This window comes from Rutilus rutilus (assembly GCF_951802725.1).
Source record: "Rutilus rutilus genome assembly, chromosome: 2".
Classification (NCBI taxonomy): Eukaryota; Metazoa; Chordata; class Actinopteri; order Cypriniformes; family Leuciscidae; genus Rutilus; species Rutilus rutilus.
In genome coordinates this window covers 51,136,749-51,422,518 of record NC_140210.1, presented here as the reverse complement: position 1 = coordinate 51,422,518, position 285,770 = coordinate 51,136,749, and the positions used below count along the sequence as shown (strand labels likewise).

At 40.5% G+C, this 285,770-nt stretch overlaps 4 protein-coding genes and 4 long non-coding RNA genes across 13 annotated transcripts; all 8 read right to left on the bottom strand.

The window, feature by feature from the left end:
- Nucleotides 1-21,113: 21,113 nt before the first annotated feature.
- On the bottom strand, nt 21,114-22,500 carry LOC311286097. The gene is made up of 5 exons (XR_014626482.1): nt 22,420-22,500; nt 22,191-22,230; nt 21,883-21,960; nt 21,742-21,808; nt 21,114-21,595 (listed from the first exon to the last, which is right to left on the bottom strand). It is a non-coding gene; the product is annotated as an uncharacterized lncRNA (long non-coding RNA).
- A 22,387-nt stretch (nt 22,501-44,887) lies between these two features.
- LOC311286222 lies at nt 44,888-45,852 on the bottom strand. The gene is made up of 4 exons (XR_014626513.1): nt 45,755-45,852; nt 45,447-45,524; nt 45,306-45,372; nt 44,888-45,159 (listed from the first exon to the last, which is right to left on the bottom strand). It is a non-coding gene; the product is annotated as an uncharacterized lncRNA (long non-coding RNA).
- Nucleotides 45,853-46,171: 319 nt separating this feature from the next.
- Nucleotides 46,172-50,103, bottom strand: LOC311279606 (B-cell receptor CD22-like; the record flags this gene model as incomplete). The annotated part of the gene is made up of 4 exons (XM_084391223.1): nt 46,172-46,458; nt 48,091-48,339; nt 48,438-48,774; nt 50,059-50,103. The coding sequence occupies 4 exons, from the start codon at nt 50,101-50,103 to the stop codon at nt 46,172-46,174; spliced, it is 918 nt and encodes a 305-aa protein (XP_084247349.1).
- A 3,295-nt stretch (nt 50,104-53,398) lies between these two features.
- LOC311283470 (B-cell receptor CD22-like) lies at nt 53,399-197,576 on the bottom strand. 4 transcript variants are annotated; one of them, XM_084397896.1, is made up of 14 exons: nt 197,509-197,576; nt 178,072-178,407; nt 177,725-177,973; nt 169,863-170,204; nt 169,528-169,776; nt 156,485-156,739; nt 156,127-156,381; nt 73,495-73,749; nt 73,093-73,347; nt 72,747-72,989; nt 72,561-72,663; nt 72,350-72,395; nt 55,740-55,996; nt 53,399-54,012 (listed from the first exon to the last, which is right to left on the bottom strand). In XM_084397896.1, the coding sequence occupies exons 1-14, from the start codon at nt 197,570-197,572 to the stop codon at nt 53,955-53,957; spliced, it is 2,967 nt and encodes a 988-aa protein (XP_084254022.1). In that variant the 5' UTR covers nt 197,573-197,576; the 3' UTR covers nt 53,399-53,954. The 4 variants fall into 4 exon arrangements, 1 of the variants encoding a protein (XP_084254022.1); XR_014626068.1 differs by lacking the exons at nt 53,399-54,012; nt 55,740-55,996; nt 72,350-72,395; ... (9 more) ...; nt 178,072-178,407; nt 197,509-197,576 and adding exons at nt 66,755-67,161; nt 67,265-67,445; nt 69,735-69,818; nt 70,118-71,219; XR_014626069.1 differs by lacking the exons at nt 53,399-54,012; nt 72,350-72,395; nt 72,561-72,663; ... (8 more) ...; nt 178,072-178,407; nt 197,509-197,576 and adding exons at nt 69,735-69,818; nt 70,118-71,126 and having other exon boundaries at nt 55,881-55,996.
- LOC311283894 lies at nt 114,022-118,349 on the bottom strand. The gene is made up of 3 exons (XR_014626136.1): nt 118,262-118,349; nt 115,751-115,861; nt 114,022-115,229 (listed from the first exon to the last, which is right to left on the bottom strand). It is a non-coding gene; the product is annotated as an uncharacterized lncRNA (long non-coding RNA).
- On the bottom strand, nt 122,678-132,577 carry LOC311286518 (B-cell receptor CD22-like; the record flags this gene model as incomplete). The annotated part of the gene is made up of 8 exons (XM_084402728.1): nt 122,678-122,996; nt 123,126-123,189; nt 124,050-124,130; nt 124,264-124,309; nt 131,459-131,540; nt 131,624-131,872; nt 131,960-132,208; nt 132,307-132,577. 8 exons carry the CDS (start codon nt 132,575-132,577, stop codon nt 122,992-122,994), a joined length of 1,047 nt encoding a protein of 348 aa, XP_084258854.1. The 3' UTR covers nt 122,678-122,991.
- A 4,688-nt stretch (nt 197,577-202,264) lies between the features above and the next one.
- LOC311283648 (B-cell receptor CD22-like) lies at nt 202,265-223,824 on the bottom strand. Its single transcript, XM_084398200.1, has 12 exons — nt 223,729-223,824; nt 219,938-220,022; nt 219,724-219,796; nt 207,065-207,412; nt 206,718-206,966; nt 205,308-205,562; nt 204,950-205,204; nt 204,732-204,825; nt 203,827-203,866; nt 203,517-203,594; nt 203,383-203,442; nt 202,265-203,238 (listed from the first exon to the last, which is right to left on the bottom strand). The coding sequence occupies exons 2-12, from the start codon at nt 219,950-219,952 to the stop codon at nt 203,215-203,217; spliced, it is 1,491 nt and encodes a 496-aa protein (XP_084254326.1). The 5' UTR covers nt 219,953-220,022; nt 223,729-223,824; the 3' UTR covers nt 202,265-203,214.
- Nucleotides 223,825-230,981: 7,157 nt separating this feature from the next.
- On the bottom strand, nt 230,982-235,119 carry LOC311285921. Of its 3 annotated transcripts, none has more exons than XR_014626454.1 (3): nt 234,675-235,119; nt 232,465-234,393; nt 230,982-231,943 (listed from the first exon to the last, which is right to left on the bottom strand). It is a non-coding gene; the product is annotated as an uncharacterized lncRNA (long non-coding RNA). The 3 variants fall into 3 exon arrangements; XR_014626455.1 differs by lacking the exon at nt 234,675-235,119 and adding an exon at nt 234,495-234,573; XR_014626456.1 differs by lacking the exon at nt 234,675-235,119 and having other exon boundaries at nt 232,465-234,160; nt 234,255-234,347.
- Between the last annotated feature and the right edge of the window lie 50,651 nt (nt 235,120-285,770).

Genomic DNA, 285,770 nt, shown 5'->3' with positions numbered 1-285,770 from the left:
AAACCTGTCTGGTAAAAAGTCAAAAAAGTTAACTTCAGGCCCTGTATATAACATTGGTTAACATACGTAAAAATGTATGAAAATACAATAATTTGCCCTTAATTTATAAGGATATGTACACAGATGATACACACAGTACAGTAACCAATCTTGCTGATCACACAGCACGATACAACCATTTTTGTTCTGTGTTTGCGCTGCGCAGCAAGCGGCTATTACTTTTCTTCTGCCAACCAGAGCGCATGTAACCGCGTCGTGACGTCACGGCGAAGATCCCTATCGTGATAGTATCGAATCGGGAGATAGTTGTATCGTCCCAGCCCTAGAGTTCACAAGAGCAGCGAGAACTGAGAAGATGACGCAGATGGGTCTCGGATGTAGTGCGGCACTTTTGTGAACTCACTCAGAGGCCCACAAATAAAAAAATTAATAGTTGAATAAAGTTGTTATTTTTGCACACAAAATTGATTGTTGTCGCTTGATGAATTTAAGGTTGAGCCAGTCACTTGGACTATTTTAACAATGTCTTGACTAAGATTCAATTTTGGTATGTTTTAGCTTACCTCAAGGGCATCCAAGATGTAGGTGTCTTTGTTTCCGCAGTAGTTTCAATTTTGATATTTTTAGGTCAAACCGTTCTTGTCTGTCAGTCATATCATGCAGGTCTATGGTTACTGTCTCAAAGAGCATGCACAGAGTCCAAATTAAAACATCGTCCAAATTAAACAATTCCCCATCGTAAGTACACATTGATGGCCTAAGACACGAAACGAGCGGTTTGTGTGAGAAAACGAACAGTATTTATATCGTTTTTTACCTCTTATACACAGCCACGTCCAAGTGATCTGAGGGCAGGAGCGCATCCTGGTGTGTGACGTGTGCGCAGACTGGTGCATAGATATATACACTAGATGTCGCCTTGGCTACGGCAGTTCATTGGAACGAATGCCGTAGGCAAGGCGACATCTATTCTAGTATATATACATCTATGCCCTCAGATCACTTGGACGTGGCTGTGTACAAGAGTTAAAAACGATAGAAATACTGGTCGTTTTCTCACACAAACCGCTCGTTTCGTGTCTTAGGCCATCAATGTGTACTTACAATGGGGAATTGTTTCATTTGGACGATGGGGAATTGTTTAATTTGAACGATGGGAAATTGTTTAATTTGGACGATGGGAAATTGTTTAATTTGGACTCTGTGCATGCTCTTTGAGACAGTGACCACAGACCTGCATTCATAGGACTATCAGACAAGAACGGTTTGACCTAAAAATATAAAAATTCAAACTACTGCGGAAAAAAAGACACCTACATCTTGGATGGCCTTGAGGTAAGCTAAAACATACCAAAATTTAGTTTCAAAGTGAGCTATCCCTTTAAGGGATAATTCCAGTATTTAGCACTTTGAGTCTCTTTTCTGGTTCGTTTTGGATGAACTAGAGTGGTGGACAAATCGCCTTTGACAGCTTCAGAGTCGCTGGCTACCGGCATGCACGAACATGTCCTTAAAACAACCCTCAACGCTCATTTCCAAAACTGTGCAACTCACCGAGTGGCTATGGTGTTCGTTGATGTTCCAAAACAAGTAGCGTAGCGAAATACAGTTTCTGTCGTGTTTTATTTGACATTTTGTAAAATCCCATTGATTTCTGTTGGAGGACTCATTGCTCGTTGATATTACTGTGCTTCAGACTCAAATATCGAGCGGAAGTTTATACGCAGTTGTGAGTTATCTGAATAAATAGTTCCACTATAGCAAATAACACGGATTGAAATCATACATTGTGCCGATATATTTGTTTTTAATCATCAACGAACACCACTCTGTGAGTTGCACAGTTTTGAAAACTAACGTTAAAGGTTGTTTTAAGGACATGTTCGTGCATGCCCGTAGCCAGCCACTCTGAAGCGGACAAAGGCGATTCTAAACGAGTCAAAAAGTCGAGACAGGACCCATCGTCAACATTTCTGTGTCCACCACTCTAGTTCATCCAAAACAAACCAGAAAAGAGACTCAAAAGTGCTAAATACCGGAATTATCCTTTAAAAGGATTAGTTCACCCCTAAATGAAAATTTCCCAATAATTTACTCACCCCAATGCCTTCCAAGATATCCATGTCTTTCTATCCTCAGTGGGAGAGAAATTATGTTTTTCGAGGAAAACATTTCTGGATTTTTCTTCTAACAACAGACTTCATTGGTGACCATCGTTTTTAAGTCCAAATCAATGCAGTTTCAAAAGTCTTTGAAGTGTTTAAACGGGCTGTACGCGATCACAGCTGAAGAAGAGGTTGTTATCTAGCGAAACGATAGGGCGTTTTCAATTTTTTTTTATAATTTATAGACTTTTTACATTCAATAGTTCGGATTGAGCTGATCAACAAACGGACAGGGAACTACGTCATCACGTTGAAAGGTCACGCCGGCACCGGCAGAAGTATCGCCCCACTGTTTACAATGCGACCGTACGTAGGAGGATAGTTCAAATAGTATTGTTTGCAATTATATATAGTAATAGTATTCACTGAATATGAATAGTATATGAATAACATTCTGCTGAATATGAAAAGTAGTTCAAATAGTATTGCCGGCGTGACCTTTCAACGTGATGACGTAGTTCCCTGTCCGTTTGTTGATCATCTCAATCCGAACTATTGAATGTAAAAAGTCTATAAATTATAAAAAAAAATTGAAAACGCCCTATCGTTTCGCTAGATAACAACCTCTTCTTCAGCTGTGATCGCGTACAGCCCGTTTAAACACTTAAAAGACTTTTGAAACTGCATTGATTTGGACTTAAAAACGATGGTAACCAATGAAGTCTGTTGTTAGAAGAAAAATCCAGAAATGTTTTCCTCGAAATACATAATTTCTCTCCCACTGAGGATAGAAAGACATAGATATCTTGGAAGGCATTGGGGTGAGTAAATTATTAGGAAATTTTCATTTAGGGGTGAACTAATCCTTTAAGGGGTTGGAACAACATGAGGGTGTATAATTACTGACAGAATATACATTTTTGGGTGAACTAACCCTTAAATATAAGTAGTGTGGGGGTGCCAAACTAGCACTGTGGTCCAGTCTCTTCATGCTGTGGTCCAGTCTCTTCATGCCCCGTCTATAAAGTGAACAGATTGACTGATGTTACTAATGGTGATTTATTGTTTCATAAACATTTAATAATAACATTGTGACTACTCAATAAATGTTAACCCTTAAGTTATTTAGGCTGTGCTTTGAGTCCTATAAATATTAAACCACACAAGATTAAAATGTAGCTTACAAATGTTATACAATGGAAAGGTTCAATAACACATTGTAAAGGATTAGCTACACCTGAAAATGAAAACTATCATTGAGGGGAAAATAAGATAACGTGCATCAAAATTCTGTACCTGCTAAACTTTTCTAATTTGTACTAATTTGCCATACTATATGGAAGTAGGAATATAATACTTTCATTGTATGACAATAGCAGCATTGAGAAAGGTCTTCTGAAGCTAACGTTATTATAATAAAATTATAAAAATGTATAAACCAGGGGTCAGTTGCATAAACATAACCACTATGTTAAGACTGTGTCTTAAGAACTAGTATGATCAACTAGAAGTTAATTAGGGGTAATAATCAGTCTTACTGTTCGGTGTCAAATTAGACCAATCTATTATGTTACTGACTTTAAAAAGTTATTAACAGTTTTAAAGAATAAAATTGGATGACTAACTTGTAAGACTAGTCTTAACAGTTTATGCAACTGGCCACAGGGCTTGGCATTAACCCTGGTCTTGTAAGTTACTTGTCCTTTGGACAAATAAATCGTTCATTCACTTGTAAAAAAAAAAAAGTAGCTTGTCCAGGAATATATCTTTTTTTTTTAAGTAAGGTTATTAATCTGTGTGTAACGTATGTGTGTGTGTGCGGCTGTATGCTTAAATTAAAAGAGCACATTAATAATATAAAACGGTGATTCAACTGACTTGAAACTTGACTTGAAACGGTTGCATGTTAATACTAGGGATAAATGGCATTATAAAACCCCAATTTGCCCTCCAGGTGGGCATTCCGTCACGTGAAAACTATGAATTAACGGTCCAGTGAATACTTTTAAGTTAATTACTTTTAAGATAATTTAGTTTACTTCCATTCACATTGAAAAAATGCCAGCAAAACCTTTACAAAACCTCTGATTAAAAGCCTAAAGCCTAAACTTAGCAGCTAAAGTCTAATCAACCTAACCTTACCTTGACGTTAGCCTAAAAGTTGAGATGCTAACGGACTTTTCCCGAAGACACTAAAACCATTTCTATAAAGTAAATATTCAACGGAAGCGTATCATTTACATGAAATAATGTGTCAGAAACATTTTTATGTACAATTTGTTTAATTTTGGTGACTAAACTTACCTGAAATTAGCGAAGAGACAACAGTGAGAGACGGAGTTGCTGCTTGTCGTCAGCATAGACTGTGGTGTGGTCGTCAGTTGAGCTCCCCGCCCGTTTCCATGGTAACTCCAGTTCAAATCTGGTTCAAATCCAACTCGAGTGCGCGCGCTAATTAAAAGACGTAGAAGTCACGCTCACGCAGCATTTAATATAAAAGAAGAATTGATGGAGGGAATTATTTGATAATCATATAAAATATCCTGAAATGTGAGGTTAACATTATTAAGTGTATGGCTAGTGGCCATCACCAAACTGTAAACGGAATGAGTATATGAAGTATGAGTGTAAAACAATGTTTACAAAATCATTTATATAATAGGTTAATAGGCTATATATAGTTATATATTATAATATAATGTAATATATTATATAGCTTTATAAATGGTTAACGTGGTGTAGAAATAAAATTGCAAAAACATTTATTAAAAACTAAACATGATAAAAGGCATGAATATATTTTGTGAAATATACACAATATGTACACATATTTAAAGATGTAACATGAGGAACAATTTAAAAGGTTTATGTTCAATGTATTTTTGAAATAATATATTTTCAAAATGTATTTCAATATATTTAACAGTGCTTCACATATTTGAATAGCATATCTATCTATCTGTACATCTATCCAAATTATAGGAAGGTCTGTCTGTCTGTCTGTTAACAACATTTTCAAACTTGACAGGTTTTTTGCTACGGGCACAAGTAAGTGCAGTCAGTGTAAAGTTTGACGTTGTTTGGATTAGAAATGCAAAAGATATTGTTAAATATATCGGTAAAAGAAGGTAATTGTCTAAAAATTAACATTCTGGCATAAACACTCTGTCAGCTACACTGTTTACTTCTGAATATTGTATTTTATTCACAGCTTTTCTCAGAGTTCACTGTAGCCTGCTCCCTGAATCGTATATAGTCAAATTTTACTTGGTGCTTTCTTCCATGCATAAATAAAAATGTCACTGAACTTTTGCTGTGTAATTGTAACAATGAGCACTCAAACACACCAAAACAACAATTATTAAAAACACACAAAAAAACTGATTTTGCACGGGCACTTTCCCATCATTTGTAGTAGCTATTCACACACTGTTTGCTCAAGGGTAGCGTTTCCTCTGAGTTCACTGTGTAGCCAGCTCCCTGAATCATCACGCTTACTCATTAGTGGATGTTAACTGAATCTGTAAGTCAGCTATGCTGTTAACTTCTGAATATTTTATTTCATTCTGGTGTGCTTAACGTTATCACTACTATGTAATAGTAGCTTATGCTATTAACCAACAAAACATATCCTATTCAATGCATTCACAATCTCTTTCATGGGCATCATTTGTAGTAGCCTATTCACAAACTGTTTTTACTCAAGCGTAGCGTTTTCTCTGAGTTCACTGTGTAGTCTGCTCCCTGCATCATGTAGTTCAATTTTTTACCTTTATTTATGTCATTATTTCAGGATCAGTACTTGCTTTCTACCATTCACAAATAAAAATGTCACTGAACTTTTGCTGTGTAATTGTAACATCAATGGGCACTCAAACACACCAAAACAACAATTACTAAAAACACTCAAAATATGATAGCCTATGATAGCCTATGATAGCCTAAATATAACATTCAGAAAATACTAATAACATTATAAGGACGTTCTGAGAATGTTGTTCTAAGAACGTTTTCTATCAACGTTATGAGAACTTTCATCAATCACAAATAACGTCATAAAGACGTTCCAAGAACCTTGTTCTAAGAACGTTTTCTATCAACGTTATGAGAACTTTCATCAATCACAAATAATGTCAAAAAGATGTTCCAAGAACTTTGTTCTAAGAACGTTTTCTATCAACATTATGAGAATGTTCATCCATCACAAATAACGTCATAAAGACGTTCCAAGAACCTTGTTCTAAGAGCGTTTTCTATCAACGTTATGAGAACTTTCATCAATCACAAATAATGTCAAAAAGACGTTCCAAGAACCTTGTTCTAAGAACGTTTTCTATCAACATTATGAGAATGTTCATCCATCACAATATAACGTCAAAAAGACGTTCCAAGAACCTTGTTCTAAGAACGTTTTCTATCAACGTTATGAGAACTTTCATCAATCACAAATAATGTCAAAAAAACGTTCCAAGAACCTTGTTCTAAGAATGTTTTCTAACAACGTTATGAGAACGTTCATCAATCACAAATAACGTCAAAAAGACGTTCCAAGAACCTTGTTCTAAGAACGTTTTCTATCAACATTATGAGAACTTTCATCCATCACAACATAACGTCATAAAGACGTTCCAAGAACCTTGTTCTAAGAACGTTTCCTATCAACATTATGAGAACTTTCATCAATCACAAATAACGTCAAAAAGACGTTCCAAGAACCTTGTTCTAAGAATGTTTTCTATCAACATTATGAGAACTTTCATCAATCACAAATAACGTCAAAAAGACGTTCCAAGAACCTTGTTCTAAGAACGTTTTCTATCAACATTATGAGAACTTTCATCAATCACAAATAACGTCAAAAAGATGTTCCAAGAACCTTGTTCTAAGAACGTTTTCTATCAACATTATGAGAACTTTCATCCATCACAACATAACGTCATAAAGACGTTCCAAGAACCTTGTTCTAAGAACGTTTCCTATCAACATTATGAGAACTTTCATCAATCACAAATAACGTCAAAAAGACGTTCCAAGAACCTTGTTCTAAGAACGTTTTCTATCAACATTATGAGAACTTTCATCAATCACAAATAATGTCAAAAAGACGTTCCAAGAACCTTGTTCTAAGAACGTTTTCTATCAACATTATGAGAACGTTCATCAATCACAACATAACGTCATAAAGACGTTCCAAGAACCTTGTTCTAAGAACGTTTTCTATCAACTTTATGAGAACTTTCATCAATCACAAATAACGTCAAAAAGACGTTCCAAGAACCTTGTTCTAAGAACGTTTTCTATCAACGTTATGAGAACGTTCATCAATCACAAATAACGTCAAAAAGACATTCCAAGAACCTTGTTCTAAGAACGTTTTCTATCAACGTTATGAGAACGTTCATCAATCACAACATAACGTCATAAAGACGTTCCAAGAACCTTGTTCTAAGAACGTTTTCTATCAACTTTATGAGAACTTTCATCAATCACAAATAACGTCAAAAAGACGTTCCAAGAACCTTGTTCTAAGAACGTTTTCTATCAACGTTATGAGAACGTTCATCAATCACAAATAACGTCAAAAAGACATTCCAAGAACCTTGTTCTAAGAACGTTTTCTATCAACATTATGAGAACTTTCATCAATCACAAATAACGTCAAAAAGACATTCCAAGAACCTTGTTCTAAGAACGTTTTCTATCAACGTTATGAGAACGTTCATCCATCACAACATAATGTCATAAAGACGTTCCAAGAACCTTGTTCTAAGAATGTTTTATATCAACATTATGATAATGTTCATCCATCACAACATAACGTCTTAAAGACGTTCCAAGAACCTTGTTCTAAGAACGTTTTCTATCAACGTTATGAGAACGTTCATCCATCACAACATAATGTCATAAAGACGTTCCAAAAACCTTGTTCTAAGAACGTTTTCTATCAACATTATGAGAACTTTCATCAATCATAAATAACGTCATAAAGACGTTCCAAGAACCTTGTTCTAAGAATGTTTTCTATCAACGTTATGAGAACGTTCATCCATCACAACATAATGTCATAAAGATGTTCCAAGAACCTTGTTCTAAGAACGTTTTCTATCAACGTTATGAGAACTTTCATCAATCATAAATAACGTCATAAAGACGTTCCAAGAACCTTGTTCTAAGAACGTTTTCTATCAACGTTATGAGAACGTTCATCAATCACAAATAACGTCAAAAAGACGTTCCAAGAACCTTGTTCTAAGAACGTTTTCTATCAACATTATGAGAACGTTCATCCATCACAACATAACGTCATAAAGACGTTCCAAGAACCTTGTTCTAAGAACATTTTCTATCAACATTATGAGACCGTTCATCAATCACAAATAACGTCAAAAAGACGTTCCAAGAACCTTGTTCTAAGAACGTTTTCTATCAACGTTATGAGAACGTTAATCAAATCAAAAATAACATCAAAAAGACGTTCCAAGAACCTTGTTCTAAGAACGTTTTCTATCAACGTTATGAGAACTTTCATCAATCACAAATAACGTCATAAAAACGTTCCAAGAACCTTGTTCTAAGAACGTTTTCTATCAATGTTATGAGAACGTTCATCAATCACAAATAACGTCAAAAAGACATTCCAAGAACCTTGTTCTAAGAACGTTTTCTATCAACGTTATGAGAACTTTCATCAATCATAAATAACGTCATAAAGACGTTCCAAGAACCTTGTTCTAAGAACGTTTTCTATCAACGTTATGAGAACTTTCATCAATCATAAATAACGTCATAAAGACGTTCCAAGAACCTTGTTCTAAGAACGTTTTCTATCAACATTATGAGAACGTTCATCCATCACAACATAACGTCATAAAGACGTTCCAAGAACCTTGTTCTAAGAACATTTTCTATCAACATTATGAGAACGTTCATCAAATCAAAAATAACATCAAAAAGACGTTCCAAGAACCTTGTTCTAAGAACGTTTTCTATCAACGTTATGAGAACGTTAATCAAATCAAAAATAACATCAAAAAGACGTTCCAAGAACCTTGTTCTAAGAACGTTTTCTATCAACGTTATGAGAACTTTCATCAATCACAAATAACGTCATAAAGACGTTCCAAGAACCTTGTTCTAAGAACGTTTTCTATCAACGTTATGAGAACGTTCATACGTTTTCTATCAACGTTATGAGAACGTTCATCAATCACAAATAACGTCAAAAAGACATTCCAAGAACCTTGTTCTAAGAACGTTTTCTATCAACGTTATGAGAACTTTCATCAATCATAAATAACGTCATAAAGACGTTCCAAGAACCTTGTTCTAAGAACGTTTTCTATCAACATTATGAGAACGTTCATCAATCACAAATAACGTCAAAAAGACGTTCCAAGAACCTTGTTCTAAGAACGTTTTCTATCAACGTTATGAGAACGTTAATCAAATCAAAAATAACATCAAAAAGACGTTCCAAGAACCTTGTTCTAAGAACGTTTTCTATCAACGTTATGAGAACGTTCATCAATCACAAATAACGTCATAAAGACGTTCCAAGAACCTTGTTCTAAGAACGTTTTCTATCAACGTTATGAGAACGTTCATCAATCACAAATAACGTCAAAAAGACATTCCAAGAACCTTGTTCTAAGAACGTTTTCTATCAACATTATGAGAACGTTCATCAATCACAAATAACGTCAAAAAGACATTCCAAGAACCTTGTTCTAAGAACGTTTTCTATCAACGTTATGAGAACTTTCATCAATCATAAATAACGTCATAAAGACGTTCCAAGAACCTTGTTCTAAGAACGTTTTCTATCAACATTATGAGAACGTTCATCCATCACAACATAACGTCACAAAGACGTTCCAAGAACCTTGTTCTAAGAACATTTTCTATCAACATTATGAGAACGTTAATCAAGTCAAAAATAACGTCAAAAAGACGTTCCAAAAACCTTGTTCTAAGAACGTTTTCTATCAACGTTATGAGAACGTTCATCAATCACAAATAACGTCATAAAGACGTTCCAAGAACCTTGTTCTAAGAACGTTTTCTATCAACGTTATGAGAACGTTCATCAATCACAAATAACGTCATAAAGACGTTCCAAGAACGTTGTTCTAAGAACGTTTTTTACTCAACGTTACAAGAACGTTAATAACGTTGTATGAACGTTCCGAAAACATTATTTTACTAACGTTTTGTGCTAACATTTACACAACTTTTAAAGAACGTTAGTGAAAGTTGTGGGAACGTTCCCTGTTAGCTGGGATGTATGTTATATGAGCAATAATCATCTGTTTGTCTTACCGTGTTGAAGCTCATCAGATCAACAGCAACCAAATGACTGACGAATTTTCGACAGACGAAAATGACCCGCTTTACAGTGAAGCTTTGTGTGGTTAACACTGTTTATTAACACCCAGCGACAGAAACATCACAGTCCCTCCCTCAACAAGAGAACAACATTACTGAACTAAACCTACTTAAACAGAAATGATCATCTTTTTCTGTAAGTTGAAGATGAATAATTGTGAGGATGAATGAAGATGAATGATAGTGATTTACAGGTGAGGCTCATCAAGGTTGATGTCAGTCGCAGGAGATGGTGACCTCTGGTGGCAGTTTGAGGGATTGAACGAGCACATATGAGACGAGATGTGTCTGACTGCAGAACTATACGTGACTGTGTCGTCTCCCAGTGAAAAGGGGAACATAGAAATATTAAAACAACGACAGACACTTGTTGCGTTTCCATCAATCTCTGTATTATGAGTGCACAAAATAACTATAGCTCCCATACAAGGACACAATAATAGCAAGATAACGTTAGCTTTGCGTTTCCCATTGAGCATAAACAACGGCGGCGTCGTAAACAAATATAGTCAAAGTTGTCAATAGCCAAATCCATAACAAACAATTCAATTCAATTCAAATTTATTTGTATAGCGCTTTTCACAATACATATTGTTTCAAAGCAGCTTTACAGAAGTGCATTTCAGAAATGTACATAGAAAAATACAGTTAGTTAATGTATAAATTTAGGGCATAACATATCGCCAGCGTCGAGTCGTCTCTTCACGGCTGTTTGGGCATCTGAGGTTTCCATGAGAGGCTGGATACAAACTGGACCTGACGAACTCTATTTACCTCGGGACTAGCCGAGATAACAACAGAAAAGCAGATGGGAAATAATTAGCATAGCTGCTGTTCATAATATTAAAGGGGTGGTTCAGGATTTTCAACATCGGACCTCATTTTCAAGTGAGCCTGTTTGTCATTCATCAGTGGAGACCGTTTTCAAAAAAATTCATCCAGTCCTTACTTTTGGATAGTTCGCTGGTGCTAGGCTAGCGCGAGTCAACGGTAGATGCGTTAGCCTGCCATTAAAAACAGTTTTACCCACTCCACAGTACATCAAAAGCAAATCAATTATAACGCCAGACTACCGATATAAATGTCTGTTGAGAGAATAATGTTAGAAATCAAACTACACTTGCATCTCAATGATCGCATTACATTTACAGGAACTAGTTTCTCAGCAGTGGCGGAATTTTACTTTGCTCCGGTTAGTACTGCGCCGAAAAGTAAACACAGAAAAGAAGCGCCCTACAGTCGGGACGTCTAGCTAGCTAGTAGTAGTCTCGGTTGCCTAGGTAACTTAATATCACTCCGCCGCTGCTGTAGACTGTGCTAATAAACACAGGGAACAAAGTATAACTATTGCAATGCGATGAAAGGGTAGTTTGATTTCTAACATTATTCTCTCAACAGACATTTATATCGGTAGTCTGGCGTTATAATTGATTTGCTTTTGATGTACTGTGGAGTGGGTAAAACTGTTTTTAATGGCAGGCTAACGCATCTACCGTTGACTCGCGCTAGCCTAGCACCAGCGAACTATCCAAAAGTAAGGACTGGATGAATTTTTTTGAAAACGGTCTCCACTGATGAATGACAAACAGGCTCACTTGAAAATGAGGTCCGATGTTGAAAATCCTGAACCACCCCTTTAATGCATTCGATCCGATTCAACTGTAGTATAAAAGGTAAGTGTTATGTGAATGCTTGGCTAAAGAGATGCGTCTTTAACCTAGTTTTAAACTGGGACAGCGAGTCTGAGCCTCGAACAATATCAGGAAGGCCATTCCAGAGTTTAGGAGCTAAAAGTGAAAACGCCCTCCCTCCTTTAGTGGACTTAGATATCCTAGGAATGACCAGAAGCCTCGAATTTAGTGATCTTAAAGAGCGCGATGGGTTGTAGGGCGATAGAAGATCTGTTAAAGCAGAGATGATGTCGCAGATGATGTTGTTAAAGGTGTCACTAATGTTTGAGGAAATGATAAATGTTACATACCATTGCAAATACTTTTCTAAGAACATGTGTTAGTGTTTCTGATTTTATATTTAACATATTATTTTATTAAAGTAGTTTTCTGCTTACTGCACTTTCCATCTTTTCCTTCATCCTGACAGTAACTCTGTGTTCAAGCTCCAGTTGTGTTCTTAATATCTCTGCATTCAATATTTTGATTTCATAATTTGCTCTTACAGTATGTCGGACAGTACGTCTACACATATGAGCTGTGATCTTCAGAATGAGTAGCGTTTTGTGTGTGTGTGTGTGTGTTATGCTGCTAACTCTAAACAGGAAGTGATTTTATTTCACACTGGCCTTCAACAAGAATAAAGACTTGCAGTCCAACCTAAAAACTCCCTGCAGACTCATACTACTGTGTCTGTGTATTGTACATTCAACATGTTATCCGCTTCAAAAGCCAACAAGAGGAATCTGTGAACACTCAAATAAACTCAAACACACTTAAACAGGTCAAACTGGACCTTTGTATTGATGATGCAGAAACAGCAGAAAGTGCCTGAATATGTTTCTGTTCCTCTCTGATCACTTCAGTCTGATAAACCTGCTCTCTGCTGCCCCTGCTGGACTGGAGCATATATAGCCATAGTGCAATAAACAGATGAACAATAATGAAACATAAAAATAAAAACAAAAATACAGTTTACTACTAATAATAATGGCTATTGACCATTTTATTAAAAGTAAAAGCAATACAACTCAAAAGCAATTTCATAGACACTCAATATCAGAATAATAATCAGAGGTTTGGAGTCCCAGATCAACCAGATACTGGATGTTGTGAGTTTATTATAGCAATGAGAAAATCATTTACATTTTCCTTCTAACAAATTCATATGAAGATCAGATGACAGTTTTTTAAAAGACAGAAACCTCAATCAGAAATTATACATTCACAATAAGAATGATTCATAGATCATCAATCATAGATGCAAAAGCACAACAAGGATGAAACTTATTTCTCACAAATCCATTTCCTCATATAAGAGCATTGCAGATCATTCCAGTTGCTCACAGGATCTTTTGTAGGATCCAGTTCAATGCAGTCCTCATTTGTACCTAGATAGTTATTCGGCTCACCTCTGTACCAAAACCTGAATAAAGTGTGTCAGATTTTCAGTTATTCGACCCCAGATGTTCAATGAAAATTTGTATCCATTCAGACAACAATAAATGAGGAGCTTAACAAGCTATTCATCATAAAAGAGCCAACAATATTCACAGCACCACCAGGGAACGATCTCATAACTTTGGCAAATGTTCTGTCAAGGTTCTCTCAAAGTTATGAACAAACGTTCTTCCAGTAACGTTAATAGAGTGTTTCTTCAACATTATCTGGTCATTATTAACGCTCTCAAAAGGTTTGCACAAAAACATTATTTATACATTGTTTGTAGGTTCTTTAAATGTCGATATAATGTTGGGAGAAAACGTTCTTAGAACAACATTCTTGGAACATCCTTTAAACATTAGAATGACAACGAACTTCAGATGAATAAGGTTGTTTCGCTCTTTTAAAAAGAACATTCTTGGAACATGGGAAAGTTTTATTGTTCCTAACTTTTCTCTTAAATTAATGTAAAGTTTTGCAAGTGTGAGAATTAAACACTTTCAAAACAATGTTCATGAAATCAGCACATATTCTCGTTAGTATTTGATGAATGTTCTCAAAATTTTGGCAGAAAACATTCTTTGAAAAACATTCTTAGACAAACATTCTTCGAATGTCCTTTAAATATTAAGGATCAATACATTTCTGGCTTAAAGCTTCACAGTAAAATCCACAGTAAAAATGTTTCATTAAAGGGATGGTTCGGAGTGAAATCAACCTAGGGTCCTTTGCACCATGACATCAAGCCAAATACCCCGCCTTTTTCCCTTGGTTGAACATTATTAAAGTTAGAGCTTATTTAGAGATATCAGCCGAATGGTTTAGTGCAGGCGCTAACGGATCCTATTTGTATCTTGTAAATTACCTCACTAATAATGCCCAGAATGGTACCAAACTTCTACAGTATACAAATCGGTTCTGTTCTCATAAAACGAGGCATTGGAAAGTTTGTAAGTACATCAGCAGATTATTTAATAAAAAGTAAGTTGAAAGAATATTTCAGGAACATCAAAACCTTAAAAAAACAAAACAAAAACAAAACAGAATGTTTGGAAACCGTTCTTAGAACACAACATTGTGAGCTGGGACAACAGCAGAGTAGTTCAGAAGTTAAAGTGCAGAAAAGCAAGAGAGAGAAAAATGTATCCATACAATTTATTTATGGGAAGTTTTTTATATATTTTTTTATTGTGGTTGTTGTTGTGATTGTGTTTGTGGAAAAGCTGAGTCTAATTTATAAAGGTTGTGATAATGTAATTTTTGAATGAGAATTTAAATGACTTAACAAATGAATCCGAAGTGTTTCTTCGATCACTTACCCTTGATTCAGTGCTGAATTATCCACTCATTTCATTCTGCCTTCAGTCTCAGAGTCAGACAAACCAATCCACACACTCTCCTTGACTAATGAAGTTATGTGCCTCTGTGTGAGTAAAAACAGGAGTAAGTGTGATTCCTCTCATTAACTAACAGACACTCACACAAACTCACCTGCTTCTCTTCAGTGTTGATAATGATCAGATCAGCTCCTCGATCTCTGCAGAACTGCCTGCTCTCAGACCAGCTCTTCGACTCACAGGATATGAAAAACGTGTCATTTCCTTTCAACAAACACAAACACTTTGCTTGCTATTTGTGTTGTAAAGTGCAAATAAACATATAAATCCATTTGCACAAACCTCATTCAGATAACTTCCTTAGTTCAGTCTCTAACTCCAGTTTCTTCTGATTCACAGAGTCAAAACTTCTCTGTTACTGACTTTTCTCAGCAGTGAGATTATTGACTCTCATTGAAAATGAGAAAAATTGTTGATCACTGAAAACTTTTTTTTTGAAATAATAGTTGCTGAAAACTTCTGGATTTGAAATACAAATAGTGAGTATGTGTTTGTGGTACAGCTGCGGATCAGTTACACACTGCAAATGCAGCATAATGTGAAAGCACTATAGCGTGCTGCTCCTGCACCGCACACACACTCCACACTGAGTGTGTGTGAAACAGGCGTTAGGTTGTGCCCTTCTCTCCCCTACTTGTATGAGGAACCTTCTTAATATAATGCCATACTAAGTCAAAATTATGAGAAAAGTTATTTTAGAATCACATTACTCATTACATTTTACTCAGCTGTGGCAGAAACAGGCTTTCATAGATTCGCACTGACCTTGTTTAGATGTTTCTTTCTTCAGTTCTTCACTCAAATCCATGACTTTGCTTTCTAACTCCAGTTTCTTCTGACTCAAGCTGTTGATAGTGTGATTGAACTCTTCAACTGTGTTCTTTAACAGGTCTCTCTCTGCTGTGATGGTGATGTACAGTGTGATGAAGACCAGCAGAAGAACACAAATGAGCCCGAGACACACTGTCATCAACACCAAACACTTGCTTCCTCCTGACAAACAGAGACAAAACACACACATATCAGTGTATACCCTTCATATTATTAGAAAATATGTTTCAAATCAACCTTTTCATATACCCTTGTCTTTATGTAATGCTGTAGATAGAGGTTTTACAGTATATTCTTTTATAAGACAAACATTACCAAATGATAAAATATCCCCCAAAAAATGAAAAAGTAAAATAAATATTTGTATATTTAAATAATTTAATAAAATAATATGTTAAATATAAAATCAGAAACACCAACACATGTTCTTAGAAAAGTATTTGCAATGGTATGTAACATTTCTCATTTCCTCAAACATTAGTGACACCTTTAACAACATCATCTGCGACATCATCTCTGCTGTAAAGTAGTTTTCTGCTTACTGCGCTTTCCATCTTTTCCTTCATCCTGGCTGTGATTCTGTGTGTCCTCAATATCTCTGCGTTCAACATTTTGATAAATGTCCTCTGAACACATGATTCGCTGTGTCTGACAGCACGTCTTCACAGATGAGCTGTGATCTTTAGAGTGATGAGTGTTTTTAAAATAGTGCTAACCCTAAACAGGAAGTGATTTCACACTGGCCTTTTTTCTGCTTACTGCACTTTTCATCTTTTCCTTCATCCTGACGGTTACTCTGTGTTCAAGCTCCAGTTGTGTTCTTAAGATGCGTTTTGGTCGATTGGATCACAAGTAGACGAGGGAGACACATTCCCGTTCACACCTGGTGTTGTAATCCGTCTCTTTTGTCCACTTTCAACCACTTCTGTCCTGATTTCTTCGAGGGGAGGGTCTATGGGCAGGTAAATGAGTGTGTTTTTGCAGATCTTTCGATCTAATGGACGAAATAAGGTCTGGCTAGAGCTCTTCCCATAATGTTCACACATTAGATCAGTAGACGGAGAGAAGACGGTCTTTTGTGGCTGTTTGAACACATTCGACCACATGAGCGAAACTACTACGAAAGCAATCCGGTCGAATGTGTTTACAACGACCTCTGGAAGTGGTGGAAAGTGGACGAGCTCAAAACATTTTAGACCCCATTTACACCTTTAGCATCGTCCACTTGTGATCCGATCGACCAAAACGCATCTTAATACCAGGAGTAAACAGGGCCTTAGATTAATTTTGGTCTGTTTAAAAGGGAATGTTTATCATTAACAGGGTTAATCATAAACAGCAGGTGTGTTCGAAGAACCTAATTAGCGGGATCATGATTAGCACGATGATATCATCCTGGATGTCTCATTTGATCTCGGATGTTTTAAGCAACGTACGAAGAACGGGCCCCTGATCCAGTTAATCAATGTCTTCAGGATCACTAGAAAGCTGCAGACAGGAGTTTATCAGGGTTGGAGCTAAACTCTGCAGAGCTGTGGCCCTCAGGCCCGAGTTTGGAGACCCCTGATCTAGGGTATTAATCAATATTTATCCTTCTACATATTAAAGGATATGAATGATTTGTTCAGGCGTATGAGATTTATTTAGTTTTACATACATGTCTGTTTACTGGAACTCTCCATGTTTTAAAGACAGAGAGACACCCAACACGTGTTAAAACATATATTTGATCTTCTAGCTGAAGACATCCGAGGTCACTGGGGTCACTTCAATCAGTCGCCTACGAGATCACTTCTTAGTTAAAGCATTTACTTTACTTTTCATCTTCAATCACTAGAGAATAATGATGAATATTGTCTGAACCTCTCACTGAGAGAAAGAACATCATCATCATCATCATCATCAAAGCTTTATTAAGGACACACATGGTCCAAAAACACAAATAATAAAACAGACAAATACAGAAAAACAAAAAGAGTCCACATATCACATATTTACATGTAAAACGCCAATGGTTCCTCATACTGGAGAAGAACCTGACTGATCTTAGTGCCGGGTTCATCAGTGTTGAAATGATCCTGTTTGCAGAGTGATAACCTACACATACATCTGTATGATATTACAGCAGAACAGGGGGACACGTCAACACTGACAAACATTTGGCTTGCTCTGCTCCATAGTGGCACCTTAAAGGTACAATATGCAAGATTTTCTGCCGCTAGAAGGCGCTACATTCCAAACAACAACAACAACGGCGGAGCTTGATGACGATGTGAAGGAGCGTGGAATGATGGGAACTGTTGTTCACTCCACCGTGGATGTAAATCAGTCAGACGGGAATCTAAAAATCATGTTCATGGATGAGGTAAAGTTCTATTTTTATAAATGTTGCGTTTAATGACATGCTTTTGTTTCATTAAAATGAATTAACCGCAAGAAAAGTAAGGTTTAATACTAAATTGGTTATCATGGATGTTACTGTATTTGTCGAATTCATTGTTGTGATAACGCTGCGAGGTTTTACGTGTTCTAAACAATTGTTGTAAAAGTACATTCGAACATACCCACATCATTTGCCAAATTACTGATTAATCTTTATGTATAACACATGCTATATGTAACGAAGTTCAGATGTTATGGGAAGAAGGAGGCGGGAACCGGCGAACATTCATGACACATTTTAATGATAAAAATAAAACAAATACAAAACGAAAGTAAAAGACAGCAACCCCTCACGGACGACTGCTGTCACAATAAAACAAAACACAACACAAGTTCAGGCCTGTCCTCTCTCGCTCTTCACTGTCGTCGCTCCTCCTTTATGCTTCCGCTCCTCTGTGAGAGATACGAGACCGGTGCGTCGCGCATCAGTAATCATGCCGCCGGCCTCGTGCCGCTCTCTCACGGCCCACGGCCTCGTCCTGCTCGCCACACTATATTTATTTACATGGCCATAAACACCAGACGTGATAAACAATGTCAATAAACTAAACACAAACCTAAAGCAATAATACCCGTACGTTGACGTTTACGTTTATGGGACTTGTCTTTGTCGACAGAACCAGCTGCAATCGGTAAAGAATAATTGTGTCCCATAACGACTGCACGAAACAAGCTAGCGTTTGTTGCTAGATAGACGCTACAACTACAACTTCCGCATTTGTCAAGGACTCCACGCAGTACGAGCGGAAACCGAGGGTAACGCGGATATGACGCCATTGACTGGTGACTCCCAGCTCCCCCCTGCTCTAACGCCCCGTTTCCTTGGTTAAAATCACAATTTTCTCACGATTTAAAAATAGTTGGAAACATTTGGGATATTGTAAGTAATCAACACTGCTAAATATATAACACTGGCCTTGTGATTTTGGGATATTTTAATGCAAAAATCTTACATATTGTACCTTTAAAGGCACAATATGTAACTTTTTTGCTTTACAAATAGCAAAAATCACTATATCTATGTTATATATTTTTTTTAGTTGTATACTTACATTATCCCGACTGTTTCCAACAACTTTCAAACCAGGAGAAATTTGTAATTTAATTCGAAGACACGTCCCGTTTCTTTATTTCCGTTTTGTCGCCGTCAATGGCGTCATATCCGCGTTGTCCCTGGTTTCCGCTCGTACTGCCATAGCAACCAGAGCCCTCTGATAGTAACCAAAGCGACAGACGTGGACAACTGTGTAGTTCGCGATGTCTATTTGCACGCTGTTGTTGTTTCGTTCAAACATTATGGACCATGGCAAGCAGACTTTGGATAAAAAAGGAGAACTAAAACGAGAATCAATATCAGCGCGGTGTTTTCGAGATGCCGAGAGCTCCCATAGACAGTAAACGAGAGCTCCACGTCCGAGACTTCGACCACTCCTATGTACTTTATTAAACAGGTGAGCACATTTACATAAAACTAATCAATGTTATATAGTTCAACAATGATAAAATGTTAGAATATGATCTGTATGTTATTCTAATGTTGATCTAGCTTACTGCTAGTCTCATACAGACAAACTAACACATACATTTTAACACATTCAAATTCAGTTTAGTGTGATAGTGTAACGTTAGACCAAGTGAAACAGCGCTGCGTTACCTCTTGTTTAATTTGTCTAATAAACTGACCTGTGAGTAGTAATTCTGCGTGTAGTTCGGTAGAGTGAAATGTCCATATTCCTTTTACATCCGCGGGACTCGCGTCGCGTGTGGAGCTGATAGCTGTCTCTTAGCAATCCCGAACTGCTTCATATCACAGTCATGATAAAAGCATCGATGTATTCACTCATCCATAAACATTATTAGATCGGTCGGCTTGACGTTGACGACAAGATCCATAATTCTTAGCAAATGTTGCGTCATCAAACTACGCCTTTGTTATTGTAAAGAGGTTAGCGACCCCTAGCGGCGAAAAATTCCATACTGTACGTTTAAGCATCAGCCTATCCCATCATTATATGATACACTGAGTTTCTGCACGCTGCTCTTTCTGTAGCGCCGCCACAAATGGGAAGCACACAAAGGTACACAGGGCTACAATATGCTCTAAATGTGTAGTCTTTACAGATCCTGAGCACATGCTAAATTAGCTTCAACATGTTCAACAAAATCAACATGTTAGCTTGTGCATAGATCATACGACACTGTCCATAAATGTCCCAATCATCAGAAATGGCATCAGTTATATAATGTCCTAATTATTTATCCTCATCACATACTTTAATACATTCATCAATTGACTGCACTTCTGACTCCTGGTCTTCATTCATCATATCTGGTCCTGGTCTTTAACTGTAAATTCCTCTCCTTCAACAAGACAACAATAGGACTAAAACTAAAGAAAAATGATGATCTTTTTCTTTGTTGAAGAATGAAGATGAATGATAGTGATTTACAGGTGAGGCTCATCGAGGTTGATGTCAGACGCAGGAGATGTGACCTCTGGTGGCAGTTTGAGGGATTGTTAGGGATGGGCGATTACAAACGTTTTATTTTGATCCGATACCAATACTTTTTCTTACAGTTTTAACAATGCCAATGTAAAAAACAGTTATTTCTTAAATTGGTATGTGATTTTAGAAAAGAAATTAATGATTAAAGGCATATCACACCAACAAACTCCAGCTAAATATCAGGGGTGTTTTGGAGCAAAACGTATTGAATACAAATAAAGTGATGCAGAAACCCATGTTTTGTCATTAAAATTTTAATATTTTTTAATGGAATCAATACCAAATAAGTAGCTTGTGATAATCGACATATATCAATACTGCAGGATCTATGAGCCCTTAAGGTTTGTACAAGCAAATATGAGATGATCACAAATAAAACTTAAAAACATTTAAAGCGAGAGTTACAGGAACACAAAAGACAGAATAACAGAAGCTGATAATATTGAGCACAAAAAAAAAAAAAGACATGTTCCATTGTGAATGCCATTATCAGAATAAAATGATCAATTTATGAATCAATTATGATTTAAAATCAGGAAAATGTTGTAAAATGAGAAAGCATAGATTGTTTGCCACAACTGAACATCACTTTAGGTGTTTTGACTTAATTTTAACATATATTTACAGAATGACAATTCACCAGCTTTTAACTTTCATTTAATTCCACTGTTACATCATGTTTCTTAAACTATACAGAAATTAATCTCTTGTGACTCATCACTGATGACCCCTGTCAATCATCAGTGGCTCCGCCCACAGAGCTCAGGATTGGTTCATTTGTGCTCCGCCTCTCACTGCAGAATCTTCCTGTTGATCTGAACAAACAATAAGATGAAGAAAGACTGACTGAAGTTCATCAACAACATTATAAAACCTTTCACAAGATACATAAAACAATCACACTATACTGAAGAGAGTTGTATTGATTATATTGAGAAGAGCTGCAGGTTCTGACACTTACTGATGGATTCTCATGTTTAGAAAAGCTCTGAGGATCAAGAGTCTTCAGGAGGTCTGCGATCAACGGTCTGTGTGAAAGAGAGCGAGAGATCGGTCATGTGATCATCAGTGATGGAGTATCTGACTTTGATGTCTCACTTACTGTGAGTGTGTCGTACAGGTCAGAGGTCGTGGACTTGAGCTCAAGAGCTGTATATGTGTCTTCATTGGGATCAGAGATCTACAGGAGAGACAGAAGGACACACACATTGTGAGTTCATGTTTTAAATGCTGACTGTAATGTTTAGAGGATCTTGATGGAAATCAGTTTTACTGGATCTAGAACTGAAGAATCGGGTGTTTGGACACGAGACTCGTGTGTCTTATACTCTTAATATCTGTGTACGGCTCATAGTGGCTGTAGGAAACATCTCTGCAGGAAAACACTGTGAATAACTGAGATCATCTCACCTCCTTCATAGCAGATCTTCTGTTCATCCTTTTAGTAAGACTGTCAGAAGAAAGATGAATAAACACCACATTTAACGCCTCAAATAACTGCAATTTCAAGGTTTCAAACAGAGATGGCGACAAAGAGGCAAAGCTTACGCACTACCGCTTTAAATGTAACACTTAACCTAAATGTAATACAGTAATTATTCATATATACAGAAGTAGATTTTTTAAATGAAGTTCTTACCAAATGTACATCACAAAAGCCCCTGATGCTCCACCGAGTAAAACACCAACAGCAACACCAACACCGACAGTTACAGACGAGAAACTTACTGCTGTAAAAATACGTTACATTTATTTAGAGATTTTTTATATATAACTACAATTTTGATGCTACTTCTTTTCCTCGCTCCTCCGTCCTCCAGCCTGTGACCCAGAAACTGATCAAACTCAGCATCTTGAAGGACATCTCAATTCTCTCTATTCACTTCACATGTCACAATCATTTTTATTTATGCTTTACCTTTGCAGTTTATATAAATTATATATCAAACATATATCAACAGGACATCTTGCTTTATCTTTGTTATTTATGAATTTTTTAAATAACTAAACTTTAACAACATAAGGGCAGATCTCTTGATCGCAGCTGTTGACACTTTGAAGTGACGCTCCAGTGATCAAGAATATTCCAATATACAAATAGGGCGCTTCTCATTTCTTATTTGTGTATCCTCGTTTCCTTTCCTCGTGTCTCAGTTCTCGGTTCTCGGTTACTCAGCGGTGAACACAGGGATTGTGGCAAAGGGACGTCACTTCTCCCTTCCCTCCTTCAGGGAACAGGAGTTACATTAGTAACCTAGACGTTCACATTCAGTCATCACTATGAGTTACGTATAAATATATTTATACTGTATCTAGCGTCTAGGTTACTAATGTAAGCCCTGTTCCCTGAAGGAGGGAACCGAGACGTTGCATGACTGACGAATTAGGATCGCGCCTGAGAACATATCATCATCGAGTTTTAACAGAACCGGTCCAATGGACATTGTCGAGTGAGCTTTGCATCGCGGACCCGGTGCTGTGGTTATAAAGGAAGCGATCACAGACACTCACCAAGTTTTCGCAGAGGAGCCGAGTGGTGCTCAACGGCAACGGGACGTAACTTCTCCCAGTTGAAAAAGACGTTCTGTTAAATGTATTCAAAATGCATTAAAGTATATTTGTATTGAACTAAAAACATACTCAAGTACATTTTTAATATATTTAATTGTATGTCTTTTTCACCTTGGCTCCCTTCCCTCCTTCAGGGAACAGGAGTTACATTAGTAACCTAGACGTTCCCATTCAGTCATCACTATGAGTTACGTCAGTGACTGATGAATTGGGATCCCTAAGAAATACGCCACAAACACTGTCTTCCAGCGCCTCGTGTAAACCGCCTGATCCCCCGCACCCTTGGAGAAGGAGAGGGCTTTACACAGAGAAGTCAATCACTGCTGCTCCTACTTGTTAACGCCTACTTGTCACTGTTCTGCCATTTTCACTATGATGGTATAAATAAATAAATTAAATAAGTAAATAAATGACCCTTTAACTTTGAGTTCAAAACTGAATGGTAGAAGCTTAGAAGATCCTACATTTCTCCAAGGACAGTGAATTCTTTTTTGAGTCTATTTACCCGTGGAAGAATACACATATAGGATCACCACATATGGGCACCAGTCTAGCACAGGGGCTGACCACTGACCAGAGTCGCTTCTGACTCCACAGGAGGAGATGGTGGGCGAGTTGTGACATGAGATGGGATTGTGGATCCCCTTGATGGTTTATGTACGCATATCGATGTGTTGTCCGTTCAGACCAGTATATGCTTGTCTTGCAGCAACAGCAGAAACCGGCGGAGAGCAAGGAATACTGTGAGCAACTTGAGGCAATTGATATGCCACTGGAGTCGAGTTTGCTCTTTCCCAGCTGACCTGAAGCCCCAGATGGCTGAGGTGTCTGAGCACCAGGTCCCTGTGTTCACACAACTGATCTCGCGAGTGGGCCAAGATGAGCCAGTCTTTGAGATAGTTGAGGATGCGAACACCCACCTCCCGTAACAGGGAAAGGGCGGCCTCCGCGACCTTCGTAAAGACGCCGGGTGACAGGGACAGTCCGAAGGGGAGGACTTTGTACATTGCTTTGCTACCATATACTATAGCTATAACCACTGAGGTTAAACGGATGCCACTAAATCTGGCACTGGGAGAACTGAATCGCATAGCCGAGTCTGATTGTCCGAATGAGCCAGCGTAACGGGCTGGGAAGCGCTAGCCATCCCGGCTACCATATACTATATCCAGCTACCCGTCCCGGAGTGGGGTCTGAGTGTGCAGTGCAACACTACCTGGCTCCACAGTTTGGCAGGGGTGCAAGAGAAAGCATAAGGCTTGTTCTGAGACACTGCTTATGATTTATGGGGATTAAAAAAGAAGAATGGGAAGATTTGTATCATTATAGGGTGGTTGTGTACACACACTGCCGACACATTTATGGTCAAACATTATGTAAAGTGAATTTTGCATAATAGGTGCCCTTTAAAAATCTTAAATTCTTCAGAGCACAGACTTAAGTCTTAAAATCTTTTTAAAGGGAACACTTCACAGATTATTGTAGATTTTTTTTTTTAAGTTTACAAAAAGCATCATAGAAGTTTAAGTTTATGAAAATGTAAAATATATATTTTTATATTTTATATTTTATATAATATATATATTTTTATATTTTATATAAAATATATATTTTTATATTTTATATAAAATATATATTTTTATATTTTATATAAAATATATATTTTTATATTTTATATAAAATATATATTTTACAAAAAATATTCAACTAAAACTTCAAGAAACTCAAAGCTAAATATCTGAACAAATTCTGAGACAAATTTTAGGTTGATATATAAAAAAATATTAAACAAATAAATCAGTACGATTTTTTTGAGCGCAGTACCAAACTGTTCCACTAGATGACATCCAGACACCACTGATGACCATATAAGGACTCTTCGATTTCCATATATGGACAGTCTGAATGCTTTCAAATGCTATATAGTTGGTCAAGATTACTTTAGGTTTAGACTAAGATATGATTATTATAAATGTATAATGGCAAGTGTCCCACGGGTGTCAGGGAGGGGCAGTCTTAAAAATAGTGGTTAAAACATTTTTATAAATCATAAATTCAGATATTTATTCTTTGTAATGTTTGAAAGTCAGTCTGTACTCACACATGACATTGAGCTGAACAGCAGGAGAGATGTGAGTGTGTCCGTCTACAGCACAGCTATATCTGCCTGAATCCTCTCTTCTGACTGACTGCAGCAGGAGTTCATTGTTTCTGTCTCTTCTCTCAGTTAATGGCTGTGAGTTTCTGTACCAGATGAATGTTGCTCTGTCAGTCAGAGCGCAGCTGCTTTTACATCTCAGAGTGACTGAATCTCCCTCTGTCACTCTCTCAGGAGACTCCACCTGAAGATCTGAACACAACACACACATTATATCTAGTGCTGCTGTCATACACTGATTATTATTCAACATAATGCACAGAAGAAGAGATAAACCTCATCAAAGTCACCTGTGACAGTAAGAGTCACTCCAGGTTTACCAATCCATTTGTCTTTATCAGTGATGAATCTGAAATAGTACATGTGTGAATCCTTCAGTGTCACATGACTCAGTCTGACGGTGCAGTTCTGCTGTTTATCTCCCAGATACTGAAGCCTCTGACTGTATTCAGTGTCATTAGACAGATCTGGAAACTCAACACCCTTTTGAATTGAGCCTTTTGTCCAGAACACTTTCTTGATCTGATGTCCAGTAGGGTATGTATAAGTGCATCTCATCATCACTGTTGAGTCCTTTAGTGCACAGATGTGTGAAGGACTGTAACTCACACTCCAATCATCACTAGAAACCCCTGAAACACAGAATTCATCAAACTGTAAATGTTGTTTTATCTGTTATATTGGGCCATGAAAACATGACAATACTTTATTACTATTTGAAAACAGCGACTCATTACAGGAAATATAAGATACATGTAAATAAATAATCTCAGTGTGAATTACTTTAAGACAGAGGAGTGAAGAGAGAACCAAGAAATCAGCCAAAAACAACAAGCTGCACAATTACAGTTTTTCTGAATTGCTAAAACACATTTCTTGAAACCATCACTCACTTTCTCAAAACCTTAAACACAAAAGCAAATGTTCAAAACTCATTCAGAGAATCTCTGACTCTTCTGGCAAAATCAAACAATGCTTTCAGATCTTACACACATCAGTCAATATTAGAAACACTACAGATCATTCGTTAGACACACTCTTCCTCCTCTTATACACACACTCTTCCTCCTCTTATACACACACTCTTCCTCCTGTTATGCTCACACTCTTCCTCCTCTTATACACACACTCTTCCTCCTCTTATACTTGTACTCTTCCTCCTCTTACTCTTCCTCCTCTTATACTCGTACTCTTCCTCCTCTTATACTCAGTCTTCCTCCTCTTATACTCACACTCTTCCTCCTGTTATACTCACACTCTTCCTCCTCTTATACTCACACTCTTCCTCCTGTTATACTCACACTCTTCCTCCTGTTACTCTTCCTCCTCTTATACTCGTACTCTTCCTCCTCTTATACTCACTCTTCCTCCTCTTATACACACACTCTTCCTCCTCTTATACACACTCTTCCTCCTGTTATACTCACACTCTTCCTCCTCTTATACACACACTCTTCCTCCTCTTATACTCACACTCTTCCTCCTCTTATACACACATTCTTCCTCCTCTTATACTCACACTCTTCCTCCTCTTATACTCATACTCTTCCTCCTGTTATACTCGTACTCTTCCTCCTCTTATACACACACTCTTCCTCCTCTTATACTCACACTCTTCCTCCTCTTATACTCGTACTCTTCCTCCTCTTATACACACACTCTTCCTCCTCTTATACTCGTACTCTTCCTCCTCTTATACTCACTCTTTAAATCTTAAATACTTCAGAGCACAAATCTTTTTAAAGGGAACACTTCACAGATTATTATTATTATTTTTTATTTTTTTAAGTTTACAAAAAGCATCACAGAAGTTTAAGTTTATGAAAATGTAAAATATATATTTTTATATTTTATATAAAATATATATTTTACAAAAAAAAAATTCAACTAAAACTTAAAGAAAATTTTGAGACAAATTTAGGATGATATCTAAAAAAAAAAAAAAAAAAAAAAAAAAAAATCAGTACGATATTTTGAGCGCAGTACCAAACTTTTCCACCAGATGACATCCAGACTCCTCTGATGACCATATAAGGACTCTTTGATTTCCATATATGGATTGATTGATCTTAACTACAGTCTGAACGCTTTCAAATGCTATATAGTTGGTCAAGATTACTTTAGGTTTTGACTAAGATATTATTGTTATAAATGTATAATGGCAAGTGTCCCACGGGTGTCGGGGAGGGGCAGTCTTAAAAATAGTGGTTAAAACATTTGTATAATTCATTGATTAAAATGTGATTTTTAGGGAATTGAATACAATTATGGTCAATCTGAACCAAACTATACAGACTGTAACCAGAAATCTAAAGTTCATGAGGGTTAAAGAGAGAAAGTCAATCTGTACTCACACATGACATTGAGCTGAACAGCAGGAGAGATGTGAGTGTGTCCGTCTACAGCACAGCTATATCTGCCTGAATCCTCTCTTCTGACTGACTGCAGCAGGAGTTCATTGTTTCTGTCTCTTCTCTCAGTTAATGGCTGTGAGTTTCTGTACCAGATGAATGTTGCTCTGTCAGTCAGAGCGCAGCTGCTTTTACATTTCAGAGTGACTGAATCTCCCTCTGTCACTCTCTCAGGAGACTCCACCTGAAGATCTGAACACAACACACACATTATATCTAGTGCTGCTGTCATACACTGATTATTATTCAACATAATGCACAGAAGAAGAGATAAACCTCATCAAAGTCACCTGTGACAGTAAGAGTCACTCCAGGTTTACCAATCCATTTTTCTTTATCAGTGATGAATCTGAAATAGTACATGTGTGAATCCTTCAGTGTCACATGACTCAGTCTGACGGTGCAGTTCTGCTGTTTATCTCCCAGATACTGAAGCCTCTGACTGTATTCAGTGTCATTAGACAGATCTGGAAACTCAACACCCTTTTGAATTGAGCCTTTTGTCCAGAACACTTTCTTGATCTGATGTCCAGTAGGGTATGTATAAGTGCATCTCATCATCACTGTTGAGTCCTTTAGTGCACAGATGTGTGAAGGACTGTAACTCACACTCCAATCATCACTAGAAACCCCTGAAACACAGAATTCATCAAACTGTAAATGTTGTTTTATCTGTTATATTGGGCCATGAAAACATGACAATACTTTATTACTATTTGAAAACAGCGACTCATTACAGGAAATATAAGATACATGTAAATAAATAATCTCAGTGTGAATTACTTTAAGACAGAGGAGTGAAGAGAGAACCAAGAAATCAGCCAAAAACAACAAGCTGCACAATTACAGTTTTTCTGAATTGCTAAAACACATTTCTTGAAACCATCACTCACTTTCTCAAAACCTTAAACACAAAAGCAAATGTTCAAAACTCATTCAGAGAATCTCTGACTCTTCTGGCAAAATCAAACAATGCTTTCAGATCTTACACACATCAGTCAATATTAGAAACACTACAGATCATTCGTTAGACACACTCTTCCTCCTCTTATACACACACTCTTCCTCCTCTTATACACACACTCTTCCTCCTGTTATGCTCACACTCTTCCTCCTCTTATACACACACTCTTCCTCCTCATACTCGTACTCTTCCTCCTCTTACTCTTCCTCCTCTTATACTCGTACTCTTCCTCCTCTTATACTCAGTCTTCCTCCTCTTATACTCACACTCTTCCTCCTGTTATACTCACACTCTTCCTCCTCTTATACTCACACTCTTCCTCCTGTTATACTCACACTCTTCCTCCTGTTACTCTTCCTCCTCTTATACTCGTACTCTTCCTCCTCTTATACTCACTCTTCCTCCTCTTATACACACACTCTTCCTCCTCTTATACACACTCTTCCTCCTCTTATACTCACACTCTTCCTCCTCTTATACTCACACTCTTCCTCCTCTTATACTCACACTCTTCCTCCTCTTACACTCACACTCTTCCTCCTTTTACACTCATACTCTTCCTCTTATACACACACTACTCTTCCTCCTCTTATACACACACTCTTTCTCCTCTTATACTCACACTCTTCCTCCTCTTATACTCACACTCTTCCTCCTCTTATACTCACACTCTTCCTCCTCTTATACACACTCTTCCTCCTCTTATACTCACACTCTTCCTCCTCTTATACTCACACTCTTCCTCCTCTTATACTCACACTCTTCCTCCTCTTATACTCACACTCTTCCTCCTCTTATACACACTCTTTCTACTCTTATACACACACACTTCCTCCTCTTATACACACTCTTCCTCCTCTTATACTCACACTCTTCCTCCTCTTATACTCACACTCTTCCTCCTCTTATACTCACACTCTTCCTCCTCTTATACTCACACTCTTCCTCCTCTTAGACTCACACTCTTTCTCCTCTTATACACACACACTTCCTCCTCTTATACACACACTCTTTCTACTCTTATACACACACACTTCCTCCTCTTATACACACACACTTCCTCCTCTTATACACACACACTTCCTCCTCTTATACACACACACACTTCCTCCTCTTATACACACACACTTCCTCCTCTTATACACACTCTTCCTCCTCTTATACTCACACTCTTTCTCCTCTTATACTCACACTCTTCCTCCTCTTAGACTCACACTCTTCCTCCTCTTAGACTCACACTCTTCCTCCTCTTAGACTCACACTCTTCCTCCTCTTATACTCACACTCTTCCTCCTCTTATACTCACACTCTTCCTCCTCTTATACTCACACTCTTCCTCCTCTTAGACTCACACTCTTTCTCCTCTTATACACACACACTTCCTCCTCTTATACACACACACTTCCTCCTCTTATACTCACACTCTTCCTCCTCTTATACTCACACTCTTCCTCCTCTTATACTCACACTCTTCCTCCTCTTAGACTCACACTCTTTCTCCTCTTATACACACACACTTCCTCCTCTTATACACACACACTTCCTCCTCTTATACTCACACTCTTCCTCCTCTTAGACTCACACTCTTCCTCCTCTTATACTCACACTCTTCCTCCTCTTATACTCACACTCTTCCTCCTCTTAGACTCACACTCTTCCTCCTCTTATACACACACTCTTCCTCCTCTTATACTCACACTCTTCCTCCTCTTATACTCACACTCTTCCTCCTCTTATACTCACACTCTTCCTCCTCTTATACTCACACTCTTCCTCCTCTTATACTCACACTCTTCCTCCTCTTATACTCACACTCTTCCTCCTCTTAGACTCACACTCTTTCTACTCTTATACACACACACTTCCTCCTCTTATACACACTCTTTCTACTCTTATACACACACACTTCCTCCTCTTATACACACACACTTCCTCCTCTTATACTCACACTCTTCCTCCTCTTATACTCACACTCTTCCTCCTCTTAGACTCACACTCTTCCTCCTCTTAGACTCACACTCTTCCTCCTCTTAGACTCACACTCTTCCTCCTCTTATACTCACACTCTTCCTCCTCTTATACTCACACTCTTCCTCCTCTTATACTCACACTCTTCCTCCTCTTATACTCACACTCTTCCTCCTCTTAGACTCACACTCTTTCTCCTCTTATACACACACACTTCCTCCTCTTATACACACACACTTCCTCCTCTTATACTCACACTCTTCCTCCTCTTATACTCACACTCTTCCTCCTCTTATACTCACACTCTTCCTCCTCTTAGACTCACACTCTTTCTCCTCTTATACACACACACTTCCTCCTCTTATACACACACACTTCCTCCTCTTATACTCACACTCTTCCTCCTCTTAGACTCACACTCTTCCTCCTCTTATACTCACACTCTTCCTCCTCTTATACTCACACTCTTCCTCCTCTTAGACTCACACTCTTCCTCCTCTTATACACACACTCTTCCTCCTCTTATACTCACACTCTTCCTCCTCTTATACTCACACTCTTCCTCCTCTTATACACACTCTTTCTACTCTTATACACACACTCTTTCTACTCTTATACACACTCTTCCTCCTCTTATACACACTCTTCCTCCTCTTATACACACACTCTTTCTCCTCTTATACTCACACTCTTTCTCCTCTTATACTCACACTCTTCCTCCTCTTATACACACTCTTCCTCCTCTTATACACACACTCTTTCTCCTCTTATACTCACACTCTTTCTCCTCTTATACTCACACTCTTCCTCCTCTTATACTCACACTCTTCCTCCTCTTATACTCACACTCTTCCTCCTCTTAGACTCACACTCTTCCTCCTCTTAGACTCACACTCTTCCTCCTCTTAGACTCACACTCTTCCTCCTCTTATACTCACACTCTTCCTCCTCTTATACACACTCTTTCTACTCTTATACACACACACTTCCTCCTCTTATACACACTCTTCCTCCTCTTATACACACTCTTCCTCCTCTTATACACACACTCTTTCTCCTCTTATACTCACACTCTTTCTCCTCTTATACTCACACTCTTCCTCCTCTTATACACACACTCTTTCTCCTCTTATACTCACACTCTTTCTCCTCTTATACTCACACTCTTCCTCCTCTTATACTCACACTCTTCCTCCTCTTATACTCACACTCTTCCTCCTCTTATACTCACACTCTTCCTCCTCTTATACTCACACTCTTCCTCCTCTTATACTCACACTCTTCCTCCTCTTATACTCACACTCTTCCTCCTCTTATACTCACACTCTTCCTCCTCTTAGACTCACACTCTTCCTCCTCTTAGACTCACACTCTTCCTCCTCTTATACACACTCTTTCTACTCTTATACACACACACTTCCTCCTCTTATACTCACCGTCTTCCTCCTCTTATACTCACCGTCTTCCTCCTCTTATACTCACACTCTTCCTCCTCTAACTCTTATATTGTTTCCATCCATTGTTGTTCTCAACATTCAGTGCAACATTGAGAGAGAGAGAATGTGTTTAGCGTTTTGCAAAAAGAGTGCATGAGATTTGCAAACAGTGTTTTAACTTCCTGAACTTGTTTAATGTTTTACAGAAAGATTGATTTATTCGACAAATTGGTTTAGGCTATTGAGAATTTGGTTCAGAGAAGTGGGTTTAGTGTTTTAGCAATTCAGAAAAACTGTAAATCCTGGAATATGACTAAATAAATATTTAACTACACATTCACTTCTGAGAACAAGAGCAAAAGATATTCACGATCTAGTGCTAGAGCAGGGCTGTGAACTGTCACACTTTCAGCCTGAGACTCTGATCGACACGTTTCACACACTCTCACGCCACACACACATTTTCTCACGCAGAGAAAAATCGCAGTGACACTGACCAGAGGTGTATAGTCCAGGGGTCAGAAAGTAGAAATCTGATTTCACTAATTAGTTCTCTCTCCTGGCTGAAAAACTGTGCTAATTAACAAATCCAGGAACAAAATACTGAGGAGGACTTTTACTTTCTGAACCTGGACTTTACACCTCTGACACTGACAGACAAGACAGAGCTGGTTACTTTTGATATGAAACAAATGATCTGCTCTCAGATTCTGTACAATTTGTTACGAAATTAAAAGAATAAATATCGTTTTGGCGCTTGTAAATGTGACGTGGAACAAAATTACAGTAGTCACTGTTGACTTTAATTGTATCTTAGATCCTAATTTGGACCGTTCCACAGGTATTGACACTTCACATTCGCAAAGTAGGAACATAATTAATCAATACATCAAATACCTTAATTTAAGTGATGTCTGGAGGCCTCAAAACCCAACAAAGAAATCATTTTCTTGTTATTCCTCATCTTTCCATACTTACTCCAGAATATACTATTTTCTTATTTCAAAGGGCTTGATTGATTATATATCTAACTGTAAATATAGTAGTATTGTTTTATCAGATCATGCTGCATTATTGCTGAAATATACTCTCAGAACCGTAATTAAAAGCCCATCTAGATGGCGTCTACATATAAAGTGGCTACATAACCCTGAGTTTCTTGATTTTGTTGGAAATCAAATTGACATATTTTTTTAGTTTAATACAAACCAAATGTCTGTTTCAATACGATGGGAGGCATTTAAGGCCTATATTAGGGGGCAAATGATCAGCTTTACTAGTTCTAAGACAAACAGATCTGCCCTTAAAATGATTGAATTGTAACAGAGTATCAAGGATTTAGAAGAAGAAATTTTCAAACAAGATACTCCTGAACTGAGACATAGCAGAATTGAATGACATCTCTACTAATAAAGCTGCGGCTAATATTACTAGGCTTGAACAAACATATTATGACCAAGGAGAAAACACTGGAAGGTTATTGGCACGGCAAATTAAGGCTCAACAAAATGAAGGGGGGGTTAACAAGATAGAAACTATAGATGGACAAATTACCACGGTCCCAACTGAAATTAATAATGCTTTTAGAAAATATTATGAAGATCTTTATAAATCGACACCTCCGGAGAATACCCATCATTATAAAACACTTATGGATGAGATTCAGATTCTGTCACTGTCTGAGGAAGACTCCAAAGTATTGGATCAACCAATTGAAGAAGCAGACCTGAATGCAGCCATTAATTGTATTAATAGTGGGAAAGCACCAGGTCCCGATGGTCTATCTACCCATACACAAAAGAAATATATTTGAAATATATTTTCTAAATATATTTTTGGAATATATGCAAATATTTGACATTGGCCCAATAAATATATTTTAGTTAAATATTATGTAAATATATGTTCATATATGGTTTAACTTTTGTAAATTGTTTCATTTGAAATATATTTAGAAATTTAAAAAGTCAACATTTTCACAAACAAACAACACATTTTCAATTTATTTTTTAGATAGACCACTTCAGCCGTAGATGTGGGCATGGGAGAGCAGAGCAGTTCACCCACCCACATTTTTCCTACTGGTCGGGGATCAAACCGGCAACCCTTCGGTTACAAGTCTGAAGCCCTAACCAGTAGGCCACGGCTGCCCCTATTGACTTCTTTGGCCTAAAATGACAATTTTATGTAGGAAACAACACACAGAATGCAGAGTATTTTCCCCTATTTTTTCTGAATTGAATACAGTTATTTAATAGTGTGTGTGTATGCAGTGTTAGACACTGAGTTATATCTAAGTGCACTGTTGGAGTGTCACTGTTATACTTGCATCATACATATTGTGCATATTTTCAATATTTAAATGACTTCATTATTATCTAATAATTGCACTTAGTGTTTGGTACGTGCCACCTAATATGGCCTAATAGTCCTAGGAAAGCAACTATCTGTCATTTTACATTGCAGTCATTTAAATGTAAGTACAGTATTTATTATAGCTGTGTGTCATAATACAGTAGTGAAATATGGTAGCCTACTGTTGTGTATAGGGGAAAAGGTAGAGGAATTACTATGATCAAAATACATTTTCGACCCTTCTTTAGCAAGCTAAACATTTTATGACCATATATTTTGTCATATATTTTACATTACATGTTATAAATGTAAATATATTTCACACTTAACATCATATATTTTTGTTATATTTCAGAATATATTTCAAAATGATAAATATAAGTGGACAACGTCAATGTATTTGGAATATATGCCACATATAATTTTGACACTTTAAAATATATTTACATATATTTCTTTAGTGTATGGGTTAAATGTCATACACTCTACAAAAGGAGTCTCGGATACGGCTTTAGTTTCTTTAGATGCCGAGAAGGCTTCTGATAGGGTGGAGTGGGACTATCTTTTTGATACCCTCTCTTGTTTTGGTATCGGTCCGTATTTTATAAAATGGATAAAAATGTATATTCAAATCCCACAGCAGAGATATTGACTAATAATATAATCTCTAAATCATTTCCGCTTTCCGCTATTGCAGTACGAAGAAATGGAGATATATCAGGGATTACAATTGGCGGTCTTGAAAATAAAATAGCTTTATATGCTGATGACATTATATTATTTCTGTCCAATCTTATACATCTGTGACTTCTTTATTGGGCCTAATTAAATCATTTGGGTCTTTTTCAGGTTATAAAGTGAATGAGTCAAAATCTATGATCCTATTTCTAAAAGAATCAGAACGTCTCACACCCCCCCCTTCCAGACCCCCTTTAAAAATGCTCATGAAGGTTTTAAATATCTTGGTATTAATATCACCGCAGACATAAATAATTTGGCCACCAGCAATTATAATTATACAACTAAATTAATCACTGAATCAAATAATAAATGGTCATCCCTACCAATTTCTCAGATTGGACGTTTCAATATATTAAAAATGAATGTTCTCCCCAAATTCTTATATGTATTTCAATCAATTCCTCTGCCCCCACCACATAATTATTTTCTGTAATATGAAGAAGCTTTTCACCAATTTTATTTGGGCAAATCGACGTCCCAGGCTGAGTTAAGGCTAAATAATACAATTCGGAAATGTTTTGCCAATCACTATATACTTATTGTGATGCAAGTTTTTTTAGTTTTTTTTTTTACACCCCATCAATCCCCCCTTCCATAATTCTCCCTTTAAACTAAACTCAAAAGTTGGCAGCCCTGTCCTACAGTGATCTTTTGATGAGCTTTGATGGACGGTGTTGCAGAAAAGCAGAAGTAAATGTACAGAGACAGAGGAGTGAAGAGAGAACCAAGAAATCAGCCACGAGCAACATGACGCACTCTCAAATAATGAAATATATGAAAAATAAGATGAAGAAAATAATCAAAGTTGATTTAGTAAATACCCAATGACATCAAAATATTAGTTTTGTGGATTTTAGTTCTTATATCAGCTCAGAGCTCATTTATGCTAGTGAACTCCTTTGACATGATCCATATTTAACATGTACACATTCACTTCTGAGAACTTGAGCCAAAAATATTCATGATCTGCTGATAAAGTGATTTTTGTCCAATCAAATGCTCTGAACAATGAGAAAGTCCCTCCCCCCTAAACCATGCACTCTCAGAAAAAAAGGTACGAAAGCTGTCACTGGGGCTGTACCTTTTCAAAAGGTACACTTTTGTCCCTTTTAGGTACCAATATGTCCCTTTTAGGTACCAATATGCCCCCTTTAGGTACAAAAATGTACCTTTTAAAAAGGTACAGCCCCAGTGTCAGCTTTCGTACCTTTTTTTCTGAGAATGTGTGACACTGACTAGCAAGTAGCAAATGACTACTGGACATTTCTAAAAGGAGCGTTTGACATGTTCAACACAAACTTCCTGTTTCAGAGAGAAATATGTGAGAACAGGACAGAAGAAAGTGCAGATCAGCCGCTCATGAGGCCTTAAATAAAACATCAGAGTGTTTCTAATGTGAATGTAAGAGAGACTCACCGTGAATCATGAGCAGAAAGAAGATCAGAGGAAGAGGAGGAGCCATTCTGACCCACATCAGCATAACATATATCTATAATACAGCATTCAATTCAATTCACATTTATTTGTATAGCGCTTTTCACAATACACATCATTTCACAGCAGCTTTACAGAAAATACACGAGTCCACATTACAATTTAGAGTGAACTGTTATCAGAGGAAACTGTCTAAGTTATGCATTTCAGAAATGTACATATACAAATTCACAGTTAGCTAAAAATGTATTAATTTAAACAATGTAATAATTTAAGGCAGAAACAATTTTAGTAATGAATACTTGCGTTAATATAATCATTACTTAAACAAGTATATGTAAATCACCCTATTCTAAACATTTCTCATGTAAAGACACATATGTTATATGAGCAATAATCATCAGTTTCATTTAAGCAAGAGTGTGTTTGTCTTACCGTGTTGAAGCTCATCAGATCAACAGCAACCAAATGACTGACTGTTTTAACACAAGCACTTTAGCTTTACAGTGAAGCTTTGTGTGGTTAACACTGTTTATTAATGACCAGCGACAGAAATATCACAGTCCCTTCCTCAACAAGAGAACAACATTACTGAACTAAACCTACTTAAACAGAAATTATGATCTTTTTTCTGTAAGTTGAAGATGAATAATTGTGAAGATGAATGAGGATGAATGATAGTGATTTACAGGTGAGGCTCATCAAGGTTGATGTCAGTCGCAGGAGATGGTGACCTCTGGTGGCAGTTTGAGGGATTGAACGAGCACATATGAGACGAGATGTGTCTGACTGCAGAACTATATACGTGACTGCAGTTTCAGGCCAGCAGCTTCAGACCGGACGTTAGGAGCTGACGATCACCTAAAGCCTGCTTTATACCAGAGATGGTCTTATGGGAGAAGGTGATCACAGGCAGTGTTGGGAGTAACGCGTTACAAAAGTAATTAATTACTGTAATGCATTGCTTTTTGCTGTAACGCGGTAATGTAAGGCATTACAGGGGGGAAAAATGTAATATTTTACTCGGTACAAATGCCAGTAACGCGCGTTACAAGCAGTTAACCTGGAATAAAGTGGTAGTTTTTTTTCCTTCATACAAATTCGCCAAAATCACCGCGAGATCAGCAGAGGAGAAACGTCCGCGCAAAATGTTTCACTCCGTTTCCATGGCAACTCTGCGCCGCGGCCGCTCCAGTGTTTGAAAGCGACATGAATGTTCAAAGTTCACGCGCACGGCCATTGATTAAACCATGTCAAAATCATGCAGCATTTACAAACATCTAGAATTAGAACATTACTTAAATAAAAATCTCATTAATATTACATTATACATTTAAAACTGATTTTGGAGATCTATGACTCGTTCATAGACCAAATGGCCTATGCCCACACTACTGCAGTCACTGCAATAATAATTAAAATAAAATAAAAATATTTGGCTTAGTTATTATTCATTAGTTATTTTTATTTTTGCTAAAGTTTAAGCCTAAAGTTTGCCCCGGGCTTAAAGTAAAACGATTTCTGTACCATGCGTCCATGCAAAGTACCATGGTAATATTTGAGGTACCAAGGTTATATCTGAGGTAGTATGTACCATGGTAATATGTACGGCAGAATGTACCATGGTTATATCTGAGGTACTAGGGCATGTACCATGGTAAATCTGAGGTACCATACTATGTACCATAGTAACATACTGTACAGTATAGTACTTCAGATATTATCATGGTAGGCTACCATGATAATATCTGAAGTACTATAAAGTATGTACCATAGTTATATCTGAGGTACTATGGTATGTACCATGGTAGGTACCATGGTAAATCTGAGGTACCATACTATGTACCATAGTAACATCTACAGTACCATGCAATGTACCATGGTACCATGATAATATCTGAAGTACTATATAGTACCATGGTTATATGTAAGGTACCATGGTACTACCATAGTACTACTATGGTATACCATGTTATGTACTATAGTACATCATAGTAAAATTTCTTATGGGTCCAAGCTCAGTCGGATACCACATCACCTTCTACTGGATGTGTAATGAGCTAATTGAGCATCATAAGCTACATTTAGATTGCCAAATCCATATTTGCAGTTATTTGGGTGAGAGTAACTTAAAAGTAATGCAATAGTAGTGTAATGCCTTACATTTTAAATACAGTAATATTGTAATGTAACGAATTACTTTGAAATGACAGTAACAAGTAATAAATAACGCATTACAGTTTCGAAGTAACTTGCCCAACACTGATCACAGGTGATCCTCGATTGCACTGAACTCAGATGTCAGACTCCATCCTCCCCACTACTCCAGAGTGAAATGTACTCAAACTACAAATCTCACTGCACAATGAAAGGCCTCATTGGGATAGCGCCACCTGGTGCAGTATAAAATATAAAATAAACTGTTTGATGGTGTCATCCTGCTTCCCCATACTGTAAACATCAATCAGCTCTTTACAGTTGCATGCTTGTTCTCAAATTATCAAAACAAGGCATTAGTTAAGACATGGGTCAACAAATGCCCTGTCATTTCTACTCTTCAGTAAATAAACCAAAAATAGTTGTTAATAATTGACTTTTTATTCTTGTTGACAATCCATTCAACTCTTATTTATAACATTTATTGTACAACTCTGTATAATCAAAATTTTTGTGGTTTTATTGAAATATTTTTAAGACAAGACCTCTGAATAAATATTTGTAAAAAGTAGTAACAATCTCTCATAAAGATCACTTTTTGTACTGTACATTTACAATAAACACATTTGTATCAGTACTGTTTCACTGGCTTTTTTTTTTTTTTTTTTACAAAATTAATGTTTCATTGACAAGTATTTATGCATGTACTGTATGTGTAAAAGTAAAAATAATCGACCTTCTCTCTAATAACTTTATGCATGGCTGTGTCACTGTAGATGCGCTGCACAAAATAATCTTCCTGAGCCCACACCACAAAGTCACACCACTGCATTCCGGAGACCAGTTTTTTTTTTTTTTTTTTTGAGAAATTGCCCCATACTCCATTTGCAAATATTTGCAGTCAACAAAGTTTTTGACATTAGGGCATTTGATTTTAACAAGCCGAAATTGAGGGTGTTCAGTGGGATCGAACACTACACCATCAGGGGATGCACCAATCCAGGGGGCATCAGGATGAACAATTAAACCACAAGGTGAGTAGTTAACATTTGTCAACTTGCTGTACTCAACTGTTACCTCTGACTCCATTTCTGCGCCTCGTCTCATTTCTGCTGTCTGCCTGCTTCCCCTGATGGTGCGTTCGGCGAGGGACTCTGCAGAACTCAGGCCTCTGACATGGCACATCTCCCGAAATCTAGAGGCTGTTGCCCTTGGTTTGCGAAGGTCATGCCACTCAGGACAAGAGCTTTGGTCAAGTGTTGCCTCCTCAATTTTCTGAGCCATATCTAATGTCATGTTCAGACTTTGTAAGTGTAAGGACTCTTCCTCACTACAAACAAATGTACATTCAGTTGGAGCTAGATAATATCCTTCTAGAGGCAAAGGAGGACTCGGTGGTTCATCATGTAGGGTGATGTATCGTGATGTTAACAGAGGCTGTTGGAAAGACAATGCACTTCCTTCCTGGACCAACCCAAATGCACTCTCTACAAGTGGCTTTTCAGATGTCATGTTCATGGTGGTAGCAAGTGGCTTGTCCTCAAGGCTGAATTCTGCATATGCCTCCACAACTCTGAACATACAAGGATCTGGTAAAGGGCCCACACATGAGCACTTGCTGTGCGTTACCCACCACAGGCGAAGCATCCCGAAGTCCAACCTATAAAAAAATAAGTATAATTACTATATATATATACTATAATATACTATACTATATTACTATAATTAAAGGAGTCATAATGTAGAAATTTCACTTTTCCACGAGAATCAATGTATGTTATGATTGCATAATGATTGTACACTGGCCGGGAAGCCGATATTTAAAAGTGAAGCGTTTGTTTACCTCAGGGTTTGTAAAATAGGCCACGTGCACGCGCACGAAAAAACGAGATTTTGATTTCTTCCCCCTCTTGACGTCAAGACGGGGGAGGATATACCAAATATGGACACCGCAAACCTATGCCGCGGGAAGCCCGCCCCTCTCCCCCTCTCCCCCTCAGATTCAGTTTAGTTGACTCGAGAAAGATGGAGAAATCGAGTGCACACCTGAGATGCTCTGTGGGTGACTGCCACAAACAACATGCAAATGTGTTTTATCTACCAAAAACGGACGAAACTATCAGGGAACAGTGGAGGAAATTAATTTTTAATGACGCTGTCCCAACAACTCTTTCAAGTGGCGTATCGTTAGGTGTGTGTGCTAAACATTTTACACCGGAATCTTTTACAAATTTGGGGCAGTATCAGGCGAACTTGGCCTCGAAGCTCCGTTTGGGAAAAGGTGCCATCCCAACCATCAGGGAATTGCCAGAAATTGAAAAGGTAAGACTGTGTTTTTATTGCTCTACTGTGGTTAACAAATAGCAGCTAACTGCTAATGCGGCTATTGTATGTAACGTTACCTTCGAGGTAAACACGGCCGAATGGACTCTACGAATGCTAGCCACATCTTTCGACTTTGTTTTACACTAGCAGCTACAGTAGTGACGGTACAGGAGTCCATGCTCAGTGGCTAAAACTGTTTAAATGCAAGTATGAAAACAATATACCACTAAACATTATTAGCCAAACTCATGCAAAACATGCAGTTTGAAAATAGCTTTCAGTTAGTGGGGCTTCTGTAAGAATGTATCTGGAAATGGTGTATTTTTTCTACGACCAATCAACGCGCCCCTCATTTGCATTATTATAATGACCGTCCACGACAGCCAAAACATCGCATCAGATCTCGCGAGACAATAATGCCTTTAGAAATAAGGGTCTGAGGGGCTCTGTGTTGATTTTTTTTCCACTTTTCTTTTTTAGAAGTGCCTGAAAGACTATAATAGAGCATTGGGTATCCAAGGTAACACAACATTATGACTCCTTTAAGTATAAAGACTTTCTGAAAGTAAAGTAAAAGTTAGTAGATGTTAGTAGTGTGTTAATGTTAGTAGAAAGATAAACAGGGTGGCTTTGCAGGACCAGCTTATAGTGTAACTACTTGGATTTATGTCATTATTTATAGCAAAATTACAGATTTCAGATTCTTCTGCAAAACCTCCTTATTTTTATTATTTTTAAAGAACATGGAACACATCTGAACACATGAACACTTGTACTGGGCTTTCACAACAGTTAACCCTAAGCCTCTAGCCTACTATTAAACTGTGTGGTGGTTCATTCTTCCTCATCGACCTGTAACACCAGGCCCTAATGCTGATTTCCCCTGTCAGCCTGTCTCTATTTGATACCAACACAAGTACATGACGTTAACGTTAGCTGAAAAAACTAACGTATACCGTTATCTGTTAAACATAATCTAGGCTGTTAGACGCTAGCTAACAGTCATAGCATTGAAAACTTTGGAACCTTAGGGTTTTTTCTTACCCTCGTAACTGTGTATATACGAGGCGGCATACAATATAAAACCTTTCTCCAGCTTGCTTGATGGGGCTTTGCTTGTTTTTTTTTGCAAAAACGATGAACATCATTAACACTGATCTTCGGAAGATCCTGGAGACAGCGAGTAAGTAGCCATGGTAGCCATTGCCATAACCAGAAACGAGTGATATGTAATACTTAGAACAAGGAAGTAGTTGTGCAAGTAGCGCATTACACTGCTCAGACCAAAAGTAATAATACCCACCGGATGAAGAAGGGTTAGCTCTCTACAGAACATAATAAGCTATATTTATTTTATTTTATTTTTCGTGTTCACATTTATGAGGAAAAAACAATGTTTTTACGGACGTGTCAGTTCCCGGTTACGGACGTGAGCGCTCTGAAAGCGGCACTAAAAGACTGCTTTAAAACTTTCACAGAGACCTCAAACAGAAAGCACAGAGCCTTTCTTTAAAGTGAATTTTGTTTTGTATTAATTGTATGTTAATTTTAATCAATGTTTCATCAACCAATTGCCTGGATTTAATAAATAATAAGTAAATATAGCAGACAATAGATAATCACGGAGGCGCCGGCGCGTGAACTGGAGCTCGTCTCATAAATGAACCGAAACTCAGCATACTTGCCTCACAGACCTGAGAAATATATCTATTGTCTACAGAAAGCTTGAAATCTCTACTTTTAAACAGAACAATTCAAAACAAAACAAAACTATGTAGTCCGTATGAAATGTGCATTTCTCTCTGGCGCGTTCACTACTGCGAAGATCGTGAGTCAGCATCGTCAACTTCATCTTTGCAGCCGACACAGAAAACACTTGTTTATTAATAAACAATAAAATGTCTCCTTGCTATATTTTACATATTCATAATCATTACTTTTGCCGGTTCTTATGGACAGAAAAATCACCAAATTAACATTGTTAAAACTTTCCCCAAAACAAGTATATCTTGTTTAGAGCCAGAGTTCGACCAACTTCAACCTTGAAGAAGCTCTGTATCCTGTGTATTTGTGTGTGTGTGTGTGTGTGTGTGTGTGTGTGTGTGTGTGTGTGTGTGTGTGTGTGCTAGTATTCCTTTTACACTACAGTATTGGCACCCTGGGGAGACAAAATAACTTGTTGTTCTCTACAAACAGTGGCGCTGTGGCTGGCAAAAAGTGCTATATGTGGTGCTATATGCTATTATTCTTTTTTTGGTATTTTCTATATGTAGCTGCTGTTGTGCGTTTCTAAATCATTTCTGCATTTCCTCAATGTTATATAACATTTTAGAGGACTAACAGACTAGAGTAGGCGCCCTCATAAGATTATGGGAAGATTATACGCCGTGAGCACTGAGCGAGCAGGTACGAGTAGTGAGTTGTCATGATTGTCGTCGAAAAAGATGGATAAAGCTAAATTGTTGCTGCATACCCCTCTGACACTGGGTAGTTGCGCCCCTGTCTACAAACAGGCGCCTCGAAACGCAGTCCTCTAACTCAGGGTCCTGGTGTCAGCTGTATAACTGATGGAGATATGCTTTATCAGTCCATGTGTGGATATTTTCTAAATGTATCTATTTCTTAGCCAATCAGAATCATTCAACCTGAAATAATGACGTAGCTTCATGCTTATGTGAGAGTATTATTGGTGTGAAAATGGGAATGTACGACAGAACGGCCTATGAACTCCTTGCTGAGTATTGAAGCTGATTCCGCTGATGAAACTGCAAACTTTCTTCAGGAAAACTTTCATCAATTGACTGCACTTCTGACTCCTGGTCTTCATTCATCATATCTGGTCCTGGTCTTTAACTGTAAATTCCTCTCCTTCAACAAGACAACAATAGGACTAAAACTAAATAAAAATGATGATCTTTTTCTTTGTTGAAGAATGAAGATGAATGATAGTGATTTACAGGTGAGGCTCATCGAGGTTGATGTCAGACGCAGGAGATGTGACCTCTGGTGGCAGTTTGAGGGATTGTTAGGGATGGGCGATTACAAACTTTTTATTTTGATCCGATACCAATACTTTTTCTTACAGGTTTAACAATGCCAATGTCAAAACCAGTTATTTCTTAAATTGGTATGTGATTTTCTAAATTATAAAAAAAAAAAAAAAAAAAAAGACTTAAAGGCATATCACACCAACAAACTCCAGCTAAATGTCAGGGGTGTTTTGGAGCAAACATGAAAAAAGTATTAAAAACCAATAAAAGTGATGCAGAAACCCATGTTTTGTCACTTACAATTTTAATATTGATATTTTTTAATATCAATCATATCGAATCAATACCCAGTAGCTTGTGAGAATCAATATATATATATATAAAATCAGTATCTATGAGCCCTTAAGGTTTGTACAAGCATATATGAGATGATCACAAATACAACTTAAAAACATTTAAAGCGAGAGTTACAGGAACACAAAAGACAGAATAACAGAAGCTGATTATATTGAGCACTTTGAGAGCAAAAAAAAAAAGAAGATACATTTTCCATTGTCAGAATAAAATGATCAGTTATGATTTAGAAGCAGGAAAATGTTGTAAAATGAGAAAGCGTAGATTGTTTGCCACAACTGAACATCACTTTAGGTGTTTTGACTTAATTTTAACATATATTTAGACAATAACAATTCACCAGCTTTTAACTTTCATTTAATTCCACTGTTACATCATGTTTCTTAAACTATACAGAAATTAATCTCTTGTGACTCATCACTGAGGATCCCTGTCAATCATCAGTGGCTCCGCCCACAGAGCTCAGGATTGGTTCATTTGTGCTCCGCCTCTCACTGCAGAATCTTCCTGTTGATCTGAACAAACAATAAGATGAAGAAAGACTGACTGAAGTTCATCAACAACATTATAAAACCTTTCACAAGATACATAAAACAATCACACTATACTGAAGAGAGTTTTATTGATTATATTGAGAAGAGCTGCAGGTTCTGACACTTACTGATGGATTCTCATGTTTAGAAAAGCTCTGAGGATCAAGAGTCTTCAGGAGGTCTGCGATCAACGGTCTGTGTGAAAGAGAGCGAGAGATCAGTCATGTGATCATCAGTGATGGAGTATCTGACTTTGACGTCTCACTTACTGTGAGTGTGTCGTACAGGTCAGAGGTCGTGGACTTGAGATCAAGAGCTGTATATGTGTCTTCATTGGGATCAGAGATCTACAGGAGAGACAGAAGGACACACACATTGTGAGTTCATGTTTTAAATGCTGACTGTAATGTTTAGAGGATCTTGATGGAAATCAGTTTTACTGGATCTAGAACTGAAGAATCGGGTGTTTGGACACGAGACTCGTGTGTCTTATACTCTTAATATCTGTGTACGGCTCATAGCGGCTGTAGGAAACATCTCTGCAGGAAAACACTGTGAATAACTGAGATCATCTCACCTCCTTCATAGCAGATCTTCTGTTCATCCTTTTAGTAAGACTGTCAGAAGAAAGATGAATAAACAACACATTTAACGCCTCAAATAACTGCAATTTCAGGTTTCAAACAGAGATGGCGACAAAGAGGCAAAGCTTACGCACTACCGCTTTAAATGTAACACTTAATCTAAATGTAATACAGTAATTCTTCATATATACAGAAGTAGATTTTATTTAAATGAACTTCTTACCAAATGTACATCACAAAAGCACCTGATGCTCCACCGAGTAAAACACCAACAACACAAGCAGCAACACCGACAGTTACAGACGAGAAACATCTGACTGCTGAAATACAGACAAACACACACCAATGTTTAACAGGACTAGATCAGACAAAATATACTGACAGATTAGAAAGTAAGCAGGAGTATGTGGTTAAAATACAGAATATGATTCATAAAACTCACACATGACACACAAAGTCACATTATCAGAGTATTTCTCTCCATGTTCATTGATGGACTTGCACTTGTATTCTCCACTGTCATCAGAGCTGATCTTTGAGATGTTGTAAATTCTTCCAGATCCTACAATCGTTCCTCCTTTAATCCAGCTGATTTCTGCAGGAGGGTTTGAGTCACTGATGCAGTTCAGAGTCACTGAATCTCCCTCCACTATTACACCAGATGGACTGATGGAGATCACAGGTTTCACTGGAGGATCTACAGATGTCAGGTAAAAGTATTTATCAGAGACGGCTGGTGGAAAATGTTCTAGGAAAGGCTGCAGTTGGTTATTATTGGACAATTTCAGCAAACATCCCAGTTTAATTTTTCACTGTTTAAGGCTAAAACAGTGAAAGTTAAAGAAAAAGTTTAAGCTAAAAAGTTAACAGAAGAAAAACTATTAAGACTAGTATTTGAGAGGCTTGAAACCTTTTAAATACAGACAAATGTTTTTTTCAAGTTCTTGATTAAGTTTAAGGAAGATTCTCACAAAACAGTTTTTTCTGCAAGATGTTTTAACTTTTTTAACTTTTCCTAATTAACGATGAATGTAAATAGTGCAACCGCAAAAACTGAGAGGACATTACATTTGTTTAGAGTTTTTTTTTATATACATAATTACAAGTCAATGTTCGATACCATACAGGACCACATGGAGATGCCAAAAGACCACTAGTGGTGAGCGGGCAATACTTCCACACATGCTAGCATGAAGAAACTTATAGTACTTCTCATTTTTAATTTGTGCATCCTCGTTTCCTTTGTGGCAATGGGACGTAACTTCTCCCTTCCCTCCTTCAGGGAACATGAGTTACATTAGTAACCTAGACGTTCCCATTCAGTCATCACTATGAGCTACGTCAGTGACTGATGAATTGGGATCCCTAAGAAAAACGCCACAAACACTGTCTTCCAGCTCCTCGTGTAAACCGCCTGATCCCCCGCACCCTTGGAGAAGGAGAGGGCTTTACACAGAGAAGTCAATCACTGCTGTACCTACTTGCTCCTAGGGCTGGGCGATATGGCCAAAAATGTATATCTCTGTATATTTTGGTTAAATGGCGATTTATGATATATATCTTGGTACTTCTCTGTAATTTATATTTGACAAAACATGTTCAACTTTAAAACTTCAAGAAAATCAAAGCTAAATATCTGAACAAGTTCTGTGAGGAATTTTAGGTTGATGTCTCAAAAATATTTTTATTACGTTTTTTTGAGCGCAGTACCAAACTTTTCCACTAGATGACATCCAGACTCCTCTGGTGACCATATAAGGACTCTCCGATTTCCATATATGGATTGAGTGATCTTAACCATATATTTCCATACTTTAAAAAAATATATTTATGAAGTAGACATCCTATTCAGAAGTAGTTTGGGTAGTAATGTTAATATTTGATTTGAATCAAATCTCTAAAACATATAAAAACATACGTAACGAATGAGAGCATGTTGCACCACATCTTTTGAAAATCAGTCGCCAAATATGAAAACTACAGTCTGAACGCTTTCAAATGCTATATAGTTGGTCAAGATTACTTTAGTTAGACTAAGATATTATTGTTATAATGGCAAGTGTCCCACCGGTGTTGGGGAGGGGCAGTCTTAAAAATAGTGGTTAAAACATTTTTATAAATCATAAATGCAGATATTTATTCTTTGTAATGTGTGAAACATATTGATATTAAAAGTTCATTATTTGTACCTAATTGTAAGCTTTTTTTTTTTTGTGTGATTTTTGGGGAATTGAATACAATTAGGGTCAATATGACCTGGACCACATAGACTGTAACCAGAAATCTAAAGTGCATGAGGGTTAAAGAGAGAAAGTCAATCTGTACTCACACATGACATTGAGCTGAACCTCAGGAGAGATGTGAGTGTGTCTGTCTACAGCACAGCTATATCTGCCTGAATCCTCTCTTCTGACTGACTGCAGCAGGAGTTCATTGTTTCTGTCTCTTCTCTCAGTTAATGGCTGTGAGTTTCTGTACCAGATGAATGTTGCTCTGTCAGTCAGAGTGCAGCTGCTTTTACATCTCAGAGTGACTGAATCTCCCTCTGTCACTCTCTCAGGAGACTCCACCTGAAGATCTGAACACAACACACACATTATATCTAGTGCTGCTGTCATACACTGATTATTATTCAACATAATGCACAGAAGAAGAGATAAACCTCATCAAAGTCACCTGTGACAGTAAGAGTCACTCCAGGTTTACCAATCCATTTTTCTTTATCAGTGATGAATCTGAAATAGTACATGTGTGAATCCTTCAGTGTCACATGACTCAGTCTGACGGTGCAGTTCTGCTGTTTATCTCCCAGATACTGAAGCCTCTGACTGTATTCAGTGTCATTAGACAGATCTGGAAACTCAACACCCTTTTGAATTGAGCCTTTTGTCCAGAACACTTTCTTGATCTGATGTCCAGTAGGGTATGTAAAAGTGCATCTCATCATCACTGTTGAGTCCTTTAGTGCACAGATGTGTGAAGGACTGTAACTCACACTCCAATCTTTAACAAGCTACAGTTAGTGCAAAATGCAGCCGCTAGAGTTCTTACTAGATCAAGAAAATATGATCATATAACACCAATTCTATCATCTCTACACTGGTTACCTATAAAGTTCCGTATCAATTACAAAGTATTACTACTGACCTATAAAGCCCTAAATGGTTTAGCTCCCCTGTATTTAACGGAACTTCTATCGCCCTACAATCCATCGCGCTCTTTAAGATCACTAAATTCGAGGCTTCTGGTCATTCCTAGGATATCTAAGTCCACTAAAGGAGGGAGGGCGTTTTCACATTTAGCTCCAAAACTCTGGAATAGTCTTCCTGATATTGTTCGAGTCTCAGATTCGCTGTCCCAGTTTAAAACTAGATTAAAGACGCATCTCTTTAGCCAAGCATTCACATAATAATTACCTTTTATACCACAGTTGAATCAGATTGAATGCATTAATATTATGAACAGCAGCTACGCTAATTATTTCCCATCTGCTTTTCTGTTGTTATCTCGGGACGCTAGTCCCGAGATAAATACAGATCGTCAGCTCCAGTTTGTATCCAGCCTCCCATGGAAACTACAGATGCCCCAACACCCGTGAAGAGACGACTCGACGCCCGTGAAGAGAAGACTCGAAGCCCGTGAAGAGACGACTCGACGCCAGTGAAGAGACGACTCGACGCCCGTGAAGAGAAGACTCGACGCCCGTGACGAGACGACTCGACGCCCGTGAAGAGACGACTCGACGCCCGTGACGAGACGACTCGACGCCCGTGAAGAGACGACTCGACGCCCGTGAAGAGACGACTCGAAGCCCGTGAAGAGACGACTCGACGCCCGTGAAGAGACGACTCGACGCCCGTGAAGAGACGACTCGACGCTGGCGATATGTTTATGCCCTAAATCAATACATGATTAACTAACTGTATTTCTCTATGTACATTTCTGAAATGCACTTTCTGTAAAGCTGCTTTGAAACAATATGTATTGTGAAAAGCGCTATACAAATAAATTTGAATTGAATTGAATTGAATATAAAGATAATAAATTCTTCGTTTACGAGGATTAGTCTGATCATTGGCATAGGTATTTGTACACCATTGAGGGCATATTTATGAATAAAAATATTGATTTTAGATAATAAAATACCTAAAAAGCTACTTATTGTCCCTTTAAGGTTTATACATGCTAGTTTCCATGACAGAGTTCAAGGTGAATCTTTTCATTACTACTGGAGCAAACATGTTTAGCACAGCGTTAGCTATTGTTACGCTTTTTTCGGCTAAGGTTGCAGGCTTGCCAAAACCAGTAACTCAAACTTCACAATAACTATAAGCTCCTGCATAACGAATACCCAACCCCCTGGGGTCGGCGGTATCGCCGGCGATACCAGCTCGCTTTTTTTTATCAGTGTAAAAGAAACTCATAAATACTCTGTTGACTTTGATTTTCCATAGGAGTTTCATACATCAATCGATCCTGTTAAATGTGTATTATTTTTCTGTATACTCACAATAAAAACAAAGTGTTGTGCTTTTCGCCAAATTAAGAAAAATAATCATGGAGCGAGTTCTGCCTTCTCTCTGTCAGTTAAGTCCATTCTGAAACGCGTCCGAAAATTAACCATAACTCAGCGAATACTTCTCACACAGACACGTGAGATATGTCTTTATGAAGCTTGAAATCTCTTCTTTTAAATGAAGTAATTTATATAAAAATCGAATATTCTCAGCTTATGTAGTCCCTTTAAAAGCAAGGAGAGGTACCGTTTTTTCGTTCTCCCTTCATTATCTCTGATGAGCTGAGGCCGCCCCGCCCCCGGCACTATTCACATGGTAAATAGTTTAGGTGATCTATGCATCGCACCCGCCCCCCGATCAATGCCATACAAACACAGTTTCTTCATCAGACTCACTGATAGTTCATCGCGTTTTGAGTATGGCACGCTTCTCCGGTAAAGACGCCCTTCAGATGATTCTGGACAGCGAGGAAGAATTCACCTTTTCCTCAGAGGAAGATTGTAACTCGGACGACGAACGGCAGCATTTTGAAGAGCGAATTGAGGACTCAATTTCGGAGTAAGTTTTACTGTTATATAATTATTTTTCTGATAATATAGAACTCATATGAATTTTCAGACTATATTTTGCTTAGTTTTGGCTAGCTTTTGACATCTTACAGGAAAGATTGCCTTACAATATCCCTCAAGTGTAAACTTTTTCAATGTGATAGGCTATTACTCTCTAAACATATTTGTATATTAAATATATTTCACTCAGTTTTGATTAGCTTATAACACTGATTATCATGCTAAAATACTGCCTTATGTTTAATGTAGTTTATTTGTGAATATCTGCTTAAGTGTAATGTGATTTAGTCTAAATATATTTCAGCCTCCGGTAAAATATGTGATAGCCTAGGCCTACTGTCTAAATACTAGACATTATATATATATATATATATATATATATATATATATGCTGTATATATATATATATATATATATATATATATATATATATGCTGTATATATATATATATATATATATATATATGCTGTTATAACAGCATATTATACAATCTATTCCATGCTGTCTTAAAATTAATTTATTACTTAATAATCTTAATTAATTTATGCAGTAATTAATCTTACTGCACAAATAATAATACCACATCTAAATGAAAATACACCATTACAAATGTAACTTCTGTATTCAAAATCTTCAAAGTTTGTAAGCATTAACTGTAACGTTACCAACATTTTTAAAAGTAAAAAAGCACAACATATTTCTTAATATTAGCTACTGCATGTGGCATTTTACAGCTAAAATGTTGAAGTTTAGCTGTTTTAGTTACTGTAATCATTAAAAATGTAGCAACCTGAATATCACTTCCTAACATCATCCAACTCACTTTCTCCTCTCATGTTCCATACTTACTTGCCCTGGATCTGCCTGTTCATCTTTCTGTCCCTCATCATCACTGGTGGCATGTTGCTGTCTGGCTCACTTCGTCACTGCTGCTAATATTTAACTGCGAGGTACTGCAATAAAATAATTGATATGGAGCAGTCTGGTTTAATGCAAGGTCGTCATATTAGGATTAATATTAGACTAGTTTTAGATATGATAGATTATAATCAATTAATTGACGATGATAGTTTTATTTTATTTATTGATTTTTATAAAGCATTTGATACGGTGAATCATGATTTTATTTTCAAAGTTATTAAATTGTTAGGCTTTGGAGATGTATTTTTGAAAGCAGTTAAAGATTGTACAATGGATGTAATAGTTCCGTCAAACTTGCTTATGGTCCTTCACAAAGGTGTGATATTCATCGTGGCATTAGGCAAGGATGCCCCCTCTCTCCTTCTTTATTTCTGTTAGTCACCCAGGTTTTGGCAATGCATGTAAAAAGAAATCAGTATAGTGGTATCACAGCTTTAGGTTTAGAAATTAAACTTAGCCAGTTTGCTGACGACACTGCAATTTTTTTGAAAAACAAATTTGAGGTACCAAAAATAATTAGATGTATGAGGCGTTCACTGCTGTATCAGGCCTTACAATGAACTGTGATAAATCTGTATTGTTTCCCCTTAAAGATTGCTCATCTACAGAAATAGAGAACATCCCAGTTAAACACCAATTAACATATCTAGGTGTAGTAATTTGTAAAAATGAAAAACAGAGGAGTCAATTTTGAGCCAATTATTGAGAGAACAAACAATAAATGTAATTGGTGGTTAATGAGAGATATATCAATAATTGGGAGGATATTATTGTCAAAGGCGGAAGGTATTTCTAGATCAGTATATACATCTTTATCATTAGATGTGCCTCCTAAGGTGATTAAGGAATTAGATATGATACTTTATGACTTCATATGGAGAGAAACGCCGCATTATTTATAAAAGGAGGTAATATGTAACACCAAAGAGCAAGGGGGACTCGAGGTCTTAGATTATAGCACACTTAATGACACTTTCAGAATTAAATGGTTGATAGAATTTTTGAAGAATAGAGAATGTCTTTGGAAACTTCTGCGTAACATAAAGAGTGTGATGTTACTGGAAATCAACATGAACAATCTTTGTGATCAAATTTTCATTGATAATGTTGATGCTTTAAAACAAAAATGTAGCAATAAGATTATAAGGAGTGCTCTTGGTTCTGTGTCTTCCTGAGCAAGATTCTTTTGGTCTTCTTTATTTGGTGATATCTCTTGGGTTAAAGCATGAAAATTGCCAAATAAGTTTTGTGTCAATAACAAAATTAAGAAAGTGTCTTACAAAATACTTCACAGAATTTATCCTGCTAAGCATGTTTTTGAAAGATTTAAGCTTAATATTTCATTTACTTGTGAATTTTGTGCACTAGAAAAAGAAACAATTTTGCACCTGTTTTTTCACTATATTTACTCAAGATTATTTTGGAAAGATTTAGAAACCTTTATTAATAGTGAATGATGGAAATGTATGTTTTTGATGTGCTTTTTTATACTCAGAATGACAATTTGGAATGTAAAGAACAACATATTATACAGTTATTTATTTTATTAGGAAAATACCATATACATATAATACCATATACTAATGCTAATATGATATTGTGAATATGTAATACCTCTTGTTCTTGTGGCATTGAATAATAAAAAAGAACAATAATTCACAAGTCAACCACTAGAGGTCCTACCAGTGCTGTGAATCCAGTAAAGACATTACAGACTTAAATATCTTGAAGGTTAATCAGGTTTATTGAAGCACTGGTCCTAGTTGTAAAAACATACAAAGTAAAACAGGCAGAGGAAACTCTATTCAAATACATTAATACATAAAATGAAATACTTTTGCATTTGAATATTAATAAGTTGTGTAGATATCACTTGTCTGCTTTCTAATCTTACACCCCAAATACTGAATAACAACAAACTCTATACTAATATATTTATATATAACAATTACACACAACAAATTAAACAAGTAAGAAACAGACTTTACATCAGTCCAGCACACAATTACTGTCGTTATCTCACAAAGAGTCAAAGAGAACAAATGAGTCTTAATGTGGGTGATGAACATGTTTATATTGGTTGTGGTCTGAACAGATGTGTAAATTATTCCACAACTATACAATCATCCACCAATCGTTCATTAAACGACTGAACACAGGCTTTGTGTTCGCTGGTCTCTATCACTCATTTGACGCTGCTGTAGATCACTGATGCATCTTCCACAATCTGAACAGTTGATCGCCTAAACAATCAAAACAAACAGGAGCACAACAATATTATAGCCCAGATTATATGATATGTGGTTGTTAAAATAGTACTGGTTAAGCTGGTGCTGGTTAAGCTGGTACTGGTTAAGTTTATGCTGGTTAAGTTAAACTGGTACTGGTTAAGTTGGTACTGGTTAAACTGGTACTGGTTAAGCTGGCACTGGTTAAACTGGTACTGGTTAAGCTGGTACTAGTTAAGCTGGTACTGGTTAAATTGGTACTGGTTAAGCTGGCACTGGTTAAGCTGGTGCTGGTTAAGTTGGTACTGGTTAAACTGGTACTGGTCAAGCTGGCACTGGTTAAGCTGGTACTGGTTAAATTGGTACTGGTTAAGCTGGCACTGGTTAAGCTGGTGCTGGTTAAGTTGGTACTGGTTAAACTGGTACTGGTCAAGCTGGCACTGGTTAAGCTAGTGCTAGTTAAGCTGGTACTAGTTAAGCTGGTACTGGTTAAATTGGTACTGGTTAAGCTGGTGCTGGTTAAGCTGGTGCTGGTTAAGCTGTTACTGGTTAAGCTGGAACTGGTTAAGCTGGTACTGGTTAAGTCGGTGCTGGTTAAGCTGGCACTAGTTAAGTTGGTACTGGTTAAGATAGTACTGGTTAAGTTGGTACTGGTTAAGATGTTGCTGGTTAAGCTGGTACTGGCTAAGTTGGTGCTGGTTAAGCTGGTACTGGTTAAGCTGCTGATTAAGTTGGTGCTTGTTAAGCTGGTACTGGTTACGTTGGTATTGGTTAAGTTGCTATTGGTTAAGATGATGCTGGTTAAGCTTGGTACTGGTTTAGTCGGTGCTGGTTAAGCTGGTACTGATTAAGTTGGTACTCGTTAAGTTGGTACTGGTTTAGCTGGCACTGGTTAAATTGGTGCTAATTAAACTGGTACTGGTTAAGCTGGTACTGGCTATCACTCATTTGACGCTGCTGTAGATCACTGATGAATCTTCCACAATTTGAACAGTTGATCACCTAAAAAAATCTAAACAAACAGGAGCACAACAATATTATAGCCCAGATTATATGATCTGTGGTTATTTAGATGGTGCTGGTTAAGATGGTACTGGTTAAATTGGTGCTGGTTAAGCTGGTTAAGTTGGTACTGGTTAGGTTGGCACTAGTTAAGTTGGTAATGGTTATGCTGGTACTGGTTAAATGTGTGCTGGTTAAGTTGGTTAGGTTGGTACTGGTTAGGTTGGCACTGGTTACGTTGGTACTGGTTAAGCTGGTATTGGTTACTTTTGTGCTGGTTAAGTTTGTGCTGGTTAAGTTGCACTGATTAAATTGCACTGTTAAGTTAGTACTGGTTAAGTTGGTACTGGTTAAGTTGGTACTGGTTAAGTTGGTGCTGGTTAAGTTGCTGCTGGTTAAGTTGGTACTGGTTAGGTTGCAATGATTAAGTTAGTACTGGTTAAGTTGGTACTGGTTATAATGGTACTGGTTAAGTTGGTGCTGGTTAAATTGCTACTGGTTAAGTTGGAACTGGTAATGTTGGTACTGGTTAAGTTGGTTCTGGTTAAGTTGGAACTGGTAATGCTGGTACTGGTTAAGTTGGTACTGGTTAAGTTGCACTGGTTAAGCTTGTGCTGGTTAAGCTGGTGCTCATTAGGTTGGCACTGGTTAAGTTGGTACTGGTTAAGTTGGTACTGGTTAAGTTGGTGATGGTTAAGTTGGTATTGGTTAAGTTGGTGCTATAAAGTTGTTTTTCTCACCTCACTGCAGCATCAGGCTGATGAACTCTTATATCGTCATATTGACATTCATTCTCCTCTGCTCTCTTCGTCTCTGTCTTTCTGTGATGTTGGACAGTTGCGTACATAATGTCCTCAGTATCTCTGGATTCAGGAGTTTTTCCTCTTATTTTTTTGGGTTTCACACTGGCATACAGAGCATCATTGGCTGAATCCAGTTCAGAAAGAGGCTTGTCATGGACTGAAACGCTCTGTGACACGCAAGAATAGAGATCATTCTGAAATACAAGAAAAATTTTAATTATTATTAAGACCAGTAAATCAGTTTGATCTGAAGTGAAGATTCTCAGTCTAGAGCAGTTTGCCTCAAAATTTTCAGATCAAGTATCAGGTCAGATCAAATCACATCAAAGTAGTGATGTAAAATACAGGTATATTTCATTGATTCACACATGGAGTGGAGAAGAATAGGGCAGAATGAGTAAATGAAGTGACATGTTCAATCATCACACTATGTGTTAATTAATATACAATTAGACCAACAAACCTATATTAAAACAATAAATATATAAGTATTCCATTAAACCATGGAAAAATTAGATAAAATGTTTTCTTCAGTTTTATTTATTAATTAATTATTTCCTGGACTGTGTTGATAAAGACTTTGATAATAGTTCAAAAATTGTCATATTGTCGTCTTAATGATTAAATTGGGATAGTTTTCTTCTAAAAAGACAAAAAATTCAGGTGGAGAAAAAAACAAAAACTTTTTCTTTACCTTGACATGTTTCGACTGCAACCTGCAGTCTTCCTCAGAAGCGTCATCTGACAGCTGTGACGTGTCGTTTATCAGCTGTTATTTCCTGGGTGTGGCCAACCCGGCGGACCTGACAGTTCCCCCCGCCGCTCGATGTTCTGTGGAGGATGGTGTTCCGTGTGTGAGAGCATGTAGGCTCCCTAACTATCAGGTCCGCTGCTTAACAGCTGATAAACGACACGTCACAGCTGTCAGATGACGCTTCTGAGGAAGACTGCAGGTTGCAGTCGAAACATGTCAAGGTAAAGAAAAAGTTTTTTTTCTCCACCTGAATTTTTTGTCTTTTTAGAAGAAAACTATCCCAATTTAATCATTAAGAAGACAATATGAAAATTTTTGAACTATTACGAGGAAGTTTTGGAAAAGACTGTGTCAAAGCCCTCCGCCGCTTAGAGAGACTAGAAAAAACAAGGGCACGCTATAAGAACCACCTGGGATTCCACCTCCGCTGTCGAGATGAGGATATTACACCAGCAAGCCTCAACATCAAGAACCCTATTCCCACAAAAAATGCAATCAAAAAGAGAATTATTAGAGAAAAAATTATCAAAAGAGCCCGAAAAGACCTCGTGAAAGAGAGGATAAGAACGACTGTAAATAAAATAGAAAAAATCACGGAACAAACAAAAGTAGAGGAGGACAATTTAAAAAAAAAATTTTTCCTATAGATCATGACACACAAACCAAAATAGACGAACACCTGGAGATCACATACGAACAAGAGTTCAAAAAAACAAAAACCCGACAGTTAAATAAACTTCAAAAGCTGATAGAAAGAAAGAACGCCAACAATAAAACATGCGTGGAAACGAATGAAAAGTGGGTACGGAATCTGTCACAACGCACACTCACGGAAAGCGAAAAAAGAATTCTAACACGAGGTCTAAACTTTGCCATTACGCCAAAAAATATACCACACGAGGATTACATACTAGCAACAGAATTGGCATGTCAAAAAATCCAAGACCAGGGACAAAAATCGGAGCTGCGTAACACCGTAGCAGGCATTTTAAGAACAGCAAAATTACCAATAAGTAACATCACAAAAGAGGAAAAAATAGCAATAACCTCACTTAAAAAGGATAAAACCATCACTATCATACCGGCGGACAAAGGACGTATAACAGTTGTCATGGACACGGACAAATATGAAAAACAGATGGATGCAATGCTAAAAGACAACAATACATATGAAATCCTAAAGAAGGACCCTACTGAAGAAAAGAAAAGAACATTAAAAGCACTTCTCAAACCATTACTAGAAAACAAAAAAATAACAAAGGAGGCATATGACAATCTAATTCCCACCGCAAACATTATGCCACGAATCTATGGAACACCAAAAATACACAAAAAGGACATCCCACTACGCCCAATAGTAGACAGTATCGGCTCGGTCACTTACAACCTATCAAAAGCATTAGTGGAAATCATAAAACCTCAAAAACAACTAGTGAAAGAACTCAACGACATAAAAATAGAATCAGACGAGATTTTAATTTCACACGATGTAATATCACTTTTCACAAAGACCCCCGTGGATGTCACACTTCACATCGTACAAGAACGACTCCGAAAAGACAGGACACTAAAAAGACACACAAACCTCACAGTTGATGATATAACCGAACTACTGAGCTTCGTCACAAAATCCACATATTTCCAATACAGAGGAACAATATTCAGACAAAAAGAGGGATTTGCCATGGGGGACCCACTATCAGCCATAATGAGCAGTTTTTTCATGGAGGACTTGGAAACCACAGCCATAGCTACAGCACCATCTCATTGCAGACCTACCCTCTGGAAACGTTATGTAGACGACATACTGGAAAAAATAAACAACGGACATACACAGGAACTTACGGACCACCTAAACAGTATTGACCCCACTGGAAACATAAAATTCACACATGAGGAAGAATTCAACAGAACCATAGCTTTTTTAGATTTAAAAATCCACCACAGAGAAGATGACAGCATCAAAATAACAGTCTACAGGAAACCAACACACACCGATCAATATCTACTCTGGACATCTGAATGTCACGGGGTGACAAACAGCCCCGGAACAATTCCCCTCTGGAGAATTGTTCCCGTCGGGACGTTTTCAGCGTAACACCATCCCCGGACCTGTATGAGTGTTTGTCGTCATGACAACTAAACGGCAGATTGGTGACAGGTGTAAGGACTTCACGCTGAGTGTTTGATTGAGACCACTCCCGCTTCTTGACAGGATAAAAACACACAAGGAAGAGAAGGCTGGGTTGTGCTGTGTGGTGTTGTGCTGTATTTCTGCCCGTTGATCTGGATTGTTCTTCCCCCTGATTGTTGGTGGCTTCTCTCCCGTGGGGATTTGTTTATGGGACTGCAGTTGAGGGGTCGTCCTGAAGGAAAAGGAGTGTTATTTGAGAGGACTCGGGGACGGTCAAGAGGAGTGAAATTCGCTGACTGAGCTGGGGAAGAGAGAGATGAGTAGTTATCAGACTGAATCTCATAACTGCATGTGTTTTACACTAAATTGGGTATTGGATTGAAGTGTTTGGAGCATGTGTACACCTTTCACCGAGTGAAATATTGATTCCTGTTGATTTCCTCATCTCCTCTCTCCGATTGGAGTCCAGCAGAGTGAAGTCCGTCTGTGACTGTGAAGACCAATCTCTCGAGTGTTCTGTTCCGCCCCTGGCGATCCTCAGTCCGGTAGTCCAGGAGCTGTGGGTGAGTGCTGGCCTTATGCGCACTGGAAGAGTGGAATTGTAGTGTGTAAATTGACGTTTCCCCTCACGAATACATGTTTAGAGTTGGATTGCAGTGTGTGTGTGTGGAAGAATACCTGTTATTGCCCCGCAACTGCCCATGTGCCCTGGGGATCTACTATTTACCATGAGAGCTGAGTGAGATTGCTTACATCTACGTGCGGTGTTCAGAAAGAAGAACCTCTGTGAGATAACGTTCACCCCATGTGAGAACTGTGTAATTGCTGTTGAGAACTGTACACTGCTGTTGAGAACTGTACACTGCTGTTGAAGTTGATTCTGTCTGTCCTAGAGAAGCCCCGTTCAGCCTGCGACTAGAAGCCCCGTTCAGCCTGCGACTGTGAGTCTGCTGCAGCTCTAAGCCTACCTGCATGGTGTGAAGTTATCTGTCCCCTGCAATACACGTGAGAACTATACACTGCTGTTGAAGTTGATTATGTCTGTCCTAGAGAAGCCCCGTTCAGCCTGTGACTGAGTCTGCTGCAGCCCTAAGCCTACTTGCCTGGTGTGAAGTTATCTGTCCCCTGCAATACACGTGAGAACTGTACACTGCTGTTGAAGTTGATTCTGTCTGTCCTAGAGAAGCCCCGTCCAGCCTGCGACTAGAAGCCCCGTTCAGCCTGCGACTGTGAGTCTGCTGCTGCTCTAAGCCTACCTGCATGGTGTGAAGTTATCTGTCCCCTGCAACACACGTGAGAACTATACACTGCTGTTGAAGTTGATTCTGTCTGTCCTAGAGAAGCCCCGTTCAGCCTGCGACTGTGAGTCTGCTGCCGCTCTAAGCCTACCTGCATGGTGTGAAGTTATCTGTCCCCTGCAACACACGTGAGAACTATACACTGCTGTTGAAGTTGATTCTGCCTGTCCTAGAAAAGCCCCGTTCAGCCTGCGACTGTGAGTCTGCTGCAGCCCTAAGCCTACTTGCCTGGTGTGAAGTTATCTGTCCCCTGCAATACACGTGAGAACTGTACACTGCTGTTGAAGTTGATTCTGTCTGTCCTAGAGAAGCCCCGTTCAGCCTGCGACTGTGAGTCTGCTGCAGCTCTAAGCCTACCTGCATGGTGTGAAGTTATCTGTCCCCTGCAACACACGTGGGAATTGTACACTGCTGTTGAAGTTGATTCTGTCTGTCCTAGAGAAGCCCCGTTCAGCCTGCGACTGTGAGTCTGCTGCCGCTCTAAGCCTACCTGCATGGTGTGAAGTTATCTGTCCCCTGCAACACACGTGAGAACTATACACTGCTGTTGAAGTTGATTCTGTTTGTCCTAGAGAAGCCCCGTACAGCCTGCGACTGTGAGTCTGCTGTAGCCCTAAGCCTACCTGCCTGGTGTGGAGTTATCTGTCCCCTGCAATACACGTGAGAACTGTGCACTGCTGTTGAAGTTGATTCTGTCTGTCCTAGGGAAGCCCCGTTCCGCTTGCGACTTGGAGTCTGCTGCAGCTGAGCCTTGATCTCTCTATTCACCTGTGATATTCACCTGTCCAACGCTCTCCCACTGTGAGTCTGACGCCAGTCTGTGAAGGAAGTGGCCTCCGTTCTCTCTACTCACCTGTGATATTCACCTGTCCAACGCTCTCCCACTGTGAGTCTGACGCCCGTCTGCGAAGGAAGTGATCTCCGTTCTCTCTATTCACCTGTGATACTCACCTGTCCAACGCTCTCCCACTGTGAGTCTGACGCCAGTCTGTGAAGGAAGTGGCCTCCGTTCTCTCTACTCACCTGTGATATTCACCTGTCCAACGCTCTCCCACTGTGAGTCTGACGCCAGTCTGTGAAGGAAGTGGCCTTCGTTCTCTCTACTCACCTGTGATATTCACCTGTCCAACGCTCTCCCACTGTGAGTCTGACGCCAGTCTGTGAAGAAAGTGATCTCTGTTCTCTCTACTCACCTGTGATATTCACCTGTCCAACGCTCTCCCACTGTGAGTCTGACGCCCGTCTGCGAAGGAAGTGATCTCCGTTCTCTCTATTCACCTGTGATACTCACCTGTCCAACGCTCTCCCACGGTGAGTCTGACGCCAGTCTGTGAAGGAAGTGGCCTCTGTTCTCTCTACTCACCTGTGATATTCACCTGTCCAACGCTCTCCCACTGTGAGTCTGACGCCAGTCTGTGAAGGAAGTGGCCTTCGTTCTCTCTACTCACCTGTGATATTCACCTGTCCAACGCTCTCCCACTGTGAGTCTGACGCCAGTCTGTGAAGGAAGTGATCTCTGTTCTCTCTACTCACCTGGGATATTCACCTGTCCAACGCTCTCCCACTGGGAGTTTCGCCGGTTCATACCCGCGGCGGTGCTGCTCTGGGTCCCTGGGAAGGAGAGGACAAGGAATTTTAGACTAGGACCTTTTAATTGCTTTTTAATACAAAATAAAGTTGTTATTCCTTTTACTCCTGCCTCCTGCCTCCTCCTTTGATACGCTCCTCTGGGTGATAGTGGTTTAGGGGTGGGTGCAGTCTGGTTTGGCCCACCCCGACCTGTGACAGACATTTGGCGTAGTCGGCAGGGTTCACCTTGAGTTGAGCGGTCAGAGGCCGAGATGGCGGAGGGGGAAGAGCCTGGGAATCGGCAACCCGTCATGCCAATTTTCATGGGTGCTCCATGGGCCCCGAGGTATGGAGGTCCGGGGTCTGAAGTAAGTTTGTCCCTGTGGAAGACCCAGGTGGAATATCTGGCGGGGCTCCAAGGGTTGAGTGCCCTACAGAAGGTCCAGTTTGTTTTGAACTCCCTGGAAGGGGAGGCGAGAAGAGAAGTTCAGGCAGCACCGGAAGCCAACCGAGCGACGATCCAGGCCATTTTCGACTTTCTCACGGGGCAGTATGGAGACACCACCCCGGTAGCTGTTCTGAGGACGAAGTTCTTCAATTCTCGCCAAGGTCCTCGACAATCTGTGCGGGCCTTTGCCTTGCAACTGCGGGAGCAGTATTCTCGACTCACGGGGAGACAGGACCATGGCCTGGGGGGCGAGGAGGTGTTACTGCGAGATCAATTCTTGTTGGGGCTGCGAGAGGGCCCCGTACGCCAAAGCTTGCGGGTGCAGCTTAGGAGAGGACCAGACTTAACCTTTGAGGAGCTGAGACGAGAAGCCCTGGCCCTCGAGCGTGACCAGGCGGAACATGTGGAAGCTCCCAGCTGTCTAGCTGCCAACGTTGTTGACCCCCTCCCGGCCCCTCCGGCACCCGATTGGAAGCAGGCCCTGCGGGAAGAGTTGAAGCGAGATGTTCGGGAACAAATGTCCGAGTTGTCCAAGTCCGTTATAGAAGAGCTCCGTCGAGAGCGCCCACCGCCATCTTTCCATTCCCGAGAGCGGGCTTATTCTGATGGGAGTCGCCCTTCGGAACGCCGTCCTCCCCGGCCAGTGGGCTCCCGATTCCAGTGGGACGAACAGGGGCGGCCCATCTGTAATGGCTGTGGAGAGCCTGGGCACTACTTCCGCCAGTGTTCCGCTAGACGAGCATCACGAGGGGGTTTTTAGAGTTTCCGGCCACTGTGGGTCAAGTGGTCGGGACCCCTTATTAGACCCCTCTCCTTCTGCATCCTCTCAGAATCATTTGATAGGCCGTTGTCCGGTGGTGATGGCCCAAGTTAATGGCCAAGAAATACACTGTCTCTTGGACACTGGCTCCCAAGTGACCTTATTTGCTGAAAGTCTGGCCTATGAGCTGTTTGGCACCAATGGTAGGCCTCCTGCCGAAGCCCCCTGGTTGACGCTACGTGGGGCCAACGGGCTGGACATACCGTATGTGGGGTACCTCGTGACTGATTTGAAGATCCATGGAGTTGTAGTGCCTCAGAAGGGGGTAGTAGTTGTCCGAGACCCGTGTCTGGGGTCCCATCGGGCCTTGATTGGGATGAATGTCATCTCGGAGTGCTGGGAGGAGTTATTCCGGAGCGGACCGGCGCAAGCAACCGTAACCCCAGCCAGTCGGGAGTGGGATCGCATCCGAGCCGACTGCCGCCGGATATGTCTGGCCGAACAACAGCACGATCGGGAGAGTACAGGAAGAGTGGCCTGTCGTTACGGTTACGCCCTGTCGATCCCCGCTCAGAGTGAGGCTGTAATCTGGGCCAGACTGCCCCCTCGACGTTATACTCCGCAAGAGTGGGTTATGGTGGAACCCCATGAAGAGGGTCCCAAGGTGGAGGTGGCTCGAGGACTGGCAACTGTTCGGGGAGGTCGAGTCTCGGTGAGAGTTAGGAACACGAGTCCCTTCCTTATTCACCTGTATCATCGTCAATGCTTGGTCCGGGTGACCTCAGTAAAGCCGCAGCAGGTTTGTGAGCAGGATGAAGTTAACTTCCAGCGGGTGGGTCCCACGGTGGTCGAAGTGGCCTTAGCCCGGGCCGGTCCCGGAGTGGAAGAGACCGGAGGACTGCCGGCTCACTTGAGGGGAGAGTCGTTACGAGGCGACGGACTGCGGGAAGAGCAAGTGGGACAACTTCATGAATTCTTGAGGAAGTGGCAGCACCTGTTTTCCACTCACGAGGAAGACTATGGTCGCACCGATGTAGTGAAACACCAGATTCCAACTGGGGATGCCGCGCCGAGCCGAGAGCGCTACCGACCTGTACCCCCGACCCTGTACACTGAGATCCGCACTCTGTTGCGAGGAATGCTCGACAAGGGGATTATTCGTGAGAGCAGCAGCCCTTGGGCCGCACCGATAGTGTTAGTCCGCAAGAAGACAGGGTCTTGGAGGTTTTGTGTAGATTACCGTCGGTTGAACCAGGTAACCAAGAGGGATGCTTTCCCGCTGCCCCGAGTGGAAGATTCTTTGACGAGCCTTACTCAAGCTGCCTGGTACTCCACCCTCGACTTGGCCAGCGGCTATTGGCAGGTGCAGATGGACGAGCGAGACCGGGAGAAGACGGCATTTACCACCCCTTTCGGTCTCTATGAGTGGGACCGGATGCCGTTCGGCCTCTGCAACGCCCCCGCTACATTCCAGCGGCTGATGCAGCGCTGCTTGGGCAGCCAAGTGATGGATACCACCCTTGTCTATCTGGACGACATCATCACTTACTCTCCCGATTTCGAGTCCCACCTGGAGCATCTTGGGCGAGTCTTCCGCTCCCTAGAACGCTATGGACTAAAGCTACAGCCCGACAAATGCCAGCTCTTCAAGAAAGAGGTTAAGTTTTTGGGACACGTGGTCAGTGCGGCAGGGATCTCCGTTGACCCAGAAAAAGTGAGGGCAGTGCAAGAGTGGACAGCTCCCCAAACGGTGCGCCAAGTTCGGTCATTCCTGGGCTTTGTGGGCTACTATAGGCGATTCATCAAGAACTTCTCTAAAATCGCCAAGCCCATTAACCAGCTGTTGGGGGGTATGGGTCGAGCACGGGGCCGAGGATCCCCTCCCATTCAATGGGACCCAACCTGTGAAGCCGCGTTCCAACAGCTTAAACAGGAGCTTCTACAGGCACCGATATTGGCATATGCCGACTTTAACCAGCCCTTCATCCTGTACACCGATGCTAGCCAGCTAGAGTTGGGAGCTGTCTTGGCCCAGAAGCAACAGGGGGAGGAGAAGGTGATTGCCTATGCGAGCCGAAGTTTACATCCTGCCGAGAAGAATGACTCGAATTACAGCTCCTTTAAACTCGAGCTACTGGCCATGAAGTGGGCGATGGGCGAAAAGTTTAAAGACTATCTGTGGGGGACTAAGGTACAGGTGGTTACAGACAATAACCCGCTGGTACACCTACAAACAGCCAAACTGGGGGCAGTAGAGCAACGCTGGGTGGCACAACTGGCCAACTTTGATTACCAGATTCAGTATCGGCCAGGCAGAGAGCACACCAATGCTGACGTGCTATCCAGGCTACCGGGTGAGAGATCGGCCGGCCATATACCGACCCCAGGATCAGGGTCCGACGAGGGGCTGATGGTGGGAGTTGTTGAAGCACCGGGACAGACGCCTGAGGATCCCCCTCCCTGTTGGGGATGGGAACCACAACGCTGGAGGCTGTGGCAGGGCGAAGATGGAGATGTGCTGCGGGTGCGGACATGGGTAGAGCAGAGGATCTGGCCTGAGGGGGAAGAACGTCGAACTCAGCCTCGGAGTGTGCGGGGCCTGCTGGGACAAAGAGAAAGACTCTATCTGAGGAATGGGGTGCTCTGTAGGGCGCTTCAGGACCCAGGCCAAGGAGAGGAGGTCTGTCAGATCGTGGTCCCCGAAGGCCGAAGGCAGGCTTTGTTGGAGGCGTATCATGCTAGGATGGGACATCAGGGGCAGGAGAGGACATTGGCTTTGCTGAGGCGACATTTCTACTGGCCTGGGATGGAGGGCACCATTAGGACTTACCTTCAGGGATGTTCCCGTTGCACCTTGTTCAAGTCCAGGAGGGAAGCACGGGCACCGCTGGCCCCGATCCAGGCCAAGGCACCCCTGCATATGGTGGCAATGGACTTTCTCACTCTGGGACGACCGGTGGATCAGATCCAAAATATTCTTGTTGTCACCGATCTGTTCACCAAGTATGCTTGGGCCATTCCCACCGTGGATCAAACTGCCCTCACGACTGCCAGCGCTCTCTGGAGGTATGTGATTCAGCCCTTTGGATGCCCTGAAATCCTCCATTCAGACCAAGGGGCTAACTTTGAGTCGAAGGTGATCCGTGAATTATGCCAACTGTACGGATGTAAGAAGACCCATACGACCCCGTATCACCCCCAAGGGAACGGAGGGTGTGAGAGGTTTAATCAAACCCTATTGGGCTTGCTGGGGACTCTGGAGGAAGAACAGCAGGGTCAGTGGGCAGATAGGCTCCCAGCAGTGATGCAGGCATATAACAACAGCATACACAGTACCACCGGTTATGCTCCTACCTACCTGATGTTCGGTCGACATTTGAGGCTCCCAATGGATATGCTCTTGGGGACTGCTGGGAAAGAAGAGGAAGGTAGTCTGTCCGATTGGGTAGTAAGTCACCATCAACGCCTCCAGTCCGCCTATGAACAAGTCGCCGCCCGGATTAATCAGGCAGCGCTAAAGAACAAGAGGCTATACGATCGGACTGCCCGAGAAGCTCCGCTACTGCCCGGGGAGAGGGTGCTGCTGCGGGATAATCGCCGACGGGGGAAGGGAAAATTGAGCGACCGATGGGAGGCTCAGCCATACGTCGTTCAGCGACAACCCCATCCGGACCAACCTGTATATGCCTTACGGCCCGAAGGGAAGACGGGCCCGGAACGAGTTTTACATCGCAACCTGATCCGCCCCTGCCCGAATTATTCTAAGCCAGTGGTAGAGAACCCACAGGCCGAGACGACGTGGACGCCCCCGCTGGTGGGATGGGCAGTGATCCCAAGGGGCATAGGCCCAGGACCACGACCTGAAGCCCCCCGCTCTCCACTTCGACGTTCTCAGCGGGAGAATCGGGGCCAGCCTCCGGCCAGGTACGGAGACTGGGTGTTGGGAGACCGTTCTCGGGACTAGAACGGTTTGGCGGGGGGGTATGTCACGGGGTGACAAACAGCCCCGGAACAATTCCCCTCTGGAGAATTGTTCCCGTCGGGACGTTTTCAGCGTAACACCATCCCCGGACCTGTATGAGTGTTTGTCGTCATGACAACTAAACGGCAGATTGGTGACAGGTGTAAGGACTTCACGCTGAGTGTTTGATTGAGACCACTCCCGCTTCTTGACAGGATAAAAACACACAAGGAAGAGAAGGCTGGGTTGTGCTGTGTGGTGTTGTGCTGTATTTCTGCCCGTTGATCTGGATTGTTCTTCCCCCTGATTGTTGGTGGCTTCTCTCCCGTGGGGATTTGTTTATGGGACTGCAGTTGAGGGGTCGTCCTGAAGGAAAAGGAGTGTTATTTGAGAGGACTCGGGGACGGTCAAGAGGAGTGAAATTCGCTGACTGAGCTGGGGAAGAGAGAGATGAGTAGTTATCAGACTGAATCTCATAACTGCATGTGTTTTACACTAAATTGGGTATTGGATTGAAGTGTTTGGAGCATGTGTACACCTTTCACCGAGTGAAATATTGATTCCTGTTGATTTCCTCATCTCCTCTCTCCGATTGGAGTCCAGCAGAGTGAAGTCCGTCTGTGACTGTGAAGACCAATCTCTCGAGTGTTCTGTTCCGCCCCTGGCGATCCTCAGTCCGGTAGTCCAGGAGCTGTGGGTGAGTGCTGGCCTTATGCGCACTGGAAGAGTGGAATTGTAGTGTGTAAATTGACGTTTCCCCTCACGAATACATGTTTAGAGTTGGATTGCAGTGTGTGTGTGTGGAAGAATACCTGTTATTGCCCCGCAACTGCCCATGTGCCCTGGGGATCTACTATTTACCATGAGAGCTGAGTGAGATTGCTTACATCTACGTGCAGTGTTCAGAAAGAAGAACCTCTGTGAGATAACGTTCACCCCATGTGAGAACTGTGTAATTGCTGTTGAGAACTGTACACTGCTGTTGAGAACTGTACACTGCTGTTGAAGTTGATTCTGTCTGTCCTAGAGAAGCCCCGTTCAGCCTGCGACTAGAAGCCCCGTTCAGCCTGCGACTGTGAGTCTGCTGCAGCTCTAAGCCTACCTGCATGGTGTGAAGTTATCTGTCCCCTGCAATACACGTGAGAACTATACACTGCTGTTGAAGTTGATTCTGTTTGTCCTAGAGAAGCCCCGTACAGCCTGCGACTGTGAGTCTGCTGTAGCCCTAAGCCTACCTGCCTGGTGTGGAGTTATCTGTCCCCTGCAATACACGTGAGAACTGTGCACTGCTGTTGAAGTTGATTCTGTCTGTCCTAGGGAAGCCCCGTTCCGCTTGCGACTTGGAGTCTGCTGCAGCTGAGCCTTGATCTCTCTATTCACCTGTGATATTCACCTGTCCAACGCTCTCCCACTGTGAGTCTGACGCCAGTCTGTGAAGGAAGTGGCCTCCGTTCTCTCTACTCACCTGTGATATTCACCTGTCCAACGCTCTCCCACTGTGAGTCTGACGCCCGTCTGCGAAGGAAGTGATCTCCGTTCTCTCTATTCACCTGTGATACTCACCTGTCCAACGCTCTCCCACTGTGAGTCTGACGCCAGTCTGTGAAGGAAGTGGCCTCCGTTCTCTCTACTCACCTGTGATATTCACCTGTCCAACGCTCTCCCACTGTGAGTCTGACGCCAGTCTGTGAAGGAAGTGGCCTTCGTTCTCTCTACTCACCTGTGATATTCACCTGTCCAACGCTCTCCCACTGTGAGTCTGACGCCAGTCTGTGAAGAAAGTGATCTCTGTTCTCTCTACTCACCTGTGATATTCACCTGTCCAACGCTCTCCCACTGTGAGTCTGACGCCCGTCTGCGAAGGAAGTGATCTCCGTTCTCTCTATTCACCTGTGATACTCACCTGTCCAACGCTCTCCCACGGTGAGTCTGACGCCAGTCTGTGAAGGAAGTGGCCTCTGTTCTCTCTACTCACCTGTGATATTCACCTGTCCAACGCTCTCCCACTGTGAGTCTGACGCCAGTCTGTGAAGGAAGTGGCCTTCGTTCTCTCTACTCACCTGTGATATTCACCTGTCCAACGCTCTCCCACTGTGAGTCTGACGCCAGTCTGTGAAGGAAGTGATCTCTGTTCTCTCTACTCACCTGGGATATTCACCTGTCCAACGCTCTCCCACTGGGAGTTTCGCCGGTTCATACCCGCGGCGGTGCTGCTCTGGGTCCCTGGGAAGGAGAGGACAAGGAATTTTAGACTAGGACCTTTTAACCTCTTACACTCCTAGACCATTTTTGGGGATTTCCGCCTGGATTTTCCTACCGAAATTGAAAAGCCTCCCATTTCCACATATTTTTTCCAAAATAGACAATTTTGGTGTCATTTTACAGGAAACCCTTTGCAGATTCATAAAACAGTGTTAAAAGTGATAAACATTTAAGTATATGTTGTCTGAGCTGTAATAAAACAAAAAAAAAATAGGCGCTTTTTGATTTTTTAATTTTAAATTCATTTTTGAAAGTGTGTAACTCAGGCCCTGTGGGGTCTAGCAACATGCAGACACTTATGGCTGTTTCCTCTAGATGCCAGCAAACACTGGAAAAAATAATTTTTTCTCTATACTAAAAAATGAAAAAGATGTGCATATTAATCTGAAGGGAGGAATATTACCTTTTTGTTATGTAATTTCCACCTACCCAAATCTAAACTCTGCTCATACCCATATACAGTGGAATATATGCAATTTTCCAGTGTCATTTTACAGAAAACACTTTGAAATTATATAAAACACTGCTGGATGTGATAAATATTATAGTATATGGTGTCTGTGATATAATAAACAGAAAGAAAAAAATGGGCGCTTTATGATTTTTATCATTTTATTCTTTCAGAAGATACAAGACTTATCATTTTACAAATGATTTGCCTAAAATCTGTGGTCTATTACAATCTAGAACAGGATCCTCATACTCCAGATTTATATCATTCATTATATGGGCATCAGTTTTATCACCTGTGTTGTGCATCACCTCAACATCACCGGCCAGCCTCCTGGAGATCTGATGGCAGCTGTGCCAACACTGCCCAAAGTGCCAATCTTCAACAGAACATGAAACAAAGAAAAAACACTATTTATACATAGTGTCTGCACTGTAATAATATCCATTTCACAATATCAAAATGTAGATTTACTGAAATGACCATTTTATTCCACTTATGGAAAGTTGGAAGCTATTGCGCAATCATACTTTCCATTTCCAAAACGTTTGACATTTCTTTTCAAATAATAGTTTATCAGATTGGTTGCTGTGCTTTCACATTTAAAACTAACAATAACTTTATCAAAAAATGTATATAAACATTGTAAATGCTGAAAAACCATAAGGTTATACGTACCCAAATGCTCAGTGCGTCTGAAAAGTGCGCATTCAAAACTTCTCCAAAACGCCCATTTAGAAACCAGTTGCACTTCCAAAGATCGCTTTTATCAATGCTTTTATCTTGCTATATGCAATTATAAAAATCAAAACAGTTCATAAACTATAAAAACTATAATAACACACGCAAACTCCCGAATATTTTACTCCAAAGAGAGCTTTCGCGCTGACCCGGAAGTGATCAAGTGAGCGCACCCATAGCGCGTCCGTCTGTCTCTTGAACTCGCGTCCGTCTCTCTCTGATATCCCGCGAGCTTAGTTCCGGGTAGATATATATACTAAATGACTTTCCTTAGCAGTAGCACAAAGTAGGCTCGCGCCTGTACAGATGGGTTAGAGATCCAGTGTCTTGCGCTCAGAGCGCGTCTTCTCTCAGTTCATTCGAAAAGGTTTTTCTTACCAACGAAAGCTCACAGAAACGTGAAAATGGTCTCTTTTTAAAGATAACATCCTAAGCTAAAAGGTGATATAGATTATGTGGCTGTTTGCGGCTGACTGAAGCCGTCATCGGAGCAGGAATGTGATACTTTTATCTGTCATCTCTGTTTGATTTTATTTCACTGCGCGATTCTTTTGAAGATATTTCGGTCTATGATTGTCTCACAATGTAATAATCTACATCGTCAAATTCCTTAGAATGAGAGCTTTCTTGTGATATATGACTTGACTGTTTTGTGAAATATATAAAAAATAAATATTTGTAGAAATATTTCTTCGCAATCATAAAGCGGAATTTTTTGCCTGAGACCAATGCATATTTAAGCTAATATTTCATTCGACATGTATCATGAAAACGAAAGTGATGGTATTCTTTGTAAAGCTTAGATTCTAAGCTTTAAAATGATACCATGAATTGTCTAATACCATATAAGGAAGTTTATTAAAAGAACGTACGAACATCATAACAAAGATTTTAAATCCCGGTACCGGGTTGGTGGAGTTTATGTGGTTAATTGCTTTTTAATACAAAATAAAGTTGTTATTCCTTTTACTCCTGCCTCCTGCCTCCTCCTTTGATACGCTCCTCTGGGTGATAGTGGTTTAGGGGTGGGTGCAGTCTGGTTTGGCCCACCCCGACCTGTGACATGAACATCCCACGGCGCATAAATTATCAGTAGTGAGAACACTTTATGAACGGACCAGTTTCATGTCATGTCAAGACAGACAGAAAGAGGAAAAACACATCAGACACGCACTTGCACGCTGCCAATATCCGACATGGGCCATAAACAAAGGAAAAGAAGAAGTCGAAAACAAGCAAACCAGACCAAAAACAAAACTCAAAACTCAAACCGAAATCGGAAACCGGAAACCGGAAATAAGGACATAGTAACTCTACCATATATCAGAGGCATAACAGAACCATTACAACGGGCAATGAGAAAATACAACATAAATACAGTAGTAAAACCATACACCAAGTTAAGGCAGTTACTGGTACACCCCAAGGACAAAATAGAGCAAGACAAAAAATGTAACGTCATATACGAGATACCATGCAAATCATGCAATAAAACATACATAGGAGAAACAGGCAGGGCTTTCAACACAAGAAAGAAAGAACATCAGAAAGAATGTGAAAAAGAAACAACAGGACGACTCACAAGAACTCAAAAGGAAAAAGCGCAACAGGAACAACTAAAATCAGCCATATCAGATCATTGCAAACGAAATAACCACATTATGGACTGGGACAATGGACACATCATCAGATCAGAACCAAACAAATACAGAAGATGGATAAAGGAGGCGATTTAAATCAGGAAGCGGGCCAAAGACACCATCAACCGGGACGAGGGAGCCTACATGCTCTCACACACATGGAACACCATCCTCCAGAGAACATCGAGCGGCGGGGGGGCAGGGCGTGGCCAGCCCGGCGGAACTGTCAGGTCCGCCGGGTTGGCCACACCCAGGAAATAACAGCTGATAAACGACACGTCACAGCTGTCAGATGACGCTTCTGAGGAAGACTGCAGGTTGCAGTCGAAACATGTCAAGGTAAAGAAAAAGTTTTTTTTTTTTTCCTCCACCTGAATTTTTTGTCTTTTTAGAAGAAAACTATCCCAATTTAAGACTTTGATAATGTTAGTTTCCTATCAGTTCGTACAGTTACAGACTGAGACACAGATAACGGCTGATCGACTGATTTTCTGCTTCTGTAAAGTCGTGTTGTGTGTGGATGATTTACCTCTTTCACTGTGAGATCTTCAGCTTTAACACTCCTTTGTTTCTTCCTGTTATAATCACAGACATTAACAGCATATGGACGAATGTATTCAATTAAGAGAAAATATGAATGCTGTTTTTAAAGATTACTAATAATCAAACACAAATGAATAATTTCCTTCTACATCAGACCAAAAGTGTACTTGTACAATCACTGCAGTTTTTTAACTCACAGTATAAACAGGAGGATGATGATGAAGATGATGATGATGATGATGAATAATCCTCCAGATGCCGCTGTGATCATAATCACATTCCTACCAGCAACATGATGAACTGAAAGAGGAAGATCATCATGATTAACTCTCCAAACTGATGAATGATGTGAAGATACAGGAGTGTGTTAATAAAAGCTTCACCTGTGACAGTTACAGCGTCTGATCTCTGAGATCCATGTTGATTGTGAGCCTGACAGTAGAAGCGTCCACTCTGTAGTGCACTGAAACTCTGTCCAGATCCAACAGCTGAGGGTTCATTCTCCTTAAACCAGCTGAAGTTCAGAGCAGGAGGGTTTGAGTCACTGATGCAGTTCAGAGTCACTGAATCTCCCTCCACTATTACACCAGATCCATTTATCAACACTGAGACGTTCCTGGGAGAGTCTAACACAGAGAAATATTGATATCATTAACAATCATTTTAAACTTGACATCACAGATGTTTCGAGGATTTAATGCCACAGTGACTGAACCATCATTAACTCACACATTATGTTTAAAGTCACATTATCAGAGTATTTCTCTCCATGTTCATTGATGGACTTGCACTTGTATTCTCCACTGTCATCAGAGCTGATCTTTGAGATGCTGAAGATTCTTCCAGATCCTACAATCGTTCCTCCTTTAAACCAGCTGATTTCTGCAGGAGGGTTTGAGTCACTGATGCAGTTCAGAGACACTGAATCTCCCTCCACTATTACACCAGATGGACTGATGGACACTGAGACGCTCCTGGGTGAGTCTAACACAGATAAATATTGATATCATTAACAATCATATTAAACTTGACATCACAGATGTTTCGAGGATTTAATGTCACAGTGACTGAACCATCATTAACTCACACATGACGTTTAATGTCACAGTGACTGAACCATCATTAACTCACACATGACGTTTAAAGTCACAGTATCAGAGTATTTCTCTCCATGTTCATTGATGGACTTGCACTTGTATTCTCCACTGTCATCAGAGCTGATCTTTGAGATGCTGAAGATTCTTCCAGATCCTATAATCGTTCCTCCTTTAATCCAGCTGATTTCTGCAGGAGGGTTTGAGTCACTGATGCAGTTCAGAGACACTGAATCTCCCTCCACTATTACACCAGATCCACTTATCAACACTGAGACGTTTCTGGGAGGATCTGTAAAGACAACAAGTGTAAAATGTCATGTAGTGAGACAAATCATTGCACAAATAATCTTCCAGAACTGGTTAAAAATAAAGGCAGACTTACACATGATATTCACATTCACAGCAGCAGAAGTCTGAGATCCATGTTTATTTCTAGCAGAGCAATGATAGTCTCCGCTGGCCTCAGACTTAATATTAGTGATGCTGTAGGTTTCACCAGATTGCAAAATATTCCTTTTTCCTTTAAACCAGCTGATTTCTGCAGGAGGGTTTGAGTCACTGATGCAGTTCAGAGTCACTGAATCTCCCTCCACTATTACACCAGATGGACTGATGAAGATCACAGGTTTCACTGGAGGATATACAGATGTCAGGTAAAAGTATTTATCAGAGACGGCTGGTGGAAAATGTTCTAGGAAAGGCTGCAGTTGGTTATTATTGGACAATTTCAGCAAACATCCCAGTTTAATTTTTCACTGTTTAATGCTCAACGTTAAAGAAAAAGTTTAAACAAAAAAGTTAACAAGGAAAACCTATTAAGACTAGAATTTGAGAGGCTTGAAACATTTGAAATACAGATAAATGTTTTACCAAGTTCTGGATTAAGTTTGAGGAAGAAAACTTTCAGAAAATTTACTTTTCCTAATTTACAATGAATGTACAGTATATAGTGCAACTGCAAAAACTGAGAGGAAAAAAAATACATGTTATATTTGTTTAGAGATTTTTTTATATATAACTACAATTTTGCTACTTCTTTTCCTCGCTCCTCCATCCTCCAGCCTGTGACCCAGAAACTGATCAAACTCAGCATCTTGAAGGACATCTCAATTCTCTCAGTTCCCTTCACATGCCACAATACTTTTTTTTATGCTTTACCTTTGCAGTTTATAAATTATAGCAAACATATATCAACAGGACATCTTGCTTTATCTTTATTATGAATTAATTTCTTAAATAACCAAACTTTAACAGCATAAGGGCAGATCTCTTGATCGCAGCTGTTGACGCTTTGAAGTGACGCTCCAGTGATCAAGAATATTCCAATATACAAATAGGGCGCTTCTCATTTCTTATTTGTGTATCCTCGTTTCCTTTCCTCGTGTCTCAGTTCCACCCCCTGTAGGATTCAAGGGAAGGTTGCAAGGATAGAAAATTATTTGTTATTTAACAAATCAGTGACCACTGATTTGTCCCTAGCAATAATTTCAATCAAAAATGTAAATATATTTATACTGTATCTAGCGTCTAGGTTACTGATGTAATCCCTGTTCCCTGAAGGAGGGAACCGAGACGTTGCATGACTGACGAATTAGGATCGCGCCTGAGAACATATCATCATCGAGTTTTAACAGAACCGGTCCAATGGACATTGTCGAGTGAGATTTGCATCGCGGACCCGGTGCTGTGGTTATAAAGGAAGCGATCACAGACACTCACCAAGTTTTCGCAGAGGAGCCGAGTGGTGCTCAACGGCAACGGGACGTAACTTCTCCAGTTGAAAAAGACGTTCTGTTAAATGTATTAAAATGCATTAACGTATATGTGTATTGTACTAAAAACATACTCAAGTATATTTTTAATACATTTAATTGTATGTCTTTTTCACCATGGCTCCCTTCCCTCCTTCAGGGAACAGGAGTTACATTAGTAACCTAGACGTTCCCATTCAGTCATCACTATGAGTTACGTCAGTGACTGATGAATTGGGATCCCTAAGAAACGCCACAAACACTGTCTTCCAGCTCCTCGTGTAAACCGCCTGATCCCCCGCACCCTTTGTCACATGTCTGTCTTGTCTTGTTCTGCACTTGGGTGTTTGTTATGTTGTGCCATGTGCTTGTGTCATTGTTAGCCCCGCCCTACTTGTTATCTGATTATTGTTTGAGTTCTCCCACCTGTTCCCCCTGATTAGTTTCCCTTTATTAGTTCCCTCTTGTTTGCAGTCTGTGTGGATCGTTGTCTCTGTTTCCCCTTGTGTTAGGTTTTGAGTTTTGCCTGCCTTGTTTTTCCCCCCACGAGGGAGTTTTGGTTTTTTCTCTGTTTTGTTGTTTTTTCATTAAATATCCTTCTGCACTTGAATCCTCGCCTCACCTTTTGACTGCCCGTGACAGAACGATCCACCCACATGAGTTTTCAGCAGAAGGATTCCTGCCCTCACCTGGAGCGAATCATGGGACTCAACAGTCTGGTTTCCCTCCGGCAGCAGGGGACCAGGGTGAAGGAATTCGCCCAGAGATTCAGCGCGGCAGCAGAGGGACTCGGGCTTGGGGATATAGTCCTCAAAGACATATTTAATCTTTGTTTGGATGTTCCCTTGCCTCAGTGGGAGATGAAGGGGCTGGAGATTTTAGATTTCCCGGGTTTCGCTAAGTATCTCCACCATCGTGCTCGGTGGGATACATGGGACCCGCCTGCATCGCCGCTGCCCAGCCCAGAGAATGCATCGCCGCTGCCCAGCCCAGAGAATGCATCGCCGCTGCCCAGCCCAGAGAAGGCATCGCCGCTGCCCAGCCCAGAGAATGCATCGCCGCTGCCCAGCCCAGAGAATGCATCGCCGCTGCCCAGCCCAGAGAATGCATCGCCGCTGCCCAGCCCAGAGAATGCATCGCCGCTGCCCAGCCCAGAGAATGCATCGCCGCTGCCCAGCCCAGAGAATGCATCGCCGCTGCCCAGCCCAGAGAATGCATCGCCGCTGCCCAGCCCAGAGAATGCATCGCCGCTGCCCAGCCCAGAGAATGCATCGCCGCTGCACAGCCCAGAGAACGCATCGCTGCTGCCCAGCCCAGAGTTCCATCCACCATTAACTCCGTCCAGACCTGAACCTGCACCTCACCATCGAAGACGGCGGAGGAGGAGGAGGAACTCCGGCCTCCCCAATGTCCCGGAGGATTCCGTTGCGGAGGAGCCAGAGACTGTTCACGTCACGTCTGCCCAGCCAGAGACTGTTCACGTCACGTCTGCCCAGCCAGAGACTGTTCACGTCACGTCTGCCCAGCCAGAGACTGTTCACGTCACGTCTGCCCAGCCGGAGACTGTTCACGTCACGTCTGCCCAGTCGGCGATTGTTCACGTCGCGTCTGCCCAGACAGAGACTGTTCACGTCACGTCTGCCCAGCCAGAGACTGTTCACGTCACGTCTGCCCAGTCAGAGACTGTTCACGTCACGTCTGCCCAGTCAGAGACTGTTCCAGTCACGTCTGCCCAGTCAGAGACTATTCATGTCAAGTCTGCCGAGCCGGTGTCTTCGGACAGGATGGCCGCCGCCGAGGGTGTTCCCGTCACATCTGCTGAGCCTGTGTCTTCGGACAAGATGGCCACCGTTGAACCTGTTCACGTTACGCCTGTCGAGCCTGTGTCTTCGGACAAGATGGCCGCCGCCGAGAGTGTTCCCGTCACGTCTGCCAAGCCTATGTCTTCGGACAAGATGGCCACCACTGAACCTGTTCACGTTACGCCTGTCGAGCCTGTGTCTTCGGACAAGAAGGTCACTACCAAGACTGGGTCTTCGGACAAGATGGCCGCCGTCGAGCCTGTGTCTGAGCCGGTGGTGTCCGTTCCTGAGCCGGTGATGTCTGTTCCTGTTCCTGAGTCGGAGCCAGTGTCTGTTCCTGAGCCAGAGCCAGTGTATGTCCCGGATCCCGTGTCGGTCCCTGAGTCGGAGCCCGTGTCTGTTCCTGAGCCTGAGCCCTCAGTGACCGCGACACTGGCCATTATGGCCACAGCCATGTGGTGTGTGTGGGCTACACACACACTTGAGCCGGTGGTGTCTGTTCCTGAGCCGGTGGTGTCTGTTCCTGAGCCGGAGCCAGTGTCTGTTCCTGAGCCGGAGCCAGTGTCTGTTCCTGAGCCGGAGCCAGTGTCTGTTCCTGAGCCGGAGCCCGTGTCTGTTCCTGAGCCGGAGCCCGTGTCTGTTCCTGAGCCGGAGCCCGTGTCTGTTCCTGAGCCGGAGCCCGTGTCTGTTCCTGAGCCGGAGCCCGTGTCTGTTCCTGAGCCGGAGCCCGTGTCTGTTCCTGAGCCGGAGCCCGTGTCTGTTCCTGAGCCGGAGCCCGTGTCTGTTCCTGAGCCGGAGCCCGTGTCTGTTCCTGAGCCGGAGCCAGTGTCTGTTCCTGAGCCGGAGCCAGTGTCTGTTCCTGAGCCGGAGCCAGTGTCTGTTCCTGAGCCGGAGCCAGTGTCTGTTCCTGAGCCGGAGCCAGTGTCTGTTCCTGAGCCGGAGCCAGTGTCTGTTCCTGAGCCGGAGCCAGTGTCTGTTCCTGAGCCGGAGCCAGTGTCTGTTCCTGAGCCGGAGCCAGTGTCTGTTCCTGAGCCGGAGCCAGTGTCTGTTCCTGAGCCGGAGCCAGTGTCTGTTCCTGAGCCGGAGCCAGTGTCTGTTCCTGAGCCGGAGCCAGTGTCTGTTCCTGAGCCGGAGCCAGTGTCTGTTCCTGAGCCGGAGCCAGTGTCTGTTCCTGAGCCGGAGCCAGTGTCTGTTCCTGAGCCGGAGCCAGTGTCTGTTCCTGAGCCGGAGCCAGTGTCTGTTCCTGAGCCGGAGCCAGTGTCTGTTCCTGAGCCGGAGCCAGTGTCTGTTCCTGAGCCGGAGCCAGTGTCTGTTCCAGTGTCTGTTCTGGTGTCTGTTCCTGTGCCTGTTCTGGTGCCTGTTCTTGTGTCTATGTCCGTTCCTGGGCCGGTGGTGTCTGAGTCGGAGCCGGTGGGACTAGTTCCAGTGCCTGAGCCGGTGATGCCAATTCCAGTGCCTGAGCCGGTGGTGCCAGTTCCAGGGCCTGAGCCGGTGGTGCCAGTCCCAGTGCCTGAGCCGGTGGGGTTTGTTCCAGTTCCTGCGCCGTGGTCGCCCGAGGGGTCTTCTCCGCCCTGGCCGCCCGAGGGGTCTTCTCCGCCCTGGCCGCCCGAGGGGTCTTCACCGCCCTGGCCGCCCGAGGGGTCTTCACCGCCGTGGCCGCCCGAGGGGTCTTCACCACCGTGGCCGCCCGAGGGGTCTTCTCCGCCCTGGCCGCCCGAGGGAAAGTCTCCGCCCTGGCCACCCGAAGGAGAGTCTCCGATCTGGCCGTCCGAGGGAAAGTCTCCGCCCTGGCCGCCCGAGGGAAAGTCTCCGCCCTGGCCGCCCGAGGGAAAGTCTCCGCCCTGGCCACCCGAGGGAAAGTCTCCGCCCTGGCCGCCCGATGGACAATCTGCTCCACCCTGGCCGCCTGATGGACTGTTTGTCTCTTCCGTCCCGCCCTGTTCTGTTCCTCCCGTCCCGCCCTGGTTGGTTCCTCCAGTCCCGCCCTGTTCTGTCCCTCCCGTCCCGCCCTGGCCTGTCCCTCCGTCCCGCCCTGGTCTGTCCCCCCCGTTCTAGTGGAGTGTCTGGAAGCCACTCCTTATGGAGGGGGTTATGTCACATGTCTGTCTTGTCTTGTTCTGCACTTGGGTGTTTGTTATGTTGTGCCATGTGCTTGTGTCATTGTTAGCCCCGCCCTACTTGTTATCTGATTATTGTTTGAGTTCTCCCACCTGTTCCCCCTGATTAGTTTCCCTTTATTAGTTCCCTCTTGTTTGCAGTCTGTGTGGATCGTTGTCTCTGTTTCCCCTTGTGTTAGGTTTTGAGTTTTGCCTGCCTTGTTTTTCCCCCCACGAGGGAGTTTTGGTTTTTTCTCTGTTTTGTTGTTTTTTCATTAAATATCCTTCTGCACTTGAATCCTCGCCTCACCTTTTGACTGCCCGTGACACCCTTGGAGAAGGAGAGGGCTTTACACAGAGAAGTCAATCACTGCTGTTCCTACTTGTTAATGCCTACTTGTCACTGTTCTGCCATTTTCACTATGATAGTATACATTAATTAATTAAGTAAATAAATAACCCTTTACATTTTTTGTCAATTGTTTACACACAAATACTGGTACTTGAGACACAATGACCACAACATGTAACTCATTCGCCAACCGCCTTAACCAATTCTGCTAAACTACAAGCACAATTCCTGCTTTACACTCAAATTGCAGTTCTAAAACACACTTTTTTCAAAACACACACAATTCTCTGCTTTTGGCACAATTTTCATGCAGAAAATCTCTTGTCTTCACAAGGAACACACTGCCATTCAAATATGCACACTGACTCATCACATGGGCAAACACCCGTCACACAGTTTTACAATTAGCAATCAGAGCTTTAGCATAAAAGGGCAACAGGTGAGCTCTTCAATGGAGCAATGGATGCCAACATTGGATTATTTTCTTTTTTACTGTAACTGTATACAGTAAATTATTCTGTTGTTTTGTATGTAGATCACAGTATGTACAACTTTGTGTTGGTTGGGATGTACACTGTGTACATTGTTTTTGTGGAAAAAATAAAATATATTTGTTACCGTGTATTTGTGTGTTCTGAGTATAAAAACAACATTCTCAAATATTTTACAACACACTTATGTATGTACTGTCTGTAGTAAGTGTAACACTGAACCAAAAAAAGGCCTAAGTCATTATGATGAATGGAGAAGAAGTGTTTTCCATTCATCATAGTGTTTTACATTGAGCACATCCGTGTTCAACTGGTTCTTATAAATGTCTATTCATGTGATGGTTTGTGTGTGTCATTTGAAAACAAAATACCATTTTGAGAAGAAATAACATTGTTTTGAATGTAAAGTTTCATTTTGCAGGAGAATTGAGGGGTTTTGCCCATTGTGTGTGTGTTTTTGGATTTGTGTGTAGAGTTCTGAGAATATGAGGCATGCTTTCAGAAAATGTGTGTAAACAATCGAGAAAAACTGTAACTTTGAGTTCAAAACCGAATGGTAGAAACTTAGAATATCCTACATTTCTCCAAGGACAGTGAATTATTTTTTGAGTCTATTTACCCGTGGAAGAATACACATATAGGATCACCACATATGGGCACCAGTCTAGCACAGGGGCTGACCACTGACCAGAGTCACTTCTGACTCCAGAGGAGGAGATGGTGGGCGAGTTGTGACATGAGATGGGATTGTGGATCCCCTTGATGGTTTATGTACGCATATCGATGTGTTGTCCGTTCAGACCAGTATATGCTTGTCTTGCAGCAACAGCAGAAACCGGCGGAGAGCAAGGAATACTGTGAGCAACTTGAGGCAATTGATATGCCACTGGAGTCGAGTTTGCTCTTTCCCAATTGACCTGAAGCTCCAGATGGCTGAGGTGTCTGAGCACCAGGTCCCTGTGTTCACACAACTGATCTCGCGAGTGGGCCAAGATGAGCCAGTCTTTGAGATAGTTGAGGATGCGAACACCCACCTCCCGTAACAGGGAAAGTGCGGCCTCCGCGACCTTCGTAAAGACGCCAGGTGACAGGGAAACTCCGAAGGGGAGGACTTTGTACTGGTATGCCCGTCACTCGATTTCAAAAGTGTAGGAACGGTCTGTGTCGAGGGAGAATTGAGACATGAAAGTACACGTCCTTCAGGTCGATCGCTACGAACCAATCTTAGGGGCGAACACATTCGAAAAGGTGTTTCTGTGTTAGGATTTTGAACGGAAGCTTGTGAAGGGCCGATTCAAAACACGCACATCCAAGATTTGCCGTAACCCACCACTCTTCTTGGGAACAATAGCCAGGCTAGCCAGGCTCCCAGCGACCGAACCAGCAGGACCAATGGGACCACAGATGTACCCGTGGTGGGGCAGCGAGGTGGAGGACAGGGACCCGTATATACCATATACTATATCCAGCTACCCGTCCCGGAGTGGGGTCTGAGTGTGCAGTGCAACACTACCTGGCTCTACAGTTTGGCAGGGCGTGCGTGAGAAAGCCTACAGCTTGTTCTGAGACACTGCTTATAATTTATGGGGATTCACAAGTTCACACTTACAAATAAGTCAGATAGAATAAATGCGTATTTGGCGTGCTGTTCGAGGAGAGGGCTCCGGGCTCGGTATTCGGCCCGAACCCAGAGTACTCCCCCCATATTCCTGGCTGTTGTTGGAAAGTTTTCTTTCATCGAAGCAAGACCAGGAGACGTTGGGATAAGCAGAAGTGATTTATTGGGATCTTTGCTGTGTGTTGTCTGTAGTGTTCTTCCAAGTCTGACTAAGGGAACTTTACATGGTATTTTATAGGCATTCAGTGGGCAGTTCTTAAAATATTGACCTTAGACACAGTCTTAGAGATGACCACTAAATCTAATCATCTAAAGACAATAGAGATAATTACCCCCGACTGTGATAATGTGATTGAGTCAAAAACAAATGGTACTCCAGACTTGTATCCACATCACATGGTCACAAGAACTAAAGATATGTAAACATTCACACCTGGTTTGACTCTTAGTAGGAAGGTCAAAGACCAACTGCTGACTTGCAGCTGACTTCTAATCAGTGAATTGATGCCATCATGTTCACCTTGAATGCCCAATACAGTGTAGTTCACCTTAATTTTTCATGTGATATTATAAAGCATGTAGGATCAGCAGATCTTAAACATATTCTTAAATTTGTAATCCCACACTGTGAAAGAACAAGCCAAGAGTGAGGAGTCGGGGTGGTGGAGGGATGCTGAAAACTGTCAAGGAAGTTAGGTGAGTTGACAGAGTGAATATATATATACTTCCTCTCATGCTGATAGGGTAGACATGGTAATTGTTTGAGTTGATTGATTGATTGATTGATTATTTGAACGTGCTCCTCCCGAACTTTGTTAATAAAACATCATTTAAAAAAGAAGAATGGGAAGATTTGTATCATTATAGGGTGGTTGTGTACACACACTGCTGACACATTTATGTTCAAACACCATGTAAAGTGAATTTTGCATAATAGGTGCCTTTTAAAAATCTTAAATTCTTCAGAGCACAGACTTAAGTCTTAAAATCTTTTTAAAGGGAACACTTCACAGATTATTGTAGATTTTTTTTTTACGTTTACGTTTACGTTTATGAAAATAATAATAATAATAATATAATAATAACTTTATTCTTATATAGCGCCTTTAAAGCAGCTTCTCAAGGTGCTTTACATAATAGAACAAGCAAATTTAAAATACAACACAGAGAAAAAAATAGAATAAACAAAGATAAAAAAAATAAAAAGTCAAGTAAAAGCTAACCTAACAAAATGCGTTTTCAAATGAGAGAGCAAATGTAAAATATATATTTTTATATTTTATATAAAATATATATTTTACAAAAAATATTCATCTAAAACTTCAAGAAAATCAAAGCTAAATATCTGAACAAATTCTGAGACAAATTTTAGGCTGATATATAAAAATAAAAATAAAAAATTATAAAAAAAATCAGTACGATTTTTTGAGCGCAGTACCAAATTTTCCACTAGATGACATCCAGACTTCTCTGGTGATATGGAAATATGGATTAAGTGATCTTAACTACAGTCTGAACGCTTTCAAATGCTATATACCTGTAGTTGGTCAAGATTACTTTAGGTTTAGACTAAGATTGTTATAAATGTATAATGACAAGTGTCCCACGGGTGTCGGGTAGTCTTAAAAATAGTGGTTAAAACATTTTTATAAATCATAAAATTCAGATCTTTATTCTTTGTAATGAAAAGTATTATTTGTACCTGATTGCAATTTTTTTTCATTTTTTTTCCATAGTGGGGAATTGAATACAATTAGGGTCAATTTGACCTGGACCACACAGACTGTAACCAGAAATCTAAAGTGCATGAGGGTTAAAGAGAGAAAGTCAATCTGTACTCACACATGACATTGAGCTGAACAGCAGGAGAGATGTGAGTGTGTCCGTCTACAGCACAGCTATATCTGCCTGAATCCTCTCTTCTGACTGACTGCAGCAGGAGTTCATTGTTTCTGTCTCTTCTCTCAGTTAATGGCTGTGAGTTTCTGTACCAGATGAATGTTGCTCTGTCAGTCAGAGCGCAGCTGCTTTTACATCTCAGAGTGACTGAATCTCCCTCTGTCACTCTCTCAGGAGACTCCACCTGAAGATCTGAACACAACACACACATTATATCTAGTGCTGCTGTCATACACTGATTATTATTCAACATAATGCACAGAAGAAGAGATAAACCTCATCAAAGTCACCTGTGACAGAAAGAGTCACTCCTGGATAACCAGTATATTTTCCACCAGGTTTATCAGTGATGAATCTGAAATAGTACATGCGTGAATCATTCAGTCTCACATGACTCAGTCTGATGGTGCAGTTCTGCTGTTTATCTCCCAGATACTGAAGCCTCTGACTGTATTCAGTGTCATTAGACAGATCTCGAGGATCTATACCATTCATATACTCATTGGTCCAGAACACTTTCATGATCCGATATCCAGTAGGGTATGTATAAGTGCATCTCATTATCACTGTTGAGTCCTTTAGTGCACAGATGTGTGAAGGACTGTAACTCACACCCCAACCTTTATCATCACTAGAAACCCCTGAAACACAGAATTCATCAAACTGTAAATGTTGTTTTATCTGTTATATTGGGCCATGAAAACATGACAATACTTTATTACTATTTGAAAACAGCGACTCATTACAGTAAATATAAGATAAATGTAAATAAATAATCTCAGTACTTTAAGACAGAGGAGTGAAGAGAGAACCAAGAAATCAGCCAAAAACAACAAGCTGCACAATTACAGTTTTTCTGAATTGCTAAAACACATTTCTTGAAACCATCACTCACTTTCTCAAAACCTTAAACACAAAAGCAAATGTTCAAAACTCATTCAGAGAATCTCTGACTCTTCTGGCAAAATCAAACAATGCTTTCAGATCTTACACACATCAGTCAATATTAGAAACACTACAGATCATTCGTTAGACACTACATGACAAATGGAGAACACAGAATCCAAAGCATGCAGTTACAGGAGAAATATTTATTTATATATTGTAACAAAGTAAACAAAATTTGCAATTACATAAAGTAGTACTGACACCTGACAGTGGTGAGTGAATAAATACTGTATGCACTGCAAGTACTGTATAGTATTGTACTGAATATTGTATAGTATGGAATGTCTGTATATTCAGCATTTGCATACTGTGAAATACAGTGACCAACTGCAGAAGCCCAAAAGGTTACAGTAAAAAACTGTACATGAAAAGCATGTTACTGTAAAGTACAGTCAGAAGAGTTGAGCAACTGCAGAATCAAGGTCAGTGAGAGAGATTTATTCTGCTTCAGCTTCACGTCTTCATGTCGATCCGGCCGGAGAATATCATCTCTGCAGGAGAAGAGGAAAACCCTGAAGCAGATCCAGCCTTGACCACATTCTCCACACCTTCCTCTTCCTCCTCTTATACACACACTCTTCCTCCTCTAATACACACACTCTTCCTCCTCTTATACTCATACTCTTCCTCCTCTTATACTCATACTCTTCCTCCTCTTATACTCATACTCTTACACACATACTCTTCCTCCTCTTACACACATACTCTTCCTCCTCTTATACACATACTCTTCTTCCTCTTATACTCACACTCTTCCTCCTCTTACACACATACTCTTCCTCCTCTTACACATACTCTTCCTCCTCTTATACTCACACTCTTCCTCCTCTTACACTCGTACTCTTCCTCCTCTTACACTCGTGCTCTTCCTCCTCTTATACACACACTCTTCCTCCTCTTATACTCACACTCTTCCTCCTCTTATACTCACACTCTTCCTCCTCTTATACTCACACTCTTCCTCTTCTTATACTCACACTCTTCCTCCTCTAACTCTTATATTGTTTCCATCCATTGTTGTTCTCAACATTCAGTGCAACATTTTGAGTAAATCTAGGCACTTTAAACTGTCTTGTATTTTGTACAGTTGGTTTCCTCTCATCATTAGAAATAAGTGTGAACAATTTTGAGTTGTTGTGTGTAAACGATGACAACTGTGTTATAGAGCGAGTCTACTTCATATGTACACTTCAGGCACCTATATGTCCCACAATTCGATTGTGATGTCACCACATATCTTGTCTAATCACCACAACCCAATTTAACACAACCCAAACACACCTATGTACATTTGGATGCTGCGTTAAACAAATTCTTAAAGGGAAAACATTTTTAAATAATAAATCAGCTCCATAGCTGACTGCAAGTGATCAAGGGCTTAAGACGTTCCCATTGCAGTTTCCGCCAGTAGTGGGCACTCGTGCAACGTAAGCAATGACGTACATCCGAGTGAACGAGACGGAGGGAAGTTAGCGAGTGAAGGGCATGACAGTTTTGAACTGGAACGCAGCCCCAGCAGTTTCACCCCAGCAGTTTTGCCCTGTCACATTTCATTTTTAAATCTTAGCGACTGTTCTGTCCTAAAACTATCTAATGGTTATTGTTACTCCTGCTGTTATTTTTTGCTCCTGCTGTTGCTCGCAGGCCTTAAAGGGTAACTAAACCCTAAACCAACTTTTTTTAGTTAATGATCTGTAAGAATGGGTCTTTATTAGTGCTGTTCATTGATTCGAGTAACTTTTTTGACATTTGGGTATAAAGTGTTTTAATTCTACAATATATGGTGTAAAAACGTCTGAGTGCTGCCCTCTTCAGGTTGAACGGTGGCTACTGCAGTTGAATTTTCCTATTGGATGTTGCGGTACTGCGTGACGTAAGCGGTACTGCGTGACGTAAGCAGGTTCCAGCTCACCACGCCCTTGGTACGAGCTCACCACGCCCCTGGCAGTATAAAAAACATCTTGTTGCGTCAAAACCACTGTAGCGAGTCAGGAGTTGGAATTGCGAGTATTGAAAACGATCAGGGTAGAGTATTTTTAGCATCTATTTAGCATAGCATTTATATAGTCATTTATATTATTTCTTGTAGCCTAGGTAGTTTATTATTAGCATAGTTGTTAGTGTAGTATTGTTAGAAGCATAGTTTGTTAGTAGCATAACGTTAGTATTGCATCAGTTAGGATAGCTTCGAGTTAGCGTAGATTTATCTGTATTTAGTACAGTGGTCAGGATGGTACGTAGGTGTAGTGTTGCTGGTTGTAACAGCACTGCTGGACTGCATAGTTTTCCAGCAGATTTGGAAATTAGGCGACAGTGGTTGCATGCACTTGGCCTGGAAGACCGTGAGTTCCCGCCTAGAGCTCAAGTGTGCAACCTGCATTTTACGCGGGATTGCTTCTCCAACGCGATAGAGGTGGAAATGGGCTTCTCCACACAGCTCGCGCTGAAAAGCAATGCAGTGCCAAACGCTGCTCTGAGTCCTCCTGCATGGACTCCACCACCGCAGCGGCGTCTTGAGGTGAGTGATCATATATATTTTAATCACAATTTACGGTTAGGCAAAAGTTAATCCTCTGGGGTCGACAAACGCGCCAGCGCATTTTACTGGATTTTTTCACATAGCGGCAAAATATGAATAGCTGCTAGCAGCTATACGGAAAGCGCGCGCTATTGACATCAACTCGATAAAACTCATCAGATGCATGTACTTTACGTCGTCTTGCGACCCTGTGAGGAATAAAAATAGCGTAATAGTAATAATAATCCTGTTGAAAATTACCTCAGAAGTTAATTAACTATTTATAAATATTTTAAAATCTCTAAAATGACTGAATATAAAACTGTAATTGTAAACCATAAAACAATTTTTTTTAGCATACTATGACCAGAGAAATTGGGTGCCAGACTGAACCAGTCATCTCCAGATCTGCAGGTGTGCAGGCTAACATGAAGCCCATGAGGAGAAGCAAAGGTGATTTTTGAATACTATGGAGCTTTTGAATGTTTCATCATAGTCAAGATTATATAATTTAGTAGTTTTGTACTGTCGCTGCTTATTGATAACAAATCTATTATTAATTTGTGCAGCCACCCAGGCCAGAATGCCTAACAGGAGTGTGTCGTGTGACACAGGCACACTGATGGAGCCTTACACAGAGTGTCCCGGAGCAACCTCTACACCAATAAAGAGGAAAAGATGTGAGGTGTCCACTGATGACTCCAGCTACCATCAAGACGGAAGTGAGAGCACCATGAACTGTACAAGGTAATGCGTTTAGTCCCGTTATGTTTTTCAGTTAGGCTATATTTGAATGTTCTAATTTAGCTATTACTTGTTTTTAAATACTTTTGATTGATTGTCATTAAGTTATTTCTGATACATACACATTACATAACCAAATTATGATTATGTTATGCTTTTATTTAAATTTGTTTTACCTTTTTTTTTTTTTTTTTTTTTTTTACATAGAGTCTCCGATGAAGTATTACCCCACAAAGTGATGAAGTACATTGTATATGAAGAGAAACTGCTGGAGCTTTTTAGAAGATGCCCTGTCTGCACCCGGAGTTTGGTTGTTTCACAAACAACCATTGGGACACTTCTCCGTGTCAAACAGCACTGTGCTTACTGTGAGTACTCCAGTGACTGGTCGAGACAGCCAATGGTAAACAATATACCAGCGGGAAACCTACAGCTTTGTGCAGCTGTTCTGTTCACTGGCTCATCGTTTTGCCAGATATCGAAGGTGAGAGATAATAACATAGAGCTGTCATATTTGCACGTCACCCCTCAGGTTATTATATGAAGATGTATTTTTTTTTTAAATTTTTTTTAGTTCTTGGATGCCTTCAAAATCCAGGGGATCTCTGAGTCGTGCTTCCACAAGCATCAGGCCAAGCTCCTTATTCCAACCATAAACTGGCAGTGGAAGATTGAGCAGGATGAGGCTATTGAAAATGCCATTGCTGATGGGGCTGTGACTCTTGGTGGGGACATGAGAGCTGATTCACCTGGTAATAAATAACTCATTAATTATGTGTGTGTGTGTATGTATGTATGTATGTGTGTGTATGTATATATATATATATATATATATATATAAATAATATTAGACTGCTGTCAGGCTTTGTTGACGTTGGCTTTGTGCAAATAACACAATTGTAGGACATTCAGCAAAAAATATGGAAGCTACACCATGATGGACCTCAAAGCCAATAGGGTCATAGACATCCAACTAGTCCAGGTAAACAACTACACAATGAAAACATTTTGTTTTGTGAATTACTATATACTGTGCATTGATCTAAAATATTTGTTTGTGTTTGCAGAGCAATGAAGTTGGAAACAGCCAACGGATGGAGAAGGAGGGATTTGAAAGAAGCCTGTCTTTTCTAGAGGAAAGAGGTGTTGTGGTCCAGTCTTTGGTGACTGACCGTCACACAGGGGTACAGAAATTTATGAGGGAGCAAAAACAGGACATTACACACTACTTCGACCCATGGCATATGGGAAAAGGTTAGTATTTTGAATAGAACGAAGAACTGTACCATTTTTTCTAACAAAAAAATGTTTTCAGTTAAAGTGGTAGACAATTATATGGGAAGATTGTACAAAGTGAACTTTTTAAGATGCCCCAAAAATGTTAATTTATCACAAACTTATTTTTTATCGTATAGCCTATACTGAATGTTAGTCCACCACCTTGGTCTATAAAGTGCTGCGGGAAACATTGAGTACAGTAATTGTTTTTATTATTATTTATGTGTTCAGGACTTGGTAAAAAAATGGATGCCCTTAGTAAGGGTAAGGGACTGCAGGACGTGGGGCTGTGGAGAAAGAGTGTGGTCAATCACCTTTATTGGTCTGCGACCACATCAAAATCTGGGGAGGAGATAGTGGCCAAGTGGAGCTCTGTAGCAAACCACATTCAGAACATCCACTGCCACGAAAACGCCCTGTTTCCTTCTTGTCTCCACGAGCCTCTGGTTGGTGATAATACAAGACACTGGCTCAAACCAAGTAAGTACAGATAAGCTGTAATGCTGATGTATTTTATTTTGTAGTCACATCACTCTCTAGATTTATATTGAACAAGTCATTGCAACAAGTCAAAGTTAATCTAAATTATAAAACAGTATTGAGAAATATATTGTGTTAATGTGATAGAAGTGAAAGTTTTCCGGCCACACTGTCATCAACTGTTGTATTAAAAACTTTAAATATTTTGTTTAGGCACAGCAGCATGTGAAAAATTCACAGCAATTTTGTTGTCACCACGTCTTCTTAAAGACATGCACAAAATCAGTCCAGAATACCACACCTCTGGAATCGAGTGTTTCCACAGCCTCATTCTGAAGTTCTCAGCCAAAAATGTGGTGTTCTCCTTCAAAGGAATGTTGTGCAGGTAAACAAGATAATGGACTACACATTTAGTGCTGCTTACTAATACACTACAATTTCGTAACCTGTAAAAACACATTTGTAACTTATTATAGTTATCTTAAGTCATGTTTGAGATTGTTTCATTATAATATTGATTACTGTATTTTTTTCCCCTTTCAGACTACAGCTTGCTGCGATGCATTACAATGAAAATGCAGGCAGATCACAGGCATCCACTGCAGCTGGTGATCTGCGATACTCAATCGTTTTCCCAAAATTTAAGCATGGAGAATTCACAGTGAGAGCGCTGAAGAGCAATCCTACCACAGGTAACTTATATTTTTCTGAGTTTTCTCTAAAAAAAAAAAAAATATAGTATAATAATTCTCTTTCTGAAGGCTACATTGACAAATTAATGGAGCTGCTGTTCCACCATGTGGTGGAAGACCCTCAGCCGTACCTGGACTTCTCTGGACAAAAGGCTGTCCCAGAAAAACTGTGTGCTCAGTTTATTCGGCCCGACAAAGAGGAGGCAGTGAGCAGACACCGGTCAAGGTTTTTTAAAAATGCATGAGGTCATAGAGCTGGTAAGTCCCGCCCATCCTTAAAACCCCACTGGACCTCTAGGTTGAAAAATCGTTAATGCAAGTGAATAGCCGCGTTTCCACTGTCGGGCCAGTGCGAGTTAGGGCTTTAAAGGGGACATATCATTTTTCAACCTGTTCAGATTTTTCTGTTATCTATGACGTTTTTTGAACTAATACGTCACAGTATTTGCTGCGGAACTGCCAAATAAGGATATCGACTTCCGGCCCAACACTTCGAGCAATCCGCCATTATTATTTCTCGCTGCAATTTTGTAGTCCAAGCTAAAGGATGCAGAAGTTACACTAACCCATCATTTCACCAACAAATGGAAGTTTTATCAGAAAACTAATCAGAAATCACTGGAAACAGCGTTGAAAACAAACACGATAAAAGCGGCCGTTTGCTAGCTTTTTTGTTGTTTACTTGAATATTTAAAACCCAAGCATCGATGTTTTACCACAGGTTTACAATAAAAAGTAAACATTGATCAATAATGAATTAATTTATGTCAAAATTGCACATTAGTCACTCAGAAATAAATTACCGTTAACGTTAGGTCTATTTCACAAAAGAAAGAGGACACACTTACTACTTCAGTCGTGTCTGTTTCTGTTTATCTGGTAGTTACAGGACATATTTACATCACATTTAGAAAGAATTATAATTTATACAAATATATGCCCGGTCCTGGCCCGACAGTGGAAACGCGGCTATTGTGAGAAAATAATTATTTTCTGGTCCCTTTTGAATTGTGCCATGAATGTGAACATATGTTGTCAGTGAATTTTTAATATAATTTTTCATGTTATGAGTTTGACAGTATATTGTATGATTATCTGGCTAGCAGTTGTGGAAAAGACATAATGAGAAAGACTACATGTCGCCTATGTGACATCACCCCATAACACAATTTCCCTCCACTTGTCAAATCACGGTGCTAATGTTGAGAAAATCTATGGAGACAGATCGAGATGCCTGTGTGTTTTGTACCCAAATCTCATCATTCAAACCAAATGGGCCGTTTTTCAACCTAGAGGTCAGTGGAAGGGGCGGGACTTTCCAGCTCTATACCTACCCACTCTGCCAGCTTGGACACACCTGTCTGTCATCAGGGTAGCCGTGGGGTCTTAAAGTCCGCGTGAACCGGAAGTTGCAAACAACTTTTCTCCAGTGCTGTGACGTATTTCCCAGTGAAAAGAAATATTGAACATAGGGCAGGGTTTTACTCTAGCGCTCCTCCTCTCCATCTCTCGCTCATTACAGACTAATGGTTTGAGGGGAGTGCTTTTTTTTTCTGTGTTTTAACTTGCACGGATTAATTGTTCACCACAAGACTAGTAATATGCGCTAACAAAATAATAGGGTCAATTTTGATTTCAGTTGGACTTTAAAAAGGTCTTAAATGTCATGTAACTAAATTAAAGCCTTAACAAGGTCTTAAATTTCATTATACTAGCCTATTTATTCAACCAGACAGCAACGCAAGGTGAAATGAAAATTCAACAGGGTTTTAGCAGAACGTCTAATTTTTGGGAGTATCATGCGCAAACTATCTCTCTTATCTCTCTCGCATTGTCTCTTTTTATCTATCTCCCACTCTCTATGTCTCTCTATCCATCCCTCCCTTGTTTTTAAGGTGTATTTACATTTCTTTTTATTCTTGAAAATGAAAAAATGGTTGAAGCAATTTAAAGTTTATCTGTTTATGAATGTTTGATATTTACCCAAAAAATCACAGTGTATTATGTACTATTTAATATTAATTAAATATATTTATTCTGTTAAAATGCATAAATCGGTGTATTGTTAAATGCTTTTTTTTTAATAAATGTATTTTTAATTAAAACATTTGTTCGTAATAGTCATTATTGGGATTTGATCTGGTGTTTTACGACTGCATAATGGGTGCGATATAGGTCTTCATTTTCATTAAAGTGCTCTTAAAAAGGTCCTGAAGTCTTAAATTTGGGGTGATCAAACCTGGGGGAAAACCTGGTCATCTACAACATTCAAGAAAAATTATTTGCAAATTTAGACTAAAGAGGTTTTTTTTGTGTGTGTGTGGTGTGTAACTCCAGTTAAAAATGCTTCTTTTAATTCATTTTTATTTTATTTTTATATTCTAAAAAAAAAAAAAATTCAAAAATGCAGTGGGGGAAGGAAACCTCTGTAAGCTCCTTCTTCAGGAAACTCTTCCCTGATCCGGGTCACCGCACATGAAGGTATGACCACCCGAACATGTTGGCCAAGGTACCCCCAACACCACCTAACGACATTACGATACGCAAGGTGTCTATACGCGCTGAAAGACAGGTGGTGCACATGTATGTTGAAGTTGAGTATAAAAAAATTGTAATGCATTATATACACTTATTTTTTATATTTATTTATATAAAATGTAACCTTTCTTTCTGGAACTAACCTGTTTATAACTGTCTCTTCCATCTCCCCATATAACTGTACGTAAGTACCATATACAGCTTGTAGCACATATGGGTTAAGTGCTACCGGCTCAAATCCTGGATGTGCTGTTATACAGCCCACTCCACCTATCTGGTCACACCTGTGTACTACCTATAACATGAGATTATTACTACTTTGTTAGGATGATTTATTTAATATTTGGTATTGTGTGTTTTTTTTTCAGGGTTCGTACAAGGTGCTTAAAATGCTTGGAAGTGCTTGAATTTGACTTAACATTTAACTTAAATTATTGAAAGACAATATATGTGAACTTAGTGTTTAATTTTATTGATAAAGCAATCTTTTCACACAAAATTATATATTTATCAGATAGGCTGAAGCTTTAGAAACATTTTGCATGGCTATGAGTGATAATAAATATCCAAGTATATGATACAGCTTTCATTCTTCAGGTCAATCATATTCATGAGATGGAAAATCTGTTTGAATGAGATATCTTTGTCATAGTAACCTTTCAATGGTTAAAGACAAGTTAACACTGTTCTTGTCATATTTCATAGCTACCTTGGGTATCTCCCTACAACACACGTTTTCTACCAGGGACAGTGAGCTGCAATGCCCACAGGTGCACCTGTTGAGACAGAATCATTTGTACTTGTACAGGGAGACTTGAAATATGTTTTTTCGCTTAATTAATACCACTAAATCATACCAAAATGAGCCTAAATGCATGTTTTTAAAAACATTTTATTGGTCCGTTAGCATTTGCTTTTAGTATTAGCCTAATTTAGCCATAATGCTAATGTTTTACCACTCAGACACTGGCCCCATTCTCCCGTGCGCGGCTGCTTCGCTAGCATCGTCGGATGCCGATCGCGATTCGGGAGTTAAGACCGCAATTTGAGCCAGCGGCTCGAACTGATAAGGTTCTGGTCCTGCTGTGTCCGCGGACAATTCGCCCTCCTCCACTTCAGGTGAAGGTGGGGGAGAAAAGTCCTCGACCTCAAATGATCGCTCTGTTGCACAGCTACTTGCGTCACTCCAGTCAGTCTCCATTTTAGAGTCTGACAGCAGCTGTCAATTAATCCGTCACTGCGGGTCTCAATGCACGCCCCCGCGCTCAGCCCCGCCCTCGGTTCGTCCCCTCTATCTCCGCTGGGGTCTGCCCACTTTTCTAGCATTTTTCAAATATTGCCAGTGGGTGGAGTCAGGCTCTGACCAGGGGTTTAGTTACCCTTTAAGGCTCCTTTAATGAAATAAATAATGCTTGTGTCATGAACACTTTAATCTCCAAAAACGAACAGCCTGGTATAATAAACACACTTTATTTTTGAAAGCCTGGCATAACAAACAAACTTTTGCATAGACATTCAAAGGGCAATTATTAGTCTAAAGTCCAGATAACTCTAATTCCTTAAGTATCCTAACCCCCTAACCCCGCCCACCTTCTGGCCAATCCATATATGGGTAAAGGACGCGAGTCCGGTTATTCTGCAAATGGAACAGTGCGCGTCACTCAGCTCGCTCTGCTACTCCAGTTATCTCTGTATGTATGTTTTAGGCAACAATAAAACGAAATATGTTATAAAACACCATACTAAGTCTTTTCGTTTTCATTTAAAGAAATCTTAAACATTATAGCCACACAAATGTGGTTCAGGCAACGCGTATTTAATATATTCACTGCATATAACGTTAGCCTATTTATAACAAAATGAAATATAAAACACTACCCTGCCTCTTTTCGTTTAAATATAATATAAAAATATTAAACATTTTAATATGGTCCAGGCAATATGTGCATTTGTACTAAACAACAGATGTTGTAGTAAACATTACAGATCATCTTCGTTGTATTAAAATTTAAAATGACAAAACTCAACGCAGTCTCTTTTTGATAAATTTCAGTTTTATCAATATTAGCCATTATAAAAGAAGCTATACAAATAAAGCAAACAATTCAGTCAAACATACAAAGTCAGCGCTCTCTAACCATACAACGGGAAAGTTAAATAGCTTATAAAGTTATGAAACTTCACTTAGCCCTCAGCCAGAACGATTGGCCAGGGAACAAATGATAGATTCACGAGACCAAAAATCGCCCGTTAGATCTACACAAGACGAACTATATCTCATGTTTAACCACTACAGAGACACCAGAGTCAGCGGCAAACGTCAGAACGACTAGCCGAGGAAAGGCTGTTCCAGGCGGGGTACATGAGCGCCGAGCGCCCGGTCATCGCTGGATCTCACAACCTGGATAAAATTTTCATAAATCTTTATAAATAAACCACAGATTTGAGCTTTAAACAACTACACTCTCAGAATATAAAGTACATAATTGTACCTTTAGGGGTACAATGGCTTGTCACTGGGGCTGTACCCTCAAGGGTACAATATTGTACCCTTGGCATAGGGTACATATTTGTACCCTTGTGATTTGTACCTTAAGAGACCAATCTTGTACCTGTGGTGACAATTTTGTACCTTTATTTAACAATACAAAAATGGACCCTTCAAAAATGGTACAAAATTGGCTTTGACAGGGTACAATACGCGGATTTCACGCAGCCGCCATTTTGAAATCGAAAGTGAGGCTCCGGTGGGAAAAACCCCGGAAGTAAAGATAAACAACAATGCCTTTGGACTACCAACCTGAAGCTGCTGCCGCGATTTACACTTTTGGATGTTAATATCCAATATAGGATATGTATATAGTTCATTCCTGCTTCTTTTTTTACTTTCTGAATTATATAAAAAAATTATTTTATTTATAAATAAATTTCACTGTATATAGTCTAAAGTATGAAAGAAATGTATGTACAGTTTTAGAATTGACACAACATCATTAAACACAACAATACGCCATCGCATTCACGACTCTCCTATGATTAAAGGCGACACTTCCGGTTTTCTTCCCACCGGAGCCTCGCTTTCGATTTCAAAATAACGGCTGCGTGAAATCAGCGTATCGTTGACAACAATGATATATATATATATATTGTTGTCAACGATTGTACCCTGTCAAAGCCAATTTTGTACCATTTTTGAAGGGTCCATTTTTGTATTGTGTATATATATATATATATATATATACAAATTATCTATTTTGTATATATTATCTATTATCTGATAATATATATTATCAAATTATCTATTTTCTATTATCTATTTTCTACTTCTATTTTGAAGGGTCCATTTTTGTATTGTGTATATATATGTATGTATATATATATATATATATATATATATATATATATATATATACATATATATACATATATATACATATATATACATATATATTACACACACACTGAATTAAAATCAGAATTTATTAAATCCTTTTCATTTTCACATTTTCCAACATTTCATTTTAAACTCAATGTCTAACTGTGACATATAAATTATTATCATCCGAGTAAATGTCATTTGCCTGAAAGTCCATTTCATGTCCTTTCATCTCGACAACGGTTTCTTCTATGCCTGCTTCTGATATTTTCTGAAGCACCTCCTCGGTTGAAAGTCCTGTAAGAACCATGAGTAACCGTGCTATGACTTCTTCTCCACCGATGGCCAAAAGAAAGAAAGACCGCAAACTGGACATTCTTTTAAATTGAGATTCAAGCAGCCAATCAGGGCTGGCTCTACATTCTCGCCTGAAAAACTCTTAAAACTACATTTCATGATACAGAAACAGTAGTATTATATTTCAACTGTATATTAAAAAATGGCGCTTCTTATGTTGTCATTCTCCTTGGCGCAGCCTATGCTCGTTATCAGCTGTCAATCAAGCTGTCAATCAAAGTTAACCACGCCCTTATTTGTCAAACATTTTATATCTAAATACGATCTAAACTAATGAGTTAGAATTTTTTTTTACCCCCCTCACAGTTGTCAGGCACTCGGAACCTATCGAAAAATACAATAAAAGTCCATGGGACCAACCTGTAAAAACATGAATTTATGCTGTGAAAACGGACATTTTAACATGGGGTCTCTGGACATTTGCTCCCTTTTGGGACCTGCCCCTAGCGGATTTTCAATGTATTGCAGTTTTTCGCACTTCCGGGTAGGCTTCATTTTTCAGATTAGAATGTTGCCGCTTGGTGGTATCAGAGAATGTCTAATATGGCGAGAAGTTTCACTCTCAATACACTTCCGGCTTCTGAACTGGTTGCAGTTCCTCTCTGATTCCATATGAGGGCGCTCACAGGACGAGTGCAGAATGAATGGAGGTCTATGGCGCTATACCAATAAAAATCCACTTTTCTCAGGATATAATTTTTTGTCTAGTAATTTGAATGTTGTATTCGAAAGGAGATGCAAATAAATTACACACTGCTGGGTGTTAGATTTTTTTAAATCACTTATTTGCTTTAAAAAGTATTTTAAAGTGTCAATGACGTCATACACATGTACGACCAGAGATACTGCTTAACGGCAATCCTTCACTCACTCTGGTGCGTTCGCGCTCTGCACTTTCTTTTCACTCGAGGCATCGACAACACAGCTGACACAGGTAAACACACGTGCTAGACGAGTTTTTGTTTTGTTTGTTTCTGGTCCCGCTTCGGATGCCACGATGCCATCAAGCGGTATCTCTGGTCGTAATCAGTCCTTCACTGACCAATCAGCGTTCATTAGCAGAATGCTAGCGTGTTATGGGCAACAACAACTCAACCTGTAAGAAATCAAAAGGACATAAGTACTCGTTCATTCAACTTTCGACCTAAAACCCATGTTGAACTTGCAAAATCTACAATCAGATCTGAGATTTCTCAACGGCGATCGGGTGAAAGAGACAAATTTAGCTGTCTAGCCCCATTGACTCCCATTCATTTTGCACTCATGGCGATCGACCCCAGTGGAACTCTGGTGGTACTACAACCAAAATTCGGTACAATAGAGCTTAATAGAGAGTGGGCAGGCTCTCCGTAGACGGGCTCTGGTGGTATCTGAATTTATAAGCTAGAGAGTACTTCCCCTTTAAGAAAAGCGAGCCCTGATGATGACGTCATAATAACGCGATACAGAGAAAGACGGCTGAAGCAGTGCATGAGAGACGCATTCAGTCGTGTGTCAAGTTGATTATCATCCTTGGCCCCTAGACTTTATCTGAATCGATGTTCTATGTAAGTAAATGTAATAATAATCATTTAAGCTGGTGTAATAGGCTGTGTTCGTTTCATTCTGTGTATGTATACTGTGTATTTTGGTGGTTAGAATTCGAGATGGCCGGAGATGTTTGATTGATGCACGTGACCAGCATTACCAAGTCTTTATAAAAGAGTTCGGTAAGTTGTTAATGTAATGTGTATGTGCTAAACAAATGTGAATGATGTGCATAATATCATGTGTATGCTATATTTGATTTTTTTGTGAAATGGTGCTTGAATGTACATGATGAAAATGCTGACAGTGGTTTTGTGTTTGTGTAGGGTGCCACTACTGTGTTTGTTTGCTTTCAAAGTGTATTGTTTCACCCCGAAAGTGTGCCCTAACATTTGTAATAATTTGTAATTCAAGAAATTGACACTTTATAAGGCTTTACTGGTATTTCTGTAAAGATATTGTTTTGTTAAAGGACAAGTTCGGTATTTTACACTTAAAGCCCTGTTTACAGATCGTTTCTGATGAAATAGAACGGTTAAGATTAAAATTTGGACAAATGCTTCTGTCCCGAGAATTTTAGGTTTATTTCGCTTTCCCCCCCACCTACAGAATGGCTGCATAGGTGCACTCGAACATATCCTTCCTAAAACGCATTCAACTTTCATTTACAAAGAGATGAAACTCCGAGTGGTCAGGGGTGTTCACTGATATGCTCATACAAAAATCGCTGCAAAATATGCTTTCCAACAGGTGTTTTACCATTTGTTGTAAAACTGTGGATCTATTTTTCCAAACGTCTCACACCCGTAGATTCTTCCGTTGAGAGTTTGAATAATAGACACTCCAGCCCAGTTGGTGGCGATAATGCACCTTTGCCAATTGCAAGCAAACCACTGGCATTTCATTGAATACACAGAAGAAGCAGAAGAAGAAGCGGCGGAGTAATACCGTACCTCACACAGCTCTTTCAATACAACTCAATGGAGTTGGACAAAAACTACGATAAAACCTGTTGGAAAGCATATTTTGCAGCGATTTTTGTATGAGCATATCAGTGAACACCCCTGACCACTCGGTGAGTTTAATCTCTTTGTAAACGAAAGTTTAATGCATTTTAGGAAGGATTGTTCCAGTGCACCTATGCAGCCATTCTGTAGGTGTGGGGGGGGAGCGAAATAAACCCAAAATTCTCGGGACAGCAGCATGTGTCCAAATTTTAATCTTAACCGTTCTATTTCATCAGAAACGATCTGTAAACAGGGCTTTAAGTGTAAAATACCGAACTTGTCCTTTAACTATTCATTTTGAGTTTCTACACTTGAATAGTGTAATCTAGTATTTGAGGGTGAGTGATACTAAATTATCACCTGTTATTTGTTGAACCATTCAGTACACAGCATTGAAGAACTTAAAGGAAATTTAAACAATTGATTGAATTAATAGAGAATAATAAAGCCAATCTAAAACGTGGTTCAGTGTCAATTGATTTATTTTGTTAACTGGCAACACAATTTAATTTACATTTACCTTTCAGTGCGGACACACCATTATTTTACCATTACCATTGATCATTCACTATAAAACTATACAAGCGCAATTACACCAAGAAGTAAAAAGAAAAAAATGGTGAGATTGGTCACAGCAAGAAGAGCATTTTGAATACTTAGGGAAATTATTCCCTTCCAGTGCCGTAACATGCATCTCGACGACAAAACTCTCTCAAACTCTCACGACGAAATGTGCATGTGCGGGCAAAACCAGTGGTGGAAAGAGTACTAAATAATTGTACTTAAGTAAAAGTATTGCTACTTAAGTATTCATTTACTTGAGTACAAGTGGAAGTACTGAAAAATAATATGACTCAAGTAAGAGTAAATAAGTAGTTTGCTTAACTACTCAAGTAACTACGTTTAGTACTTTGTACTTTAGTATTATTTTTCTATTTTTACCCAAAATGGGGAGATGATAGCGATATGGAGCGCTAAACACTCTCATGTCAATTCTGTTTCATTCATATGGAAGCCCAGAACACACTGATTCATACCTCGCGCAGAAAGTCCACAAGTGAGATTCATAGAATGATTCACTTATGGCGTTTCAGGAAATGCCAATATGGATATAATAACGCAATATAATAATGCAAATAGAGACATTTGACTGAAGAAACATGAAGACAAACACATGATAGCGATATCTTAGGTATTTTCATAAGAATGATGTATGTCTTTAAAGGGATAGTTAGGACCAAAAAAGGAAAATTAGCCCCTGATTTATTCACCCTCAAATTATCCTAGGTGTATATGACATTCTTCTTTCAGATAAATACAATCAGTTATATTAAAAAATGTCCTGGCTCTTCCAAGCTTTATAATGGCAGTGAATGGCTAGAGAAAATTTGAAGCCCAAAAAAGTGCACCCATCCATGATAAAAGTGCTCCACTTTTACTCCAGGGGGTTAATAAAGGCCTTCTGAAGTGAAGCCATGTGTTTGTGTAAGGAAAATACCCATATTTATAACTTTATAATCTAAAATGACTAGCTTCAGCCAGACGACCGACCATACACATCGATTTACGGTGGAAGACTAACCCCTGATTCGACGCACAACGTGTATATATATATTATAGAAGAGGAGCTTCAGTTTGTTGCACAGCCCTATTTGTTTAAACCACGAGAGGCGTCTAAGCTTACGATACTCCTACATTCTACATCATACATGTGTCACAGGTTACTCTTGTGGCGCAAGTCCATTTGCTTAGTATGCGTATGATCGTCTGGCGGAAGCTAGTTATTTTAGATTATAAAGTTATAAATATGGGTATTTTTCAAAAACCCATGGCTTCGCTTCCGAAGGCCTTTATTAACCCACTGGAGCAATGTGAATTTTTTTTTTTTTTTTTTTTATCATGAATGGATGCACTTTTTTGGGTTTAAATTTTTTTCCAGCCATTCACTGCCATTATAAAACTTGGAGGAGCCAGGACATTTATATTAATTATGTGTGAGTAAATCATGGGCTAATTTTCATTTTTGGGTGAACTAACCCATTAATGCAATGCTAATCAACATAGCCTGTATTATAGAATTTAATAAAATAATATATTCTCACACATGAAACCACATAAGTAATTTCAAGTCATTTTGATTTTGAAGCAAAACATGATATTAAACTCATAAATTGTAGTTTTTGACGGTATGCTAAGCAAACATACTAGCTTTCCCTGTTGTCAAGAGAAAATGTTTTATTACTAATCTTTAAAAGTAAGTCCAGGTAAGATCATTTTAAATTGTTTTTATTTGAATAATTTCATATTTGAAAGCAAAGAAGGTTAAGTGAAAGGTCCGATAAAAAAGAGAGATGTAGTATGAATAAAAAAGTGCCAGTAAAAAAAAAAAAAAAAAAAAAAAAAAATGAAGTGGGGTATGGTTAACCTTAAATTAAATGCTCTTTTTTTCGTTCTACCGAAAATGTGCTGGGGAGCCTACTATTGCTTGTACATGCATCTGATTGACAGACAAATCATGCGATCTTATTTCACTGTTGTTGAGGGTTTTTCAGCTTTGTACAAAGTTTGTTTCGTACATTTAGTTTAATTGTATTGTTAAAGAGGGCGAGCTTTACCTTTCAGTTGAACTGTGTCACATTGTTCTTGCTCCGTCCAAGCAATAACGGTGTCCATGTTATGAGCCAAGTTTTTCTCAATGCTCTGGTAACATCAATGGGATGACCCATTTCAGGAGTTGCCACAATTACATTTTAAAATCAGAATATGAGCATAGCTCGCTTACATTCAATAAAATATTGAAACGTTAGCAATACGGATTCTAAACACGAGCGCCAGTGATTGAATGTCAAAGCGTGGTTTGAACGCCCCGCCCCCCAGCTGAACTGGAAGTTTTGATTGGTTTTGCACCCGAGTCAGACCTGTCTGTTATTGGCTGAAGCACTTCAGAACTGTCTGTTATTGGCTGAATCACAGGGCTGAGGGCTCAGCCTCCACCGCACGCAGTCGTTTAAAAAGTGTTTGTGAAATGTAAGCTCGCTCTGTTGCTCCGTCGGCACCTTTGTCAAAGTACTCTGTACTTTTGGTGAAAAATAAATGTAGCGAAGTTGAATACTTTATTTTAATTCTACTCAAGTAAAAGTACCACAATTTAATTATACTCAAGAAAGTAGAAAAAATCTAAAAATCTAATCAAGTACTGTAACGAAAGTATTTGTAATTAGTTACTTTCCACCACTGGGCAAAACTGCTGTGGGGTAAAACTGCTGTGGGGTAAAACTGTAGTTGGGGTAAAACTGTAGTTGGGGTAAAACTGTAGTTGGGGTAAAACTGTGGCTCTGCAGTCAGACCCTTCTTGCTATTTCAACACTGTGAAACAAAAACTAATTTATTATTGTCTTTGTTGAATTTTCAGATTGTACAGCGTGTGACAGAAATAAAAATGATATGTGCCACCTGAAAACACAGCCTCTTCTGTGTGTGCGACACCTCACACATAATATCGATCAATCAGTGTTTTTCAACCGCGGAAAGAAGTCAATAAAACAGCTGGAGAACAAGTATATCACATAACGTTACATAACGCTGGAAAAGCATAACATTACATTTACTCCAAGAAAGCCATTTAATGACCATAACATGTTAGTTGGCTAGCTAGAAAAATTAGCTATAGAGACAATTTGCTAAATATGTGCACTATATTAGCCTACATATTTATTATGGTTTTACCTATATCACTTAAATATTATTATGTTGATAATATAATAAAACACATTGAATTAGAGTTGTTATTTTTTACCTTTAATAATAATAGCTGACAGGGCTCTGTATGTTTACAGCAATGTATGAACTTCTTTATTTCCTTGAGAAAAATGATCATGTATCTACTGTACCTAATGTTTATCCATTGTATCCATGTTTATCATTTTTTTTTACACCCCATCAATCCCCCTTCCATAATCATCTCTCCAAACTAAACTCAAAAGTTGGCAGCCCTGATGAGCTTTGATGAGGGTGTTGCAGAAAAGCAGAAGTAAATGTACAGACAGAGTGAAGAGAGTTTTGTCCAATCAAATGCTCTGAACTTTGAGAAAGTCCCTCCCCCTAAACCATGTGACACTGACTAGCAAGTAGCAAAAGACTATTGGACATTTCTAAAAGTGATGAGCGTTTGACATGTTCAACACAAACTTCCTGTTTCAGAGAGAAATATGTGAGAACAGGACAGAAGAAAGTGCAGATCAGCCGCTCATGAGGCCTTAAATAAAACATCAGAGTGTTTCTAATGTGAATGTAAGAGAGACTCACCGTGAATCATGAGCAGAAAGAAGATCAGAGGAAGAGGAGGAGCCATTCTGACCCACATCAGCATAACATATATCTATAATACAGCATTCATTTCAGTTCACATTAATAAGTTATGTAGGCCCTATTTCAGAAATGTACATATACAAAACCACAGTTAGCTAAAAATAAAAATAAATAAACAATGTAATCATTTAAAGCAGCAACAATGAGCTCATTGAAGTAATGAATATTTGCGTTAATATATTCATCACTTAAACAAGTATATGTAAACATCCTATTCTTAACATTTCTCATGTAAAGACACATATGTTATATGAGCAATAATCATTTAAGCAAGAGTGTGTTTGTCTTACCGTGTTGAAGCTCATCAGATCAACAGCAACCAAATGACTGACTGTTTTAACACAAGCACTTTAGCTTTACAGTGAAGGACTTTGTGTGGATAACACTGTTTATTAATGACCAGCGACGGAAACATCACAGTCCCTCCCTCAACAAGAGAACAACGTTACTGAACTAAATCTACTTAAACAGAAATGATCATCTTTTTCTGTAAGTTTAAGATGAATAATTGTGAAGATGAATGAAGATGAATGATAGTGATTTACAGGTGAGGCTCATCAAGGTTGATGTCAGTAGCAGGAGATGGTGACCTCTGGTGGCAGTTTGAGGGATTGAACGAGCACATATGAGACGAGATGTGTCTGACTGCAGAACTATATACGTGACAGCAGTTTCAGGCCAGCAGCTTCAGACCAGACGTTAGGAGCTGACGATCACCTAAAGCCTGCTTTAAACTAGAGATGGTCTCATTACTGGGAGATACCAGGATCTGAGGATCTACCATTGTAAAGTGTAACTGCTGAATTGGATCACGTGTGCCTTGATAACCAATCACATTACAGCCTTGACATCATTGAGGCTATGCAGGGCCGGTTCTAGACATTTGGAGGCCCTAGGCAAAATATATGTTGGAGGCCCCCCCGCTACGCCCTCCTCCCCTCCACCTATCAGAATTCACGAGTTCACACTTACATCAAATTAAATAGAGTAAAGATTATGCGTATTTGGCGTGCTGTCCAGGGGAGGGCTCTGGGCTATGAATTTTGGCCCAAACCCAGAATATTACCCCTGTTTGTGATAGGAATAATCTGGAACTATTGCATTGTATTTTGGATTGTGTTGTTTACATCCAATAAGAGATTATTAAAATCAAAGTGAGGAGATTGGGTGGTGGAGGGATGCTGATAAACTGTCAATGAACAGAAGTCTGCAGTATATATACCTCTTATCTCGTTGATTGGGTTGATTAACTGAATGTGCGTCACTCGTGTTTAATTAGGTTTAATTATCTTAACTTTGCTATTAAAACATCATTAAATAAAAAGCACTTGAAACAATTATGATTCCTAACCATTTTATTTATACAAAACCTGTTATCAGTATTTTTATACTTTTACTTAAATGTGCATATTAATTTAACTTTAATTAAGGTAAACACACAAAACAAGAAATGTCATCTGGACCAGCACTTATTATTCTTATTCCATGGCCTACAGGGGCACTCTTCTGCTTTTTTTTAAAGGGGTCATACACTGGATTATTTTATTATTTTATAATGTTTCCTGGGGTTCCCTTATAATGTTAGTATGATTTTAACATCAAAAATTGTCATAATTTATAAATAAAAGGCATTTTTCCAAGCCTGATTTTAGCCTCTAATTTGAACGCTCTGTTTGAAGGGGCGTGTCTGCTGCGAGACTTCAGTGTAAACGCCTGTGATTGGCTGACATGTTTGCATATGAAATAACTAATATTACATGTGGAACTCTCTCGAAAACTTTTACTACATTTTTACTTCCGGTCTTTGTCAGACACGTGGGTTTGTTGTGTGTGACGTCACCACGACGCCATTTTTGAGGTATTGCTACTGACTGAGAATTAAAGAGATTACAGGAGTAGAAGTAAATAAAATAACTAAGATAACTAATAAGATAACTATCTAGATAAGAAGTAAATATAACTCGCAAACCTGGAGAAGCAAAAGAAAATTGAGAAAAGGCCGTACCGAGATAAACTCGATAAAGATGCCAGGGACCGTTATTTGGAGAAATTGTCATCCATTCAGAACATAGATCCATATGAGCTGACTGCAGTAAGTTGGAGTGCTGACCCCACATTGCTACCTCCATCCTCATATTTAGACATTGTCAATAGTCTTGTTTATGGTATAAGCACATATACCAGTGAACAATTAAAAAAATTATAAATCTCTGGAAGCTCACGGACATTTCACCAATGGCTGGGTACAGGATTTATTTACATTCCGACCGAAGGACTGCGACAATCACAGTAGTAACAGCAAAGGTATGTTTGCTGTAATGATGATGATGATGATAATGTCATGTTAACTGTACACTCACCTAAAGGATTATTAGGAACAACTGTTCAATTTCTCATTAATGCAATTATCTAATCAACCAATCACATGGCCATTGCTTCAATGCATTTAGGGGTGTGGTCTTGGTCAAGACAATCTCCTGAACTCCAAACTGAATGTCAGAATGGGAAAGAAAGGTGATTTAAGCAATTTTGAGCGTGGCATGGTTGTTGGTGCCAGACGGGCCGGTCTGAGTATTTCACAATCTGCTCAGTTACTGGGATTTTCACCCACAACCATTTCTAGGGTTTACAAAGAATGGTGTGAAAAGGGAAAAACATCCAGTATGCGGCAGTCCTGTGGGCGAAAATGCCTTGTTGATGCTAGAGGTCAGAGGAGAATGGGCCGACTGATTCAAGCTGATAGAAGAGCAACTTTGACTGAAATAACCACTCGTTACAACCGAGGTATGCAGCAAAGCATTTGTGAAGCCACAACACGCACAACCTTGAGGCGGATGGGCTACAACAGCAGAAGACCCCACCGGGTACCACTCATCTCCACTACAAATAGGAAAAAGAGGCTACAATTTGCACGAGCTCACCAAAATTGGACAGTTGAAGACTGGAAAAATGTTGCCTGGTCTGATGAGTCTCGATTTCTGTTGAGACATTCAGATGGTAGAGTCAGAATTTGGCGTAAACAGATTGAGAACATGGATCCATCATGCCTTGTTACCACTGTGCAGGCTGGTGGTGGTGGTGGTGTAATGGTGTGGGGGATGTTTACTTGGCACACTTTAGGCCCCTTAGTGCCAATTGGGCATCGTTTAAATGCCACGGCCTACCTGAGCATTGTTTCTGACCATGTCCATCCCTTTATGACCACCATGTACCCATCCTCTGATGGCTACTTCCAGCAGGATAATGCACCATGTCACAAAGCTCGAATCATTTCAAATTGGTTTCTTGAACATGACAATTCAGTTCACTGTACTAAAAATCACAGTCACCAGATCTCAACCCAATAGAGCATCTTTGGGATGTGGTGGAATGGGAGCTTCGTGCCCTGGATGTGCATCCCACAAATCTCCATCAACTGCAAGATGCTATCCTATCAATATGGGCCAACATTTCTAAAGAATGCTTTCAGCACCTTGTTGAATCAATGCCACGTAGAATTAAGGCAGTTCTGAAGGCGAAAGGGGGTCAAACACAGTATTAGTATGGTGTTCCTAATAATCCTTTAGGTGAGTGTATATCATCAGTGCCTGATTAAGGATGGTTTGTTTAGTTTGAACGTGTTAAATAAATTGTAATACTACCCTCTTTTCATGCATTTTTTTCTTTATTTTATTAATTACACAAACCAATACCTAACACAATAAAACAGAAACATTGTTCCAATAAAATAAGTCATCATCATGAAACAAATTGTCTGACATATTACTGCAGCCAAAGTGAGTTGTTGTCTACAGATCTTGCACTCGCAACGGCTGAATGACACACCACTCAAGCCCTGGGCCATCATCAGCTTATCAGGGGCTATAACTTCTGGCGGAGGTAGGACACAGAATAGACTTTACTTCTGCAAAAGCAAAAAGAAAGTGTCTTAATAATCTCCTGGATGGTGAGGTAGCAAGCATACCTGCTTTAAGGACTTCATCGAACACATGTAGGTTCAATACTGCAACACAGGAGCATTGGGAATCATATCTTGCACAACTGCAGAAAGCATCTCCAAAAGCTGCAATTCTGTCAACTTTGCCTGGTTATTGTGATGCTTTTACAGACCCAGTACAGCCGTTCTCAGCACCAGATTCACTGCGCAGTCTACATGATAAAAAAAATGGATGGCAGTGAACTGTCTGTCTTGCGCCAGTACTGCAAAACCATAGCAAGTAAGGTAAATGTTACACCTGAGCAGGCTGAGTTCATTGAAAGACAGACCAGAAAGCAGCACAAATGCTCATCTTGGTTTCACTTGCGCACTGGGAGAAGTACTGCATCCAAAATGCATTCAGTCTTTGTGTCTGACTTTGAAAACCCTGCGCTGTCTACAGGGAGAGCAGTTTGTTACCCCAACAGTGGTTCTACAAACCAGTGTCCTGCTACTGCATGGGGAAGACAGAATGAGGAAAATGGGAGGACACAGTATAAACTACAATCCATGAAACATCACTGTGACATGCAAATTAGTGAGTGTGGTTTCATCATAAACCCCAAGTTTCCTCAGGTTGGACGAGGCCAGATGGATTGGTGCAGTGTACCTGCTGTGAAAAGGCTGCATCGAGATAAAGTGCCCGTATAAGTACCGTAACAGCACTGTGGAGGAAGCATGCAGCAGCTGTGACAAAGACTTCTGTTTAGAAGTTGAGTGGTGAGCTTAAGCTAAAGGAGGGTAGTCCATACTACAAGCAAGTCCAGACACAAATTTTTGTGGCTGATGCGGAGTACTGACTTTAAAAGACGTGTTGCACCTGACCCACAGCTCTGGAATAATGTTCTTAAAAAGGCACAGCAATTTTTTGAGTTTGTGTGTCTCCCTGAACTTGTAAGTGGTTACTTCACTCAGATGCCACTTAAACAGATTCCTGTTCCAGATGGGGAAAAAACTCAACAGACCTCTAAAATAGTACAGAAGAAGGGCAGGACCAGGAGAAGTGTTGAGAAGTTGTGGTGCATTTGCCGTGGGCCAGAAAGCAAGGACCACATGGTAGCCTGTGACAACCAAAACTGCACAATTGTGTGGTTTCATCTCACTCGTGTGGGGCTACAACATGCACCTGCCAAAGAAGACATTTGGATCTGTTCTCGTTGTTCCACATAAGCCCAAGCTGCTGTCTCGCATGTTAGATGTTTTCCTTCAAGCAAACTCACTCAGGTTTTTGTCAAAGTATTACTAGACACTACTAGACACAAGTAATAATAACTACTAGACACAAGTAATAATAGGCTGGTCAAGCAGGATAAAGCATCAGTACATTGCAATAGAGTGTTGTGGGTCTCTTCCTCAGTGTGTTTCCTCAGCATGTGGCACAGCATCTCCATCAGCCTCGTGTGTCTCCTCAGTGTGTCTCCTCAGCATGTGGCACAGCATCTCCATCAGCCTCGTGTGTCTCCTCAGTGTGTCGCTCACCACCTCCTTCAGCTGGCTGCAGTGTGTTTTTTCTTTGCTCCCTCTTACTTCGTCTTGCAGAGCGTGTAGTGTTGGTGTGAGAGATTTCTGTGTGACCCAGATGGAGGGAGGGAGGGTCTGGGTCAGTCTCCATCATCTCATATGCAGGTTGACCTGCAATAACATGAAAAAGGTTTTAACTTCATAACATGGGACGAAAAGTGTTAACGATAATCATAGATTACATCACATATTTTGCATACAGGTTTCTGTAATGAAATGGTTAATCTGGTTTTAGTTTTCATTTTTATCGTTTAATTGATTTATTTAATTTTGGCAGCTAATGCCTTCCATACTGACCGTACGTTAGGAGCTGACGATCACCTAAAGCCTGCTTTATACCAGAGATGGTCTTATTACTGGGAGATACCAGGATCTGTGGCTCTGCCATAGTGGACATTATCGAGTGCACTCATTCAATCCCACAATGCACCGCAATAACGTGAATTGAAAAAATGAATCCCTGCATCTGAACAGAAGATGGCGCCACAGCCGAATCATCCATCCATCCATTTTCCAAACCGCTGGTCCAATGTCTCTACAGCATAATATAAAACAGGTATATCTCCACGCTAACGGCCGGTCTAACCGGTCGGAAAACCCTGAAGCAGATCCAGCCTTGACCACATTCTCCACACCTTCCTCTTCCTCTTCCTCCTCTTATACTCTATACTCACACTCTTCCTCCTCTTATACTCACACTCTTCCTCCTCTAACACACTCTTCCTCCTCTAACTCACACTCTTCCTCCTCTAACTCACACTCTTCCTCCTCTTATACTCACACTCTTCCTCCTCTAACTCACACTCTTCCTCCTTTTATACTCACACTCTTCATCCTCTAACTCATACTCTTCCTCCTCTTACACTCACACTCTTCCTCCTCTAACTCACACTCTTCCTCCTCTAACTCACACTCTTCCTCCTCTAACTCACACTCTTCCTCCTCTAACTCACACTCTTCCTCCTCTAACTCACACTCTTCCTCCTCTTATACTCACACTCTTCCTCCTCTAACTCACACTCTTCCTCCTTTTATACTCACACTCTTCATCCTCTAACTCATACTCTTCCTCCTCTTACACTCACACTCTTCCTCCTCTAACACACTCTTCCTCCTCTAACTCACACTCTTCCTCCTCTAACTCACACTCTTCCTCCTCTTATACACACACTCTTCCTCCTCTAACTCATACTCTTCCTCCTCTTATACACACACTCTTCCTCCTCTTATACTCACACTCTTCCTCCTCTAACTCATACTCTTCCTCCTCTTATACACACACTCTTCCTCCTCTTATACACACACTCTTCCTCCTCTAACTCACACTCTTCCTCCTCTAACTCATACTCTTCCTCCTCTTATACACACTCTTCCTCCTCTAACTCGTACTCTTCCTCCTCTTATACACACACTCTTCCTCCTCTAACTCATACTCTTCCTCTTATACACACACTCTTCCTCCTCTAACTCACACTCTTCCTCCTCTTATACTCACACTCTTCCTCCTCTAATACTCACACTCTTCCTCCTCTAACTCACACTCTTCCTCCTCTTATACACACACTCTTCCTCCTCTAACTCACACTCTTCCTCCTCTTATACACACACTCTTCCTCCTCTAACTCACACTCTTCCTCCTCTTATACTCACACTCTTCCTCCTCTTATACTCACACTCTTCACCCTCTTATACTCACACTCTTCCTCCTCTTATACTCACACACTTCCTCCTCTTATACTCATACTCTTCCTCCTCTTATACTCACACTCTTCCTCCTCTTATACTCACACTCTTCCTCCTCTTATACTCACACTCTTCCTCCTATTATAATCACACTCTTCCTCCTCTTATACTCACACTCTTCCTCCTCTTTTACTCACACTCTTCCTCCTCTTATACTCATACTCTTCCTCCTCTTATACTCCCACTCTTCCTCCTCTTATACTCACACACTTCCTCCTCTTATACTCACACTCTTCCTCCTCTTATACACACACTCTTCCTCCTCTTATACACACACTCTTCACCCTCTTATACTCACACTCTTCCTCCTCTTATACTCCCACTCTTCCTCCTCTTATACTCCCACTCTTCCTCCTCTTATACTCATACTCTTCCTCCTCTTATACTCACACACTTCCTCCTCTTATACTCACACTCTTCCTCCTCTTATACACACACTCTTCCTCCTCTTATACACACACTCTTAATCCTCTTATACTCACACTCTTCCTCCTCTTATACTCATACTCTTCCTCCTCTTATACTCACACACTTCCTCCTCTTATACTCACACTCTTCCTCCTCTTATACACACACTCTTCCTCCTCTTATACACACACTCTTAATCCTCTTATACTCACACTCTTCCTCCTCTTATACTCATACTCTTCCTCCTATTATAATCACACTCTTCCTCCTCTTATACTCACACTCTTCCTCCTCTTATACTCATAATCTTCCTCCTCTCCCTCTTATGCCACTTTAAACTGTCTTGTATTTTGTACAGTTGGTTTCCTCTCATCATTAGAAATAAGTGTGAACAATTTTGAGTCGTTGTGTGTAAACGATGACAACTGTGTTGTAGTTGTGTTTATCTTTTGCCTGCCTGTGTTTAGCGTTTTGAAACATAAGTGCATCACAGTTTTAAAATTGTTTTAATGAGTGAGAATGTATTTTAAGTTTTGCAAGAAGAGTGCATGAGATTTGCAAACAGTGTTTTAACTTCCTGAACTTGTTTATGTTTTACAGAAATTATTTATTTGACAAATTGGTTTAGGTTATTGAGAATTTGGTTCAGAGAAGTGGGTTTAGTGTTTTAGCAATTCAGAAAAAATGTGTATTCCTGGAATATGACTAAATACATATTTAACATATGCACATTCACTTCCGTGAACAAAAACAAAAGATATTCACGATCTAGTGCTAGAGCAGGGCTGTGAACTGTCACACTTTCAGCTTGAGTCTCAAATCGACAAGTTTCACACACTCTCACGCCACACACACATTTTCTCACGCAGAGAAAAATCGCTAAACAAAGAGGACACTGACCAGAGGTGTATAGTCCAGGGGTCAGAAAGTAGAAGTCCTGCCATATGTTTATTCCACCCATAAACTCAGTCATCTGATTTCACTAATTAGTTCTCTCTCCTGCTGAATTAATAAATCCAGGTGATTGGAACAAAATACTGAGGAGGACTTTTACTTTCTGAACCTGGACTTTACACCTCTGCATAGCAATGCCACATGTCAGCCAAGAGCAAAGAAATAAACCAGAACTGGACCTTATCTGAGCCACAAAACCAGATAAGCCTGTTAACAAGCAGAATCACTGAAGAAAAGAACTGGCTGAAAAACTGTGCTTACTTTCTGAACCTGGACTTTACACCTCTGGCACCGACAGACAAGACAAGACTCACTTTTGATATGAAACAAATTCTCAGCTCTCAGATTCTGTATATTTAATTACGAAATGAAAACAATAAATATCGTTTTGGCGTTGTAAATGTGATGTGGCAGATCGCTGTAGCGCCTCAGTTCAAGCGGCACGTGAACCGATCATCAACGAATGAACAATAGGTAGGCTATGTTGAAAGATACAGTAAAACTTACTGAAATTTATATGCCTCTGTAGTCGTATAGATTCAAATACTTGTATATTGTTATTCATATGTTTTATTATTATGTATTGTTGGTTACCATTTATTAAGTAGGCCCATAGATGTTTATGTTAACATCACTTAAACCTGTGTATACTGGCAGGTGACGCTAGGGGGCAGTGGTGAGCCGCAGGGCGTTTCACTTTTTGACATGAAGGAGTCACACTGCCAGCTATTTCAACACTGAGAAACAAAAACTAATGTATTGTTGTCTTTGTTGAATTTTCAGATTGTACAGCATGTGACAGAAATAAAAATAATATGTGCCACCAGAAAACACAGCCTCTTCTGTGTGAGCGACACCTCATACATAATATCGATCAATCAGTGTTTTTCAACCGTGGAAAGAAGTCAATAAAACAGCTGGAGAACAAGTATATCACATAACGTTACATAACGCTGGAGAAGCATAACATTACATTTACCCCAGGAAAGCCATTTAATCACCATAGCACGTTAGTTAGCTAGAAAAAAATAGCTATAGAGACCATTTGCTAAATATGTGCACTATATTACCTGGGTCCAGGGTATGTGATCATATTACTCCAGTTTTGGAGTCCTTACACTGGCTCCCAGTCAGACTCCGAGTTGATTTTAAAATTATGATGCTGACATATAAAGCATTGCATGGCTTGGCTCCTTATTATTTATCTGAATTGGTCATTTCCTAAAATCCAAATCAGAGACTGCGATCTCCACAATCCAACTTGTTGGTTGTTCCTCATTCACGCTTATGATCTATGTGTGACAGGGCTTTTTCTTCATATGCTCCTGTCCTTTAGAATTCTCTGTCTCTTGATCTTAGGGAAGCTCAGAACGATGGCATTTTAAAGGTAGACTTAAGACATATTTTTTTAATTAGTATTTGATTATTGATGTATTGATGGCCAAATATTGTCTTATCCTAACAAACGTTACATCAATGGAAAGCTTATTTATTCAGCTTTCAGATGATGTATAAATCTCAAAGAAAAAAAATCAGCCACGAACAACATGACGCACTCTCAAATAATGAAATATATGAAAAATAAGATGAAGAAAATAATCAAAGTTGATTTAAATAATACCCAATGACATCAACATATTAGTTTTGTGGCTTTTAGTTCTTATCTATCAGCTCAGAGCTCATTTATGCTAGTGAACTCCTTTGACATGATAAATATTTAACATGTACACATTCACTTCCGAGAACATGAGCCAAAAATATTCATGATCTGCTGCTACAGTGATTTTTGTCCAATCAAATGCTCTGAACAACGAGAAAGTCCCTCCCCCTAAACCATGTGACACTGACTAGCAAGTAGCACAAGACTATTGGACATTTCTAAAAGGAGCGTTTGACAAGTTCAGCACAAACTTCCTGTTTCAGAGAGAAATATGTGAGAACAGGACAGAAGAAAGTGCAGATCAGCCGCTCATGAGGCCTTAAATAAAACATCAGAGTGTTTCTAATGTGAATGTAAGAGAGACTCACCGTGAATCATGAGCAGAAAGAAGATCAGAGGAAGAGGAGGAGCCATTCTGACCCACATCAGCATAGCATATATCTATAATACAGCATTCAATTCAATTCACATTTATTTGTATAGCGCTTTTCACAATACACATCATTTCACAGCAGCTTTACAGAAAATACACGAGTCCACATTACAATTTACAGTGATCTGTTATCAGAGGAAACTGTCTAAGTTATGCATTTCAGAAATGTACATATACAAAATCACAGTTAGCTAAAAATGTATTAATTTAAACAATGTAATAATTTAAGGCAGAAACAATTTTAGTAATGAATAATTGTGTTAATATAATCATCACTTAAACAAGTATATGTAAATCTCCCTATTCTTAACATTTCTCATGTAAAGACACGTATGTTATATGAGCAATAATCATCAGTTTAAGAGTGTGTTTGTCTTACCGTGTTGAAGCTCATCAGATCAACAGCAACCAAATGACTGACTGTTTTAACACAAGCACTTTAGCTTTACAGTGAAGGACTTTGTGTGGTTAACGCTGTTTATTAACACCCAGCGACATAAATATCACAGTCCCTCCCTCAACAAGAGAACAACATTACTGAACTAAACCTACTTAAAGAAAAATGATGATCTTTTTCTGTAAGTTGAAGATGAATAATTGTGAGGATGAATGAAGATGAATGATAGTGATTTACAGGTGAGGCTCATCAAGGTTGATGTCAGTCACAGGAGATGGTGACCTCTGGTGGCAGTTTGAGGGATTGAACGAGCACATATGAGACGAGATGTGTCTGACTGCAGAACTATATACGTGACAGCAGTTTCAGGCCAGCAGCTTCAGACCGTATGTTAGGAGCTGACGATCACCTAAAGCCTGCTTTATACCAGAGATGGTCTTATTACTGGGAGAGACTAGGTTTTGAGGCTCTACCATTGGAAAAAGTGTAACGGCTAACTTGGATCACATGTGCCTTGATAACCAATCACATTACAGCCTTGACGTCATTGAGGCTGTGTCTGAAATCGCCCCCTATACCCTTAAATAGGGCATTATTTGAGAAAACAGCCTTTTGTAGTGGTGTCTGAAACCATAGTGGACGTCAACGAGTTCACTCATTCAATCCCACAATGCACCGCAATAACAAGTGCACAACATATATACTCAATGGCTGGAGAATACCCATAATGCACTGTGAGAGTCGTTTGCCAAATGAATTCCTGCATCTGAACAGAAGATGGCGCCGCAACTGAATCATCCATCCATCCATTTTCCAAACCGTTGGTCCAATGTCGCTACAGCAATAATATAAAACAGGTATAAATTCCTTTTTTATTGATTATTAAATTGTTAAATTAAGGTTTATACATGCTAGTTTCCATGACAGAGTTCAAGGTGAATATTTTCATTACTATTGGAGCAAACATGTTGAAGATTAGCCGATGGGGTGTCGATTCATTAAATGATAAGCTATTTCTTCACTAAAGCGGTTTATTCAGTGTTATGAAGCCTCTCCTCCATTGACAACCATTCAAAATATGGCCTCTGGTCTCCTTCCCAGCGTAGCACAGCGTTAGCTAGCGTTACACTTTTTCTGGTCACCTTCATTTATATAGCGCTTTTAACAATATAGATTGTTTCAAAGCAGCTTTACAGTGATAGTAGGAGATTACAGTAACAGAGATTGTTTGGCTTTACAGCAGCTCTAGAATAAAGTTATTGTCCAGCTAAAGTTAGTTTTGATTGATTCACTTACGTCGCAACGGTCATTAGTTATTAACTTAGGGGCCGCTAACACGACACCGTTTTAACACACCTTCACAGGGGAGAGACTGGTTGAGACTTCAGGACTGCGTTGTCGTCGTGTCCAGGCGCAGGTCCTTCATCAGATCTGGATACGGCCTGGATCCGGCGGACTGCGGTAAATCTCGGGATAAACAGAGAGACTAATATTAGAGAAGACGCCATCCTTCTTATGATGTAACGAGTACATCAGGATTTATGGGAAGTGTTCCCGGTTCTGGTTGACCTAATCTATGCAGCCTAACATTGAATTATAGAAGTCTATAATGTGTTATGTGTATGCTAGGGCAAAGAGATGTGTTTTTAGTCTAGCTTTGAGGAGGAGGAGGGATAAGAAGAGAGAAGGTTATGAAAAGTGGGCGAGAGTCAGAAGAATTGTTAATTTTGTTTTGATAGTGAGTGATTTTAGAAGTAGAGACATTAGCAGACAAGGAAGAGAGGAGGGATTGGTACAGACCAAGGTCAGTAGGATCTTTCGATTTTCACCACTTCCTCTCTGCAGCCCTGAGTTTAGAACAATGTTCTCGGAGAAGGGTGTGGCACGGGCTGGCCTGGAGGAAAGGGGGCAGAAGTTGTCCAAACTCGATGTTAGAGTGGAGAAAAGATTATCAGTTGCACTGTTAGTATCTAGTGTTGAGAGCTGATCAGGTGGAGGAAGTGTGGGTGAGACCAAAGAGGAAAGACGAGAGGGTGAGTGTGAGCGTAAAGGTGACCTGTGGAGGAGTGTGTGTTGTGTCCTGAGGCAGGTTGAGGTTAAGAGTGAGGAGGAAGTGATCTGAGGTGTGCAGTGGAGACACCAGTGTATGGTCAGTGGAGCAGTAGCATGTGTAAATAAGATCTTATTGGTTTCCTGATTTGTGAGTAGCGGCAGTAGATACTCATTTTAGGTCGAATGAGGCGAGTGTGGAAATCAGCAGCCTGAGGCTTTTCTATGTGGATTTTGAAGTCTCCAAGAACGAGGAGAGGAGTACTATCCTCAGGGAAGGATGAGAGTAACACAAGAAACTGCCAAACTGACCTGGTGGATGATAAACGAACATAGAGTTTTGTTTTGCTCTGCTCTCTGGCTGCGCTGTCACGTTCGTTCTACGTCACGACGCTTCCTACGCTACGTCCTACGTCATATGCCAGCATCCATCTCCGTGAACGCGCGTCGACCGCGACCAGAAGCCAGTTATTTTCGTTTATAAAGTCTTAAATATGTATATTTTTACGACAAAACCGCACGGATTACCCTCGGAAGGCCTTCGTTTATCCCCCTGGAGCCGGATGGATTACTTTTGGGAAGGATGCATGCTCATTTGCGGACTTTAACGAGCTGGACCCCATTGCTTTACATTCTAACCACTGAAAGATCTAAGACATTTTCTAAAATAACTGAAAATGTGTTCGTCTGAAAAAAGATTGACATATGCATCTCGAACGGCTTGAGGGTGAGTAAATCATGGGCTAAATATCATTTTTGGGCGAACTATCCCTTTAAGTTATAGCGGCATAATAAGTGTTTATATTTTGCCTCATAGCCCAGACAGAGTGGCCCCATACAAACTTTGGAGCGCTTGCAAGGTGTCAGGTTACAGCTGTGCACTGCCTATAATGCAGAAGTTACAGCCTAATCTTATTTTATTGTGCTTCATTATTGACAGTATGTTTAATTAATTTAATTTATAATTATTATTATGAATATTCACATTCATGTCACGGTTTATTTTATAGAAAACCACACAAACCAGTCCCAAAAAACAACTGTGTCTTCGTTTTGTCTCTAATTGGACAGCCTTTGGTGGGTCAGCACCCTGAGCAGGCAATTTATTCTAAATAGTTAATAGCTATCAAGCAAAAAGCTATCCCATGAATACTTTTTGTAACATAAGAAAAAACTTCATCATAAAATGGACAGGGCAAATGAAGCAGCATCCTTCATAGCCCGAGAATTAGCCAAACGGAGAAAGAAAGAGGAAGTAAAAAGAGCATTTCTTTAAGATGTGTGTGATTTTCACATGCAGTGAAACTTTTTATTTCTTCACAGATGGGATTGTTCACATACTGAGTTCCTGCTGAGTGAACAAATGCAACCGTGATCCTTTTTTCTTGAAATAAATTTATTGAGTTTGATGGGACTCTATAAGATCATCTTCACTAAAACCCTTAGTCTCGCTTCCTCTTTTGTGTGTTAATAAGAGGCCTGCGAACTGCATTAAACCTTTATGCAAATCCTGACCTGGCAGAAGTTGTATCCTGTACAACACAGACACTTGCTTTTTCCTTGTTCCAGAATGCTTTAAGAGAACCACAAATTACCACTTTATAATTCAGGAAAACCAAGGAGGAGATTGGTTGCAACTGGGAAAGGGATTTGTCATTCCACTGCACATATGGCAATAATCTAGACTGAAGGCCAACTGCACTGCATACGTGTTAAATTAAAACTAGCAATAATACTCGCCTCTAAACCTGGAGTAATGGTAATGGAGGGATTGAAGGCTCGCAATATAAGTTTGTAGAGTTCTAGCTAGTAACTTACAACCGGTGTGACCAGTGTTCTAGCGTCATCTCTTCAGGCTCCGCACTGACTTGTTTACATCAGGAACACACTTACTCCTGTGTAACTTGTGCGTTCAGTACTCCTTGAGTCCCCCTGGTGGGCTGGATAGAACAACACAACTTTTACAATACCCTGACACATGCAAGGCTGGATGATGTGGAAGACCTGGAAGTGAATTCTGAACTGCTCTTGTAGACTTTCAATTTCTTTTCTGTACTTGGCGAAACACATCTTGCATTTGGGAGCATCTTTGCACATCTCCTCGCAGGCAGAGAAGTGTGTCAAATTTGCCGGATTGGACGAAAATCCGCTGTGAAAAAGGTTAAGTTTACGTTGGAAAGCGTTCATATGTGCATAGAGGTCTGAAACAGTCCGAGACCGACCTTGTAACTGTGTGTTCAGATAATTCAGATGCACAGTCATATAATCTGTGAGGAAGGCCATGTCACAAATAAATTCTGGATCCCATAGTTTGCTGCTGTAAGCACTTGTTTAAATGTGGAAATCAACTGATCAGACAGTATATGCAACTGTTGTTGTCTCATCTCTTACTGAATTGGGCTCAACGCCCTTGGATGATGATATTTCACAGCTAAATAATGCACTGGCTATTAACCTGGATTTATTTGCTCCTCGCAAGGGCCGTGAAATCAAGTATACTCGCTCTGCTCCTTGCTATAACAACAACCTTCCTCTCCTTTAGTTCTAATGCGAGTGCGGCAAGTTTTTCGGGTGCCCTGTTTTCAGAATTTTGTGCAACCTGATTTTGCCTCACTTGTTACAGTTCAGATATGAAAGCTACTACTTGCATGATCCCCTTCCTATTGGTTTGTTTAAGTCTTGTTTTCAGCATTTGTGCCCTGCAGTGCTTAACATAATTAATGAATCCTTAAGTACTGCTGTTGTCACAGCTGCATAAAAAATGCTGCTGTTACTCCTGTAGTCAAGAAGCGAAATTTAGATTTGGATGATTTAAAGGCACACTATGCAAGATTTGTACCTTAATATAACAGCTTCAAAATCATTTCGATGGTAAACAAACTAGTAGGGTGAATCATCCCGATAGCAAAGCAGGGGACGGCGCTGGCAAAACCAGCAATGCAGGTTTGAGAGGTGGCGTCCCGACAAATCTCGCCAGAATCACAACTTGCTTTATGGCACAACGTCTCGTACATCAACAACATATGAAGCAGCCTCTATGGAAGACACTAGCATGCATTTCAGATGTGAATCATGGCAGAGTCGACGAAGAAAATGAAGAAAGCACGGTCGGAAGAGTCAAGGAAAAGAAACCGACGGCTCTGCGTGAGTTGTATCTACGACAGTAACGTTAAATACAAGTGAAGAGTTTCGTTGCAAAACGAGATATATCCATTTTGAGAAATGTTGGTTATTTGACATTATTATTTAAGACATCAACAGTCAAGTTCATTCACAATTTTTTGTACATTAAACTATTACTTGAGCTCAGTGAAGGCCAGGGACACAATATTCTTCAAATCCAGGATATTTTTTATTTAATTTTATGTCCATAAATAGTTCATAAATAAGTCAAAAACCATGCCAAAATGCAACATATTTATCTTAACATTGTCAAACATCTTAAATTGGTTAAAAAAACAATACATCATAAATATATGGAATAGTATATACAAAGATTGATTAATAATAATAAGATTCTGAGTTAGTTTTGGCCAGAACATACACAACATAACAAATTTTTTTTTTTTTTTTTGCAAAACGCTATATATCCACCATAGGCTATATTCTACTACTGTAATACATTAAGAAAAGCTAGTGAATCAATGTTTTGTTTGTTTTCGAAATCCATAACGTTAGCTTGACTCTGAAGCTTTGATTCTCTGACTGTCAGACAGCTGTTGATCAGTGACGTAGCCTACGTGACTGACAGCTCGCCTACAGTATAAACAATTAAATGGTAAACGTTTTTTAGTTAGCCTATTGAATCCTCTTTTTAAAAATATATGTTTTTTGTTTTGATATTATCGTTAAATCACTGAGCAAACTCGGAGCACTTCACCGGCGGTGACTCTCTCTTCGCGTGACATCCCGAGCTCGCGCAGCATCCTGAACGTTCTATAGCCTAACCGTTATATCGCACTTTGTAAAGAAACTGGGCTGGCGGATATCGCGTTTTGTGAAAAAATACATTTTGTAGTAGGCTTAAAATGTACATTTTTAAATCTTATTAATGGCAGCAATTCACACATAGAATAAGGTACATCTGAACAGTGATTTCCAATAATAAAATCCAAATGTCAAAAAATGGCGTTTATCGCGTTTTGCAACCGAACTCTTCAAGTACTCCACAGCGACTCGCTGTTTGAGAAAAATGTAAACTGCTTAGTGTGCTGTTACAACCAATTGTTTTGTAGTCTCTAGTTTCTTTCTCTCTTTTGTTTTGGAAGTGTTTGTGTCCAGGAACGGTGCTGATTGGCTCCTGCAGGCTAATGACTGGCTCATCTTGATTGGTGCATTCGATTCCAGGCACACCTTAAAAGTCCTGATGTCACTTCCTTAGGGAGGGAACATTGTGTTGTTGTGAGGACTGAATTGTTAGTTTTGGTGGCTCTGTATGCGTGATTAGATGAATTTTGACTGTTAAGAGTGATCATTGTTTGTTCTCTGAAAAGAATTACAGGTTGTAAGTAGGAAACTGTTTGGTATTTCGACCCTATTGACTGTTACTGACACTGATTTGGATTTCCCTTTTAAAACTGTTTGCTTGAGCTTGTAAATAGTTTGTCTATCATTGTAAATCTTGAGGGTTTGGGAAAGTAAGGAGTTTGACGCCATTATTGTTTATTGTAAACCTTTTAAATCTCTGTTTTGGCTAGGGAGTTAGGTTAATATATTGTACTTTAATTTTATTTTATTTTGGTTAGGTTTTAGGCAAGAGGTTATTTTGGCCAGGTCAACTCCCAAAGAAAAGTTCCCTATTTATTTATTTTGTATTTTTGTTTGGTTTCATTAAACTCTCAAAAGATTCCTCGCTTCCACTCTCTCATTTCATGTTGCGTCCTTTACCCCTAGACAGGGCTGTCATGATTCCTGTCTTGTGTTCCCCTTGTCTTGTGTGGACTTTTGTTATTTCCTGTCCTGTGCCATTTTTTGTAGTCCTTTTGTAGTTTTTCTTGTTTATTAATCTCCCCAGTTGTTTCTGATTAACCACACCCCCTTGTTATCTTGTTTAGCTTGTTTGCCTGTGTATTTAAACCTCTGTGCTTCAGTTGTTGTTTGTCGGTTGTTGTAGCTGTTTCCATGTTCCAATCCTGAGTTCCGTGTTCCATTGTTTGCCCCGGATTTCCTGTTTGTTTCATTAAAGTAGTGCTTGCATGTGGATTCTCTCTCCGCTTCGTTCCTGCCTCAACATTACAGGGGTGTAACAGTGCCTTTAAATAACTAGTCGACATATGTATATCTTCCTTTCCTGGCTAAAATTTTTGAATGAGTTGTAGCTTTGCAGTTGCATAACCATCTTTCTGTTAGTAATCTTTTTGAGCAACTTCAATCTGGTTTTTGAAAATTATGACTCACAAATGTTATGACTTTATGACATGAGTTTTATAGGCGCCTGTTTGGTTGGTTCTGTGGTTCTGATGGTTCTGTATTTGAGTTTCAGAAGAAATTAAGGAATCTAGGAGTTATCTTTGATTCCCCATTAACATTTGACCCTCATGTACAAAACGTTGTTAAGACTTCTTTTTTTATATATCTCAGAGATATTGCAAAATTGCACCCCATATTATTCTTTTCAGCTGCAGAAAAGCAAATTGCTTGGAATTTTTAAAACGCATTTAAAAACTTTGTTAGGTTTGGTTAGGAAAGTTAGGTTATTGTTGATTGTGGTAATCATTGCTGGTTTCTTGTTTATTTAATCCACCTATGCTTTTTTGTTTGATTTATTTTGTATTTTGTTTATTAGCCTACTTTACTTGTATTGTCTTATACTGTGAGCGCTTTGAGAAGCTCCTTTAAAGGCACTATAGAAAATAAAGTTATTGTTATTATCGCCCGTGTTTTCTCTGGCTGGCTGCAGTTTCGCTCCGAGCGGGAGACTGAAAACCCGAAGTAGAGCTCGAGTGGTCTGTGTTTCGGTTAGTCACTCACAACTTGTTTCAGTTTGAACGGTTTTCATCGTTGTAGAAGGAATAAGTTGAAACGTAAGTTGCTGTGTATTAAATACCATTCTGTGATCTGATTTTTAATAAAAAAACAAAAACGCTTCAGTGCGTCCGCGCTGGTTAAGGACTTTTAACAGTAATCCTTATATTAATAATCTTATGTACTTTGATCTATTTTTTTTCTAAGTGTAATGGTCTTTAATATTTCTTATGCTGTTATTCTTGATTTATTGAATGACAGAAAAGTGTTGAATTTTACACTAAAGCCTTTTATTGGAAACATGAACAATACCGATACTCAGGTTCAAAAACATTAATAATCTAAATGAAGTAAGATTCATATATGATATAAAAGCATAATGAGAAACACACTATAGTGATTACACAGTTTTACATAAATTCATTAAGCGTTTACTTTCATTATCACACATCCATCTATAAAATGATCGCCTGATTACTTCAGTCACACGTGACACTCCTGTCAATCATTCAGGGCTCCTCCCACAAAGAGATGCATAATGGCTGTAATATTTACTGTGTCCAAAACACTACAGCCTCTTCTTGTTAGTCTGAATAAGAAAGAAAGAAAGAAAGTGAAAACATTAATATTGAAATATTTAAATAAAAGCATCAACAACACGTGTCAAGAGAAAAGGCTAATAGATTGGGTTTTGTCTCTATCTAGTGGGTATTCTTACTTGCTCGAAGATTTTCATACAGAGGCGAGTCCAGTTCAGGTTTACAATCATCAAGTGGAGCAGCCTTTATGAATGAAGACAAAGTAAAAACAGGAGTGTGTTATTTAAATTCCCATATTCTTAGCAGAGGTGTCAAGTAACGAAGTACAAATACTTCGTTACCTTACTTAAGTAGAAATTTGGGGTATCTATACTTTACTGGAGTAATTATTTTTCAGACGACTTTTTACTTCTACTACTTACATTTTGACGCAATTATCTGTACTTTCTACTCCTTACATTTTAAAAATAGCCTCGTTACTCCTATTTAATTTCGGCTTGTCGTCGTAAAAAAAAAAAAAAAATTGGCCAATTACACAAACGGTTTAGACCTGACTCCCGCCTCCTGAATACACATCGCTAAACTGATTGGCGTTGTGGTGTCTTTCTAACTTGTGAGAGGCTGTAGTCACATTTGTTTGTACGCAGCGCCAAAAGTCCTCCGAAGGAAACCTAGATGCGGTAAGCGAGGGAGAAATCGGGGCAAATCGCGTCTGGTAAGCGAGTGACAAATGGAGGCAAATCGCGTCTGGTAAGCGAGGGACAAATGGAGGCAAATCGCGTCAAATATTGATAGAGAGAGAGAGAGAGAGAGAGAGAGAGAGAGATTTTTTTCCCTTACATTACTTTTACTTTTATACTTTAAGTAGTTTTGCAATAATTAATAATATACTTTTACTTGAGTAAAAAGCTTGAGTTGATACTTAAACTTCTACAGAAGTCTTTTTAAACCCTAGTATCTATACTTCTACCTGAGTAATGAATGTGAATACTTTTGACACCTCTGATTCTTAGTCAATATAGATATGTTCACACTGACATTGAGCGTTTAATTCCTTTTGGCTAAAGGTGAAGAGAGTTTAGTCTTCTGTAGGAAACACTTACCGTTACATTCCCATACACAGGATCACTTAATTCAACATCATAAGCGTTGTGTCTGTCATGATCAGGTCTGGGATGATTCATCTTTGCCAATAAAGAAAAAACAGAATAAAGAGAAAATAAATAACGTCTATAAACAACTCACTAGAAAAAGTCACTAACTCAGACTTTCACTTTTAGTTACAAGTAAACTACTGAAAAACAAATTATTTCTCACCTGAGACTCCTGTGTGTCATTTCTCTTTTTCATCCTCCTGGTTCCCCTTTAAAGACAGTGATTTGAAACAATTACAACCAATCAGAACCTATTTGATGATTAATACACAGTTATGATTTTAACTAATGATATGTGATGCGATCTTGGAAAACCCACCACATGGTGAAATTTTACCTATTACAGGTTTTGATCTCATATGGATGCTGGTATCAAGCCCTTTCCAAATCTGTTTTTATTTTTATCATAGCTTGTTGGTAGCAGAAGTTATGTTTATCTGAAGTCGGCCGATCTCTATGATTTTCTGGAACGGAATTTTGAGAAAAACAGGTTTAAATAACTGTCACCGTTGAGACGCGTCCATCTCGCGATTGTTATGAAACTGCGTGACGTTATAGTTTAAACAGGATTGGCGCGAAATGCGCACTATACACATTCACTGTACATGTATGTGGTTTATTTTAAAGGTAAACTATCTTTGTAGTGTTAAGAGACGGACAGGTGTATGGGATATACGGCGATTGTTTTGTTTTTTTCACCTCTGCCGGGCGTTAATGGTCGCATAGAATGCATTAGAGAAAGAGAGTATTTTCAGCTTGACACTATAAATCGTACTCGGTTACTAACGTAACCTCGGTTCTCTCTAGAAGAGGGAACGAGTACTGCGTTTTATCAAAACGCTACGGGAAAAGTCTCTTTTCACGAAACACTGAAGTAAAAATTATCCTTTAATTTTTCATATATGTAAAACGCGTTGCGGCAGCAGCAGACAGCTGAAGCAAGACGGCTTGTCTGCTCATTGGCTGCTCTGCGGCAACTGCATAAGCCTATCGAGCGCAGGCTGATGCAACATCAGACCAATGAGGGCGCTTCGCGCCCTCCTCGCCACTTCCCGCCGAGACGGGCGTGGCTTACCTCTGTAAAAGGAGCACGAGAAGGCTGATTCACTTGATTTTGATCGCCGAAGCGAACCAGAGTGAACCAAACGCACGGCAAGGGAACGCAGTACTCGTTCCCTCTTCTAGAGAGAACCGAGGTTACGTTAGTAACCGAGTACGTTCTCTTACGAGAGTTCTCTCGTACTGCGTTTTATCAAAACGCTACGGGAACCCCTTGCAAAACGCCGTGCGTGCTGGGATAAAAACACTGATCACCGGAAGCTATTTCAGGCATACAGTGCATAATCACCAGATAGACTCACACAGAGTCAGGGAATAAGGGGGGGGAAGCCTTAATTCCCTATACTGTAGCGTCCGCAGGCTTAACATGACCTCACAGGGAGAGTCTAAAGACAGGAGGGGTTTCCTCCGTCCTTATATAGACATGTCCACAGACGCGAATATGACATCACATAGCCAGGGTAGGGAGCCTGCACTAATGTGGGAAAACGTGGGTCTTACACAGTTCTGCCCAGTATAGTCGGTAGCGCATTGCGCCTGTAATTAGATTACACCGACAAAAGCTTAGCCTGTAAGGCGGGAACCTCTAGGTTATAAAACCTGATAAATGTAGACGGAGAGGCCCAGCCTGCCGCCGTACATATATCCTGTAAGGAAATCCCGCTGCACCAAGCCCACGAGGAGGCAACGCCTCTCGTAGAGTGCGCTCTGACTCCCAACGGGCATTGAATGCCCTTGGCAGTATAAGCCAGCGCTATGGCGTCAACTATCCATCTGGATAGCCTTTGTTTCGAAACAGCCGTTCCTTTGGAACGTCCGCTGAACGAGACAAAGAGCTGCTCTGTCTGTCTAAAGGCAGCAGAGCGGGACATATAAGTTCTTAAAGCCCTAACAGGGCAAAGAAAACTCGAGTCCCCTTCCTCACTCGACGCCGGCAGGGCAGCCAGGGAAATTACCTGAGCCCGAAAAGGCGTGTTGAGGGATTTCGGCACATAGCCGTGCTTAGGTTTGAGTATGACTTTAGAGTCATTAGGACCAAACTCCAAGCATGTCGGGCTCACGGAGAGCGCGTGCAGATCGCCTATGCGCTTCACTGAAGCGAGAGCCATCAAAAACACTGTTTTGAAAGACAAATGTTTGAGACTGATTGACTGGATAGGCTCGAAAGGGGCACCTTTCATGGCCGCCAGGACCGTAGAAAGGTCCCACATAGGGACTGACGGAGGTCTGGGTGGATTCAGTCTCCTAGCTCCCCTGAGGAAGCGGATGACTAAATCATTCCTTCCTAGTGACTGACCCAGCGTTGAACCGGAGAACGCTGAAATAGCCGCCACATACACTTTGAGCGTGGAAGGGGATCTGCCCTTATCCAACAGCTCTTGTAGGAAGGAGAGAACCTCCGTTACCTCACATTCGAGGGGTGAAAGGCTCCGAGCTGTACACCAGCCGGAGAAAACCGACCACTTTGAAGCATAGAGTCGCCTGGTCGACGGCGCTCTAGCCTCCGTGATGGTATTCATGACTCCCTCTGCGAGACCAACGGGTATCCGTTGAGCGCCCACACATGAAGGGACCATAGTTCCAGGTGTGGGTGCCAGATCGAGCCCCTGGCCTGCGAGAGGAGATCTCTCCTCAACGGCACTGGCCATGGAGCGATGTCTGCTAACTGCATCAGAACTGGGAACCATGCCTGGTTCTTCCAGAACGGTGCTACAAGCAGCACTGGGCATTTCGTTTTCCTGACCCGTTCCAACACCTGAGGCAGGAGGGAGATGGGGGGAAAAGCGTATAGCAGGCAGCGCGGCCACTTTTGGGACAGCGCGCTGTCGGTCTTTGAAAAGAATGCGGGGCAGTGAGCGTTTTCGCGGGACGCGAATAGGTCCACCTCCGCTTTGCCGAATCTCTCCCACAACAGCCGGACTGTTTGTGGGTGTAGAGACCATTCGCCCGTAGGAACGTTGTTCCTGGACAGTCTGTCCGGGCCCACATTCAGCAGCCCGGGCACATGTACTGCTCTCAGCGAGCGCAGGTTGTGCTGAGCCCATAGCAGGAGGCGTTTCACCAGCCTGTACAGGGGTATGGAATTCAGACCGCCCTGGCGATTTATGTAGGACACCACTGCCATGTTGTCCGAACGGACTATGACGTGTTGGTCCTTGATGTGGGGACAAAAACGCGTCAGTGCGTTGTGCACTGCCAGCATTTCTAGGCAGTTTATGTGTTGGAGCTTTTCCCGTTCCGACCATAGGCCGAAGGACGGTCTGCCCTCGAGCAGCGCTCCCCATCCCGAGGTGGATGCGTCCGTAGACACCATCCTCACCCTCGAGGAAGTCCCCAGGCTTACACCTGATTGGTACCAGTCGTTCGCCATCCAAGGCACCAGGGCTGTGACACAGTCCTGATCGACCTTGAGGCGTAAATGACCGGACACCCACGCTCTGCGCGGAACCCGCACTTTCAACCAGAACTGCAGCGGGCGCATGCGGAGCAAGCCCAGCCGGAGAACTGACAATGCTGAGGCCATGAGACCCAGCATCCTTTGAAATTTTCTGAGCGGGGTGAAAGCGCCGCGGCGGAAAGACATCGCCGCGCGCTGAATGTTCAGCACGCGCTGTGGCGACAGCCGCGCTGTCATAGACTGTGAGTCCAGAACTATACCCAGAAACGGAATCGTTTGGCTGGGGTTCAGTGAACTCTTCGCCCAAATGACCGTGATACCAAGATTCTCGAGGTGATCGAGTAAAATGGCTCTGTGCTTTATGAGCTGAGATCGTGATTGGGCTAGGATCAACCAGTCGTCCAAATAGTTCAGTACTCGCATGCCTCTGAGTCTGAGAGGAGCGAGCGCTGCGTCCATGCATTTCGTAAATGTACGAGGTGCCAGGGACAAGCCGAAAGGCAGGACTGTATACTGGTATGTCTGACCCTCGAAGGCGAACCTCAAGAATCGCCTGTGATGTGACGCTATCTGTATTTGAAAATATGCGTCCTTCAGATCTATCGACATGAACCAGTCTTCTCGGCGAACATGCGCGAGAATTTTGCTGGTTGTGAGCATTTTGAAACGGCGTTTCACTAATACTCTGTTCAGTCGTCTGAGATCCAGAATGGGTCTGATACCGCCGTCCTTTTTGGGGACTAGAAAGTATCTGCTGTATATCCCCTGTTCGCTTTGAACTCGGGGAACAAGCTCTATCGCCCCTTTGCTTATCAGTTTTGATATTTCGGCGCGAAGTAGGTGTGCTACATTCAGCGGAACCGAAGTTTCGACGCGCGCTGTGAAGCGCGGAGGGCGTCGACAAAACTGTAGCGAGAAGCCTCTCTTTATAATGCCTAAGACCCAGTCCGAAACCCCTGGAAGCGCTGCCCATGCATCTGCATGGTTGGCTAAGGGCCGGATACAGAGCGCGCTCTGTTCGCTGTGCGACAGAGGTGCTATGGGGCTCACAAACATAGGCGTTATGCCTGCGGCATTTGAGGCGGGGGGCGCGCTTAATACAGCGGGCGGAGCGCTCGCCCTCGACCTTACAACAGTGTTTGGCTGAGTGAGGGGGGGCTGCGCGAGTCCCGTGGGACTCATGTGTGCGAGTAGATGTGGGCTGTGAGCGGGCACATTTACTGCTTGGGGCGCGCTGCTTGTGTAAGGTCACAGGTCTCGTTTTTACAGAGAGCCTGTGATCTGATAGACATAGTGTTCGTGGGCACTGAGTAGTGGGCACTTTACTATGTGGGGAGCGCAATCGACCTGAGTCGATTTTATTTGCGCGAGCCCTAAGTGCAGGGCTGTGCTTGTGTGTAGGGATGGGCACTGAGAAGTGGGCATCGACACTACATTTATAGCACCATCGGCCGTGGCCGGGACACCAGAAATACCGTGAGTAAGTGTGGGCGCGGGAGAGCGGGCACAGTTACTGCAATGAGTGCACTGTGTGTCTGAGCAGAGTGAATGCACACAGGTTTCGTCTTTACAGAAACCACAAGGCATGCAGAACATAGTGTTTGTGGGCACTAGGCAGTGGGCACGTTCACTATGTTGCGTGCGTGATCGACCCGAGTCGAATATATGAGCGCGGGCCCTGTGTGAAGGGCTGTGCTAGTGTGTAGGGATGGGCACTAGCAGTGGGCATCTTCTCTACACATATAGCATCATCGGCCGTGCTCGTGGGCAGCAAAAAACACGTCTGCAGTTGCCTCTCGGGGAACAAACAGAGTGATTTGCATTCGGCGGCATAAATATTTTGTGCCGGCCGGCCTGGGGTTCGAACCTCCGATCCCCCGCGCGCAAGTCTAAGAATCTACCACTGGACCACAGTGTAGATACATTGACAAAGTCAGCGCGAGTATTATCCGCACTGGCGTTTGCTTGTCAGGCATGTACCACGTGCTTGTGGGCAGCAAAAAACACGTCTGCAGTTGCCTCTCGGGGAACAAACAGAGTGATTTGCATTCGGCGGCATAAATATTTTCTGCCGGCCGGCGGTTCGAACCTCCGATCGCCCGCGCGCAAGTCTAAGAATCTACCACTGGACCACAGTGAAGATACATAAACTAAGTCAGCGCGAGTATTATCCACACTGGCGTTTGCTTGCAGGCATGTACCACGTGCTCGTGGCCAGCAAAAAACACGTCTGCAGTTGCCTCTCGGGGAACAGACAGAGTGATTTGCATTTTCAGAACGCCTGCAAAATGCCAGAATGTGAGAAGAGTGGAAATCGCCCAGATTCAGCGGGGCTGAAAACACTCCATTCTCTTTCGCCAGTGACACGCAGGAACCGTAGAAACGGTGTTCGGTTGCAGGCAAGCGGGTACTACGCGCTCGCTGGCTGCAAAATGCATCTCTGCAGTCGCCTTCAGGGGACTTACAGAGCAAAGCATTGGCGGCATAAATATATATGCCGCTAGACCGGGATCCGAACCCCGGTCTCACGTGTGGAGAACCTATAATTCCACCACTGAGGCACAGGGGGATACAGGCTTTGAAAGCGGCGTCAACATGTATTCTTCGGCGTTTGCTGGCAGGCAAGCGTGTAACAGACTCACTTGCTGCAATAATATTTCCAGTCGCCGAACAGGGAACTGAGAAATGTGAGAGAAAAGAGGTCAGACCGACCAACGGTGGGACTAAGAACACTCTTTTCTCCTTCGCCGGTGAATGACGCGTGCAGAGGCAGGGTAGCTTTTCTTGTAACGTAAAGAAAAACTAATCCTGCCCTCCGCTTCCAGGAAGGGCAGCCTCGGAAAGGATGCCTGGCGAGTCCTCAGAGTCACCGTAGGCAATTGGCTCGGAGTGAGGGCGTTTCGCCGTCAGCGAGCGCGAGCGCTGCATGAGAAGGCGTCTTGAAAAAGACGCAGCTCTTTTAGGGGTGAGTGTTGCAGCGAACACACACACACACACACAGAAAACAGAGCAATATAGCAATAAGGATATAGGCGTCGGAAAGCGCAGCAGGTACGGCTGTAGAAGGCGGCGTTGGCCAGCGGCTTCGAGGGCTCGTCCCGCTGAAGTGCTTGCTTCGAACGACGCTTGCTTCCGTGATCCAGCGATGCGTGCGCTTCGCTGAAGAGATTAAAATCAAGTGAATCAGCCTTCTCGAGCTCCTTTTATAGAGGTAAGCCACGCCCGTCTCGGCGGGAAGTGGCGAGGAGGGCGCGAAGCGCCCTCATTGGTCTGATGTTGCATCAGCCTGCGCTCGATAGGCTTATGCAGTTGCCGCAGAGCAGCCAATGAGCAGACAAGCCGTCTTGCTTCAGCTGTCTGCTGCTGCCGCAACGCGTTTTACATATATGAAAAATTAAAGGATAATTTTTGCTTCAGTGTTTCGTGAAAAGAGACTTTTCCCGTAGCGTTTTGATAAAACGCAGTACGAGAGAACTCTCGTAAGAGAACGCTGTTTTTCTGCACTAAACAAGGGAATTTTGCCAAGATATTTTCAGAGATAAGAGAAAAGATGTTATAGAATAATAATTTAATGGAAAAAAAATTTTGACAAAAAAACTGACATTCACTATTTTGGAATTTACTGAAAACGGCCCAGCGCGACATCCGACGGGTTTTCCCAGATCGCATCACATATTTCTCTTTGAATGTGATGAAATCTGGTCTATCTTCAGGATTTACTGCAGAAATGAGCTTCAGATCTCGTTCTTCAATAACTAACTGAGTAGCTGTCAGTGTGGAAAGATAGGATGGGAAATGTTGCCTCAGTTCACGTTCATCATGACGTCTCACTGAATTCACAACTTTCTACCTCAGTCATTCATTCACACACACGAGAGAGTACCACAGACACACATCTTACCAAATCACTAACATCGTAATGATCACTGCAGCTCCACAAACCCCTCCAATGGATATGTATAATATCACCAGACGTCCTGCAACTGAGACAAAAAGAGTAAAACATCTGAACAGATTCATTTGAGTCACTTTAGAAAGAGTAATGTAAGTATATGAGCCGCTCTACCTTTAACAGTGACAGTTACAGCGTCTGATCTCTGAGATCCATGTTGATTGTGAGCCTGACAGTAGAAGCGTCCACTCTGTAGTGCACTGAAACTCTGTTCAAATCCAACAGCTGAGGTTTCATTCTCCTTAAACCAGCTGAAGTTCAGAGCAGGAGGGTTTGAGTCACTGATGCAGTTCAGAGTCACTGAATCTCCCTCCACTATTACACCAGATGGGCTGATCAACACTGAGACGTTCTTTGGAGGGTCTAAAAAGTACAAAAATTAAAACCTCAAATCATCTAATTCAAACACGATCTCCTAATCTTAAAAAGAATAAATGAATCTGTTCTCACACATGACATTGAGCTGAACATCAGGAGAGATGTGAGTGTGTCCGTCTACAGCACAGCTATATCTGCCTGAATCCTCTCTTCTGACTGACTGCAGCAGGAGTTCATTGTTTCTGTCTCTTCTCTCAGTTAATGGCTGTGAGTTTCTGTACCAGATGAATGTTGCTCTGTCAGTCAGAGCGCAGCTGCTTTTACATCTCCGAGTGACTGAATCTCCCTCTGTCACTCTCTCAGGAGACTCCACCTGAAGATCTGAACACAACACACACATTATATCTAGTGCTGCTGTCATACACTGATTATTATTCAACATAATGCACAGAAGAAGAGATAAACCTCATCAAAGTCACCTGTGATAGTAAGATTCACTCCTGGATAACCAATCCATTTTCCATCTTTATCAGTGATGAATCTGAAATAGTACATGTGTGAATCCTTCAGTGTCACATGACTCAGTCTGACGGTGCAGTTCTGCTGTTTATCTCCCAGATACTGAAGCCTCTGACTGTATTCAGGGTCCTCAGACAGATCTGGAAACTCAACACCCTTTTGAATTGAACCTTTGGTCCAGAACACTTTCTTGATCTGATGTCCAGCAGGGTATTTATAAGTGCATCTCATTATCACTGTTGAGTCCTTTAGTGCACAGATGTGTGAAGGACTGTAACTCACACCCCAACCAGCACTAGAAACCCCTGAAACACAGAATTCATCAAACTGTAAATGTTGTTTTATCTGTTATATTGGGCCATGAAAACATGACAATACTTTATTACTATTAGAAAACAGCGACTCATTACAGGAAATATAAGATAAATGTAAATAAATAATCTCAGTGTGAATAACTTTAAGACAGAGGAGTGAAGAGAGAACCAAGAAATCAGCCGAAAACAACAAGCTGCACAATTACAGTTTTTCTGAATTGCTAAAACACATTTCTTGAAACCATCCCTCACTTTCTCAAAACCTTAAACACAAAAGCAAATGTTCAAAACTCATTCAGAGAATCTCTGACTCTTCTGGCAAAATCAAACAATGCTTTCAGATCTTACACACATCAGTCAATATTAGAAACACTACAGATCATTCGTTAGACACTACATGACAAATGGAGAACACAGAATCCAAAGCATGCAGTTAAAGAATATATATATATATATATATATATATATATATATATATATCCAGTTACAGGAGAAATATTTATTTATTTATTTATAGTAACAAAGTAAACAAATTTTGCAATTATGTAATAAAGTAGTACTGACACCTGACAGTGGTGAGTGAATAAATACTGTATGCACTGCAAGTACTGTATAGTATTGTACTGAATATTGTATAGTATGGAATGTCTGTATATTCAGCATTTGCATACTGTGAAATACAGTGACCAACTGCAGAAGCCCAAAAGGTTACAGTAAAACACTGTAAATGAAAAGCATGTTACTGTAAAGTACAGTCAGAAGAGTTGAGCAACTGCAGAATCAAGGTCAGTGAGAGAGATTTATTCTGCTTCAGCTTCACGTCTTCATGTCGGTCCGGCCGGAGAATATCATCTCTGCAGGAGAAGAGGAAAACCCTGAAGCAGATCCAGCCTTGACAACATTCTCCACACCTTCCTCTTCCTCCTCGTTCATCACCTCTTTCACACACTCTTCCTCCACTAATAATCATACTCTTCCTCCTCTTATACTCATACTCTTCCTCCTCTTACACTCACACTCTTCCTCCTCTTATACTCACACTCTTCCTCCTCTTATACTCACACTCTTCCTCCTCTTATACACACACTCTTCCTCCTCTTATACTCACACTCTTCCTCCTCTTATACACATACTCTTCCTCCTCTAACTCATACTCTTCCTCCTCTTATACACACACTCTTCCTCCTCTTATATTCACACTCTTCCTCCTCTTATACACACACTCTTCCTCCTCTTATACACATACTCTTCCTCCTCTTATATTCACACTCTTCCTCTTCTTAGACACACACTCTTCCTCCTCTTATACTCACACTCTTCCTCCTCTTATACACACACTCTTCCTCCTCTAACTCATACTCTTCCTCATCTTATACACATACTCTTCCTCCTCTTATACACATACTCTTCCTCCTCTTATACACACACTCTTCCTCCTCTTATACTCACACTCTTCCTCCTCTTATACTCACACTCTTCCTCCTCTTATACTCACACTCTTCCTCCTCTTATACTCACACTCTTCCTCCTCTTATACTCACACTCTTCCTGCTCTTATACTCACACTCTTCCTCCTCTTACACTCTTCCTCCTCTTATACACACACTCTTCCTCCTCTTATACACACACTCCTCTTATACACACACTCTTCCTCCTCTTATACTCACACTCTTCCTCCTCTTCCTCCTCTTATACACACACTCTTCCTCCTCTTATACACACACTCTTCCTCCTCTTATACACACACTCTTCCTCCTCTTATACTCACATTCTTCCTCCTCTTATACTCACACTCTTCCTCCTCACATTCTTCCTCCTCTTATACTCACACTCTTCCTCCTCTTATACTCACACTCTTCCTCCTCTTATACTCATACTCTTCCTCCTCTTATACTCACATTCTTCCTCCTCTTATACTCACACTCTTCCTCCTCTTATACTCACGCTCTTCCTGCTCTTATACTCACACTCTTCCTCCTCTTACACTCTTCCTCCTCTTATACACATACTCTTCCTCCTCTTATACACACACTCTTCCTCCTCTTATACTCACACTCTTCCTCCTCTTATACTCACACTCTTCCTCCTCTTATACTCACACTCTTCCTCCTCTTATACTCACACTCTTCCTCCTCTTATACTCACACTCTTCCTGCTCTTATACTCACACTCTTCCTCCTCTTATACACACACTCTTCCTCCTCTTATACTCACACTCTTCCTCCTCTTCCTCCTCTTATACTCACACTCTTCCTCCTCTTATACTCACACTCTTCCTCCTCTTATACTCACACTCTTCCTCCTCTTATACTCATACTCTTCCTCCTCTTATACTCACATTCTTCCTCCTCTTATACTCACACTCTTCCTCCTCTTATACTCACGCTCTTCCTGCTCTTATACTCACACTCTTCCTCCTCTTACACTCTTCCTCCTCTTATACACATACTCTTCCTCCTCTTATACACACACTCTTCCTCCTCTTATACTCACACTCTTCCTCCTCTTATACTCACACTCTTCCTCCTCTTATACTCACACTCTTCCTCCTCTTATACTCACACTCTTCCTCCTCTTATACTCACACTCTTCCTCCTCTTATACTCACACTCTTCCTGCTCTTATACTCACACTCTTCCTCCTCTTATACACACACTCTTCCTCCTCTTATACTCACACTCTTCCTCCTCTTCCTCCTCTTATACACACACTCTTCCTCCTCTTATACACACACTCTTCCTCCTCTTATACACACACTCTTCCTCCTCTTATACTCACATTCTTCCTCCTCTTATACTCACACTCTTCCTCCTCACATTCTTCCTCCTCTTATACTCACACTCTTCCTCCTCTTATACTCACACTCTTCCTCCTCTTATACTCATACTCTTCCTCCTCTTATACACACATTCTTCCTCCTCTTATACTCACACTCTTCCTCCTCTTATACTCATACTCTTCCTCCTCTTATACACACATTCTTCCTCCTCTTATACTCACACTCTTCCTCCTCACATTCTTCCTCCTCTTATACTCACACTCTTCCTCCTCTTATACTCACACTCTTCCTCCTCTTATACTCATACTCTTCCTCCTCTTATACACACATTCTTCCTCCTCTTATACTCATACTCTTCCTCCTCTTATACGCATACTCTTCCTCCTCTTATACACACACTCTTCCTCCTCTAACTCATACTCTTCCTCCTCTTATACACACACTCTTCCTCCTCATACTCATACTCTTACTCCTCGTCTACTCATGCTCTTCCTCCTCTTATACACATACTCTTCCTCCTCTTATACACACACTCTTCCTCCTCATACTCATACTCTTCCTCCTCTAACTCATACTCTTTCTCCTCTTACACTCATACTCTTCCTCCTCTTCTACTCATACTTTTCCTCCTCTTACACTCACACTCTTCCTTTAACTCATACTCTTCCTCCTATTATACTCACTCTTCCTCCTCTTATACATTCTTCCTCCTCTTATACACATACTCTTCCTCCTCTTATACACACACTCTTCCTCCTCATACTCATACTCTTCCTCCTCTAACTCATACTCTTTCTCCTCTTACACTCATACTCTTCCTCCTCTTCTACTCATACTTTTCCTCCTCTTACACTCACACTCTTCCTTTAACTCATACTCTTCCTCCTATTATACTCACACTCTTCCTCCTCTTATACATTCTTCCTCCTCTTATACTCATACTCTTCCTCCTCTCCCTCTTATATTATTTCCATCCATTATTGCAACTTTCAACATACAGTGCAAATTTAGGCACTTTAAACGGTCTTGTATTTTGTACAGTTGGTTTGGTCTCATCACTAGAAATAACTTTGAACAATTTTGAGTCGTTGTGTGTAAACGATGACAACTGTGTTGTAGTTGTGTTTAACTTTAGCCTGCCTGTGTTTAGTGTTTTGAAACATAAGTGCATCACAGTGAGAAATGTGTTTTAATGAGTGAGAATGACAATATAAATATTTAACATATACACATTCACTTCCGAGAACAAGAGCAAAAGATATTCACGATCTAGTGCTAGAGCAGGGCTGTGAACTGTCACACTTTCAGCCTGAGACTCTAATCGACACGTTTCACACACTCTCAACTGAAGAAAACACATGCAAATAGAAAAACACCCGCAAATTAAGAAAACATCTTCAGCTGCAACTGTTACGTGTTTCTGTATTTGGTTGTGTTGTGAGTATTTGGAGCACACATGTGTTGTGAAACTGATGAAGATGTTTTCTTAATTTGCAGGTCTTTTTCTATTTGTATGCGTTTTCTTCAGTTGCAGCGCGTTGAGCTCTCTAGGCCACCGTACAAAATACTGAGGAGGACTTTTACTTTCTGAACCTGGACTTTACACCTCTGGCACTGACCGACAAGACAGAGCTGGTTACTTTTAAATTCTCAGCTCTCAGATTCTGTCAATATTATGAAATTAAAAGAATAAATATCGTTTTGGTGCTTGTAAATTGAATTGTAAAGTCCCTCCCCCTAAACCATGTGACACAGACTAGCAAGTAGCAAAAGACTATTGGACATTTCTAAAAGTGACGAGCGTTTGACATGTTCAACACAAAGTTCCTGTTTCAGAGAGAAATATGTGAGAACAGGACAGAAGAAAGTGCAGATCAGCCGCTCATGAGGCCTTAAATAAAACATCAGAGTGTTTCTAATGTGAATGTAAGAGAGACTCACCGTGAATCATGAGCAGAAAGAAGATCAGAGGAAGAGGAGGAGCCATTCTGACCCACATCAGCATAACATATATCTATAATACAGCATTCAATTCAATTCAATTCACATTAATAAGTTATTTAGGCCCTATTTCAGAAATGTACATATACAAAATCAGTTAGTTAAAAAAAAAAAAACAATGTAATAATTTAAGGCAGAAACAATGAGCTCATTGAAGTAATGAATACTTGCATTAATATATTCATCACTTAAACAAGTATATGTAAATCACCCTATTCTTAACATTTCTCATGTAAAGACACGTATATTATATGAGCAATAATCATTTAAGTGTAACGGTATCAGGTGATTGACAGCAGCGTCATCCTATCAGCGAGTAGTACCTTGCATTTAAGTCTGATTGGCTGTTACCTGGGATGCGTCACGTCCGATTTCCCCGTTTGTTTTGCTAGTGTCGACGGTGGTTGTAGGTAAGCGAGCTGTGTTTTAATGGGTGATCATTTTGTGGAATTTTCCTATGTATAACTTTTTAAATCATTTTTATCAATTAGTGCAGCTTTGGTGCGGTGCCCTTTGTGCTGCTTAGTGGGTCCGATGACTGTTCACCTCACAGGTAATGTTTATTGTTAAGAGCTTGCGCTATGGTGCTGAAATGGCTGTGTGGGTTTAACATTCTTTTCGGATATCAAATAGGCGTGATTCCCTGTATTCCATTGCGTAACCGGTGGGCATGACTGACCAATCCTTGTCTATTAAGCGTGCTATCTAGCGTGATCTCCTGATGGTAAGTGTTTATACGTTACTATGACTGGGAGTGGGGATAGTATTATGATTGGTAACATCTCCGTTTGTTTGTTATAGGATTCTCCCTCTCGTTCTATGCTGTGATTGTTGCTACTGTCTTCGCACTATTAAAGGGCGGCAGTTAATACGGCCGCGCTGACGCGATCATCATTAAAGAGAAGGGGACTGCTCGTTTGGTTCTTACCGTGGCGGTATCTTTGACCCGTTTCATATTCCTGGATTGTGTGGGGGACTAGTTGGTTCCTTCCACGTGTAGGGGAGCTAGCTGCCCTCTGTGTCTTTGTGATTTGAAACCTCTTTTTGTTTGTTTCCTGTTAACTTGCTTCTCTTTTGGAAGTATAGTTTGTTTAGTTAACTTGATTTTTATTTCTTTTTCACTTCATCTTTATTATTGTAAAGCCATTTAACTGCGTGTAATATTTAATCAGGCCAGTTAATTGCTCGGTTCATGTGATCAACTATCTATAAGTACAATTCTATTTGTGTGTGTGAACCTCTACTGAGTTAAAATTGTCTTGTATTAATCAGGTGACCAACTAATTGACTTCTCTGCGCTTGAATGGTTTTTCTCTTTATTTTTGTCATTGACATTTATTGTTGTGAGGATTTGCTTTCTTGATGTCCATCTGGTAATTTTTATGAACATTGTTATAGTTTCTTATTTTTATTTTGCAGGCGCTGGGGTCCCACGGGTGGATTGCTCTTCCTCCTCCTGGTGGTGGTCCTTTATCGTGTGCAGTGTACACTGTTGAGTGTGTGATTGTGTGATTAAGTGACACAGGTGTGTGTGTGTGTGTGTGGAAGTGTGCTCTGTAAAATCAAATTCCACGTTGCTTCCTGCCGTTGGGAGCCTCAGGCCTGCCGGTATTTAGTTTTTTGTTTCTGTATATTTTTCTTATTGTTTAGTTTAAAGTGGGTTTCAGTGTCCAATATTTTAAAAGTATCTTTCTATTAATAAACATTTGTATTTTTGTATTACTCACGTCTCTTGCCTAATTCTATGAGGGAACCGAACCTGTGTGCTTTGCTCATTGTTTGAGTATTTTCCCTGGGGCTAATCCCTAGGGTGGCGTAGTCGGACTTTCTTTATTAGGGAATAAAAACTTGCTCTGGTGTTTCAAAAATTACACCGCCCCGCCACATCCTGGCGTAGTCGGCAGGGTAACAGAGGGTACTGCGGTTGAGGTGGATTTACCTCTGGCGGTAGTACCTTCTAATTTACTGGAAGTAGGTGAGGGTATAGCGAGAAGAACTGGAAGAAGTACTGCAGGTCAACACTCTAATAGGCACCATCTCCCTCGGGCAGTGGGAACTGGTTCAGTGTCCAGTATAGTGAGTAGTGCAGTGAGTACCGTGTTTCGGCCTTGGAACTGAGTTCCTAGGTGGGGTTTTGTGTGGTTCACCGTCGGGGCGACGTTGCAGAAACTGGTGGTGGAATGTAACGGTATCAGGTGATTGACAGCAGCGTCATCCTATCAGCGAGTAGTACCTTGCATTTAAGTCTGATTGGCTGTTACCTGGGATGCGTCACGTCCGATTTCCCCGTTTGTTTTGCTAGTGTCGACGGTGGTTGTAGGTAAGCGAGCTGTGTTTTAATGGGTGATCATTTTGTGGAATTTTCCTATGTATAACTTTTTAAATCATTTTTATCAATTAGTGCAGCTTTGGTGCGGTGCCCTTTGTGCTGCTTAGTGGGTCCGATGACTGTTCACCTCACAGGTAATGTTTATTGTTAAGAGCTTGCGCTATGGTGCTGAAATGGCTGTGTGGGTTTAACATTCTTTTCGGATATCAAATAGGCGTGATTCCCTGTATTCCATTGCGTAACCGGTGGGCATGACTGACCAATCCTTGTCTATTAAGCGTGCTATCTAGCGTGATCTCCTGATGGTAAGTGTTTATACGTTACTATGACTGGGAGTGGGGATAGTATTATGATTGGTAACATCTCCGTTTGTTTGTTATAGGATTCTCCCTCTCGTTCTATGCTGTGATTGTTGCTACTGTCTTCGCACTATTAAAGGGCGGCAGTTAATACGGCCGCGCTGACGCGATCATCATTAAAGAGAAGGGGACTGCTCGTTTGGTTCTTACCGTGGCGGTATCTTTGACCCGTTTCATATTCCTGGATTGTGTGGGGGACTAGTTGGTTCCTTCCACGTGTAGGGGAGCTAGCTGCCCTCTGTGTCTTTGTGATTTGAAACCTCTTTTTGTTTGTTTCCTGTTAACTTGCTTCTCTTTTGGAAGTATAGTTTGTTTAGTTAACTTGATTTTTATTTCTTTTTCACTTCATCTTTATTATTGTAAAGCCATTTAACTGCGTGTAATATTTAATCAGGCCAGTTAATTGCTCGGTTCATGTGATCAACTATCTATAAGTACAATTCTATTTGTGTGTGTGAACCTCTACTGAGTTAAAATTGTCTTGTATTAATCAGGTGACCAACTAATTGACTTCTCTGCGCTTGAATGGTTTTTCTCTTTATTTTTGTCATTGACATTTATTGTTGTGAGGATTTGCTTTCTTGATGTCCATCTGGTAATTTTTATGAACATTGTTATAGTTTCTTATTTTTATTTTGCAGGCGCTGGGGTCCCACGGGTGGATTGCTCTTCCTCCTCCTGGTGGTGGTCCTTTATCGTGTGCAGTGTACACTGTTGAGTGTGTGATTGTGTGATTAAGTGACACAGGTGTGTGTGTGTGTGTGTGGAAGTGTGCTCTGTAAAATCAAATTCCACGTTGCTTCCTGCCGTTGGGAGCCTCAGGCCTGCCGGTATTTAGTTTTTTGTTTCTGTATATTTTTCTTATTGTTTAGTTTAAAGTGGGTTTCAGTGTCCAATATTTTAAAAGTATCTTTCTATTAATAAACATTTGTATTTTTGTATTACTCACGTCTCTTGCCTAATTCTATGAGGGAACCGAACCTGTGTGCTTTGCTCATTGTTTGAGTATTTTCCCTGGGGCTAATCCCTAGGGTGGCGTAGTCGGACTTTCTTTATTAGGGAATAAAAACTTGCTCTGGTGTTTCAAAAATTACACCGCCCCGCCACATAAGCAAGAGTGTGTTTGTCTTACCGTGTTGAAGCTCATCAGATCAACAGCAACCAAATGACTGACTTTTTTAACACAAGCACTTTAGCTTTACAGTGAAGGACTTTGTGTGGATAACACTGTTTATTAATGACCAGCGATGGAAATATCACAGTCCCTCCCTCAACAGGAGAACAACATTACTGAACTAAACCTACTGAAACAGAAATTGTTGAAGATGAATAATTGTGAAGATGAATGAAGATGAATGATAGTGATTTACAGGTGAGGCTCATCAAGGTTGATGTCAGTCGAAGGAGATGGTGACCTCTGGTGGCAGTTTGAGGGATTGAACGAGCACATATGAGACGAGATGTGTCTGACTGCAGAACTATATACGTGACAGCAGTTTCAGGCCAGCAGCTTCAGACCGGACGTTAGGAGCTGACGATCACCTAAAGCCTGCTTTATACCAGAGATGGTCTCATTACTGGGAGATACCAGGATCTGTGGCTCTACCATTGTAAAGTGTAACTGCTGAATTTATATCACGTGTGCCTTGATAACCAATCACATTACAGCCTTGACATCTGTGTCTGAAATCTCCCCCTATACCCTTAAATAGGGCATTATTTGAGGGAACAGCCATTTGTAGTGGTGTCTGAAACCATAGTGAACCTTATCGAGTGCACGTGTTCAATCTCACAATGCACCGCAATAACAAGTGTATAGATGTACGCTCAATGGCTACAGAATACCCACAATGCACTGTAAGAGTCATGTCGAATTAATTTCTTGGTCTGACCAGAAGATGGCGCCGCAGCCGAATCATTCATCCATCCATTTTCCAAACCGCTGGTCCAATGTGGCTACAGCGTAATATCATATCGCTGTAAGGTTTCAGGCTTGCCAAAACCACTAACCCTTACTTCACAATTACTATAAACTCCAGCATGACGAATACCCAACCCCACCACTAAACCTGACCTTAAAGGAACACTCCACCTATTTTTGAATAGGGCTTATTCACCTTCTTTCCTACATTTAGATAGGTGGGCAAATGCATTTTTGTCTCAGTGCATGCATTGTTTTTAGTTTGACAGGGTCGGCGCTAGCTTAGCTTAGCTTAGCTTAATGAATGGAATCCTTTGTTGCCAGCTAGCATGTCCTGAGTAAAAGTGATAAAAAAAACCCCTAAAAAAACACCTAATTACTTCTTGTGGCCTGCGTATTCACAACGAGTACAAATAGAGATGCAGATTAAGACTAGGCGATTTCCTAGGCAGATATTGACTATATTAGGGGGAAGCACAGGCGAAGCACTGCTACTTGGGCACAGAGATATCACGTAAGACTGAGACTGCTGGTCTGGCGCTGCTGTGGCGTGTGGCTCTGCGCTGGGCTAGTATTGTATGAGCGCATCACTAATAAATCTCACTTAAGGGAAAAGTTTCAGGAACACAAAGACAGAATAACAGAAGCCGATAATATTGACCATAAAATGATAGAGTGTCCATTGTGAAGTGGCACAATTATGATTTTGTTCAGTATATTAGGGTAAAATGATAAATTATTATTTAAAGCTGAGAAATGCACATGTATCCACCAATGAACATCACTTTAGGTGTTTTACTCCTCTGACTTAATGTTAGCATTTATATTTATATTTTTATACACAGCGACGTTATATATATATTTTCTGAACAAGGTCTGTTTATTCAAGATTTTACAACATACCAAAAAACCCAAAAGAAAACTGAAACAGTACAGTAAACAACAAAACCCCAACACAACCCATCCCTCTACCCATCAGACAAAAAATATTGGATATATACAATCAGAAAAAAAAAAAATGTTTAAGAAAAAGAAACATAAATATACATACATACACACAAAATAGATAAATACATTGTTGGGACTGCATTCTCTACTTGATTTTTTCAACAAATGTCAAGAAGAGTTGCCAGATTGCATAAAATCTCTGGACAGACCCTTGAAGAGAGTATCTTATTTTTTCTAGTTTAAGATACTGCATAATCTCCTTAATCCAATGAGAAAAAGTTGGAGGAAGAGAGTCTTTCCATTTAAACAATATTAATCTTCTGGCAAGAAGTGTGCAAAAGGCCAACATTTTACAATTATAGCTGCTCAGGTGCATGTTCTGTGCTGTAACACCAAATATAGCAAGAAAAGGAGATGGTTCTATTGGCAATCCTATTGTTTCTGAAAATGCGTCAAAAATCAATTTCCAAAAGTTATACAAACTTGGGCATGTCCAGAACATGTGTAAAAGGCTTGCAGGAGCTTGCCTACATCTATCACAAATAGGATCTAGCTCTGGTCTGAATTTAGATAACCTAACCTTCGACCAATGGAGTCGGTGTACCACCTTGAATTGTACAACCACATGACGTTGACAGATAGATGATGAATAGATCCGTTTAATAATTTTCTGCCACGTTGTCTCTGAAATTTGTTCATTCAAATCTTTCTCCCATTCATTTTTTAAGTAATCTAAATCTGTCGGGCAATACTGATTCAGGAGATTATAAATTCTACCAATGATTTGCTTTGGATCTTTTCCTACCTTAAAAATAGAGTCTAATAGAGATGTAGGAGGATATGAAGGAAAACAATCAGTATGTGAAACCAAAAAAATTCGTACTTGCAGAAATCTAAAGAAATGGGACCTGGGAATCTTGAATCTATTAACCAGCTCATCAAAAGATGCAAAGGTGTTCTCTATATAAAGATCTTGTAATGTAGAGATCCCACTCTTAACCCAGATATTGAAGGCTTTATCTAATATTGAAGGAGTAAACCTAAGGTTTTTACTTAATGGGGCACATAAGGAGAGGCTACGAAGAGCAAATGATTTTCTAAATTGATTCCAAATTTTTAAGGATTGTGTCACTATAGGATTGGAGGAATAGTGAGAGGCAGGTTCAGGCATTGGAAGTTCAGAGCACATTAAAGAGGATAAGGAGGCAGATTTGCAGGAGATTTTCTCCAAACTAAGCCATTTAGGGGTGTCAGAACTATCAATATACCTCATCCAGTAAGTCAGTCCTCTAATATTAGCCGCCCAGTAATAAAACATAAAATTGGGGAGTGCCATGCCGCCTAAGGTGCGAGGCTTTTGTAATACACTTTTCCGAATCCGAGGATTTTTGTTGTTCCAGATAAATGCTGATACAAGTTTATCTATGGAGTTGAAGAAGTATTTGGTCAAAAAGATAGGAAGATTTTGAAACATATATAGGAACTTAGGCAATACATTCATCTTAATAGTATTAATTCTTCCACTTAAAGAGAGGGGCAGCAGGTCCCAGCGTTTGATATCCCGTTTCAGACCTTCTATCAAGGGCAGGAGGTTAGCTTTATAGAGGTCCTTGTAATTATGTGTTGCCCAGATCCCTAAATATTGAATCTTTTTGGTGGTAACTTTAAAAGGAATCGAATTGAAAGAGATAAGTGTAGCAGCTGCATTGATTGGCATTAACTCGATCGCTTTTTGGAAAATTTATTTTGTAGCCAGATATCCTACTAAATCTTTCCAAAATGTTCAGTAATTTAGGGAAACACGGCAATGGGTCTGATAAATACAACAATAAATCGTCCGCATAGAGAGAAATTTTACACTCCACATCCCCCCTACAAATTCCTTTAATAAAAGTGTCTTGCCGCACAGCTATAGCCAGTGGCTCGATTGCAATGGCAAATAGAAGAGGGGACAGCGGGCAGCCTTGTCTGGTGCCTCTTTGTAAATTAAATGGGGCAGATCGATTATTGAGAATTATAGAGAATCTCAACCCACGATATAAAATTAGGGCCAAATCCAAATCTTCCTAGAGTGTAGAAGAGGTAGTCCCACTCCACCCGATCAAAAGCCTTTTCGGCATCAAGTGATATCAAAATCTCTGGTATGTCGGGTGGGGAGGGACTGTAAATAATATTTAAAAGATTCCTAACATTAAAAAAGGAGTACCGATTCTTTATGAAGCCAGTCTGATCTGTGGAAATAATGGAGGGAACAAGCGCCTTAATACGTCGGGCTAGCAGTTTCGCAAGAATCTTAACATCTGAGTTCAGGAGGGAAATCGGACGATAGGAGCTGCACTGAGAGGGACTCTTGTCTTTCTTCAAAATAAGAGAGATAGTTGCTTCACGCATAGTATGAGGGAGAGAATTTGAGGACAATGATTCTTTGAATACAGTGAGGAGCAGAGGGGAAAGTGCGTCTGAATTTTTTTTAAAGAACTCAGATGGAAAGCCATCTGGCCCTGGCGACTTGCCGTGTTGCATACTTTTGATTGTGTCTATAATCTCTTCTACCGAAATGTCTTTCTCTAGGTCGGATGCCAAATCTGAGTCTAATTTGGGAATATCCAGGTTACGAAAAAAATGATCAAGGGTAGATTTATCGTCTGGTGGTTCTGAAGTATAAAGGGCAGCATAATACCGACGAAAACATGAGTTTATCTCCATATGGTCTACATGTTTTTGACCTTGTTCATCACTAACCTCCAAGATATACTGATTAGCAGTCTTCTGACGCAACTGATGTGCTAAAATTTTCCCAGCCCTCTCCCCATATTCATAAGAAATATGTCTGGATTTTACTAAAAGGTTTTCTGCTTGACGAGTCGAGAGGAGATCAAACTCCGTCTTAAAGGGATACTCCACTTTTTTCGGAAATATGCTCATTTTACAACTCCCCCAGAGTTAAACAGTTGAGTTTTACCGTTTTAGAATCCATTCAGCCGAACTCCGGGTCTGACGGTACCACTTTTAGCATAGCTTAGCATAGATCATTGATTCAGACGAGTCCAGTAGCATTTCTTTCAAAATGACCAAAGAGTTTCAATATTTTTCCTATTTAAAACTTGACTCTTCTGTAGTTAAACCGTGTACTAAGATCGACGGAAAATGAAAAGTTGCGATTTTCTAAGCCTATATGGCTAGGAACTACTCTCATTCCGGCGTAATAATCAATGAACTGTGCGGCCGTACCATGGGTGCAGCAGGCGTAGTGATATGACGCAGCGCCTAAAAATAGTCCCCAGCTCGGTAACTTCTTCCAACGTGACCGGGACTAAGTTTGTCTAACCTATTAGACCTATTTTCAGGCGCTGCGTCATATCACTACGCCTGCTGCACCCATGGTACGGCCGCACAGTTCCTTGATTATTACGCCGGAATGAGAGTAGTTCCTAGCCATATAGGCTTAGAAAATCGCAACTTTTCATTTTCCGTCGATCTTAGTACACGGTTTAACTACAGAAGAGTCAAGTTTTAAATAGGAAAAATATTGAAACTCTTTGGTCATTTTGAAAGAAATGCTACTGGACTCGTCTGAATCAATGATCTATGCTAAGCTATGCTAAAAGTGGTACCGTCAGACCCGGAGTTCGGCTGAATGGATTCTAAAACGGTAAAACTCATCTGTTTAACTCTGGGGGAGTTGTAAAATGAGCATATTTCCGAAAAAAGTGGAGTATCCCTTTAAGCAACAGATGACGTTTAAGTATATCCACAGAAGGTGAGTGGCTGTGTATAATATCTAATTTCAAAATATCGTCCGTCAGCTGCCTAAGACGTTTGACGGTGGCTGTCCTTTGCATTGAACCATACGAAATGATCTGCCCCCTCAGATATGCATTCAATGCTTCCCAAATTGTTAAAAAAGACATCCGGGGTCTTATTGTGGGATAGAAAGAGATCAATCTCTGATTTAATAAAATTGACAAAGGTTTCATCCGACAGAAGGAGGGGGTTGAATCTCCATGGGCGGTATCCAGGATCTGTGCCTGGAATATTTAGCTTAATTTTCAAGGGGGCATGATCCGAAATGACTATGGATTGCTATTCACAATCAACAACCATGTGAAGAAGTTTATCATCAATAAAAAAATAATCGATTCGTGAAAATGAGTTATGTACTGGAGAAAAAAAGGAATAACCCCTAGAGGTAGGGTTTCTGAACCGCCAAACGTCCGTCAAACCATATGTCTGAAGAAGAAGATGAACTGTTTGGGATAACTTAGATTCAGGACAGACTTTAGATGAACTGCGATCTAGCTTGGGAGAGAGGACACAGTTTATACCCCCCCCCCCCCCCCTAAAATGAGGTGGTGGGTATCTACATTGGAAATTCGGGAGAAAGTATGGGTGAAAAAAGTATTATCATCCCAGTTTGGGGCGTAAATGTTTACTAAAATAACAGGGAGCCCATACAATCTTCCCATCACAATGATATAGCGCCCCATGGGATCTGAGTCTATATTAGACACCACAAATGGTATATTCTTACGCACTAGGATTGCTGCCCCCCTCGTCTTGGAATTAAAACTGGAATGAAATGTTTGCCCTATCCATCCTCCTGTTAGTTTAATCTGGTCCGCCACTCGGAGAGTCTCCTGGAGAAACGCTATGTCAGCCTTCAGATAATCAAGGTGCAAGAGTACCTTTTTCCGTTTCACAGGATGGTTTAAAGATTTAACATTCCAACTAATAAAATGAATCATGCACCCTGCGTTTCCCACTGAACTGGAGTTAGCCATTAGGGAACTTAGTGAAGGAAACACTGAGAACACAACCCCACAAGTCAAGACAATGAAATGTTAAAAAAATAAAACAAAACAAAAAGATAAACCCTTCCAACAAATCAAGTCTGGTAGGTCCCCAACCCCAGCCACCTAAATGAACCTGGCGGCTGTAACACCCATTGCAAGATGTGCCATACATTCTATTATGGCAAAGGCGCTTCACATTGTATTGACATTGAGCAACATCAGTGAAATATTATTAGTGCGTACATGCATCCATAAGAACGACAATTGTCATGGAGCATTGCCGTTTGCATTTAGTTGAACCCAAAGGACCCAGAAATCTCTCTTATTACTAGTATTGAACCGAAGTGACATCCCTGTGCTCCCAGCTTCCAAACAAGAGAGAGGCTAAAATGTATACTTATAGTTTTTTACTATGATACCAAAGCAAATGCCATGAGACGATAAATTGTAACGGAATGGTCTCTGTCAACGTAGAGAAAAGGCAGAGTCCAAAACAAAGTAACGTTAGTAGAATGGCGTATTAGATTCACTTGTTTGATGTTTACTCGCCTTGAATCGTGGACTTCACGTAGGCCATTGCTTTCTCCAGGTCCAGAAATTCCTTGTTATCACCCTTGTAAGAGATTCGGAGACGGGCTGGGAACATTATTCCGTAACGAACATCACGTCGGCCTCGAAGTAAATTCCTGACATCGTTGAAAGCGGCTTGTGCTCTGGCCACATTTGCGGTGTTATCTGGAAAGATGGCTATCGGTTCACCTTTATATCGAAGGGGGCATTGTTCTCGGGCTCGGCGGAGAACTTCAACGCAGTCCTGGTAATAATGGAGCTTCGCGACAATCACCTGGGGTTTTCCGTTAGGCTTTTTAGGCATTAGGCCTCTGTGTGAACGGACGATTAGGATGTCTTTCTCTAGGTTTAAAACTTCCTTCAGCAGCTTAGAGACTGCAACGGTAGAGCTCGAACCGGGCTCCTCCGGAATCCCCGCAATGCGTACGTTACACCTCCGCATCCGTCCTTCCAAATCGTCGTTCTTTTCCTTCAGGTTAGCCAGCTCTGTTTTAAGTTCTGCAACTGTCGCCTGTAATGAAGTGATCTCGTCCGACCATGATGATAAACCTTCCTCCACATCGGTGATAGCGGCCTTCATGTTATCTATTTCAGCACGTACCTGTCACATGTCTGTCCTGTCTTGTTCTGCACTTGGGTGTCTGTTATGTTGAGCCATGTGCTTGTGTTATTGTTAGCCCCGCCCTACTTGTTATCTGATTATTGTTTGAGTTCTCCCACCTGTTCCCCCTGATTAGTTTCCCTTTATTAGTTCCCTCTTGTTTGCAGTCTGTGTGGATCGTTGTCGCTGTTTCCCCCATGTTATGTTCTTGAGTTTTGGCCTGTCTTGTTTTCCCCCACGAGGGAGTTTTTGTTTATGTTCTGTTCTTGTTTATGTTCTGTTCTTGTTTATTATTCTAAATAAATTCCTTACCTGCAATTGTATCCTCGCTTCCCTTTGACGACCCATGACAGAACGATCCACCATCATGAGGATTCAGCAGAAGGATTCCTGCCCTCACCTTAAGCGCATCATGAGGTTCAGCAACTTGGTTTCTCTCCGACAGCAGGGGACCAGGGTGAAGGATTTCGCCCTGAGGTTCAGCGCGGCAGCAGAGGGACTCGGGCTTGGGGATATAGTCCTTAAGGACTTATTTAATGTTGGTTTGGATGATCCCTTGCCTCGATGGGAGATGAAGGGGCTGGAAATTTTAGACTTTCTGGGTTTCACTAAGTATCTCCACCATCGTGCTCGGTGGGATACATCGGACCCGCCTGCATCCCCGCTGCCCAGCCCAGAGAATGCATCGCCGCTGCCCAGCCCAGAGAATGCATCGCCGCTGCCCAGCCCAGAGAATGCATCGCCGCTGCCCAGCCCAGAGAATGCATCGCTGCTGCCCAGCCCAGAGAATGCATCGCTGCTGCCTAGCCCAGAGCTCCATCCACCATTAATTCCGTCCAGACCTGAACCTGCACCTCACCATCGAAGACGGCGGAGGAGGAGGAAGACCTCCGGCCTCCCCAATGTCCCGGAGGATTCCGTTGCGGAGGAGCCAGAGACTGTTCACGTCATGTCTGCCCAGCCAGAGACTGTTCACGTCACGTCTGCCCAGCCAGAGACTGTTCACGTCACGTCTGCCCAGCCAGAGACTGTTCACGTCACGTCTGCCCAGCCAGAGACTGTTCACGTCACGTCTGCCCAGCCAGAGACGGTTCACGTCACGTCTGCCCAGCCAGAGACGGATCACGTCACGTCTGCCCAGCCAGAGACTGTTCACGTCACGTCTGCCCAGCCAGAGACTGTTCACGTCACGTCTGCCCAGCCAGAGACTGTTCACGTCACGTCTGCCCAGCCAGAGACTGTTCACGTCACGTCTGCCCAGCCAGAGACTGTTCACGTCACGTCTGCCCAGCCAGAGACTGTTCACGTCACGTCTGCCCAGCCAGAGACTGTTCACGTCACGTCTGCCCAGTCAGAGACTGTTCATGTCACGTCTGCCCAGTCAGAGACTGTTCATGTCAAGTCTGCCGAGCCGGTGTCTTCGGACAGGATGGCCGCCACCGAGGGTGTTCCCGTCACATCTGCTGAGCCTGTGTCTTCGGACAAGATGGCCACCGCTGAACCTGTTCACGTTACGCCTGTCGAGCCTGTGTCTTCGGACAAGATGGTCGCCGCCGAGAGTGTTCCCGTCACGTCTGCTGAGCCTGTGTCTTCGGACAAGATGGCCACCACTGAACCTGTTCACGTTACGCCTGTCGAGCCTGTGTCTTCGGACAAGAAGGTCACTACCAAGACTGGGTCTTCGGACAAGATAGCCGCCGTCGAGCCTGTGTCTGGGCCGGTGGTGTCTGTTCCTGAGCCTGAGCCCTCAGTGACCGCGACACTGGCCATTATGGCCACAGCCATGTGGTGTGTGTGGGCTACACACACACTTGAGCCGGTGGTGTCTGTTCCTGAGCCGGTGGTGTCTGTTCCTGAGCCGGTGATGTCTGTTCCTGTCCCTGAGCCGGAGCCCGTGTCTGTTCCTGAGCCGGAGCCCGTGTCTGTTCCTGAGCCGGAGCCTGTGTCTGTTCCTGAGCCGGAGCCAGTGTCTGTCCCTGAGCCGGAGCCCGTGTCTGTCCCTGAGCCGGAGCCCGTGCCTGTTCCTGAGCCGGAGCCAGTGTCTGTTCCTGAGCCGGAGCCAGTGTCTGTTCCTGAGCCGGAGCCAGTGTCTGTTCCTGAGCCGGAGCCAGTGTCTGTTCCTGAGCCGGAGCCAGTGTCTGTTCCTGAGCCGGAGCCAGTGTCTGTTCCTGAGCCGGAGCCAGTGTCTGTTCCTGAGCCGGAGCCAGTGTCTGTTCCTGAGCCGGAGCCAGTGTCTGTTCCTGAGCCGGAGCCAGTGTCTGTTCCTGAGCCGGAGCCAGTGTCTGTTCCTGAGCCGGAGCCAGTGTCTGTTCCTGAGCCGGAGCCAGTGTCTGTTCCTGAACAGGAGTCAGTGTCTGTTCCCGTGTCTGTCCCTGAGCCGGAGCCCGTGCCTGTTCCTGAGCCGGAGCCAGTGTCTGTTCCTGAGCCGGAGCCAGTGTCTGTTCCTGAGCCGGAGCCAGTGTCTGTTCCTGAGCCGGAGCCAGTGTCTGTTCCTGAGCCGGAGCCAGTGTCTGTTCCTGAGCCGGAGCCAGTGTCTGTTCCTGAACAGGAGTCAGTGTCTGTTCCCGTGTCTGTCCCTGAGCCGGAGCCCGTGCCTGTTCCTGAGCCGGAGCCCGTGCCTGTTCCTGAGCCGGAGCCAGTGTCTGTTCCTGAGCCGGAGCCAGTGTCTGTTCCTGAGCCGGAGCCAGTGTCTGTTCCTGAGCCGGAGCCAGTGTCTGTTCCTGAGCCGGAGCCAGTGTCTGTTCCTGAGCCGGAGCCAGTGTCTGTTCCTGAGCCGGAGCCAGTGTCTGTTCCTGAGCCGGAGCCAGTGTCTGTTCCAGTGTCTGTTCCAGTGTCTGTTCCAGTGTCTGTTCCAGTGTCTGTTCCAGTGTCTGTTCCAGTGTCTGTTCCAGTGTCTGTTCCAGTGTCTGTTCCAGAGCCTGTTCATGTGCCTGTGTCTGTTCCTGTGCCTGTGTCTATTCCTGTGCCTGTGTCTGTTCCTGTGCCTGTTCTTGTGCCTGTTCTTGTGTCTATGTCTGTTCCTGGGCCGGTGGTGTCTGAGTCGGAGCCGGTGGGACTAGTTCCAGTGCCTGAGCCGGTGGTGCCAATTCCAGTGCCTGAGCCGGTGGTGCCAGTTCCAGGGCCTGAGCCGGTGGGGCCAGTCCCAGTGCCTGAGCCGGTGGTGTTTGTTCCAGTTCCTGCGCCGTGGCCGCCCGAGGGGTCTTCTCCGCCCTGGCCGCCCGAGGGGTCTTCTCCGCCCTGGTCGCCCGAGGGGTCTTCACCGCCCTGGCCGCCCGAGGGGTCTTCACCGCCGTGGCCGCCCGAGGGGTCTTCTCCGCCCTGGCCGCCCGAGGGGTCTTCTCCGCCCTGGCCGCCCGAGGGGTCTTCTCCGCCCTGGCCGCCCGAGGGGTCTTCTCCGCCCTGGCCGCCCGAGGGAAAGTCTCCGCCCTGGCCACCCGAAGGAGAGTCTCCGCCCTGGCCGCCCGATGGACAATCTGCTCCACCCTGGCCGCCCGAGGGACAGTTTGTTTCTCCCGTCCCGCCCTGGTTTGTCTCTTCCGTCCCGCCCTGTTCTGTCCCTCCCGTCCTGCCCTGGTCTGTTCCTCCAGTCCCGCCCTGGTCTGTTCCTCCAGTCCCGCCCTGGTCTGTCCCTCCCGTCCCGCCCTGGTCTGTCCCCTCCGTCCCGCCCTGGTCGGTCCCCCCCGTTCTAGTGGAGTGTCTGGAAGCCACTCCTTAAGGAGGGGGTTATGTCACATGTCTGTCCTGTCTTGTTCTGCACTTGGGTGTCTGTTATGTTGAGCCATGTGCTTGTGTTATTGTTAGCCCCGCCCTACTTGTTATCTGATTATTGTTTGAGTTCTCCCACCTGTTCCCCCTGATTAGTTTCCCTTTATTAGTTCCCTCTTGTTTGCAGTCTGTGTGGATCGTTGTCGCTGTTTCCCCCATGTTATGTTCTTGAGTTTTGGCCTGTCTTGTTTTCCCCCACGAGGGAGTTTTTGTTTATGTTCTGTTCTTGTTTATGTTCTGTTCTTGTTTATTATTCTAAATAAATTCCTTACCTGCAATTGTATCCTCGCTTCCCTTTGACGACCCATGACAGTACCGCCACCGTGTTGTTCGCAATTTCCGATTTGACTTCTTTGAACTCATTCTTAAGGAAACTAAAATCTTCAGAGAGAGCATTTTTAAGTTCCGCACGAATGACGACAGATATATCCTCTCTCAGCGATGCAAGAATATCTGCTTTCCAATCCTCCGTGTCCATCACCGACTCTAGCTGCGAAATAGGAGGCAAGTCAGCGGGGGCGGTAGAGGCTTGCGTCGAGGATGTCTCCGGCCTGGTGCTCGCAGGGCCGCTGTATTTATATTTACGCAGCTTAGTCGCCATTGAAGAGACTGAAACAGATGGCAGTTGTTCAGAAGGGTGTCACGAATATTAGAAAACGGCGTCCACAATAAATTCACCGAAAATGCGCTATAAAATAATAATTTTAAAGGAAGCTAGACAGGAGCTAAGTTTCACACGTCTTACTCCATTGAATGCTCACTAGCGCCCCCCAATTCACCAGTTTTTAAATTCCACTATTACATCATGTTTTTTAGCTATACAGAAATAAATCAATTTTAGTGACTCATCACTGATGATCCCTGTCAATCATCATTGGCTCCGCCCACAGAGCTCAGGATTGGTTCATTTGTGCTCCGCCACTCACTGCAAAATCTTCCTGTTGATCTGAACAAACAATAAGATAAAGAAAGACTGACTGAAGTTCATCAACAACATTATAAATCCTTTCACAAGATACATAAAACAATCACACTATACTGAAGAGAGTTTTATTGATTATATTGAGAAGAGCTGCAGGTTCTGACACTTACTGATGGATTCTCATGTTTTTCTTTGTTGAAGAATGAAGATGAATGATAGTGATTTACAGGTGAGGCTCATCGAGGTTGATGTCAGACGCAGGAGATGTGACCTCTGGTGGCAGTTTGAGGGATTGTTAGGGATGGGCGATTACAAACTTTTTTTTATTTTGATCCGATACCAATACTTTTTGTTACAGGTTTAACAATGCCAATGTCAAAACCAGTTATTTCTTAAATTGGTATGTGATTTTAGAAAAGAAATTAATGACTTAAAGGCATATCACACCAACAAACTCCAGCTAAATGTCAGGGGTGTTTTGGAGCAAAATGTATTGAATACAAATAAAAGTGATGCAGAAACCCATGTTTTGTAATACAATTTTTAATATTGATATTTTTTAATGGAATCAATACCAAATAAGTAGCTTGTGAGAATCGATATATATCAATACTGCAGTATCGATGAGCCCTTAAGGTTTGTACAAGTATGATCACAAATACAACTTAAAAACTTAAAAACATTTAAAGCGAGAGTTACAGGAACACAAAAGACAGAATAACAGAAGCTGATAATAAAGACATTTTCCATTGTGAATGCCATTATCAGAATAAAATGATCAATTTATGAATCAATTATGATTTAAAAGCAGGAAAATGCTGTAAAATGAGAAAGCATAGATTGTTTGCCACAACTGAACATCACTTTAGGTGTTTTGACTTAATTTTAACATATATTTAGACAATAACAATTCTCCAGCTTTTAACTTTCATTTAATTCCACTGTTACATCATGTTTCTTAAACTATACAGAAATTAATCTCTTGTGACTCATCACTGAGGATCCCTGTCAATCATCAGTGGCTCCGCCCACAGAGCTTAGGATTGGTTCATTTGTGATCCGCCTCTCACTGCAGAATCTTCCTGTTGATCTGAACAAACAATAAGATGAAGAAAGACTGACTGAAGTTCATCAACAACATTATAAAACCTTTCACAAGATACATCAAACAATCACACCATACTGAAGAGAGTTTTATTGATTATATTGAGAAGAGCTGCAGGTTCTGACACTTACTGATGGATTCTCATGTTTAGAAAAGCTCTGAGGATCAAGAGTCTTCAGGAGGTCTGCGATCAACGGTCTGTGTGAAAGAGAGCGAGAGATCGGTCATGTGATCATCTGTGATGGAGTATCTGACTTTGACGTCTCACTTACTGTGAGTGTGTCGTACAGGTCAGAGGTCGTGGACTTGAGATCAAGAGCTGTATATGTGTCTTCATTGGGATCAGAGATCTACAGGAGAGATAGAAGGACACACACATTGTGAGTTCACGTTTTAAATGCTGACTGTAATGTTTAGAGGATCTTGATGGAAATCAGTTTTACTGGATCTAGAACTGTAGAATCGGGTGTTTGGACATGAGACTCGTGTGTCTTATACTCTTAATATCTGTGTACGGCTCATAGCGGCTGTAGGAAACATCTCTGCAGGAAAACACTGTGAATAACTGAGATCATCTCACCTCCTTCATAGCAGATCTTCTGTTCATCCTTTTAGTAAGACTGTCAGAAGAAAGATAAATAAACAACACATTTAACGCCTCAAATAACTGCAATTTCAGGATTCAAACAGAGATGGCGACAAAGAGGCAAAGCTTACGCACTACCGCTTTAAATGTAACACTTAACCTAAATGTAATACAGTAATTCTTCATAAATACAGAAGTAGATTTTTTAAATGAACTTCTTACCAAATGTACATCACAAAAGCCCCTGATGCTCCACCGAGTAAAACACCGACACCGACAGTTACAGACGAGAAATATCTGACTGCTGAAATACAGACAAACACACACCAATGTTTAACAGGACTAGATCAGCCAAAATATACTGACAGATAAGAAAGTAAGCAGGTGTATGTGGTTAAAATACAGAATATGATTCATAAAACTCACACATGATATTTAAAGTCACATTATCAGAGTATTTCTCTCCATGTCCATTGATGGACTTGCACTTGTATTCTCCACTGTCATCAGAGCTGATCTTTGATATGTTGTAGATTCTTCCAGATCCTACAATCGTTCCTCCTTTAAACCAGCTGAAGTTCAGAGCAGGAGGGTTTGAGTCACTGATGCAGTTCAGAGTCACTGAATCTCCCTCCACTATTACACCAGATGGACTAATGGACACTGAGACGTTCCTGGGTGAGTCTAACACAGATAAATATTGATATCATTAACAATCATATTAAACTTTACATCACAGATGTTTCGAGGATTTAATGTCACAGTGACTGAACCATCATTAACTCACACATGACGTTTAAAGTCACAGTATCAGAGTATTTCTCTCCATGTTCATTGATGGACTTGCACTTGTATTCTCCACTGTCATCAGAGCTGATCTTTGAGATGTTGAAGATTCTTCCAGATCCTACAATCGTTCCTCCTTTAATCCAGCTGATTTCTGCAGGAGGGTTTGAGTCACTGATGCAGTTCAGAGTCACTGAATCTCCCTCCACTATTACACCAGATGAACTGATGGACACTGAGACGTTCCTGGGTGAGTCTAACACAGAGAAATATTGATATCATTAACAATCATATTAAACTTTACATCACAGATGTTTCGAGGATTTAATGTCACAGTGACTGAACCATCATTAACTCACACATGACGTTTAAAGTCACAGTATCAGAGTATTTCTCTCCATGTTCATTGATGGACTTGCACTTGTATTCTCCACTGTCATCAGAGCTGATCTTTGAGATGTTGAAGATTCTTCCAGATCCTACAATCGTTCCTCCTTTAATCCAGCTGATTTCTGCAGGAGGGTTTGAGTCACTGATGCAGTTCAGAGTCACTGAATCTCCCTCCACTATTACACCAGATGGACTGATGGAGATCACAGGTTTCACTGGAGGATCTACAGATGTCAGGTAAAAGTATTTATCAGAGACGGCTGGTGGAAAATGTTCTAGGAAAGGCTGCAGTTGGTTATTATTGGACAATTTCAGCAAACATCCCAGTTAAATTTTTCACTGTTTAAAGGGGTCATATAATGCCATTTTTGTACAAGCTAATATGATTCTTTAGGGTCTAAATTAAAAGTTTGTAATATACTTTAATTAAAAATTCTCATTAGTATTGTAAGAAAACACTAATTTTACCTGGTCAAAAACAGCTCTGTTTTCAGCACGCCGTTTCAGTGCATGTGTCTTTAAATGATAATGAGCTTTGCTCACCCCGCCCCTCTGTTCTGTGGGTACACTGTATTAGACATTCTCTGACCGTATCTAACACAATAACCACGTGTTATTCGTTATAAACGTGGGATTATGAATTATATTGAGAACGTCGTACATAGAAAACATGCCGTAATGTACCCTGAGTGTAAACCTTAGACGCATTCATCGTGAAGCCTGCAGCAAGGTTTGCAAATTTCGCAAAGATTAATATAAATACTAATATAAAGGTTAATAAAACATTACACTCACATCTTCTGGAGGTTCAGCAGGAACACGTTGGTACCGATCCGTTTTTTCTCGTTTGTGAAGCTGTCTGGTGTGAAATGATTTGCGCAAACATGAAAGCACAGACGATCGTGGGGAATCCCCGTGAGGGAATCCCCGCGTCAATCCTTTGGGCATATCGCTTCAAAAACAAAACTCAGCCACTGCTTCTTCAACGGCTGGGATTTAGGAACATCCAAATGACTGCTGTGTTCCTTATTACATCTAAGAACAGAACACCACAATCGCTTAGACGCCATTCTACTCCAGCATATCAACAATGGCGGACTACTATGACGACGGCTGTCACAGCTTGCTCAGGGCGGGTCTTGTGTTGAAACACGGCTGTCAATCACAATAGCGGGAGGGGCGTACGATCTTATGACGTCACAATATCGAACGGCTTGATTTCAGAGATGGTCAAACATATAAGGAGATTAAAACAAAACCACTGGATGGATTTTTATCATGATAGGATGGTTGTGTACAGGCACTGCCAACAGACATTTCAGTGCAATCAACTTGTAAAAGTGCATGTACCATTATATGACCCCTTTAAGGCTAAAACACATCCCTCTGTAGGATGTGAGGGAAGGTTGCAAGGAAAGAAAATGAAGACGGAGGAATCGAGGGAAAGTTTATGGGTGCTTCTCAATACTCAAATTGATGCTTCCTCTTTTCCTCGCTCCTCCGTCCTCCAGCCTGTGACCCAGAAACTGATCAAACTCAGCATCTTTGAAGGACAACTCAATTCTCTCAATTCCCTTCACGTCACAATCATTTTTATTTATGCTTTACCTTTGCAGTTTAAATTAATTATATATCAAACATATATCAACAGGACATCTTGCTTTATCTTTGTTATGTATGAATTTCTTAAATAACCAAACTTTAACAACATAAGGGCAGATCTCTTGATCGCAGCTGTTGACGCTTTGAAGTGACGCTCCAGTGATCAAGAATATTCCAATATACAAATAGGGCGCTTCTCATTTCTTATTTGTGTTTCTTCGTTTCCTTTCCTCGTGTCTCAGTTCCACCCCCTGTAGTGGTGCTCGGTTACTCAGCGGTGAACACAGGGATTGTGGCAAAGGGACGTAACTTCTCCCTTCCCTCCTTCAGGGAACAGGAGTTACATTAGTAACCTAGACGTTCACATTCAGTCATCACTATGAGTTACGTATAAATATATTTATACTGTATCTAGCGTCTAGGTTACTAATGTAAGCCCTGTTCCCTGAAGGAGGGAACCGAGACGTTGCATGACTGACGAATTATCATCATCATCATCGAGTTTTAACAGAACCGGTCCAATGGACATTGTCGAGTGAGATTTGCATCGCGGACCCGGTGCTGTGGTTATAAAGGAAGCGATCACAGACACTCACCAAGTTCTCGCAGAGGAGCCGAGTTGCTCAACGGCAACGGGACGTAACTTCTCCCAGTTGAAAAAGACGTTCTGTCAAATGTATTAAAAATGCATTCAAGTATATTTGTATTGAACTAAAAACATACTTAAGTACATTTTTTATATATTTAATTGTATGTCTTTTTCCCCTTGTCTCACTTCCCTCCTTCAGGGAACAGGAGTTACATTAGTAACCTAGACGTTCACATTCAGTCATCACTATGAGTTACGTCAGTGACTGATGAATTGGGATCCCTAAGAAATACGCCACAAACACTGTCTTCCAGCTCCTCGTGTAAACCGCCTGATCCCCCGCACCCTTGGAGAAGGAGAGGGCTTTACACAGAGAAGTCAATCACTGCTGTTCCTACTTGTTAACGCCTACTTGTCACTGTTCTGCCATTTTCACTATGATGGTATAAATCAGGGGTGGGGAACGTCCGGCCCCCAAAACAGTTTGATGCGAGTCAATTCCTCCAAAAAAAAAAAAAAAAAAAAAACCTTCAGTTACAAAAATCTCAGCAATTACTTTTCCTGTGATAGAAAACACAAAATAGGCAAAGTGGCAATCAGCACGAGTCCACGAGCCGTGAGAGCAGGGCGTGGCCAGTAGCGCGAGTGTTAATGAGTCACCTGCGCGCCACACCGGTTTCAAGTTTCTCGCGGATGAGCTTCGGGGGCGCGCGCGCCGCACCGGTTTAAAAAAATAACGCAGTCAGCACCGCCGCACAGTCTTCTGTCAGACCAGATGTTGTCAGGCTATATGTCGGTAAAACTCAGAAAAACTAACTTACTTACGGCGTGCACTCTTCAATCACGCAAATGCGCCACGCCCTGTATCACGCAAAATAAACTATTAGCATGTAACGTTGTGTTCTGTCGTCAATTAAGTATTGAAATAACCAAAAGGGAGATTAAAGCTGCGTCAAAACTCTATGTCGGGGCTTTTGTATTCCTTTGTAGGCTACATAAATGTTACACATTTTGGAGTAGCCCTACTCAATTTTCATTATTAATATTCTAACATTTTATCAAAATTGCCAAGTCATCAAAACTGACTAAATACTTTGTGACCAAAAATGTGAAAAATAGGCCTACATCTGACCTAAATGATCGTTCATGACATTCTTTAAACTATAAGCAACCCAATTTGTCTAGATCTGTATTATTTCCTTTGTATAATGAGCTTAAATATTGCTGCGCAGTCGTGTGATTTAGTCTGCTTGATTAACATGATTACAATGTATTCCTATTTAACTCTGATATGTAGCCTATATATATATATAAGGTCCTCGAATGTGTTTGAATATTTCACCAGCATCAGCCTTTTCACAGTTTGGATCACTCCGCTTGTCTGTGTTTGCGCAACTTGCATCATTAAGCCAGTAGGTGGTGACAAGTGACTGTCTTTATGAGTGAACAATTGAAATTTAATTGAACTGATTTAATAGTGCCAAAAACATTAACTCAAGAAAGAAACAAGTTGCTGAAACCAATCTTTAATGCTAAAAAGTTTACATCTATGCAAAATAATCCTTGAAAGATTTCTCATTTAAGGCTATTCCTGTTTGGAATATGTGATTGTGTATTGTCAACAATATGCAGAAACATTTTGCATTTCCATTTTCTAGTGTGGATCATTTATTTCAACATTTATCCTCATTCTCATGTTTAAGAATCTGTTATCTGCTTGACAAATAATTTATGCTACTGCCCACTGACATGCTTTTAAAGCTATTGTTATCAAAAAATGTTGGCCTTCAAACACCTTAAAATGCACATATGTAGGTCTGAGAAATCAAAATTTGATGCCCCCCAACCCCCCTAACTACCTCACATTTGAATGTGTGTGTCTGTGGTAATATGGGCTGGTGTGGTTACAGTGCCAGGACTGAATTTTTTAACCTGTCTGCCCCCTGCATATAGACCTAAAATATACATTATTCTCTGTATCGAATCATGTTATCTTGTTACCCAGCCCCTGATGTTTCGGGCTCAGCCCCTGAAGTTTTTAAAACCTAAAAACGCCCCTGCTCATTACAATGGCCCTTAAAGAATGTTAAAAAATTGTAAATGGCCCTTGATAGGAAAAAGGTTCCCCACCCCTTGTATAAATAAATAAATAAAATAAGTAAATAAATAACCCTTTAACTTTGAGTTCAAAACTGAATGGTAGAAGCTTAGAAGATCCTACATTTCTCCAAGGACAGTGAATTATTTTTGGAGTCTATTTACCCGTGGAAGAATACACATATAGGATCACCACATATGGGCACCAGTCTAGCACAGGGGCTGACCACTGACCAGAGTCGCTTCTGACTCCAGAGGAGGAGATGGTGGGCGAGTTGTGACATGCGATGGGATTGTGGATCACCTTGACGGTTTATGTACGCATATCGATGTGTTGTCCGTTCGGACCAGTATATGCTTGTCTTGCAGCAACAGCAGAAACCAGCGGAGAGCAAGGAATACTGTGAGCAACTTGAGGCAATTGATCTGCCACTGGAGTCGAGTTTGCTCTTTCCCAGTTGACCTGAAGCCCCAGATGGCTGAGGTGTCTGAGCACCAGGTCCCTGTGTTCGCACAACTGATCTCGCGAGTTGGCCAAGATGAGCCAGTCTTTGAGATAGTTGAGGATGCGAACACCCACCTCCCGTAACAGGGAAAGGGCGGCCTCCGCGACCTTCGTAAAGACGCCGGGTGACAGGGAAACTCCGAAGGGGAGGACTTTGTACTGGTATGCCTGTCCCTCAAACTCAAAGTGTAGGAACGGTCTGTGTCGAGGGAGAATTGAGACATGAAAGTACATGTCTACCATATACTATATAGCTATAACCACTGAGGTTAAACTGATGCCACTAAATCTGGCACTAGGAGAACTGAATCGCATAACCGAGACTGATTGTCCGAATGAGCCAGCGTAACGGGCTGGGAAGCGCTAGCCATCCCGGCAACCATATACTATATCCAGCTACCCGTCCCGGAGTGGGGTCTGAGTGTGCAGTGCAACACTACCTGGCTCCACAGTTTGGCAGGGGTGCGTGAGAAAGCATAAGGCTTGTTCTGAGACACTGCTTATGATTTATGGGGATTAAAAAAGAAGAATGGGAAGATTTTTATCATTATAGGGTGGTTGTGTACACACACTGCCGACACATTTATGTTCAAACATTATGTAAAGTGAATTTTGCATAATAGGTGCCCTTTAAAAATCTTTAAAAATCTTAAATTCTTCAGAGCACAGACTTAAGTCTTAAAATCTTTTTAAAGGGAACACTTCACAGATTATTGTAGATTTTTTTTTTTAAGTTTACAAAAAGCATCTGTTACGTGTGGGTATAATATTGAACCGTTAGTGTGTGTGATTTTTTTTTTCCTTCGAGTTTGTAGGTGGAGTTTTGAGAAGGGATTTTCCCTGCACCGCGGAAGTGAAGTGACGTCATGAGAGTTCCTGCTATTTAAGCCGTGACGGTGTTGATGGCTCGCTCTCTCTCGCTCTCTCCGCCTCTCTCGCCTGATTGCCAGCTGGGGTTTTTTCGCCTTGTGGCGAGCTCACTTTCGCTTCGCCTCGCCATGCTGGAGCGATTCTTATGATTGTGTTTTTGATTCTGTTTTATTCTTTACAACCAGGTAGTGGTGTTATTTTCTCAGTACACTTTTTGTTATTTATTTAGTACAGCGAAGGTAAGCAGTTGCCCGGAAGATTCACCCATTACGGTTATTTTCGGGAGCTAGGTAAGATCTCTCCTGGAACAATAGGTGTAGTTAAGGGTTCCTGTTTTCTTGTAGCTGCCCTACCTGTGCTGTTTATTTGATTATTGTTTATTATGTGGTGCTTTCTCTCTTGTCTGTTTATCATGGACTTGATTAAAACTTGTGGCGTGATTAACGTCAGAAAACCACTCAATCGTCTGTGATTTCTAAATATGTTCGGTCCTTATCTTATATGTGATTTAAACGAGCCAAGTCAGATAAAGGGCCGTAACATATTTGGGCGCTCGTCCGGGATTGAATTTTGTGTGGCTTTGTTTGATCTTTTTGATCTGCTCACACTTTGTATTTGTTACTTGAGTAACTTTGAGTAACTTTGTGTAATCACAGTCGATTGGGGTGAATTTTCTCGTGTAGTGCTCGTTATTTTTTTCCCTTATAATAACCAGACGTTCAATTTTGATCATGTTTGAATTAGCGAACTTTGTTGCAAAACCGACGCAAGTTGAACTGCTTCAAATCAACAGAGTAGACCTTATGAAAGTTGCTGCTTATTTTAAAGTCAGTTTTCGTAAGACTTCAACTAAATGCGAACTTCAGATGTTGCTTATTGATTCATTGCATGAACAGGGCGTTTTTGGTGATGAGGAAAAGATAATCAGTTGAGAGTAGTTCCGAGGAGCTCGCGATGCGGATTAAGAAATTGGAGCTGCAAGCTAAAGAGCACGATATAGTTTTGTTGAGGGAGAGAGAAGAATGGGAGCGTGAGAAAGAGAGAACGAGAGATCGTGAGAGACATGAACTTGAACTGAAAAGGCTTGAAGTAGAACAAGTGTGCCGTCTCAAAGAGATGGAGTTGAGATCTCGCGAAAGGGGTGTGTCAGATACTTCTGATTTCGACGTGAGTCGTAATATTTGTATTGTTCCTCCTTTTCGAGAACAAGAGGTAGATACGTTTTTTGCTCTTTTTGAACGCGTTGCCGTTAACATGAAATGGCCAAAAACATTTTGGCCCATGTTGTTGCAGTGTGTTTTTGTGGGTAAAGCCCAGGAAGTTTTTTCCTCTTTGTCAGTTGCAGATTCTCTTGATTATGAGCAAGTGAAGACATCCGTTCTCAGAGTGTATGAACTAGTCCCCGAGGCTTATCGTCAGAAATTTCGTAATCTACGGAAAACTGACGAGGCTTATGTTGAGTTCGTTCGGGAGAAAGAGTCACTGTTTGATCGTTGGTGTGCTTCCATGAAAGTGAAAACTTTTGAAGAGCTTCGTGAACTGATTATTTTAGAGGAATTTAAAAACTGCTTACCAGAGCGCGTTGTAATCTATCTAAATGAGCAAAAAACTTCTAAATGTTCTGCTGCTGCTACTTTGGCTGACGAATATGTGCTTACACATAAGAATGTGTTTAGCGTTGCACCGAAGTTACCATCAGCTAGTAACAGTCCTCGGTCTTCTCAGCGTAATTTTGAACGTTCTCTGCCCGTTGATAAAGTGACGGTGAGTCCTGATAAGTCCGTGTTCTCACCTGTTTGTTTTTATTGTAAGAAACGTGGACACATTATTTCTGAGTGCAATGTGCTCAAAAAGAAAAAAAGTGTTCCTAAACCGGTAGGTTTATTGATGACGTCCACGTCACAAGTGGAAGGACTTGGGTTGTTGGCTACGGAAGCTGACATGTGTGAAGATGAGGGTTATGTGCCGTTTATGATGGACGGATTTGTATCTCTGACAGGTAATGCTTTACGCAAACCAGTCAGGATACTTCGTGACACAGGGGCTGCTCAGAGTTTTATTCTGGAAGGAATACTGCCGTTGTCTGATGAGAGCTCTATTGGTTCAAGTGTCTTAGTACAGGGTTTTGAGATGGGCTTCGTGAAGGTACCTTTGCACGAGATCGAAATTGAATCTTCCCTTGTTGTTGGTCGTGTTGTTGTTGGAGTGCGACCGTGTCTTCCCGTTCGAGATGTCACATTTATTTTAGGGAATGACTTAGCGGGAGGAAAAGTTTTTGCCAGCCCTGAGGTAACTGATGTTCCTCTTCTCTGTCCATGCATTAGCTGAGAAATATCCTGAGATTTTTCCCTCATGTGCTGTTACTCGCGCTATGACTCAGAGACTGAAAGATAAAAGCCTTAGTGAATCAGAAAGTGAGTGTAAGTTTGACCTGAGTGATACGTTCCTTTCTCATTCTGATCCTTGTGAAGTCAAGTGTTCAGTTCTTGTTGACGGTTCAGATTTTGCCGTTAATAAATTAGATGAACATTTTATGGGGCCTAATAAATTGTCTCTGTCCCGCGAGCAGCTTATTGTTGAACAGAGGAAAGATGAGAAGTTGTCGTCCCTCTTTGAAGCTGTTGTTCCTGCTGAGCAACTCGAGCATGTATCGCAAGGATACTTTGTGGAAGATGGGGTGTTGCTGAGGAAGTGGAGACCACCTACTGCATCTGCTGATGATGAGTGGCAGATCGTTAGGCAGATAATAGTTCCCTCCTCGTATCGCTCCGAAATTTTGAGTCTTGCGCATGATGGTACATTTGCTGGTCACTTAGGAGTGAACAAAACGTACGATCGCATACTTCGAAATTTTTTTTGGCCAGGCTTGAAAACTGATGTAGCAAGTTATTGTCGAAGTTGTCACGTGTGCCAAATGACGGGAAAACCGAACCAAAATATTTCACCTGCTCCGTTACATCCGTTTCCAGCTATCGGTGAGCCATTTGAGCGTGTGATGATTGATTGTGTCGGTCCCTTGCCTCGCACGAAGTCGGGAAATCAATACTTGCTTACCATAATGTGCACGTCAACGCGTTTTCCAGAGGCAATTCCTCTGCGTAAAATTACTGCACCAGTGATTGTAAGATCACTTATAAAAATTTTCTCACTGTTTGGTCTTCCGCGTACTATTCAATCTGACCAAGGTACGAATTTTATGTCCCGTGTGTTCAAGCAAGCTCTGAGTCAATTGCATATCCAACACTGCACGTCAAGTTGTTACCATCCAGAAAGCCAGGGAGCACTCGAAAGGTTCCACCAGACTTTAAAATCAATGCTGCGTGCGTTTTGTCTTGAATTTCAAAAAGATTGGGACGAAGGAGTGCCTATGGTTATGTTCGCAGTGAGGGAGGTAGTGCAGGAGTCGTTGGGCTTTAGTCCGGCCGAGTTAGTGTTCGGGCATACTGTCCGTGGCCCACTGAAGTTGGTTAAAGATCATTGGACTAGTGATACGACTCCAAACAACATTCTTGACTATGTCTCAGAATTTCGTTTCAAGTTGCGTCGCGCATGTGAGTTGGCCAAAGAGAACTTGGAGATGTCACAGCAACGAATGAAAAAGCGTTTTGATCGTCATGCTAGATTTCGTAGTTTCGCTCCTGGTGACAAGGTGTTAGTGCTGATGCCAGTGCCTGGGTCTGCATTGCAGGCTCGTTATTATGGTCCATATCAAGTGAAAGAGAAGGTGAGTGAGCTTGACTATGTTATCTTGACGACTGACAGAAGAAAAAAAACTCGTCTATGTCATATTACCATGCTTAAGCCGTACTTCGAGAGACCGCCAGATTTGTCTGGACAGAATTCGGCTGTGTTAACTGTTTCACTCACAGACTTTCCGGTGACCGGAGAACAGGCGCTGTCCAGTGCTGATGTACCTGAAGTTGAAGCGTTGTCCAGACCTGAGGCCCTGATCCGCCCATTGTGTTCTGCTGTATCGGACAGCGGTGATAATTCCACTTTCGAGGAGGATGTCGAGTTTCCTTCCACAGAACTGGTTGCGGGAAGATTGAAAAATTCTGAGATGATCCGAACCTTAGACTCGCATCTTTCCCATTTGACCGTTGCTGAACGAGCTGACGTAACTAATATTATTCAGATGTACAGTAATTTGTTCTCTGATGTCCCATCTCGTACTTCGTTAATAGAGCATGACATCGATATTGGTGACTCGTTGCCTATCAAACAGCACGCATATCGGGTAAGTCCTGAAAAGAGAATTCTGTTGCAAAAAGAGGTGACCTTCATGCTTGAAAATGACATCGCAGAGCAAAGCTTTAGTCTTTGGAGCTCACCTTGTTTGCTGGTTAAAAAACCTGACAGTACGTTTCGTTTTTGTACTGATTTTAGACGCGTTAATGCTGTGACCAAACCAGATAGTTATCCATTGCCTTGTATGGAAGATTGCGTGGATCATGTTGGAAATGCTGTGTTTGTTACTAAAATCGATCTGCTTAAAGGTTACTGGCAGGTGCCTTTGTCAGATCGCGCAAAAGAAATCAGTGCGTTCGTTACACCAGATCATTTCCTCCATTATAACGTAATGGCTTTCGCTTTACGAAACGCCCCGGCAACCTTTCAGAGATTGGTTAATCGTGTCATCGAAGGCATGCATAACGTTGAAGCGTATTTGGATGACTTGGTCATTTACAGCGCGTCTTGGTCAGAACATGTGGAACAACTCAATGTGCTCTTTAGTCGTTTGTCTCGAGCTAACCTTACGGTTAATTTAGCGAAGTGCGAATTCGGTCGAGCTACGGTCACTTATTTGGGAAAGATTGTTGGTGGCGGTCAGGTTAAACCTGTTGAGTCTAAGGTCGAGTCTATCACTCATTTTCCCGTGCCCAACACACGTCGTGAGCTCCGTCGATTTTTGGGTATGGTAGGGTACTACAGAAATTTTTGTAAGAACTTCTCTGTTGTTGCTTCGCCCTTAACCGACCTTCTTAGTCCTAAGGTTCCATTTAAATGGTCTGAGATTTGCCAATCGAGTTTTGAGAAAATCAAAGCACTTCTAGTTAATTCTCCTATTTTGTTTCGCTAGCTACGCTAGCGGCGGTCATATAGGGATTGTCAAAGTTTTTTTTTTTTTTTTTTTTTGTCACCTTACTGAATTTTTCGTCAACGATACCAGGGACACCGAAGCACCGGGGAACATAAAATTTGGTGGGCATGTAGCCCCACTAGACTTCTAAGGAAAAATTTAGTTTGGTCCCCGGGGGCCACTCCCCCCCCGCGCTGGGCCCCCCCAAACCCCAAAAAATGCAGTTTTTCCTAAATAACTACCTGAACCGTGGCACCGAGGATGAAGAAATTTTTATGGTATGTTGGTCTACTAGACTTTTACGGAAAAATTTCGTTTGGTCCCCGGGGGCCACTTCCCCCCCCGCGCTGGGGCCCCCTTAAATTTTTCGTCAACGATACCAGGGACACCGAAACACCGGGGAACATAAAATTTGGTGGGCATGTAGCCCCACTAGACTTCTACGGAAAAATTTCGTTTGGTCCCCGGGGGCCACTCCCCCCCCGCGCTGGGCCCCCCCAAACCCCAAAAAATGCAGTTTTTCCTAAATAACTACCTGAACCGTGGCACCGAGGATGAAGAAATTTTTATGGTGTGTTGGTCTACTAGACTTTTACGGAAAAATTTCGTTTGGTCCCCGGGGGCCACTTCCCCCCCCGCGCTGGGGCCCCCTTAAATTTTTCGTCAACGATACCAGGGACACCGAAACACCGGGGAACATGAAATTTGGTGGGCATGTAGCCCCACTAGACTTCTAAGGAAAAATTTCGTTTGGTCCCCGGGGGCCACTTCCCCCCCGCGCTGGGCCCCCCCAAACCCCAAAAAATGCAGTTTTTCCTAAATAACTACCTGAACCGTGGCACCGAGGATGAAGAAATTTTTATGGTATGTTCGTCTACTAGACTTTTACGGAAAAATTTCGTTTGGTCCCCGGGGGCCACTCCCCCCCCCCCGCGCTGGGGCCCCCGTAAATTTTTCGTCAACGATACCAGGGACACCGAAGCACCGGGGAACATGAAATTTGGTGGGCATGTAGCCCCACTAGACTTCTACGGAAAAAATTCGTTTGGTCCCACTGGAAAGCCAGTGCAGGCCTGAGCGGCGGTCATATTTTGTACCGCGATGCGGTACATCTAGTATTGAACCATTAGTGTGTGTGATTTTTTTTTTCCTTCGAGTTTGTAGGTGGAGTTTTGAGAAGGGATTTTCCCTGCACCGCGGAAGTGAAGTGACGTCATGAGAGTTCCTGCTATTTAAGCCGTGACGGTGTTGATGGCTCGCTCTCTCTCGCTCTCTCCGCCTCTCTCGCCTGATTGCCAGCTGGGGGTTTTTCGCCTTGTGGCGAGCTCACTTTCGCTTCGCCTCGCCATGCTGGAGCGATTCTTATGATTGTGTTTTTGATTCTGTTTTATTCTTTACAACCAGGTAGTGGTGTTATTTTCTCAGTACACTTTTTGTTATTTATTTAGTACAGCGAAGGTAAGCAGTTGCCCGGAAGATTCAACCATTACGGTTATTTTCGGGAGCTAGGTAAGATCTCTCCTGGAACAATAGGTGTAGTTAAGGGTTCCTGTTTTCTTGTAGCTGCCCTACCTGTGCTGTTTATTCGATTATTGTTTATTATGTGGTGCTTTCTCTCTTGTCTGTTTATCATGGACTTGATTAAAACTTGTGGCGTGATTAACGTCAGAAAACCACTCAATCGTCTGTGATTTCTAAATATGTTCGGTCCTTATCTTATATGTGATTTAAACGAGCCAAGTCAGATAAAGGGCCGTAACAGCATCATAGAAGTTTAAGTTTATGAAAATGTAAAATATATATTTTTAAATTTTATATAAAATATATATTTTACAAAAAATATTCAACTAAAACTTCAAGAAAATCAAAGCTAAATATCTGAACAAATTCTGAGACTAATTTTAGGTTGATATATATATATATATATATATAAAAAAAATAATAATAATCAGTACGATTTTTTGAGCGCAGTACCACGCTTTTCCACTAGATGACATCCAGACTCCACTGGTGACCATATAAGGACTCTTCGATTTCCATATATGGATTGATTGATCTTAACTACAGTCTGAACGCTTTCAAATGCTATATAGTTGGTCAAGATTACTATAGGTTTAGACTAAGATATTATTGTTATAAATGTATAATGGCAAGTGTCCCAAGGGTGTCGGGGAGGGGCAGTCTTAAAAATAGTGGTTAAAACATTTTTATAAATCATAAATTCAGAAATGTATTCTTTGTAATGTTTGAAAAGTCAATCTGTACTCACACATGACATTGAGCTGAACAGCAGGAGAGATGTGAGTGTGTCCGTCTACAGCACAGCTATATCTGCCTGAATCCTCTCTTCTGACTGGATTAATGGAGAGTTCACTAATTAATTTATTCTCAGTTAATATCTTCGATGAGTTTCTGTACCAGATGAATGTTGCTCTGTCAGTCAGAGCGCAGCTGCTTTTACATCTCAGAGTGACTGAATCTCCCTCTGTCACTCTCTCAGGAGACTCCACCTGAAGATCTGAACACAACACACACATTATATCTGCTGCTGTCATACACTGATTATTATTCAACATAATGCACAGAAGAAGAGATAAACCTCACCAAAGTCACCTGTGACATTAAGAGTCACTCCAGGTTTACCAGTCCATTTGCCATCAGGTTTATCAGTGATGAATCTGAAATAGTACATGCGTGAATCCTTCAGTGTCACATGACTCAGTCTGACGGTGCAGTTCTGCTGTTTATCTCCCAGATACTGAAGCCTCTGACTGTATTCAGGGTCCTCAGACAGATCTGGAAGCTCAACACCCTCTTGTATTGGGCCTTTTGTCCAGAACACTTTCTTGATCTGATATCCAGTAGGGTATTTATAAGTGCATCTCATTATCACTGTTGAGTCCTTTAGTGCACAGATGTGTGAAGGACTGTAACTCACACCCCAACCTTTAAGTTTACAAAAAGCATCATAGAAGTTTAATTTTATGAAAATGTAAAATATATATTTTTATATTTTATATAAAATATATATTTTACAAAAAAAATTCAACTAAAACTTCAAGAAAATCAAAGACAAATTTTAGGTTGATATCTAAAAAAATAAAAATAAAAATCAGTATGATTTTTTTGAGCGCAGTACCAAACTTTTCCACTAAATGACCTCTGGTGACCATATAAGGACTCTTCGATTTCCATATATGAATTAAGTGATCTTAACCATATGTGATGCGATCTGGGAAAACCCAGCGGATGTCGCGCTGGGCCGTTTTCAGTAAATTCCAAAATAGTTTGAATGTCAGTTTTTTTGTCAAAATTTTTTTTTCATTAAATTATTATTCTATAACATCTTTTCTCTTATCTCTGAAAATATCTTGGCAAAATTCCCTTGTTTAGTGCAGAAAAACAGCGATTTATAGTGTCAAGCTTAAAATACTCTCTTTCTCTAATGCATTCTATGCGACCATTTTCTCTAACGCCCGGCAGAGGTGAAAAAAAAAACAATCGCCGTATATCCCATACACCTGTCCGTCTCTTAACACTACAAAGATAGTTTACCTATAAAATAAACTACATAACATGTACAGTGAATGTGTATTAGTGCGGTAAGTGCACATTTCGCGCCAATCCTGTTTAAACTATAACGTCACGCAGTTTTATAACAATCGTGAGATGGAGGACAAGAAGCGTCCCGACGGTGACAGTTATTTAAACCTGTTTTTCTTCTTAAAGGAGAACTCCGGTCAATTTTAACATTGAGCTCATTTTTTTGTACATTTGGAGTGCTGTCAATACAGAGAACAACGACAAAAATCGGTGTTGCCTACACCGAGTTATTCTATTTTTAAAATTTGCACCCTATTGACTTGTTAGAGATATTAATAAAAATGAAGTTAATTTTTTGAAGTTAAAGTTTAGTACCTATGATCACGCGCGTGAACTCGACAATCGATTACTATGGCCTTCCACCGAAAACAGGATGTAAACAAAGGTATGAGCGCTGGCTGAATTAACTTCATTTTTATTAATATCTCTAACATCTACTGCAGTCAGATCCACCCGTGTTCACTCGGAAGGAATCACTCACATTTTCTGTGCACTTGTAATGACACTTAAAGGATGTTAAGAGGCTAAAAAGCAGGCTTACTACTTGCCCCATTGAAGTCAATAGGGTGCAAATTTTAAAAATAGAATAACTCGGTGTAGGCAACACCGATTTTTGTCGTTGTTCTCTGTATTGACAGCACTCCAAATGTACAAAAAAATGAGCTCAATGTTAAAATTGACCGGAGTTCTCCTTTAATTCCCTATATTGTAGCGTCCGCAGACTTAACATGACCTCACAGGGAGAGTCTAAAGACAGGAGGGGTTTCCTCCGTCCTCATATAGACATGTCCACAGACACGAATATGACATCACATAGCCAGGGTAGGGAGCCTGCACTAATGTGGGAAAACGTGGGTCTTACACAGTTCTGCCCAGTTTTTAGTCGGTAGCGCATTGCGCCTGTAAATAAGATTACACCGACAAAAGCTTAGCCTGTAAGGCGGGAACTTCTAGGTTATAAAACCTGATAAATGTAGACGGAGAGGCCCAGCCTGCCGCCGTACATATATCCTGTAAGGAAATCCCGCTGGACCAAGCCCACGAGGAGGCAACGCCTCTCGTAGAGTGCGCTCTGACTCCCAACGGGCATTGAATGCCCTTGGCAGTATAAGCCAGCGCTATGGCGTCAACTATCCATCTGGATAGACTCTGTTTCGAAACAGCCGTTCCTTTGGAACGTCCGCTGAACGAGACAAAGAGCTGCTCTGTCTGTCTGAAGGCAGCAGAGCGGGACATATAAGTTCTTAAAGCCCTTACAGGGCAAAGAAAACTCGAGTCCCCTTCCTCGCTCGACGCCGGCAGGGCAGCCAGGGAAATGACCTGAGCCCGAAAAGGCGTGTTGAGGGATTTAGGCACATAGCCGTGCTTAGGTTTGAGTATGACTTTAGAGTCATTAGGACCAAACTCCAAGCACGTCGGGCTCACGGAGAGCGCGTGCAGATCGCCTATGCGCTTCACTGAAGCGAGAGCCATCAAGAACACTGTTTTAAAAGACAAATGTTTGAGGCTGATTGATTGGATAGGCTCGAAAGGGGCACCTTTCATGGCCGCCAGGACCGTAGAAAGGTCCCACATAGGGACTGAAGGAGGTCTGGGTGGATTCAGTCTCCTAGCTCGCCTGAGGAAGCGGATGACTAAATCATTCCTTCCCAGTGACTGACCCAGCGTTGAACCGGAGAACGCTGAAATAGCCGCCACATACACTTTGAGCGTGGAAGGGGATCTGCCCTTATCCAACAGCTCTTGTAGGAAGGAGAGAACCTCCGCTACCTCACATTCGAGGGGTGAAAGGCTCTGAGCTGTACACCAGCCGGAGAAAACCGACCACTTTGAAGCGTAGAGCCGCCTGGTCGACGGCGCTCTAGCCTCCGTGATGGTATTCCTGACTGCCTCTGCGAGACCAATGGGTATCCGTTGAGCGCCCACACATGAAGGGACCACAGTTCCGGGTGTGGGTGCCAGATTGAGCCCCTGGCCTGCGAGAGGAGATCTCTCCTCAACGGCACTGGCCATGGAGCGATGTCTGCTAACTGCATCAGAACTGGGAACCATGCCTGATTCTTCCAGAACGGTGCTACAAGCAGCACTGGGCATTTTGCTCTCCTGACCCGTTCCAACACCTGTGGCAGGAGGGAGACGGGGGGAAAAGCGTATAGCGGGCAGCGCGGCCACCTTTGGGACAGCGCGCTGTCGGTCTTTGAAAAGAATGCGGGGCAGTGAGCGTTTTCGTGGGACGCGAATAGGTCCACCTCCGCTTTGCCAAATCTCTCCCACAACAGCCGGACTGTTTGTGGGTGTAGAGACCATTCGCCTGTAGGAACGTTGTTCCTGGACAGTCTGTCCGGGCCCACATTCAGAAGCCCGGGCACATGTACTGCTCTCAGCGAGCATAAGTTGTGCTGAGCCCATAGTAGGAGGCGTTTCGCCAGCCTGTACAGGGATATGGAATTCAGACCGCCCCGGCGATTTATGTAGGACACCACTGCCATGTTGTCCGAACGGACTATGACGTGTTGGCCCTTGATGTGGGGACAAAAACGCGTCAGCGCGTTGTGCACTGCCAGCATTTCTAGGCAGTTTATGTGTTGGAGCTTTTCTCGTTCCGACCATAGGCCGAAGAACGGTCTGCCCTCGAGCAGCGCTCCCCATCCCGAGGTGGATGCGTCCGTAGACACCATCCTCACCCTCGAGGAAGTCCCCAGGCTTACACCTGATTGGTACCAGTCGTTCGCCATCCAAGGCACCAGGGCTGTGACACAGTCCCGATCGACCCTGAGGCGTAAATGACCGGACACCCACGCTCTGCGCGGTACCCGCGCTTTCAACCAGAACTGCAGCGGGCGCATGCGGAGCAAGCCCAGCCGGAGAACTGACGATGCTGAGGCCATGAGACCCAGCATCCTTTGAAATTTCCTGAGCGGGGTGAAAGCGCCGCGGCGGAAAGACTTCGCCGCGCGCTGAACGTTCAGCACGCGCTGTGGCGACAGCCGCGCTGTCATAGACTGTGAGTCCAGAACTATACCCAGAAACGGAATCGTTTGACTGGGGTTCAGTGAACTCTTCGCCCAATTGACCGTGATACCAAGATTCTCGAGGTGATCGAGTAAAATGGCTCTGTGCTCTATGAGCTGAGATCGTGATTGGGCTAGGATCAACCAGTCGTCCAAATAGTTCAGCACTCGCATGCCTCTGAGTCTGAGAGGAGCGAGCACTGCGTCCATGCATTTCGTAAATGTACGAGGTGCCAGGGACAAGCCGAAAGGCAGGACTGTATACTGGTATGTCTGACCCTCGAAGGCGAATCTCAAGAATCGCCTTTGATGTGACGCTATCTGTATTTGAAAGTACGCGTCCTTCAGATCTATCGACATGAACCAGTCTTCCCGGCGAATATGCGCGAGAATTTTGCTGGTTGTGAGCATTTTGAAACGGCGTTTCACTAACACTCTGTTCAGTCGTCTGAGATCCAGAATGGGTCTGATACCGCCGTCCTTTTTGGGGACTAGAAAGTATCTGCTGTATATCCCTTGCTCGCTTTGAGCTCGGGGAACAAGCTCTATCGCCCCTTTGCTTATCAGTTTCGATATTTCGGCGCGAAGTAGATGTGCTACCTTCAGCGGTACCGAAGTTTCGACGCGCGCTGTGAAGCGCGGAGGGCGTCGATGAAACTGTAGCGAGAAACCTCTCTTTATAATGCCTAAGACCCAGTCCGAAACCCCTGGAAGCGCTGCCCATGCATCTGCATGGTTGGCTAAGGGCCGGATACAGAGCGCGCTCTGTTCGCCATGCGACAGAGGTGCTACGGGGCTCACAAACGTAGGCGTTATGCCTGCGGCATTTGAGGCGGGGGGCGCGCTTAATACAGCGGGCGGAGCGCTCGCCCTCGACCTTACAACAGTGTTTGGCTGAGTGAGGGAGGGCTGCGCGAGTCCCGTGGGACTCATGTGTGCAAGTAGATGTGGGCTGGAAGCGGGCACATTTATTGCTTGGGGCGCGCTGCCTGTGTAAGCAGCGCACGCGCTCACAGGTCTCGTTTTTACAGAGAGCCTGTGATCTGAAAGACATAGTGTTCGTGGGCACTGAGTAGTGGGCACTTTTACTATGTGGGGGGCGCAATCGACCTGAGTCGATTTTATTTGCGCGAGCCCTGAGTGCAGGGCTGTGCTTGTGTGTAGGGATGTGCACTGAGGAGTGGGCATCGACACTACATCTATAGCACCATCGGCCGTGGCCGGGACACCAGAAATCACACTCTTTTCGGGATATATCTGGGTAGCCGTAAAAACGGCTTTTGAGTGCAGGCAAGCGGGCACTTGTACAGGCTTGCGCTTTGCAGAAAACGCTGGAACAGCCGCGAAACTTGGGGCTGAAACAGCGAGGCGCTTGGGTGGGAGGCCGGCCGCAACGGGACTCACACACCTGCGCTTTCCTAGGCGGGCTAGGACTTCTTCGGGACCTCTGGTTTCACCGCAATCCTCGACCGCGGCGCGCGCGCGAGGCGCCGGGAGCTCGAACGAGAGCGGGGTCTCGAGCTGCGCTGTTGTGGCTGCTGCGAAGAGGAGGCCGAAGGCGGGGGCTGAGGCCGTGAGGTTCGCGGGGTCCGTTTATCACGACTCGTCGCGGAACCAGAGCGCTTCGGTAGGAAGTGCTTGAAGGCTTGGGACGCTTTCTGGGCTTCAGTAAATCTCTCTACGAACTCGGAGAGAGAAGAACCAAAGAGGCCAGCGGGAGACAGCGGGGCGTCGAGAAACGCGGTGCGCTCGGAATCGGCCATCTCCGTGAGCGTCAGCCATAAGTGCCTCTCAGCGACAGTGGCGGAAGCCATACAGCGTCCCATGGCTTGTGCGGCAGCCTTGGTGGCTCGGAGCGTGAGGTCCGAAGCACTCCTCAAATCCGCAATGCAGACAGCATCAGGCCCAACCTCGTCCCATTTACGGAGGAGATCACCCTGGAAAATCTGTAATGTAGCCATGGTGTGCAGCGCTGACGCGGCTTGCCCGGCGGCGGAGAATATTTGCGCGAGCAGCGTCGACGTCATGCGGCAGGCTTTTGAAGGCAACACCGGTTTAGTCCGCCGTCCAGCAGAGGGCGGGCACAGATGGGTCGCTATAGCCTGTTCCACCGGCGGCATAGAGAGGTAGCCTCGGTCATTCGCCTTGTCCAGTGAGGAGAACGCAGGCGAAACAGATGAGCGCGTTCGCGCAGAGTAGGGCGCGTTCCAGGCCTTCGCAACTTCTTCATGTAACTCAGGAAGAAAAGGAGCGGGCTTAGATTCCGGAGAAACGCACTCACCAGGGAGGAAGCTACCATCAAGCCGGGTGCGAGAGGGGGGCTCCGGTGCAGACCACTCGAGGCCGAGGCTCGCCGCGGCCAAAGCGAGTACTCGCATGAGCTCCGTCTCAATGTTGGCTCTCTTTGAGGGCTTCGGGGCAGGAGGCGCGAGATCCTCAGAGCTCGCCCAATCCTCGCTGCCTGAAGCCAGGAGAGAACAGGAATCCTTTTCCCCCGACGCGGCCTCTGAAACAACTTCCTTTGATGAAGCGGCGGCAGACTGCGGGCGCTGAGCATCAGGAAGTGAAGCGGGCGAGGCCGGTGAAGCTGGCGGGCGAACCGGCGAGCTTGGTCGGGCTGGAGAGGGTTCCGGGACCCGCTGCGAGCGGCGCTTCTTACGGCGCGGCATCGCGGCGGAGAATGCAGGCTTCGAAAAGGATGCCAGGCGGGTCCTCAGAGCCACCATAGGCAGAAGCTCGCAGTGAGGGCAGCCGCCGTCAGCGAGCGCGAGCGCTGCATGGTCCTCACCGAGGCAGGAAACACAGATGACGTGGTCGTCTCCCTCGGCGAGTGGGGCTCTGCACGAGCCGCAGGATTTAGGCATCTTTAGAAAGACGCCGCTCTTTTAGGGGGTGAGTGCTACGAGAACACTACACACACACACAAAACAGAGCAACAGTAAAGGATATGGGCGTCGGAAAGCGCAGCAGGTACGGCTGTAGAAGGCGGCGTTGGCCAGCGGCTTCGAGGGCTCGTCCCGCTGAGGTGCTTGCTTCAAACGACGCTGCTTCCGTGATCCAGCGATGCGATGCGTGCGCTTCGCTGAAGAGATTAAAATCAAGTGAATCAGCCTTCTCGAGCTTCTTTTATAGAGGTAAGCCACGCCCGTCTCGGCGGGAAGTGGCGAGGAGGGCGCGAAGCGCCCTCATTGGTCTGATGTTGCATCAGCCCGCGCTCGATAGGCTTATGCAGTTGCCGCAGAGCAGCCAATGAGCGGACAAGCCGTCTTGCTTCAGCTGTCTGCTGCTGCCGCAACGCGTTTTACATATATGAAAATTAAAGGATAATTTTTGCTTCAGTGTATCGTGAAAAGAGACTTTTCCCGTAGCGTTTTGATAAAACGCAGTACGAGAGAACTCTCGTAAGAGAATCATAGCGATCGACCGACTTCAGATAAACATAACTTCTGCTACCAACAAGCTATAATAAAAATAAAAACAGATTTGGAAAGGGCTTGATACCAGCTTCCATATGATATCAAAACCTGTAATAGGTAAAATTTCACCATGTGGTGGGTTTTCCCAGATCACATCACATATATTTCCATAGTTTAAAAAATATATTTATGAATATATAATATATTTTTATAAATCATAAATTCAGAAATGTATTCTTTGTAATGTGTGAAAAGTATTGATATTAAAAGTTCATTATTTGTACCTGATTGTACTTTTTTTTTTTTTTTTTTTTTTTTAAGTGTGATTTTTAGGGAATTGAATACAATTAGGGTCAATTTGAACCAAACTATAAGGGCTGTAACCAGAAATCTAAAGTGCATGAGGGTTAAAGAGAAAAAGTCAGTCTGTACTCACACATGACATTGAGCTGAACCTCAGGAGAGATGTGAGTGTGTCCGTCTACAGCACAGCTATATCTATCTGAATCCTCTCTTCTGACTGACTGCAGCAGGAGTTCATTGTTTCTGTCTCTTCTCTCAGTTAATGGCTGTGAGTTTCTGTACCAGATGAATGTTGCTCTGTCAGTCAGAGCGCAGCTGCTTTTACATCTCAGAGTGACTGAATCTCCCTCTGTCACTCTCTCAGGAGACTCCACCTGAAGATCTGAACACAACACACACATTATATCTAGTGCTGCTGTCATACACTGATTATTATTCAACATAATGCGCAGAAGAAGAGATAAACCTCATCAAACTCACCTGTGACAGTAAGAGTCACTCCTGGGTTACCAAACCAGCTTGCACCAGGTTTATCAGTGATGAATCTGAAATAGTACATGTGTGAATCCTTCAGTGTCACATGACTCAGTCTGATGGTGCAGTTCTGCTGTTTATCTCCCAGATACTGAAGCCTCTGACTGTATTCAGGGTCCTCAGACAGATCTGGAGGATCTATACTTTTTTTGGTCCAGAACACTTTCTTGATCTGATATCCAGTAGGGTATGTATAAGTGCAGCTCATTATCACTGTTGAGTCCTTTAGTGCACAGATGTGTGAAGGACTGTAACTCACACCCCAATCATCACTAGAAACCCCTGAAACACAGAATTCATCAAACTGTAAATGTTGTTTTATCTGTTATATTGGGCCATGAAAACATGACAATACTTTATTACTATTTGAAAACAGTGACTCATTACAGGAAATATAAGATAAATGTAAATAAATAATCTCAGTGTGAATTACTTTAAAACAGAGGAGTGAAGAGAGAACCAATAAATCAGCCAAAAACAACAAGCTGCACAATTACAGTTTTTCTGAATTGCTAAAACACATTTCTTGAAACCATCACTCACTTTCTCAAAACCTTAAACACAAAAGCAAATGTTCAAAACTCATTCAGAGAATCTCTGACTCTTCTGGCAAAATCAAACAATGCTTTCAGATCTTACACACATCAGTCAATATTAGAAACACTACAGATCATTCGTTAGACACTACATGACAAATGGAGAACACAGAATCCAAAGCATGCAGTTACAGGAGAAATATTTATTTATATATTTATTGTAACAAAGTAAACACATTTTGCAATTATGTAATAAAGTAGTACTGACACCTGACAGTGGTGAGTGAATAAATACTGTATGCACTGCAAGTACTGTATAGTATTGTACTGAATATTGTATAGTATCGAATGTCTGTATATTCAGCATTTGCATACTGTGAAATACAGTGACCAACTGCAGAAGCCCAAAAGGTTACAGTAAAACACTGTAAATGAAAAGCATGTTACTGTAAAGTACAGTCAGAAGAGTTGAGCAACTGCAGAATCAAGGTCAGTGAGAGAGATTTATTCTGCTTCAGCTTCACGTCTTCATGTCGGTCCGGCCGGAGAATATCATCTCTGCAGGAGAAGAGGAAAACCCTGAAGCAGATCCAGCCTTGACAACATTCTCCACACCTTCCTCTTCCTCTTCCTATTCGTTCATTACCTCTTTCACACACTCTTCCTCCTCTAACTCTCACTCTTCCTCTTCTTATACTCACACTCTTCCTCCTCTTATACACATACTCTTCCTCCTCTGATAATCATACTCTTCCTCCTCGTTCATCACCTCTTTCACACACTCTTCCTCCTCTTATACACACTCACACACTCTTCCTCCTCTCCCTCTTATATTGTTTCCATCCACCATTGTTGTTCTCAACATTCAGTGCAACATTTTGAGTCAATCTAGGCACTTTAAACTGTCTTGTATTTTGTACAGTTGGTTTCCTCTCATCATTAGAAATAAGTCTGAACAATTTTGAGTCGTCGTGTGTAAACGATGACAACTGTGTTGTAGTTGTGTTTAACTTTAGCCTGCCTGTGTTTAGCGGTTTGAAACATAAGTGCATCACAGTGAGAAATGTGTTTTTTTAGTGAGTGAGAATGTGTTTAGCGTTTTGCAAAAAGAGTGCATGAGATTTGCAGTGTTTTAACTTCCTGAACTTGTTTAATGTTTTACAGAAATGATTTATTCAACAAATTGGTTTAGGCTATTAAGAATTTGGTTCAGAGAAGTGGGTTTAGTGTTTTAGCAATTCAGAAAAACTGTAAATCCTGGAATATGACTAAATAAATATTTAACAGATACACATTCACTTCCGAGAACAAGAGCAAAAGATATTCACGATCTAGTGCTAGAGCAGGGCTGCGAACTGTCACACTTTTTCAGCCTGAGACTCTAATCGACACGTTTCACACACTCTCACGCCACACACACATTTTCTCACGCAGAGAAAACTCGCAGTGACACTGACCAGAGGTGTATAGTCCAGGGGTCAGAAAGTAGAAGTCCTGCCATATGTTTATTCCACCCATGAACTCAGCAGCTGATTTCACTAATTAGTTCTCCTGGCTGAATTATTAAATCCAGGTGATTGGAACAAAATTATGGTGGCCGAGAGAGCTCAACGAGCTGCAACTGAAGAAACAAATTCAAATAGAAAAACACCCGCAAATTAAGAAAACATCTTCATCAGTTTCACAACACATGTGTGCTCCAAATACTCACAACACAACCAAATACAGAAACACACTGCAAATAGCACAGACCACAACAGAAATGTTTCCAGGTGACCCCAATAAGTGACGAACCCGGCTGGGACGTGCTTATTGCTCGTGAGCATCCCTATGCCCTACTCCCTTCGAAGGGCAGAGCCTTGAAGTGGGCACTGTGGAGGGAGCAGGGCACTTGTGTGCCATTATGTAGTCGTTTGGATCGCACTTGGCGAAGGGAGGAGCGAAAGACAACGTAATTTCCTCATTGTTTTCACCTGGGATGTTCCCATGACAATGCAGCATGATGTCCATCAGCTGAATAGCTGTTCTCACGACAGAAATGTCTTATTATTGCTGTTAACATAACTGTTGCAAATAAATATAGGGTAGAGTGGGGGAAAACGCCCCCCTTAAGGAAAGTGTGATGTTACAGTGAAACAAAACATAAATGTGACTAGAATTGCCATCCCGGTTTTGAGTGACTATGGCAGGAGTTATTCACCAAATATTAAAATTGCTCAGCCTTCATAATTAATTAGTATTTTCACTGAAAATATTTTTGTACAAAGGGGGCGTATTGCCCCAGCGGTGGGGTAAAACGCCCCCCAAGGTGGGGTAAAATGCCCCCTTTCTTACCAACCAGTTTGCTTCATAGATCAACAGCAAAATTAACAGACAATAGTTTTTAATCTCTAAAAGTAAAAGGCAAGTAATGTATCAACATGTATATATATTAATATTTATTGCAGCAATGTCCAAAATAGCCAAATTTAACTACCTTCCATCAGTGAGCTAACTTTGCTAGCAAGCTAGCTAGTTAATGCTCACTTGAGGTAATTTTTTCATGTTTTGTTCAAATATTTAGATTTTACCACCTAGTTATACTGCATTAAGTGTAAAACAAAGGATTTGATAGACATAAATATTTTATTATAGTAATTATGATAGAGAGAAACTATGCCCCCGGGGGGGGGGGGCGTTTTACCCCTCAGCGTAGGGGGGTTTTACCCCACAAGCTATGACTTTTTAAAAAAATGTTAAATTTTTTAAATATAATTATATTCCTTATAAATACCATATGATCTCAAACTACAGACTTCACTATTCATCTATCATACATCACTGCGATATCCTGCAGAACAATATTGTATTAAACACTTGTTTACTAATATTTGAAAATTATAGCATTTACCCTGTAATCCTCTTCTCTTAAAATATGTCGCTGGTGTCAGCTTCTCCATAGAGATTTGTATATCCCCGTTATCAACGTAGTGCATAGCAACAGTAAAAATGTATCTCGACTACTTTTAGTGATCATTTTGGGAAAAACAGGTGGGGGGCGTTTTACCCCAGGGGGGGGCGTTTTCCCCCTCTCTACCCTACATTTTATACAAACAAGTTTTTAAAATATGCGTTATATATGTGTGTGTGAGTGTTTCAACTTTAAAGGAACTAGGGATGGGCATAATTAATCGACGATCGATAATTGATCGTTAAGAATTTCGTCGATCACGTTAATTTGTTATCGATTAATCTAATGCATTTTTTAATCTAATGCAGGTTGCGTTGCGTAGTGTGACGTCCGTTTCACACATACTCCGTTTGCAGTGCGTATGCGGTGTTTATTTTTTTCCGTACCTATGTTAACAGGTTAGAGCTTTCACACAGCACGCGGTTGCAGTCCGTCGATCCGTTCCAGGTGCGGTGCGTATACAGCAGTGCAGCGATCGTTTCCGCACCGAGTCTATTTTTACTGTGTTGCACGCGCTGAATTAAAGTGACAGCACATGGTTCGTGGTCAAAATGAATACAGATTGACCAGATTGACATGAAAATGTAGTAATTTCATCATAAATGCATTTAATTAAATAAAATGTAGTAATCTCACAATAAATGCATTTAATTAAAATACTAGCCTACTATTTTTCACAGTCATCTTTTTACTTCAAGACCGGGGTAAATCAAGGAAAAATACAATTTACTTCAACAAGGCGACACAATGAACAACACTCGTCTCATTCGTGGAGGTGGAAAAACAAGTTCTTTGTGACATGCAAGATTTATTGTATAAATATTTAAATTATGCAAAAGAAAGGGAATCTGCTGTTTTTGTCTATTTCAAATTTTAATTTAAAATGTATGCGATTTTAATATGTGCATGGTTAAATATTTTACCACTTGCTTGAGCAACTTAATATATAATTATATAGAAGTAATGCATTGAATAATAGTTTGTTTAAATTGTGTTTAAACGTGAATACGTCTATTAAAGAGTATATATGTATACAAAGAGAATCGCAATGCTGAGAAAACTTTTTTTTTTTAATAAAATTTGCTGATAACTTATGGATTTGAAATTATGTGTTTGTGGTACAGTCGGATCAGTTACGCACTGCAAACGCAGCTTATGTGAAAGCACTTTAGCGCGTGCTGCTCCTGCACCGCATATGCACTGCACACGGAGTAGGCCTATGTGTGAAACGGGCGTGAGTCTTGAAGCAATTAAATGAATTTCACTGTGTGGCAGCAATTAAACATTTTACCACCCGGGGGCAATATTAAACACCATACTCGGTTATCTGTGATCTTCCGTTTTGATTTCAAAATAATCATGAAGAGGTCACGGCGAAGTGTGGCGTGGGACCATTTTGATTTAAAAGGCGAAATAGTTCACTGCAAACATTGCGATGCAATGTATAAATACAACACGGCCACGACTCAGATGATGTACCACTTAAATAAAGGTGGCGGTGCATCCAGCTCTCAGTCTCACTCTTAACCTAGCATCAAGTCGGCGTTTGCACGGACTCGGAGCTGTGATGCACAACGAGCAGAGAAAATTACCCAAGGGATCTGCAAGTTCATTGAGATGGATATTCTGCCCTTAAGTATTGTTGAGGGCAATGGTTTTCGAGAACTGATACATTTATTGGAACCAGCATATCAAGAATTGAGCAAAGCTGACAGAGTTGCTCTAACTATAGACTGCTGGACCGCTTTAACAGCTGAGAGCTACATCACCATAACCTGCCACTACATCAGTGATGACTGGCAAATGAACTCAGCGGTCCTGCTCACAGAAAGCCTGCCAGGCCGGCATACAGCTGACCACCTCGCTGAGAAAATGAATGGAGCTGTAGAGCAGTGGGGACTTGAAGGCCGAGTTATTGCATGCGTTCATGACAACGCGGCCAATATTGTAGCTGCCAACAGTCCCACCAGAGTGCCCTGGATTTCCGTTGCCTGCTTTGCACACACCCTCCAGTTGGCCATAAATGACGGATTTGCACTGTATCTTTATCGGGTAATATCAGCGGCTAGTAAACTCGTTAGCCACTTTAATCACAGCACTACAGCAACCAAAGCGCTGCAAAAGAAACAGGAGCAAATGGGCATCGCAACTCACCGGCTTACCCAGTCGTGTAAACAGTGTTGGGAGTAACGCGTTACAAAAGTAATTAATTACTGTAATGCATTGCTTTTTGCTGTAACGCGGTAATGTAAGGCATTACAGGGGGGAAAAATGTAATATTTTACTCGGTACAAATGCCAGTAACGCGCGTTACAAGCAGTTAACCTGGAATAAAGTGGTAGTTTTTTTTCCTTCATACAAATTCGCCAAAATCACCGCGAGATCAGCAGAGGAGAAACGTCCGCGCAAAATGTTTCACTCCGTTTCCATGGCAACTCTGCGCCGCGGCCGCTCCAGTGTTTGAAAGCGACATGAATGTTCAAAGTTCACGCGCACGGCCATTGATTAAACCATGTCAAAATCATGCAGCATTTACAAACATCTAGAATTAGAACATTACTTAAATAAAAATCTCATTAATATTACATTATACATTTAAAACTGATTTTGGAGATCTATGACTCGTTCATAGACCAAATGGCCTATGCCCACACTACTGCAGTCACTGCAATAATAATTAAAATAAAATAAAAATATTTGGCTTAGTTATTATTCATTAGTTATTTTTATTTTTGCTAAAGTTTAAGCCTAAAGTTTGCCCCGGGCTTAAAGTAAAACGATTTCTGTACCATGCGTCCATGCAAAGTACCATGGTAATATTTGAGGTACCAAGGTTATATCTGAGGTAGTATGTACCATGGTAATATGTACGGCAGAATGTACCATGGTTATATCTGAGGTACTAGGGCATGTACCATGGTAAATCTGAGGTACCATACTATGTACCATAGTAACATACTGTACAGTATAGTACTTCAGATATTATCATGGTAGGCTACCATGATAATATCTGAAGTACTATAAAGTATGTACCATAGTTATATCTGAGGTACTATGGTATGTACCATGGTAGGTACCATGGTAAATCTGAGGTACCATACTATGTACCATAGTAACATCTACAGTACCATGCAATGTACCATGGTACCATGATAATATCTGAAGTACTATATAGTACCATGGTTATATGTAAGGTACCATGGTACTACCATAGTACTACTATGGTATACCATGTTATGTACTATAGTACATCATAGTAAAATTTCTTATGGGTCCAAGCTCAGTCGGATACCACATCACCTTCTACTGGATGTGTAATGAGCTAATTGAGCATCATAAGCTACATTTAGATTGCCAAATCCATATTTGCAGTTATTTGGGTGAGAGTAACTTAAAAGTAATGCAATAGTAGTGTAATGCCTTACATTTTAAATACAGTAATATTGTAATGTAACGAATTACTTTGAAATGACAGTAACAAGTAATAAATAACGCATTACAGTTTCGAAGTAACTTGCCCAACACTGCGTGTAAAACACGGTGGAACTCCGTGTGCGAGATGTTTGATCGGCTGGTGGAGCAGTGGTGGGCTGTTGTTGCTGTGCTGTCGGACCGAACCGTGACCAAACTTCAAGATGCCAGGATCCTGGAGTTGAAGGATGAGTACTGGCAGCTGATGGAGGACACACAGCCCGTGCTGTCAGCACTTAAATGTGCCACCACGGTTATGTCTGCAGAGAAAGATGTCTCCATCTCGAACACTTATCCCGTCACCTTCGGCCTCATCAATATCCACCTCATGCGCAGTGAAGGAGACGGGCCCAGACTCATCGAATTCAAGACAAAAGTGCGTTCCTCTCTCATCCAACGAATGAATGTAAGCTAAACTTTTTAACTTAGTTTACATATACATAATTACATGGATACTTTCCTGTTATCTGCGTGTTACCTTTTTAGATTTAAGCAATAAGCCCCTCGAAGAATAAAACTGTTACTCCATAAAAATATTTATTTTAATATTTATTTTATTCATAAAATAAACAAAAAATATAACGTTATTATTACACATTTATTCGTTACCTATTTCGATTTAAGCAATAAGCCCCGCGAAGAATAAAACTGTTACTCTTACTCCATAAAAATATTAATTTTAATATTTATTTTATGAATAAAATAAACAACAAAAAAAATACAACGTTTTCTGATTATTGATTCCCCATCATGTATTTATACAGATTGAGGCTGGTGAGTTTGTGTCATTCGTCCCCATGATCTCATCAATGCTGGACCCTCGTCACAAACACCTGGGCTTTCTTACACCAACACAGAGACTGGCTGCTAATGTGAAACTGGTTGAACTGGGAGAGGCGGTTGGGACCAATAGGGCGGCTATCCAACAGTCTGGGGGAGTCGAGGATGCGTTGTCTGACACGGGCGAGGGGAGCGCAAACACTGAAGTCCCGACCTCCCAGTCATCTGCTATGGCACAACTCCTTGGGGATCACTATACCACTCAATGTGAGGCTGGTATTGAAGCAGAACTTCAGAACTTTCTGAGGGAGACTCCCCCACCCCTGAATTGCACACCTACAGACTGGTGGAAAGTGAACGGAATAAGGTTCCCCGCGCTGGCCAAGTTAGCGCGGAGGTACCTGTGCATCCCGGCAACGTCAGTCCCCTCAGAGTGGGTGTTTTCGGCGGCTGGACTGACGGTCACCAGGTTGCGGTCGCGTCTGACCCCAGATCATGTCAACATGCTCTTGTTTCTCAACAAAAATAAGTAACGTTAGACTGGTGCAGAAGTTGTATGCGATTGCAAGTTACTAAAGTTAGTTATTTTTCACTAGCCTAACGTTAATTTGTTAAGTTAGCCTAATTGTTAGGAAGGCTAATAGCCTATCTCTCACCCTCTTTTTTCTGGCGTGGATGGTTAAGTTACATTTTGACAAAATCTGTCAAGTATTATTATGTTTTTTTGTTTAAGTTATAGTTTAACATGATTCTTTTTTATTATTATTATTTTGGAACAAATTAGGTCTCTGTTTAAGAACGCCGGCTCGCAGCGGCAGGTTCCGCTGCTTTAGAGCACCGCATATATGTTCGGTTTGTCTAACTGAACGTAGTTTAACTGTCTGCCACAAGTTAATCTTGTAATAAAGGTCTCATTGAGGAAAAACACGCTGTATTTTTGTATTCATTGCATTTTTGAATTATAGAAGTTAAATAATTAATTTTATTATAAAAATATTAATGATTAATCGATAGTCGATCGTTAATTCTCCCGACGATCGACTAAGAAAATTTAATCGAATGCCCATCCCTAAAAGGAACAAGCCGACTTTTTGGGACTTTAGCTTATTCACCGTATCCCCCAGAGTTAGATAAGTCCATACGGGACTTCCGGTTATGTCGCGTTGCTGAACGGTCTAGAGTTCTCAACGGGCCTGAAAATAACAACCCGACCCGACCCGGCCCGTGGCTTTTAAAGCCCGGACCCGATGTAACCCGACACATCAACATGAATTATCTGCCCGAACCCGGCCCGCGGCCCGACGCCGCGTCGGATTTTTTTTTTTTCTCATACACGTATTATCATGACCAGCAGACGGAAATTCAAATCAACCTTCTGAAGGTTTCGTTTACGCTCCCTGAGTTTTCGTTCGCCATTCGGACACATTTCTCTCGTGGGGGCGGGGCTAGTAGCAGTGTGTTCTCATTGGCTACTGAGTTTTTGATTGACAGCTTCATGACCTGGAAGTGAAGACGTCAGTGGTGTGTTTATGTGTGGATGTGAGCGTCTGTAATCGCAGCTTTCTATTTCATTTTAGTGATATTAAGTTTATATCTGTATTTATTTGCTGCCACACTATATTGTTGAGATGATTTCTTATAGAAGCAATAGTACAGACGAATGATATCATTATCATTAGTCATCGTCGCTATATCAGGATACTGGATAACGTTAGCCTACTCGTGGTAAGTGTGATTTTTTTTTTTTTTTTTTATTAATACTATACTATAAAGCTACTACTACTACTACTAATACTATTTATAATACAGTACTGGCTTTTTTCAGGTGGAGAGGCATTTTAGAGCTCAGCGAGAGCCCATAACATTATACAGCTGTGTTGTCTTGATTTAACTGTTAGCCCAATCATTACATGACTTGTTTATCTACATTCGGTTACAGTCTTCGATTAGATCATATTTCCCCCCAGCCACCCCAAACAACATTGGGCTAGAGTACTGTACAGTATCTCTGTACTGTAGCCTACAGTACAAAAAGTACCGATCAGTCAATGACCGATGCCATTGGACCAGAGCGCTGTCAATCACTGCCTGATTCAACTTTGGCAATGTAAAGCCTTTTTTACCATGCCGATAAAGCTATTTAAACCTGAATTTCTCAATTGCTGATTAAATTGCTATGCAAAGTTTTTGAAAGAGGAGAGACACGACTTGACCACAGAACACGTCTCTGTTCGTAAGTAAACACTCAATTATTTTGAAGTATCGCCCTGGTTGCAATATTTATTCTGATTACTTTTGTGTGATAAAGATGACTGATAAAGCTATTATATGTAGCTAGTATGAGTAACAAAATGCTTTTACTGTGTCAATATTTGACTAATAATAATGAAAAAAGTGCACTTCAAATGAACATTTCTGAGAAAAATGTTTAATCTTTAATAGTCTTTAATAATAAATATATGTCCAAATTAAAAACTTAACACATGCAAGTAATTATGACTGAAAACATCCAGCAACTAGGGAATACACAGCCATGGATATGTGTTTATATATAGGGCTATACACAGCCATCTACTGGTTACACAACCGTATTACAGATGATGAATGCTGCATGACTCCGAGGTAAATATTTAGTACTGTAAAATCCCTTATATATATATATATATATATATATATATATAATATTTTAAGTCTGCAACTTGTTACTGTATGTGGGAGTTCAAAGCAGTTTGTATTGTTAGATTACAATACATTTCCTCTCTCATTTTCCAGGGAGTGGAGCAACTTTTCCATAAACAAAATTCTGATGCTGACACAGAGGATGGAGTGATAGTACCAGAGATCCACTGTCCCCTATCAGACAATAATCTTACTTTGTTCAGACACATCACCTTTGAATGACTGGTATCTTGATCTTCAGACACCCGATTTATTTTAAACTAGCAAATATTTTAATTTCCTCTAGAATTAAAACAAACACAGTTCACAAGTACACAAGATGTTGCACTTTATTCTTATTAATCTATGCTGATCTTGGATTAGCATACCAACAGCATATGAATGTTGAGGGGATAGTTCACCCAAAAATACAATTCTCTCTTATTTTACTCACCCTCATGCTGTCCCAGATGCATTTTACTTTCTTTCTACAGATAAACACGAATTAAGATTGTAAGGAAAGTAATCCATCTCTGCGAGTCCTAAAGACGCTTTAAAAACCACACACAGTGAGCGTGACGGTAATCCATGCGACCTTAGTGGATGAATCAATGCCTTCTTAAGTCAAACAACAGGCTAGATAAGAAAAATACTAATAATATGACTGTTTTAACTATTAAAAATCACTTCCGACCAACTGTCTTACGTACATGGGTTACAATCCACTTGTATTATGGACTCACAGAGATGGATTATTTCCTTAAAAATCTGTGTCTATGTTTATGTGAAGAAGAAAGTCATATACATCTGGGATGGCATGAAGGAGAGTAAATGATGAGAGAATCCTCATTGTTTGGGTGGGCTATCCTTGTACTGCTTGTGTCCAGTCACTGCTTTGCTATTGTACTGCAACAGGAACTGCTCAAAGAATCATTGCAACATTTAAAATGTATATGCATATTTAATATGTATTCTGTATTTGTAATTGTGCATTTTGTATAGTAATGTATATCATGAGAATACTGTGCATTACATGTATAGTATGCAGGTAATGTTTTGTGGATTCTGGTCTTTCCTGTCACAACATAATTGCATCCAAGACTTTCACTTTGATACTTGTGTATATGCTTTAGTGACAATAAAGAATGTACATTTATTTGAATTCATATTTTCAATTACATTCATTTAACTGGTTGTTGAATGAAGTCATGATTGAAACGGTTGATGATTGTTAAAATATATTTACAATTTTAAATGTTAGAAGATAGTATTAATTAAATGAAATAACTAAATACAATTATCAATAAAAAAAATAAAAAAATGGCAACAAGAAAATTCTTTGTGTGACATATGTAATGAAATGCCCTTTGAGGTCTGTATCATCTGATATGAGGCCACAACTGTAATTTTCATATTGTTTAAATTCATCTTATTTAAGTGATCATTAATTTTGATGGTGTAAATGTATACCATGCTAACAATGAGTAGTGTGATGGCCATGGTTGCCAACCTTGATTACCTGGCTGAAGTTTGACTTTCTTGACGGCTGAATATATCACACACGTTTGTTAGTATTCTCTTTAAATTGTAACAGCTCAACCTAATCAGAGCCCAACATGCAAAAGAATCATCAGGAATAAAATATTCTCCGAAAACATTGGACACTACAATATTTTAAGTATTATATACAGTACTTTAATGTAGGCCTACAATTACACCTGAATAAACTGTAGATCTCTTGTGCTCCTAAAAGCTTCTGCCAACTAAGTAGTAGCAGCAGGTAAATACAGATAAAATTAAAAAAACAAACATAACTTAAAGGCCATGTTGCAGGTTAACCACCACTGTTGATCAATGGGTACATTAATCACTCAAGATATGTATACCATTTTTAAAATGTCTCAAAAATGGTCTTAAAGACCAGTTTTTTACGTTTTTTGGTATGAACGTTTTTTTTTACGCAATTCGGTGATGACGTCACGTTGGGGAGAAGCGGAGGAAAGGTAGCCTCAGCCAATACAGTTTGTATTAGAACTGTGGCGACTGACTGGGAAAAATGAGTGAAAAATCAACGTTTTCTTTATATCTAGTGGCAGTGATCATGACATTAGTTCAGATAAGTACCGGTAAACTTTGTCTTCATCTAGAAATAGAAGGCATCATGCTAGCTATGGGCTAATTTGCCAGTCCCACCTGTTATCCACCCCCTCCAGATAATCCCTAATTAAGTCTTTCCCCCAACGTTGTAAACACATTAATGATTAGTTATCCCACGTTTTGATGGTAGCCTACTAGCTCCAGTAACAGCATCATTGCCAAGTGTTTCTAAGCGTTTACCTCTTCCTCCGGTGAAAATGTTGCAAACACAGCCGTCGCGTGTCTGTCGCTGTTTGGCAGGTGCTTGTGTGGGCGCCGGCGGTGCCGTCCCATGGAAACTGCGTTGGAAAGCTTGTTGTCGGTACACGATCCGTTCCACCTGCACGATCCGTTTCACGCATGCGCGTAATTACGTACGTTAAATAACAAACGGGTTCTTATGGACGTATTTTGTTATTCTGTGCCGTGAAGACAGAAATATTATGTCGGTGCCTGTAACAGTTATACACTGCTGTCAGTTTATTTGAGCTGTTTCTGGATGAAGGCAGACTGCTGACAGTGAGTCGTGTTGACAGAGTTCAGGGAAAACTTCCTAATGTCAAGTTTAAAATGAATACGCGCTTAAGGTGCGTTACAAAAACACACGCGCACTTCAGTTAGTGCGATTCAAGTGTTTACATGGTTAAAAATGGCGTACGCCACCTGTTTTAATACGATTATAGTTATGAATCTAACTTATATCTTATCTAGAACATCTATCTTATAGTTACTTATGAACCAGCTTAAACAGTTATAGGTGACTAGAGATGTGTTGTATAATCTGCGCTATCTGAATACTCTCGTCTACTACTCGTCTCTCTAGTCACTCTCAACGCTCTCAAGGCGGGCTTTGGAATATTCTCTCCCCAACGTGACGTAATGGAATGCATTGTGGCGGAAAGGAGAATCGTTGCAAACCGCTGTAAGATAGCCTACTTTTTCGTATTATATTGCGTTTTGTGATACCCAACAACATAAAATACAATGGATAACAGTTTAAATGTTTATTACCAACAAGTAAACTGCACAAATTCGATGAAAAAAAAAACCTGCAACATGGCCTTTAATATCACTAAAATGAAATAGAAAGCTGGGATTACATATGCTCACATCCACACATAAACACACCACTGACGTCTTCACTTCCAGGTCATGAAGCTGTCAATCAAAAACTCAGTAGCCAATGAGAACACACTGCTACTAGCCCCGCCCCCACGAGAGAAATGTGTCAGAACTGCGAACGAAAACTCAGGGAGCGTAAACGAAAACTTCAGAAGCGCAAATGAAAACTCTGGAAGCACATTTGTAAGTTCAGATCAGCGATTGAAATATGAGAAATAGTTAGCAAAACCTGTAGTGTATTAAAAACGAAGTCAAAAAATTTGCCTGCGATTTATTCTTTTTCAGTTTCAAAGATAATTTATTTAGTTTCAATTTATATTTTAATTAGTTTCTTGAAAAGCTACAATCATTATTATTGGCACAAGAATAACTCCATAGTTTTGGACACAATTGTTATTTTTTTCTCTTAAATTCAGCAACCTTATAGCGTTCCTATTAGAGGACCGTTAGAGTCCACTACAGTTCTAGTCAAAGGAAAAGGGATGTTCGCCGTGCACTGTGTTCTATCTAGTGCATGTGCTGGGGATACTTTGTATCTTAGATGTTTGTATTTTAGATTTTTTTTATATCTATATTTTTTTTTAAATGTTACTATACATTTAGACTTATGCATTTCAGTTTTCTGGTACATCTTTGTACTTTACAAAAATGCTACAGGGTGTTTCTTGGAACAGGTCATTAATGTTTGGACTACCAAGAATATTTAGAATATAAAATTTTGTTGCAAATGTCAAGGGATTCTAGTCTTAAATTGACATCTTTGAATGTTCGGGGGCTCTGTAACCTAACTAAATTGAAACAAGTGATGAACAGAGTTAACTACCTCCATCCTAAAATATTATTCCTGCAGGAAACACATTTATTGTCCGACAAAGTCATTAAACTGTAGAAGATGGCCAGGGCAGGTTATAGCAGCATCATATGGCTCGCACTCAAGAGGGGTAGCTGTGCTGATACATATATCAGTCCCATTTCATATATTAAAAACTATCTGCGATCCATTGGGTAGATATGTTATAATCAGTGGTAGGATGTTCAATGAATAAGTATTCTGTATCTTGTAAGTGTTTATGGCCCTAATACAGATGAACCATTTTTTTCATAATCTTTTCTTAATTTTGTCTTCCCTTCAGGGTATCTTAATAGTCGCTGGTGACTTTAAAGGAACACTCCGACTTTTTGGGACTTTAGCTTATTCACAGTATCCCCCAGAGTTAGATAAGTCCATACATACCCTTTTCATTTCTGTGCGTTCTGTAAGTGTTATTTGACGCACCCACCGCTAGCCTAGCTTAGCACAAAGACTGGATGTAAATGGATAATGGTAGCATACTAATCCCAATAAGTGACAAAATAATGCAAACATTTTCCTATTTACATGTTGTGATCTGTATAGTCACAGCGTGTACAAATAACAAGGCTATATGAGATAGAGACCATTTTTAATCGTATAAATACTGGGAACTATATTCTCACTAGGCGTAGGAGCACAGCTAACGTTACTTGGGCGGAGTGATTAGCGCAGCACACGAGACGCCCTGTTGATGGTTCCGTAAACAAAACAAACGTGACTAACTAGCCAGTAGCGAACGTGACTCGTGATCATGGCTGACTTTGAGGAATTGTCAGAGGAATTTTACTGTGTATCAAACCAAGATCCAGAACCATATAGTTTTGAGCCAGAATACTTTCCCCTGAGCCAGGGAAAGATCCTACGAGATGTGGCTCTTACAGACCCATTAGTCTTTTAACCCTCCTATTACCTTTGGGGTAGATTTGACCCCATTCAGTGTTTAACGTCTCTAAATACATACTTTAAAAAAAATGTTATGCTTCATATTTAAAGACTTTTCCTAATTTAATGGGGACAACTGGGTAAACATAAAATTAACACGATGATAGGTTTTCAATGTTCTGTACGTACTTTTGTAGCATCGGTGTTCTTTGGGGTCAATTTGACCCCAGGCTCATTTTGCTGTATAAAACCATATAAAACATATAAGAAATATACATTTTTTTTGTTGTTCACACATTGGTGATTAGGCACAAATCCCACATTTATTTTTGATGATATTGAGGTCATTATAAGTTGAGATTTTATGATCTTCAAAAACCTTCCCTCTGCTTTAGGGCCCTAACCTGACATTACCATATAGGCCTACTTGAAGTATTGCGAGAACCACTGATAGTTCACACGATATAGTGGAGGGGGGAATCATAATTCTCACAAGAAATTAGATATTTCCAGTGCCAATTATACATTTCCAGAGAAGGGAAAACATAATTCTTGCAAGAACTTTGATATTTTGTGCCGTGGCGGAGGGGAAAACATAATATAGGGGAGGAGCAAATGTATGAAAGCTTCGACAGAAGCCTTATAAACCATTTCTCTTTGTGCTTTATGAGCTCTCTCTTTATGCTCTTTCTCAATTGAAAATGACCTCTTAGCAAAGTTTTTTTTTTTTTTTTAGGTTCTATACGGACCTGTTCGCCAGCAAGACACCAGTCGACCCGCCCGAAATGCAGGACAACGCCATACCAGCCATCCCGTCAGTGTTGACCAGTGAGGTCAGGCATGCAATCCAGAACATCCAGAAAGACCGGGCGCCAGGGCTGGACGGAACTGAGGCCGAGCTGCTCAAAGAGGGTGAACTGATCCTTTGGGCAGCATTGGCCAGCCCAGGCTGCCAACAACAACATCTACATCAGCCAGAAGGAGATCGAGCAGGTCGACAGCTACGTCTACCTCGGCCAGGAGCTGACCGCTGAGCATAAGAACAACCGCGAGCTGGCACGCCGACGGAGGGCTGCTTGGGTTAACTATGCGTCCATAGCAGAGGTGGTCACCAACACGGCCGACGCCCCCCCTGCGCGTCCTACCGGCCATGCTCTACGTGGCCGAGACCTGGTCGCTGACCGCGGCCGACAGGCAGAAGCTGGCAATGACCGAACGCGCCCTTGAGCGGCGGATGGTCGGCATCAAGAGGACGGACCACATCAGCAACGAGCTACTGAGGAAGACGAACAAGGTCAAGGATGCCGTCAACCAGGCCGAACAGGCCAAGATGCGCTGGGCCGGACATGTGGCCAGAAGTTCGGATGGGCGCTGGACGCGGGCCGTGACCGAATGGCTGCCAATTGACATAAAAAGGACTCGCTCAGACAAGACATCGGCAGAAACTGGATGGGCCTGGCCAGGGACCGAAAAGCCTGGCAAAGTTGTTGTGGCCTGCGTCGAAAGACCGAAATACATGCTGATTGAAGATTGAATCAAAGGTTTTCAGTCAATTAGGTTTTGTCATAGTTCTTTGAAAGTGACAGTGGCAAAAGAAGAATGTGTCTGAAATAGACGATAATGTCGAGGAGGACTTATCTCCTCCTTATCTTATGATGATATCTCATATGAGCTATAAGAGTATATCTCCTCAGATGAGCATGAGACTCCTATTGTTGACTCTTATGTTGTCTAACAGATAAATTACCTTCCAAAAATGGAACGTTATTATGGTCCCACTTCCCACTTGAATGACAGGGTACAGCTGTGGCCAAATTTGACATTTTTGCTGCTTCAGTTGTTATGATGTTGATTCACATTTTTCTAGATTATTGTGCAGAGTGATCAGAGGCATTTTACATCATTTCAAAAAGCTTTATCACAAAACCCCAAATTTCACTGTTTTTGTCCTTGGCACCAAATTACCAGCTAACATCATTTTACTAATCATATCATCAGCACATGATTGCTATAAAAGGAAGGAAGAAGTGCTTCCAATCATTATGTTCTTCTGTTAGCAATGGTTTCCTCCAAAGAAGGATGGAGGATCATCTTTGCATCAAAATGGCCTCACATGTAAGGAAATAGCTGCAAAGAATTTTGCACCTGAAATAACCATTTACCAGATCATCAAGAGCTTCAAGAATAGAGGTTCGGCTGCAGTGAAGAAGGCTTTAGGATGTCCCAGAGTGTCCAGCAAGTACCAGGAACTTCTCCTCCTGAGGAATCAGCAAGGGAATCGTGTCACCACCAGTGCAGAACTGCTCAATATTGGCAGCAGGTGGGTGTGAGAGCATCCGAGGCCAAGACTTTTGGACAACGACCTGGTGTCAAGAAGGACAGAAGCCACTTCTCTCCAATAAAAACATCAAATATTGGCTGAAATTCTGCAGGAAGTACAAGAATTGGACAGTAGAAGACTGGTGCAAAGTTAATGTATCTGATTAGAACATCTGGAAAATCGATTGTCCAGAGAAGAAAAGTGAACGCTACCATGAGTCCTGTGTCGTGCCAACAGTGAGGCATCCTGAGACTATCAATGGGAGTGTCAAATTGACCCCAAACCTATCCTTGATGAAAAATATTGTATAATATAATAAATAAAAAGCTATTAAAACACCAAAAATATGTATAATTTTTTTAATTTTAGATCAATCAGTGACATTTTATAGTGATTTGCTAATTTGTCCATAGTCGTGCAATAGGTATTCTGGATGTATAATGGGTGGGGGTGGGAGTGGGGGGTTGGTGGTGTTTTATTTAAAAGGCTATTTAAGTAGTCAACAAAGAAACATAAAGTACCTGACTTAAACCTTTGGGAAAAAAAGTCTTTTTCAGGTTATAAAGTGAATGAGTCAAAATCTATGATCCTATTTCTAAAAGAATCAGAACATCTCACACCCCCCTTCCAGACCCCCTTTAAAAATGCTCATGAAGGTTTTAAATATCTTGGTATTAATATCACCGCAGACATAAATAATTTGGCCACCAGCAATTATAATTATACAACTAAATTAATCACTGAATCAATTAATAAATGGGCATCCCTACCAATTTCTCAGATTGGACGTTTCAATATATTAAAATTAATGTTTTCTCCAAATTCTTATATTTATTTCAATCAATTCCTCTGCCCCCACCACATAATTATTTTCTGTAATATGAAGAAGCTTTTCACCAATTTTATTTGGGCAAATCGACGTCCCAGGCTGAGTTAAGGCTAAATAATACAATTCTGAAATGTTTTGCCAATCACAATATACTTATTGTGATGCAAGTTTTTTTTTTTTTTTTTACACCCCATCAATCCCCCCTTCCATAATTCTCCCTTTAAACTAAACTCAAAAGTTGGCAGCCCTGTCCTACAGTGATCTTTTGATGAGCTTTGATGGACGGTGTTGCAGAAAAGCAGAAGTAAACGTACAGAGACAGAGGAGTGAAGAGAGAACCAAGAAATCAGCCACGAGCAACATGATGCACTCTCAAATAATGAAATATATGAAAAATAAGATGAAGAAAATAATCAAAGTTGATTTATTAAATACCCAATGACATCAAAATATTAGTTTTGTGGCTTTTAGTTCTTATCTATCAGCTCAGAGCTCATTTATGCTAGTGAACTCCTTTGACATGATACATATTTAACATGAACACATTCACTTCTGAGAACATGAGCCAAAAATATTCATGATCTGCTGATAAAGTGATTTTTGTCCAATCAAATGCTCTGAACTTTGAGAAAGTCCCTCCACCTAAACCATGTGACACTGACTAGCAAGTAGCAAAAGACTATTGGACATTTCTAAAAGTGACGAGCGTTTGACATGTTCAACACAAACTTCCTGTTTCAGAGGGAAATATGTGAGAACAGGACAGAAGAAAGTGCAGATCAGCCACTCATGAGGCCTTAAATAAAACATCAGAGTGTTTCTAATGTGAATGTAAGAGAGACTCACCGTGAATCATGAGCAGAAAGAAGATCAGAGGAAGAGGAGGAGCCATTCTGACCCACATCAGCATAGCATATATCTATAATACAGCATTCAATTCAATTCACATTTATTTGTATAGCGCTTTTCACAATACACATCATTTCAAAGCAGCTTTACAGAAAATACACGAGTCCACATTACAATTTAGAGTGATCTGTTATCAGAGGAAACTGTCTAAGTTATGCATTTCAGAAATGTACATATACAAAATCACAGTTAGCTAAAAATGTATTAATTTAAACAATGTAATAATTTAAGGCAGAAACAATGAGCTCATTGAAGTAATGAATACTTGCATTAATATATTCATCACTTAAACAAGTATATGTAAATCATCCTATTCTTAACATTTCTCATGTAAAGACACGTATGTTATATGAGCAATAATCATCAGTTTCATTTAAGTAAGAGTGTGTTTGTCTTACCGTGTTGAAGCTCATCAGATCAACAGCAACCAAATGACAGACTGTTTTAACACAAGCACTTTAGCTGTACAGTGAAGCTTTGTGTGGATAACACTGTTTATTAATGACCAGCGATGGAAATATCACAGTCCCTCCCTCAACAAGAGAACAACATTACTGAACTAAACCTACTGAAAGAAGAACGATGATCTTTTTCTGTAAGATGAAGATGAATAATGGTGAGGATGAAAGAAGATGAATGATAGTGATTTACAGGTGAGGCTCATCAAGGTTGATGTCAGTCGCAGGAGATGGTGACCTCTGGTGGCAGTTTGAGGGACTGAACGAGCACATATGAGACGAGATGTGTCTGACTGCAGAACTATATACGTGACAGCAGTTTCAGGCCAGCAGCTTCAGACCGGACGTTAGGAGCTGACGATCACCTAAAGCCTGCTTTATACCAGAGATGGTCTTATTACTGGGAGATACCCGGATCTGTGACTCTGTAACGGCTGACGTTACAGAGCCACAGAAAAAGTCTAACGGCTAACTTGGATCATGTGTGTCTTGCTAACCAATCACATTACAGCCTTGACGTCATTGAGGATGTGTCAGAAATCGCCCCCTATACCCTTAAATAGGGCATTATTTGAGAGAACAGCCATTTGTAGTGTTGTCTGAAACCATAGTTGACGTTATCGAGTTCACTCATTCAATCCCACAATGCACCGCAATAACAAGTGCACAACAGATATACACTCAACGGCTAGATAATACCCACAATGCATTGTGAGAGTCGTTTGCCAAATGAATTCCTGCATTTGAACAGAAGATGGCGCCGCAAATGAATCATCCATCCATCCATTTTCTAAACCGCTGGTCCAATGTCGCTACAGCATAATATAAAATGGGTATAAATTCCTTTTTTATTGATGATTAAATTGTTAAATTAAGGTTTATACATGCTAGTTTCCATGACAGAGTTCAAGGTGAATCTTTTCATTACTACTAGAGCAAACATGTTGAAGATTAGCCGATGGGGTGTCGATTCATTAAATGATAAGCTATTTCCTCACTAAAGCGGATTATTCAGTGTTATGAAGCCTCTCCTCCACTGACATCCATTCAAAATATGGCCTCTGGTCTCCTTCCCAGCGTAGCACAGCGTAGCACAGCGTTAGTTAGCGTTACGCTTTTTCTGGCTAAGTCAAGTCAAGTCACCTTCATATAGCGCTTTAAACAATATAGATTGTTTTAAAGCAGCTTTACAGTGATTATAGGAAATTAAAGTAACAGAGATTGTTTTGGCTTTATAGCAGCTCTAGAATAAAGTTATTGTCCAGATAAAATTAGTTTTGAATGCTGATGGCGTGCACATGCACATTACATGTCTAGTCTATCGGTATGAGCGTTTGAATATATATGTGCACAGGCGTGTAGTCCTTCTTTACAAACCCACCCTCAATAAATTACTTGTTTGGCCTTAAAAATGTATAATACAGAATTTTTTATCGCTTCCGCATAGCCACGTCAAAGAGATGTGTCTTTAGTCTAGATTTGAGGAGGAGGAGGGCTAAGAAGAGAGGTTTTGAAAAGTGGACGAGAGTCAGAAGAATTGTTAATTTGATTGTGATAGTGAGTCATTTTAGAAGTAGAGACATTAGCAGAGAAGGACGAGAGGAGGGATTGGTACAGACCAAGGTCAGTGGGATCTTTCGATTTTCACCACACCTCCTTCAGGTCGAGGTACTCCGCAGGCACGTTAGACAAATCCGCTGCCTCACTCTGAAACACAGAACCAGACACAGAAGAACAAGCAGACACCAAACAGGACTCATGACAGTGGTTACTCCATGTGGAAATAGTGTTAGTGCACCAGTTGACCCGAGGATTGTGCAGAGTGAGCCACGGGTGTCCCAGAACCACTGGGGCAAGTGGTGAGTCCATGAGGAGAAAGGATATGGTTTCAGTGTGATTGCCAGAAGTGATGAGTGTGAGGGGTTCAGTAGAGTGGGAAATCCTGGGAAGTTCTTGTCCATTGAGTGCGTTGACTGATATCTTGTGAGTGAGAAAAGTGATGGGAATCTGGAGTCTGAGTGCGAGTCCAAAGTCCATAAAATTACCCTCTGCTCTCCGAATCCAGCAGTGCTTGAGTGCGGTGCGTGGAGGTTGCCCATCTCAGTCTTACCGGGAGGAGGGTTGATGATGGTGATGAGGTCTTCTCGGCGGAGATCCCACCCGATAGTAGCCTCATACTTACTACCGGGCTTGCTCTTTTACTGGACAGGAATAGAGACAGTGACCAGCCTTGCCACAGTAGAGGCAGAGTCCCTGGGATCTCCGCCTTTCCCTCTCCTCCCGGGAAAGCTGAGCTCTCCCTACCTGCATGGGCTCATGATCAGAAACTGGGCTGACCGCGCTCCCGCCGCTGGCCCGTGGGTCCTCTGTGTGGTACTGGGGTCGACTCAGACGTACATAAGAAGTCACACTATTTAGACGAGCATCGACCCTCAGCGCAAGCTCCACCAGGCCATCCAGGGTCTTGGGAAGGTCCAGGATGTAAATCTCCTTTTGAACGCAGTCAGCCAGCCCATGCAGGAACATGTCCCACTGCGCCTCCTCGTTCCATTGGCACTCTGCAGCCAGGGTGCGGATCTGGATTGAATAGTCCGACACCGAGCCATCACCTTGGCGTAGATCAGCGAGTAATCTGGCCGCCTCCTTACCCGCTACCGCTCGATCAAAAACCCTTCTCATCTCTGTGGAGAGTGCCTGGAACGAGGCGCAGCAGATGTTTTGATTCTCCCACACCGCCGTTCCCCAGAGAGCCGCCTTCCCCGACAGTAGAGTTAACACGAACGCCACTTTAGACTGTTCAGTGCAAAAGGTCAGTGGCTGCAATGCGAAATGCAGGGAACATTCTGTGAGAAAAGCCCTACAGTACTCAGGCTCACCTGAATACTTCTCTGGCGTGGGCAGACGAGGTTCCGGTTGATTCTCTTGCGGAGGCGGGGGGTGCTGAACGGGCGGTGTGGGCGGCGCAGTGGGAACTCGAAGAAGTTGTAACTGTTGGGTGAGCTCGGACACCTGCGTCACGAGTGCTTGAACTGTGCGACCTGTATTAGCGATCTCCTCTCCTTGTTGATCCATTCTTGTGACGCTGTGCGTGAGAAAGTCATTTAAACTGGCCGCACTTGCTGCATCCATGATTGGTCAGATTGTTCTGCTGTGAAATAGAGACGGATACAATTGCAAGTAAAAGGTTTCTTTATTGAAGATGGTCAGAGTCACACAGGTCGGGGAACAAACACTCAGATGGTGAGATGACGCAGGGACTTCAATGGGCAACCCGGAGATGGCGTGCAGTGATCGACGTGCTCAGGAACCAGGAACAATAAACAATCCAGACAGCGTGAAACACAACGAAGAGGGTCCACGAAGACGGGAATCCACACGAGGAGGCGAGAGCGAAACACAGGAACAGGACACGACACCGGGGAAGCCACAACGATCTGACAACATGAGATGGGAATTACTGCACATATAAAGGGAACGGGGATTGAATACAGCTGGCGACACTAATCAACACAATGAGTAACCACACCCCCACACAGACACACACACACACACATCAGAAATGAGACAGCCGATTCATGGACCGTGACAGTTGTTAGGATTGCACTGCCTCCTATGTGTGACATTTGATTTACGTGTGTTAGTAATAGTAGGGATTTGGAAGCACATAGTGAAGACAGGTCACAAGAAAGATGAGAACAAGTTGTGTAGAAGAAGAAGGAAGGAAACAACAAGAAAAATAATACTCAAGTGCCTTGTCGGTGTCCTTGCTCGGTGGAGTCGCGCAGGTAGAGTCGCTGGTCTTTACAAAGATACAATAAATAAAATATACAAAAACAGTTACAGTTACTGTCACCTCCTGTTGCCTGACTGCTTCTTCCTACTGAATGCTACAAACACACTGTATGAATAGCGTGAGCTGGCTTAGGCCATGCCTCACTACTGAAACTTTGAATAAACGCAAACAAACAAGACAACTCGATGACGTAGTGATTGTGTGAGAGGATAATTGGTGTGAAAATGGGAATGAACAGCAGAACAGTCTATGAACTCCTTACTGAGTATTGAAGCTAATTCTGCTTATGAAACTGCAAACTATCTCTCTGCAGACAGTACAATTTTCATCAATTGACTGCACTTCTGACTCCTGGTCTTCATTCATCATATCTGGTCCTGGTCTTTAACTGTAAATTCCTCTCCTTCAACAAGACAACAATAGGACTAAAACTAAAGAAAATTATGATCTTTTTCTTTGTTGAAGAATGAAGATGAATGATAGTGATTTACAGTGGCTCATCGAGGTTGATGTCAGACGCAGGAGATGTGACCTCTGGTGGCAGTTTGAGGGATTGTTAGGGATGGGCGATTACAAACTTTTTTATTTTGATCCGATACCAATACTTTTTCTTACAGTTTTAACAATGCCACAATGCCAATGTCAAAACCAGTTATTTCTTAAATTGGAATGTGTTTTTTTATTTATTATTATTTTTAGATTTTATTTTTTTATTATACTTAAAGGCATATCACACCAACAAACTCCAGCTAAATGTCAGGGGTGTTTTGGAGCAAACATGAAAAAAGTATTGAAAACAAATAAAAGTGATGCAGAAACCCATGTTTTGTCATTAACAATTTTAATATTGATATTTTTAAATGGAATCAATACCAAATAAGTAGCTTGTGAGAATCGATATATATCAGTAGTATCTATGAGCCCTTAAAGGTTTGTACAAGTATATATGAGAAGATCACAAATACAACTTAAAAACTTAAAAACATTTAAAGCAAGAGTTACAGGAACACAAAAGACTGAATAACAGAAGCTGATTATATTGAGCACTTTGAGAGCAAAAAAAAAAAAAAAATACATTTTCCATTGTCAATAAATTCCATTATCAGAATAAAATGATCAATTATGATTTAAAAGCAGGAAAATGTTGTAAAATGAGAAAGCATAGATTGTTTGCCACACCTGAACATCACTTTAGGTGTTTTGACTTAATTTTAACATATATTTAGACAATAACAATTCTCCAGCTTTTAACTTTCATTTAATTCCACTGTTACATCATGTTTCTTAAACTATACAGAAATTAATCTCTTGTGACTCATCACTGATGATCCCTGTCAATCATCAGTGGCTCCGCCCACAGATCTCAGGATTGGTTCATTTGTGCTCCGCCTCTCACTGCAGAATCTTCCTGTTGATCTGAACAAACAATAAGATGAAGAAAGACTGACTGAAGTTCATCAACAACATTATAAAACCTTTCACAAGATACATAAAACAATCACACTATACTGAAGAGTTTTATTGATTATATTGAGAAGAGCTGCAGGTTCTGACACTTACTGATGGATTCTCATGTTTAGAAAAGCTCTGAGGATCTTCAGGAGGTCTGCGATCAACGGTCTGTGTGAAAGAGAGCGAGAGATCGGTCATGTGATCATCAGTGATGGAGTATCTGTCTTTGACGTCTCACTTACTGTGAGTGTGTCGTACAGGTCAGAGGTCGTGGACTTGAGATCAAGAGCTGTATATGTGTCTTCATTGGGATCAGAGATCTACAGGAGAGACAGAAGGACACACACATTGTGAGTTCATGTTTTAAACGCTGACTGTAATGTTTAGAGGATCTTGATGGAAATTCCAGTTTTACTGGATCTAGAACTGAAGAATCGGGTGTTTGGACACGAGACTCGTGTGTCTTATACTCTTAATATCTGTGTACGGCTCATAGCGGCTGTAGGAAACATCTCTGCAGGAAAACACTGTGAATAATTGAGATCATCTCACCTCCTTCATAGCAGATATTCTGTTCATCCTTTTAGTAAGACTGTCAGAAGAAAGATGAATAAACAACACATTTAACGCCTCAAATAACTGCAATTTCAGGTTTCAAACAGAGATGGCGACAAAGAGGTAAAGCTTACGCACTACCGCTTTAAAGGGGTGGTAAAACACCTTTTTTCGAAGGCTTGATTGTGTTTGTGGGGTGCACTGTAACGTGTTCATGCTTCGTTTTTAAAAATGTGCATTATTTTTCACATATTTAACCATTATTCTACACTGCTCTGTCCCTGCTTGTAAAAACGGTCGGATGATTTCCGGGTTCTATGAAGTTTTTAAAGTTGGAACTGCTCGATCTTTCAGGACAAGCCGTTGTGCGAATCCTGCATTGAACTCGCGTAGATTGAGGAAGCTTTCCTCCGGAAAATGTGCAGCACAGAGAGCGACATTTGGTTTATAATTATGAGGGACCGAGTTAAAAATAAATTGTAACGACGTTTCGACGGCATAGCGCCAACAACACTCTACTACCACAACAACTCTTTTCCAAAGCAACATAGAATGGCCTCGCCCCCTTTATTTATTGTGTTCCCAGAGGAGGGGTTTATGTAAATGTTGGGGTTAGTGATGTCACTAACCCTGGAGGAATGTCTTGTAGTCCCAACCGGCCGTTTGCTGTAGTCCTTAGAAATTGATTTCTTTAAAGGCAAATATCTCCCTTTGTATTGAACTTTGAGCGTTGTAACTTTGCAGATGTTGTTTATGCTCAAACAGCAACATTAAATACTAGCTAAAGTTAAAAAAGTGAAATCACATTCAACCACCCCTTTAAATGTAACACTTAATCTAAATGTAATACAGTAATTCTTCATACATAGAGAATTACATTTTTTGTTAAATGAACTTTTTACCAAATGTACATCACAAAAGCACCTGATGCTCCACCGAGTAAAACACCGACACCAACAGCAACACCGACAGTTACAGACGAGAAACATCTGACTGCTGAAATACAGATACAAACACACACCAATGTTTAACAGGACTAGATCAGACAAAATATTCTGACAAATAAGAAAGTAAGCAGGTGTATATGGTTAAAATACAGAATATGATTCATAAAACTCACACATGACACACAAAGTCACAGTATCAGAGTATTTCTCCCCATGTTCATTGATGGACTTGCACTTGTATTCTCCACTGTCATCAGAGCTGATCTTTGAGATGCTGAAGATTCTTCCAGATCCTACAACCATTCCTCCTTTAAACCAGCTGATTTCTGCAGGAGGGTTTGAGTCACTGATGCAGTTCAGAGTCACTGAATCTCCCTCCACTATTACACCAGATGGACTGATGGACACTGAGACGCTCCTGGGTGAGTCTAACACAGATAAATATTGATATCATTAACAATCATTTTAAACTTGACATCACAGATGTTTCGAGGATTTAATGTCACAGTTACTGAACCATCATTAACTTACACATGATGTTTAAAGTCACAGCATCAGAGTATTTCTCTCCATGTTCATTGATGGACTTGCACTTGTATTCTCCACTGTCATCAGAGCTGATCTTTGAGATGCTGTAGATTCTTCCAGATCCTACAATCGTTCCTCCTTTAATCCAGCTGATTTCTGCAGGAGGGTTTGAGTCACTGATGCAGTTCAGAGTCACTGAATCTCCCTCCACTATTACACCAGATGGACTGATGGAGATCACAGGTTTCACTGGAGGATCTACAGATGTCAGGTAAAAGTATTTATCAGAGACGGCTGGTGGAAAATGTTCTAGGAAAGGCTGCAGTTGGTTATTGGACAATTTCAGCAAACATCCCAGTTTAATTTTTCACTGTTTAAGGCTAAAACACATTCCCCTGTAGGATGTGAGGGAAGGTTGCAAGGAAAGAAAATGAAGACGGAGGAATCGAGGGAAAGTTTATGGGTGCTTCTCAATACTCAAATTGATGCTTCCTCGTTTCCTCGCTCCTCCGTCCTCCAGCCTGTGACCCAGAAACTGATCAAACTCAGCATCTTGAAGGACATCTCAATTCTCTCCATTCCCTTCACATGTCACAATCTTTTTTATTTATGCTTTACCTTTGCAGTTTAAATTAATTATATATCAAACATATATCAACAGGACATCTTGCTTTATCTTTATTCTGTATGAATTTCTTAAATAACCAAACTTTAACAACATAAGGGCAGATCTCTTGATCGCAGCTGTTGACGCTTTGAAGTGACGCTCCAGTGATCAAGAATATTCCAATATACAAATAGGGCGCTTCTCATTTCTTATTTGTGTTTCCTCGTTTCCTTTCCTCGTGTCTCAGTTCCACCCCCTGTAGGATACGGGACGTAACTTCTCCCAGTTGAAAAACACGTACTGTTAAATGTATTAAAAATGCATTCAAATATATTTGTATTGTACTACGGTACGTCTTTATCACCCTGGCTCCCTTCCCTCCTTCAGGGAACAGGAGTTACATTCCCATTCAGTCATCAGTCAGTTACATCAGTGATTGATGAATTGGGATCCCTAAGAAATACGCCACAAACACTGTCTTCCAGTGCCTCGTGTAAACTGCCAGTTTGGTAGCGCAGTACCAAACTTTTCCACTTGATGACATCCAGACTCCACTGGTGACCATATAAGGACTCTTCGATTTCCATATATGGATTAAGTGATCTTAACTACAGTCTGAACGCTTTCAAATGCTATATAGTTTGTCAAGATTACTTTAGGTTTAGACTAAGATATTATTGTTATGTATAATGGCAAGTGTCCCACGGGTGTCGGGTAGTCTTAAAAATAGTGGTTAAAACATTTTTATAAATCATAAATTCAGATATTTATTCTTTGTAATGTTTGAAAAGTCAATCTGTACTCACACATGACATTGAGCTGAACAGCAGGAGAGATGTGAGTGTGTCCGTCTACAGCACAGCTATATCTGCCTGAATCCTCTCTTCTGACTGACTGCAGCAGGAGTTCATTGTTTCTGTCTCTTCTCTCAGTTAATGGCTGTGAGTTTCTGTACCAGATGAATGTTGCTCTGTCAGTCAGAGCGCAGCTGCTTTTACATCTCAGAGTGACTGAATCTCCCTCTGTCACTCTCTCAGGAGACTCCACCTGAAGATCTGAACACAACACACACATTATATCTAGTGCTGCTGTCATACACTGATTATTATTCAACATAATGCACAGAAGAAGAGATAAACCTCATCAAACTCACCTGTGACAGTAAGAGTCACTCCTGGATAACCAATATATTTTGCATCAGGTTTATCAGTGATGAATCTGAAATAGTACATGTGTTCATCCTTCAGTGTCACATGACTCAGTCTGACGGTGCAGTTCTGCTGTTTATCTCCCAGATACTGAAGCCTCTGACTGTATTTAGGGTCCTCAGACAGATCTCGAGGCTCAACACCCTTTGCAGGGTTTTTGCTCCAGAACGCTTTCATGATCTTATATCCAGTAGAAGGGTATTTATAAGTGCATCTCATTGTCACTGTTGAGTCCTTTAGTGCACAGATGTGTGATCGACTGTAACTCACACTCCAATCAGCACTAGAAACCCCTGAAACACAGAATTCATCAAACTGTAAATGTTGTTTTATCTGTTATATTGGACCATGAAAACATGACAATACTTTATTACTATTTGAAAACAGCGACTCATTACAGGAAATATAAGATAAATGTAAATAAATAATCTCAGTGTGAATTACTTTAAGACAGAGGAGTGAAGAGAGAACCTAGAAATCAGCCAAAAACAACAAGCTGCACAATTACAGTTTTTCTGAATTGCTAAAACACATTTCTTGAAACCATCACTCACTTTCTCAAAACCTTAAACACAAAACCAAATGTTCAAAACTCATTCAGAGAATCTCTGACTCTTCTGGCAAAATCAAACAATGCTTTCAGATCTTACACACTGTAAAATAATGCGACTGACACAGAGCTTCAGTACCGAGCCATGCTCACTGTTCTTTTACTGAGAACTGAAGTGCACATTCAAAGTAGGAGGAGTCGTAACAACAAATACGGAGGCTGAGGCACCCCTTAAAGAAACATTGCCATAATGACAATACATTACATCTCCCTTCCTAAGCATAAAGCAATAACCGAGCTAACATGATAACTTTGTGTACACATGCAGATATTACCAATATTAAACATTTCTGCTTTCTCTTTTAATTACAGAATTTTGCATAAAACATGTACATTCCTTTATATTAAAGAACATTAACACACCTTTGTATTCACAATAATCAATGACACAATCAATTACAACAATGAACAACAACAACAGCAACTAGGAAGGAGAGGTTACTAGCACATCACTTCCACAAAGCGTCTTTACCACGCCTTTCCCTGACTACAAGCTGAGCCTGTCAGGAGGCTTCACAACTCTGCCTCTCCTGGTAGTGTACTGCCCAGTTGGCAGTGTCTGCTTAGCAACCCCTAGTTCTGTAGGTGATGTTTGGGAGGAACTAGAACGATCCACAGACTTTGGCTCTTCAACACTTTCTGGCTCTATTATTTCTGTCCATTGGTCACCACTAAGCCTGTGACGGGACTCATTGGCGGCTGCTGTGCTCTTGCGAAGATGCTGAATGTTGCGGTGGTACTCTCTACTTCCACAGTCCACAACATAAGATCTTGGGGCACAGTGTGCTTTCACTACAACTCCACGAGACCATTTGTGACTGCCAGGGTGTGGTTGCACCCTTACCTCATCTCCCGGCCTCAATGCTGCACGAGGGCCACTTGCCCTCTTGCGGTCGTAGTAAAAATTCTGAATGTTTTTGCTTTTCGTCTAGTCGCCATTTAACTTTGAGGGGGTCGTACGCTGCTGGTGTGAGCAACAGACGAGCAGCAGACAGGTTGCTACGGGGCCTTCTGCCCATGAGCAGTTGAGCTGGAAATAGGCCTACTGACTCTATTGGCGTTGTTCTGTAGTCAAGCAGTGCAAGGTGTTTATCTGTAGCCTTAGACCAAAGTTTCTTAATAGTCTGGACTGCACGCTCTGCCTCGCCGTTGGAGTGTGGCGTGTGTGGGGACGATGTCTTGTGTGCATCCGCTGCATATTGTGGACCATTGTCTGTTCGAAGGATGGTGGGGATGCCATGTCTGCTGAACTGAGCCTTAAGCGTTTCTATGACAGCACGACTGTGTAAGTCTTTCAACTTATCTACCTCAATGAATTTTGAGTAGTAGTCCACCAGCAAAACTTAATGGTTTCCTTCAAACTCAAACAGGTCTGAAGCTACTTCTTTGAATGGAAGATCAGGTGTTTCTGTTGGTTTGAGTGGTTGTCTAGGCAGCCGATTCTGAAAGTCTGCACACTTGCCGCAGTTCTTCACCATTTGCTCAATTTCAGAACTCATACCTGGCCAGTACAGGACAACACGAGCTCTCTGCTTACTCTTTACTATTCCTAAGTGAGACTTATGTATAAGCTTCAACATGTGTTCTCGCATGGAAGGAGGTACAACTATACGCAGGCCTTTATAGACAACACCATCTGAAACGACAAGCTGGCTTCGAGAGTCCCAATATGGTTGTACTGCATTAGGCGGATTGTTTGTTGGAGGCAGCTGAGCTCCTACTTTGTGGCGTTCTGGAGCTCTGTATATTTCTGCTTACTGACTGAAACAAAGTTGAGCATGGAGATACATTTGAAGCCCTCCATCTCTGGCTTGTTCTCTGACAGCTGAGCTCTAGACAGTGTGTCAGGCAGTTCCATGTCCTTTCCTCGTCTGTACTTAACAGTCAGATCATACCACTGCAAGCGGAGACGCATTCTCTGTATGCGCATTGGGGTAGAGAGCAGTGGCTTTCTGAAAATGTCTTCCAGAGGCTTATGGTCGTTGTCCACTGTGATGTGGTTTCCAAATATGTAATTATGGAACTTGACACAAGTATGAACTATTGAGAGCATCTCTTTCTCAATTTGCGTGTAGCGCGTTTCTGTATCTGTCAGTGAACTGGATGAGAAAGCAACTGGATGACTGTCTTGCAGTAGGATAGCACCGAGGCCGTTGCTGCTGCCATCACAGAAAATCTCAACAGGCTTGGACGGATCAAAAAAACGCAGCACAGGGGACTTCATGCATAAGTCCTTGAGTTTGTCAAAGGCTTGCTGTTGTGCTGGTTGCCATGCAAATTCAACGTCAGCTTTCAGGAGCTGTCTCAATGGAGCGTCAACTTCGCTGAGGTTTGGCAAGAATTTTGAGTAGGTGACGAAACCCAGGAAACGACGGACACCATCCTTGTCTGCTGGTTTTGGCATAGACTTGACAGCTTCTATCTTCGCTGGGTCTGCCCTCAGACCATCTGATGTTATTAGGTGTCCCACGTAGGGCACAGAAGCCTGCACGCTGCTTCGCTGTTTGCTCCGATAGCGGGCCGTCAAAAACTAATGTGACGTGGCTCCGAAATCTTTCGAATTCTTGATACAAATCAGGAGCATCCCAGTCGATCTTTGGGTGATCAAACTGTGATAATGCCATACTTAACTTATCTGTTCCTGACAGACTTCTGACACCATGTAAAATAATGCGACTGACACAGAGCTTCAGTATCGAGCCATGTTCACTGTTCTTTTTACTGAGTACTGAAGTGCACATACAAAGTAGGAGGAGTTGTAACAACAAATACGGAGGCTGAGGCACCCCTTAAAGAAACATTGCCATAATGACAATACATTACGCACACATCAGTCAATATTATAAACACTACAGATCATTCGTTAGACACTACATGAAAAATGGAGAACACAGAATACAAAGCATGCAGTTACAGGAAAAATATTTATATATTGTAACAAAGTAAACAAATTTTGCAATTATGTAATAAAGTAGTACTGACACCTGACAGTGGTGAGTGATTAAATACTGTATGCACTGCAAGTACTGTATAGTATTGTACTGAATATTGTATAGTATGGAATGTCTGTATATTCAGCATTTGCATACTGTGAAATACAGTGACCAACTGCAGAAGCCCAAAAGGTTACAGTAAAAAACTGTAAATGAAAAGCATGTTACTGTAAAGTACAGTCAGAAGAGTTGAGCAACTGCAGAATCAAGGTCAGTGAGAGAGATTTATTCTGCTTCAGCTTCACGTCTTCATGTCGATCCGGCCGGAGAATATCATCTCTGCAGGAGAAGAGGAAAACCCTGAAGCAGATCCAGCCTTGACCACATTCTCCACACCTTCCTCTTCTCACCTTCCTCCTCTTATACTCATACTCGTCCTCCTCTTATACTCACACTCTTCCTCCTCTAACTCATTCTTTTCCTCCCCTAACTCCCCCTCTTCCTCCTTTTATACTCATACTCTTCCTCCTTTTATACTCACACTCTTCCTCCTCTAACTCACACTCTTCCTCCTATAACTCACTCTTCATCCTCTTACACTCATACTCTTCCTCCTCTTATACTCACAGACTTCCCTTATACTCATACTCTTCCTCCTCTTACACACATCCTCTTCCTCCTCTTATACTCATACTCTTCCTCCTCTTATAATCATACTCTTCCTCCTCTTACTCACACTCTTCTTCCTCTTATACTCATACTCTTCCTCCTCTAACTCACAATCTTCCTCCTCTTATAATCATACTCTTCCTCCTCTTACTCACACTCTTCCTCCTCTTATAATCATACTCTTCCTCCTCTTACTCACACTCTTCCTCTTTTTTATACTCATTCTCTTCCTCCTTTAACTCACACTCTTCCTCCTCTAACTCACACTCTTCCTCCACTAACTCACACTCTTCCTCCACTTATAATCATACTCTTCCTCCTCTTATACTTATACTCTTCCTCCTCTAACTCACACTCTTCCTCCCCTAATTCACACTCTTTCTCATCTTATACTCATACTCTTTCTCCTCTTATACTCAAACTCTTCCTCCTCTTATACTCACACTCTTCCTCCTCTTACACACATACTCTTCCTTCTCTAACTCACACTCTTCCTCCTCTAACTCACACTCTTCCTCATCTTATACTCACACTCTTCCTCTTATACTCATACTCTTCCTCCACTAACTCACACTCTTCCTCCTCTTATACTCATACTCTCCCTCCTCTAACTCACACTCTTCCTCGTCTAACTCACACACTCTTCCTCCTGTTACACTCATACTCTTCCCTTTTTTACACACATACTCTTCCTTCTCTAACTCACACTCTTCCTCCTCTAACTCACACTCTTCCTCCTCTAACTCACACTCTTCCTCCTCTTATTCTCATACTCTTCCTCCTCTAACTCACACTCTTCCTCCTCTTATTCTCATACTCTTCCTCCTCTAACTCACACTCTTCCTCCTTTATACTCACACTCTTCCTCCTCTAACTCACACTCTTCCTCCTCTAACTCACACTCTTCCTCCTCTTATTCTCATACTCTTCCTCCTTTATACTCACACTCTTCCTCCTCTAACTCACACTCTTCCTCTTATACTCATACTCTTCCCTCTTTTACACACATACTCTTCCTTCTCTAACTCACACTCTTCCTCTAACTCACACTCTTCCTCCTCTTATTCTCATATTCTTCCTCCTCTAACTCACACTCTTCCTCCTCTAACTCATACTCTTCCTCCTCTAACTCACACTCTTCCTCATATAACTCACACTCTTCATCCTCTTACACTCATACTCTTCCTCCTCTTATACTCATAATTCTTCCTCCTCTTATACTCATACTCTTCCTCCTCTTACACACATCATCTTCCTCCTCTTATACTCATACTCTTCCTCCTCTTATACACTCACTCTTCCTCCTCTTATACTCACACTCTTCCTCCTCTAACTCATTCTCTTCCTCCCCTAACTCACACTCTTCCTCCTCTTATTCTCATACTCTTCCTCCTCTTACACACATCCTCTTCCTCCTCTTATACTCATACTCTTCCTCCTCTTATACCCATACTCTTCTTCCTCTTATACTCACACTCTTCCTCCTCTAACTCATACTCTTCCTCCCCTAACTCACACTCTTCCTCCTCTTATACTCATACTCTTCCTCCTCTAACTCACAATCTTCCTCCTATAACTCACAATCTTTCTCCTCTAACTCACACTCTTCATCCTCTTATACTCTTCCTCCTCTTATACTCATAATTCTTCCTCCTCTTATACTCATACACTTCCCTTATACTCATACTCTTCCTCCTCTTACACACATCCTCTTCCTCCTCCTATACTCACACTCTTCCTCCTCTAACTCATACTCTTCCTCCCCTAACTCACACTCTTCCTCCTCTTATACTCATACTCTTCCTCCTCTTACACACATCCTCTTCCTCCTCTTATACTCATACTCTTCTTCCTCTTATACTCACACTCTTCCTCCTCTAACTCATACTCTTCCTCCCCTAACTCACACTCTTCCTCCTCTTATACTCACACTCTTCCTCCTCTAACTCACAATCTTCCTCCTATAACTCACACTCTTTCTCCTCTAACTCACACTCTTCCTCCACTCTTCCTCTCGAGCCTGGCCCGACACATTAACTGTAATTATGAGCCCGATTTAAACCCGACCATTTTTAATACGCGGGCCGCCATAACCAGGGGCGGCGCCAGATAATTTTTTTAAGGCAGGTGCTGAATGGATGCTAGATCATTGACAGGGGAGCTGCGCAATTATATATTATATAAATACTATTAATAAATGAGCAAAAATTGGCCACTCAATATTTAATATTCATTTATTTTAATTATCACAATTAAAGTTTTAATTTTATTAAATTGAACAAGCACAACATTCAGCATTCAATCAAATATTCGTCAAGATTTATTATTAATAATGTTATTACAACGTATCATTTTTTCGACATAATATGTGTGCTCATGCAACAAGCAAGATGTCCATTTGTATGGAACATCTTAATTCATGTTGTTTCTTTATTCTCTTTTATACTTAATTTTTTGGTATTAATGTCTTGGTAACACTTTACAATAACGTTTCATTAGTTAACATTATGAACTAATAATGAACTGCATGTATAGCCTACATTATTATTTTTTTCTTAATGTATATTTTCAATACTTCAATTTACTAATACTTCATTAACATCTTGTTAACATTAGTTAATGCACTGTGAACTAACAATGAACAGCTGTATTTTTAACCAACGTTAACAAAGATTAACAAACACAGCAGCAAATGTATTGCTCATGGTTAGTTAATACATTAACTAATGTTAACTAATGAACCTTATTGTAAAGTGTTACCAATATATTCAACATTCATTTCCTTATGTTTTGTGCTGTATTGTCATCTCAAGGTTTTTAGTGTCACAGGACAATGTTGTGAAGCATTAATTTTACTTAGCCTAGTAGGCCTAAAACAGGCGAATCTGATTTTATGATGATCAGACAAAGGTATACTTATCATAGAGAGGCAATTAAGATTATGCAACTGAGATTACTCAGTAAACTCTATTCAAATACCATTACTTAATCTCCCACGTCCTCTGTCTGCAACTCTTGTACTATAGGTTTTTACTGTTTTAAATATCAGACCAAAATCTGATATGTCCTAGCAGAGAGGTTGATGACTGGATTGAACACAATTCATTTGTTAACTTTTCACTTGATGTATTGCACTTATATTTATATACTCTAAAAGCAAAGTACACTCTGACTGGATCTCACAGCTCTGGAAGAGACGTATATTTATCTGTACTGAATGTTTTGCTTCATACTTAAGATTGTCAGTTCATGATCTTAATATGTAACAGGAACATTAATCATGATCAAGTCATTTTATGTATATTTTATTCTCAAAGGATTTCGGACACTTTCAAATTAATAAAACGTGTACATCAAATGTAAATATGTCTTTGGATCTTTTAATTATGACAAGAACATTTAATAATGCATGAATAGCAGTGCTTTATTCCTAGAGCATGTTCATATAGTCCGCAGGAGACAAATGAATACAGTAACAATGCATTTTTGAAACAACTGTCAAAATGGGTGGCTTGCAACGTGACTGTTTTGAAAGAATTACAGTAGAAATGGTAAGATCACAGTACTGGTTGTCTGCATCTTCATACATCATCTGTCTCGGAAATCTGAAACAATAAAACTACATAATATATGCAGTTTAAAACAAAAGAGATGTCTCCTATGCACGTCATTACATACATTAATGTGTGGTGGACAGCACAGGACATGAAAATCCATCAATACTAACAATAAATGTTAATGTTCACATGTGGACTAAACAGTAGTTCATAAACTATTGCTTCAACTGATCTCTAACTTCTTTAACTTCAGTTAACACAGAAATGAACGATCAACTGCACATACCTCTGCTTAGCCATGAACTGGTCGAACTTTCACATTCACTTTCAAGGATACACTCGTACATTTTAAACATTCAAAGGTTTTTGTGCACAGTTGTATTTCTACGAATTGTGTTTTGCATTTGTGAAATATATTTTATGAATACGTAATTTTATTTTGCGCATGTGAATTGATTTTTGTGAATATATAATTTTTTCACGCACGTGAATTTTTTTTTGGGGGGGGGGGTACGTGAATTAGGTTTCATGCATGTGAAATTGTCTACGCATGTATGAATCATGTTTGTTGCGTGAATTATTAATGAGATTGATTTGCCTCCATAGTTTTGAGGCCGGAGGAAAACGGGGAAAATGGTCGCTATCTCAGACTGAGTACCAGGCCCGGATTGGGTAATCGGGAGAATCGGGAGAATTCCCGGTGGGCCGCTTCACTTTTGGGCCGGTCGAGGATTTTTTTTGTTTTGTTTCACATTTCAATGTCACGTTAGTAACATTACACGTTCCGCCTTCTGACACTGCAGCGCGCAGCCTCTGCATGGGTTGTACCATGTGAGGGAGTTCTCCCCTCCCCTACTATAGAGTTGGTTGGGTCCATAGCCCGTCTTTTCCAAAACGTTTTAGGTAGGCTACCGCGGCCGCGGACCCGCGGCATCGCCGGCGCCTATACCGATAGCTGGGCCGGCCCTACCGTAACGGTACGCGTCAGGGAGGATGGATGGGAGGATGGATGGGAGGAAGAGGCCAGGAGGTATGGAAGCTTGTTTCCGCCACAGAATAAAACATTTTAAAAGATAATTGCGACTTTTTATCTCACAATTGCGAGTTTACATCTCGGAATACATCAGAATTGCGTGAAATAAAGTCTCAATTGCGTGTTATAAAGTCAGAATTGCGAGATATAAAGTCAGAATTGCCTGAAATAAAGTTGCAATTGCGTGTTATAAAGTCAGCATTGCGAGATGGTCAAAATTGTGAGATATAAAGTCGCAATTGCGTGTTATAAAGTCAGAATTGTGTGAATTAAAGTCGCAATTGCTTCTTATAGTCAGAAATTGCAAGAAATAAAGTCAGAACTGCGTGAAATAAAGTTGCAATTGCTTCTTTTAAAGTCAGAAATTCAGAATTGCGAGATATAGTCAGAATTGTGTGATATAAAGTCGCAATTGCTTCTTATAAAGTCTAAGTGAATTATTATTTAACCTTTACATTATTTGTTGAACTATGGTATTAATACAAACTACACAATAATAACAGCTGAACTGTTGCTTCATTTATCCAAATTGGAAAAAGTGCTAATTTGGAATTCCACCATGGAAAAAGTGGGCCGGTCTTGGGCCTGAACTCCAGGGCTGAAAAGTGGCCCCACTCCGGCCCTGCTGAGTACGGAAGCGAACTGAAATTGAGCGGAAGTACGAAGTCTGATATAGTCAGGCTACACATTTCTTACAGTAACTTCAAATGGCATAGTCATACATTTCTGGTGTTAGAGGGATAGTTCACCCAAAAATGAATATTTTGCCATAAACAGGTTTGGAACAACATGAGGGTGAGTAAGTAATGAAAAAAGATTCATTTTTGGGTGAACTATCCCTTTAATGAAGTTTTGTGCATGTGTGATGAACTTTGTGTATATCGTACTGTATATTTTATCTGCAACTACTTATCCAAATCTTCTAACATCCTGAAATAGTTTTGAGGCTGAGCAGGACCCTGAGGAGGCCGGCGCTGATGGTAGTGTTGATGTTGTGGCTGTGTGTATAAATAGGTTGAGGAGAGCATTTGTGTAGGTGAGTATGTAGCTGGTGGAATGTGTGAGGATGGTGATGGAGTGGACTGGTCAGCCTCCTCGGCCTCAAACAAAACATTATTATTATTATTTATTTTTTTTCTGGTCTGTATGCTTACATTTTTTATAAATTTAAGTTCCACAGCAATTTGATGTCCAAATGAACTGTAAGGATCTGGAGTGGCAAGAACTGAAGTAACTTGCTGTAACAAATTAAGTTTCTGTCGCTCAACAGAATCTGCATCCCCTTTGCGACGTTTCGATCCCGATTTGGGGGTGTGGTGCTGTGGTTAATGAGATAAAAATTAAAGTAAGAGAAATCACATTGTTATTACAGCACAGAAGAGCATCCAAAGATCTTGCATTTAGAAATAAACATATCAGAGCATATAGTAGAACATTTATAAATGATTAAATATCTCCATAACATGTAAAAGAATAATAATATGTAAAGAATAATTAATAAAATAAATAATTTGAATAAAGACATTATCATAAACATTGACCATTTTGGATACACCAGTTAGGAAAATGTCACTGCTTGATCTGTTTTGTGCAAACTTGAAAATAGGACACCTGGCACCCTGAATGACAAAACAACTAATCTGTCATCACTTTTTCAGCATTTTATTAGTCTTTACATCTACAATTGTTATTTTACCTGGTGCCTCAGATGTATTTATAATGTCCTCATCGCTGGTGGGGTCATCCATGTCCTGCCCGTCAATCAAGTCTTTGACAGATTGATCAAGCTGAAAAACAATTTTATGTCAGTGCAAGTATTTAAAGGATTAGTTCACCCCAAAATGAAAATGTCATGATAATTAATATCTAATTATGCAAATATCTACATTACTTAAGCACACAACATGCCTGTCCGTCATACTGCTCTGCTTACACTGGTCTCACTGGGGCGTTGGGCAACATGCTTTTTGAGGAACTCCAAATTCCTCAACAGCCAAGCCTGCTTATGAGTGAGCCCTTTCTCCCCACTCCCACTTGGTTTGGGTTTTTAGAAGCTTGGTATATTGTGTCCGTAATGTTGTTGCTCTTGTTTTCACCTCCTCCACTGAAAATATACACTGACACTGACATATGCTGTGTTTCCTCTCTAAATTCAACTGAACTAATATCATTAAATATTAGTAATATTATTCAAACAAACTATGTGCAATTCATCTTTTGTTAGACCTGAATGTAGTAGATGATCATTGACCTAGATCTAATGTTTACATTTGCTAGCTAGTGCGCTAGCAACTTTCTACACTCACCCGGTACGTTCAAATCTGAAGCGATCTCTCCCCAGCTCTTCTCTTTGTCGTTCCGGTTGTGGTACTCTTTTGAGGAGACATTAAATAGGCACCACTCATACTGTTGCCACCTCTCCACCATCCGTTCTTCCATCTCCGTTGTCCACCGGACCCGTACAGCAGCTTACGCGGCTGACATTTTCAAAACTTCCGTCACTTCCGTCTCCTTGTAGACCTGTCTCTCATTGGCTATTGTGGAAGTATTGACGTAATCATGGTCGTTTCACGCCCGATTTATAATCCTAGATATCAAACATGTTTGATATTATCGGGGCGGCCCCGATGTGTCTGCGAGCAGATCGGGAGGTGCAAGATTTGATCTGTGAACGCCTCACATTACCAGATAATCTGCGCCGAACATCGGAACAGATCGAGGTCCTCAACAAGATTTTTTCTCCGATTCTCGGGAGGGGTAAGTCGGGCATAAATCGGCCTAAAACTCCTAAAAGTCACATTTTAATTGAATTTAAAGTGCAAACTCGTTAACTGTTATCTCTTCATGAACTTTTGTCAAAAGCAGCATTATCAGTTAGGGGTTGAAGCGTGAATAACTGAATAATGTCCAGTACAGTGAGTCTGTCCAGTCATTGAGCTTGAGACATTGTCTTGTACTTTGTGTGCACATGCATTCTGTACTCGACTATTGATTAAACGGTTAATATTTTTCACTTTATTTTTTAAAATTCTGAGTATGTAATAACCTGACACAATTTGTGTGTTAAAATGACTTACACAACTAATGTGTTACATTTGACAACATGTGTTGTGCCTGAGCACACACACTACATGTGTTAAAACTGACACAACATGTGTCATTTTTAACACAATTTTAATGTGTCATTTTTAACTCTTTTTAGAGTGTACTTATGAAAATATTGTTTTATCAGTTACACTGGACCATGAAAATATGACAATACTGTATTACTATTGGAAACATCGACTCATTACAGGAAATATAAGCTCATCTTCTCAGAATCTATGGAGTGATAAATGTGAATAAATTATCTCAGTGTGAATTACTTCATCAGTTTTGATGGACGGTGTTGCAGAAAAGCAGAAGTAAATGTACAGAGACAGAGGAGTGAAGAGAGAACCAAGAAATCAGCCACGAACAACATGACACACTCTCAAATAATGAAATATATGAAAAATAAGACAAAAAAAATCTTAAAGTTGATTTATCAAATACCCAATGACATAAAAATATTAGTTTTGTGGCTTTTAGTTCTTATCTTGGGGAGACAAATATAGATACTTTGACTTTGACGCTGACTAGCAAGTAGCAAAAGACTATTGGACATTTCTAAAAGTGACGAGCGTTTGACATGTTCAACACAAACTTCCTGTTTCAGAGAGAAATATGTGAGAACAGGACAGAAGAAAGTGCAGATCAGCCGCTCATGAGGCCTTAAATAAAACATCAGAGTGTTTCTAATGTGAATGTAAGAGAGACTCACCGTGAATCATGAGCAGAAAGAAGATCAGAGGAAGAGGAGGAGCCATTCTGACCCACATCAGCATAACATATATCTATAATACAGCATTAATATAAACATCACTTAAACAAGTATTTGTAAATCACCCTATTCTTAACATTTCTCATGTAAAGACACATATGTTATATGAGCAATGATCTTCAGTTTAATTTAAGCAAGAGTGTGTTTGTCTTACCGTGTTGAAGCTCATCAGATCAACAGCATCCAAATGACTGACTGTCTTAAGGGACTGTCAGCGACGGAAATATCGCAGTCCCTCCCTCAAAAAGAGAACAACATTACTGAACTAAACATAACTAAAGAAAAATGATGATCTTTTTCTGTAAGTTGAAGATGAATAATTGTGAAGATGAATGAAGATGAATGATAGTGATTTACAGGTGAGGCTCATCAAGGTTGATGTCAGTCGCAGGAGATGGTGACCTCTGGTGGCAGTTTGAGGGATTGAACGAGCACATATGAGACGAGATGTGTCTGACTGCAGAACTATATACGTGACAGCAGTTTCAGGCCAGCAGCTTCAGACCGGACGTTAGGAGCTGACGATCACCTAAAGCCTGCTTTATACCAGAGATGGTCTTATTACTGGGAGAGACCAGGATCTGTGGCTCTACCATTGGAAAGTGCAACGGCTAACTTGTATCATGTGTGCCTCGATAACCAATCACATTACAGCCTTGACGTCATTGAGGCTGTGTCTGAAATCACCCCCTATGCCCTTAAATAGGGTACTATTTGAGGGAACAGCCATTTGTAGTGTTCTCTGAAACCACAGACACCCATAGAGAGGCGTTGACAGGTTTGATGATGCCCTCTGCTTGCAGTTTACCGAATTCTGCTGTGACTTCCTCACACAATGACTGGTTTCACTTTGGGGTTCAAGAGAGATTGGTGTGAGAAAACAGCTAAACACCTTCAAACAGTGTTGGCCATTCTAGTTTCCAGGGACAAATTACAGTCAGAATTTGAGCCATTTTCAAACAAATTACATTTTCAAAAAAACTCATTCTGTATGAATTATAAGCTTGTTGACCTCAATTTAGGTCACAATGACAGTGACACGAGTCCCCATGAGTCTGTGTGCATTCAGGAGGAAGTTCCCACCATGATAGAAAAATAAGCACACACACACACAGTAAATTCCCCGGTGTTACATTTAACACCGCTCGGTGTTTATATGGGAACCACCAGCAGGATGTTAAAGGTGCACTAAGTAATTTTTTTACCTTAACCGAACAGCTTCGGAGTCATTGGAATAGTTATATGACTTGTTTCGGGTTGAATGGTGGTCGTCGCGCATCCCCCGAGTGCCTGTGAGCGGAAAAACCACCCTTGCAACTTTGGGCCAGCGGGTCGCGTCAGGAAGTATCGCGTGATATCAGGTCTCGCGATGTAACAAATTGCTTTACGGCACTGCACACAAAGCTAGGAAAGCTTTGTCTGAGGACGAAAGAAAGGAAACGGCAGACTGACCGAGCGAGGAGTCAGACTCGAGTAAATATCGTTCATGTTGATGGACTAGTAGACATCTTCAGATGTTATCTGTGCCTGTTCGATGTCCGACGCTTTGTAACGCGTTCTGTCAGGAGGAGAAATAGGGATAGCTCACAGATGAAGTTATTACCGAGAGCCAGACAGACTCACGGAGGCGATTGGCATCTCACAACTTGCACTTTATTCCCTGTCGAACTCGTGTAACTGTCTGTCACACGTTCTACCATCCACATCTTTACTTGATAAACAAAAGTAGGATAAGAATGAGCATCAAACTGAAATAACCCGCATACGGGTGTTCGAGGTGCACATACAACACAGACTGCCGACGACAGTTCAACAGGGCGCGCGCAGCTCTTAAAGGGGCCACACCTTATTTCCACTCATTACAGCTTCCATCCTATTGAACAGGTACCGGTATAGAGGGCGGAAGGGATCAGGCAGTGAGTGCAGAGACGGCTCTGCGCGAGTGCTATTTACGACAGTAACGTTAAATACAAGTATTCCACATTCCGACTCTAGGGGTCGCTGTTTGACAAAAACGGAAAGCTGCCTAGTGTGCCTTTAAAAGTAACACAGAAGCAGTGTTAGAGTTAATTAGATAATTAAAAGATGATTGAGCATTGAAGACACCTGATGATAATGAGCAGAATCACTGAAGAAAAGAGAAACACAAGAACTACAACTGACTTCCGGAGATGAAATCAACTGAAGAGAAAAGAAGACATTAAATCTGTGAAGATCTCAGCAGAGGAGGATTAAACAACTCCACAAACAGCATTACCAGCTTCACTTATTACTAACCAGACTTTATTTCTGTCAGATGTCTACATAAGTTTTATTGAGAATTAACAGAGGTTTAACTCTAATGTGGTTCATTTGAAATCACCATAACAGTGATTATTATGTGATTAGTATTATTTTTTGCTGTTGTTTCTGTTGTGAATTAGTAGCTTTTCAGTGATGTTCTGAATTAATCTGTTTATCTAAATATTTGTTATTGTCACCATTGTTGAGATTCATACCCTGATTGTTGAAATCTGTGTGTCAGCATAGGCCTTTTTTTTCTTTCTCATCTTTGTTAAAAGATTTAAACCAATTGATATATTGCTGGATCTCATGCTGCAGTAACACAGGGTTTGTGACGTGAATATATTAGTGGAACAACATAATTGTTAGATTATAAAAATTTCAGTGAATCAGTCTATTTCATGATGATTACAAAACCATCACCAGGTAACCAGCATCACCTGATCTCGTTTCACTTTAGGCTTGTTCGACTTCATGCAGCTCTACGCTTTACACTTACTTTGCTGTAAATGAGTTTTATGAATGAATGGCTTGCTCTAACTGTTGCTGGTCTTCGTCAACAACACACTCTTTTGCACCACCTGCTGGTGAGGTCGACTAACAGCAGATGGAGAGTATGCTCGGCAATCTACTGCTTTTCCTGCAGTTCCTGGATGTCAATGTTGAATTTACTGTCGAATTTGAACCACTGAATTTGTGGAAGCGAAATAAAATGGACCGAAAATTGCCTATTGAATATTATAGGTTGTATTTTCAAACTGTTTGAATATTTTGGAAGTGAAATATGACAGGTGAATATGGATTATTGAATTTTTAATAATGAAAATGTGTTTGAAATGTTTTTAACTGAAATATTCACAGCTTAAATATTCAACAATGTTGAATTTCAGCCCATAAAAATGCAAGCCCTAAAAGTACAATGCATTAAAATGCAAGCATGGTTAATGCAATGCCTATTTTTTTCAAGTAGTGCAATTCAACAGGCTTTTTTATTTCAAAAACATTTGACATTATTTTACTTCCATATGTTAACCAATTAACATGTTTTTCCATTGCATTTTTACTGTCTTTTACTGATAGAATTACCAAGATTTTCTTTTTTACAATGTACCGTTACTAGAACATGTTGTTCATTCAGTAATGCAGCGTCAGATGGCAAAAGCTCAGTCAGTTTTTATTCAGCCAAATCAAAGAATTAAATAAAACAAAATTCTTCTACCTAAAGAATTCAAATTTAACCTAGAATAATCAAAATAACAATCAAAGCAACATCTTCAGCGTGCTACTCGCACACCCTAACTTATCTTCAGTAACTAAACAAACAAAACTAACAGCGGGTGGCAACACTCCTAAACTAGTGAACTAATACATCAAAAAGAACTATGTGAAATGCAATGTGTCACGTGACATCATAACCTGCTCTTGTCTCCAACTTGCCAAACAGGTGAGCAAATAGCAGGGACACACACCACACTCAAATCAAATAACCAAAACTAAGGGAGTAGGTCAAATAATTAAACATATTAACAGCATAAAGGGTAAATCAGTAATATTTTGACCATAAAACCAACTACTGCAAACACTGATAACCATAATGGTAATGTTAAACAAAACAATATGAACTGATTTCCCTGCAAAGACAAAAGCTGAGATAAAACTCACCCTGCAATAAAGCAATAAAACGCACCCTGGACAGAAGATCTCAAAGAAAGGGCACAGGACATTGTCTTGTCCAAACTTATCTCCTACCTTATCTCTGCATTCCCCTCTCCCTCCTCCCTTCCTTTCTTCCTGAGTCAAGTCACCAAAAGTTCACTGGGAATGTCTAAATTTCACGTATGATGTCTATTGGTTTCCCTTTTCATGTTTGGTATCATTTTAAATATTTAAAATCTGCAACTATTTTACCCTAAGCGGGCCGCTCAATGATCTTGATGCGTTGTCACCTAATCACTTATTGTTGTTAAAAACACAGGCAATACTGCCATCTTCAGACAAGAAGATCAATACGCGCACAGACGTTGGAAGCAAGTGCAGTATCTCGCAAAATGGTCTAAGACCCACAGAAACTTACAGATAGGAGATGTGGTTCTCGTAGTGGATCATTGTGCACCAAGAAACTCATGGTTGATGGGCAGGATCATAAAGACTATGCCAGACTCAAACGGAACATAAGATGTGTGATGATGCAAACAAAAACCAGTACTCTAGAAAGCCCTATAACTAAACTTTGTTTTTTAGAAGAGACTGTTTAAACTGGTAACAAAAGAAAAACGAAATAATTATTTTCAGCGTTTATGGCTAAGCAACTGATAATTTATATAGTGTCCCTCCTATACAATTAGGGGCCGGAATGTTAGAGCCATAATAAGACGTTTTGCAAATTTGATAATATTGAAGTGTTGTTAGATTATTACTTATTGTACTTGTATTTTTTTATGATAATGATAATTATTTTTTTGATAATGTTTATACTATAATTATTTATGGTTTTGTTGTGTCCTTGCTAACTGATGAGGAGATTAAGACGTCATGTCCGTGTGGTGGACAGTAGCAAATGACGGAGCGACATGGTTTTTGACCATTGTTCCATATTGTGTTGTTATATAGTTAAAAGGTTGTTCTTGCTTTGAGGTACAAATTAATCAAGAATGAAAAAGGAATATAACGACTTGGATGAGTTCGTCGCGTCAGACTGGTTGCTTTGAACGAATGGTACATATTCTAGATGGAGTGCCGTTACATAAACATAAAAAGAAAGCCGTACTGTAAAGTCAAACAAGTAGCGAAATTTATTCAAATGTTTTAAATCAACTTTTCATTCCAATTTTTAAGGCTGATCATCAACCCATTCTCACTCTCAAGGCGTCAAAAACTGAAGCGCCCCCAGCGTCACAATGAAGACGTCAAAGTCGCCCATCTGCATCACTCTATGACGAATTTGAAACTCCGTTGCTTTCAATGGGAAACTGTGGCATCAACAATAGACACAAATTTTATTAGTAGGAAATCGCGCTGAAGAAGTCTCATTCAGAACACATTGCGATATTTGGCATCAGTTCACGTGTGCCAGATGTTGATTAGTAGTCGTAAATACGCTGTCATAATAATGTTTGATATAATGTCTTTTCTGCTTGTCGATATTAATCTGATTAGCTCTCTCATGTTCAGTCACTGCATTATATCTGTTATCTCCACGGAGGCTTTGCGTTTCATTGCTTTCTAATTCAAAACAGGATGATTAAACACTGTCTGTCACGTGACGTGCTATAGGCCTAGACCTTCAATCAGTTAATCATAATCATATCAGGTTTAAAGTAGTACAATTAGTTTCAAAGTTGTATTTGTAGTAGAAGCACAGTAAAAACAACATTTACCATGCTTTTAGTAACCACAGTAACCTTAGTTTTACTGTGATGGGTGTAGTAAAGGACAGTAATCACAAAACTTACCATGCTTTTACCACATTATTGGTAGTTTTAATGTGATATTTGTTGTAAACACAGCAACCACAACACTTACCATGCTTCTATCACAGTGACTTGAGTTGTACTGTGATAGGTATAGTAAAAGGATAAAACCCACAAAACTTACCATGTGTTCACCTCAGTATTGATAGTTTAAAAGTGATATTTGTTGTAAATGCATAGTACAACAGTACAACACTTACCATGCTTTTAATGCCTTATCATGTAAAATCCAATAATTGTTAGGTAAATCAGTACTTTTTCCTTTAAATAATCCTATAGGGGGCTATATTATACATAAAGGTATTTTCTTTTCTCGTTTTTTAGCTGAAAAGTCCAAAAGGGCCTTTCAGACTCAGTCAGCCCATTATTGTTTGAGGAGAAGTAAATGGAGGAGATGGAAAGATAAAAAGGCAAAACTAGATTCGATTCGAATTATCTATTGATTAGATAAGATTTGCGTCTGTTGTTGACGCCACAGTTTCCCATTGAAAGAAATGGAGTTCCAAATTCGCCGAGGGGTGCCTTTGGCCTCCTTGGGAGTGAGAATGGGTTGTGATTATATAATTTGTAACTGACACAATAAACTCAGTATAAGAAACATTCAAAGTTTGCACATGTATTTAGATTTCAAATTATATCTGGTTATAACTGTGATTATGGATTTATAGATCAGGGGCCGTATTCACAAAGAATTTTAAGGCTAAAAGTAGCTCCTAACTGGCGAATTTAGAAGCAACTCCTAAAAATAATGGGCGTGTCTCTCGTAACTTTAGGACTCCTAATTTTTTTGACTAAGAGTAATTCACAAAGCATTTTAGCCCTAAAAGTAGCACCTAAGCCTGGGACAGCTTAAAAGAAGTCGAGAGGACTCCTAACTCACTAAGACCTTCACAAACCGCTTTTTGTGGCATTTCACGTTGCGATGTTTTGAAATGCGTATGCGGCGGCTACAGGAGCTTCCAATCGAGGGAACAATTCTGCATTGTAGGCATAACTAGGGATGCAATAACGCCACCAACAACAACCAAATCTAGGCTACTCATTCATTGCATGTAAACTAATTGTAACGTTTGATTGTGAATCAAATTAAAATGTTCTTCTCTTTGCAAACGTACGCAGAGGCATATAGTGACAGATTAATTCAATAATGTTGCAAAGATATTGCATCAATCCATATGTTTCATTAGGCTACTAGGCTATTTGTTTTTCCTTACTCTTTATTCATTTAGGCTATTTATTCAGTTATTCATCATCTTCTGTCCTTCGCACTACTTGTGTAGCGCACGCATTCTCAGACCTGTCAGCTGTCAATCATCATCGTAGGGGAGGGGTTTGGAATCATTCCCGCGTTACAATCATCAGCCAATCAAGGTGGTCACTTCAGTCAAGCTCGTGCATGAGTAATGACGTCATCCATAGCAACAAAGACTCACTCTTAGTTTAGGAGTTGTCATTTTTCTTTACTAAGAGTAGGTCTGAAAGGTGTTGTGAATAACTTTTAAGAGAAAACTCCTAGCTAAAATCTTTTAGTGCGATTTAGGAGTACTCCTAGTGGTAAGATAAAATGCTTTGTGAATACGGCCCCAGGTCAGATAGGAGCTTTGTCTGTAATCAGATGTGATCTTATTTTTGGTTTCAATATGAATGGAGGGCAATTATCACAAATTAAATGTGACATTTGGTCTTAAAAAAATAGTCAAAGACTTGGAAATGACTCCGATCTTCACCCAGATGGAACTGGATAATATTCCGAATGATCTGATCCGATCTGACTTCTGGGGCCGTATTCACAAAGCATTTTATCTTACCACTAGGAGTACTCCTAAATCGCACTAAAAGATTTTAGCTAGGAGTTTTCTCTTAAAAGTTATTCACAACGCCTTTCAGACATACTCTTAGTAAAGAAAAATGACAACTCCTAAACTAAGAGTGAGTCTTTGTTGCTATGGATGACGTCATTACTCATGCACGAGCTTGACTGAAGTGACCACCTTGATTGGCTGATGATTGTAACGCGGGAATGATTCCAAACCCCTCCCCTACGATGATGATTGACAGGTGACAGGTCTGAGAATGCGTGCGCTTCACAAGTAGTGCGAAGGACGGAAGATGATGAATAACTGAATAAATAGCCTAAATGAATAAAGAGTAAGGCAAAACAAATAGCCTAGTAGCCTAATGAAACATATGGATTGATGCAATATCTTTGCAACATTATTGAATTAATCTGTCACTATATGCCTCTGCCTACATTTGCAAAGAGAAGAACATTTTAATTTGATTCACAATGAAACGTTACAATTAGTTTACATGCAATGAGTAGCCTAGTTTTGCTTGTTGTTGGTGGCGTTATTGCATTATGCCTACAATGCAAAATTGTTCCCTCGCGATTGGAAGCTCCTGTAGCCGCCGCATACGCATTTCAAAACATCGCAACGTGAAATGCCACAAAAAGCGGTTTGTGAATAGGTCTTAGTGAGTTAGGAGGAGTCCTCTCGACTTCTTTTAAGCTGTCCCAGGCTTAGGTGCTACTTTTAGGGCTAAAATGCTTTGTGAATTACTCTTAGTCAAAAAAATTAGGAGTCCTAAAGTTACGAGAGACACGCCCATTATTTTTAGGAGTTGCTCCTAAATTCGCCAGTTAGGAGCTACTTTTAGCCTTAAAATTCTTTGTGAATACGGCCCCTGATCTTTAATGCTGCCTAAATCATAATCATACACTGGTCTTTCGTTGACCATAGGAGAACTGAGCCACTGAGGTTTTTTTTCTCTCTCTCCTTTTTTCACCTTTTGTCTTGCTTAGTTAGGGACATTTAATTTAAAATTCAACAATATTATTGATCTGCCTGCATTGACACTATTATATGAGAACTGAACATCACTGTTATCTCCAGAGCTGCTATATATATATAAATTAACTAAATCAATAACTTTTTTACAACAAAAATGAACCATCACTAAACTTCCTTATGTTGTCTGTAAAGCTGCTTTGAAACAATCTGTATTGTAAAAAGCGATATATAAATAAATGTGACTTGACTAGTTCATTCAAAAATAAAAATGCAGTCATTTACTCAACCTCACACTCATCTATATAATGGCAGTGAACAGTGAATAGCTTCAAGCTTTAAAGGTACAATTTAAAATATCCAAAAACCACTAAAATAATGTTATATATTTTGTTGACTTGTGAACTTTATCCCAAATGTTTCCAACAATGTTGAAAGGAATAGTTCACCTAAAAATACAAATTTTGTCATTATGTACTCACCCTTATGTCGTTCCAAACCCTTGAGACCTTTGTTCATCTTCAAAACACAAATGAAGATATTTTTTTTTTATGAAATCTGAGAGCTTTCTGTCCCTCCATTGACAGATACCACTTTTAAGCCCCAGAAAGGCAGAGGTGGAAAGTCCAGGGGTCAGAAAGTAAAAGTCCTGCCATATATTTATTCCACCCATGAACTCATGGGTGGAATAAACATATGGCAGGACTTTTACTTTCTGACCCCTGGACTTTCCACCTCTGCAGAAAGGTAAATACATCATTGAAGTAATCCATGGGACTCCAGTGGTTCAACCTCAATTTTGCAAAAAAACAACAACAACAACATAATTTACCACTTTATTTACAAAAATATTGAACTGCAACCCAGTAGGGGAGCACCACTCAAGACTCGACTCGAGAGCTGACATAGTTCCGTGAATGCGCTTTGGATAATATTACTTTACAAATAAAGAGGTAAACAAAGCACTCGCATAGCTTCATAAAATTCATAAATTGTCTCCACCATACAATATTTTAAAATGACCTGCATGCCATTTAGCAACACAAGTCATCCGGCTTTTATAAAAGGCTCAGTATGTAATTTTCACTGCTAGAGTTGTAGTCTTCACCTCCACTGCTGATGGAAATCAATCTGACGGGACTCGCAAATCATGTTAATGGATGAGCTGCATTGTTTTCATGAGACTCACAGTGGTGCCATGATTTTTCACAGCGTAAAAAGAAAACAACATGCATGAATTAATATAACTATGCATCACTGTATCAGCAACTACACATTTACCACCTGATAAATAAAGCAACATGCGGCAAATCATCAGTGTTTTTTTTTTGCTCATCCTGGGCTGAAGCACAGGCTCTACTCCTCAACACAATGGTGACCCACGAAACTCAACAGAAACACTTTAAATCCCAGCAGAACATTAAACACTAACAGATCTCTCAAGGTCTCAGCAGAGGATGATTAAACAACTCCACAAACAGCATTACCAGCTTCACTTATTACTAATCAGACTGACTTTATTTCTGTCACACGTCTACAGAATCTCTCTTTGAGAATTAACCGAGGTTTAAATGTTGATGTCTTGAAAAAAAAAAAAGGGCACCATTATGATGATCAGTGTTTGCTTTATTTTGGCCTCTTCACTCTTGACTGTTTAACATCAGATCTTTGGTTGCTTTAACTGTGTGTTTCAGATGTGTGTTTGTAATGGTAAACAAATTGTAAGACAAACTAATGAGATGATGTTGGTCACTTTTTAGTATATAGTCATCATGTAGTGAGATCTGAGCGAAATCTGCATGGGGAACTTTTTAGTTCTAATGTGAAACTCCCATGAGATTTCTACATCGGATTATCTTTTGGGTTTACTGGATTTTAGCTATGAAATTGCATCAAGCAATTGTAAAAGTTTATTGTAAAAGAGCAAACAAACATAACTTGTGCACTTCCTGTCTCACTTCACCGGATGGGCGTACAGCATTAGAGCCACATATTCAATACTGCCAAAAGGAAATAGCAGGAACCCCACCTCTTCTTGTAAATCAGGACTGTTTATGTCAGACAGAGCTCTGTGTACAATCACTTTCACTTTTCACTGCAGAAAGACTTGATTCACTTTAGCAGATAAACAACAGCATTAAAGTTGTCATGTATTGTCATGTTTTGTCATGTTATGTCTTGTTCTTGATCTTTCTCTCTACTCTGTCTCCCTCTGCTGGATTTTTGCGGTTACTGTTTCTTTCCCTTCGCCCTTCCTCCAGCTGTTCCTCATCTTCTCTGACTACCTCGTTTACTCTCTTCCCACCTGTTCCCTCTCCCCTCTGATTATGTCCCTATTTCTCTGTCTGTTTCTGCTTCTTTCTTTGTCGGATTCTCACTTGATTTTCTCATGCAAGAAGCATACTACAGTCCTGTCTGTGTCTGTCCGAGTCCTGTCCTGTCCTGTCCTGTCCTGTCGGCATCTGCCTGGTGAGCGCGATCTATACCATAGTAATCATCTTGATCTTTGTGTTCTGTCCAGTTCATCTGATGCTGAAAGAGATCTGGTAACCACAGTTGTGATTTGAGCCTTGTCAACACTGAGAGACCCGCAGCATGTCACTGTCACAGGTCGGGGTGGAGCGCCAGCGGGCCGCCCACCCCTCCGCCCGCGTGCCGCCCCTGAGGAGCTGACCGTGGACACAAAGGAGGCAGACACAGAATTAAAAATAAATATTCTTTATTAAATAATAAAAACAATATAAAGTCCCTTCCGCATCCTCTTTTCTTCGGGAGCAGGTTCTTCCAGCATCAGCAGGCTCTTCACTAGCCTCAGGCTCTTCCAGCATTAACGGGCTCTTCCAGCATCAGCCGGCTCTTCACTAGCCTCAGGCTCTTCCAGCATTAACAGGCTCTTCCAGCATCAGCAGGCTCTTCCAGCATTGGCAGGCCCTTCCGGCATTAGCCGGCTCTAGCATCAGCAGGCTCTTCCAGTATCAGCAGGCCCTTCCAGCGTTAGCCGGCTCTTCACTAGCCTGAGGCTCTTCCAGCATTAACAGGCTCTTCCAGCATCAGCAGGCTCTTCCAGCATCAGCAGGCTCTTCCAGCATTAGCAGGCCCTTCCGGCATTAGCCGGCTCTTCACTAGCTTCAGGCTCTTCCATCATTAACGGGCTCTTCCAGCATCAGCAGGCTCTTCCAGCATTAGCAGGCCCTTCCGGCATTAGCCGGTTCTTCACTAGCCTCAGGCTCTTCCAGCATTAACGGGCTCTTTCAGCATCAGCAGGCTCTTCCAGTATCAGCAGGCCCTTCCAGCGTTAGCCGGCTCTTCACTAGCCTCAGGCTCTTCCAGCATTAACGGGCTCTTTCAGCATCAACAGGCCTCTCCAGCATTAGCCGGCTCTTCACTAGCCTCAGGCAGAGAGTGGAAGATACATGTAACTCACAGCGTTAGCAGATTCTTCACTGGCCTCAAGCAGAGAATGGATACATGTAACTCACAGCGTTAGCAGGGTCTTCACTGGACTCAGGCAGAGAGAGGAATGAATACATGTAACTCACAGCGTTAGCAGGGTCTTCACTGGACTCAGGCAGAGAGAGAAATGGATACGTGTAACTCACAGCATTAGCAGGTTCTTCACTGGACTCAGGCAGAGAGAGGAATGAATACATGTAACTCACAGCATTAGCAGGTTCTTCACTGGACTCAGACAGAGAGAGGAATAGACACGTGTAACTCACAGCATTAGCAGGCTCTTCACTGGACTCAGACAGAGGGAGGAATAGACACGTGTAACTCACAGCATTAGCAAGCTCTTCACTGGACTCAGACAGAGGGAGGAATAGACACGTGTAACTCACAGCATTAGCAAGCTCTTCACTGGACTCAGACAGAGGGAGGAATAGACACGTGTAACTCACAGCATTAGCAGGCTCTTCACTGGACTCAGACAGAGGGAGGAATAGACACGTGTAACTCACAGCATTAGCAGGCTCTTCACTGGACTCAGACAGAGGGAGGAATAGACACGTGTAACTCACAGCATTAGCAGGCTCTTCACTGGACTCAGACAGAGAGAGGAATAGACACGTGTAACTCACAGCATTAGCAGGCTCTTCACTGGACTCAGACAGAGGGAGGAATAGACACGTGTAACTCACAGCATTAGCAGGCTCTTCACTGGACTCAGACAGAGAGAGAAATGGACAGCTGTGATTGCGAGTGAACAGCAGAAATAATTCCCACACTCACATTTCCACCACACACTGTAAGGTTTCACTCGTGCTCATTTCCACAATAAAACTGCAATTCAACAGACTCAGTGTACCAAGGCTTCCGCCCGCAATCCAGCCGAAGTTTTCTCTGGCTCTCTCATCTGTCTCTCTCATCTGTCTCTCTCATCTGTCTCTCTCGTCCTCTCCCTCCCGCGGCCTCCCGCCGCGACCGCGGCCGCTCGCGTGCCTCACCTCTCCTCGAGCCCTCCTGCGCGCATTCCTCACTGCCAAAGTGTCCTTTTATCAGCCACCTTCCTCCTCCATGTCCCAATCACCATCCTGTATCCTCCCCTCTCACACCTGCCGCGAGTTTTCCTCGTCAAGCCTCGCCCGCCGCCATGACACTCACGCGGGAAACCGGAACCGTCCCGGTGTCACCGCGGAAGCACTCCCCGGGGGAAACACGTTCTCAAAAAGAAAAGGTTCCCGCCTTCGTCACCCCGTGACATCCTCCCCCACCAGGACGCCGAAGAAAAGAAAAAAAGAAAGAGAAAAAAAAAAGAGACAGCAAAAACAAACAACAAAAAAAAAGGAAAAAAAAAAAACTGGTCGCCATACCTTCGGCCCACGGTCGCTCAACTCAGGGCGGCATCCTGCCGACTACGCCACTTGTCACAGGTCGGGGTGGAGCGCCAGCGGGCCGCCCACCCCTCCGCCCGCGTGCCGCCCCTGAGGAGCTGACCGTGGACACAAAGGAGGCAGACACAGAATTAAAAATAAATATTCTTTATTAAATAATAAAAACAATATAAAGTCCCTTCCGCATCCTCTTTTCTTCGGGAGCAGGTTCTTTCAGCATCAGCAGGCTCTTCCAGCATTAACAGGCTCTTCCAGCATCAGCAGGCTCTTCCAGCATTGGCAGGCCCTTCCGGCATTAGCCGGCTCTAGCATCAGCAGGCTCTTCCAGTATCAGCAGGCCCTTCCAGCGTTAGCCGGCTCTTCACTAGCCTGAGGCTCTTCCAGCATTAACGGGCTCTTCCAGCATCAGCAGGCTCTTCCAGCATTAGCAGGCCCTTCCGGCATTAGCCGGCTCTTCACTAGCCTCAGGCTCTTCCAGCATTAACGGGCTCTTCCAGCATCAGCAGGCTCTTCCAGCATTAGCAGGCCCTTCCGGCATTAGCCGGTTCTTCACTAGCCTCAGGCTCTTCCAGCATTAACGGGCTCTTTCAGCATCAGCAGGCTCTTCCAGTATCAGCAGGCTCTTCCAGCGTTAGCCGGCTCTTCACTAGCCTCAGGCTCTTCCAGCATTAACGGGCTCTTTCAGCATCAGCAGGCTCTTCCAGTATCAGCAGGCCCTTCCAGCGTTAGCCGGCTCTTCACTAGCCTCAGGCTCTTCCAGCATTAACGGGCTCTTCCAGCATCAGCAGGCTCTTCCAGCATTAGCAGGCCCTTCCGGCATTAGCCGGTTCTTCACTAGCCTCAGGCTCTTCCAGCATTAACGGGCTCTTTCAGCATCAGCAGGCTCTTCCAGTATCAGCAGGCCCTTCCAGCGTTAGCCGGCTCTTCACTAGCCTCAGGCTCTTCCAGCATTAACGGGCTCTTTCAGCATCAACAGGCCTCTCCAGCATTAGCCGGCTCTTCACTAGCCTCAGGCAGAGAGTGGAAGATACATGTAACTCACAGCGTTAGCAGATTCTTCACTGGCCTCAAGCAGAGAATGGATACATGTAACTCACAGCGTTAGCAGGGTCTTCACTGGACTCAGGCAGAGAGAGGAATGAATACATGTAACTCACAGCGTTAGCAGGGTCTTCACTGGACTCAGGCAGAGAGAGAAATGGATACGTGTAACTCACAGCATTAGCAGGTTCTTCACTGGACTCAGGCAGAGAGAGGAATGAATACATGTAACTCACAGCATTAGCAGGTTCTTCACTGGACTCAGACAGAGAGAGGAATAGACACGTGTAACTCACAGCATTAGCAGGCTCTTCACTGGACTCAGACAGAGGGAGGAATAGACACGTGTAACTCACAGCATTAGCAGGCTCTTCACTGGACTCAGACAGAGGGAGGAATAGACACGTGTAACTCACAGCATTAGCAGGCTCTTCACTGGACTCAGACAGAGGGAGGAATAGACACGTGTAACTCACAGCATTAGCAGGCTCTTCACTGGACTCAGACAGAGAGAGAAATGGACAGCTGTGATTGCGAGTGAACAGCAGAAATAATTCCCACACTCACATTTCCACCACACACTGTAAGGTTTCACTCGTGCTCATTTCCACAATAAAACTGCAATTCAACAGACTCAGTGTACCAAGGCTTCCGCCCGCAATCCAGCCGAAGTTTTCTCTGGCTCTCTCATCTGTCTCTCTCATCTGTCTCTCTCGTCCTCGTCCTCTCCCTCCCGCGGCCTCCCGCCGCGACCACGGCCGCTCGCGTGCTGCGTGCCTCACCTCTCCTCGAGCCCTCCTGCGCGCATTCCTCACTGCCAAAGTGTCCTTTTATCAGCCACCTTCCTCCTCCATGTCCCAATCACCATCCTGTATCCTCCCCTCTCACACCTGCCGCGAGTTTTCCTCGTCAAGCCTCGCCCGCCGCCATGACACTCACGCGGGAAACCGGAACCGTCCCGGTGTCACCGCGGAAGCACTCCCCGGGGGAAACACATTCTCAAAAAGAAAAGGTTCCCGCCTTCGTCACCCCGTGACATCACCGCCATAACAGTCTTCTCTGCCTGCTGCCTAAAGAGACTCTTTTTGAACTTTTCTTATTTTTCTTTTACAAAAGTATTTTTGTTTTATTTTATATCGCCCTCTCTGCGGGTTGCCTGTTTTGCCATTATCTCTCAAGAAGAGGATTTGTTTTCTACATTATTGCCACCCTGTGTTGCCAGCCTGTGTTCTCATTAAAGACTCTATTTTTGTTAATTCGCTATTGGGTCCTCTCTTACCTGCATAACAAAAGTTCTGTAATAATAGGGGACATGATCAGTAGGGTTGCTTATTTAGATTGCAAGATATGTGTTATGATTTTAATGGGTACTCATATCCAAGAGTGATAGAACTAATGACGAATGACATTTTCTGGCAGAGAATTTCCTAAGAAAACTTTCTTTGACATAGAATATAGAAAAAAATACTAGTAACAACAAAAACATTGAGGAAGAAATAGCTTTAGTTGAAATATTTTCTAATATCAATATAATTATGTTGATAATACGTGAGCTTAGAATGATACGGTTCTATCTCCGTTTAGGGTAGTTCTGAGATATTGAGCATCAAAGTTTTTACATCCCAGCTGCAATGGAGAGATGGAACCTTTTTATTTTATTAATAACTACTAACAAAATATTTTTTTACAAAAATAACACCACACAGGCATTAATAAACACCTAATGGATCAGATTATGTCAAAAACTCAATTTCGACCAAAAGTGGAGATAGAACCTTATAATTCTAAGCTCACAAATAGCTTGGAGATGTTGTGTAAGACATCATGAAACCCTTATCAGCCTTAACTGGGTGAAAGAGCAGCACTGAAACAGAAAATGAAAGTGAATACAAGGTCAGTTATTTTCCTCACAATATATTCACAGTCATTTTTTTTTTTTTTCATTTAAACTGAGCTTATTCTTCATGGAGAAGCTGATGTGCATTTTAAAAAGTTGAGTAAATAATCTAAAGTTAATGTAGGTGTCCCTTTCAAAAAAAAAAAAAAAAAACTCATTATTGAGTGTTTTGATGTTTTACCATTGGTCTTATTTACTGAGGGGCTGCTGCTGTTTCTTCTCTGTAAAACATTAACAGAGAGGGTTAATAGTTCACAGCATCATCCAAAACTGAACTCCAAAAAAAGCATTGTAACACAATCACGCCCACCGTTTGTTTTCCGTTCCCCCAGTGTGTATATAAACCCCCTTGAGATGATCTAGTCAGTCCACACTGATCTGAAGAACCTCATCTGACATCAACACCATCTGTGACCTCGGGTCAGTATTCACAAGCTATATTGGATGACATGTTATTATTCAGCACATTTAGAATGTATAGTAACTTCATTTGCATTTACATTACAGTTGTGAACAACTTTAAAAACTTTACAGACTCTTCCAGCTCCTCAGAAGTTGATAGTAAGAAATCTATTATATGTTATAATAATGAAACCAAAACTATTTGCTCATGTCAGTATTGTGTCATGGATTTATGTCCTAATATAAATAATTATGATTCAGAATGATTAAATAATTAAAAATGTCATCAATATATAAGTAAATAAATGTATGCTTATATTATCAATGATTATATATTATATAGGAGAGTTTGTTTGTACACAACAAAATCCCCAGAGTTAAATTAACTCTGCTCAGAGAACATTTGGTCCCTCTCTACAGAGTTAAAATAACTCTGAATCAGAGTTAAAGTTAATGAGATACTTAAGTGATTAATTAAGTGATGGTTGGGCATTAATTATGAACACCTGCTGTCAACAAGCAGAATCACTGAATGAAAAATAAACAACAAGAACAGAAAAAAGAGAAACACAAGAACTAAAAATTACTTCCAGCCACAGCCTTAGATAAAAACAAAATACATTAAATCTGTGAAGATCTCAGCAGAGGAGGATTAAACAACTCCACAAACAGCATTACCAGCTTCACTTATTACTAACCAGGGGTGCGTTTCCCGAAAGCATCGTTGGCCAACTATGGTCGCAAGTTCCGTCGTTACCAATAGAGTTCAATGGACATTGCGATGAACTTGCGACCATAGTTGGCCAACGATGCTTTCGGGAAACGCACCCCAGACTGACTTTATTTCTATCAGACATCTACACAGAAGTTCTTATTGAGAATTAACAGAGGTTTAGATGTTGACGATGTATTGAAAATGTTTGATCACCATTTGTGGTGACCAGTGTTTCCTTTAGTTGGGCAGTTTGACACTTAATTTTTTTTTTTTTTTTTTTTTTTTGAGTTTGTGGTTTTTGTAACAGTTTTTACCATAACACGTAATTTGTTGCAAAGAAAGCCAGAAGCAAAAATGTTCAGGTGATCTAGTTTTCAACAACAAAAAAATAGAATAATGCACCTATTTCATCACTATCCAAAAGTGGTTATTTTATGTTAATAGATTATATTCATTAACAATTGTCTTTTTTTTTTTTTTTAACACAGACATCAAGAATCAGCATATGAATCTCAACAATGGTGACAATAATATTAATTTATAATAATAAATAAATAATTTTGACCCATACAATGTATTGTTGGCTATTGCCACAAATAAACCTGTGAGACTTGTGACTGGTTTTGTGATCCAGGGTCACATATAATCGGACTACGTTTAGATTACATTTGACCTAACTTGTTTATCACATTGAAATAAAATCAGAGAGAATCAATAAATTATGAATAATTTATTTCCATTGTGTGAATATTAACCCTTGTGCATCAATAAAAAAAGTTACACATAGGTCCATAGTGGACAAAAAAACTTTCATAATAATAAAAAAAAGAAAAGTAAAACCAAAAAAATAAAGTTATGTAGGTTTAAGTTTATGAGAATTATTTATGACCATTATTTGACATAAAATGTATATTTTATGATACATGTTTAACTCTAAAACTGCTAGAAATTCAAAGCCATAAATCTTGTGTTAAAAAGCTGTGTTCCAAATTCGAGGATCATATCTCAAAAAATTTGCTTTCAGTAAGATTTAGTTAGGGTTTGTTTGTTTTGTTAGAATTTGTTACAAAATTGCACTGCATATAATCACTGCATAATTTATCCAATTGGATAATAGCTGTACGTCATTTAACCATGCAAAGCCACATGTCCTAATTATCATGTTCATGTTTTTGTCTGCTTGACAGAACCATACAGATTCGTGTTGTGTTCAAAAAGCTCAGACCATACGCCGCATGGCCGTCGTCCCAGAAGGAAGCCTCTTCTGAAGCTGGCTCACAAGAAAGCCCACAAACAGTTTGCTGAAAGCAACCTGTCGAAGAGCATGAATTACTGGAACCGTGTCCTGTGGTCTGATGAGACTAAGATAAACTTGTTTGGCTCAGATGGTGTCCAGCATGTGTGGCGACGCCCTGGTGAGGGGTACCAAGAACATTGTGTCTTGCCTACAGTCAAGCATGGTGGTGGTAGCATCATGGTCTGGGGCTCCATGAGTGCTGCTGGTACTGGGGAGCTGCACTTCATTGAGGAAAACATGGATTCCAACATGTACTGTGACATTCTGAAGCAGAACATGATGTCCTCCCTTCAGAAACTGGGCCGAATGGTATGATAACGACCCCAACACACCGCCAAGATGACAACTGCCTTGCTGAGGAAGCTGAAGGTGAAGGTGATGGAGTGGCAAAGTATGTCTCAAGACCTGAACCCTATTGAACACCTGTGGGGCATCCTCAAGTGAAAGGTGGAGAAGTGCCATGCGTCTAACATCCAGTAGCTCTGTGATGTCATTATGGAGGAGTGGAAGAGGATCCCAGCAACAAACTGTGCAGCTCTGGTGAATCCCATGGCCACACAGCAAAATCCCCAGTGTTAAATTACTAGCTGTACGTCATTTAACCATGCAAAGCCACATGTCCTAATCATCATGTTCATGTTTTTGTCTGCTTGACAGAACCATACAGATTTGTGTTGTTTTCAAAAAGCTCAGACCATACGCCGCATGGACATTGTCCCAGAAGGAAGCCTCTTCTGAAGCTGGCTCACTAAAGGAAAGAGAAACAAGAACAGAAAAAAGAGAAACACAAGAACTACCGTATTTTCCGCACTATAAGGCGCACCGGATTATAAGGCGCACCTTCAATGAATGGCCTATTTTAGAACTGTTTTCATATATAGGGCGCACCGGATTATAAGGCGCATATAGAATAGAAGATACTGCAGTCAAACGTTTGACTGGGTTTGCGTTATGCAGTGGTCACCAACCTTTTCAAGCCTAAGATCACATCCAAAGTCCAAATGTAAACCAAGATACCTTGTTTATACTCGACGCGTCCGCATGAGCGCGAAGTTAATAAAAAAAAAAATATCCGTCTGCTCAGGCAGATTCGGTTTAACAGCGCGCGCGCCTCTGAATCCGAAGATGCATGACTTTGAGCCGAATCTGCCCGAGCAGACGGATATTAGTAGTACATCTCATCACACCGGCACCCAGTTTGCGCGTCTAAATCAGTTGTATGGTCTGGTGTTCAGTCTAAAACAAAACAGTTGCGTCAAGTATAAATGCCTCGTCTGTTTGGGGAGTTGCGCGCGCAGTCAGCGGAGGCTCGCGCTCCGGTGTCAGGCGAAAGTATAAACAAGGTTTAAGTCAGCGGTTGTTTAACAGACGTTAACATAAGGCGCCAGATCCATATATAAGGCGCTCCGGATTATAAGGCGCACTGTCGTTTTTTGAAAAAAATAAAGGCTTTTAAGTGCGCCTTATAGTGCGGAAAATACGGTACTGACTTTGAACCATTATTGCACTTATTATTTTACCAGTTTGACTTTATTTCTGTCATACATCTACACGGTCTTATTTAGATTTAACAGAAGTTTAGATGGTAATGTTTTATGGAATGTTTCGTTTCATGTCACCATTATGGTGACCAGTGTTTGCTTTAGTTGGGCTCTTGACCCTTTACTTTTTAACATTAGTTTTTTTCTGGTTGCTACAACTCTGTGTTTATAAAGCACATTTGTTTTGGCAAGAGAAACTATGATTTGGGCTGTGTTTCCCAAAAACCTTGTAAGCCTAATTTGATCGTACAAACCATTTGTTGCAGTTGGTCTGAGATCAAGTTAGACTTAAGATGCTTTTGAAAAACACAGCCCTGCTTATGTTTCAATGATGAAATTACTAGTGATCTGATTTAATGATGTCATTTGAATGACACAATTTGTCAATTGTACAATGATGTACAATTGTTACTTTCATGTTTTAGGAATCTGACGGTTTAAAAATCACACACAGACATCAATAATTTACATATGAATCTCAACAATGGTGACAGTCAAACAAATGCTTAATGTTGCAGTGCATGATGGGAGCCACCAATCAGAATGCATCAATGGCTCACATCATGCATTGCAGCATGAATAAATTATGCAGCTGAATTGTCCTGTAATTTTTATTGTTTGCTTTTATTTCGCTATTGTTTTGTTATGAGTTTAGTAGATTGTTTTGTGATGTTCAGAGTTGATCTGTTTGTCACTAGTTTGTTTATTGTCACCATTGTTGAGATTCATATGCTGATTCTTGATGTCTGTGTGTCTAAACACAATAACTTCTGTGCACAAAATATTTTCAAAATTGTTGATATTGCTGTTGAATCTTAAACTGTAGAATCTCAGAGCTACAATCACCAATAATAAAATGAGACATCAAGCATATAGTCAATGATTCATGATGATAATGTCATTGTCATCAAAACATATTGTGAGCAGGTCATGTTTTCTCTTGCAGTAATAAATGTGCTTTATAAACACAATGTTGGATCAGTCAGAGAAAATCTAATATTAAAAAATGAAAAGGGTCAAGAGCCCAACTAAAGCAAACACTGACCACCATAATGGTAACTTGAAAAGAAAACTTCCATAAAACATTACCGTCTAAACTTCTGTTGAATCTCAAGAACTTTTGTCGATGTATGACAGAAATAAAGTCAAACTGGTAATAATAAGTGCAACAATGTGTAATGACTTGAGGTCAGTTGTAGTTCTTGTGTTTCTCTTTTTTTCTGTTAATGTTTTTTCTCTTTCCGTCACTGATTCTGCTTATTAACATCAGGTATTTTCAATAATGCTCAATCATCACTTAATTAATCACTTAATTATCTCATTAACTTCAACACTGCTTCAGTGTTAATTTTAACACCCTGTAGTGTGGACACATGTACACTGAGGAATGTTAATTTAACACTGGGGATTTTGCTGTGTAGGGAGAATTAAGGCAGTGCTAGATAACAATGGTGCTCACACAAAATATTGACACTTTGGACACAGTTTTGACATGTTCATGTACTCACTTTTGTTGCCAGCTATTTTGACAATAATGGCTGTATGCTGATTTATATTCAGAGGACAGTAAATATATACTGCTATACAAGCAGCACAATGACTACTCTAAAATATATCCAAGTTTCATTTCTATAGTATTGTCCCTTGATAGGATATACTAAAATGTTTGCTGAAATGTGATGGGTGTACTCACTTTTGTGATATATATATATATATATATATATATATATTAGGGCTGGGCGATTTAAATCGCGATATTGTTATGCGCATCTCGTCAGTAAAGCCGGTTCCTTGATTAGTAGTAAATCGCCATCACCTGCTTTCAGATGGAGCGGCATTTACTACAAAGAGCCGTAGTTAACTGACAAGCTGAGCCATATCGCATTAATATCGCGGACGAATCGCCAGCGATAATTAATGCGATATGGCTCAGCTTGTCAGTTAACTACGGCTCTTTGTACACAGCAAAAACTCCAGTGTTAAATTAACACTCCTGGGAGTGTATGAGTCCACACTCAAGAGTGTTTAAGTTAATGAGATAATTAAGTGATTAATTTAGTGATGATTGAACATTATTGAAGACACCTGATGTTAACAAGCAGAATCACTGAAGGAGAAAATCACAAATTGTAAGTTACCGTTATGACGATCAATGGTTGCTTTAGTTGGGCTCTTGACCCATAAATCATAACTTTAGATTTTGTTTGTCTGTTTCTGAATTATAGTCACCAGTTGAACAAAGAAAAAAGTGATCTGATGGTGTTGGTTATGTTATGACAATCATCATTTGAACTTGATCACTGAACTCATTAAAATCCTTCTTTCTGACTTCGATTTATGTTGTTGGTAAGTGAATCTGCATAAATGCCCAGAATTTTTCAAATAATATAAAGGATTTCTTAAAGTTGTTTAAAAAAAAAAAAATCATTATTTTAGGCACACACAGATGTCAAGATTCAGTATATGCATCTCAACAATGGTGATGAGCAGAATATTCAATTAGGAAAAGTAAATTACATAGACAATTCAGATCATAATTTATTCATACCGCAGTGCATGATGGGAGCCATTAATGAGTTGTGATTGGTGGCAGCCACTGCAACATGCTTTATTATTGTCACCATTGTTGAGATTCACAGGCTGATTATTGATGTCTGTGTTTTAAATGAATTTATCTGAATGTCTTTTGATCAGAACAATGTTTATTAAATATTTTGAATTATAAGCAAAGTGCTGATAATCATAGGCTGAAGAATCACTAAACTGCAACTAACAAGTTAAACCAAACTATCTCAATAAGTTTCCTTTTTCAGATCACAGCATAATTATGTCAAAACATAACCAACACTATCAGATAACATTTTACTTTGTTCATTTAACTGTTATAAATCAATAACAGCAGACAAACAACAGTAAATATTAAAGTAAACATATAATGGTCTAGAGCCCAACTAAAGCAAACACCCATCACCTTAATGGTAACTTACAATTTGTGATTTTCTTCTTCAGTGATTCTGCTTGTTAACATCAGGTGTCTTCAATAATGCTCAATCATCACTAAATTAATCATTTAATTATCTCCTCAGCCCTAAATGCCGCTCCATCTGAAAGCAGGTGATGGAGATTTACTACTAATCAAGGAACCGGCTTTACTGACGAGATGCGCATAACAATATCGCGATTTAAATCGCCCAGCCCTAATATATATATATATATATATATATATATATATATTGAGAGCAAATCGTTTAACTCCATTGGACACTTCAACTGTCTGAGAATCCTCGTAACTCCACCTCTTCTTCACTATGCGGCGGGAGCCTCCACGGCATTTTATCTCCTCAAGATTGAAAGTCACAATGATTAAGAAATCCTCGTCGAGCAACATGAAAAGCAAGCCTTAACTCTGATTTTATCTGTGTTACACTATGATATCAGTTATTGATGTATTTTAAATGTCTACTTATTACTAGGCTTATTATACGTGTGCATTGAAGTTTTAAAATGTATCTAATATAATACTTGAATTGAATTAAATGTTTTGGATACAAGCATTCAATTATTGTTTTTATTATTATTTTACTGACTCGAATTTGGCACTGTGCATGTAAAATACCCAAGTAGCCTAACTTAGCAGGTTTTATTTATGGGAGAAAAAAGGTCTGTCTACTGGCGCCAAGTAAGCAGATCTTTGGATAACTCTGTCTGTTTTTTTTAGACAATAACGAGTGAAAATAGTTAGGTTAGATACATTTGAGTAGGCTGTTAAAAATCGATAGCTGTAATGCTTCGGTGCAGAAGGAAGCCCGTGAGCCACGAAGGTAAGTTTGCGTGCAGATTAGGCTAATGTCCGCCTATTAGACAGCCTAGTCACCTCATCGTTTTTTGTTCTGCTTCACTTATAGCTCTTATAGTGTCCGTTCCATTCTTATTAATGACAGCGTAACCTCGTATCTCCCTGCTCCCAAGTCATAAATCTCGTATCTCCGATTAAACATGATTTTTGGGAAATGTTGTGTTAATGTTGGTACACAACAGTATGACAGCAATATAAGGTATAATACCAACTTTAACGATACAATGTTTAATAACTCAAAAAATATGCAGTTTTTTTAATTTCCTGAAAAATAATGGTTTTGGAGATATGAGGATTCCGCCCGACAGCGACGATATAAATATATATATATATATATATATATATATATATATATATATATATATATATATACTGTTAGACCTTACCAGGTTTTTTTACAGTAAAATACTGGCAACACTGTTGACAGTAATTTACTGTTAATTGTGCAGTTCTTTACTGTAAAAATGCACTAAAACTCGAGTTAACTAATTTCACTTGCAGAAACCGACTGCCTTAAATTGACCAACTGTCATTTAAATGTATTAACTAAAATGTATAATGCATTAATAACGTGAGCAAAGTATTACTGTGAACTTACAGTGAGGAAAATAAGTATTTGAACACCCTGCTATTTTGCAAGTTCTCCCACTTAGAAATCATGGAGGGGTCTGAAATTGTCATCGTAGGTGCATGTCCACTGTGAGAGACATAATCTAAAAAAAAAAATCCAGAAATCACAATATATGATTTTTTAACTATTTATTTGTATGATACAGCTGCAAATAAGTATTTGAACACCTGTCTATCAGCTAGAATTCTGACCCTGAAAGACCTGTTAGTCTGCCTTTAAAATGTCCACCTCCACTCCATTTATTATCCTAAATTAGATGCACCTGTTTGAGGTCGTTAGCTGCATAAAGACACCTGTCCACCCCATACAATCAGTAAGAATCCAACTACTAACATGGCCAAGACCAAAGAGCTGTCCAAAGACACTAGAGACAAAATTGTACACCTCCACAAGGCTGGAAAGGGCTACGGGGAAATTGCCAAGCAGCTTGGTGAAAAAAGGTCCACTGTTGGAGCAATCATTAGAAAATGGAAGAAGCTAAACATGACTGTCAATCTCCCTCGGACTGGGGCTCCATGCAAGATCTCACCTCGTGGGGTCTCAATGATCCTAAGAAAGGTGAGAAATCAGCCCAGACCTACACGGGAGGAGCTGGTCAATGACCTGAAAAGAGCTGGGACCACCGTTTCCAAGGTTACTGTTGGTAATACACTAAGACGTCATGGTTTGAAATCATGCATGGCACGGAAGGTTCCCCTGCTTAAACCAGCACATGTCAAGGCCCATCTTAAGTTTGCCAATGACCATTTGGATGATCCAGAGGAGTCATGGGAGAAAGTCATGTGGTCAGATGAGACCAAAATATAACTTTTTGGTCATAATTCCACTAAACGTGTTTGGAGGAAGAAGAATGATGAGTACCATCCCAAGAACACCATCCCTACTGTGAAGCATGGGGGTGGTAGCATCATGCTTTGGGGGTGTTTTTCTGCACATGGGACAGGGCGACTGCACTGTATTAAGGAGAGGATGACTGGGGCCATGTATTGCGAGATTTTGGGGAACAACCTCCTTCCCTCAGTTAGAGCATTGAAGATGGGTCGAGGCTGGGTCTTCCAACATGACAATGACCCGAAGCACACAGCCAGTATAACCAAGGAGTGGCTCTGTAAGAAGCATATCAAGGTTCTGGCGTGGCCTAGCCAGTCTCCAGACCTAAACCCAATAGAGAATCTTTGGAGGGAGCTCAAACTCCGTGTTTCTCAGCGACAGCCCAGAAACCTGACTGATCTAGAGAAGATCTGTGTGGAGGAGTGGGCCAAAATCCCTCCTGCAGTGTGTGCAAACCTGGTGAAAAACTACAGGAAACGTTTGACCTCTGTAATTGCAAACAAAGGCTACTGTACCAAATATTAACATTGATTTTCTCAGGTGTTCAAATACTTATTTGCAGCTGTATCATACAAATAAATAGTTAAAAAATCATACATTGTGATTTCTGGATTTTTTTTTATAGATTATGTCTCTCACAGTGGACATGCACCTACGATGACAATTTCAGACCCCTCCATGATTTCTAAGTGGGAGAACTTGCAAAATAGCAGGGTGTTCAAATACTTATTTTCCTCACTGTATTTCATTTGAAACCACAACAAAACTTTTGTAAATAAAGAGATTTCCACTGGAACAGCAACTACACCGCCTGTTAAATAAAGCAACATGCAGCAAATCATCAATGTTTGTAGATCTTCTCCTGGACTGAAGCACAGGCTCTACTCTTCTGCACAATGGTGACCCAAAAAATTAATTTTACAGTAAACTACTGGCAACAGTGTTGCCAGTATAAACCTGTTTTATAACTTACAGTTTATTACTGTAAAATACATTTTGTGGGTGTGTCTTTTTATCTTACACTGTTAACCCTTTCAACCCCACAGGAAAATCCACAATACAAAGAGTAAAAGTAACACAGACGCAGTGTTGCAGTGAGATAATTAAGGGAATATGTAAGTGATTGTTGAGCATTAGTGATGAACACCTGCTGTTAGAACAGAAAATAGAGAAACACAAGAACTACAACTGACTTCCAGCCATTACACATTATTACACACAGCAAAATCCCCAGTGTTAAATTAACACTGCTCAGAGTTTATATGAGTCCACACTCAGAGTGTTATAAGTAACACTGAAGCAGTGTTAAAGTTAATGAGATAATTAAGTGATTAACTGTGTGATGATTGACCATTATTGAAGACACCTGATGTTAACAAGAAGAATCACTGAAGGAGAAAATTAATTTTTTAAATGGTCACCATTATGGTGATTGGTGTTTAGTTTGGTTGGGCTCTTGACCCTTACTTTATTAACTTTAAATTTTGTTTGGCTGTTGTAATTCAGTTACAATAACAGCCAGATGAACAAAGAGAAAAGGTGATCTGAAGGTGTTGGTTGTGTTTTAACATAATCATTAGCTGGCCTGAATCACTGAACTCTTTGAGAGCATAATTTCTGAGTTAAGTTTACCTTATGGATTATAGCAGCACTGTCCTTGTAGGGCATGCCATTTTTAGCCTCGTCAATGAAATCCAAATAATCAAATCAATTACAAAAAAAAAAAAAAAAATTCTAAAAAGCATTTTGTGAGGGCACACACAGACATCAAGAATTTGTGTATGAATCTCAACAATGGTGACAAACAGATCAACTCAGGAACATAAGCTCATTATTTATTCATGCAGCAATGCATGATGGGATCCATTAATGTGTCTTGATTGGTGGAACCCACAATGCACTGCAACATGCTTTATAATTGTCACCATTGTTGAGATTCACAGGCTGATTCATGATGTCTGTGTCTACAAACAATATAAAGTTTCTTTTGTATGTGGACAAGTTTTAAGAGATTATTTGGATTACATTGTAAAAGTTAAAAGTAGTAACCTTTTCAAGGACAGAGCTGTTATAATTACTAAAGTAAATATAACTCATAAATTGGGTTCTATATGAGTTCAGTGATTCAGGTTAATTGGTTGTGAAATAATGATTATGTTAAAACACAACCAACACCATCAAACCACCTTTTCTCACAGTTGATCTTGTTGTTATAACTCAGGTACAACAGCCAAACAAAATCTAAAGTCAATGATATAAGTGTCTAGAGCCCAACTAAAGCAAACACTCATCACCATAATGGTAACATACCAATTACGTTTTTCTCCTTCAGTGATTCTGCTTGTTAACATCAGGTGTCTTCAATAATGCTCAATCACCACACAATTAATCACTTAATTATCTCATTAACTTTAACACTGCTTCAGTGTTACTTATAACACCCTGAGTGTGGACTCTGACCAGTGTTAATTTAACACTGGGGATTTTGCTGTGCACTTATTATTAACCAGTATGACTTTATTTCATACATCTACAGAAGTTGTTATTAAGATGTTTAATTGAAAATGTTTGGTTTGAAGTTACCATTATAGAGATCAGTGCTTTCTTTAGTTGGGATGCTGATGCTAAAATGTTAGTTTGTCTTTTGCTGCTTGAGCTGTGTTGTTTGTCACACTTGTGCACACCCACAGTTTATGAATGATTGCGGTTATTATGATTACAAAATCATCATGTTGCCTGTTCATTCACTAAGGAATTCATTCTCAATTAAAATTGTTATTCCTGTAGGCTAGTTTTGTTTTCTACGGTATATTGCTGTTTTAATGGAAAATGGTATGATATTGTCAGAATTTGGCCTTTTTTTTACAGTAAGGGTTAACAGTGTACTGATTGGCTTCATCACTCTGTCTCCTCTCCAACAATAAGCTGGTGTGTGGTGGGCGTTCTGGCGCAATATGGCTGTCATCACATCATCCAGGTGGTGCTGCACATTGGTGGTGGTTGAGGAGATTCCCCTTTCCATATGTAAAGCGATTTGAGTACCTAGAAAAGTGCTATATAAATGTAGCAAATTATTATTAATTAAATTATTAACAGACTCAGAACTGCCCTCTGGGGCAGAAATGGGCTCTTGACCGGACTCATGGGTTGAAGCCGGCTCTGGAGTGAACTCAAGGACTTCAGAATACTCTGGAGCAGGTTTTGGGCCTGAAGCCATCACTGGACTCCGGTCAGGGGCTGAAATCAACCTGTGTGCAGAACACACACACACCAAATGGCCATGGTCATAATGGTCAGCACTACATCGTCTGGAGCGACTAGAGCGTGGCTGCCATCTTGGCAGAGGGCTAAGGTGTGGCGGCCATGACAGGACGAGACTCAAATAAAACACTTAATGCATTTGAATATTGATAAGCAGTACAGACATCACTGTTGTTGTTAGCTTATGTCAAAACATACTTTATTATTAATACATGCAACATTCTTCTAAAAGTTAGACTGTTAAACTGCTACATTATAACATTTACATTTACATTTAATAATTTAGCATACGTTTTTGTCCAAAGTGACTTACAAATTAGTATAACTGACATTCTTCGACTTATCTTAAGATTGGTTTTACTGAAGCTTAAACTGAAGACCAAAAAATACTGAAAAATAAAAAATGATATGCTACTAACAGATTAAACTTAACTTAGACAAACTTAAAAAATTGTGGCAATAAAAAAAAAAAAAAAAAAAAAAAAAAAACATTACATTATCATTGCCATTCTCTCACAAAGAGTAAACGAGAACAGATGAGTCTTAATGTGGGTGATGAACATTTTTGTTTTGGTTGTGGTCTGAACAGAAGGGTAAATTATTCCACAACTATACAATAATCCAACAATCGTTCATTAAACGATTGAACACAGGCTTTGTGTTCGCTGGTCTCTATCACTCATTTGACGCTGCTGTAGATCACTGATGCATCTTCCACAATCTGAACAGTTGATCGCCTAAACAATCTAAACAAACAGGAGCACAACAATATTATAGCCTAGATTAGATGATCTGTGGTTGTTAAACTGGTGCGACACAGCAAAATCCCCAGTGTTAAATTAACAGCGCTCAGTGTCTATAGAGCATCACAGTCCCGCCCACAGCCCGAGAGCGCTTAGGTGCCGGAAGTAAATTTCCCATTCATTTCTCCCATTGACGTTTTGGAAAATCCGTATCTAAAGAGTTTTAGAGAATGTCTGAGGATAACCAGCTACGGCTGAACTCATAGGCATACAACATATTATTTAGAGTGAAAAAACGACGAGAAAATCCCCAAAAAGTCAAAGGTACAAGACTGTGTACATATTTTCATTTCCGAGCGAAGGAACTACTCATCCCATAAACCACCGCGCCTCACTGAAGTCGACTGAAGCCACAACCGCGAAAGAGCCTTTAGAGCGACTTTCAAATCTGACGACAGCCACGCGAACTTTTTCTTGTGCAGTTTATAGCAGTTCTTTCAGTAGTAATAATAGTGTTTTTTATAGGTATTGTGTATTGAATTTTATATTTATCATCGTGTATTTTATATTGTGTGCGTGTGTGAAAAGCAGTTAACTATAACGTTAGCAACATGGTGCAGTGCTTTGTACCTGACTGCAATCACCGCTCAGTGGTCAACACGTCGTTTTTTTTTTTAATGATCTTCAGTCTTCACGGACTTTCGCGGGGTTTAACCAGACAGTTACACGAGCTCCACCAATCAGATGCATCACTGTGGGATTGTGGGATTGTTCAGGATTGTGGGTAATGAAGTACTTCTCCAAGACATCGCGAATAAAAGGCATTTATCCCAAAACAAGGTTAGTGCCCCATGAACTTTTGGCGGTTATATGAGCATATACAATCGCTTAGTACAGCCGTAGCTGGTTTTAAGTCTACCATGTATGGTTAATAATAATAATAATTAATAATTCGTTACATTTATATAGCGCTTTTTCTGAGACCTCAAAGCGCTTTTACATATGGTTACGTTTTTATGGCTTATACCCCAACTGTCAATGGAGAAATTGTATTGAATTTTTACTTCCGGCACCGGCTGTGGGCGGTACTGTGATGCTGGTGTTGGTTTATGTGCTGATCATTTAGTTAGTGCTGGTTAACTCTTTCCCCGCCAGCGTTTCTGGAAAAGTTGCTAGCCACCGCCAGCATTTTTGATAATTTTCACAAAAGTTTCATGGCTCCAAGAATATTTAGTTGTATGAATATCTGAACATGTAGTATATCAAAAGAAAGAACAGACCCTCTGCTTAAAAAAAGCTTTTTAAAAGTTTTTTTTTTTTTTTTTTTTGCAACTTTTGGAGCAAAAAGCTGAGAAAAACAAGTTTTTGTCAAAGACTAAATCCAGATCGGATTCAGAACTAATATCAAAACAGATAGAGTAGATTGAGTAGTCTGGCTATCACCAGGCCAAGCTTAATATTTTAAGATTGAACATTAGTCTGGGGAGTCTACTCTGTATTTCTACTGCACAAGAGGCGTGATCAACGGGTATAGTTCAAATGACTCTGAATGCAATTGGATAGTCCTTCAGCCAATCAGACAAACAATCTGGATGACGTACTTTGCAGAGCGACACAAAAACTCCAGGTAAGAAACGTGTCAACAAACGTGTTGGTTTGTAGCATTGATCATCGGTTTGCAGAAGCAGCGATGGCATCGAGCGATTTTTGCAGGTTGTGCAAAAAAAACATGAAAGTGAGTGGTATTTACACCCACTCGAGCGATTTGTTTGCTAAACTTAAGAAGCCATTGAGCATCGTCGAGAGGTTATAAGGAATTGGATTGACGGCCATGCGAGAGACGGGTAAATCAGAGTGTGCAATCGGTGTGTAACAATCTGTAGCACTTGGAACACGATCTGCCCCATTACAGGAGATGGGAAGAAGAGAATGGAGGAGAAGCTTGCCGTTGCTTCTCTATCGTCATCGTGTTAAACCTGCCAATAGCGTGCCAGGTGCATAAGCCAGATTGTGATTGGTCCCCGCAGATTTGTAACAGAAGCAGTATAGAAAAATGTACAGGTTTCCAGTCTGAGCTACAGGGCGAAATCAAATCGCCGGCAGATCGGGCTATAATAATAATAATAATTCATTACATTTATATAGCGCTTTTCTCGGCACTCAAAGCGCTTTACATAGAAGGGGCAATCTCCTCAACCACCACCAATGTGCAGCATCCACTTGGATGATGCGACGGCAGCCATATTGCGCCAGAACGCCCACCACACACCAGCTTACTGGTGGAGAGGAGACAGAGTGATGAAGCCAATCAGTATATGGGGATGATTAGGAGGCCATGATGGACAGAGGCCACTGGGCAAATTTGGCCAGGATGCCGGGGTTACACCCCTACTCTTTCGAAAGACATCCTGGGATTTTTAATGACCACAGAGAGTCAGGACCTCGGTTTAACGTCTCATCCGAAGGACGGAAAAATAAACTATAGTCTATAGATTGAGTCCATCAACACCCCAAATGCTTCAAAGTTGTTTCCTCTTCATGGGTCGACATTTCATTCAGTTTTGATGTACATGCTGTTGAATGTTGATGATTGTGTTATGCATATGATATGATTAGATATGATATCGCTTGTTCCTGCATCATCTTCACATGTGTTTTGATCAGGAGATTCTGTACTCTTTAAGAAGATGCATAATAGCGCCCTCTACCATATAACAGTGAAAACACTCCGTCAATGGGAGGGAACGAGTTAATTGGTACTGGTTAAGCTGGTGCTGGTTAAGCTGGTGCTGGTTAAGTTGGTGCTGGTTAAATTGGTGCCGGTTAAGATGGTGCTGGTTAAGTTAGTACTGGTTAAGTTAGTACGGGTTAAGTTGGTGATGGTTAAGTGGGTTCTGGTTAACTTGGTGCTGGACAAGTTGGTGCCGGTTAAGCTGGTGCTGGTTCAGTTGGTAATGGTTAAGTTGCACTTGTTAAGTTACTACTGGTTAAGTTGGTACTGCACAGCAAAATCCCCAGTGTTAAATTAACACTCCTCAGTGTACATATGTGTCCACACTACAGGTTGTTAAAATTAACACTGAAGCAGTGTTGAAGTTAATGAGATAATTAAGTGATTAATTAAGTGATGATTGGCCATTAGTGGTGACACCTGATGTTAATAAGCAGAATCATTGAAGGAAAGAGAAAAAACAATAACAGAAAAAAGAGAAACACAAGAACTACAACTGACTTCGAGTCATTACACATTGTTGCACTTATTATTACCAGTTTGACTTTATTTCTGTCATACATCGACAAAAGGTCTTGAGATTCAACAGAAGTTTAGATGGTAATGTTTTATGGAAGTTTTCTTTTCAAGTTACCATTATGGTGGTCAGTGTTTTCTTTAGTTGGGCTCTTGACTCTTTTCATTTTGTTAATATTAGTTTTTCTCTGACTGTTCCATCATTGTGTTTATAAAGCACATTTGTTACTGCAAGAGAAAACATGACCTGCTCACAATATGTTTTGATGATAAAGACATTATCAGCATGTAGTAACGTGATTCACTGATATCATCCAGAGTCTAAAGCTTTCACTAAATGCTTGATGTCTCATTAAGTATTGGTGATTGTAGCTCTGAGATTCTACAGTTTGAGATCCAACAGCTATATGAACAATTTTGAAAATACTTTGTGCAAAGAAGTTATTGTGTTTAAACACACAGACTTCAAGAATCAGCATATGAATCTCAACAATGGTGACAATAAACAAACTAGAGACAAACAGATAAACTCTGAACATCACAAAACAAGCTACTAAATTCATAAAACAATAGCATAATAAAAGCAAACAGAAAAAAACAATGAAAATTACAGGACAATTCAGCTGCATAATTTATTCATGCTGCAATGCATGATGTGAGCCATGGATGCGTTCTGATTGGTGGCTCCCATCATGCACTGCAACATTAAGTATTTGTTTGATTGTCAGCATTGTTGAGATTAATATGTAGATTCTTGATGTCTGTGTGTGATTTTAAAACCTTCAGATCATTAAAACATTGCTGGAAGTAACGACTGTAGTGAAAAAGTAATAAAACATTTGGATAATCAGTTTATAATGCTGGGTCAGATCAGTTTATCAAATCACTGATAATTTCATCATCGAAACATAACCAGAGCTGCATTTCCCAGAAGCATCTTAAGCCTAACTTGATCATAGATCTACTGCAACAAATGGTCTGTACGAATCAAATTAGGCTTACGATGCTTTCAGGAAACACAGCCCAAAGTCATAGTTTCTCTTGCCACAACAATTTTGCTTTATAATCACAGAGTTTGAGCAACCAGAGAAAAACTAATGTTAAAAAGTAAAGGGTCAAGAGCCCAACTAAAACAAACACTGATCACCATAATGGTGACATGAAACAAACACTCCATAAAACATTACCATCTAAACTTCTGTTAAATCTAAATAAGACTGTGTGTAGATGTATGACAGAAATAAAGTCAAACTGGTAAAATAATAAGTGCAATAATGGTTCAAAGTCAGTAGTTCTTGTGTTTCTCTTTCCTTCAGTGAGTCTGCTTGTTATCATCAGGTGTCACCACTAATGGCCAATCATCACTTAATTAATCACTTAATTATCTCATTAACTTCAACACTGCTTCAGTGTTAATTTTAACACCCTGTAGTGTGGACACATATGTACACTGAGGAGTGTTAATTTAACACTGGGGATTTTGCTGTGTGGTTAAGCTGGTGCTGGTTAAGTTGTTGCTGGTTAAGTTGGTACTGGTTATGTTAGTACTGGTTAAGTTGGTGATGGTTAAGTTGGTACTGGTTAAGCTGGTGCTAGTTATGTTGGTACTGGTTATGTTGTTTTTTCTCACCTCACTGCAGCATTAGGCTGATGAACTCTTATATCGTCATGCTGACATTCATTCTCCTCTGCTCTCTTCGTCTCTGTCTTTCTGTGATGTTGGACAGTTGCGTACAGAATGTCCTCAGTATCTCTGGATTCAGGAGTTTTTCCTCTGAATCTTCTGGATTTCACACTGGCATACAGAGCATCATTGGCTGAATCCAGTTCAGAAAGAGGCTTGTCATGGACTGAAACGCTCTGTGACGCGTCAGAACAGAGATCATTCTGAAATACAAGAACATTTGTAATTATATTAAGACATGTAACTACATCAATGATGTAAAATACAGGTATATTTCATTGATTCACACGGACTGGAGAAGAATAGGTCAGAATGAGTAAATTAAGTTACATGTTCATTCATCACACTATATGTTAATGATTATGCAATTAGACCAACAAACCTATATTAAAACAGTAAATATAAGTATTTGAAAGATTTACCACTTTCACTGTGTGATCTTCAGCTTTAACACTCCTTTGTTTCTTCCTGTTATAATCACAGACATTAACAGCATATGGACGAATGTATTAAATTAAGAGACAATATGAACGCTGTTTTTAAAGATTACTAATAATCAAATACAAATTAGCCATTTTCTTCTACATTAGACCAAAAGTGTACTTATATAATCACTGCAGTTTTTTTCATTGAACTCACAGTATAAACAGGATGATGATGAAGATGATGATGAAGACTAATCCTCCAGATGCCGCTGTGATCACAATCACAATCCTACCAGCAACATGATGAACTGAAAGAGGAAGATCATCATGATTAACTCTCCAAACTGATGAATGATGTGAAGATACAGGAGTGTGTTAATAAAAGCTTCACCTGTGACAGATACAGTTAATCTAATGTCTGAGACTCACAATAAATATTAGAAAATTATGAATGTGAAGTTTTTGAACAATGTGTAAACGATCATTTACTCACACATGACATTTAAAGTCACAGTATCAGAGTATTTCTCTCCATGTTCATTGATGGACTTGCACTTGTATTCTCCACTGTCATCAGAGCTGATCTTTGAGATGTTGTAGATTCTTCCAGATCCTACAATCGTTCCTCCTTTAAACCAGCTGATTTCTGCAGGAGGGTTTGAGTCACTGATGCAGTTCAGAGTCACTGAATCTCCCTCCACTATTACACCAGATGGACTGATGGAGATCACAGGTTTCACTGGAGGATCTACAGATGTCAGGTAAAAGTATTTATCAGAGACGGCTAGTGGAAAATGTTCTAGGAAAGGCTGCAGTTGCTTATTATTGGACAATTTCAGCAAACATCCCATAATGATTTAATGCTAAACAGTGAAGTTTTAAGAAAAAGGTTAACAGAAGGAAAAATTATTAAGACTGTATTTCAAATGTTTCAAGCCTCTCAAATACAGATAAATGTTTTACCAAGTTCTGGATTAAGTTTTGATGATGATTCTCATAAAATTCTCATATTCTCATTTTCTGCAATATTTTTTCAAGATAAAAAAATAATAATATACACAATATAATATAATTCACAATATATGTATATGATGTAACCACAAAAACTGTGAGGAAAACTAAATGCTACATTTGTTTAGAGATATTTTCTATGGATATTAGGAGCACATGGAGAAGCCAAAAGACCGCTATCATCGCCTTGACCTGATGCATACAGAGACTATACGGACCCGTCCAGCGATCTGAAGGAGAGTCGACAGCATCAGTGAACAGTTCTTCTGTCAGAGCGAGTGTTCGTGTCTATATTTACTGCTTATGGACACTGATTGGCTAACTTTTATGCCATATCCTAAATATCCGACACCGAAACATTCAACAGAGACAGCCCTCTGCTATTTTGTGGAACAGTTAAAAGGCATGTTGGACAAAGGAGGGGTGGTAGGAGCCATCTTTATAAATTCAAAAAATGCATTTGATACAGTTAATCATAATGTGCTGTTATCTAAATTATCAACTCATAATGTCTCAGTAATTGCTATTGAATGGATGGCTTCATACTTGCGTAATAGACAACTCCTCATCCTTAGATTGTCCTACTGGTGTTCCACAAGGTTCAGTTTTAGGCCCTCTTTTATTCAGTATTTATATAAACGATCTACCATCCATCTGTCCAGAAGTTAACATTCAAATGTATGCAGATGATACAGTTATTTATGTCCATGCACAGTAAATTCCCCTGTGTTAAATTAACACCGCTCAGTGTTCATATGGGAACCGCCAGCAGGGTGTTAAAAGTAACACTAAAGCAGTGTTAGAGTTAATCAGATAATTAAATAATTAATTGAGTGATAATTGTTCGATTATTGAAAACACCTGATGATAACAAGCAGAATCACTGAAGAAAAGAGAAACAAAAGAACTATAACTGACTTCCGGACACAGCTTTAGATGAAATCAACTGAAAAGACATGAAATCGCTCTTATTACAAACTAGTTTGTCCTTATTTCTGTCATTCATCTACAGAAGTTCTTTTTCGGAATGAACAAATTTTTAGATGAAAATGTTTGGTCACCATTATAGTGATCAGTGTTCCCTCTAGTTGGGTGGTTTGACCATTTATAAAAAATGTTATGTTAATTGTTGTCTTTGTAACAGTGTTCACTGAAACACATCATGTGTTGCGAAGAAAACCATAAACTAATATATGATGTATATTTCATCATCATAAAGAAAAAGTTTGACAAATGTTATAACTGACCAAAAGAAGTAACTTATCAACAGATTTTTACCATCAATATTTTTTTTTTTTTGAAGATCAAACATTCTGAATTGTAACTTTTAAATACATTGCGAGAAAATAAACCGAACACACACACACACACACACACACACACACACACACCCACACCCACACACACCCCCACACCTGATTCTGCTTGTTAACATCAGGTGTCTTCAATATTGCTCAATCATCACTCAATGAATCACTTAATTATCTCATTAACTTTAACACTCTTGAGTCTGGAGCCAAATAAACTGCCAGGAGAGTTCATTTAACACTGGAGTTTTTGCTGTGTGAGTTCATGGGTGGAATAAATATATGGCAGGACTTTTACTTTCTGACCACTGGACTTTCCACCTCTGTTCATGACTTAGCGCCACAATCTCTTAAACAGTATGTAACAATAAGCAGACCAGGCTCAATGTTAACAAGAGCTTCCTCTAGAGGGGACTGTTGTGTTAAGTTTCGGTCTACGACATTTGGACAAAACTGCTTTTCAGTAAAAGCAGCTGGGATGTGGAATTCCTTACCACTGAGTGTCAGAGAATGTAGTACATTCATAAATTTTAAAAATATGTTTGAAGGACAACCAGGTTTGTAGTCATTGAGCTATGAGACATTGAAGGTGGTCAGTATGTTTTTTTTATTATGTGTATGGTAAAATTCTTGTAATGACAGTTGTTTAGTTTTGTATTTGGATTATTGATGTTGTGTGGTTTTGGTTTATTTTGTAATATTTTGTACGCTATTGGCACCTGCCCAGGGACTGCAGATGGGAATTAGCTTTTAGCTAAATCTGGTACAGTACATATATTGTGCATTGTCCCTGTTAAATTAAATAAATAAATAAATAAATAAATATCTTTATATTGTGAATAAGCAATTGGCTAAACTGCTTCACAGATTTCTCTTTCACCTCAGAGCTGAACTTGAGACATGTGGACAGGCAGAAGGAACATATATATCATATGTCATATTAATTTATACTATTTATATTATTATTATTATTATTAATAATAATAATTATGATAATAATGATTATTCTCTGTGTGGTTCAGGGAGGGCAGTGCCTCTTGACCAGCCGCCACTGGAATTTATGGTAAATTTGTTATGTATATACTTATTTATATCTACATTTATATATGTTACTCCCTGAATGTATAGTCACAGGAATAATTGTTTTTTAGAATTATATAGTAATTCAGTTTATGGTTATATTGTGTAACCAAAGGTTCGCTCAACTATTCAGTTATATAGTATTTAGTAGGACACAGACAACAGAGACTGTAATACATTGTGATATATATGATTTATGGGAAAAACTTTTGAGTTATCTGAGAAAAATACTACTTGAGTATATAAGACTAACAAGAGTGATACAACACATGTTTATTGGTGTTTTGTTTGAGTGAGTCACATGTATGTGTGACAAGATATTGTGATTTAATTATTCAATATATATATATATATAAATAATCTTTGAATTATTGTAATAAAAGATTACAAGAGTGACTCGTTACTGATAACAGCACAACTGTATCTGTCTCATTGTTTTGCCAAACAGAATTGACTAGTCAGTCGGACAGCGGGCATTTTTTATTAATTGACAAAGCACTGCATTTGAAAAAATGATCTTTCCCTTTTCCTTCTCAGCCTTATAAATCTGTTGTTTTTGAGACACATGATATAAATCTGTTTTTTTTTTTCAGATTTGAGCGAAAACACAAGAGCTCCTACAACACTTCTGATCATTTATTAGCATTATGTCTTAAACTCTGCTAGCTTTTCAAAGACAAAGAGAGAAAGTCAATCTGTACTCACACGTGACATTGAGCTGAACAGCAGGAGAGATGTGAGTGTGTCCGTCTACAGCACAGCTATATCTGCCTGAATCCTCTCTTCTGACTGACTGCAGCAGGAGTTCATTGTTTCTGTCTCTTCTCTCAGTTAATGGCTGTGAGTTTCTGTACCAGATGAATGTTGCTCTGTCAGTCAGAGCGCAGCTGCTTTTACATCTCAGAGTGACTGAATCTCCCTCTGTCACTCTCTCAGGAGACTCCACCTGAAGATCTGAACACAACACACACATTATATCTAGTGCTGCTGTCATACACTGATTATTATTCAACATAATGCACAGAAGAGATAAACCTCATCAGTCACCTGTGACAGTAAGATTCACTCCTGCAGCACCAGTCCATTTTCCTTCTGTTATATCAGTGATGAATCTGAAATAGTACATGCGTGAATCCTTCAGTGTCACATGACTCAGTCTGACGGTGCAGTTCTGCTGTTTATCTCCCAGATACTGAAGCCTCTGACTGTATTCAGTGTCATTAGACAGATCTGGAGGATTTATACGTTTTTTGGTCCAGAACACTTTCATGATCTGATATCCAGTAGGGTATGTATAAGTGCATCTCATTATCACTGTTGAGTCCTTTAGTGCACAGATGTGTGAAGGACTGTAACTCACATTCCAACCAGCACTAGAAACCCCTGAAACACAGAATTCATCATGATTAAAATATTTTATATAATAAAATTATATATTTTATAAATATTTTATATTTTATCTGTTCAACAGACCATTCAAAACTTCATATTTTATTATGAAGAACTATTATAAGAAATATAAACAAAAACATCGCCAGTATTAGCCGCGCCCAATTTCTCCTTGTCGTTTAAGCTCGAAGTTGATGCTAGCGCATGTGGTGTGGGTGCAGAGCATTCAAAACTTCATATTTTTCTAGTTTTGTGTCACAGGAAATATAAGCTCATCTTCTCAGAATCTATGGAGTGATAAATGTGAATAAATAATCTCAGTGTGAATTACTGCTTCAGCTTTGATGGACGGTGTTGCAGAAAAGCAGAAGTAAATGTACAGAGACAGAGGAGTGAAGAGAGAACCAAGAAATCAGCCACGAACAACATGACGCACTCTCAAATAATGAAATATATGAAAAATTATGTGGTGGTGGTGATGATCATTTTGGTGTGATGATGATAATTCACTGTAGTAAAGGAAGACACTGGACCAACCTGAACACAAGCAGCTGATTTAAAATTGTAAAGCACTACCGTTTTTTGTTGTTGATTTTTTAAACAAGGTTTATTCTGCAATGCTTGCATTTTTTGGCACAAAGTGCAAATACAATGTTTAATGGCAAACTCATGTTTCCTTGTTGTTTAGCTGTTAATAAAATATGAGGGCCAGGGCCTATATTGGTTCTGTATAGGCCTATGTTATAGTTTTTAAAGGTTCCTGTTTTCTAATAGGCTAAGTGTCAGTTAACATGTAGGCCTACGACTATCTGTGACTGTGACATCAGGTAGGTTATTAAAAATTGAATTATTTATTTATCCTCCCCCGCATTGGGTGTTCATGTTATAATTTGCGTATACGGAATAAAAATAGTTTCAAATATTAACACTCGCTTATAGCTGTGGCCTAACTATATATAAAAAATAAAAAAAATCACTGCTGTAAATCTGTGCAATATAACAGTAGCCTACTTCAAAAATGACTTAAAATACCCAGCATAGAAGTGATATTCAATATTTATTACTTAAATACGCTCTTGAGCACATAAATAATAATATTTGCTATAGATCGACATAATATCTGTTTTAGGTTTTTTTTTTTTTTTCACTTTTCAGAACTGCAGGGTTAACGAAAAAAAAAAAAAAAAAAAACACAATGGCCAGGGCTTTTATCATTTGGTAGCATATTATGGTCTTTGCCACGCGTGGTTTTAAATAAAATTAAAAATAAACAGACATTCAACAGACCATTCAAAACTTCATATTTTTTCCCACTAAACAGAACAATTATAAGAAATATAAACAAAACTTCTAAGAATCTATAGAGTGATAAATGATCTCAGTGTGGATTACTTGTAATTGATCAAACATTTAAACCATTGCGAATTCCTCCATCAACGTTCACAAACCACGAAAACATGATCATTTATTTCTATTTGAAAACAGTGACTCATCACAGGAAATATAAGCTCATCTTCTAAGAATCTATGGAGTGATAAATGTGAATAAATGATCTCAGTGTGAATTTCTTCATCAGCTTTGATGGACGGTGTTGCAGAAAAGCAGAAGTAAATGTACAGAGACAGAGGAGTGAAGAGAGAACCAAGAAATCAGCCACGAACAACATGACGCACTCTCAAATAAGGAAATATATGACAAATAAGATAAAAAATAATCAAAGTTGATTTATTAAATACAAGCCTACGACTATCTGTGACTGTGACATCAGGTAGGTTATTAAAAAATCTAATTATTTATTTATCCTCCCACGCATTGTGTGTTCATGTTATAATTTGCGTATACGGAATAAAAATAGTTTCAAATATTAACACTCGCTTATATCTGTGGCCTAACTATATATATATAAAAAAAATTTTTTTTTTAAATAAATCTGTGCAATATTATTATTATTATTATTATTATTATTATTATTAACATATCTTTATTGCGAGGATTAACCCCTTGAGATGAGACATCTCGTTTTTGAGGGGGTCCTCCAGTACATCAAAGCAAAAAAGAACCAAAACAGCAGAGCAAATATCACGATCAAAGACAGCACAACAAAACACAACAACACACACACACCAGCTCACAATGCTCAACCCCACCCCACCCACCCAACACGAACCCCACAAGTGACATGACAGAAAAACAACCACATAACTAGCATTGCACAAGGTCAAGGTCTAAGAGGAACACAAACAAGAACATTGATGATAATAATAACAATAAGAAATAAAAAAATAAAAATGAGGACATAAAAATGAGAAATAGTAAACACATGACCAATAAAGTCCAAGGTCAAACAAACAAAACTAGAAAGAAAGACAAATGTTCCGAAGATGTTCCCCGAGACCCCTTCAGAACGCTGTAAGTGAAGTTAAAGAACGGATAGAAAATGGAAGATTATTCCAATCATATGGAGCCTTAAAACAAAAAGCATATTTCCCTACCTGTCTTTTAACTCTAGGAACAACAAAAAAAGATCTGATCATTGTGTCGCAGGCTGTATAGCGAATTATAAAGCACTAAGTGTTGCTTGATATAAACTGGATAATTAAAGTAAAAACTTTTAAAAATAAACTGTAACCAGTGAGACTGTCTCCTGCCAGAAGGGGCAAACCAGGACAACTGTCTATACAACACACAGCGGTGTGTCCTAAAGGGACAGCGGGGAACAAAACGGCAAAGACTGTTGTAGACCACATCAATAGAATGCAAACAAGAAGCAGTAGTGTTCTGGGGCCGTATTCACAAAGCATTTTATCTTACCACTACGAGTACTCCTAAATCGCACTAAAAGATTTTAGCTAGGAGTTTTCTCTTAAAAGTGATTCACAACGCCTTTCAGACCTACTCTTAGTAAAGAAAAATGACAACTCCTAAACTAAGAGTGAGTCTTCGTTGCTATGGATGACGTCATTACTCATGCACGAGCTTGACTGAAGTGACCACCTTGATTGGCTGATGATTGTAACGCGGGAATGATTCCAAACCCCTCCCCTACGATGATGAGTGACAGGTGACAGGTCTCAGAAAGCGTGCGCTTCACAAGTAGTGCGAAGGACGAAGATGATGAATAACTGAATAAATAGCCTAAATGAATAAAGAGTAAGGCAAAACAAATAGCCTAGTAGCCTAATGAAACATATGGATTGATGCAATATCTTTGCAACATTATTGAATTAATCTGTCACTATATGCCTCTGCCTACGTTTGCAAAGAGAAGAACATTTTAATTTGATTCACAATGAAACGTTACAATTAGTTTACATGCAATGAGTAGCCTAGTTTTGCTTGTTGTTGGTGGCGTTATTGCATTATGCCTACAATGCAAAATTGTTCCCTCGCGATTGGAAGCTCCTGTAGCCGCCGTACGCATTTCAAAACATCGCAACGTGAAATGCCACAAAAAGCGGTTTGTGAATCGGTCTTAGTGAGTTAGGAGTCCTCTCGACTTCTTTTAAGCTGTCCCAGGCTTAGGTGCTACTTTTAGGGCTAAAATGCTTTGTGAATTACTCTTAGTCAAAAAAATTAGGAGTCCTAAAGTTACGAGAGACACGCCCATTATTTTTAGGAGTTGCTCCTAAATTCGCCAGTTAGGAGCTACTTTTAGCCTTAAAATTCTTTGTGAATACGGCCCCTGATAAATAATATCAGCATAGTCCAAAATAGGCAGGAGCAGCTGTAAGACTATTCTTTTCCTGATCAGAAAATTAAAACAGTTAACAGATTGATAAAGTATTTTAAGACAAGAGTTGAGTTTGTTTGTCATTGCTTGTACATGAGTTTTAAAAGATAAATCAGTTTCCAGCCAAACACCAAGATTTTTAAAGGTCTCAGTTGACTCTAAAGGAGAGGAGTCGAGAAAACAAAGATTAAGGTTATTTTCACCTATATCCAAGGCTTTTCTATGGAACAATAAAGAGTAGGACTTTGATTTATTAAGGAGAAGTTTATTAACCAATAGCCACTGCTGTACAGAATTGAAGTCGTGCTGTAAAGAGAGGTTTATCCCGGAGATGGTAGGTTTACTACAGTAAATGACCATCGGCATAAAGATGAATATTACAGTCTGTACAGCATAAGGGCATATCATTAACAGAGATAGAAAATAATAAAAGTCCCAGAGAAGAACCTTGAGGGATGCCTTTCACTATGCCTGTATAATCAGACTGACAACCCCTGTAGGACACACCCTGACGACGATGATGAAAATAACTATTAAACCAAAGTAAAGATGATCTCGAGAGGCCAATAGCATGCAATTTATCCAATAGAAGATAGTGATCAACTAAATCGAATGCTTTGGAGAGATCTAAGAAAATGGCACCAGTACACATTGTCATCAAAGCTAGAAAATATATCATTAGGGAGTTTTAAGAGAGCAGTGGTAGTGGAGAAGTATTCTCTGAAACCTGATTGACATAGAGAAAGTAAATTATTATCAGATAGATAATCAGATAATTGATTAAAAATTATTTTCTCAAAGACTTTAACCACACTATTAATTATTGATATTGGCCTATAATTGTTCAAAATTTGTAAGTCTCCACCTTTGTGCAAAGGAATGACTTTAGTACATTTCCAAGCGAGGGGCACTTCACAGGTATCAAATGACATATTAAAAAGCACAGCCAGTGGGGGTGCTAGTACCTGTACATGCGAGGCAAGTTTAATAAACTTACCCTCAAGGCCATCAGGGCCAGGACCACTGCTATTGGAAAGCTTATTAATAGCATGTTGAACATCCGTTGATCTGACCTGTCTAAATTTGAAAGAGCTACCGCAGGGTTGGCTGTTAAGACACGGGTCTGCGTGAAAAACAGGAGATTGAACAAGCGGTGTTTAAGAAAAAAGCAAACTAAAGGCATTGGAGATCATGGCTGGATCATTAGTTATTTCATTATTAATTATCATATTATTTGAAGTATTATTGGACTTACCAACTAGGGTGTTAACTCTCATCCAGAATTGCTTTGGGTTACTTAGATCATTTGACAGGCTATCTCGGTAATAATTGGCTTTAGCATTTCTTGTTTGAGTTGTGTATAAATTTCGTAATCGTTTGTATTTCTCCCAGTCATCAGGCAGTTGTGTATGTTTATGTTTAACCCAGGCCCTATCCCTCTTTTTAAAAAGATTAATAAGATCACCATTAACCCAAGGCAGATGATGGCCTTTAACCTTAATGGATTTCCATGGAGCATGTCTGTCAATAACTAGCCCAACTTCAGTATAAAAAAAAAAACAGTAGCTATACTATATAGGCTAACAGTAGCCTACTTCAAAAATGACTTAAAATACCCAGCATAGAAGTGATATTCAATGTGTATTACCGTAAAACTTCAAATAATAGCCCGGGCTTCTATTTACCCAAATCGCCGAACTGCACCGGCTTGCATTTGAGACAGGCGTCTATAAGAGACAGGCCTTTAATTTAGTGTTGAGATATTCAAGCATGACAGTAGGAGGTTAACACATTATATTATGTTTTATTTATAAGTAATTCGAATGTGTGTAACAAATAATTTAATGTAAGAAATGTCTTTGGCTATAGATAGATTTACGATGACGTCACATTTCTCCCGCAACTCCTTACGGCGCCATCTTGTGTGTCAAGTGGGTCAAGTGTTTGTGTTACGGAGCATGATAATATCCTGAATCGGCATTATTCTGAACATGAAAATCATACGATTATTCTCCGTTTGGCTGGAGTCAATGTTCAGTGCAGCTCTTGTGAACATTTAGAGGTTTTGTGCTCTGGAGATGTGACACGTACTTTATCTAATCTGTATAATAAGGGCTGTGCAGATATCAGCCGCCTGGCTACAGCGATGTGAACCGTCAATGCAGGGCTCCAGACTAACTTTTCCACGAGGGAGAGAGAGCAAGACAGCGCTTAGTTTGGAGACGGTGAAGTCTTGTTTACACTTTCGCCTGGCTCCGAAGAGAGAGGGTGTGCGCGCGCGCGACCGGCTCTCTCTCTATCTGCTCGTTCTTTCAGTTACATGCACCCAGTTCATCTACATTACTCACCGATCAAATAAGACTTTGGCGGGCGCTAAAACAAGTTCAATGCAGGAGAATTCATGCGTGAATTTAACTGAGTAGTACATGACCATGCACTCGCACAAATGCGACCACATAAAATTTTAACTCGCACATTCTAACAAAATAATTGTATGCTTCCAGAGACTTTCTTCCTCTTAATTCGTCAAAAGTGTACGCACTAACGGTGTGGATGAGATAGTCTTGGCAATGTCCATTTCCTGAATATCGGGGAATGCCGCAGGATTAGCCTACATAACCAGGGGCCGTATTCACAAAGAATTTTAAGGCTAAAAGTAGCTCCTAACTGGCGAATTTAGGAGCAACTCCTAAAAATAATGGGCGTGTCTCTCGTAACTTTAGGACTCCTAATTTTTTTGACTAAGAGTAATTCACAAAGCATTTTAGCCCTAAAAGTAGCACCTAAGCCTGGGACAGCTTAAAAGAAGTCGAGAGGACTCCTAACTCACTAAGACCTATTCACAAACCGCTTTTTGTGGCATTTCACGTTGCGATGTTTTGAAATGCGTATACGGCGGCTACAGGAGCTTCCAATCGCGAGGGAACAATTTTGCATTGTAGGCATAACTAGGGATGCAATAACGCCAACAACAACAAGCAAAACTAGGCTACTCATTGCATGTAAACTAATTGTAACATTTGATTGTGAATCAAATTAAAATGTTCTTCTCTTTGCAAACGTAGGCAGAGGCATATAGTGACAGATTAATTCAATAATGTTGCAAAGATATTGCATCAATCCATATGTTTCATTAGGCTACTAGGCTATTTGTTTTGCCTTACTCTTTATTCATTTAGGCTATTTATTCAGTTATTCATCATCTTCCGTCCTTCGCACTACTTGTGTAGCGCACGCATTCTCAGACCTGTCACCTGTCAATCATCATCGTAGGGGAGGGGTTTGGAATCATTCCCGCGTTACAATCATCAGCCAATCAAGGTGGTCACTTCAGTCAAGCTCGTGCATGAGTAATGACGTCATCCATAGCAACGAAGACTCACTCTTAGTTTAGGAGTTGTCATTTTTCTTTATTAAGAGTAGGTCTGAAAGGCGTTGTGAATAACTTTTAAGAGAAAACTCCTAGCTAAAATCTTTTAGTGCGATTTAGGAGTACTCCTAGTGGTAAGATAAAATGCTTTGTGAATACGGCCCCAGTCCTCTTTCGACATTGTGTAAGGATCCTTTCCATCGATATAACTCAATTTCTCATCATATCTTGCCTTGCAAACATCGCCTAATATGTCCCTGTAAATAACCTTCACCTTGTCGCCAGGTTTGGAGGAATTTGTCATCGTATCTCAACACAAAAGAGTCAAAAATACTTTATATTAACTGGCTTTCTATTAATGCAGCACAGTGAACTAGCCGTGTCTCCCAGTGGCTTACTGACAGCTTTGACACACAACATGGCGGCGCGCCGCAGAGGATAATGGGTAATTCGAGAAACGGAAACCCATCTATTGGCAGCATAAAAAAAAAAAAAACATAAAAAACGAAACGATGTGACAGCAATGGGCAGAACACAAGTTACCACTAAAATCCATCGAGCATATGAACTTGTTGCCCGAAACACATCAACAAGAAAGAATGAAGGCTACCCTGTAAAACAACTGCAATCATGTGATAGAAAATTACTCTATTCATCACTATCATCATCCCCGCGATCCTCAATTACAAGTTCATTGGCGAATTCCTCCTCCACGTCGCTCTCCTCCACTTCTCCCTCTCCGGCCTCCGCTAACTCTGCCTGCCTTGCTTGCACTAACAGCTCCCGCCCAGATGCGCCCGGCTCTCCCTCTTTGAAACAATGGATAAGGTGATCCTTGCTGAAGCTAGTCAGGCCACATACCTAAGGATAACATCCCGAAGTTAATGAAATATATTATCTCCTCTTTCTCCCTCACACACACACACGCGTGCGAATAGTGATGAGTCGTTCATGAACGGTTGCTCTGTCACGTGAAATCTAATCAAAACATAGAACAGACGATCTGACTGGTTTTAGAATATCATGTACAACCCGATACTAAAAAACAGACCAGGCCTCTATTTGAGACCGGCCTTTATTTACCCAAACCTGTAGTCACACCAGGCCTTTAAAAGAGGGACTCGGCTATTATTTGAAGGTTTACGGTACTTAAATACGCTCTTGAGCACATAAATAATAATATTTGCTATAGACCGACATAATATCTGGGTTTTTTTTCTTTTTTTTTCTTTTTTTTTCTTTTCTGAACTGCAGGGTTAACGCAAAAAAAAAAAAAACACAATGGCCAGGGCTTTTATCATTTGGTAGCATATTATGGTCTTTGCCACGCGTGGTTTTAAATAAAATAAAAAATAAACAGACATTCAACAGACCATTCAAAACTTCATATTTTTTCCCACTAAACAGAACAATTATAAGAAATATAAACAAAACTTCTCAGAATCTATAGAGTGATAAATGATCTCAGTGTGGATTACTTGTAATTGATCAAACATTTAAACCATTGCGAATTCCTCCATCAACGTTCACAAACCACGAAAACATGATCATTTATTTCTATTTGAAAACAGTGACTCATCACAGGAAATATAAGCTCATCTTCTCAGAATCTATTGAGTGATAAATGTGAATAAATGATCTCAGTGTGAATTACTGCTTCAGCTTTGATGGACGGTGTTGCAGAAAAGCAGAAGTAAATGTACAGAGGAGTGAAGAGAGAACCAAGAAATCAGCCACGAACAACATGACACACTCTCAAATAAGGAAATATATGAAAAATAAGACAAAAATAATCAAAATATTATTTTTGTGGCTTTTAGTTCTTATCTATCAGCTCAGAGCTCATTTATGCTAGTGAACTCCTTTGACATGATAAATATTTAACATGAACACATTCACTTCCGAGAACATGAGCCAAACATATTCATGATCTGCTGATAAAGTGACTTTTTACACATTAGGTGTGTTGGACATCGGCTGCGGCTGGATGTAAGCGATCGGCGAGAGTAGCCGCGTGCAGGCGGGGAGGAGCTGAAAACGGAGACGTGAAGTCGGACACTTTCTGGTTCCCGTAGTGAACGCTAACGTGGTGTTTGCATACTTTACCACAGCTGAAGTGAAATAAATGCAATATTTGCCTAATAATGCACAGATGTTTCAGAGACATTTTCATTCAAAACTTTATGTACTGCTTCATACAGCGTCTGTTTGAACAAGAATAAAGTTCAACATAAGCTTCTATCAATGAAGTGGAGTCTACGTTTTTTAATCAGTTTTAATTTGATAAGCATGACACAATATAACATCGCAACTACATGAAACGTGTGTTTAATGTCATAAAAAACTGATTTGTGAGCTTTAGAGGAACTAAAGGTGTTTGAATAAACACGAAACACACGTGATCATTGTCATGCAGTGAATCCGGCCAATCGTGGAACAGCTGTGTCGTCATCAGCCCTCATTTTTGTCCAATCAAATGCTCTGAACAATGAGAAAGTCCCTCCCCCTAAACCATGTGACACTGACTAGCAAGTAGCAAAAGACTATTGGACATTTCTAAAAGTGACGAGCGCTTGACATGTTCAACACAAACTTCCTGTTTCAGAGAGAAATATGTGAGAACAGGACAGAAGAAAGTGCAGATCAGCCGCTCATGAGGCCTTAAATAAAACATCAGAGTGTTTCTAATGTGAATGTAAGAGAGACTCACCGTGAATCATGAGCAGAAAGAAGATCAGAGGAAGAGGAGGAGCCATTCTGACCCACATCAGCATAACATATATCTATAATACAGATACATATACATATACATATACAATACACATCGTTTCACAGCAGCTTTACAGAAAATACACGAGTCCACATTACAATTTAGAGTGATCTGTTATCAGAGGAAACTGTCTAAGTTATGCATTTCAGAAATGTACATATACAAAATTGCAGTTAGCTAAAAATGTTTTAATTTAAACAATGTAATGATTTCAGGCAGAAACAATGAGCTCACTGAAGTAATGAATACTTGCATTAATATATTCATCACTTAAACAAGTATATGTAAATCACCCTATTCTTAACATTTCTCATGTAAAGACACGTATGCTATATGAACAATAATCATCAGTTTCATTTAAGCAAGAGTGTGTTTGTCTTACCGTGTTGAAGCTCATCAGATCAACAGCAACCAAATGACTGACTGTTTTAACACAAGCACTTTTAGCTTTACAGTGAAGTTTATGGATTTAACTTATTGGTTACAACATAACTGATTCTACAGCATTTCTAAATTCATCCATTTCTCCCATCATGCATTGCTACACAAATAAATTATGAGCTTAATTGTCTTAGTAATTTCCTTTTTTCTTGCTATATATATTGTGCTGTTTTTATGTGACTTTTAGTACCTTGTTTTCTAATGTTCAGAGTTGATCCGTTTATCAGAATATGCTGTTTGTCACCGTTGTTGAGATTCATACACTGATTCTTGATGTCTGTGTGCCTAAACGAAAAATTTCACGTCTTCTATAATCAGAGCAACTTTTATGAAATCCTTAGAATTAAATTGAAAATGTTGAATGCTGTATGGAAGCTTATGGGTAGCACATTTCAATTTAAAATGTAAAATGCAAAATTACAACATTACATTTGTGCAACATATGGTGCAAAATGAAATTGATAAAATTTCAATTATAAAATTTACATTTGCCATTTCATACACTAGTTTTAACTGTGAGTGTAAATGCAATTAAGAAAAAAATTACATTTAAATTAAAATTTTGCTACAGTTTTTGCTTGATGTTAAACATATCTAATAATTTCTGTAATACATTTTAATTTTGCAATTTATAAAGCATTACAATATGTATTCAATTTACATATTAAAATATTAGACATTGAATTATCAGCAGCGTAGTTCTTGTGTTTCTGCTCGTCTCTTTTTCTGTTCTCTTTCTTTCTTTCAGTGATTCTGCTTGTTAACAGGCTTATTAAGGCTGAGATGACTTCATATTTAATATACAGAGATTTTGTGACAAAATCTATCGCATAGATCTATCTATCTATCTATCTATCTATCTATCTATCTATCTATCTATCTATCTATCTATCTATCTATCTATCTATCTATCTATCTAATTAATCACTTAATGATCTTATTAACTTTAACACATCTTCAGTGTTAATTTTAACACTTTTATTTTAACACTTTAACACTCTTGAGTGTTCGTCTCAAATAAACTCCCAGGAGAGTTAATTTAACAGTTTACATATACACAGTATAGACACATATGTTATATGAGCAATAATCATTTGTGTTTGTCTTACCGTGTTGAAGCTCATCAGATCAACAGCAACCAAATGACAGACTGTTTTAACACAAACACTTTAGCTTTACAGTGAAGCTTTGTGTGGTTAACACTGTTTATTAATTACCAGCGACAGAAATATGACAGTCCCTCCCTCAACAAGAGAACAACATTACTGAACTAAACCTACTTAAACAGAAATGATGATCTTTTTCTGTAAGTTGAAGATGAATAATTGTGAGGATGAATGAAGATGAATGATAGTGATTTACAGGTGAGGCTCATCAAGGTTGATGTCAGTCGCAGGAGATGGTGACCTCTGGTGGCAGTTTGAGGGATTGAACGAGCACATATGAGACGAGATGTGTCTGACTGCAGAACTATATACGTGACAGCAGTTTCAGGCCAGCAGCTTCAGACCGGACGTTAGGAGCTGACGATCACCGTGATCAGATGGTCTTATTATTAGGAGATACCAGGATCTGAGGCTCTACCATTGGAAAAAGTGTAACTGCTGACTTTTATCACGTGTGCTTTGATAACCAATCACATTACAGCCTTGACGTCATTGAGGCTGTGTCCGAAATCACCCCATACCCTTAAATAGGGCACTATTTGAGGGAACAGCCATTTGTAGTGGTGTCTGAAACCATAGTGATGTTATCGAGTGCACTCCTTCAGTCCCACAATGCACTGAAATAACAAGTGCACAACAGATGTATACACAACAGCTAGAAAATACCCCAAATGCACTGTGGGAGAGTCCTGTCGAATTAATTCCCAGGTCTGACCAGAAGATGGCGCCACTGAATCATCCATCCATTTTCCAAACCGGTGGTCCAATGTGGCTACTGCATAATATCATAAAGGTATACATTTCTTTTGTTGATTATTAAATTGTAAGATTAAGGTTTATACATGCTAGTTTCTAGTGATGGTGAAATGAAGCTTTGTGAAGCACTGGGGCTTTCCCCGTCGGCTGTATGGTAAAATGGTTCATTACTCTAAGCTTTTCAACACGTTGCACATTAACAACATCTTGTGGTCAAAAGGTGGAAAAGCTGCCTTTCTGTCCCAGAAGATCTTTTTTTATTATTATTTAATAAATCTTGTGCTCTGTAAAAAACAAAGCAATAGAATTAATCCTCATAATTCATGTGTTAGTTTTGATGTACTGTAGTTTTTATACAATGTATGAACGAACAACTGTATGAATTGATTTAAAAAAAAAAAAAAACCTAATAAATGTGACTAAATCACTTGTACAGAAACTATTCTTATGAATCTGCTTTGATCTACAAATGCAGCCTTATTCACATAAACTTTAGCCTCAGTCCTTATCCTACGAGTTCATAGGCAAGGCTCATGTAGGCATATATAATCAAAATAAAAGAAAATTGTGTGGAATGGTGAAGTGCTTGTGAACTTGGGAGCTAACATATTATTTTGTGGGTAATTTAATAAATTAAAGTTTTTTATTAAGGAACAGGACTTGTTCAACAGTGTGAGGGCTAAGTTTATTTCTTTTTTTATTTACTACTACCGAAGGGCATGACACTCGAAACCTGCTCAAGGGGTTTGCGCTATTTTTGAATCTGAATACGAAGCAGTCATGTGACTGTGTGTGGAAACGAAGCTTCGGACGTCACAGATCACGTGGTTATGGCTATGTGGGATGTTTTGTTTTTTTGATACAAGCTTCGAAGCCTCAGTGCTGAACGTCACATCACTACTAGTTTCCATGAGAGAGCCGAAGTTTGGCACATTGCTCGGGCTCCGTGGCGATGTGATCCTGGTGGGCTCAGGTCCCCAATCCTTGTCATCCGGGTGGTTCTGGTTGGGCACTGGATGGGGTGCGGGGCTGGCGGCTTCCTCGATGGTGAACGCAGATCCGCACTATGCCAGCACAAACTCCACATATGTTGCAAAGCTCTCTTGAGGATATTTTACACGTATAGTGAGAGCAGTCAAGTAGCAGCTCGATGATCCGACCGTATAGTGTGAGCACATAAATCCTGAGCTTCAGCTTTACATCACATGCAATCATAGGTCAGTGCGAGTAGCTACCTTGCTGATATCACACATCGTATGCCCGCCTTAACTGCAGCGCTATAGGTGACAGCAGTTACAGGCCGGATGTTAAAAAATGGCCTCTGGTCTCCTTTCCAGCGTTAGCGAGTGTTATGCTTTTTTCGGCTAAGATTGCAGGCTTGCCAAAACCACTAACCACTAACGATATTAAAAAGAGAAACCGCAACACTGTCTCTGTTCACAGTGTTATTCACCGCGCTGACTCTGAGTCTGAATGGTTTCATAAGCCAGATAGACTTTTATCTTAGATTCGACTTTTATCTTTTAGACCTTTAGATAGGCTTTTTCTCTATTGCTGCAGAAAAATAGCCTCGATGGCAAAGAGCACTCAATGTTTCTCATTCATCTTTAATATTATGCATTTTATTAGGGCTGGGACAGTAAATCGATGCATCGTGAATCGAAAAATGATTCTGGATCGATTCTGAGATTTTCCGAATGCATTGTGATGCTCTCTCGAATCGATTCTGAGCTTATTTTTTAACAGCAGATGGCACTGCGGGTTTTAGAAACAGCTGTAATCTGCTGGCTTCCAATGCCTTACACACACCACTTGAACCTTCTATAAAATAACCATTCATAAAGTTCAAAAAGGTTGAAGTGAATTACAAGGGTGTTCGCAGTGGGCTGTTTACATTAATCTCGCGTCATTAAAGCATTCTGAGGTGCAAGTATATTCTCAGACTCAGTCGAACGCATTTGAGCAAGTGGTTAAAAACTAGCCTAGAGCGCCATCTGCTGTTAAAAACTAAGCTCAGAATCTCTATTAATTGAAATCTGCTGTTAAAACTAAGTTCAGAATCAATTCGAGAGAGAATCACAATGCATTCGGAAAATCTCGGAATCGATCCATGGATCGATACAGATGGATTCTGCAGAATAATTTTTCGATTCACGATGCATTGATTTATAACAACTTATTCAATAAATAACATCAAACATTTACAATATAAAATAACATTACAGTTCATCAACAGTAAGACCGAAGGCAAAACTGATTGGTAAAGACAAGATTAGTGGAATTCAAGGTATGCATTCATGGATGTGCCATAATAATATATATATATAATTTCTCTTTCATTTCCGCAATGAATGAGTCATCACGCCAAATTCTTTCCACAGTTAAATTTGATTGGGTATTGGTAACAAAGTCACACCATGTCAGTCCTGTGACAAAAGACTAAAGAGATACACAAGATTATTGGTCACACAAAAGAAAAGTTAGACATGAGTGCTTAGCTATATTTACATTGTATTCATTGTATTGCAGTGGAACAGCCTGCAGACCTAGCTGTGAATAATGTGTGGTCTGGTACAGGATGGCAACTATGTGATTGCACACAGCAAAATCCCCAGTGTTAAATTAACACTCCTCAGTGTACATATGTGTCCACACTACAGGATGTTAAAGTTAACACTGAAGCAGTGTTGAAGTTAATGAGATAATTAAGTTAACATTGAAGCAGTGTTGAAGGTAATGAGATAATTAAGTGATTAATTAAGTGATGATTGAGCATTATTGAAGATACCTGATGTTAATAAGCAGAATCAGTGATGGAAAGAGAAAAAACAATAACAGAAAATAGAGAAACACAAGAACTACTGACTTCGAGTCATTACACATTGTTGCACTTATTATTACCAGTTTGACTTTATTTCTGTCATACATCGACAAAAGTTCTTGAGATTCAACAGAAGTTTAGACGGTAATGTTTTATGGAATTTTTCTTTTCAAGTTACCATTATGGTGGTCAGTGTTTGCTTTAGTTGGGCTCTTGACCCTTTTCATTTTTTAATATTAGTGTTTCTCTGACTGTTCCAACATTGTGTTTATAAAGCACATTTATTACTGCAAGAGAAAACATGACCTGCTCACAATATGTTTTGATGATAATGACATTATCAGCATGAATCTTTGACTATATGCTTGATGTCTTGTTTTATTATTGGTGATTGTAGCTCTGAGATTCCACAGTTTGAAATCCAACAGCAATATCAAAAATGTTGTGCACAGAAGTTATTGTGTATTTGTTTGATTGTCACCATTGTTGAGATTCATATGTAGATTCTTGATGTCTGTGTGTGATTTGAATTCCTTCAGATTCCTGGAAGTAGTTACTGTAGTGAAAAATTAATAAAGCATTTGGATAATCAGTTTATAATGATGGGTGACATCATTGAATCAGGTCATTAGTAATTTCATCATCAAAACATAACCAGGGCTGTGTTTCCCAAAAGCATCTTAAGCCTAACTTGATCTCAGACAAACTGCAACAATTGTGGTCACAGTTTGAGCACACAGTGAGAGCGCTGTGAGGTTACACTTTTAGATCACTGTGAACTCAGATTGCTGACGGTGTGACCACATGGTGACATCACTGTGAGATCAAAGTGTTGACTGGGCTGTAAGTTATAAAACAGGTATATACTGGCAACACTGTTGCCAGTAGTTTACTGTAAAATTAGTTTTTTGGGTCACCATTGTGCAGAAGAGTAGAGCCTGTGCTTCAGTCCAGGAGAAGATCTACAAACATTGATGATTTGCTGCATGTTGCTTTATTTAACAGGCGGTGACTGTGTAGTTGCTGGTCCAGTGGAAATCTCTTTATTTACAAAAGTTTTTTAGTGGTCTCAAATGAAATAAGTTCACAAAAATACTTTGCTCACGTTATTTATAAATTTTAGTTAATATATTTAAATGACAGTTTGTCAATTTAAGGCAGTCGGTTTTTCCAAGTGGAATGAGTTAACTCGAGTTTTAATTTAGTGCATTTTTACAGTAACATGCTATAGATTACAGTAAAAAACTGTACAATTAACAGTACATTACTGGCAACAGTGTTGCCAGTATTTTACTGTAAAAAAACCTGGTAAGGTCTAACAGTGAATGGCTTAAATGGGCACATAGTCTGTATAATGCCAGACAATACCCTAGACTGGCTCTTTGGCTCAGTATATTAATACTGAATGGTTCTTCATTTACTCAACTCAACCTTTATGTATAAAGCACTTTCAAAACCATTAGAATGGACCAAAGTGCTGTCCATAAGTAGTAAATAACTCTAAAATACAAAGAAACCTAAAATAGCATCAAAACACGACACAAAGAAAATCAAACACAGTTCTCAGACCTAATCAAACACCAAAAGCTTGATAAAAATAAATGAGTCTTCAAGTCCTTTTTAAAAATGTCCATGCTTGGCGAGGATTTTAAAGATAATGGCGACAGAAAAGGTGCGATCTCCACTACGCCTCAAGCGAGACCGTGGAACGGTTAGGAGCATGTTCTGAGAGAGCGTAGGGGATGTTGAGACTGGTAAGGGATTAATATGTCCTTTATAGGCTATGGTTTCAGCGATGCGGACAACGCAGAAGGAATCGCGGAATCCAGGCATAAAACCAGAATTCGCTGTATAATGTCACAGAATTTGGCTAATTTTGTATTAAACAAGGAAGCAGCGATGCACAGCTAATCAAATTCAGATCATGATATGGACTAACGTAATGCATCTGTTGTTTAATTGTGAATGAGTAGAGTTGTTTCATGAACTTCACACGTTGGTGGATGTGTCAGCGTCTGTGTCTGCGTCTCAAGGACGTGAACGCATCAACCTCATGTCCAGCTCGGTCCAAGACGAGAGACTGGCAGAGATGCACATCTTCTCATATTGAGAAGTGGCTGTTTGTTTCACTGGAGCAGCAGCATATGCCTTGACATGCAACTCTACTCCTGTTTTCTGTGGAATCGCTGTGCTATAAAATTTGAGGGTGGATTATCCTGGTAGGAGCAGCTTTTTCCAGCAGGCAGTTGATGTTGAAATTGACATGAAACATTGACGTAAAATAACAGGTAAAATATGCAAATCAAACTGACTTCCAAAAACTTGATGTCCTTTTCATATCCACACACCGATGGACTATCGACCACCAAAATAATGACACAAAAGCAATGCAATGAAAGACAAGTTTTATTCAGCAAACTTGAAATCAATAATACAAATGTAAATTTAAAAAAGAAATGCACCTATTCTGAGCCAACCTTTGCCCACGGGGTAGTTTATGTTTCTCTGTAGTTTTTTTTTGTTCTGACTTTAAATAAAGCCCTTTCGTCTCTCTCTTTTCTTCCTAAACCTAACAGACTGGAACAGCAGCACACACGTTTAAATGCAGTTGAACAGCTAACTTTACTTTGTCGAGTTTGAAATTTTCCTTTCACTTTTATCGACTCCACACCTCTTTCTTTTCTGTGTGGAATCACTGTGTTATTGAATTTTTGATGGTGGACTATCCCAGTCGGAGCAGCTTTTATTGATTCATTCCAAGATAAAGCTAAGTGCTAATAGGACAGCAATATGACAGAAATAAAGTCAATCTGGTCAGTAATAAGTGAAGCTGGTAATGCTGTTTGTGGAGTTGTTTAATCCTCCTCTGCTGAGATCTTCACAGATTTAATGTCTTATTTTGTCTTCAGTTGATTTCATCTGAGGCTGGAAGTCAGTGGTAGTTCTTGTGTTTCTCTTTTTTCTGTTCTTGTTTCTCTTTCCTTCAGTGATTCTGCTTGTTGACAGCAGGTGTTCATCATTAATGCCCAATCATCACTTAATTAATCACTTAAGTATCTCATTAACTTTAACTCTGTTTCAGAGTTATTTTAACTCTCTGTAGAGAGGGACCAAATGTTCTCTGAGCAGAGTTAATTTAACTCTGGGGATTTTGCTGTGTGGGCTGTGGATAAAACAAAACTTCTGATCAGCTACACCATTGGTCATTCTCCGAGTGAGGACTGCACTTTGTTTGTCAGTTATTCTGTTAATGTAACGGTTGATGGGAATCCAGTGACCCTGGCACTGTGGGATACATCAGGACAAGAGGATTGTGACAGGCTTCGACCACTTTCCTACCCTCAGACTGATGTGTTCTTGATCTGTTTCAAAAGCAAAACAAAACTCTACGTTTGTTCTACGTCACGACGCTTCCTACGCTACGTCCTACGTCATACGCCAGCATCCATCTCCCGTGAATGCGCGTCGACCGTTGCCAGAAGCCAGTTATTTTCGTTTATAAAGATTCCGGGCAATCCTGAACCCGTCCCCAGTGAAGAACAGAGAGGGAAAGTGTTTAATCGCCTGAACTGACTGAACACACGACACCATCTGCAATATGAGCTCACCTGACAGGAGAAAAGACGAGGATGATGGGAAATGTGTGTTGGGGAAGAAGAAACTAAATGCCATTCAAGAAACAATACATACTGTATGTGTGCTGTGTGAATATGGTTTATTGGTTTCATTTATGATTTAATGACAAACGCACTGGTTTATAATACATCGGTATATCTAATACATAGCAGTTTTATTGTTGGTGTATTGATTTAATCAGAGGTGGAGAGTCCAGGGGTCAGAAAGTAAAAGTCCTGCCATATATTTATTCCACCCATGAACTCACACAGCAAACACTCCAGTGTTAAATGAACTCTCCTGTGAGTTTATTTGGCTCCAGACTCAAGAGTGATTGTTTGAGTGATGATTGAGCATTATTGAAAACACCTGATGTTAACAAGCAGAATTACTGAAGGAGAAAATCTCTTTTTTAAGTTGCCATTATGGTGATCAGTGTTTGCTTTAGTTGGGCTCTTGCCCCCTAAACTAATAGCGTTAGATTTTGTTTGGCTGTTGTATCTGGATTATAACTCTCAGATGAACAAAGAAAAACGTTGATCAGGTGGTGTTGGTTATGTTTTGACATAATCATAATTTGACCTGAATCACAAAACTCATTTAGAGAGTTAAGTTTACCTTGTTGATTACAGCAGCCTGTGATTCTAATATTATGCCATATTAATCATTTCAATGTAATCGGAAAGATTTCTTGAAAGGTGTTCTGATCAAAAGACTTTGAAAAATTATATTATTTGGACACACTGACACCAAGAATCAGCCTGTGATTCTCAACAATGGTGACAATAATAAAGCATGTTGCAGTGCATTCTGGGTGCCACCAATCAAAACTCATTCATGGCTCCCATCATGCATTGCGGTATGAATAAATTATGATCTGAATTGTCTTGTTTTCCTAATTGAATATTCTTTTTGTCACCATTGTTGAGATTCATACACTGAATCTTGACGTCTGTGTGTGCCTTAAAGAAAGATTTTCCTTTTCTTTATCAGAACAACTTTTAAGAAATAATTTGAATTATATTGAAAAATCTGGACCTTGATCTGTAGAATTACTGTGATGATGTAATGACCAATATACATTTAAGGCAGAGATTAGGCTCTAATTGAGTTCAGTGATTCAGATCAAATTATGATTATGTTCAAATATAACCAACACCACCTGATCAACTTTTCTTTTTGTTCATCTGGCTGTAATAACTCAGATCAACAGCCAAACAAAATCTAAAGATAATTGTTTGCAGGTCAACTGCCCAACTAAATCGAACACTAATCTCCATAATGGTGACTAAAATTGTGATTTTTCTCCTTCAGTGATTCTGCTTGTTAACATCAGGTGTCTTCAATAATGGTCAATCATCACTCAATCAATCACTTAATTATCTCATTACCTTTAACACTCTTGAGTCTGGAGCCAAATAAACTCCCAGGAGAGTTCATTTAACACTGGAGTTTTTGCTGTGTGAGTTCATGGGTGGAATAAATATATGGCAGGACTTTTACTTTCTGACCCCTGGAATCTCCACCTCTGGATTTAATCAAGTATGAATTGGTTTATTCAAGTATATTTTATTCATGGGTCAGTAAAAAATAAGGATGTTGAAAAATGATGAATCATTAAAAATATGTCCTTTTAACCAATCTTTGTATTCATAAATATTTGCAACAACAAAATGTATTTAATGTTCAGTGTAAGTAAAATTGCACCTTGAATACACTGCTTACACAATGTAATTGTTATTGTCAGAAAGAAATATCAAACATATTTCAAGGTGAAATACAAATCACTTCAATGTAGCTTTACAGTCAAATTGATGTAAAATGATGTGTCTTAAAGTTTCATTTCAAATACAACAATTAAAAAACTAACTGAATATGAAAATAATATCTGATCAGAGTAAAGAACGGAAAGTTTTTGGGAGGGAAAGTTGCATTTCAAGAATCTATTTTTGTCTCATCCATGAAGAATAATTCACACATCAACCACTAGAGGACCTTTCAGTCCTGTATAACCAGTAGAGACACTACAGCCTTAAACAGCACTAGGTTAATGACTAATCAGGTTTATTGAAGCATTAGCAATGCATTAGCAATAGTTTTAAAGAGTTGTTGATTATGATTTCACTTTTCTAACTTTAGTTAGTATGTAATGTTGCTGTTTGAGCATAAACAACATCTGCAAAGTTACAATGCTCAAAGTTCAAAGCAAAGGGAGATATTTGCTTTTAAATAAATCACTTTTTAAGGACTACAACAAACGGCTGGTAGGGACTACACGACATTCCTCCCGGGTTAGTGACATCACCAACTCTAAAATTTACATAAACCCCGCCCCCGGAACACAATTTATACATTATCAAGACAGAATATGCAAATCAATGACTAGAAGATAACTACACATCAGCTACATAAATTCATCAACTAACCATTCAGAAATGTCCTGTTGCTTCTACATGTTGTCACTTCTTCTTGAGTCTCTCCATCATAGTCTGACTCCGGTTTGAACATAAAAGACTAAACATTTTTTGAAATTTTCAGTGCATGTCTGTGTGAGTGCAAGCTGTTGAAGCTCCGCCCCCTGTGCCGGGAGCAGCAGCTCATTTGCATTTAAAGGAACAGACACAAAACGGTGCGCTTTTGCTCACCCTCAAAATGTGACAACTTTAACAAGCTATATACAAATATCTGTGGGGTATTTTGAGCTAAAACTTCACATACACACTGGGGGCATCAAAGCCATATTTTACATCGGTAACACTTTATATTACGACCCGCAAACAACTGCGTAAGTAAACCAAAATTACGGTGTACGTTTCTGTAATTATAGTGTACTTCCGTGTAGGTATAAGGGAACAATATGTTAAGTTTTGGGTAATAAAGGGGTAACAAGCAAATATACAACCTGCAAAGAACTTCGTAAGTAAACCGGAATTACGGTGTATGTTTCTGTAATTATAGTGTACCTCCGTGTAGGTATAAGGGAACAATATGTTAAGTTTGGGGTAATAAAGGGGTACAACCAGATATACAAGCAAATTATTTATAATGTAATTATTTTAAAATTAACAGGTACCTATTCTGTTAATATATTCCAGGCAAAAATTATACGTCTGTTGTATATAAAAGTTTTTATCACATTTCTGGCAAAATATGTTCTTATGCAATGTAGTTACAGGGTAATTTTGACATCTGTGGGTCAACACTAACCATCACCAACTTAACCAGGGGTGCGTTTCCCGTACAACTATATAGCTCGCTGCTTAACTACCATAGTACGATGCATCGTTGGAGAAATCAACTAGCTAGTCACGACTGTTTCCCGAAACCGTATGTCGCAATGTATCGCACAACCACGTTCACTGTAAAAAAGAATACATTGATTTTATTGATATCTAATCAATAAAATTGAGGCAACAGATTTTAAATGGTTAACTTTTAAGGAATTCATTTGATTAATTATTACTCAATTCTAATTTGTTAAATTTAATTAATAATATTGCTTGTAATCTGTTGCCTCATTTTTATTAATTAGATATCAATAAAATCAATGTATTCTTTTTTCTTTACATCCGCGATATTAACGCGATATGGCTCAGCTTGTCAGTTAACTACGGCTCTTTGTAATAAATGCCGCTCCATCTGAAAGCAGGTGATGGCGATTTACTACTAATCAAGGAACCGGCTTTACTGACGAGATGCGCATAACAATATCGCGATTTAAATCGCCCAGCCCTACAATAAATCAAGAATAACAGCATAAGAAATATTAAAGACCATTACGCCTGGTTCACACCAGACGCTGATGCGACGCGGAACGGAAAATCACGCGCGGTCCGGCGCCTGCCTGTTCACACCAGACGCGTATTCTCCGCGGCGGTCGACAAGCGCTTCTGCTCAGTGGTTGTTTATTCAGAGCTATTTTTTACATCATGGGTAAGTAAATATAACCTCATAAAATGAATACACCATGTTTCTGTAACCAAGAAGTTTGTACACTTCTTTTATTAATCCGTTGTCGAGACACACACGTGTTTAGTTAATACTAACTAAACACGTGCCGCGGCGCTCCGCGTCTGGTGTGAACGACACCATAGGTTAACATGGGCGCCGAAAGGAAGCGGCCTCCGTTCCGCGCCGCTTCGGCGTCGCTTCGGCGTCCGGTGTGAATGGGCTGTTACACTTAGAAAAAAATAGATCAAACTACCAGAGGTGGAAAGTCCAGGGGTCAGAAAGTAAAAGTCCTGCCATATGTTTATTCCACCCATGAACTCATACAGCAAAAACTCCAGTGTTAAATGAACTCTCCAGGGAGTTTATTTGGCTCCAGACTCAAGAGTGTTAAAGGTAATGAGATAATTTAGTGATTGATTGAGTGATGATTGACCATTATTGAAGACACCTGATGTTAACGAGCAGAATCACTGAAGGAGAAAATCTCTTTTTTAAGTTGCCATTATGGTGATCAGTGTTTGCTTTAGTTGGGCTATTGACCCTTATTCTATTAACATTAGATTTTGTTTGGCTGCTGTAATTGAGTTATACCAGCCAGATGAACAACAAGAAAAGCTGATCAGGTGGTGTTGGTTATGTTTTGATATAATCATCATTTGACCTGAATCACTGAACTGATTTATTTATATATTTTTTTATATTAACATCAAGTTTATCAGTTTCACTTTCACAAGTTAAAGCAATGCATCATTACTCAATATTTAACAGTTGAAATAACTGTACCACCCATTTGGATTATAGGCCTAATTTAATGCAGAAGCAAATTATTTGACAGTTTAGTAAGATAATTGAAAGCTCCAGTATTTACCAGTAACGAAGGAGTTGCTGCTACTGGTCTCTGGCTGTGGGTCTGAGGAAGAGCTGGACCCAGGGATGATCTCCACAACGGGTCGGTTCACATTTAACCCAAGGGCCAGCTCTTCTGTAATGTGGGGGTGCAGGACCAACACCTGTTTGTTTCTGCTCAGCCTTTTTCTTGGTTGCTGTTATAAATAGACAAACACATCATTTAACAGTGCTTTGTTAAAAACAGACTAAGAACAGTATAAGTTGTAAAGATTACCATTATGTAGAATATTCTTGTACTTCAATTTTACTTGTTCCCATGTTCCAGTGGGGGAAGAGGCTCTGACATTACAGATGAACAAAGTAATGATTAAATTATTAAAATACAAAAATATATAGCTACTGTGCTACTACGTGTAGCTCTTGCTCTGCTGAGGAGTAAAACTGTGCGCTCTTTGGCCATGATGATCAGCCGATAGCAGCGTTGCTGATCAATGTTTCTACTATCGACACATATCCCCTTTTAAACCAGCGCATGAATGCACAATTATCTCAGATAACTCAATCCAGCGATACATAAACAACAAGTGTGTTCGAAGAACTTAAATAGCCAGATCATGATAAGCCCGATGATATCATCTTGGATGTGTCATTTGATCTCGGATGTACTAAGCAACGTACGAAGAACGGACTCCTGAAGACTCTTGATCCTCAGAGCTTTTCTAAACATGAGAATCCATCAGTAAGTGTCAGAACCTGCAGCTCTTCTCAATATAATCAATAAAACTCTCTTCAGTATAGTGTGATTGTTTTATGTATCTTGTGAAAGGTTTTATAATGTTGTTGATGAACTTCAGTCAGTCTTTCTTCATCTTATTGTTTGTTCAGATCAACAGGAAGATTCTGCAGTGAGAGGCGGAGCACAAATGAACCAATCCTGAGCTCTGTGGGCGGAGCCACTGATGATCGACAGGGGTCATCAGTGATGAGTCACTAAAAGAGATTTATTTCTGTATAGTTAAAACAAATGATGTAACAGTGGAATTAAATAAAGGTTAAAAGCTGGTGAATTGTCACTGTGTAAAAAAATATATAAATATAAATGCTAAAATTGAGTCAGAAGAGTAAAACACCTAAAGTGATGTTCATTGGTGGATAAAGTGCATTTAAATAATAATTGATAATTTTACCCTAATATACTGAACAAAATCATAATTGTGCCACTTCACAATGGACACTCTATCATGTTATGGTCAATATTGTCAGCTTCTGTTATTCTGTCTTTGGTGTTCCTGTAACTTTCCCTTTAAGTGATCAGTTTTATTAGTGATGCGCTCACACAATACTAGCCCAGCGCAGAGCCACACGCCACAGCAGCACCAGACCAGCAGTCTCAGACCGGCTGTTAGCGTGGAGATTACAGCAGCATTAAGGTCAGGTTTAGTGGTGGGGTTGAGTATTCGTTATGCTGGAGCTTATAGCTATTGTGAAATTAGGTTTAGTGGTTTTGGCAAGCTTACAACCTTAGCCGAAAAAAAGTGTAACACTTGCTAACGCTATAATAATATAAGGTCAAGAGCCCAACTAAAACACACACTGATCTCAACAATGTTGACTTTAATTATGGTTTTCTCCTTCAGTGATTCTGCTTGTTAACACCAGGTGTCTTCAATGTTGGCAATAAAAGATATTTTGTACATTTTACTCATTTTAAATGGTTAACTTTTAAGGAATTCATTTGATTAATTATTACTCAATTCTAATTTGTTAAATTTAATTAATAATATTGCTTGTAATCTGTTGCCTCATTTTTATTAATTAGATATCAATAAAATCAATGTATTCTTTTTTACAGTGCAGTGAGTGATCTTCATCTCCATTCCACAGGCTTTAACAACAGCGCAGTCTGTAACTGTCAAATCCCGCGGACCCGCGCTCGTTGATGAATTCAAATTCAAAAATTGCGCCCTCAAGAAGCGTTACGACATGTTTTACGGCAGTGATATCAAACGCTCATTGGCTCTCGCCTGTTCGTCTATGTTCGTCACAGATTGCGACATGTCGTATTTCAGTCGGTAAACTACATTTGAAATGGAGAAGCGCGCGCGCCTTCACACAGAGCGAAGCCAGATTAACATTTTCATGGATTAATCATTTAAATTCTGCTCTGTAAATTACCTCATTCAAAACTATTATATACTGAAAGAGAGGACTGTGACTGACTGCAACACATCGTCATGTGAACGACTTTTGGTACCGGTTTTGACATTTTCGCAATAAATAAATTATTGTCATTACACGTATGTTGTTTTTCTTCATAACTGTAGCCTATGTAGTTTTCTATCTTTGAAAATGACGTGTTAATACTATGTATTAACAATGAGACCAGGCTGGAATGTTTTAGTTAAGTTGCAGAACACACGGTAAAAGTTTGTGATTTCAAAAATGTTTAAGCAGTAGCAAAGGATGTGGTAAGAGTCTGGTAATACCATGGAAATAAACAAGGCTTCCTTTTACAGTACAGTTGCACTTTACTTACTGAGTAAATTGTCATGTTTTCCTTTGTAACGTTGCAGGACATATGAGGTAAAAAAAAAAAAAAAATGTGACTATGGAAAAGGGAATGATATGGTACAATTCCGGTAATACCATGGAAATAAACAAGGCTTCCTTTTACAGTACAGTTTCACTTTACTTACTGAGTAAATTGTCATGTTTTCCTTGATAACGTTGCAGGACATATGAGGTAAAATAAAAATAAAAATGTGACTATATGGAAAAGGGGAATG

Bases quoted from the DNA above. Each gene is read 5' to 3' on its own strand.
- LOC311283470 (XM_084397896.1), bottom strand. From the start codon at position 197,572: ATGCTGATGTGGGTCAGAATGGCTCCTCCTCTTCCTCTGATCTTCTTT. The intron at 73,348-73,494 runs GTGAGTTAATGA...TATCTGTGTTAG, and splicing joins TGTGACTTTAAACGTCATGT to ACTCACCCAGGAGCGTCTCA. The intron at 55,997-72,349 runs GTAAATCATCCA...CTTGTATTTCAG, and splicing joins AAGATCTCACAGTGAAAGAG to AATGATCTCTATTCTTGCGT.
- LOC311283648 (XM_084398200.1), bottom strand. The intron at 203,867-204,731 runs GTAAAAAGTTCA...TTCTTCTGACAG, and splicing joins GCTTTTGTGATGTACATTTG to TCTTACTAAAAGGATGAACA. The intron at 203,239-203,382 runs GTAAGTGTCAGA...TTGTTTGTTCAG, and splicing joins CTAAACATGAGAATCCATCA to ATCAACAGGAAGATTCTGCA.